Source organism: Passer domesticus, chromosome 2 (genome assembly GCF_036417665.1).
Source record: "Passer domesticus isolate bPasDom1 chromosome 2, bPasDom1.hap1, whole genome shotgun sequence".
NCBI lineage: Eukaryota > Metazoa > Chordata > Aves > Passeriformes > Passeridae > Passer > Passer domesticus.
Genome location: NC_087475.1, coordinates 27,164,524 through 27,452,881, shown reverse-complemented (window position 1 = coordinate 27,452,881; position 288,358 = coordinate 27,164,524). Strand labels below are relative to the sequence as shown.

General features: G+C 41.6%; 4 protein-coding genes and 1 long non-coding RNA gene across 11 annotated transcripts in view; 3 read left to right on the top strand and 2 right to left on the bottom strand.

Annotated features, from left to right (window-relative positions):
* RASA3 (RAS p21 protein activator 3) overlaps positions 1-103,336 on the top strand; it is a 133,731-nt gene extending 30,395 nt beyond the window's left edge. For all 3 annotated transcript variants that reach the window (XM_064407899.1, XM_064407898.1, XM_064407900.1), the window contains 23 exons: positions 11,657-11,774; positions 22,902-23,005; positions 34,713-34,807; positions 46,908-46,984; positions 69,808-69,888; positions 72,582-72,654; positions 76,886-76,965; positions 80,814-80,918; positions 81,419-81,575; positions 82,350-82,498; positions 84,107-84,221; positions 85,097-85,171; positions 86,017-86,140; positions 87,300-87,406; positions 88,101-88,178; positions 89,099-89,176; positions 89,720-89,793; positions 93,417-93,523; positions 94,464-94,546; positions 97,960-98,171; positions 98,906-99,009; positions 100,766-100,949; positions 101,492-103,336. In XM_064407899.1, coding sequence (XP_064263969.1) covers positions 11,698-11,774; positions 22,902-23,005; positions 34,713-34,807; positions 46,908-46,984; positions 69,808-69,888; positions 72,582-72,654; positions 76,886-76,965; positions 80,814-80,918; positions 81,419-81,575; positions 82,350-82,498; positions 84,107-84,221; positions 85,097-85,171; positions 86,017-86,140; positions 87,300-87,406; positions 88,101-88,178; positions 89,099-89,176; positions 89,720-89,793; positions 93,417-93,523; positions 94,464-94,546; positions 97,960-98,171; positions 98,906-99,009; positions 100,766-100,949; positions 101,492-101,567 — 2,415 coding nt within the window. In that variant the 5' untranslated portion in view covers positions 11,657-11,697 and the 3' untranslated portion in view covers positions 101,568-103,336. The remainder of the gene's footprint in view (positions 1-11,656; positions 11,775-22,901; positions 23,006-34,712; positions 34,808-46,907; positions 46,985-69,807; positions 69,889-72,581; positions 72,655-76,885; positions 76,966-80,813; positions 80,919-81,418; positions 81,576-82,349; positions 82,499-84,106; positions 84,222-85,096; positions 85,172-86,016; positions 86,141-87,299; positions 87,407-88,100; positions 88,179-89,098; positions 89,177-89,719; positions 89,794-93,416; positions 93,524-94,463; positions 94,547-97,959; positions 98,172-98,905; positions 99,010-100,765; positions 100,950-101,491) is intronic.
* Positions 103,337-141,089: 37,753 nt separating this feature from the next.
* LOC135293573 (uncharacterized) lies at positions 141,090-149,175 on the bottom strand. Of its 2 annotated transcripts, none has more exons than XR_010355661.1 (3): positions 147,296-149,175; positions 144,630-144,787; positions 141,090-143,716 (listed from the first exon to the last, which is right to left on the bottom strand). It is a non-coding gene; the product is annotated as an uncharacterized LOC135293573 (long non-coding RNA). The 2 variants fall into 2 exon arrangements; XR_010355660.1 differs by having other exon boundaries at positions 141,100-144,787; positions 147,296-147,376; positions 147,538-149,175.
* Positions 149,176-149,376: 201 nt separating this feature from the next.
* Positions 149,377-189,210, top strand: GAS6 (growth arrest specific 6). The gene is made up of 15 exons (XM_064407902.1): positions 149,377-149,584; positions 149,983-150,149; positions 163,868-163,892; positions 164,670-164,732; positions 169,203-169,325; positions 170,888-171,007; positions 173,015-173,140; positions 174,365-174,486; positions 174,601-174,719; positions 175,105-175,294; positions 180,677-180,841; positions 182,408-182,576; positions 184,152-184,324; positions 185,044-185,269; positions 188,631-189,210. Exons 1-15 carry the CDS (start codon positions 149,515-149,517, stop codon positions 188,780-188,782), a joined length of 2,010 nt encoding a protein of 669 aa, XP_064263972.1. The 5' UTR covers positions 149,377-149,514; the 3' UTR covers positions 188,783-189,210.
* Positions 189,211-193,218: 4,008 nt separating this feature from the next.
* On the bottom strand, positions 193,219-260,709 carry TMEM255B (transmembrane protein 255B). 3 transcript variants are annotated; one of them, XM_064407884.1, is made up of 10 exons: positions 260,600-260,709; positions 253,226-253,368; positions 248,671-248,733; positions 243,268-243,321; positions 231,759-231,848; positions 209,585-209,665; positions 205,615-205,700; positions 202,755-202,914; positions 196,680-196,823; positions 193,219-193,870 (listed from the first exon to the last, which is right to left on the bottom strand). In XM_064407884.1, exons 1-10 carry the CDS (start codon positions 260,655-260,657, stop codon positions 193,703-193,705), a joined length of 1,047 nt encoding a protein of 348 aa, XP_064263954.1. In that variant the 5' UTR covers positions 260,658-260,709; the 3' UTR covers positions 193,219-193,702. The 3 variants fall into 3 exon arrangements, with proteins under 3 accessions (XP_064263954.1, XP_064263956.1, XP_064263955.1); XM_064407886.1 differs by having other exon boundaries at positions 248,671-248,711; XM_064407885.1 differs by lacking the exon at positions 243,268-243,321.
* Positions 260,710-287,159: 26,450 nt separating this feature from the next.
* ATP4B (ATPase H+/K+ transporting subunit beta) overlaps positions 287,160-288,358 on the top strand; it is a 6,253-nt gene continuing 5,054 nt past the window's right edge. For both annotated transcript variants that reach the window (XM_064411282.1, XM_064411281.1), the window contains exon 1: positions 287,160-287,319. In XM_064411282.1, the coding sequence (XP_064267352.1) occupies positions 287,208-287,319 (112 nt within the window). In that variant the 5' untranslated portion in view covers positions 287,160-287,207. The remainder of the gene's footprint in view (positions 287,320-288,358) is intronic.

Here is a 288,358-nt window from a genome sequence, read left to right as displayed (position 1 = left end):
AATTTTGGCTCAGACGTTTCTACAGAATCTCAGCTGCTTATATCAAATTATGTTTTTTTGGAGCACACAGCTACTCAAACTTCTGAAGTAGTTTTGATCATTTCTTGTAAATAAATGACTATATTCAGATTCTTGCTTGTTTTTCTGCAGTGTTGTGCCTGTGTTATCTATACGCAGTGCTGGGGAGCGAAGAAGTAAATGTGTTTTCTCTTCCCATAGTTACTGAAGTTGGAAGATCAAGCATTTGGTTCTCATCACATTGCCTGCACTATGAGTCATGCTTTCTTCGTTAGGTTTGTTCCTCAGGCCAGGATTCATGTGATGTTCTCCTTCTCTGGGCAATCAGATTAGTCACTGCTTGAAATCCTGTTTAAAAAATAAATCGCACCACAGGTTGTTGCCTGCTCACCCATTGCATGCTCCCCCACTGCTTGCAGTTTGGGTTCAGCAGCATCATTATATTGAAAAATATATTATAGTCATGGTAACTGGCATATTATTGGAGTCCCACTGAAATTAGTCTATTAAATTGGGGACTCACAGTAACTAGCAAAGAATTGTCTATAAGGCAGGTGAATTTTAAGTAATTCAATGTGCTAAAATACATCTTGCTTGAATTTGGCTTCTTTCATTATACTGTGTAGAACAAAAACTACATTGCAAATGTAGTAGTAGCTTGAACTTTTTGAAACCTATAGATTTATAAAAGCAGTGGTTATAACAAATTGTTAACATAGATGGCATACTCTCATGATACCTGAATCAGATTTTAGTATTTGGGGCAGAAACTGGAAGTATCTGGTGGAGGTGAGATTTAATGGAGGTTTCAAACAACTTTAGGACAGTAGCAGTTTCTAGTCACTACTATATAATATACTGTTATGAAGGGTCTTGAAGTTCTTTATCTTGGTACTAGAAGATTTTAGGGGTGATGGTTCATTGTGGGAAGTAGCAGTTTGAAAGACAAACTAATGCAGAAAATGGCTGGTGGCCAGATCAGAAGTAGAAAGAGAGAGGGGAAAATATATACAGTGTAGTTGTAAACACATTACCTAGATGTTGCTGTTAGCTGGCTAAACTCTGTATCTAGTCAGTGAACAACAAATTATGATTTGGAAAACGTGTTATGTTCATGGCCCAAATCCTTTTACACAGGAGTCTGTCAATAGAAGATGTTAATGCAGGCACCTAAATTGTGCAAAGTATTGCATCTTATGAATGTGCCCAGGAGTGATATTTGGTTTGTGCCTTGAGAGGAATTAGGGTTATGACACTGTAACGGACTGGGAGTTGCTGAAATAAATGGTTATAAACTCTCTCATAGTTTATAGATGAAAGCCTGAATGGAAGGAAAGATGAATTAATGTTCCACATTAGACTTTGATTCTGGTTCTTATGAACAGCTTAATTTTTCATGTTGTAAGTTGTTAACGTGGTTTTTTTGACAGGAAAATGCTCATGAAGTAGGAGGAGGTGCAGACCAGGGTGGGAGAAAATGAGATTATCTATAGAAATCCAAATAGTGGTGTTTTGGGGTTTTTTTTGCTGAAGGTTTTTGTGGTGGTCTTGTTTTGTCTCCAATTTTCAGCTTAGTCTCATAGTTATCAGACACTAACATTTGTTACAAATACTAGTTCACATTGTTAGTTTTCCTTTCACTCTGTGTGAGACAGATTTGTGTGGTGACTAAAGAGATATGCTAGAATTCAGCTTTGGGTGAATTTTGTGGGTGTGGATGAACAGCTCATAGGGAATACCCAGCTTAAAAAAACATTGTCAGATTTGGAAGATACTCAGCCTCTAGGTGATTAACTACAGCCAAAATTTAATTTTGAGTATTGCTCTTATTTCTATGAGAATATCCATTGTAGTAGAACAGCCCTGTGTTGCTGTGAAGTTTGTTTAATCCTGCTGCATTGGCTTCCCCTGGAAGACAACATACCTGTGTATTTTGGCAATTACTTTGTACAGAGATGAGTGTGTTGGGTCTTATGTACTGTGAGATGAGGACCTGATCCTCTGTGTGCAGATGAAGCAAGAACAAGTAAATGCTTAGGTATTTGGGCATGTGATCTTCATTTCCTTGGAAGGTTCTTCCCCCAGCCACCAGCTGGGACACTGGGAAATTGGATGGGCGAATTCTTGTTTGTTTTTTTACAGTTCATTTTGCTTAGTGCTGGTCAAGCAAGCCCGTTATACTGCTCTAGATTTGTGGGTAGATCTTTACAGCTTGTTTTTAAAATAATCTCATACACTCTTAGCTTCCAATTTGAAAACTTTCCAAGGCTTAAGGCAGTGGTGGCTACAATTGTAATTTCCTCCCTATACTTAGGTCAGTTTGTCTTCATCTGTATTTTTGAAATGAAAGTTTATTTCAACAAGGAGCCAGGAATCCTGTGCTGATGAGACTTCTGAAAAACCAGATACTTGTTTAGTAAGCCAGCTGACATGGTAAATGGAATGTTTAGGATTTTGGATGATGATGATGGTCCAGTTCTGTTAGTGTATGGATATTCTGGAAGTAGCCACTTCTAAAAATTCTTGAGCCAAACTGTGTGGTGGCTGTAGTTAAGGCAGTGTGGCTTCAGAGCAGAGGCATGGTGTCCTCTTGCTTTCCATGAAGAAATCAGTGGGTTTGTAGATCAGTGGCAGTGTATCCTTGCATCTGCAGACTCAGGAGTTCAGCTGCACAGCACTGCAAGCTGGCAAGTGGTTGCTTTGATAGTCAAGCTCAAATGCTTTTTGGCACATTAGGATGTTGGAAGGGGAGATGCCATTAATGGAACTCTCAAGCTAGCAACAGGAAATTAGCATAATTTATGTAAATTCTTGTGTATTGTTATCATGCATCTGTATAATACAGGTTATTAAACAATGAAACATTTTTAAAGGCACCTATAATCATATCAGGCACCAACCTTAGTAATGTTCAAGTGAAATTTATTTTTGTTTTACTCTACTGGAAAAAGTGTTATGTAAATAAAGGCGCAGTAACTAAAACAAATACTGTGGATGGGCTTGATGATGTCCTAATCTGAGAGCTGAGTTTGTAACATAGTGTTTGTCAGCCACCTAAGACTATGGCTAGAAACGTATGATTTCCATTTTTCATTCAAAACCCATTGATAAGCATGTAGACTGAGAACTTGTTAGGATCACTCTTCTCTTAAAAGGTTTTCTTTTGTCTTGTTCCTTAGTGTAGAGGATGTTTGTCATGTGTGAAGAAACACATGAGGAATACTTAAATAGGAAAAAAGAATTTGATCTCGTTGTAGGAAAGTACCTATTTTCACTGTTCTTGAAGAAAGACTCAAGTAAAGCAACTTGAGGAGACACCAATACCTTGTTCTCTTCTTTATGATGATGAATTTTGTAATAGGATGAATGTGTTTTGAATGTGGAAGAAGACACTCTTTTCTTAATTAATTCCTAAGTCTTAGATGGTTTTCAAGATTGGCTTGAACTTCTGTGCCCAAAATCCCCCAGGATTTCAATAGCCAGGTTTTATTTTGGTTTGAACACTCTGGAGCCTGAGGACCAAACTGAACCTGATCTAAACTTGATCCTGTGAGTCTCTGCCTGGTGAAGATGTTTCTAAATATGTAATTCTAAAGCAAGAGCCCTTGTGGACAGTGGAATCATTGGAGGAAACAGTTACAGTTTCTTAACAGGACCACTAAAGTTTTGGCTGTTTAGCAATTATTCCTTTGTGTTAGTAGTTTTTAATCTAAGCAAAACACAGCCTTTGGCAGATTTGTACTTTCCGTGTTACTTTACTCTAAAAATTTTTGGTGTCACTTGTGATAGAAGTGATTAGTGTCCTGGAAGAGGGAGGGCATGACTCCTTTCTCATTGCTTGTGTTTTGTTGTTTTTTTCCACACAGCTGTTGCTTTTTGATTTAAAATTTAAAAAATGGGATGTACATAGATAAAAATAGTCCTTTTAAAAAATTTTTTTTGTGATGTGACTTTAGGTTTTGTCTGTGAATAATATAAATGAAAGCAAAAATACTTATTTCCACAGACACTTCTTTTTGCTTATGCTGATGTTTTTGAGAACAGTACTTTCGTTCCTTAGCAATGATTAGGTTCCTTACTACAGAGCAACAACCTTCAAGCATGCTAAAGTACTGAGGCTCTCAGAAGGGAACTCTTGTTGGATTTCATTGTGAGATATTGTACATCACTTGCTTGTATTTCCTGTGTCATACTGTTTTTCTAAAAATAGCAAAAATTGCTCGCTGTTTGCCCAGTGCAGCTCCATGATGGAATAGTCTGTTTAAAGTTACTTCCTCTCAGCTTCTCTGCCCCTCCTGCAGCCTGAATCTCTCCCTCATGGCCTCCCACAACAGATGTTCAGTGACTTCAACTTTGCTGAGAGAATGTCTTTCATAACTTTAGGAAGCTGATTTTCGTTTTTTAAAAAATAACTACCACCAAACCAAGCAACTCCCCCTCACAAATGCCCCATCTCAGAACAAAACCAGAAAACCTACCGAGAACTGCACAAGCCACAATCTAAACCAAGGTCACAATTCCGAGGCCACAGAACTGCCTGTAGCCAGTCCCTGCAGTTCTGAAATTGTAGGAAAAACCTCACAAGTCTCTATCAAATGCAGCTGGGAGTTGCATGAGGTGTCTTGATATAAAGTACCATCTTCAAAACATAAGCTGGATTGAAAAATAACATATGTGGAACTTTGTGTCAACACAGATAAAGACAGTCTAGCTAATTAATCCGTTTTTCTGCAGAAATATGAAAAAAATCACATCAAAGCAACTAATGCTTCCCCCAGAATGCCAAAGGAAAACTGAATTTAAATGTGAACTCCTTGAGAACACCTTTTTCCTGGCAGTATTCTACTTTAAAATAGTAGGATACCTTCAAAGTATCCTTTTACACAGAATAGCTTCAGTCTTGTTAAAAAGCAGCTGGACTGTGTATTTTTTATTTTGTGGGATTAAGTTACTGTTCTAAGGGGATCTTTAGAGAAACCTGATGCCTGCTGTTGACCACAATATTGGCAAGTAGCATGCAACCAGTTATTAAAGCGTTGAGGAGAATTGTGCTTCTCTTGTACAAACTAAAATCTTAATTTTGCAAGCAGCTCTCATGAAACTTGCTTCATAGGCATCTTTCCTCCCAGCCCTGGGATTTGATTAACAGCCCTGGTGCTGTAAGCACTTAAGTACTTAAGATCATGACAAGATCTTTTGAGCCTTCTCTCTGTTCATTCTTCTTACAAGAAAAGTAAGACTGTCAGCCTGCAGCTTCTCATTGCTCTCCAGTGAAAATATCCTCAGCTGCTTCTGTTACACCCAGCAAAATCAAGCAAGATATGTGGACAGTTTTTTGGACTTTCAGGGCTGTAAAAGGAGAACTGGAATGTCTGATCACATATGTATAGGAAAAGGGGAATTTGGCTACTTGCCATTCTGAGTGATAGGTCTGAGTCTGTCCACCATGCAGGCTGTGGCTGGTTAGCTTAGCCATTGTTGCAGTGGACAGAAAGGCTGTTTGCTGTGCCAGAACAGACTCTAGATCAGACAAGGATCTGTGGGAAGGTTCCTGACTGGTATAGGATAAGTTTAATCATGTGAGGCGGAAAGGAGGTAGTGTGGTACTATGGTGCTGGGTGTACTGGTGGAGTGGATTGTGCTGGTGGGATTTTAACAGATGCCAAATGCTCCTGTCTCTAGTCTGTGAACAGAGCTATCAGCTGGTGCTGGTCTTCAGTTTCATGCCAGAAGATTTGGGGTTGATGCTCTTCCCCGAAGCCAAGAGGGTTTCCACGTGATACTCTTGTCTAAAAAGTAGTAATTGATGTAGTGTGCTTTCTGTGATGGCTGCTTGCTGAAGCAAGGCTGTGGTATTGGGGCCATGGTATGGAGCTGCTCAGGGGTGTTTCTAATGCCTGGTTTTCAGTGGTGTTTGGTTGGGGTAATGCCTTCCCTGATAACGTGATGACTATTTCACGTGGAAAGAGGCTGGCAGGCAAGGGCTTTTAGATTAAGAACAGGTCATCTAAAAATCTCATTTTCCAGATCATCAAAATCTCTTCACAGATGGCTATTTTTGACCTGGTTTAGAAATCTAATGCAATGTGTCCCTCTGTGAGAGGAAAGTGGTGTGTATGTGTGTGTGCATAAATGCCAGCCGTCAAGGCAAAGAGAATTGTTGGACAAGTAGCATTACTAGCCACCTCTGTTTTAAAAGAAATAATTCTTTTTAATATATCAATTTCCTTTTTAGATGTATGATTTTTGTGTTTTTCTTATTTTTGGGCTTTGAGAATTATACACAGGTGTGGAGAGAAAAGAACATTTTTGACACTTGGCATGTATTGCTTAGCAAGTGTTGATTGTTTTGATTTTACTACAGAAGTACAAAGGAGCACTAAGCTACTTACATAGCTCCATAGTTGCATGCTGGGTACATTGGGTTTTGTAACTTTACTTTTAAAATTTATTTTATTTTATTGCTATTTTCTATTTGTATTGGTAAAAATTAATTCAAACTCTCTTTTCTGAGAGATATACACATTATATATACATACAGGAATTATATACAAATGTAACCATCTATTCTGCTTTCAAACATTACATTAATGTCATATAATTATCACATTAGCTGTTCCGTAACAAAATTGGTTTCTAATGTGGATGGAAGTTTTTTGACTGTGACCATTTCAATACTAAAAGGGATTATTTTCTCAATATATTCTTCCTGAGGTATTGCAGTCATGTCCCTAGTCCCCATCCCATCTGCAAAAAAGATGATCTTTTATGTGCAAGAAAATGAACTGCTTTCTCAGCATTCAACATAAATGCAACTGTTTCTGTTCAGTTAAATTTTAATGCATAGGCATGAAATTCTAGGTATTCCTGTGTATGTTAATCAACATTGAATGGTATTATATTTATGTTTCAAGTAAAATTATTAATTAGAAACTTGCTGTCATCTCGATATTTTACATATATGCAGAATTTTATGCATGAATAGCTTTTTAAGCCTAAATTGTGATAATCAGAGGTCTGGGTGTACATACATTTTCTGTTTTTGCTTGATCTGTGGAGGTTCAAGCAATAATGATTTTTCAGAAGAAAGAAAACTTGAAAGGAATGCTTGAGATAATTTTTCAAGATTTCCAGCATCTCTATTGAGATAGAGAGCTTAAATGAGAGCAGGAGAAGCTTTTCATTCTTGACATACATTGCTGCTGTGCTTTTGTTCTTGAAATGCTTCCCTGCAAGCTTCTTTGGAGAGTGTTTTTCTGAATATAGCAGAAACAAAGTGGATTGTTGTGGGTTTGGATACGATGCCCTTTTCAGATTTTAGGTATTTTGTTTCTGTACTTAAGTCTTTCAGCATTCTCCCTGAAGTCAAATGCTCTGGCACTGAAAGCTCAGCTGTTTTTATTGGATTTATTTTTGGGAAGTAGGTTTCTGTTTGCTCGTTTGTTTTCTGAAACAGTTTGAGAAATGGCTCTCTCGTGCCATCCTGGTCAAATATGTTGTTGGTAGAAAATAGCAAGCTAAATTTTTAATGCATTACAAAATCTTCCTTAATGCATTCAGATTGGCAGATGTTTGCTGGTGACCCAACATTTGGCAACACAAGAGCAGGAAATTTGTTGCGAAAGGTAGATATAATATGTGCCTGTCGTGTAGTCTTTGCTTTTCAGAAAGTTGTGTCTGGGGAAATAGATCAGAAACAAACATGACACAATAGCAAGTATCCAAATTCAATTTAAAATACCAGATGCTTAAAAAAAAATTCAGGTGGGGAAACCTTAAGGAAATGTATGTATATATTTATTCCTAGAAGCATTTTCAAAGTTTTTTTAGTTCTTACCAGTTATGCTCCCCATGCCCTTCCTTGCCATATGTAGGAGAGCCCTTTTAACTTGCTTTCCTTTGGTTGCTGGTGTTTTAGCAGGACAGGAATATGCAACACTGGAAAGAAGAAGGAACACAAATACAGTTTTTCCTTCATCTTCTTCCAGCTTGTTGCATTCCCTGTGCCTGGCTCAAGCTAAGCTATCTGTGCTGCCGTGGTAGTCTATTTTTGAACTGTAGCAACCTTGTAGTAATTCTATGAGGAGAATGGGGAGAAGATAGCAAGCCAGTGACATATTCAGAATTGTACAGTCTTTTTTAAGACTTGTCCAAAATACCTAATGTTAACTTTTCTGCAGCTGAAATCAGCTTTGTTAGGTTTAAGTGCTTAGTGCTAAATTGAGTTTGGCACACAGTTAAATTCGGACCCCTGTACATTGGAAGTGCAGGGATGGGGGGAAAAGCTATTGCAAACTTGAACAGATTATTCTGCTTCTGTGGCTCCAAATGGAAGCCTTATGCTCCAAAACCAAGTGCTTGTGTAGTCTAAATTGTCAAGGTCTTAGACATCTTAAGAAACATTCCATTTCTTCTTAGTGGAAGTGGAAAACTGAAGACTTTAAAGGTGAGTGTATTGACTTTTCATGTGCAAGCCCTCTCCATGTTCTCCAGTGTGCAGGTACTTCACACTTATGAAGAAGGGAGGAAAAAAATGGGAGTTGGCTTTTGAAAATGCAATTGATGAAGATGTCTCTTCTGCACAGATAGGTTAAGTGATTGAATTCTTGCCCAGAATAAATGATCTCTTCAGCTCTGTTTTTTGAGAAAATGGAAATGGTGCATGACTGTATCATGTATTAAGGGCTTTCTTTTTTTTTTTCATTTTGCTGGTAGCAAATCCAAAAAAATACTGGTCAGATTGTTCAGCTTCATTGTAGATGGCAAAACAGTGCAACAGAGGGAACTTTTTTGTCTTAGAGGAATCTAAAGAGCAACCGAAGCTCTAACAGAACACATTTGTTGACCTAAAATGTCTGGCTAGAGAGCTGAGTTTTTAGCTGTGCTTGAAAGCTTGATAAATTTTTCTTTCTCGACTGCTCAGTGCTGGAGGAATCTAAACAGCCATTGGGTGCTGCTGGTGTTGGGAAGAAACAGTATTTTTTTTTTTGTACATTACTCAAGTCAGTAACATGATTAATATATTGGGTTGGTCAATTAATCCGTTGTTCTAGTCTCAGTGGTTTTTCAGGGTCTTTTTTCATTTTGAAGAAAGAAATTACTGTAAAATGTCTTCTCTCTCTATCTTCCCTCTGTGCACTTTCTACCACTGTGATGCTGGTGACCTTTAATTTGCTGTACAGACTATGCAGGCAGCCATTTTCCAGTGATGTTAAATGGTGTCTTCTTTTACACTGTATTTAGGTTTCAATATTGTGGCCTTTCCTATTTTAAGTCTTTTAAGAAAGAAGAGAACTGAGTTTTCAAAATGTGGCTCTTAGAGTATTTGACATAACTATTACCTTTAAGTGCTCAAGTGAATATTGTGCACATCAAAAAAATGGAAATTAAGATGAAAAATAGAAATTTGGTTTCATGTGATGCATTAATCTTGAAGTAGGAAGTGGAAGAGTGAAGAAAAAGGGAAGCTGTGTTACTGTTTTGGTTTAATTTTGAGCTTGAAAATTTAGTGTCTTTCTCTTGGAAGAACCGTGGGAACAGTGTGCCAGCTCTGGAGGAAGACTTCCTTATCAGTGTGCTATTGAAACGCTTCCTGTTGACACTGTCTCTTTGGGGAACTGTACCCAGTTATCCAGGAAAAAGGCTGGTCTCATGTGACTTTATTGAAGAAAAATTAACAGGAATTTGCTTGCCTGGGGAGAGAAGACAGACTTGGAGGCCTCAGTTTGTGTGTGTTTGATATGTAACTTGCTTGAACTCAGACTAACAAGAATAAAACTTGGAGGTTTAGTGTGGCAGGATAGACTTCAGTGCAGACTGAGCAAGCCATCAATAATCCTCAGTGTATTTTTGTCTAGGGCTGCTGCAGTTGAACTATTGCTAACACTTCAGCTTAGTTTAACACCACATTGAGCATGCCAGCAGATGTTCCAGTCACACCTCCAAATTACAGTGGAGACAGCTTTTTTTAATCCAATGTCTCACAACTCTGAAGGAAGTGGGAAGAATGCTATCAAGTTGTATCAGCTGAGCTGAGAGAACAAACTTATTTAGAAGAACTCTGAAGTGAGGCATTACTGTCTGAAGCAACAGTTTCAAGTCCCTTTTTAGTGCCTCTATATATGCTCCATAGTTAGCTTTAGAAAACATATGCCCATGCAGTCACCCATGTACAAGCCATTTTTGAGAAATGTGGGTGTGGGATGGTTCCAAGGGCATGCCGTGGGTCATTTAGCAAAAGTGTGTGAACGGTGTGCCAGAAAGTGATCATAGGCAGGAAGACATGGAGTCCTGTGTCATTTTATGCCTTTCCTTACTTTCCTTAATAGCGGAGGGTGCAGGTTGGCTCAGCATTTCCTTGCTATGCATCTTCAGTATTTACAGGCACATGCATCAGATTGCTGTGGAACAAATCTGCCAAAAGGAGCAAGTATGTCTTTACTGAAAATAGGGTTGAAAAAAACAAGTTGATTCTGTTATTAGCGTGTAGCTATTTGGGAGCCAGAGACTGGGAAACAATGTGTCTAGGAAAGTGCACTTAAGCTGAGCTGCAGAGGTTGGATAAAAAGTTATATTTGTTACCATCATTTAGAGTTTCCTTCTGTACTGGCAAACACGCCTGTGTTCCCTTGGTCTGTGCAATTTTAGTCTTACTCCTTATATTTTTACCAGGACAGAATGACCTAGTACCCATGCTATGTGCTAATAATCTCCAGCTACTGGAAGAGTGACAGTAAATAAGACCATGAGCAGACTTACATTTAGGTCTGAGTTTTGTCTTTAAATTAAATCACTCATCCACATAGTGATACACACTTTAGGAAAATGATGAGGGGCATTGTGCAGTTTCCTTTTGGAGAGTTTTGGTTTTTATCAGTCAGTTAAGGAAGTTTAGTGCTTGGCTTTGGTTGTTAATGAATATGTAGAGGGGAAAACTGTTTTGTTCTTGTTTCATACACTTGGGTTTGCTAGTCTCTTGGTTAGCCTGAGTTCCTCAGTCCTCTCCTTTTTGTTGTTGTTAATTTATAGTACTTCTTGCTGTAGTTTTGAAACAAATGTTTATTGTGAAGAATATTCATGACTTGCATGGTACCTTTGTGCAAGGGCCTTAGGCAGCTTCACAAGTGCTAATTATCCCGTCAGAGTGCTTTGAAGTCCAGCTTGTGATCGAAGGCTGTTGGCTGTAACTGGAGTGACTGTTCTCCATCTTCACATCCGCGGTGAGTGGTGAAGCTGTGATCTGCACAGCTCAATTGCTGTGTTCTGGTAATGACTTCAGGATAAAATCAGTGGGCTGTATTGAAAAGCTTGATCGCTATGTTGTGTGGTGTTCTTGGTATCTTAAGGGAACATTGATCAAAACCTAAACATTGTATGGAAGGACATAGTCTGCATCCAAATATGTGTGAATAAATTGGGTGCAGCAGACAGTTGAGTTCTTAGCTGAGCAGCAAACCCGATCAGGACCTGCTGCATTGAAAACAGGAAACTGCTGCAAAGTTTGATGGAGACTTCACATTTGAGAAGGAGAATATAATACTTTAGCCATGTTGCTGACACTGCAGTAGTTGACAGATGACTAATTTATGGATAACATTTTAATATGTAATCTTTCTGGTGTTTTTCTTTTTGTCTGTAGGTGAAGCCAAAAATCTTCCTACATATCCGGGGCCAAACAAGATGAGGGATTGCTACTGTACTGTAAACCTGGACCAGGAGGAGGTTTTCAGGACCAAAATAGTGGAGAAGTCATTATGGTAACACATACATATATAAATGTTGTGTTAACTCTTCTCATTATCTGCTAACTAGGTTTGTTTAATATTCCAAAGACACTTTGAGGGAAGAAGAGAGGATGAATAGAGTTCTTCCTCCAGTTTTAAAAACACTAGTGGTAAAAACAGTAATGTCATGATATCTACCTGTATTTAAGGGAAAATGCCTTCACCAAGGCAATCCATATTAATTTTTTTCCCTAACAATGTACCACCAGTGCTCGTTTCTTTCAGCAATATTTGTTTTGTACTTCCCTAAGCTTTTAAAATCTCAAAATGGAGTTTAGTGAACCTTTTCTAAATTGCATCTTTCTAGGCTTAGAATTTTGCATTGGTCTGGCTGCCCTAGGGAGTTGGGTTAAGAATTTTATTTTTTTTCCTGTCACGAGGCTGTAACTGAAAGGAGAGGTTTGAACATAAGATGCCTGTCTGATTATCTTGGACACTTCCTATGAGATTTCAGAGGTCAAATGTAGAATGAAACAGAATGAGAAGCATGTAGCAAAAGTTAAAATGCTTTCTTCTGGAAATCCTTAGACTTAAAAAAATAAGGGGAACTAGGCTGGGTATACATGTATATTCTGGTAAGCAAGGCTTTTTTTTTTTGAGTGGAGAGAAAAGAAGCAGCAAAAAACAATCAAGTTCTTAACTCCTATCTTAAGAGATAACTCTCACCCTTTTCCCAATTTGAGTAATATGTTAGGAATTTGCTATTTGTCTTGTTATTGCAAATAATGTACTTCAGGAAGTATCTCTAGACCTCACTCCCAACTACTCAGTACCTGACACATTCAGGAATGTGAATGGGATTTATTCCTGTAAATCTCTTTAATTGTTTTTTCACACAAATTTTTATTATCTTTAAGCCTTGGTGTTTTTGAGTGATGGTGCTAATGCTCTTTTATTTATAGTATACAAACAAAAAGCAAAAATTGCTCTGTATGCCTTCTTCCTCACCCCTATAGCTGACATGTAATGTCCCTAAATCAAATATCCCTGAACCAGTGGTTTTTTTAAAACTGATTTTGTTGTTGTTGTTTTTGAGATTTAAAAAAAAAATTCTGGATGATCATTAGTGCTTCACAGGGAAATGGAAGATAGGAAGTGAGGTTGTGTGAGAATAGTTGGTGTCATTTCCTTGAATTAATCTAGGCATTTTTCTATTGAAAAAATAAACTCTTGGTAATAAAAATAAGCAACAAGTATAATGCCTTCAGTGGGAAAAGTTCCATCTCTCTTTAGATTGTCTTATAAAGATGGAGAGGTACATGAGGCTATGCAAAATTGGAAGGTTTCTAGGTTCCTGACATGACTAAGTTAATTTTGTTAATTGAGGCAAATTCAGGGGAGAACTGAGCAATGATCAGAGGTCTGGAAAACATAGCCAGTGAGGAAAGATTGAAATATTGGAATTGTTTAGCCTAGAGAAGAAGGATGAGAGTAGACATAAATATGTAGATAAGAAACAAAAAAACTCCAAACAACCCCCCCACCAGAACAAAAACTTGAAGTGGGGGGAACTAGTCTGTCTGTCCTGTATGGATATTGCAAGTAATAATGAACTCAAATTGCAGTGGGGAAGGAAGTTGAGGTTAAGATTAACTGTGAAGAAAAATCTCTGCTAAAGGTTCTGAATCACTGGAGTAGATTTTGTTGGTTTTTGTGTTTATTGCTGATGACTTTTAATAGGTTCTATATGGTCAGTTTCAACTAAATAATAGGGATCTTCCAGCTTTGAGACAGTGGTGGGACCAGATGACCTCTCAAAATCCCAGTATGGACCTATTTTCTTTTATCTAAGGCTTGACTAAAGATGGTCTCCTGCATCATTCTTTCTTCTCCTAGTGAATTCCGATCATCAGTGGGAGCCTGCCTTCTCCCTGTGTGAGCTTCTGTTCTAAAATACTATTTCTGAAAAACTTGCTGCTTTAGAGTCTCTGAATATCCACTTACAGACATTGATATCAACTCAGTTTTGCATTTAGCCCTATAGGTGTTTCCCTGGTTTTGCCTTTCTGGGCCATAAAAGACGAACAGATAAAAATCCCAAATACATGAGTGGTAATCCTGGGATGTCTTCCCAGTCTGTGGGTAGGAATTGCTCTTACTTCATGAAGCGCATTCAAACAGCTGCTTCATCTTTCGTGACTGTGTTTACATCTTTTAAAACAAATGTATACGTAGCCTTCCAGAAGATGTTTTTCAAATGATACCAGACCCTACTGCAGTTGCCCATTGTTTTTTGTAGGATTCTGGGACGAGAAGCCAGTCATGCTGTGCCATTCTTTAATGCTTGTTTGCAGATGGATTTAACCCATTGAGGGAGTTATTGGGCAGGTGAGGCTTGCCCTATGGAATTTCTGTGCAGCTGAGAAATCCCTGCTCTCATGTACAGTGCCCCTTTGGCCAGCACTTGCCAACTTAATAATGAATTGCGTTGGTCGTTTTTCTGAGGTGTTGCTGCAGTGATACACAATGTTTGGGAACAGGGATGTGAAGCTGGGCCAATGCTTGACTAAATTAATTGAGTCCTCCCTGGAAAGCTGCGTGGCTGTGTGACACAGCTTGACACAGTTCTCCTCTGCAGTTTGAAGGGGAGATCACTGGCTCTGGTCTGTTGTTCATACCGGGTTTCTACTTCCTGTCCCTTCATGTCTGGCACAGGACTGGCTTGCCCTAAAGTTTTAAGTATTTATTGTATTTTTACTAAAGCTGATAATTCCCTCATCTTCCAATAAGCTTGAAAATAATTTTCATGTAGTCTATAGAAAACAAGATACTTTGTGTGAAAATCTGAATTAGGAGGTCATTCATATGCAGCCCTGATTCTGGAATGATGTCTTCTTGTTCAGATTTATCCTGGAGAAGTCCATCTTTAAGGCTTGTAATTGATACAAGGTCTTGTGTAGTTGGGAATTACTATTCCCCCCCACCCTTTTTTTTCCTCAGTTGAGTTTCTTTAGGCTTCTGCTAGGCGTTGCATAAATGTATATTTTTCCGTGCAGGCCTGCTCCTGGTGTAAAGCTTAAATAGAACTGGCAGATGGAAAAAAGGAAGCAGTTATCTCTCCTTCCCAGAGGGACTTGGATGAATGTCCATTTCTGGCTTGTTTGGAATATCTGTTATAGAACCTTCAGACTCTGACTCATCCTCTCCTGTTTTATGCTGGGACAGTGTAAGAAGTTGCCTCCCTGAGCTTTGTCCTGATCTTCTGCAACATATTTTCTTTTTTTATTAGTCTGTGGCAGAGGCATGAGAAGACAGCTGAGAGCAGTAACCTTTTAAATCAACAACGTGTGAATCATTCAGAACTCAAAAGAATTGAACCAGCACATCCTGTTGTCCAGTCAAGTGCCCTTACCAGTGCTCTGAAGAGAATATCTATGAGCTTAATGCCCTTTATCTAAATGTGTGTCTCAAAAACTGAGAGGAGCCAGTGTGGTGAATCTTACCTCCTCTGTTCAGCTTACCTCCTCTGTTCAGCAGTCAGGTGGGGCTCATAAATTACAGCATAGAATTTCAATCATTCCTGCCATCCAGCCTCTTGGCTGCTGTTAAACTGGATGGTGGGCACTGTTGCCTCGTGCTGGAAGATTTTGAGGGCAGCTGCAATAAACTTAGTAGTGTTTGACTGAAACAAGTCAAGGGCTGGTTACCACTGGGGCAGGCCTTCCTATAAAACGACAGAGCAACGTGAAAGTGCTGTTTATATGGGTAGTTCAGAATCATCTCACTTCTCTGGGGATCTTTGGGCAAGAATACTGAATATGTGAATTGGTCAGACCAAGAAATCCAGGTTCTCAGGGAGAGAATCTTGAACTCTTCAAGCAGCACTGTTTTTGTAAACTTGGCACCAGCTTTTACAAAATTCTAAGAAGGTCACATGCAAGTCATAAGATATGAGGGAGAGGTCAGTTAGAGCCAGGATTTAATATGCTTCTCTGTTTTGTATTTGTCATTCAATATTTATATTGCCGTCATCTACAAAGACACTGAATAGATTTGGATCCATTCCATATAACCTAGCAAAGATGTACGTGAAGGGACTCGTGTATTTTATGGCCTAAGGAACATGTTAGAATGACTGTTTTTTAAAATGCAGAGCTCTACAAATTTTCTTTAGTTCTGAGCTGCAAGTAAACAGCCTGACAGGAATTTTGCCTGTTAATACCCTTTGCTCAATAAACCACTTATCTTCCCCCATTAGTAGCTTTCCCTACTTCAGGCTCCACCATCCAGGAGTGTTTCCTAGCTACAGATATTTCCTGAGGATGAACTTTCTTGGATTGTTGGTGTTAAGACTGACTTTGCCTTTGCAGTTTGCATCACGTGTGCCCATTCACTTAAAGGGCAGTGTCAGCTGCAACAGGAAATCAAGGCAGCTTCTCAAATCATAGGTGAAGAATGGAAGGAATGTGACATCTCTAAATTTGTTTCAAGGATATGAATAAAGGCAAAATCTGTCGTACGCTAAGAATCAAATGTCTGACTGTGTGTGCTTTAGAGAGGTGAGCCAAGCATCTTGAGTCTGTGATTATTTAGTTCACCACTATTTCGCTGAGGAATTTTTCACATGCTAAACATAGTGATCAAAGCCTGAATGAAACAGCAAATGAAGCCATAGGCACTTTCCCCACTTTCCCTGGTCTTTTTTTTTTTTTTGCTAGTCTCTGGTGAACATAACAATGAGAACTGCAAGTCTGCAGTGTGCTCGTTTGTTTCAGAATTAGATCAGGTAACAAATTCAGCCAGTAGTTGTCAGAACTTTCATTAAGTTATTCTACTGCCACATTTAATTCTAATTTCTAATTCTAGGTCTGCTTAAATCCTTTTTCCCAGTGTGTTTGGAGTTCATGGCTGTGTAGCTAAACTTCTCGTGTTCTGATTACATCTTGGATGCAGGCCACTTCTCAAATTTTAAGCACAAAGTTGTTTCCCTTAGTTGGAATGTTGCCAAAATTAGCTGTTGTATCTGAGTTAGCTCCATTAGCTGTTTCTACATTCTTACACTGCCAGCTCACCTCCTTGAAATAACAGCTTTCCCCAGCCCAGATTCCTTAAGCAGAGAGGCCTTGAGGTGGATGTTGTAGGGTGTTCTGCACTTCACTCCTGCAGGTTCCCAGGGTCTGCTGTCTTCTGCATGTAACAGCACCTTACTGTGGCTTGAATTCCTAATGACAATAAACTTCAGTTCTGGAACACCCCGGGCTCTGAGGGAAGGGCTTAGGATTGGTAGGGGTACAGCTTCAGCCTGGTCAGGGATATGATTGAAGCCAGGGACTGCATGGCTGTGCAGGGAAGTAATATAGCTGGGAAGGGTGCCAGTAAGGGAAGCAAGAGTTAATGGAAGAAGGAGAATGAAGTGAACCTTGAGACCCAAGAAAGGGTTTATGAATGAGGGTGTTTATCGATATGAAAAGCCACCCATGTGAGTAACAATTGTTGGTGTTGTAGGCTGCTTTGAGTGATTTAAAAAAAAAAAAAGTAAATGCAGCTGTAATGTGACTTCTGCTGTTTGTGTGTGTCATCTTACAGAATATTTTGGGAGGTGACCAGGGGCCAAATGGCTGCTGCTTCAGTTTATCATAATCCTTGTAAGCCCCATTGAGCCAAACCAGCAACTGTCAAGTGAGGTTGATAACTATAGCTCATGTGTCTGTCTGTCTCTTCCGAGCACAGGATTGAGAAAATGCACACTGCTTTATTTTCTTCTCTGTGTAGTAGGGCTGGTTATGGGTGTAACAAAGCCCTGTTCATCTGACTGTCTCTGCACAGTGACATGAGAAAAAATTCATTTAGGTGCAGTTGGTGTCTGGTAGACTGCAGCCAGCACACTCAACAGTGGGCATAAGCGATATGTTTGGATTTAGATGTTGCCTCCTGTCCCATATACTTTCTGCTGCATGTCCTCTGCCAAATCTGTGCTTCCAATATAATATTAGTAGTTTTTAATAAATTGTGTCAGACAGTTATTGTGATGTTTACCAACTCTGGCTTCTACAGAGCCTGTCTTACTTGCCTGTTGTCTCCTAGTTTTGTGTCTAGTAGGAGACTGAAGTGCATTCAGATTTTATTTGGCTTGCTGTATCTGCTTTGAATAAACCTTCTCTCTTCTACCCCACTCCCTTACATATGCTGCAAAGCATAGCATAAAAAGTATTAGCCAAGTAGTAGAAAATGCTTAGTAGTAGAAACAAACAAGTGTGCTCCTTTGTACAGGCTGATTTTGCTTCCTGCTCACATGGTGATGTGAACTCTGGTGTTCAGTTCATGCAGCAGGATGAATTCAGTATTTCTAAACCTTTTAAAATAGTCAGAGGATGTGGAGTTGTCTGTGGCATGTTAATAGTCCTTACTTTTAATCACAAAAGCAGTTAAAAAAATCCATACACAAAGAATTCTGGTTTGAGAGGTTTCATTATTATTCATCATGCGACTCTTTCACTTCATCCACTGAAGTACTGGTGCCAACACAAAAACAAAACTGCTTTAGCGAATCCTAAGTACTGAAAAAGAAGCATGAGGTTTTGTAACACAGCCTGAAACTAAAGAAATGTTTTTACATTAACATTTGTTTTATGAAATCTCTTCCTCTCTGTTAATATTGTGACGGTATCAGTAGATACATGAAGCTATGAAATAAAGTTGCAAGTATGCTTTTGGAATTTAGTAAAATATGCAAATGTGAACAATTTTTGAACCCTTTTTAGAGGGTTTATTGTGTTTGAAGTCAGGATTCTCTTAATTATTTGCTTTCATTCCACTTGATCTGCGCAGTAATTTTTGTTTCTCTTCTCCTTCCCTGTCTCCTGAAAATACCCACTGCCAAAACATTACATGTGTTAGAAGACATTCAAAAATAGATACCTTGAAATGGGGAGGGCTGGAAAGCTGTGAGTGAGTGAAACAATACCTAGAGGGATCTTTTTTACTTTTGTTTCCTTGGTATTCCAAGAAAACATACTTTGTTCCCATGCCATGAGCATTCATAACAAGCAAGTTTTTTGGTGAGGGGAGAGTGAGTATGCTTTGAAGGTTCAAATAGGTTGCACTGTTTATGCATCTGTCTGACTTCGTTTTTTGTGTGTGTCTCTTCTGTGGTGAGAGTTGTGGAAGCATACTAGGGAAAGTGTCCTGAGGAGAGATTATTCAGTGTATGTGTTGGTGATAGAGGCTGTACAAAAGCTCTGTAGTAAAAGAGCCCTGTGCTCTCTAAGGAAAAAGGACTGCTGAGCTCGGGCTTCCCTCTTTCAGGACATATTAAGGTATGTGCATGTACTGAAAAAGAAACGAGAAAGGGGTGTGAAGTGAGAGTATGTGGAATAGAAGGTTAATCAGGCCCTTGTGTGCCTAAAAGCTTGGAGCAAGGATTTAAAAATTGGTACAAATCTTTCTCCATTTCTAACCCCATCAGGAAAACAAGAGACAGTGACTTGAGAACAAGCCCTGTTTCATAACTAAAGCCTAGCTGATACCTGCACTAATACTCTTCTTGTTGCTGTGATGGCAAAACTAAAACAAAATTAGCAGAGCTGTTCTCAACTTAGTAGTCCTTACTGAAGAAGCTGGGTTTGAAAATGCAGTTATGTTCTGCTTGGAAGGAGCTGAATTCTATTTTCAGAGGAGATCCACTGTTTCTGGCCTTGCAAGTTCCTGTTCTCAGCAGTTACATCCCATTACTTGTTTGAAGTCCAGAAGAGACTGAAATAATGACAGCACTGGTCTTGGCCATGCCCTTCCCTTGTGATGACATTCATGTGCAGTCTGTGCTGCCAGGGCTGGGGAGGAGGCCCTCATTGTCACTCCTCCACTTTGAATGATTAAAATATCTCTTGACAGTAGGCTGATTCATCTACAAGGAAAGTTCATCTCAAAACCTGTAAGCTGAATCTGAACTCACTTGGTTCTTGAAAGATTTCTGAGTTTTTGGCCAGGCTGGTTCCAGTATTTGTTTTGGAGGATGTTGTCAGACTCCTGAGGGCTGGGCGGGCAGATGTTGCTGCTTTTTATTAATTGCTCTGTCAAAGTAAAAGTACTCACTGAATCCCCATCCGACAAATTCTGGCTTTTCAGAGAGAGGAGATGCTGGGGGAGGGATTTAGCTGTTCTTTTGGAAAAACCATTCTGGAGCCCTGGGGTTCTTGCTCAAGATAAGTTAGCTTGGGAAATAAATCATGGGATTTGACTGCTGTGACCTCTTGCTCTTCAGGTCTTGGTGGGAGACAAAGCAAGTACTGTTCTGAAGAGATACATGGAGAAAAAGCACATATTTAAGTGGAAGCTGGAAGTATTTGTGTGGTTGTGTTTGATTTCTTCAGAAAGAAGTTACTGTTTCTGCAGAGCTACACAAGATTGGGTTGGGAACATACCAGATTTATCTTGATGTGTATTCTTACAGTTAAAACTTTGCTGGCTAATTATCCAGTGCAGAGTGAGTGTGCTTGTGTTGGAAATCTGCTTGCTTAAATTAATTAAGAAGCAGTGCACCTCAGGGGTGTTACTTGAGTGATGAGAGGTTGTGAAGCTACAAGGGGTTCAAGATCTCCGAGGGGAGAAGCCAAGAGCAGAACAAAGCTTCTCTTCTGATGATGGTGGCTCAGACTAATAAACCTTGTGCCAGTAGTAGTGACCTGATATTGTCCATGCATGGCTAAGTCAGCCTTCACAGCATTTCTTCTGTTAATTAGTCTTTCTGATTCTGTGCACTGGGCTAGGTACCTCCTGTTGTCCACACTGCTTTTCTGACTCTTGTTTGTTTTGCTGTGGTGTGATGCTAGTTAACTTCTGCCTTTGTTCAACACCCCTGGCAAACAATAAGGGGGATTTGCCAAAGGTTCCAGTTGATGTCTCTTCCCTGCTCTTCCCCCCAGAATAATGAAATTATGCTCAGCATAAGTCACTTGTATTTATATTGCATTTAGACTTGCAGTACACTGGAGCTTTCCTCATATTGTTGATAGAGGATTGGATATATATTCCACAGTTCATTAAGTATTGTTTCATTTGAAGGTCATGAGTGAATAAATTCATCTGTCGTGTTCTTCCAGCAGAAAGGACAATTTTATGGCTGAACAGAGTATTAAAGCTCAGAATGATGAAAGTGTTTTGCATGTATAATGCACTAGGTATTTGGGCAACATTAATGCATTTATTTGGCCTCCTAGGGTTAATCCTGCACGTGAAAATGTGCAACAGGTGATGTGCAGAATGAAGCCCTTGGGGCTGCCAGCAGAGGCATGGCTGCTGGGACAGTTCTGTAGTTCCCAGTTTGGTAGGAGCTGCTTTTGTCAAAGAATTAAGGTATTTTGGGCCTGAAGTGGTGGCTGTGAAATTCTTGCTTCCAAATGAAACTTCTCAGAGCAGAATGGGTGGCGAGGATGTGAGGAGGAGTGCTGAATGGGATGGGGCAGTTGGGACAAAGAGCCAAACCAGCTGCCATTTCCAGCTGTCAGGTTTTCCCCCCCTGCCTTCACAGTAGGCATGACTGAGTGGGCCTCACATTGGTTCTCATAACTTGGGTGCATTTTTTTCAAGGAATGGGAAACCGTTTCACTGGTGGAAGTTTAACCTGTGGATATGCCTTGGGCTTTGTTGTTCACCCAACATGTGTTGTTACGTGTGGCTAGTGGAGTAGTGACTTAAATAATGTTCTTGGTGAATACTGAGTGATGTCTCTGGATTTCATGAAATTGTGTCATTTTCCCTTCAAACACAAACTGATGAGCTAATTTGCAGTGTCTTTGTGTTGTAAGGGAGACTTGTCAGCTAGCTTTTATGGGAACGTGGTGATTCTGAGGGAGCGTATTTTTCCCATAGGCAGAAATATAAGCAAAAACATATGGTGGTGTTAAACATCCCTGAAAGAAGCCAGGGAAATGACCTTTCCTGACGAAATTCTGAAAAATTTAAAAGTTTATTCAAGGAACTGTTAATAACTTTTGCATATGTAATTTTCTAATATAAAAAAATTTAATAGTGATTTAAGCTATAGCACAATTGTGTCTCATTTTTGAGCTCAACCAAGGCAATAAGGAGATCTGTGTTTAAGGGGAGAAGAAAAAGCTTGCTGGCTTTTAGCCTGTTGGAATTAGATATATTTTTAAATCTACATCTGCTGTGCTTGCTGTATTTGTCCATGTGAGTTGAATTGCATCCACTCATTTAGATCTACTGAAGCATGAATGACTTGGAATGAAAGGTCTGTAAAATGGTAGACCTGTCAATGAATAAATAATGTTTATATATGCTTATAGTTCCTAGGAGTAAATCCTTAACCATGTAATTTGATAGAAAGAAACTGAAAGCATTGCTGTCAGGTGTCTTGAGAATTTTTTTTCCATTTAAATTGGTAGGATCCAAAGAAAGCCCCATAGGTCCCTAAAGAGGTTTTCATGCTGAGATAGTACTTTATTTTTAAAAAAATATCTTTTAAAAAAAAGTTCTTACTGTAAAAAAAAAAACCAAACAAACCAAAACCTGAAAAACTGTACAATTCCACTATGCAAAAATAGATATTCAGTGCTCGGAGGTGACAAGCATGGTGCCAGCTCCAAGGCTTAGTTACTGCCAGTTGACTAAATCTGACTTTAAATAAGAAACTTTGCAGGGGTTGAGAAAAGAAGTAATGGCTGTCGGCATTTTATCTTAAGTATACTAAATGCTTAAAAAAAAAAAGTCATGAACCATACTGTGTTTTTTCTCATCCTGTTCAGTGTGCTTTTGTAATCTCTATCCTAATGGTGTATTATAAGCATTCTTTGGCAGCAGGGGCCTCTCTCTACCCTTCAAGGCACTGTATGTTAACAAATAATGTGGTCTCTGCCCCCTTTGTAAAGGAATACTTGTTTTCCAGATAGAAAGTATCTGTTCTTTTTTCCTCATTAAAAAACCTTGTTCTGTGAGCATTTAAAAAATTTAGGAAGAGTCAAATTGGAACAGTGCTTAAAAGTGAACATTCATTGGTGGGAAAGACCATCACCGTCCAGAGCTGATGTTCTGGGTGTGAAATATAAACACGCCAGCTTGTCCAGGATACCAACACTAATCTATTTTCCTTTTTTTGTGTGTGTGTATGTGTTCGTGTATGTTGGTTGTTTTTTGTTCACTCAGCCCCTTCTATGGAGAAGACTTTTACTGTGAAATTCCTCGGACCTTTCGCCATCTGTCATTTTATATTTTTGACAGAGATGTTTTTCGAAGGGATTCCATCATAGGTATGTGTTCATAAATTACTATTTTCCTTACAGCTTATTTCTCTTGGATTTTAACTTTTACATCATTTGCAGTCTTAGGAGTTGGGGGTCTTGATAGGACTGATAGTGGTACGTGCTGCTCAGTATTGTCTCCTTTTGTCAGTTGTCAAAAATGCTTTCAGTATTGCATATTATGTATTAAAAACCTGGGGAGAGAAGCACTGTCTGTTGGGATAGTGAATGCAGATTGCAGTCAAACTAAAACAGTCTACAAAACCTTGTTTAAATGTTGACAACCTCATTTGTTACTGCAAATGCTACTTTTTATTTTTTTCTAAGTGCAGGGCCATTAGTCTTGCAGTTTTCCAGGGCCCCCACACTTGCACGTGTACAACATTGTTAAACTGTGGCCACTCAAACAGCAAGCAGAGGAACAGCTACTGGCTGTGGGTACCCCAAGTACAATGATGACAGAATTTTGTGGAGTGTATCAGAGCAAGCTGTCACCTACAGAATGGCTCTAAAAGATTTCCAGTGCCTGTTTGAGATGGACAAGATTCCTGCTTTTCCAGATATTATTTGCTGTGCATTTCATCTGCAGCAAATTGCGTAACACTCCGTTTATCTCTCTGGGGATAAAAACTTGGTAAAAGCTTAGTTGTTGTTGAGGGGAACAGTTTCTATTTTAAGTCACTTGAATGCTTTGGGCTTTTTTTTTTTTTTCAGTTATTCATCTCTTTTGAAATAGATGGCTATGGCTATCTTGACAAAGGTTGTAGAGAGGAAGTTGTCAGATGTTGAGCAACAGTTTGTATAATGGCATAAAATTTATTATCTTAAACCATGGAGTGGTAGTGCAGATATTTTACATGTATCTTTACATTACAGTAATTTGTCATGCAATCACAAGCTTTTTCTTTAATTACTGTTTTACATATGAGCTGGGAAAGTAGGTCATCATTCTCTTTGTCCGTAAGTGAGCTCATGTGTGTGTAGAATCCTGGGGAGGAGTCAATTTCTGATTGCTGTGTGAGCTTTTGGAAATCTTTTTGTTCTCTCTAATGTCTAGTTTCCCTTGTGCTTTGAAAGTAACAGCTCCCTTCTTTCAACTGATGAGGTTTCTGTTGTTGAAATTCTGATCTCTTGTGTGTCACCAGTTTTCAGCAGCTGCAGTGACCCATCAATAGGCCAGGGACTTTTCTTGCTCAGGGCTTTACTCCTTTTCTTGGAGAAAGAGTCTCTTGAACTACTTAATACATGTCAGGTTAAATTGCAGATAGAGAAGTGAAAACATTTTTGTTTTCTCCATGTTTCCTAAATTCATGTTTTAATAATTGAGCTCTGATGTTGGAGGAGAATTATTCAGGAGATGATAGAGTAATCTTAAAGGTACTGGGAGCAGTTTGTGAAGAGGACATGCAGAAAATAGAAAGACTTTTGTTTGCATGTTTGAATGATTGATCAAATTTTCATTTTTCACTCTCTTCAGGAAATGGCAGTGTTAACTTTTGCATGTATTGCAGAATCCACAGGTAGGCAAACTGATGTGTTACTACACTGGTCTCAGGATCACAGAAAGGCCTGGGCTGGAAGGGATCTCTAAGGCCATTTAGTTTCAACACTTTGGTTGAAGCATGGTGAAGTGGACACCTTCCACTAGGCCAGGTTGCTCGTAGCTTCATCCAGCTTGGCACTGAACAGTTCCAGGGATGGAGCATCCACAGCTTCTCTGGGCAACCTATTCCAGTGCCTCACCACCCTCACAGAAAATAATTCATTCCTAATGTCTACTTTAAAGCTACTCTTCATTTATGGCCATTCCCCCTTGTCCTGTCACTACGTGCCCTACAGAAAGTCCCTCTCCAGCCTTCTTGTTGGCCCACTTCAGGCACTGAGAGGCAGATGGAAAATCTCCTTGGATCCATGTCTTCTCCAGGCTGAACAGCCTGTCTTCATAGGAGAGGTGCTCCAGCCCTCTGATCAACTTAGTGCCCCTCCTCTGGACTCATTCCAGCAGGTTCACATCCTTCTTGTGTTGAGGGCCCCCAGAAGTGCACCAGCTGGGGTCTCACAAGAGCAGAGTTAGAGGGTCCGAATCACCTCCCGAGACCTGCTGGTCACACTGCTTTTGTTGCAGCCCTGGGATACACTTGCCTTAGAAGTTTGAGGTGTGCATTGCTGGATCATGTTGAACTTCTTGTCCACGAGCACTGCCAAGTCCTCCTCTTCAGGGCTGCTCTGAATCCATTCTCTACCCAGCCTGTGTTTGAACTTCTGATTGCCCTGACCCATATGCAGGACCTTGTACCTGGCCTCGTTAAACTTAATGAAGCTCTCATTGTCCCAGATCTTCAGCTTGTCCAAGTCCCCCTGGATGCCATTCCTTCTCTCCAGTGTGTCAGCCAAACCACATAGCTTGATGACAGTGTTGAGGTAGCACTAGAAGTCAAAACTGGTGTTTCCTGCCTACATTGAGATTTTACAATGCATATTATGTATTGTAGTATTTTTTCCTCTCCTTCTCCTTCTGTTCCCCTTCCTCCTTATTGAGACATGTTTGGAAAAGCATTTCAAAGATAGTGAACTTTGATAAATAGCAATGGAGAGAAGGAAAAAAGAAATCCAGAATTACTGTCAGTTTGATACTACTCTTGAAATTCTGCTTGTAGTAGGAAATTTTTCTGGAAAGAGAACAGTGCACTGGAGTAACTGCTTGTGGCTGTTTTCAGTATGGCAGTCAGCAGCTGCAAAGCTCAACAATGGAGGATTTTTTTGAGCAAGGGAATGCTTCAATTTGTAAAAGTCTAACATTTAAAAGCAATAGTTGTTCTATGCTTATCTTCAGCTCAGTTTTAAGACTTAAACCTTTTCTTGAAGAGGCTTGAGCAAGGAAGATTTGGAAGATGTCCCTACTGAAAAGGGTGATCAGAGTAGAGCTAAAATGAGCTCTTTTCCACTAAACCACCAAATTCTGGAGTCAGGGGCCCTTTGTTTGCATTCCAAAGATCACTTGTAATATTCTGTTATCTTGAGAGATTTCTATTGAAGACAATGTAGTTACTCATGCTCATCCAGCAATGAACTTTTTCAGAGGAGGGAGTTGGGGGGTTGTCTTCCATCCAGGAGAGACTAATTTATAGTCCATATGTAACTGAGCTTGTGTGTAAATTGTTTGACATCTCTTGCATTGGTTTTTTGGCTGGTTTTGAGAGAAAGAATGGAGTCGTATGGGTCAAAATGGTGAGAATTCAGCAAGCAGCTACTTTTTGTAGATGGTTGGTTAGCAGAATTCAGTCTGCTTCACTGTTAAATGTTTCCAGGAGTTTCTGTTGCTGTTACAATACTGAATTCCAGGGTTACTGGAGCTCAGGCATGCTTTTATTTATTCAAATACGAAGTATAGGTTTGTGATGGTAAATTCTTTAACTTCAGAAATGCAACTCAGCGTGTGACAGAGGAGAATGGTTAAGCTACCAAAAGCGGAAGAAAACAAGAAAAACAAGAACCCCCTGAAACCTCTTGACACAAACTTCTGAGAAGAGCTAAACAAACTCATACTGGAACTTGTGTAGCAGATATGTTTTGGAACATGCTGTAGTATTTTGGCATACAGGATGGGAGGATTGTGCAGATAAAGATATCTTTTGAGTCTGCATGTTTGCTTATTACATTTGCATTTTCTTAATCAAAATTACTAAGTCATCTGGGATTTTGTTAGCATAACAGACACAGCTTTTGAACCATTATGTCTTGGAAGAATATTGGATACTGGTTGAAATGCAAATATAATGAAAATGCAGAGTTCAGTGGATCTGAAAGATTATTTTTCTCTTTTTTTTAAGATAAAATATAGCAAATAGTTACTGTGAAAGTAAACTAGTTTTAAGTTGACGTTTAAGTGATATTGACTGTTACTGAATAGAGTTTAAGTACTTGATATAGTATGTTGAGATGCTTTGAGTAGGAAATATACTACTGAAAGCAATGGTAAATGCATTTTAAAATCCCATTTGTTTGTTTCTGAATGATCACATAGCAGTAGTAGGCCAGCTTGCTGGAATATGTGTCTGTTATGTGTAGAATTGCTATTTCCTTCTAGTTGTTAGAATGAGAAGAACACGGATGAGATGGGGCTAACTTGAAAAACTCAATTGGTGCCCTCCAGTAGTAAATGGGGAAAAAAGATGTCTCTGGCTAGATGCAGCAGAAGGAATTTTAGCATAGTAGTGCTATCAGGCAAATGTTCTTTAATGAATGTTTTGAGATGTTGAAGGACACATGCTGTGTCTGTAATAACAATAAACTGTGTTTCTCACACCTCAGTAACTGAGCTAGATTTACTGAGGAAAACCATATTTGTGATATGCCATGAGCTAGTATTCTTCTAGGTGTGTAATGAATAGCTCAGGCTTGCCAGGCTGTGACCTTAAACATACAGATAATATAAAAAACAGGAAATATGCCACACCAAATCGCTTAACACTTGGGTGAGAGATTGGTTGATATCATCTGTCCTTCAGGTGACAAGTACACAATCATTTATCCTCTGCTTAAGTCAGTTTGGTTTTTCTCACCTCAGCACTTCATTTGTTTTGGTGAGAGATACATGAAACTGACTTGCCAACATCTGTGCTAAGCAGGAACTGAATAGAACAAAATGCTGCTGTGCTGATGGGGATGGACTAGTGCTGAATAAAGCACAGATGTGAAATGTTAAAGCTTTTCAGTGAAGGAGCAGAAAGCCAGTGGGAGGAGACTAGTGCGTGGTTCTGTTAATTACATTTACAATAACTTTGCTGCTCTGTCACCTTCATACAGGTTGTTAGGTGTGTTGTATGACAAATTGAGACTCTTGTGGCCATTGTATCCTGGCAGGTTTTAACTCTTTTCCTGCTTAATGCTGGATGAGGTGAAGCAAAGTAATGCACTAAAACAAATTTGCCTTCAGAAGTAGTTCAACTTAGCTGATCTGGGCTAAAGTAGATGAAACCAACTCATAGCTCTTGGAGAGATTCACAAAATGAAAACATCTTGGAATTGAAAATTGTTTGAGGTTTGCATGTTTGAATTAGCTGTGCCTTTGTTAATGGTTACTTCCAAAGCTGAGGAGGTATGTTTGTAGGGTTGCCATAATTTATTACCAAACATCCAAGCAAACCATCTACTGTTATTAGGTAACTGTTACCAAATGTAGCTGAAGCATCACCTTTTTTATTTCAGTATTTCACTGGTTTAAAAGAAAAAAATTTGAAAAAATCATCCCTGATGAACTGTGCTTCTTGCTAGCTAAGTGCAGGAAAGATCCTCCAATAGTGCATGAAGGAGAGATGAAAATTTCCATAGAAGATAGAGTTCCTTGGTTTCTTCTAGCCTGACCATGGCTTGGGCTTGCTGTTGGTTGCTGTTTCCGTAATGTACTGGTGGATGATGTGGGAGTAACATATCTTCTCAGTATGATATAAATATAACTACTAATGAAATAAAGGAAATAGATGACTCTTCCACAATGGCAAGTCTCAAAAAGATATAAGCTAGAATTATCCTTGAAAGGTTCTCTGCAGCTACACAGAAAGGCTAAAATAAATACTCTCTGCATAGAATAAGTTGTTAGGATGCACTCAGAATGGTCTTTTAACCTGATGTGTGGTCCCAAGAGCAGGAGAAAAAAAAAAAGTTGAGCTTTCAAAAGCTGGTATTTTTTTCTTCTTGATCCTAGAAATACAGATATAAACAAAACTACTGAGCATAATGTGCTAGAACCTCGACTGTCTTTTCATGCAGCCCTCCTCCTGACATGAGGACAAGTTTTAATGTTGTTTGTATGTAAAATGAGGGAATGAATGAGGGGGTTGTTCAGTGCAGGCAGCATACTCAGGGTTTTGGTGCCTCCTGGAAGGCAGACAGCAGTGACTGCAGGTCTGGAGTTCAGGACTGCTCTCCCTCTGCAACCAGCCACAGGCTGTAGCCACTGTCTCAAATTTAGAGCCTTTTAAGGGCCCAGAGAGCAGCTGGCAGAGAGTTGATACCAGAGGTGTGTTAGATGAGGGTTCTTTTTGTTTGTTTGGGGGTTTTGCTGTTTTTAGCAGGGAGGGAGAACAGAAATTCAGATGGAAGCCAGGTGAGATTTCTTGGATTGTGACCAGCAAAAGAACCCAGATAGAAGATAGTTCATGCAACACCGCAGCTTCCCACTTTAAAGGATAGAAGCTGTGTTTTGTTCACAGCCCACTTTTCTCTGCCTTATTATACAAGATAAATCCCACAAAGGGGAAAAATAGATTTAATAAGTTATATTCTTAGTATATTTGGATTAGTTTAAAAAACCCAAACAAATGAAATACCTCAGTACTCTCTGTGGATGCACTAATGCTATGCTGGAAGTGTTCTGCTATTATTGCCACTACATTCTTACCCATTGTAGCAGATGGTCTAATAGTGCTTGTGCTTCATGGTGCACTGCACAGGAGCCAGGAGGGAACAATTCTGCTGCTTCTAAGGCTCTGAAGCCTTATGTTGTCCCTAATTCTCATCTTTGTAATTTTGAAATAGGGAGTTTGCTTGTTTCGATCTTTTTCTGTGTTATGGGAGAGGTGAGTGAATTTGTGCTGTTCTTGAAAAAGGCAGGAAAGGTTTCTGTACTTTAATTTAAAGACAAATAACCTTTCATACAGATAATTACAAACATCTAGGTAGGTTGGAATAGCAGTAATGCTTTTTGTTTCAAGATAATTAGTCTCTCACAGGCTGAAGTGTTGATTAAAATTGGTTCTGATTTGTCCCTAGTCTTTCCAGATATTGAAAGCCGCTTTCTTTGTGCACCTTCATATCAGTTATGTTAAATCAATACAGTGATACAGTGTGTCTGTGTATTAAACATACTAATATGAAGCAACTTCTGAAGTAGCTTTGAGGCTCGCTTGTTGCCTAATACTGCGTTATATAGGAAGGAGACAAAGTCTCTGTTCAGAGCTGAGAGAAGACTCAGTTAATTAGGCTTTTGGGGCCTTTTAATGTGTGACTCAGACCTAACCCTTTGCTGTAAATTAACTGTACTGCAGTCATTGTTAATGAAGGATATTATATCATATCAGCTCACCTGGCAGCAGTGTGTAAAATTCTGTTGCTTTCACTGTGTAGGTGTTCCAGGATAAAGATAACCTAAAGAGAAGGTGCAAGAGCTCTTGAAATGCTCTGATTTTAGGCTTCTGTTAAATAACTGTTGGATCCAGATGTGTTGGATAATGCTTCAGGAAGGGCCTTGTGCCCTTTTAAAATTACAAGCTCCTTTCCTATTGCTGCTGTGCTACTTTTTCAGTAAATAAATCTACTAGTCTAGCATCTATCATAAATATTCATATATCTCCTCTGCAAACTAGAAAATTATTCTTAAAAGGTGGGATGCAATCCTTTAACCAATGCCTAATGCTTTGTCACCAACAGGTAATGCAGACAGAAGATGGTTGTGTACAGATGGAGAATGCTTGAGCCAAATTCTGTCAGTCTTTATATGGAGATGCTGACCCTGACTTAACAAGCCTAGGCATGTTCAGGGTCAGGTTAATGGGCTGCATTGACTTGTTTTGGAAAAATGTTTGTAGCCAGTGAGGGATGGGCACTGAGGGTGTGGTGCTTCCACAAGCACCTTCCCAGGCGGTATAGCCAGAAATTCCTACCCTTCTCTGTTCAAAATCTCTGCCTCTGTGCCCAAATTACAGATTTCCTGCTATCTTCTGTCTTCTAGCTGTGTTGATGTGACTCTTGGGCGAGGAAGCTCTAAAACAGGTCAGTTGAAATGACCTTTGTGTTAAAAATGCCAACACCACTCACATGTGACCCATGAAACTTATTTCTTATTCTCTTCTCCTTGCACAGAATATTTATTTTCATTGTTTGGGTTTTTTTTAGATTAGCTTGATTTCTTCAACAGTTTCAGGATGCCCTGCTTGAGAGGGCAGGGGTGCATGGGTGGAGAATGTAGGAGGCTCTTAAATCAGTTTGTACCAGGGATTATAAAGTGGAATTTGCAACTTTAAAACCATCCAGGGCCTAGGTGGTAACTTCATTAATCTGTAAGCTGTCTCCTCAATAATAGGTACATTGTTTTTTCCCTAAAGAGAGGTTCACAGAAGGAGGAGCTCAGTTGTGGCATGTTGCACCTTTGTTTTGAACACAGAGTTTAGGATTTAAATGTTGCAGTGAAGATCTGTTCATTCTGAAGTGGGGAGGGGGATGGTCATAGGGAAAACGTTGCCATATGAATGGAAAACACACAGGAGTGTGTGAGGTTTTCCTACCCTCCCCCAGGCTGGGGTCCTGTGATCATCAGGCTTCAGAAAGAAATTACTCAGATGAGAAGAATGTTTTTACTTCATCTTTGCTGGTTATTGCTGAAAATCTAACTTCTAAAAATGTAACTTATACTAAGTTTTGAAATTACACCTTACATTGTTCAACAAGCTTGGCTATTTCCTGCCTCTTCCCATGTAGTGTCTAAAAGCTTAATCAGATGCAGACTCTGCAGCCTGGGGCCACTCTGAGGAAACCAGCAGGAGTGGCTGGGTGCCTCAGGTGCAGGATTTAGAGTTTCTTGATGCTGTCTGGAAGCCACCCAAGTCTTGAGAAAGAGTACAAGACAATGGGCTCAGCTTTGAGAGCGTGCTGAAGATCCACAAAGAGGAAAACATCGTTTAAATGAGTGGTGGTAAATCTTTGTGACCTCTTGTGTCGGGTTTATCTTCAGGGAGAATTACAGCTTCTTATCGTGTAGTGTCAGGTCAAATGACAGGTGCCAACAGCTTGTGATTATTGGCCTAGATTTAGCCTAGTTCTGGTGCTGTGGAAGTTGTTTGAGCCAGGTCAGATGTAGGTCAGCCAGTGGAAGAGCAGTGACTGTGTAGACCAGGGCAGAAGCACGACCATGCTCAGCACCTGCACTGTCTTTTATGTAGGTCTGGTGATGAGGAGGAGGAATGTGAGCTGGATGAGCACATGGACATGGCTGCTGCAGGTGAAGAGTTTTTAACAAACTGAGAGGGAAGCTCCTCTGTGTGTATACAGAGAACTATTTATCAGGGCAGATCAAACATTCTGCCTTATCAATAATATATCTTTGTATATGTTTAGACTGGCTGAACCGTAGGCGCTGTTTTTACTGCCACCCTCTTCTTTTTCCCTAGTAGATTTTTCTTCTTTGTGGATCATTTGGCATGCAATGAAATCCCTGGATAATAGCCAGCCCAGTCAATAAGTTTCAGTCATTAATAAAACTTGCTTGTGTGCAGAGCAAACATGCTGTTCAAACAGTTTCCTAACCAAAACAGTTGTATCACCACGTTAACTCCCTCAGAGCCGGAGGCACGTGCCATTGCCTTCGAACACTTTGTGCTGCAGTCATGTACTGACTCTGTGGCCAGACCCACCTGGGTTACCCTGCCATCCTTGATGCAGAGAGTGTCCCCTGCTGAAAGAAGGGACAGTGATCACACCGTTTATGGCATGTGCAGATATTGGGAAAGCATCCTTGGGTTTCCTGCAGGGCACTCCTTACATGGAGGTGACTGTGAATGAGATGATGGCGGCTGATGGTGTTTGCAAAGTGTGTGCAACGAGTGGAGGATTTCTGCAAGAGATTTAAGGGTAGAGTGAGGATAGCAAGCAGTGAAAGTAAACAATTTCAAGTGAGGTCCAAAGCAATTAGTGGAAGGTCATGCATTTCAATGTATTCCTCTCAAAGTGTTTTAGAGAAACTAGGTTCCCCACAAACCACTGTGGTTGGAGAATAAAAGTAGAAGCTTTGAAAAAAAACACATCATCCCATGGATTCTCAGCAGAATAACTTGGTGTCTTCTGTTCAGCACAGTTCAGATGTCTTATTTGCCCTTCCTGCCATAGTATTTCATAGGTTTGTGTAATTTAATTATTGCTTTTCTAAGAAGTTTCAAGTGGCTTGCTCTGCATATCCAATAAAGAGTCTCCCTTGTTAATCTCCAGTTAAATATTTGACAGGAGATGGATCTGATAATATCTACAGGCCAAGCAGTGAGAGGATGGTGCTGAGGACAGAATGAACAAGACTTAGAAATAATGGGTCAGAAGTTCTGAAAGGGAAGTAGAGCAGAAACCCTGCCAGATACTATGGAGGGCAGTTGTGGAAGAATGGCAGGGTAGTTTAGGAACTGGGACTGGAAATCTGGGAGCTGTCATCAGAAATAGCCTGAGGTGACAGAAAAATGCAGCTGCAACATGGTATGAGGTATAGCCCAGCAAACAGGAGGGCTGGGTGAAGCTGTCCAGCTAAAGGAAAAGGTCGTAAATTGAGGGAATGCTGGTGTGTAATAACTTGCTGCTATGGTTTCTGTGAGCTTTTAGATTTCAGAAGGGGGAAGTGCTTTGTCTTTGCCATTTTTGTAGTCTTTGATCATATGTTCTTGCTGCTTTTTTTTTTTGCTTTGTAAATGTGTTCTGTTAACATTTGCTGGGGTAATGTATTACTGACATCTGGCCAAACTGCACAAATTTAGGTTGCCTTGGTACTCTTTTCCCAGAAAAATATATTCATTGGTGAATTTTATCTAATAACATTTGGTTAAAGAAAGTCTGTGCTTTTATGACAAAGCAGTGGTTGCAAAATGTATGTGAGCAACTCACTTTAGCAGCAGAAGTCTACCCAACCACATTGCCAAACCCCAGCTTCCTCGAGCCTTGTCAATGTCTCTGACTGCCCTGGGTTCTTTCACTTCAAACATGCTGCTTTGCTCAGTGCCTGGGGAGCCACCCAACCCAGAGCAGCTTTCTGAGGATCACATGCTCCTCAGGCATGCCACACTCAGCTTTGTGTATACAAAGAAAGAAGCTTGGAAAAACTTTCACTGCTCCTCAGAGAGTGCTTTAGTACTGCCTGAGAGAGGTTGGGCAGGACAGAAACTGCTGCATTGACCCTTTGCATTCATGCAGGCTCTTAGTTCACAGCGTGGAGCTGGGTGCTGTTACTGTGCCTACCAAAACAGACCCTTTGGTAGTGGCAACAGTGGTATAAAAACCTGAGAGTTAAAACTCCTCAGTGTTTTGGTGTGGGTTTTCCCCCTGGCTTTCCTCTACAGTCAGGGATAGCCCTTGAGTGGCTCTGGCTAATGTAATGCTAAGTCTGAAAGGTCTGAGTGAGAGAGAGAGAGGTTGACAGGGCCCCAAAACACAGATGTGGGAATCTGCTGTGACTTGACATCTTTAGTTGTTTCCCTTCTCCTACAAAACCATACAGTGAAATGCCTCATCCTGAAATATTGTTGGCAATAACGTATGCATGGCACAGTTAATTTGGGATTGTTACAGACATCAGCCACAAAAAAATCTCTGCAATACTTTCCAAGCTTTTCTTTCCTCAAGTTTAATTGCATGTCAGAGAAGTAATAATGACAATTGTTGTTGCAAGCTTGTCCATAGTGTCCAGTGCTTCACTCTGCTAGGTGAGTAGGACTTTAGGAATTTTCAAGTCATGCACAGAATGCAGTGGAAAAGATGCTCATGAGAATTGTATGATCTATCAGTATTGTGCTCATCATTATGTTTTGTGTAAAGAAGTATTCCCCAAAAAAAGCTTTTCCTTGCTCTAAAGCCTTTCTTGAATAGTACAAGCCCTAAATAACTGTTTTGCAATTTGGTTTTGATGGAAATGTAACTTGATAGAGCTACAGCATGTCTTAAACTCTGCTTCTGGTTTCTTTTATTTCAGGAAAGGTAGCTATACAGAAAGAAGATCTGCAGAAATATCATAACAGAGACACCTGGTTTCAACTCCAACATGTTGATGCCGATTCAGAAGTTCAGGTGAGATGGTTAAAAAAATATCTTGGCAAAGAGTATTTGTAACAAGGCCATGGCAGTTTCATGGGTTTCATAGCTCTGGGACAGATGATATGTTGCTTCCCTACAAAAAGGAAGCATTGCCCATTGGTATGGTTTGGGTTTTGGTGATTTTAAAAAGTATACAGGGGTGGGTTACAAGCGTGCATAAATCACTGGGGGTCAGGATTCTGCCTACAGAAATAATTAAAGCAATGTGAACTATCAGGTCACTGATAGAAAGAGGGTGTGTTTATCTCAAGTATCGAATAACTTCAGGCCCCATAAATAGCAGTTGATTCCTCAGGGAGTGGAGCCATCTTGAAAATAGTATCTGCAGGTACTGCTTAAAATAATTATGTTGGCAGGTTGCCACAGGAATGGCAACAAGTACATCTTAAATGTGAAAAACATTCCTTGCCAGATCTCTAGGCCCTCTTCCATACAATGGGAATGCTGATAATTGTATTACTTCAGCCCTAAATTACATTTAGTGTTTGGTACTTTGCAAATTTTTGTACACAATGTGACTCCCCTTTCTGTACTTTTCTTCTTTTGAAGCAGATTCTGTTTTCTGTTATGACATTAGGTCTTGTGAAAACAGCCATTATAACAAATCAAGAAATCAAAATTATATAGCAGGATACTGTGCCAGTTACTTTTTTTTTCCTGCTGTAAGTATATATTACACATCAATTTTGAACCACAATGTTTGTTTAGGAGGAGACATGAATATGTGGCCTGTGCAAAAGTCTCAGATAAATGCAAGGGCAAATGCCTCTTAGATACTTCTGTATGGTAGGGTTGGGCACAGTGTCTTGGCTTTTCAGTCTGTGTGCAAGTCTGCACATACCAGGTTGGAAAATGACAGTTAAAATGCACACACATTCCAACATAAAGTGTGGTCGTGTATGGTGAAGCATATTTGGAAAAACATGGAAGATTAGGTATTCTTTTTGTTTGGAGAGACAAATAATACACTGTTGTGTATATGATACAAATAAAGCTTTAGAACAGCCTCTTCAGCCTGTGACATTCTCTTGTAAAATATTGATTCTCTAATGCCACATTTCAGTGTCACTGGTGATGGAAAGGCTTTTAACAGGCTTTTAACTATGAGATCTATTCTGTTTACCCTGGTGTGTCCCTGTCTTTGTACCCCAAAGCCTCTTATGACAGTGCCTTTAGAAAAATAGATTAAGTGTTTATTTCCTGTAGGATATGAAAACTTTCCCTTTGTAATTTATCAGTTGAAGAAAGCCAATATTTAGATAAGCTTCTGCATTGTTTGTTTTGTTAGGATATTTATACAGAGTGAATTTGTGGAAGCTTTTTAGACCAGGGTGGTTTCTAGGGCAGAAGTGGTAATGTAAGGTGCAGACAGCTCTAGCTTTGAGTGATGAGGAGCACAGGATTTGCTGAAAGCATGTTCTCTGTTCATAATTGTGCAGTTTATCACTTCTGCTGTTTTCATCCTTACTAGAGCCGAAGTTCTAAAAGCTGTTTCTGGGCTCCATGATAAGCAAGTAGTGTAAATATGATTTACATGATACTCTAATTTTATAAATTTATATAAAGACCAAGTTCCTTGGTCTTTATGTTGAGGCTGCAAGAGGGCTTGGTTTTCCATAATAGTTGGAGCAGATTTGTAAATATTTTTTATGAATTCTTATGCAAGTGTAGATAGCCAAATGATTTTTTTTTATCTTTTACACTTGTAGTATCTTAGTTGTCCTAAGCACTTAATGATTTGTAAAGGAAAATAGAATACTTGTGTTAATGATGAGTATTTACACAATGTTACTCAATTTTCAAGAAAATAGTTGAAGAATTTTTAATAGTTAACATTTGCAGTCAATCATGCAACTACTAGTACAAAGGCAGTTTTAATGTAGCCACTATCAGTTTTATCATTCTAGCAGTTTTTTCAATGCAATCTAATGGATTAAGCATTGAGCTGTAGGCCAGGAAACTCTTGCATCTTCTGCTTTTGTCAGCCAGTGGCTGTTGTACTATTTTCCATGTAGTAGATAATTTCATGGCTATTTAGTTATGCATCACAGCACTTTATTGAGGTAAGGTATTGTCACTCCCACACTTTGAATACAGTGAGAGTAAATGTCAGAAAGAATGTGATTTGCTTGGGGTTGTGCAGTCAGACTGAGAAATTTTAAAAAAGAAAAAAGAGACCAGCTTTCTAATTATTTCTAATACATTAGGCCGTGATATGAAAGAAATTGGGGAAGAATAATAAATCTATGAGGGACTTACTTCACAGTGTGAAGTCTGAAAATACCCAGTTTTAAGCAGAGCAGCCAGCACAGTCAGAATCTGAAAACCACCTTAAAAACAATGGATTGTTCAAATATCAATAATATTGGATGCTGTTTTTCTTGTGGCCCACTTTTGGGACATGGTACCTCATTTTTGAGAACAGAAAGACTGATTTGAAATTATAGATAATAACATTTACGATGCAAAAACTGTTATTTTGAACTATCTGAAGTTTAATGAGAGGCATTTAAAATTTTGTTCATCATGGTTTGTACCTCATTTGTACGAGTTCTGTATACTTTTTAAAATCAGTATGTAAGTGTTAATATTGTATAACTTCATCACAGACTGTTTCTAAGGTGTTTAGCTTGACACTTTGAATCTAGTTTTATGGTTTTACAATATTGCCAATTCTTACTGTCTTATAAAGGTGCTTTGTATGTTCAGGAGTGAGATTATGGCTTGATAAATTTTATTGCAGATAAGGATGTTACTGACAGCAGGACTACATTAATTGTCAGACTACAGGAATATGAGTATTACTGTCAGATGCTTTAATGCCACCTCCATTTATTGCTTGACAGCAGGTAAAGGAGTCTGGCATGATTGCTCATGTTGAAGAAAAAATGAGGGCATTGTGTGTCTGGGCTGCGTGCTGCTGAGAGGGCTGTGATCTCAGCACCTTGTGTTCAGCCTCACACGGGGCAGCAGAGGTGGGACTGTGCAGCTGCTCAGCCTGCAGATGCAGAGCAGGCATTGCAACCCACCCAATGCCTTTTGTGGGTTTGGTTCACCATTTGGTCTAGCAACCTACCTAGTGAGATAATCAGCATTACCAGATGCCCCTGAATTTCCCCTTGCCTGAGTCAGTGGAAAACAGTAGCTACCAGAGCACAGTGCTGTGTCAGTCAGCAGTGGGCTGTAGCTGCCCCTTGAAGTTGACAGGCTTGTACTCTGTTGGTACATCAGTGCCCCCACATTTCACTGGCTGGTTTTGCTCTCACTAGTTTGAGAATAACACATTGCTGTGTTATTTTGTGTTATAACACACTAGTCTGCTCTAGTCCTGTCAGTGGATACCCTGGGTGCTGTTGAGATATAGCTGGGTGATGAAACAGCAGTTGTACTCTAGGTGATTAAATTTGAGCTGCTCTGTGAAGAACAAACAATGAAACTTCAGCTTGTATTTGTGTTTGGCATACAAATATGAAATGACATGATGTCTGAATATTTCCTTTTTAAATATAGAATAAAATGTTAAATGCGATTGGGAAGGTTTTTTTTTTTATGTAGAGTACAGAATGGAAGTTGACAGCACCATTAATGTTTAATTTATGGCTTAACTTTCCAGACTGAGAAACTTGTTCTGGAGGTAGAAAGCTATAACCAGGTGGGCTTGTGTGCATTTAGCTGGAGGAATTTTAAGTTCCCATCTTCTGATGGAGCCTGCTTCCTCCTCAGTACTGTGCCCAGAGTTAAATGCCCAGTCTATGACAGTACATGAGCCCAAGTACTTTAGTGAGAAGTAGAACAGGAATTGAGCCATTACTGAAAATAGTTTAACTTTTGCATTGAAATAGATTATGAATGATCAGGCAGCTTCAGCTGGAGGGGAGGGCCTAGCAGCAGCAGAGACAACATTGTAAGCTGCTTGAGGCCAGTTAGGAGCATGATGTTGCACACCTTACATGGGACGTGTTTCTTTTCTACTAGTCATTTGTATTTCAGGACCTGCTGTATTCTCCTTGTCATACTTTTTGAGGTGTGGAAGCAAAAATAGCCATGCTATTGTGTGTACCTCTTTTTTGATCCATGAATGTTTTCCTTTTGTTCACAGAAGGAAGTTTACCCAAGAGTAATTGATTGAGATATTTGCCTAGGGCTGTAGATGACAGATGCTCTCAGTGGTCCATGTGTTCTCAGTGGAATTTAAGCCCAAGTGCACATGCAGTCTTTAAAAGGCCTTTCTGAGTTTTGAGTAGTTTTCCCCTTAATATTTTTTCACATTAAGTTCATACTTCAAGTCTGTTTTGTGAAGTTTGGGCTTTGCCACCTAAACATTGTTTGTGTATGTGTAATCAGTGAAGTGGTTAGAGATCCAGAGATATCCTGATTAATATCTATATACACCAGCATACTCCAACCCATGTTGTCAGTATATGCCAAAGTGGGGGGACTCACAAAGGGACTTAGATTATTCTGACATGTTTTCCTGTGCAGGCTCTTGTTTTAAAAGTTCCCCTTTTCAAGTGTGCTTTGAGTTACTTCCTCCGTCTCATTGACAAATGTGAAATAGTCATGTCCGCTTACAGCTGAGTTCTCAGTTCTAAATGATAGAATGCTTTTCCAAAGCCATTTATGATCAAGGTCTTATGTAAAGTCATTGTTGGGGCAAAAAAAGTCTGACAAAAACTTGATAATTGCTCATTTCCCCTTCCTTCTCATAAGGACTTTGATGTGTCTGAGATATCTATTTGGCTATCAACTTAATAAAAATAAAAGGCATGTAAAGGGCAGATAACCAACACTGAGGAAGCAAATTGTCTCACATTTTAACCTTCTGTACTCAAGCTTTGTGCCAAAGATTAACTGCTGTTAAGTACTTTCTTCAGACAGCAAAAGCTTTTCCTCTTCCTTTCACCACATTAACATTTTGTCTATGCAGGCCTTTGACTATTGTTGATGAAATAGGCCTGTTCTTGGGTATGGACTGTGTCATGTGGTGTGCTATATTTCATTAGAGGAAAACATTATTTATGGGTATGTTTAGAAAGTACACCTAAAATCCAGTAGTCTTGCTTGACTACTGGCTCTGAAATGCTGCTTGTATATTAGCTAGAAGAGTCTAGCTAAGGCATGGCGTGGTCCTCAAAAAAAAGTTTCCTCTTTGTCAGCACCTTCCTGTTGAATACAGAATCTGTATCCCAAGTGTCAGGCTTCATGAGTTAAATCTTGGCCTTCCTGGGGTGAAAGTTTTGCCATGAGTTCATCAGAGCCAGGGTTTTGCCACAATTTTTAAAATTAGCTCATCTTCTTAATCACACAAGACTGAATAAAGTTTATTCCAGATCTGTGGAGGAAGCTGGAGGTGTTACTTAGTTACTTTTATTCACCTTATTGAAATTTCCAATGTCTGCTTGCTTTCCAGTGTCCCATGTCTGCTTGCTTCCTGTTCTATATAAATCAATGCTCTTTGTATATGTGGAGCAAGGTGTGTTGAACTGTGATGGCTCTGATGCTAATTGGTAATTAAGACTATACAAGTTATAATTGCCTTTAGGAGCAACTGTACAGGGCAGTTTCACTCCAGTAATTGATAGAATTACATTATCTGATGAACAGTTAAGAGCATTGCATGCCCACTGTCCAACACTGATGTTTTCTATCTTTGTGTAGGTATTTAAACACTTCTACCATAAAAAAGAGTCACTGATGCATTTTGTACAACCTTCTGTAAGCATGGGTAAACGCAAATTGTAAAAAGAAGCAGCTGCTTCCAGGTTTGGTATCAGCTTTCAACCACAAACGGAAATAAATGGGTGCTACCCTCTATGTTTTCAACAGTGGCACTTAAGCTTCTATCTTCTAGTTGTTTTGAAGAGAGATGACATGTCTGTTTTGATAGGGTGGGGAGAATCTCAAGGCTAAATGCCTACTGACAAAATTATTTGAGACAACTGAACCATACATCAGCAATGGTAAATAATGTTTGTGGTAAAGGAAAAGAGCAGCTATTGACCAGATCCTGCTTTGTGGCAAGACTTCCTCCCTGAGTGAATGTAAGAGCACAGTATTCAGACTTAACAGCACAAAGGACTAGGACAGCTACTCAAGTTTTGGTCTATTGCTTTTCAGTAGCTCATCTACTGTGGTGAGGAGCACCTACTGCTGAACAATGAGTGTGCATGGTGTTGAAGTAACATACGTGGGGCTGCATCTGCAGAACATAATTTGTCTGGGGGAATAAAACCCTTTCATTTCCAACATCTACGTATTATGTCCCATCAAACTATTTGAGAAGAAAATATGATTAATTTTAAGGATTTTGACCATATGGCAGTATTCTTCCTTTAGAGAAACAGGAAGGTTAACATTATGCCATGTGAAGTTGTTTGCCAGTTCCTGAGCAATTCTGACATGCTCGCACATATGGAGAGCAAGCAGATATCAGTTCCGCTTTGCTTAGCATTTATGAATCCATGCAGTGCTGAATAGAGCTGCTGCACTTTCCTCAGCAATCATTTGGGTTTTGTTCCAGTTTCTTGTGAGCTGCTCTGTGGTCCAGCAGGCAGGCTGTGATCTCTAGCATGATCCTTAGACCTTTCCCAGCCGCCCGCTGCCCTCTTCTAAAGCAAGGAGCAGCTGTTACAAGCAGCAAATATAGACAGCAAACAAACTCCCTCTTCCTCCTGCTCTCAAACCTGCTGTTAGGTCTGACCTTATGGGAGGCTGCTGATAATACTGCAGGGCTGGATTTACCTAAAGCAGTAGCTGTACCCTTGATCTTTCCTCTCCCATTCCCTTAAGGACAGCATTTAGTGAGCCCTTAAGGTTTGGCTCAGTTTTCTTGTTTGCTTTTAAGTTTTACTGATGGCAGAAAGTGTCTTCTCAGGAAGTTGGCTAAAAGGGTTTCAAAGACAGAATCTACCCAATAATATTTGCTATATTCTGAAATAAAATTTGGAAAGACTGAAAAAGCAGTGACACAGGTTATTCCCTAGTTTGGAATGGTCTTTGTGCAGTGTTGAATTCTTCCAATGCTCATTTCTCCAGACAATTTGGAGCAAGGGAAAATAAACCAACACTGTTATCACAGTCCTGAACTGAGATTCCAAAAAAAAATGCAGTGCTGGCATGACAGTCTTGAGCTGTGGTTTATGTCACCTGCTTTGCCTAGTCCTCTCCTACAGCTCATGTCTGTTACATCTCATCCCTCCTCTAACTCCAAGAGCAGGGATGGGACTGCTTGCAGTCACACTCTACCAGCAGGATGAAGAGTAAGGAGCCAAAAGTGGGTCCTGGTCCCTCTTTCCACACTACTGAGCAATGAGCAGAGTTGAGTTGTGTTGGGAAAAGTGTCCCCATATGCAATAAATGTTTGGAAAAACTTTCATCCAGGTGCACCTCCCACCTTGGGGGGAAAGTTCCCAGCAAAATTGGGTAGGCTAGTGAGAAGTAGAAAGGTGGGTTACCACAAACCTCTTGTCCAGCAGGTTTAATAGTAAACAAATACCTATTTAGGAGTTTTTCTGATAGCAACTGTTGTTCTTTTGTAGAAGCAAATTATCATGCTGTGTGAGCCATGGGTATTAAGACTATTAACCTGATACTTAATATTCAAGCAAACTGTATATTTTCTGGTTCTGTTTAAAATCAGCAGAGAAGACTTGTTCTTTTCCTTTGTTTTTAAAAGGTGAAAGATTTCTAAAAATTTGATACTAGCAAAAAGGATGGAGTCCGACTGATACTTGCTTTAAAATGATTTAGGAAATTTGGGTGGATTTGGCTGCTATCTTGAACTTAGGCAGACTGACAGTCTTCTGTGCATCTTCTAGAGCCTCAGATAGGCACGGAAGTTCCTGGTATTTGTCAGTGTTTTTTCATAAATATTTCTCTGAAAAACCAGATTGCATCTGTTTTGAGCTGGGTTGGATGTTGCATCTGAATCTGCAGTCACTGCTTCATGTGGGGTGTGTCCGATTCCAGGGCAAAATGTTGTGCATTTAACTGCACTCTGACACTGCTCCCAGTGGTGTCCTGGTGCTGACCTTGCAAACACTGCCTGGGAGGCCTTGTTCAGGATGCTAAAACTGCTTTATGCCTGGATGGCAGAACTTTGTCATAAGAGTAACTTCAGGATAATCTGTGGTCATGCATTTTCTTTTCCTTCAAAGTACTGTGGTTAAATTAAACCACAAATTTGCAACTGCTGGAAACATGATGCAGTTAGGTAGGATCTGTGTACTTTTATTTGCTTTGTAACTGTTTTCTGGTGTTTCAATCCACATTGGCTCACAGCTTCATTCCAGGCAGAAAGGAGGTAGCTGGAGTCAGGCTTTCCCTGTATCTAGAAAACCAGGACTTTGAGTCTGCTTTTAATTGAAAATGAAACTTGCAGTCAGTTTCATTTTCAGATAACAGAGTGTGTAGTAAAGGTTATATTTAACAAGCATCGTATAATTTGTGTTTTCCTCAGTAAGGCCTTTCAAAAGTTTTTTTTGTTACTGATTTCCTTTTGAGTACTGTCTGCTTCCCTACAAGAAATTCAGTCATCCAATGGCTTCTCTAATCAATAGCTGGAAGCTGGCTGGCCCCATTATCTGGTGTTAGATGTGGTTAGGAAGGAGGTGTGACCTGTGAACCCACCCTCCATATGAGCAGGAGCTGATGGAAAAGGAAGTGTTCAGTAGCTGAACTGGCACTCCTTCAGCTTGTTCCTTGAAAAGGAGAAGGTTGTGCTAATAAACATAGCTACTTCTATGAACACCCTGAAATATATATGTTAATGGAAATGTTTTGAGTAATCAATACATGCTGCTTCAGAATTGCCAAACCTCCAGATTTTTTCTCAGCAAAAAGAAAGCATTAAGCCTCATAATGCAGGCCTGAGCCTAGACTCAATCCCTGGCTCCAAAGGAGGGATTCTCTCTGAGCAGGATGAGGCCACTGTTTCAGCTTTCGGTAAAGTGGACTTTCTTTTGTTCTGTTGCATTGTCTAATCTTTCCTGCTTTTAATCTCTGCAGACCTACTACAATAAAATACTCTTGTTATTACAGTAGTTGTTTTAATACTAAAAGTATAAATTTCTTTCTTACAAAGTGTCAATCAAAGATCATGGCAGTTCTCTGTTTCTGTGGTACAGTTAATCCATTATAGGTTGACCTTCTTGTTGATTAGATTAACTTTTGATCTTATGATACTGATTTATTGCAATTTTCTGTCTTCCCTTTGCAAAATCAATTATCTGGTGTTTTGTAAACCCAGCTAATGCCATTTCTCAGGAGTGAGTTTATTCAGATGAATCCTTATGTTTTGCATAATGGTATAATTGATTTGGGGAAAAGCATTCTGTTTATCTAAGAGTAACCTTTTCTGTAAATTAAGCCTGAAAGCACATTACTGTAGCCTTAATTCAAGGTATTTGAGTTTTTAACTGGAATAAAACACTGGAAGGTATTATGGGAATAGTTGTAGGCTGCTGGTCCCAGTGATCCCATGACCTCTGTTTTGCTGTAGGAAGCTTGGAGTCACTCTTGGAGCAGCTGACCATTTTCAAAGAGAAAGATGAAAGCTGCAAGAAAATATGGCTTTTTAGCCCATAAAAGGCATCAGTATAATTTTATGCTTAATGTAGCCAGGAAAATGTGTGAAATACTGCTGATTTTTCATTTTTTTCAAGCTAATTTCAGAAATGAGGAGTTCACATTTTAGGGCTAGGGTGCTCTAACTAATCTAAGTGCATTGAAGCATTCTTTCCTGAGAAAGGTTGGTCTCACGTTTAAGACCAGCAGAAATATTTCTATAAAAACATGTGTATACCTTGATATTTTTCTACAAAGGGATATTTTCTGTTTCCAAATCTCTGTTCTTGTCTCTTAATTTCTTCAAAACTTACATTAATGTTGATTTCTCTGGTAGTTAGCAGGATATCAACAAAGATAGCAGTAGTGGGTTTTACAGGTTTATAATATAAATTTATTCTCCTGAGACCAATGGTTTAGATACTGTAACAGAATATGCAGCCAGTGGGAGAGAGAACACTGAAGAGTAAGGAAAATATAGTAAAACAAAAGCAAGAAAGCTGTTCTGCTTAAGCAGGGTTCTTAGCTGATTATGTGCCTAGCCCCTGTCATGTACAGCTACAATGCAATGTGGCCATGGCAGTGGTACCAAGTCTTTAAGAGAGCTGAGTCTAGAAGTGGCTTTATGCATTTGTCCAGAGAAGTCCTGCTCTTATGCATGAGGACAGGCTTCAGTTTGGAAGCCAGTGACAGATGCTGACTTTGGCACACACTGACAGGGTGAAGGAGGATCCCTGTGTCACTGGAACACAAATCAGCAGTGACAGCTGAATGCAGTGTTTGGGGTTTTTTTTGCATTGGGGGTAGTGGCGGTTTAATTATTTTTTTTAAATGATGCAAAAGACACGTGGCAGAAGCCTTGTTTGAAACTCACACACTCATCTGGGCTCTTCCCTGTTCAAAATGCCAGTGAGCTACTGTGGTGCCTCTGCAACTTTATACAGATTGAAGAGGTTGTCTTCAATGGGAGAGGTTGTCTTCCTTGTTTTCTGGATGAAGACCAGTACTGTCTGCCACGTGGGCTTGAAGGGTCTGTGTTCCAGCTGTCAGACAGGAAAAATGTTACTGAGTCAGAATACTGAAGGTATAAGTAGATAATAAATGTTTGGGGAGTGAAAGCATGAGGTGTGCATTCAAGGTAGTGCAGAAAGAATAGTCCTGAATAAGGGATATAAACTGGGAAGGGGAGGGAATGACTGTAGCAGTAAGAAACAGAATGCCTCATAGGTGCCTTCAGGACAAGTATTCCGGCACTGAGTCCAGTGTTTGTGCTTCTTAACATGAGAGGACCAGGGAACGACCTTGGACTGTACTTCTGTGTGTCCATGCTCCTTAATTATTGCTGCACTCCTTGCTTTGCTTTGGACTACCTTCACCAGCTTTTGTCCAGACAAATCTGCTGTGGGGGAAGGGAATCTTAGCAGCAACTTGAGGCTGGGGTTTCATCTTCACTCTCCTCTGTTGCCCAGGACAGACATGCCCATAGAGCAGGAGGTTGTAGTAACTAGTCACAAAAGGTAGGGAAGTTGCTTGCAAGAGTTTTGGTCCTGTGCAGAAAGAGCAAAGGTTGAATCTGGAACATCCCATAAAAGGGGTGGTGCAAGAGTTTTTTGTGATTTAAGGTAAAGATGATACCCACATTAGAGCTGTGACTAATTAGCAAGGTGGATTTTAGCATCCTTTAGTACAAAAGGTGGAGGGGAGAGTAATGAAAATTAAAGGCTCAATTTTGGCTATGATAATTTGGAGAGGATGACTGGGCACTGCTGGCATGTCAGATTTGGTCAATAACAAAATGTGTTTTGCATTTACTGTGTACACACTGTAAAAGTGAAGCTGAGTTTTTGTCAGTGGGAGTGGCTAGTCACATTTTGAGATATAATGGAATTAGTAAGAGGAATGCAGTTGGTATTCATGTTTGCCTTTATTTGCTTAGTGTATTGAAGGATAATATTTTGGCCCAAGTCATAATAAATGATATGATGGTAAGGAGTTGAAGACTGTGTAACAGTAGATACTGTGAATGCTAGCAACGTGATTGAACATTTTTTATGTGTTTTTTAATAGTTGTTTGATACGCTTTTATTGATATTTGTCTTACAATTTATATTGTTTAATAGATTTTATTTTTATAACGTTTAAAACAGATAGGTGTTAATTTATAACACTTTTGCGATGTCATTTTTAACAATAGTGTTGCAGATACTTGCTTAATATTTAAAATGCTAATTACAACTTCAAGACAACATTTCTGTGTCAGACCGTGGACACTCCATATCCTTCAGTCAGCTCAACTTAGAGATAATGTAATGGTGGGAATTATGCACCCAAATTTACTTGAATGAATACAGAGTCGGATTCTCTGGTAGTAGAAAGACCTCAGCTATCTCTTATTTAATCTTTAGACTTCTGGAATTATTTGCACAAACTGGCTTGCTTTGGTTGAAGTTTGGTGTGACTGCCTATGCATAAAACTAACTTTTCCTGTGGTGTTTTTGGTGTGTTTCAGGGGAAGGTCCACCTGGAGCTGAGACTGAGTGAAGTCATAACAGACACTGGTGTTGTCTGCCACAAGCTCGCAACACGGTAGGACTTGAAATGTAGCTGTGAAGTTATGAGAAACAGACTGATTGCAAACAGTGTGCAGTGTTTCATTTAAAAATAGGTGGAGAAATCAACACATTTAGTTGAACATTAAATGTTCTTAATCAGAAATGTCCTTATGAATTTATAGCATGTGAGTTTTTTCATTTTCCCTTTTCCTTCTCTCTACATAATCTATGTAATTTTCTTCCTAATAGCCTTAAATGTTAATCAGTCCCTTATCCAATTTAGTCATGGCATAAATACTAAAAAGACATCAAAGGGTAATGATAATGTCCTTCTAATTTGCATTAAGGACCTTACCAGCTAAGTAAATTTGTAGCACAACTTGTGTGGTGAGTGTGTTACAGAGCTGACTTAAAGCAAAAGTTTGCTATCACTTACTAAGGCTGCCTCAGAATCAGCCATCCAGTCTCATTCAAGTTGGAACAGAGATGTCACAGGACTCAAACAGCAATAAAGATTTCTCTGTCCTCGGAGGAGGAGTCTGGAAGACCACTACTCTCTGGCCACACCAAAGCCTTTCATGTTACCTCAGAAGCAGTGGCAGAGCTGGTTGGCTTCTGTGAGGAATACTTTGTGTTCTCTGGCAGAAGAGCTATCAAAATCATACTGCTGGCATCGTACACTCAGTCATGCTCTGCTAGGAAAGTTCTGACCAGCCCAATTTTCAGACCAGCATTTAATATCATTTTGTTTCTGCCTTTCCTAAGGCTCTGTCCTGGTTGTCTTTATATCAAGGACCTGTTAACAAATGCAGGTGACCCATATGGTGACCTCCATCACTGTAGGCTCACTCTTGATATGAGGATGTGCTGGGGTAAGTGGTCCTGCCTGCCTGTGCATGTTCCCTCTGGCCATGCAGGTCCTACCAGAGCTCTGCAGCAGGTACATTTGACCTCTTCCTCTCTGCAGTCTGCTCTCATGAGGCAGGGGATGTACCAGGGGATAGTCTGCTGTGAGTGGCTGTGGAGGCTCTGAGCTCCAATGAACTTGTTAACCAGGGCACAATGCTGCTGGAACACAGCTGAACCTCTTTGAGAACAAAAATTGCCATGTCAGTATAGCTGTGCACCACCTGGAGGGCACAGCCTTTCTCTGGCTGCTCCCTGAGGACTCTCATCCTGTCGTTTTCCATTGCCCAATTTGAATATGACCAAGTGATGATGGTCACACACATTCTGAGAAACCAGAGCCCAAACCTGTATCTACCAAGTCCTAGGCTGGCATCTTTTAAGTGTTGCTTGTGTTGCTATTCGTCCTAAGGCTTTGTGGGATGAGGAAATAGAAGGTGGGAAAAGGCAATTTCTTTCTCAGAGAGGATGAATGTGTGTGGGACATACAGGACAGTGGGTTTATTATTTGGAATTTCCTTGAAGCAAGCCTGGAGGATAGTGTGTTTAGACAGGAAAAAGGAGCACAGTTGTCCTGGTTACCACATTGAGGGTTTTTTTGCTTTGGCCTTTCTGAAAGTGTGTACTGCACTCCTTAGATGTGGCACAGCCACAGAGCCTTCTGTCCTTATCCTTTGAACCCTAATTGTGGGTTGAAATCCTGTGATGTCCGTGACTCTGCAAACATAGATTAACTGCAATGCCCTTCTGCTCCCATCTGTTTTGAATAGTTAGGATGTGTACTGAGGGACCTTCAGAAGTGTTTGCCTCTGTTTGTTTTATTCTGAGGGAGTATGCCATACCACAGCCAGCTGTCTTTTAAAGGTTTTGTCTTCAGTTAAGTGGGACCCTGTAAAATTATAGTACCAATGGATTTTTCAGTGAACTTCCTGAAATGCTAGAAATAGGTGTCTGAAAAGGTCCTTCTTGATATGTAATACATGCAGCCTCTTGCTTCATGAATAGCAGTAAGACAATGCCTACTTTAACAGTGTGATTTCCTAGCTTTCTATTCATTTGGCCTGACAGTTTTTAAATACTTATTCAAGTTTTTCCTTATATATTCTTGATTTGAAGACTATTTTCATTAATGTTCTACAATGCAGGTAAAAAAAGCTTAGATTGGTTTGTGAAGCATTCTGTAACCATGATTTACTAGGTATTGTTCAGTGTATTAGCTGCAATGTGTAGAAAAATCATGAGGTTTTAGCCACTGAATCATAATGAGCCCAGGTGTCTTAGAAACAAAATTTGAGAATCAGAGTTCAAGCAGGCTTTTGTCTGCTGAAACTGTCTTCTCCCATTGCCACCTTCTCTTTGGTACCTGACCTGGACACTCTGGTTTTGTCTAGTTTCCACATTTATTTGTTATCTGAGTGGTAAGTGACAGTAGAGCTTAGCAGTTCAAATAAGAAAACTGGGAAAGAAGAATGTTTCTAGAGTATGTAGATCCATTGATGCAGGATTTCATGGCAATCTGTCTTAGCCGTGAGAATAAAGAAGGGAATGATGAAGGGGAGTGTTCACATCATGGGGGAAAAAAGCACTTCAGAATGTAGTCCAGCATTTTCTTCATGCCACACTGCTTTCTTCAGCAAGGTCTACAGCAAACTGCAGCTCTTAAGACATTTTTCCACATGGTCTGAAATTTCTTGCAGGTTTGTTCATAGACAATCTTGGTTCTAGTGCTTCAGCCTAGAAAATAATGTGGTAATTAAGCAATGCTCAGCTAAATGTTTCTGTTGCTGGAATTTGCCAGTGAGGAGAGGCAGAACCTTTGTTAGAGGTAGGTCACGAGTGTAAAGCAGAGACTAGGTGTTCTAGAGAAGTGCACGTTCCAAATGAGTGTTGTGAAAATAACTGCTTTTCTTGTGAATGTCTCATGGATGTTACAGTGAACAAATAAGACAAGACTGTAAAAAATATGAGCAAGAATCTAGAATCACTTCATCTTAACTGAATTGTTCTGGTGAATCTAATGCTTGTCTTGACTTTGTTTTAAAAAAAATATAGGTTGTTTTAAACGAAGCATTTAGCTGCAGAGATGAACACTATCCTGCAAATTCCCTCATACATATAACTGGTTGAAAACAGTTCAGGTTTTCAGGGAGAACAAAAGCTGCATCCAGTGGCTAGCTGTTCAAAAATACCTTAGAGACACTCGCTTTTTTAAGCCCCAGAGTAGTGCTTGTTTTTAAAGACCACGTATGTAGGCTAAATGGAGACTTGGCCCAATTAGGAAACTTTTTTACCTCTCCAAAAGATATGAGCTTACCCATAGGTCTTTATCAGTGTGCCCTCTGAGCCTGTTCAAATTGCTGCCACTTCTGCATTCCAGAAAGCCTGGAAAGCAGCTGGGGCTGAGCCAGCCTGCAGTCCTGTGGAGCATGCTGTGAACAGTCAGCTGGATGAATGGATGGAAAAATTCATCTGAATGGAAGGACAAATTAAAATATTTAAGTGCTGAGCTCTTGAACATTAAGTAGTAGATTATTAAAAAATGAAAAAGGCAAGTGTGCTTCCTTACCCCTGCCGAGGAAGCAAAAAATTCAGTTCAAAAACTGTTATCTAATAGCTTCTCCTTAGGAAGCATGCAGTACTTTCATTTAGTCTTAAACCACTAAGCTGTTGTGCTTCATCAGAGGCCATAGTCTCAGCCAGCTGCTACAGCAAAATCTCCTGGACTGAATCCCTGCAAAAGATTAAAAGGAGAAGCATTAGTGGATTTAAAAGTTACATTTACAGTACAGATGTAGGCACCACACTCACACTGCTTGTGTCCCCCAGCAACTTCTTCTGTCATACTCTGTAAGAACCACAGCTCTCACCTGGGATGCTCCTTCTGGGAAAGGTTTGCTACTTGTGGACACCCCCTGTGGGAACTGGTGCAAAACCTGGTGATCCTTGTTGCTGGCCCCCATAAGTCTCCTCTATCCCAGTTACAGGACTTGGGATGCAGGCTCTTGATGTGTATGTTCACACCATACAGGCAGAGCAGATGTGCATTCTGCTGATCACAGACCCTTGCCCAAGTGTGTCAGATAAAAAACAACATGCATGGACTTTGTAGTTTGGTACCTTCCTGTAGCTGCATTTGTACTAAATACTGTTGTGCTGTGTGGTGGTCACCTTGAGTGCTGGGAAAAGGAAAGTCTTACTCGGGAGGTCTGGCTTCTCTCCTTTTTGTCTTTCACTCACAAAAGATCTTGCACCGTGTTCCTCCACACTTTTTACAGCCACAGCCTTCCTGGCCCTCTGCACAGTCAACCACTAATTGTTGTGAATATCAACATCTGGCCTCATCTTCCTCTGGCTGTGAGGTGAAGGCTGTCTCCTGCTTGTCACCTGTCAGAAATCTATCTGTAATTTTATGAACATTTTTAACATAGGCCATGGAAAGAAGTGATCAAGACTTTCCCATGCTTCCGGCTGCTTGTGTCCGTACGCACCCCTTTGTGCTGACATACAGCTTCTGGCAGTTGCTTGAGCAATGTTGTATTTGATTTTTTTTTTTCCCCTCGTGCTTTTAAGATGAAACAGGCCTTAATCCTGGGTATCGTAGAAACTGCACTTTACTTTTGCTGTAATGCAGAAGAAGGAAAATGACCAGGGAAAGATTCTCTTTCTGCAGCCGAGCTGGGTGGAAGTGTTTGAACTAAGTCATGAACAGTGTGTGTCTAGCCATATTACATGAACACATCTGGAAATCAATGGTATGTACTTCTCCTAAATTTTTTTATGAGCCACCACTTTCCATATACAGAAACTTTTCCTGCTTTACAACCAAAATACTTGGAAAGGATCCCTAGACTTTTTGTAAACCTTTCCCCACCATTGTTAGAGCAGGTTTTGGGCAACATTTTTGTGTTTAGCACAGAAAGGTGGTTCCCCAAAGGCTTTAAGGGCCTCTGTACTGTCCAGACAATTTTGTCTCATCTGTCAGAGCCACACAGGCAAGGAACAGCAGATACATGCATTTGTATTTATTTAATGAAGAGGAGGGCTCCTGTAGATAGCTTTGTAGCAATCTGTAGGCTTTGCTGTGGTTAAGCTACTAGAGGCAACATTTAGAGGCAGTGTTCTGTATTTAGCAAGATGACATCTTGCAGCATGCCTGAAGGAACAGGCCACTGAACTCCTGTTGAAAGTCAGAGTGAGCTGGGAGCCTGGCTCCCTGATCATCCTTTGAGAATTCCAGCATGTGTATGTAATTAGTCACATTTAAATGTCTGTATTTATTCGGTGTCCCCGGCTGCTCCTTCCAAGTGTTGTCTTATGTCTTGTCTCTTAGTTTTAAAAAAGCTTGGAAACATCTGCTTTGGAGAGCTCACCCCTCCTCTCCTCCCCTGCTTCTTTTATTTTCCCACCCAGTAAATCTATATAGCTAAATAACAACATATGTGCTTCAGAGACTACTGCTTTCACATGTAGTAACACAGTTTTCCAGTAAACAATTAATAAGTCTACAAATACATTATCAATGCTGAAATTTTATTTGGAAAGTGAGGCTTTTGTAGCTCTGGTATGGAAGATGTGGCTGCTCTGCATTAATGTATTAATTAAATGCTGTGCAACTGTCTTGAGGCTTTACAAGATGTGTTCCGACCATGTGGAACAAAGTTGAATGGGCAGTTTACAAGAGCAAGCAGGAGAGGAGACAATAAGTAGGTATGACATCCCCAAGATAAATGCTTCAGGGATTGTTAACAGAACAGTGACTGATCTGTGGGCTCTAAAAGCCTTCTGAAGAGGAAGAGGGAGGTAAGGAAGAAGGTTTCATTTGTCAGGTGTGGTTAAGGTCTCTGCCTAGGCGTGGGTGTCCTGGGACTTGGTGGTGGTTCCCTTGCCTTCCCTGCCATGGAAATAGAGCACAGAGCATGCAGTGAGCAGCATCTGACCTTCCTCTCTCATGGCTCACATTATAGATGTGAACTTCTTTGTCCATGAGCATTGCTGCTCGCTGGTTGACAATCACTGCCCTAAAGCAGATTGACTTTATGTAACTGTTTAAAAATCTCTTATGCAATATGATGCTTCTAAGGTTAAGGTAAATGAAAATTTTGAAAATTTTGAAAATTTCACAGGCTCAGCCTTTTTGTTTTGTTGGTCACAGCTCATGAAGGGCAAAGTCACGTATATAAAGTCTGGTTGGAAGGGCTGGGATAATGGCCATTCCTGCTTTTGGATCAGCAGTCTGAATCCTAATCTAAAGTATAAGAGGAAAACATGATCTTGTCTGGTGCAGGTCTGCTGTTTCCTTCTGTGATTGCAAAAAGTATTTTCTTTTTCCTGATTGGAGCTGGTTTTCCACCACTGTGTCAGCAGGAACCTGGGGCTGTTTCTTCATGGAGGCAATGTTTTGTTGCTTTGTGAGGCAGTAGTGCTCAGTCTCGGGCTCTTGATGGTTATGTTGATGTGGTGCAGGGCTGCAGCTCCTGTTGGAGGTAGCCTGAGGCCAGAGCTGGCAGTGGCTGCTTTTCCTGTTACAGATCTTGGTGCTGTGCCTACATCCAGAATGGGTCCATGAGCCCCCCAGCCCTCTTGGGTTTGCTGCTTCCAGTTTAGAGACCATATATTTGTGTTGCTTTAGAGAAGTTTCCATTCCACGTAGAGACATACAGCCAGCTTTGAACTCAGTTCAGGGTCAAATGAAGCTTATTTTCCTGCCTAAAATATGACCTGCATCAATTAGGGGTAAAAAGGTACTGCTAACTACAAGAAGGCCAGTTTAATGTATGCATCAATCAGGTGAACTCACAGTATTTTGAAACATTTCAAGTTCTGTTTGCTCCTGGGAAGAAATGCTAATGAAGGCATGAAGTAGTTTCACAGCTTCATTTTGAATCAATTCATGCATCCATTAAAATGTGTTAAAATCTCCTTTCTCTGGAGAGCAAGCCCTGCATCAAGCTACACCTTTTCCTGCAGGATTACATCTTGATCATGCTTTTAATCTTGTGTGGGTTTCATAACAAATTGATGGGGGGAAAATGCTCAGAAGTTAAATCACATAGTATCTGGTACTTTTATAATGAGGTGTCAGTTTTGGGAGTACAGAGGGGAAGAAAGAAGAGAGTATCTTTATAAGGCTTTAACATAGTGCATAATTTTTTTCTTTTTTCCTTCCAGCTGTTATAACACTGTTTACACTGTCTCTGCTGAGCTTCTCCATCCCTTCCATAGCCTCTGTCAACTATTTTGTAGCCTAAATCAAGTTTCAATTGTTCTGCATTAAACCTCTGATATATAGAAATATGGTTTGCTGCTGCTGCTGTGTTTCCCACTAAATGAAGTTGGTTTCACACTTCTTTGTTTTTCTATTCAGTGTTTCTCTATTAATGAAATTCTTTATGCAAATCACATATAAGTGTCATTTTATCTGTAATCCCAATCAACAGCAACTTCAGTTAGACTCTTCTCCAGCAGAACATGTTTTAAAGTGCTCACCATTTTGAGATTGGATAGTCATCACATGACTCTCTGGAATAGGTATAAAACTCAGTTTATAATTAAAGACTCAAATGTAAGTCTTAAGCTGTTCTGTTTTAGCAGTAAATGGTGCTGTGTAAATAACGTGACAGTACTTCCTGTTTTACACAGAGTAGGCACAGACTGGGGTTATAAATGGAGGCAGATTATTCAAGCATAAATCCTTATGGTGATTTAATTTCTAAATGTGCTTGAGGTCACAGTGTTAGGGTGCTTCAGGGGCATAGAGAGTATTCCTGTAGTGCCCATGTTTGTAAAAGGTGCATGGATTTTGAGAGCTGTGAATTGTTAGCACCTTCAGTAGGCTGTCAGTGCCCCAAATGGCTGCAGTTTCTACTTCACTGATGTCCTTTACTGATGATCAGCTGGAAGAGTTCAATTACATTTGAGTTAGAGCCCTAGGAAAAAACCAGGTAGCTGTCTTGCAACACAACCTATATCAAAAGGTTCATCCCTTTGGAGTACAAGGTATTTTGCATAATACAGGGCTGAGCTTGCACCCTGTTTCATTCTGAATGACTCTTGGGATTTCTACAGCTTCTGTGGTAAGCACCATCCAAAACCAGTTTAGAAGTTTCTAAAGGAGCAATGTGATGAGGCACAAATTACAGTTATCTCTGTTTTTTATCTATTGCTCCAAGAGCAACACTTGCCAACATGATATTTAGCAGAATGGAGCTAGGGACAGACATCAAGGTAGGATATAAATAGGGAAAGCTGGGGGGTAAAGAGGAAGTTGCAGGGCCCCAAGTGTTGAGGTTGAACAATTTCGTTTTTTGTTGGGCTTCTTGTTTATTTTTTTCAGATATAAGGAAAGTAGAGACATGGTACACAATACCTAGGAAACACTTGTCATTAACTTCATTGTTCACAGAAGGACTTGTTGAGAGGAAGTTATTGCAAAAAGTCATGCAGTGGATGTGGCAATAATGAGAAAGTATCTCTTGCCCTACTCCATCTGGAATCATGTTTGTGCTTCTGAGGATTATTATTGTACTGCATATTTGTGCATTATTGTACTGAGAATGCAACTAGTTATGTGCTATGACTGAGTACTTTCCAGAATCCACAGTGCTAAAATCACCTGTATCAGTTGCATGTCCCCCTGTTTGTCTGTCTTGGTGTAAACCTTTGACTTGGATGCCATTGTTTGAAAATTTCAGTAAGAGTTGATTGTGGAAAAAATCATCTATTCTGCAAATTATATATTTGTAACATAAAAAGCTTTTGAGAGTCAGATTAAAAATCTTTCAATACACATTGTTAATTTAATAGCATTTTGAGACCTGTCATTTTCACTGTCCTATTCCTTTCTGCCCTACAAGGTAGGTTGCTAGTTTATCTAATAGATTTGTTCTCATAAATACTAAGAGAAAAGAGAAATACTCTGACAGAAATTGCAGCAAGCACAGAAATTGTCAAGGAGGCTGTGCTTTTGGAGGCAGTAATGTCTGCAATTAATTTTAACTTATTTTACTGTTGACTTGCTTCCAAGCTGGTGGTTTTTGTAATAATTTCATACAAGCCTCAAACAGAGGCAACAATTCAGCTAGACTGTATAGAGCTGCAGATGTACTTGCTGTGTATGGTTTTATCCTTTTAGTTGTTTGACAGTCTCTGCTGAATTGTCCAGTTTTATGCCCCACCAGCCCAAATTTCATGTTTGTAAAAGGTGGCACAGTGTGACAGCAGACTCCCTCTATGTGCTTTTCAGTCAGGAGCTGCTGAGAGCTGCTGTGTGCAGCCCTTTCCTCCCTAGGGACATCCAGGGGTGCTTTCTTCTCTGCATATCCATTGAGTTTAACAAAATTAGTAGAACTGGAGTATCTGTTGAAATCTCTACCACTTATTCAAATTCTGTGGAAAACGACAACTGATTAAAAAAATCATCAGCAGGAGATTGATTGACAAATATAGAGAGAAAGCATTTTCTCTTAAGCTTCTCTCTTTAGGAGACTGGGCTAAAAAGCATGCTGTTAAACTCAGAAGTGTTCATGGAAGCGCTACAGGAAAGAGCTGGTAAATATGTCTTAGAGTGAGTGGCTGTTGGATTTATGCAAGGAGAACTTTGATGACACCAAGCTGAGGAGGAGTGTTGATCTGCTGGAGGATAATAGGGCTCTGCAGAGGGACCTGGACAGGCTGGATCCATGGGCTGAATCCAGCTATAAAGGACACACCTTTGAGTGCTGCATCCAGTTCTGGGCTCCTCAGCATAGGAAAGACCTTGAGGTACTGGAGTATGTCCAGAGCATGGGTTGTTCAGCCTGGAGAGCAGGAGGCTCAGGGGGAACCTTCTCACTCTCTACAACCACCTGAAAGGGGCTGTAGTCAGGTGGGGGTTGGCTTTTCCTCCCAGGCAACAAGTGATAGGACAAGAGGACGTAGGCTTGAGCTGTGCCGGGGAGGATTAAGCTGGACATTAGGAAGAAATCCTTCACATAAAGAATGATTGGGCATTGGAAGAGGTTTCCCAGGGAGGTGGTGGAGTCACCATCCCTGGAGGTGTTAAGAAAAGACTGGATGTGGCAGTGAGTGCCATGGTCTAATTGATAAGGTGGTGTTAGGTGATAAGTTGGACTTGATGATCTCAGAGGTCTTTTTCAACCTAGCTGATTCTGTGAAATCTCAGTGTGCACATTATTTAGAAGAGAGTCCTTCTGAATGTATGGTTACTTGTTCCTACTGTAAATAATAACCAATGTTTGGAATCTCAAGACTAGTGGGAAACAAGTAGTAAAACCATTGGGGGTGGGGAGCTTGTTTGTTTGTTTTTTTGTCATGATCGTTAATCAGCAAACAATTTCATGTGGAACGTTTTGAGGATATTTTAATAGTTGTGATTCCTTTGAGTTAAGCCTCAGTTGCTCTTCAGAAATGTGCTCTCAATATGAAATAAACATCATGAACTTGTTGCACAAATTTAGTAGGTGTGAGCTTTCATCACTGTCTCAAAAGAGGCCAGAATGTGATCCCAAACTATGAGGATAAATGTAACACCAGTATAAACTCTTTCTGCAATAACTGGAATTAAAAAGCTGATGTGGGCTACTAATTACAGCTGGTTATACCAACATGCCTATCTGGCTTTGCCCTAATTTGCATCTTGTTTTTCCATAAGATGAAGTGACAAGCCACTAAAATTTTTAATAAGGAGCACTTTTCACTGCTTTTCATCTTGAGAGGCTTTGTGCTGTACAAGCAATGGTATAACCACCACTTGGTGAAGCACATTCTTCTTTGGATGGGATATCATAGGTTTTAGCTAAACCTATGACATGACTGACCTTTGAGAAGGTGGTCAAATGGGATAGTATGCCAAATTGTTTACAATTTTTGTAATGTTTTGTTCCTGGTAGGGCTACCAGGTTTGCCATTCGTATGTGCTTTTGTTGTGCAGGTAATCCCAACTGGTGCTTTTTCCTGTCAAACAGGTCAAGGGATTTTGTCTTCCATTAGAAGTCTGTGGCTTCCTCTCCAGGCACCTTCTGGGTTTTGCTCCATAGCTGTTTTCCTAATGTGTGGAGAATCTTAAGAGCTTGGTGCTTTAAGTTGTAGCATTGCAGAGGATGATGCTTTATTAAGGAGGCTTCACTGCTAATGGAAGATTTTGTCTGCAGGACCTACTTGCTTTGGTGTTGCTACAGAATGGCCACAAAACGTCCTTCATGGAATTTCTGTATTACATTCAGTTTGATCCTTCAGGCACAAAACACTATTGCACATCTCCTTGTAGGACCAGAGGAATTATTCAAATTAGGCAAGTCACCATCCTGTGACAGCTGTTTTTTAAATAAATGGTTTATGAATCCTGTTTGATCTTTTTTTTCCAAGTCAGGGACATTGGTAAGGGTTTTCCGGTTAACTTCTTAGGAAAGTGTATTACAAAAAGTACATTTTGATGCTTATGATGATTGTGCTTCTTTGATGGGGCTTTGAGCAGCTTGCTTTAGTGAAGGGGAGTTGGAACTTCATGATCTTTTAGGACTCCCCATCCCAAACTATTCTATGAATAGCTCTATCTGTATCAGTGTAAAAAAATTAAGTAAATGAAAGTTAACAAGCCTGATCTGTATGTTGCAATTTGATTTACTAAAGAAGACTCTCCACAGACTTGGTGTATCTGGTTTAAATGGAATGTTTCTTGTTTGAGTTGGGTTTCTTTTTTTAAAATAAAGGGCAGTTTTTGAGGATATAATGCCTTGATTTCCATGTTAAATACTGGGTGCTTTTTTATTTTTTGCCTCCTGTGTTTGATTACTGCATTCTCCATAATTGCAATGAGATACATTGACAACTTTTTAGATATGTAAATCCTGACAGAATCAAGTACTTGATATTATTTTGTGAATTCTAGTTGGAGAGCATTTTTATGTTCACTGTGACACAATTTGTATAACTTTAGCCCAGTTATCTTATCAAAACAAATCCAGTGTATCAGCATTACTTTGGAACTTAGTTGGCAAGATGGTTAACTGCCCTCAGGTCTCAGCAGGGCTAATGAATCAACCTAATTTGAATTCCATAATGAAAGTGTTGCAAAGTGTAGCAAAGATCACTGCCCTTTAATAATAACTGTTGTTAATCAAGATCCCAGATTGTCTGACGGTTCACATAAATGTTATCAAGAGTTTTTCTGAGTTCTTTCAAGATGAGTTTTTTTAAGCATTAAAGGTTCTACTACCTCAGGTGTGCCAAGGCATTCTCATTACAGAAGACTGTAGCCTCTGTGAAGTGTTTGGAGGCACCTTTGATTGCTTTCTAGTTCCACAGGTAATTACTTCTTTTCTTTATAAATTAAAACCTATTTTTGTATTGTTTACATTTAGAAAGGTCACCTAATTAAACTTTGTTACTACATCTGATTAAGTATATGATGTGAAAATCTATGTGGAAGAGTATTCAAGAATTTATTTAGTAGAGAAATCATTATACTTGGATTGGGTAGGGATGAGAAGAAGCTGGCTGGGCTTACATTCTGGGTTTACATTTACATACAGTTGGGGCTACAGCTCTCGTTAAACCATCTCCATTCCCTTGTGTTCCCTTCCTGTGCATCCCCCATCACCCAAAAGATGCTTCTCAGCTGATGTATTCTCTTGGCCCAAGAGTTCTGGGTTGTTGGGCTCTGTGGTTCAGATGTGTCATGGCATGTGATTTAGATGCTCTTTTCCAATCTGCTGTGCTTCATGTTCTCCCAGTTGCTCCAGGTATTTGTCAGTTCAGGTCACTCACCACCATGTGTAAATTTTTAATTAAAATACTACTGTCTATGGCCAGCCTGGGATATCTGTTTGACATGACCATACTCAGCACTTGGGAGGCAACTCTTGCTCACAAACTAGGTAGGAAAACCCTAGGATGAGCTGCTTCTGTTTCTCTCTTTTGTTTCTAAGAGTTGAATACCCCTACTCTCACACACCCACACCTACCCACTCCCCACCAGGGTGCCTTATTTCCTTCTCTCTATCATAAATTCTTTTAAATTCTTTAAAAGCTTCTGCATTTAGCCTTCTCCCTTATCTTTTACTTCATAATTGGATTCCTGCCAATAGGCTCACAAGCTTTTGGGTGATTTCTCGGGAACTTTGCCTCTGCCATGTATCACACTGTCTTAGGGCTAAGGGTCGGTTATTCCAATAGCTTCTTCATTTGGTCTTCCTTCTTGTCATATGGGTATCAGATATCTAATAGTTGTGGATGCTTCTGGCCTCTGCTGGCTGGTGGAGGGGAGAAGTCAGGACATGTTCCTGCAGCTTGTTTTGTTTCCTTGTGTGCTCATGTATGTAAACAGTGACATGCAAGTGCTGCGTGCCTGCAGCTCCTTCCTGGGAGCAGGTTAAGCTTGGACAGATCTCAAGTCAGAAATCACTACAGTTTTCTTTCCATAAAACCTGTATTTCCCATGCAGAACACTGAGATGAATATACCTTTCCAAGCTAATAAAATTGACATGGGAGACTTTTGTGTCATGGTCTGGCTTCATTATTTAGCCATAACAGCCTTTCTGCCTCTCACTCCCATGGTGCCTTTTGGTCTTCTTTCTTTTCTTATCAGCCTGTACAGACAGGATCTCATTGCTTCCATTTGGGATTGCCATAGGCCACAGTCAGCTCAGCTAAAGCTGCTGGCTGGGCTCTGCTCATTTGCTGTGTATTGTAATTGTTGCTGTTTTGTGCTTCACTCCTTTTGCATTTCTCACTATGCTGCATTAACATGAGTGCTTCTGCAACTGCCTTGGTATGTTGACCCATTCCTTGGCTTCCTGCCATACTAACATGAAATTCAAATTCTTCACTTGCCTATGCAAGAATCAATATAGCATCATTAAGCACATTTACCCTTTCCTGATTGTACCTCCTTTTTTTGCTTTGCTATTCCATTACAATTTGTATATACTACTTGCTTTGCTTTAACTTGTATTTGCATCTTTTGTCTTCTCTGAATATCAGAGAAGACAAAAGATGTCAAGATGCATGTACTAGAAATAACTTCTGCTTGCTTAGCCTTTCTCTTTTCTCTCCTGTTGTTAAGTTCTTGTTCCCTGTTAATAGCTGGGGTTGCCAGGCTGAGACCAAGGCAGAAGGAAATGATGATGTCAGTGCAAGGAATAGTCACTAAATCAGTGTAGAGCAAAATTTCAATGAGCTTCTGTCTCTGCTTAAAGCCTCAGGGCACTGTCGTAGAGATAATTTAACCATTTTTTAATACTGACATAACTGAAGAGTTTTCTGAAGAGGCTTTTAGGAAGCTTGCAACTCTCCTGTAATTGGCTCATAAACTGGCTTAACTACTAATGGATTAATTCCTTGTCCTGTGAGAACAGGATGGCTGACACCCACTCTTTAGTCTGCTCTCTTTAGTACAGAGTACAGATGGTACTCTGTAAATGTGTGCTTTTAAAAGTCTTTTTTGGAGTGGGTATTAGAAAGCAAATGGGATGGTTTGAGCTGTAGTATGGAGGACACTTCCTATATTAATAGCAGAAAAAAAGATTGTTTTTAAACTTCTAAGAAATGTAGCTGTTTAGTGACATGAGAAATTTGCAGTTTATTTGAGTAATACTGGTTTTAGGGATGCATGTGTGTTGATGGTATTTCTTCCTTCTATTTATTGAAGTAGGGTTTTTTGCATTAGATGTAGTTTTATTGTAATATCTGTAATAGGATTTGGTAAAATGGGGAAGTAGGGGCTGTGCTTATTAGCTTTCATTTGCTTTCTATATGTTATTTGTTGGCTTTGTATGAATATTTGTCCCTGTTTTGCTGTAAAATATCTTCAGTAAAATACCTGAGAAATAAATTTTTGCTTGAACTAAGACACTAGGAGTTAATTCCTTTTCCTTTGCTCTCTCAGAAGGAACCACCATTGCCAGTTTTGTGTTAACAAGAGTTGTGTGTGTGTTTGACAGAAATTTTGTGCATACAGAGCTTTCCAGTTAAGACCAACAGTTGATCTGCATGCTGTATGAAGCTGCAAAAATTGTTGTAGGTCAGCTTGGGAAGGAATCTGTTCAGGGTAACACAGGTTTAAGAAAATGTTTAAATTTGTTGGACTATGACGATTATCAACTGAACTGGAAATGGGGAAGAAAAAGTAGTGCTTACATGGGGTTGCAGCTGTAATCTCAGTTTCAAGGTTTCTATTGTGCTTTTGTCATTGAGGCTTTGGGGAGTATTCTGAAGAGGGAAAAAAACCAAAATAGTTGCCTGCACAGCCTAATCCTCTGATATCCTTAAGGTTGATCAAAATGGGAGTGGTTTTGAGTGTATAAATATATTTTGTATATAAATCTTTCAGAGTCAATGCCTCAAATGCTGTAAAAGTCTTTATTCTAAGGGAATACACATTGAGTAAATAGCTGGTCCAGGTGAAGTGCCATTTGTTTGAATGGGGCAGGATTTTATTTAGTGCTACAGACCTTTGTGGCAGAATGAGTTGCCATATGAAGGCAAAAGTAGCTCCAGTTAACTGTTAATCCTCTCACATGTTAAGGAGATGGTAAGTGTTTATTTTTGTTTTATAAGACAGAACTTGTTTGTTCACCAAAATAAACTCAAAAGGAAGGAGGGTATTATCTAGATAAGATAGGGTACTGCTGGAGTTCCTCAAGGAGAGTGGCTTTCCTGGAGGGGCAGTGAGAGTGATGGGAGGCTACACTGGAGAGCAGCAGCGTGGATGAGGACTGGATAAAGACTCTGGTTTCAAGTTTGCTGGAGAGATGAAATAATGTTATGGGAAAATGTCTTGAAAAATCATGGTGATCAAGCAAGTACTGATGTATTTTGTTCAGTATGGCTTTATCTACTTGGACATTGTTCCATCCTTTCTTTTCCCTGGTTCATTCTGCCATGGTGGCATGGTCAGTGGTCACCAGACACTACACAGTGCTGTAACATTTTGTGTCTGTGCGGGACATAACTTGAAGGTGAACCAGGGCACATCATTGCAGGCAGTTCCCAGGATGTGAGAACTGCTGTCAGAGGAAACTGGTCTTTTCCCAGTAAAAAACAACATTCAGGTGAGAAGAATACTAGGAAATCTTGTTTTGGTACAAATAGATCACTTCCAAAAGTCAAGGAATAGGGACTTTTGAAAAAATCTTTTATTGGAGCTCACTTACTGGGAGTGGGCATGATTCTTTGGCTTCAGATGATCATCTAGAGGACAAGGACTTGATTCAAAATGTATATTCCATATTCTTTGCCTCCTTATTCTCTGGAGACAGGGGCAAGTTAAAGTCAGAGTATGGATTGGTAAAGAAATTAAAGAAATTTTGAGAGGGTTGGGACATAATAATTGTAGTATTTTTGATGATGAAGGCAGAGTGGAATTAAAAACCAGGATTGAGTAAACTGCAAAAATTTTTGTCTTACTCCAGAAGAAACTGGCCACTTCATCAGCCTCTTGACAAAAAAGGGTTGTGTGTGTATGTTCAATCCTCAGTGGACATTGAGTAGATTACTTTGTGGAAGTGCAGGGGAGGTACAAGGCTTGTCTGAAGGTGCACAAACAGATGTAGCATTTGGTCAGACTCAGCCCAGGATGCTGACTCTGAGTCTGTCTAGGACATGAAGAATGATGAGAGCAGTCATATAGTGACACACTCTCCTGGCCTCTGAAAATGTATGATTCAGGGAATTTCTGAGCTAGATGTGGCACCTTTCTGCTTTTTAGTGGTGAATGTACTTTGTCTGAATTACATTCACACAAAGCCCCTCTAAAATGTGATATATTACTGGTTTATTAAGGCTGTAATAAACAGCCTTAATAAAGGAGGCCTGGTTGCAGTGGAAGGTGTAAGTCAGTTCACTGGTCTGAGAGCAGCTGCCATGTGCCCACCCAGGTGTGAGGTTGGCCAAGGTGCATGTGAAAGTCCATCATGCAGCATTACAACAAAGTTCCTCCTAAACCACTGAGAAAGCTCAGCTTGTGGCTCACCAAAAGAAAAGAGCATTCAGGAATGAACTGAACATTGCAAAGGATACCACCTCTTTGCTGTTAGACTAGGCAAAAAGACTGCACTGCTTTATTATGAAGTTAGAGTAATAGCCTTATTTAATGCTCCATGAGAAGCCCAGTCACAAGGAGAGACTATTTAGAGGCGTTCTGTTGCCCCTGCAAGACAAAGTACTCAGGATAGCACATATGTTACAAGATGACCCTAGTGAGTAGAAAAGAAAAATTGGGAAGGGGAAAAAAAGAGAGTGAGAGATCTAGAGAGACTTACTAAGCTAAGTCATATACCCAGCTCTGGGAAATGTACTTTACTAAACAAGTACTTACCATAAGCCAAAGATGCATTGTTTTGATGATAGTTCTGACAAATCTACCACAAGTTTACTTTTAAGTTGGTACTTGCCTGGTCAGGCTTACCTCACAAAGTACTGAGTGTCCAAGTAATCATTAGATCACTAGAACAAGCAAGGAGGAAGTTTCTTGTCTTTAAAATGATGCAGAGCCTGAGTATGGCCAAAAAAATGTGCATATGAGATGGAATGAAGTCTCGAGATAAAGAAATGAAAGAGAGGTAGAGAAAGTGAAGGCTGGAAATGAAGGAATGGCAAGATAGATGAGCAAACTTGCTAAGTATCTATATTGATCTCAGAAACCAAGCAATTAAAATATATGGTACAGTGATAGAAAACAATTGTACTGAAAAAATGATGTATTTATTTTCTCATGAGGAATCACAGTGAGAAAACAGTATATTTTGAGAAGGAGAATGGGAATGGTGTGCTGGTCCCTATCCTAAGCTGAAAGTGGGCAAACAACTGTGCCTGACTCGGTAGACTGGAGGTGATTTATTCTGGAAAAGCAGTAAATGCCCATATGGTTTTAAGAGCAGCTATGTCCCTTCTGGTTTCTTTTTTTCTTCTGTTTTTGCTTGGTTGTCCATTCTGACACACAAGGAGGCTGATGACACATGTGCATCTTGAACTAATCACAAAGCCTGTAATTTCTAAACCATTTTTGGAGTTCCAGGGCAGGAGCACGGAATGCCTGTGGGCTTGGATCATTCTGATGTTGCTCACCTGTGTTGAGGCTGATTTTGAGTATGTTTGTGTAGGGGCTGTGTCAGAGATTACAGCCTACAGTGCTGAGTTGGCAACCCAGAGGCAGAGGAAATGCCTGTACTGTCAGATATGAGCTACTTAGTCTTTGTTGAAAAATCTCTTTATTTTTTTCAAGACCTTCTGCTGCTGCCACCCTCATAGCTTCTGTAGACACAAGGGCATGCTTATGATATGTTTAGGGTTTTGAGGTTTTCTCTTACCCACTGGGAATTTTCCATAGCTTATTTACTCTTCTGAAGGTTTGGTCATGAACCACACTGAAAACTGAACTGCCTTGTTTCTTGAAACCTATTCATTTTATAAACCACAAGGAAAATACAGTGAGGCAGCTGCATTGAGAGTTTTCTCATATGACCCAGCACTAACCTGAGCTCTGCCCAGCCAGTCAAGCTGTGAGGGATGGCTCACTGCCCCAGCTGGGCTCCAGACAGCTAATGGTGAGAAATTACCAGTTGGGTAGACAAGATTCTGGCAGCCACCAGACTTCTTTTTCTCTGGGGTCTGATGAGTTGACTTGTAATTCTTGAATAAGCTTGATTGACAGGGCTTTTTTTTCCCCATTATTCTAGTACGTGTAAGTTAAGATAATTCTGCAGATGACCAGAGCAAGGGCATTTTATTTTTACTGGCTTTGTTCACTGCTTCCCCCTGTGCCCCTCTTTCCCAAGATCATACCTTTGTTACACGTTTTTTTTTCTTTTTCATTTAATCCAGATATGAACTGTCAGTCTAAATAACATGATGGCCTTGTGGCATAATTAAGATTCCATTTTATTGTCTCTGAGAAGCTGACATTTTGTTCTAGCTCTTTCCTTGCTTGCCAGGTAAAGCCAGTGTTTTGGTACCAGGCTGGGAGAGAGGAGCATTAATTGACTTAGCAACTTTCCCATGACTTGAAGAAAATGACTGTAACAAAAACAGCCCTAACATTACAATATCCTGTAGCTAAGGAGAGTGTTCTAACATGACTGAAACAGACCTGTGCGTTGTTGAATTTTATTGTTTCTCCTCATAATGCTTGATAAGAAACAAGAACCAGAATGAATGTCTCTCCAAACACAGCCTTCCTTCCTCAGAATCTTACGTCTTCAGTCTTTTGCCTGACTTCTTCAACATTCTTAAACAATAACTGCTTTTAAATTACCTGAAAGGCTTGTGATGCAGTCTGTTGGTGTCTGTTTCCTGTTTTCCCACATTTTGTTTCTTTCAAGGTTGTTTTTGCTTTTTTTATTCCAGAAGCACACAAAGAAGCATCTTACTCTTAAATCATCATGACTGCACAAGAACATCTGTGTATTTTGTTTTATTCTTTTTTTCCTTTTGTCTTTGCTTTTCCCCCAGAGAACAGAACTACCCTACTGTGTCAAGTGCCCCTCTAGTCTAGCCTAGTACTGATGCTCTCTGGTGAGTGATACTTCAAGTGGTGTGATTGCTCCAGTGTTGCACCCTTCCTGATCACCAAATTGGGATTTCCTGAGCTGAAGGAGGCTTCTGGACCATTAAGCTTTAATAGCTGCCTAGAAACCTATACTCCAGGAGTTTCTGTAGTGCTGATTTTAATCCACGTATTCTTTCAGCCTCCACAACTCCATGTGGAAGTTTTGCAGTTTCATTCTGTAGAAAAAGTCCTTCCTTCTGTTTATTTTTAAGCCTTGTGTCTGGTAATTTTATTATGTGCCCCATAATTCTTATTTTGTGAGGAAATGTTCTTCACACCATTCATGATTTTGTAAGCTGTTTGTGGATGGATAACTTCTGTTTTCTGAGCTAGAGAGTACAGCCCTCTGAGAGCTATAAGTGGTTAGAAGCCATCTGTTGTTCTTCTCCATGTGTTCTGGAGAGCACACACAATTCAAATTATAGGTGCCCAGTGGTGTACACTGCTGTGTCCTGTCCATCCAGCTGATGATACTGCTTGCCTTTTTAACCATTGCTGATGATGGCTGTGATAGCACAGGGCTACCCACAAGAACAACCTTCAATTCTTCTGTGTGGCTATATTAGAATAGATCCTGTCATTGTCATGTGTATAGTTAGGATACACATATTTTTTGTTTGGATGAGTTCACACTTTTCATCATTCAAATTAATCTGTGATTTTTTTTTTTGTTTTGTTTGTGTAGTGATTTGCAAACTGTATGTCCTCAAGTGTAGATTATGCTCTCTCTAGGATCACTTTGTATTTTCTGCAAACTCTGGAAAGAACTGCTTTTACTAAAACAGGAGTCATAGTCTCTCTGGCCACATGCTCTGGCTGTTTAAACTGCACATAGTTCTTCTCTTATGGATGGGAGCTCGCTTGGAATCCATTCATCAGCAGCAGAAAATTGGCTGATGGCTATGAAGCCTTTGAGTTACTGTTTCATTTTAAGGAACTTCCAGACTACTTTAAGCAAGCACTGGAGCCCAGGAGTTTGGTTTGACACTGACACTTGGTGTACAATTGTTCTGTTAGATAGGAATGTGTTCAAGCCATATCTGCCATCCTAAAATAATTACCAGTAGTCCTGCTGTAGCTCATTGGCCAAGTGTTTCTGCTGTGAATGTCTTCACACACTTTACTAGTGTAAAGACCACTGTAAAGAAAGTGGTCTGTCCTTAACTTGTAAGAAAATCAAGCTGCACCTGCCTTTCCAGAAGAACTTTCTGCTGGTACTTACTGGTTTTCTCCTGCACTGACAGATACTCTGTCAGAAGGCTACAGTGTAAAATTCCCCATAATGTTCTTTCTGTTCACATCTGCCCCTTTTAAATGTAAAAAGTGACATCTCCCTTACAATTTTGAGTATTTGTATTATTATATGTGCAAAGAAAGCTTATTCTACACTTTCTCTGTAAGGTAAGCTAGGTGAATTTGGAGTAGGATTTGATTGCTTGAAAACAAGTATCTGGTCTATTTATGAGGCCTCTGAGAGATGTGGAGCTGTCAAATTTAAGTGTTTCATGGGTACCTCCTGCCTCTGAGAAGCAGCATCAAGGGATAGTGGAAGAAACTAAGTAATCTCAAATGGCACTGTATGCATTGTATTGAGACAGCCATATCATGTGTTTTGTGTGTTGCTTGATGCTGAGGGTTCCTGAAGCTTACACCATGGATTTCCAGCTGGTGCTGGGATAGAATTTGTGGCTTGAATTTCACTGTTTGTGTTGTAGCATTCTGTAATATCAGATTTGTGCTTAAACTAGGTGGCTTCAGTGCTTCTAGATTCTGTCTCTGTGGATGGTAAACTTGTAGTGAAATAATGAAAGTCCAGAAATAAAAGTCCAGCACATGGCCTGTGCAATCCAGGCTTTTCCTAGCTCTCTCTGTTGTTTTGATCTATGATTCCACTTGCATATCCAGAACACAGAACATGCTTTTGTACAAGTGTGAGTGAATTAGCAATGAGGAGTCGACCAGGTTAGGGCTGTGCAACTGAGAAGCTTGTGAGTGGTGCATTACTGGGGGCTGTCTGTACTGAAAGACAGCTACCCAGCCTTCATTCTGGGGGGCCATGGGTAGGACACTTCAGCTATTAATGTATTGTATCATTTCAGCTGCCAGTGTGTGCCCCTTAGTGTGGTGCTCAGTCTTCTTCTACTTGTAGAGCTGTGTGAACCTATCTAGATTGTACCTTCTCTGGTACAAAAATTATTCCTGTACTGATGCAGAATATTACTTCTTTTCTTCCTTTAAGGAGAATAAGTAATAATAGGCCTGTAGTTAAACTGTATTTAAAGTCTACACTATATGTAACCAAATAACGTGCCTTGTGGATGAAATTGTGGAGCACTGTTTTTCTCTGTTGCTCATCCTTATATTCTTTTGCATTGAAATTCCCATCACTGAAAACAGTACAATGGCTATTACTTTGCATCTGATGTTACAGCATCCAGAATTTTGCATGACACTTCACATTGCAGTGATAGTACTGCTCACTTGCCCAGAGAGCTTCGTGGTTTGTCTTTGCTGGAACTTTCAAGATAAAGTTGTGCAAATACATCAGCCTGGGAGGTTACCTGTTGGAAGCAAAACTTGTTGCTGGAGGGAGAGTTCTGGAAACTGGCCTTGTCTGTCTCTGTTTCCAGCTGCTGCTGCATTCCTCAGTAGGTTTTAACTTCTGAAACATGCAGCATTTTTTTCAGTTTTTGGGGGTAGTTGTATTGGGTGTTTTCTTCTTCTTTTTTTCTTCCCCGAAAAGATGTTGAAATGAGAGTGCAAAAGTGCAGCTTTCCCACCAATGTGTGCAGCAAACCCCAATTTGTTCCATTTTTTCCCTCCAATATCTGGTACTACTTGACCGCAGAGCTGCTGAACATGGAGAAGGATGGCTGTATCATATGTCCTGGTCTGTAATTAACACAACTTTATAAATAAGATAAATAAGCCTATGCCAATTTTTGCAAAAGCACCGAGGTCTTCATGAACGTTATTCTGAGAAATTATTTAACTGCTTCTGGGATCTGTCTGTGTGGGGTTTTTCTTACATTTCTGTTAGAGAATAAATTCTGGTTATGTGTTTTGGTGAATAAGTTGTCACAGAATTTTAAAGTGCTGACAGCTCCCATCTTGACAGCAGACTCCTACTTCATGAACCTTAAATTGCTGTGCTTGCATAATAAGAATCCTTTGAGTTAAGGTTTCTCAGTAATTTAACAGTATTTTTGACCCTTATTAAAGTTAGTATTTAAGAACAAAATGTGTTGTCAAGTTCAAGTATAAATTAAATGTTTCTGCTTAGTGACATTTCAATTCCCTAGTGTAAAGTATTGTGAAAAAAACCCTTTAAAAATGCTTCACTTTTATTTTCACTCCAACCTCTTTCCATTTAATTAAAATATTTGTCTTAATTTTCTTCTTCTCTAGAGTTTTGGAGTGCCAAGGGCTGCCCATTGTGAACGGGCAATGTGATCCCTATGCCACCGTTACCTTAGCAGGACCCTCCAGGCAAGTATTGCATGTTCAAGGGCTTCCATTTTATAAGGATGGTTTCTGTTTCCTTTGTCTATTAGAAATTCACTTTCTCCTGTGGACAGCTGGGAGTATTTAGACACTGCTAAAATGTGTTAAATGTTGGGGTGGGTGTGTGTATGAGCTACTGAATTATGCTAGAGTAAGTAATTTGAGACTTGTTTCAGTTTTGATTTATGTAAAGATCTGAATAATTTGAATATCTCAGAGTATATAATTTGTGGTTAGTCTTAATTTATGCGTCTTCTCACCTCACAGTTGGAGGCCAGTTTTTGAGCAAATTCATTGCCTGATTTTGGGCAGGGTGGAAGAGAAATGTGAATATATCAACATCTTGCCGAGTATGCATGTTTGCTTGTGAATATTTAGAGTGTCTTCACTTTCAAGGTGTGACAAATTAATATGTATGTCAAAAACCCTCAATGGCTCAGTCCTGTAATTTGATATATCATGAATAAAATTTGGAATGAGGTTTTAGTGATGAGATTCTGCATTGATACTCTTCAGTTTAAATTTGCGATTCAATTTCCCCATCTGTTATAAAAATTTCCTGTGCTGTTGGATGTCACTGTTTTTTTTTTTTTTCTGCTTATCTAGTAATCTTTTATGTCTGTGTCATTTTGGAAACAAAATTGCTCTGCTGTAACCTCAAAGAATTAGATTTGGTAGCATGGGTTATTAATGATGTTTTACAACAATTTATTGAAATTACTATAAATAAGAAGCATTCTTGACAAATATTTACCTTGCATGCAGAGGACTCTTTGAGCCTGTCTGTATTCTGCATCTTTGTCTAGGTGTGTTGTGCCTTATCTCAATTAATGGACTTGTATATATGACTTGTACGCTTCATTTTAAGCCTGTGGCTTGTTTCAAATGACTGGCTGGTGACTGTTATTGAAACTGTAAGGAGACTGATTGACTAACTCTTTAATGTCTGAATTTACCTTTGTCTGCTTCCCCCAGTCTGAATAATGTATGACTTTTGATAATGTACTTCCTTCAGAATAAGGAGCATAGCCTTATCCTATTGCTATCTGGGTTTTGGTAGGGGGAGAAGGCTTGCTTCCTATCTCCAGCAAGCAGCATGCAGCTTATTCCCATTCACTGCTTTGTAATTGCTCAGTAATTGTGCTGCCTTAATCGCCTCCCGTTCTACATCCTGCTTCCCAGTCCCCTCCCAGCTGGGTTTATCAGTAAAGAGGCTGATTGGCAAGTGTGACTGATGAGATGGGGTTGGCAATCTGTCCTGGGTCCTGGAGGAGATTAGTGTCTCTTATCTCTCAGCTTCTCCTAGGAATAGTGGGATATTCTTAATCTGTACATCATTCTCCTCTCTGGATTTTCCAGTGCCTCTCATTTTAGAGTAGGAAAGCTGCTTTATTCAGCCACAATTATGCAACGACAAGCATGAAAATTTCAACAAACATGCTGCTGTTTATTATGTGATTTGTACTTAGAGTCATCAGACTTCCTGACAGAAACTCTTTTTGTGCCTCTATTATAGATGGAAAAATATTGTATGCTGGTGGACAGGCCCATTCAACTCACATGGGAAGTCTGGAGCAGCACTGGGAATTAGATTCAGCTTCCCTTGACCTCTGTGAAATACACAGGGTCCAGTGAATATAAGCAGTTACAAGCTGTCTAAGCAGCTTTAGTGCATGAGAAATGAACGATAGATTCTGGGATGAAATGATTAGTAGGTCAGTTTTCCACATGGCTGATGTGCCTCTCCATCTGCATCTGTTTTATCTATGCCTGCAGAGCTGTAGGGTGAGATTGGTGACACAGGACAGCACACAGCTTTTCTCTTGTAGGTAGTGAGAACAAATCAGGCATAGGTTCATAGCGTTTGGAAGCCATCACACAGCTGTTGGCTGGCCTGTGAGAAATGCATTGGCTGGCTTGAGCCCAGCAGTCAATGTCTGTTTTCTCCAAGGCAGGCACAGGCGGATGGCACGGCCCGTAGGGGATGAATGGGCCATGCAGAGCTTGGTCAGGCCTGCTCAGTGGTTGGGAGGAGGTCTGCCACGTCTTACACCTACAGGACAATAAAATAGAGACTTCTGCTCAGCCCTGGTCATAATCATTCACCACTGTATTAACTAAGTGCTGCTGGTGCTGCAGGGAAAGGGATGCTCATACAGCAATAAAAATATTCTTACTGAAGAAACCATTCTGAGTTTTTTGATTGTCACTGAAAAGCAGTGATTGATTTTTTAGACCAGAATTATAAAATATCACTCACAGAAATAGCTGTGCTAGTCTTTGTCTCCTGTGTTTTTAGAGTATAAGGAATTTTTGAGTCACATCAAGACTGAGACATCCTCCAAACGTTGCTGCTCAGACCCCCATTCTTGCCCATTTGTACAGATAAAAGATTCTATGTCAAGCAAGTGATAGAGTAAGGGTTCAAGGAGTAGTGTTTAAAATAGGATAACAAAATGTAATTACCACCACTTTAGAGAAATAGGAATGCATTGAATCTCTCTCTTCAGTGTGTGCAAGTGTCTGTGCCTTGCTGTGCTGGAGCCACATGGCATTCCAGTTTTATGAGATAAATCAAGTGGCTGGCTATTTCCTCTTCAGTGGCTCTGTTCTAGGATCACACTTCTACTAATGTTGTTTCTTACCCTTTTTTTTCTGTTTTTGTTTCCTTAATTCAGATCAGAAGCCAAAAAGACTAAAGTTAAAAAGAAGACCAACAATCCACATTTTGATGAAGTGTTTTATTTTGAGGTTGGTATTTCAAAGGAGCGGGTGATAAGCTGAAATACTATACTGTGGATAGTTGGCACGGCATCCTGCTGCATGTTGTGCCAGCTGTCATCTTTGAAGACTGTTTCAAAGCATGGTGTGGGGGAAAGAAGTACCCGGGCTCAGACTGGCTGTCTGCTGAAGGAGCAGTATCCTGCTTTCACCTCTGCTGCTCTGTAGGAAAAGCTTCAAGTTGGGCACTTCTGAGCAACAGGCTTTACATTTAATCACAACTCACCCCACGAGAGTTTTGAAAAAAAGCACATTTAAAAATTAGCTCAAAAAACCTGAACAAACCACACACTCAAAGAAATGACATTTTTTTCTTAGTCCGTGTTTTTATAGCTGCTCCACCCTGTCTTTCCCTGTCACTGGGAGGAAGGTTATCTACTTAGGAATACTGAAAACTGTAGAGGAAAAATACACTTAAACTGGTTGTTCTGGCTGTCTACCAGTCTGCTGCAATACTAGTGCCTTTTCTCCAAGTGGGTAAAACCTCTATAGCTTTATTTAATACAGAGCATTTTCAACAAGTCCAGTTAAGATAAAGTATAACTTCTATGAAAGTCCTCATTTTGGTTCTTTCTGGCAAGAGTAACTCTAATTGTGGTGTGTCCATACCTATATGTGCATGTGTTTATAATTTAGATTTCTCTTGAAACTTTTCATTTTGTCTTCTAAAGTATGTGTATCATTCTCTTTTTCTCTTGGCTATCATAGTCCTGGTCTATGCTTGACTGTTCTATTTCAGTAGACACCTCAAGAAAGTATCTGTAATTATGAAGTTGATGGAAAAAAAAGCTAGAGTAGCACAGTGCAGCTGGCGTGGATTGAAAAGCCCTTTCTGCTCATATGGCTTGCATCTTTCAGGTCACATTTGCATTAGAAATTGTTGCTGGCATAGGGATGGCACCTAGGGATGGGGTTTCTCATATCAGTTCTGGGCCACAGCCACATCAGGAAGGGAAGCTGGGGAGAGAGGAGCCAGACAAGTGCTGTTTCACTGTGCAGATCTGAAGTGTACATGTCATTGTTGGCATTGCTGTCTTCCCTCTCCTGCAAACCACCATCTTTGCCTAGAAGCCAGTAGTTGTACTGACCAATCTAAAGTCTGTCATACCAGCAGAAATGTGCTCTTGTTGATGTAATGTGTAAAGGAACAGATTTAGCAAGTTCCTGATTGGTAGGAGGACTTTCTGTAGTGTCTGAGGGGCTGGAAGCCATGAGGGTAGGCCAGGACAGCTCTCTAAGGTGGCCTTTGCTAACCCAGCACATCTCGTCCTAGGATACAGCTGCCCTGCTCGCAGCGAGCTTGTGTGCCTGGTTCCTGGCTCCATGAGGCTCTGTGGAGTTGCTGCCTTGGCACAGTTAGAGGGGCAGAGGTTCTGTGAGACAAGTGTTGAAACTGCACTGAGGTGTCTGTGTGTTTACCCAGGATTTCAGTCCCTCACCTGGCCCAAAACTGTGGTCTTTGGCAGTGATATGAGAGTGATGCTATATGTAAGTAAACTAAGATGGGCTTCCTTATTTTAACATAGGCAGTTCTGGAGGAGCCTGTCAGTGAGAACTTTTGAATGAGAATGTAGTCCAGGAATTCACACTGTAAGCCACAAAAACTTTACCTGATTCCTCATCCTTCTGTGTGCTGCAGAAACAGTGAATGTTTGGTATTTAAACACTGAACTTGGCAGGTGGTGCCATGCTGGGAGAGGAAGGAGAGAAACAAAGCATATTCCAGCTGGAGTTGAGAGAGAGGGGGCTGGGGGCTTGCTCAGCTTGCCTTTGTGTGAGAGCTGTGTTGTGTGCAAGTACCAGCAAAAGTAAAACCTGAACTCAAGCCCATGCCCCAGTTGTTCTGCTAACTCAGAGCAAAATGAATTCTGTGCTGGTAAGAGCAGAGCTTGGGAAATGACTGAATCAGCCGGAGTTCTGAAATATAAACATCCCTCTGCAGACAGAGCCATCATGGATTTATGTCATTTTGAGAGTGGTTAGTACAAATCAGGCTAAACGTCTTCAAGGAACAAGGTTCAGTAGAACTGCTTTGACTGGGAAATACATTCACTAATGAGACATGGGCAGACCTGTGGCTGGTGCATGCAAAGGAAGTGCTCCAATTCCTGTGGAGCTGAGAGATTCATGCTGTTGACAGCGGTGTCACTTTCTGCTTCTGAACAGCTTCATCAGCTTTTCTGCAGCCTGCTAGCACAGTGGTTGTCCAAGCCTCCAAGGAAGAAGCTGATCTGTAAAAGACAGTGAATGGGTGCTTTCCTCTCTACAACCAAAAAGTTACACAGATTTAATTTTCTAAATGAAAGATAGCTTATTGTTGGTTTGGGAAATAGAAAGGCTTATTTGAGGGGTGTGGTGAGTGAAACTTGCACCTGATAGTTAGGAGCCCTTTTCACCACTGCTTCAGCTGCAGCATGGTGTGGAGCTGAGTGCAGCTACAGGAAGATGGTCCTCTTACAGGAATTCAAGAAGGAAGTGCTGGGGACCTGTTTGTAAACTTGCATGTGCTGAAAAAAACCTGAGCAGCTGATAAATGGCCTTTTCCCAGATGAAAAGATCAGCACAGCAGAGTTATGCCCCCTTCATTGTGCAGTGTTAGGGGTCAGCTACTTTAGCACTGTGGACTGGGAGGTTCCTCATCTCCAGTTCCATACAGCTATAGCTTTTGGAATACCACTCTTGAGCAGTATTGATGTGCACACTAAGTAGTCATGTGGGTGAACAGAGAGATGTCAAACATGCAGATTCCAGCAGAACTTCTGAGAAAGTGTTTACTTAGAAGGGACATGCCATAAGTTACACCTGTGCTACAGCTTTTTGTGACAACTCCTGTGTTACAGACAGAAGGAGACTTAAAAGTTTGTTCCATTATTAAAAATTGCACTGTAGTAGAAACTGCCATTTGCAGGCCTGTAGGATGCTGTGCAGAAACAGTGGAGTGTTTGCAAGGCTGGGGTGAGGAAACTTCTGTTTAACTGCTGAAGTTGTAGACTGTATTTAAATCCACTGTGCTTTTGGGCTTACCAGGTACATTTGATTCCCTTAGTCTGGGGCATTTGGTCTCCGGTGCTGCTGGTAGTATCTTCTAGTTCTTGTGCATCACTTTGAAAATGTTGCCTGCCTCACACATACACATATAAAAAGGCTCTGAGTGTCCTCTGCCAAAGATTGTTTTCCGGTTCCTCTCCACTTGGGCAGCTGTATCATTGCCTCCCTCAGTTGCCATTTGAGTCTCATGTACAGTAAAACACCAAATAGTCAAGTTTACAATAAAAGCCAGTTTTGTGGGTGGGGAGTATTAAGCCACAAGCATGTTCAAACATACAATAAAGTTCAGCTTCTGTGTGCAACCAAGAGCTGAACCCACACATCATCATACACCCTTGCATTTGATCAGTTCCTGCTGTGGTTTCAGCTGGGTGGGGTAGCCTTTTTCTTAAGTTTCTGACGCACTATGCAAAAATACAACCACCAAAGTGTTCTTACAGTCATGGTAGAAAATAAATTTTAAGACATGTTTGTACAAAAACGTTCTATGCTAACGCTCTATAGTTTTTTCCTTTTTTCTTTGCCTGTGCTTTCCAGTTAATCAGTCTTGCAAGGATGGTTGGTGAACTGTGCAGCTGCTTCTATATTCTGATATGCATAGCACAGGCTAGGGTCTCTTGGTCTGCTTGGTATTTGTTGTATGGGCAAGTTAAATTCACTTCCAGGATATCAAGACAGGAAGAACTTCCTAATTTTAATTGGATACACTGCAAAATGTTTTTAAGGGTGGTTGTGGTTCCTCCCCCGTGCTCTGCAAAGTGCCTCAGGGCATCTGTTGTACAGCTGTATTTAAAACAAATATTAATTGCCTTTTTCTTTCCCTGAATGGATTATGAAAGTGGTACTCCTTTCAGTGGTATCTTTCTGTTGTCAATGTAAACTTAAAAGTGCTGTAGTAATGTTAAAGATGGTCTTTCTCTGTAAAAAAAAGTATGGACTATCTGCTTACTTTGGAAATGATTGTGTAACCACCACTTTATAGTCAGTAATCTGTTTAGTCAACATGTTTATTTACTTGCATTAATGTTGTCCGTATCAGGACTGAAGTCACTGCTGGTAGCAAAATACTGTGCTTTTCCAAAGCTTTGTGAAAGTTGCATCAGAATGTGTTTGTATCAGATCAAGCTGCTAAAAGTTTCCTCCTTTTTATTAGGTTACAAGACCCAGTAGCTACAACAAGAAATCCCATTTTGACATTGAAGATGTAGATGAAGTGGACAAAATGGAGATTAGGTAATAAAAAATACATAATTAGCACAATATTGTGTCTTCCAGAGTTGTGTAACTTTGTTGTAGACTGTTTACAAAGTGGCAAGCATGGTTTTTCTGTTGATATATCAAGATGAGTTTTTGTCAGTGTATCTGTATGTTTATTTACCTCTACTGTCCTGTAGATTCTATCTTGAATATGTGTGCAGGAACTGATATGCAGTTGTCATTAAGCACAGCCTGTTGTGTCTGGGCTCTCCTTTCCTCCTGCCCTCAGTTTCCCAGGACAGCCCAGAGGCTCTGTGATACTCTAAGTTACAGAGTATATTTTCTTTTGTCAATCAATTTTAGCAACCTCTTCCCTGAAGGGACACTCTTGAACTCAAAAGAGTTTTTCTTGGCCAGAGACAGTTTCTCATCTCTTTTGCCTTCCAACTTTAACCCTTTATTGCAATATTTGATGTGATAAAAGTGAAATCGGTTGCACAGGAAAAAAGCAGTTCTGATTTCAAAGCCAAACAATCCCACCCTGTGCCACCCTCTCAGTACTATTCTAAAACCTGCTGAGGCCAGTCAACACTGTCTGTGGGGACAGCTGAGTATAAAGAGGGGTGAGAAAACAATAGAAGGGGCAAAACTTGAAAGTGTCACATGCATCTTACCATCAGATACTATTGGAACGTGGAGGCTTGTGCCATCTGGTGATCTGTATGCACAGTAAATGAATACTGCTATTTCTGCATCAGGTGGTGAGAAATTCCCTCTCCTTTATGTTAGTATTTGCAGAAAGAATAGTAACACTGCCTCCCTCCCTATATATTCTCACTAGAGAGGCAGTGAGGTGTCTCCCAGAAAGGTCCATAGTTCCTTCAGAATCACAGCTGGCTATAAGGAAGGGAGGGGAGACCAGGAAAGGGGAACAATACTTGCTCCCAGCAAGCAAAACACATCTGTGTTCATGAATGGATGGAGGGCTGTTCTGATGTGACAGCTGCTGGTTCATGTAGCCTGTCAATGCAGTGTCACAGCACTAGAGGAGCATTAATAGATTTGTGTTTGCCATGGCTCTGAGGCAGGAAAGGGAAGCTATTCATATGTGAGAGAACATTTGCGTCAGGCAGTGCAAGGGTAGCTGGTTTAGGGGCAACCCACAGCTGGCTCATGGGAGCAAAAGCAAAGGCCCAGGTGCAGAGCTGAGCTGCTTTGGTGGTGTTAGTGTTGCAGCACAGCAGGTGACCTAGCATAGACTGTATTTCTGCAAAGCTTTGCACTGTGTAGGCTGATATGAAGTAACATGCCCCATATTCCGTGGGATGTGTGTGATGAGCTGGGCAACTACACCATGTCTCAGAAAGTCCAGTCTAGTCTTTATAACCATGATGCCCAGCCATGCACTGATTTTAAATCAAAGCTAGGATTCTCTGACAGATTTTTTGATAGTTTTGAAGGAGATGCTAGACATTGGTGTACAGCGGTTGCATATTGCTTAATTGCTTATTTCAATTATTCTTATTTTATACTGCTGGTACAGTTGTTTTCTTGCTAAGTATATTTTCTGGACAAATGACTCGTCTGCAACAATAAAGTATATGGAACTGAGCTTCAGAAAAGTCTGTCGTTCCTGAAAACCGATGTAGCACAGTGTGGTACAGATGAGTAATTTAAGAGGAAGCTTGCAAAATAGTTGGGAAAAGATTAAGCACTTAAATAACAGGCAAAAGCAGATAAAGTGTCAGTCTTGGTTGGGCAAATTTTCCTTAGAGCTTTTGTCCCCTGTGGGACAGTGTCTTTTTGTTTTCATCTTGGGTTCCCCTTCCACCCCCACTTACTTCCTCCACTCTGTTTAATGAGAGTTAGATTGCCCCTGGGCCCTCTGGACAGATCATACAATTTATGGGTTTGGGGATTTGTTTTCTTTTTCTCTCCTGAGAAAGATACAATTCCACAGGGTAAAGAGGAAACTTAGTCTCTCATGGTTTCTCTCTAAAGCTATGAAAAGTTTTCTCTTTTTGAGTGGGTGTAGGAAGTTGTAGGCAGGGCATATCAACACTTGGGGACCAGATGTTCTGGTGAATTCATTGTTTCTCCTCCCCCTCTCTCCTGTTTGTTTCTTTCTGTGACTACAATCTGACCAGTTTCAGAATAACACTTGTCATAATTTTGCCTTCTAAAAATCTTGGGAAAGAGTGATCTTTTAGACTCTGAGATCTGTGTATTAACATTTTTAATAAGTTCTGTTTATTCTTTGTACTCCAAGAGCTCAAGCCAATAACTTCAGAATTTGCATGCCTGCTTTGCTTACCGTGTAGTGTGAGATCTACTTTGAATCTTTAGTTCCTCTTGTACAGATCCTTTGCACTGTTTTTTTTTTTCTGTAACTTTGGGAAAATCCTTTAGCTGTCTCTGTTTGAAAGTGATATTGCTAGTTGGCATCTTAAATGAGTTTGGATAGACTAGAAACCAGTAGCCTGTAAATACTTGGTAAATTGTATGTTTGACTGTGTAAATAGGCTTAAAGATTCCTCTCCTCCTGAAGCTGCTTTTTAGCTGTCTGAACTGGTTTGCAAGATAGTAACCCATCAAATATGGAGAAAGGAGAGAGAAGGTCGAATTTTCAAAGAAGTTTTTTTCCTTTTGGAGAGTTCTTGCCCAGCAGAAATACTGTCCAAATTATCAGAATCTAAAGAACTTTACTTAGCAGGTGTGCAGTGTGAGCTGATGGTGTGTCTAGTGTATGACAGCTGATGCAGGAAACACTGTTGAGAGATACAAGGCTCAGAGGATTTAAAAGTAACACATTCTGTGCTTGCATAAGATAGGATAAACCTTTAACAGAACTGTCAACATCTGTTCCTTGGCCAGTCTGCTGTGACTTGCTTGGCACCAGGAGGGTTGTGTATATACGTCCACAACTGGATGACTTTGCACCTTATCCAAGTTGCTCTTCTAAAAATTGTCATTAGTTGAAAATCTGAATTTCTCCATGTACTGTCTTTCCACCCAAAAGTTTAAGGCACATTCAAGCTGTCACTTAGCTGCAAAATAGTCAGCTGATCTTGTTTCTAAATAAAAATAGCTGTTAGAGAAAACATTGGAATGCATACAGAAACAAATGCCCTGGAGTTTGAAACCCTTGCCTCAAGGTGCGTATGGTAGAGTTTACCTACGTGCTGGGTTGGACACCAGTACTTCTGCTTTGAATCTCAGGGCAGTTGTTTTCCATCCAGATGTTGAAAAACATATGAAAGGCATGAAAGGATCATCTACAGATAGATACCAGAACTTCCCAAATGTGAGGGACTGAGTGCCAAAATTTGTGTAAGCTTCAGCCAGTACACAGATTCTACCAAATGGTAGAACTATCCTTCAGCTTTGAATAACTCTACAGGACTAGTTTAGCTGCCATAAGTATGTATGCTTAACACAGGAGTCTTCCTGAGAGCTAGAAACTGGGAAAAATTGTGTAGAACTAATTCTGTAAAGCTGCCATTTAGCTGTTAGTAATCCCTAATTAGACAGGGACTGACAATATGTAGTTCTTAAATAACTTTGTGCATTTTCCCCTGGTGTCCATTTTACCTGTATTTTTCCATTATCTGGGATAGCCAGACAGCCAACTGAATCTTTATCAATATGGACAGTGGAAACAGTACAGATGAGAAAAGTTAATCTGAGTGATATTTTTCACTGATGTTTTATAGAGATGAATTATAAGGCTTCAGAAGTCTAAGGTTATCTCTTTACTATTTGGAAATTATTGCTGTACAGTTTCAAGTCTTTCTAACTCATAGACTTCAGGGGAAAAATGTTGGGTTTTTTATTATTATTATTAATTTCTTAATAGTATTTTAAATTATTTGTTTTTATTACAGGGTTGATCTTTGGAATGCCAGTAACTTGAAGTTTGGTGATGAGTTTCTGGGAGAATTGAGACTCCCTTTGAAATTTCTCCGACAGTCCAGCTCTTACGAAGCATGGTATTTGACATTTTTCTTTTGGAGAATAAGTAGAAACATATGTCTACTCTGAAGACTTCAGAGTAATTATTTCTGTGTGATAAAGTTTAAATGGAGTTAATTTGTATCTTTTTTGTAAGCAAGCCAAAGTAATCTTAGCAAGTGTAAGAACAAGAAGTTTTGATAATGTGATTAGAGGTTTCAGTCTGCCTCTCTGTAGCATGTGGGAGTTCTAGTATGTTGTTTTTATATTATTTACTGCAGTTCATCAGCAATGCTATGGTTTTAGTGTGTGGGTTTTTAATCATATCTACATAAATCTTTATGTTCAGAACTTCCCATGTTGCAGTTGGTGCAAAACAGACTGGCAAACTTAATTAAGTCATCTGATTAAGAACTCTCAAAAGTTTGATACATATATAAATACTCTGTGTAACTGTAGAGTTTCTCTATGCTCCTATATAGCCTGAGAAAATCTGGTGGTTCAGCACTAAGTTTCTGTCCTATTTTTTGCATATCAGGTATTTTCTGCAGCCCAGAGATAATGGTAACAAGTCATTGAAACCAGATGACCTTGGTTCCTTAAGGTTAAATGTAGTTTACACTGAGGACCATGTTTTCTCCTCAGACTATTACAGTCCGCTGCGAGATGTCCTGCTGAAATCTGCAGATGTTGAGGTAATTTGTTTGTGGTGTTTGTTGTTTACTTGCAGATCATCTTCACAGGGGTCTCTGAAGATTTGTCACTATCTTGCTGGCACCGTTGTTGTTTAATTACCAGAGAGGTCAACTCTTCCTTTTCAAACCTCAGAGCCTTGTTAAGCTCTGCATATCCCTTGTGCTTGTTTTCAGTCCTTGCAGAGATCTTTATCTGCATTTTGTGGGTGAAAGCAGACCCAGGAGCACAGTGGTTCTAGCAGCAGCACATTCTCTGTGATTTTTTTAATTTCAATTGTTTACCTTTGCTGGACAGGAGCAGGTTTGTTTGCATAATAGAGAAAAACCCAAACCAAGAACTCATCCTGAAACATCAGAGATTTGGACCATGTGTGTCCTTATGTAGACTTTTTACAGTTGTAATGGTGCTTTTGTTTTTTCAGTAAAAGAACTGGGTTCTGTACTCACTGGGACTTGAAATTGCAAAGGGTTAGATAGAGTTCTTTCTCTTCACTTGCTTCCCAGGCAAGTGACATTTACTGAAAAGACATTAAAAATATGGGAGGTAAGAAGAGACTGTACTGTAGTAGTTTTTAAATTGCTGCCCTCTTGTGACCAGAACTTACAGCCCACAAAAACTGGGATGTGACATCCACTCACGTTATATTCAGACGTTTGGGTAACTGGCCATTGCAACTGTTGTGGGGGGTTCTGCATTAAGAAGCTAATGGGAATAGAAAGAAAAAATGATTGTTCTGGAAGGATTTATCAAAATTTTTATCTTCCACTGTTCAGCCTGTTTCAGCATCAGCTGCACATATTTTGGGTGAAGTTTGCAGAGAAAAACAGGAAGCGGCCATACCTCTTGTCAGGCTTTTCTTACACTATGGCAGAATTGTGCCTTTCATAAGTGCCATTGCGAATGCTGAAGTGAAGAGAACTCAGTAAGTACCAAAACCAAACTGCTATCAAAAATACCTCAACTGCATTGGCTACTGCTAGAATCCTCCACTCAGTTTCTAGAAATATGCAATTTCAGAAGGAAATGCTGGGGTCATTCCTGTTCTTCCTAGCTGTGTGGCAGAGTTCTTTCTAAATTCTTTCACTGCCCTCAAGATCTGCTTAATTTGACCTTTAGGAGGAGTTCCCATCATTTTTTGTGAAAATTATTTGCACAACTATTCTAATGTGTGAGAGCAGGGATTTTTACTCAGTATTAAGTATATATGATAACTGAAATGCAACATTACCTTCAGCTGTTCATATGAAATAATTTCAACTTTATTGTGTGCTAATAAATCATTTAGTGCTGAGTGTTTGTTGAATTTGTTCAAAACAACAAGCAAGATTCTTCCTAATCATAAATATTTAAGGCAAGCTGTGTGTCTGGTTGTCCCAGTTAGAGTTTGAAGGATTAAGGATGGGATTGAATTTGGCATGGGAGGGCAGAAAATGAAGTTGGTTTTTTTTGGCTGCTTCTTTTGAATTCCTTGTTTGACTTACTGGTGGGCTGATAGCTCAATAGTGTAGTGTTCATACCAAGCAGATCCTAAAGAATATTTGCTACCACAATCCTTGCGCCTGTGTAGTCATGCTCTTGACTAACAGTAGAAAAGACAATTGGGAGTCCAGGGGAATGACAGATACTGACTGTAAACTTCCTTAGTACAAAATAGTTTTTGTGTGGGTTGGCTCTTTTCAGAGTGTCTGAGGGATCCGGTGTTTTCTTTCCTGTTGGTAGGTGCATTTTTTCTGAACTGTAGGTTGGTTGAAACAGCGTGGTTGCTTTAGCATGAGGAAACTTGCTGATCCTTAGCCAGTTATGTTCCTTTGGTAAAAAAACCAGCAAAGGTACATATTGTAGATGAGATCATTGGTTATGTACCTTTTTCATAAAGTAAATTGCTGAGCAGGGAGGTACAGGTATGTGATAGAGCAGCTGGCTGAAGCTTTATCAGTCACAGAGGCTGTATGTCTAATACAAAGGTAAGCTCTGTGTGAGAGATTTTTAAGAAGACCAGAGAGTCTGCAAGATGCCACCTTGCCACACAGTTGTCAGGGCTGAGCTGGGGTTTGCACCATGTTGCCACACAACAGTGCCCTGAGTCCCTTAGAAAATGCAGCTGTGCCATTGGAGCCTGTGTTTTCTTCTTCCTCCCAGCTCACAAGTACTTATTTTGTAGGTGCAAGTAGTAGATCGTGTGCAATGTTCAGTAGCTTGTGAAAACAGATGTTTCCCACATTTGTGCTGTAGACCTCTTGGATTTGAGCCTGTGTATCACTGTGTTATTTGGACAGTGCACTGAGCACACGGTGCTAATGCAATGAAGATCTGTAGTCCCTCTGGATTTTCCAAGGCTGCTGCTTTTCTGTTAGTCCCTGGAAGTGCACTAAATGCTGCATGACTACATTTAATGGCAGGCTGGTGTCAAAGGAAGGTTTTGCTTGTGTATTCAAACCTAGGATTCTGTCAGCTTTCGCTGCTGCTTTTATTCCATGTATTAACAGTTCATTACAAAGAAACTAAATTACAGAAAACTCTTCACTTCCAGAGATCCAAACACCATTTTCAGAGGAAACTCATTAACTTCCAAGTGCATTGATGAGACAATGAAACTGGCAGGGATGCATTATCTGCAAGTTACACTAAAGCCAATTATAGATGAGGTAAGAACAGTTCAGACTGCTTATTTGGTAAAATGTCATTGTAAAGGCCTTCAGGGAACAAATACTGTTTATTACTTCTCATTTTAACAACACTTTGTAAGAATAATGCATAATGGCTATTAATAGCTTGTTTCTGCATTAAAATCCTGTGTTAGGTTAGCCACAGCTGAGTTGCCCAATTCAGAAACAGTTGAATTGCATTAAAGGAAAAGTAAAATTTCTATTTATTAAACCATGCTACCCTCTTTTATAAAAACTAGCATATATTGTTTCTGAGAAATTAATAAATAGTATACACAACAGAAAGCTGTTGTGCATCTATAAGTAATGTGTTTCATCCAGTGGATATAAAGGGATGCAGTTATTATTAGATAACTGTGCATGTGAGGCACATGTTGGAACAATGGTTTATTATCTGTCCAGTCCAGAATGGTGGGTGTGGGTATTTTAGTGCTGCAATTGGGCAATACTTTCAGACCACAGACTTCCTTTAAATGATTTGACAATTTCTTCAGCTGTTCTTGTCTTAATGTTTCATCAGAAAATGTCAAGTTTTAAAGAATATGGATATATGTTTAAAGTTGATGGTTTTGGAAAAATAGGACTTTTCTTGAACAGCCTTGCTTGAGAGAGTCTAAAGAGCAGTTCTGCATTTCAGTTGAAGGAAAGGGTAGAATGAATTAATGCTGATTTTGGAAAAAATAAAGATCACATATAATTTACCTTTGCTGTTAAAAGAAAAAAATACTGTTTATAAATTTGGCTTTTGTCTTTTACCTCTCGTCTCAAAAGCTAACAGATTATGCTTTTTACAAAAGTTTTTGTACTTGTAGATAAATTTATTTATCAGTTGTTAACTATATATTTTTTTCTAGATCTGCCAGGTCCATAAACCTTGTGAAATTGATCCTGTGAAATTAAAAGATGGTGAAAACCTGGAAAATAACAGGGTATGCATTAGATGTTGAAGACAGTCTCTGTTTATCCCATCAAGTTTAACTGAGGTCCTCAGAAGTTTGATCTTGCAAATAATTTTGTCATTCATTAGAATACACTGTAAGCTTTCTTGACACCACCCTCATAATTATTTCACAACAGCTTTTCATTATGCTATAAATGCAATACCTGTAGAAAGTTAATGACTTCTCCTGCTGTCCTGAGGACAAGGATAACTTAGCCTTTGGCTAACCTGGAGAACTCTCTCTTTAACTGTAAGGAGGTTGTAGCAAGGTGGGGGTTGGCCTCTTCTCCCAAGTAAAAAGTGACAAGGTGAGAGGAAAGGACCTCGGATTGCATCAGGGGAGACTTAAACTGCATATTGAGGAAAAGTTTGTAAGGGTGTCAGGCACTGGAATAGGCTGCTGAAGTAAGTGGTGGAATCAGCCTCCCTAGAAATGTACAAGGGGCATGTGGATGTGGCACGTGGGGACATGGTTTAGTGGTGGACTTGGCAGGGCTGGGTTAACCGTAGGACTCAATGGTCTGAGAGATCTTTCCCAGCTTTAATGATTCTATGATTTTGCTGATGAGATAGTAAACAGTGCTAGAAGAAGGAATGATTTGCCATACGGCTGTATCATTTAATGTTTGATTTAATAGGAATGATATTTTTACTCTTCTTCTTGAATATGTGCATTTCCCAAACAGTATAATTGAGTGAGAGTTTGTTTTTCAAGTGTATAATGTTGAAAGTGGGAATCTTTTAATGATGCCACTCTGAATAAAACCAGGAATAGTGCCACTTTCCACAGCAGAAAATTATACTAATTTTGTCATAATCTTTGCATTTTTTCAGGAAAATCTGAGGCAATATGTTGATCGCATTTTTACTGTAATTACAAAATCTGGTGTAAGCTGTCCTACAGTGATGTGCGATATTTTCTTTTCACTGAGAGAATCAGCTGCCAAACGTTTTCAAGGTGGGTTTTTACATATAATTTTATTTTACATAACTGATAGCTTTTAAATACAGGTGTAGTCTAGCAGTCTGCATGATCTCTGTTGAATTTAGTATGCGAACAGCAGCTTATCCAAAATAATATTTGCAGTATATTAATGCTGTTTTCTCATAGTTTATTCATTCCAAAAAGGAATATGATTTTTGATGATGATTGGAATTTTTTCTTAAACATCTTTCTAAGGAAAGCAACATTTAAAAAGATAATTTTGATGATCTTTTACAGGTTCAGTATTTGCAAAGCATACTCAATTTTCAAATGTACATGATTTTGTAATGGCATATTCTGCAGATTCCATACAGTGGAATTATTTTCTGCGTATATGTCAATCTGTAACAAAAGCCAGTCTATAAATTGGAGTTGCTGCAAGCTCACTGCTCTAGGAGCCCATGAGCTGCAATGGTTTTCTGGCTCTCAAAAGGCAGCTCTTTCCAGTCCTTCTTAGTTATTTTGACTCTGTGAGAGTAAGTGGGCAATGTAAAACCAGAATTAAGCAAAACAACCAAGCTATGTATTTTCATGAAGGGAAGCAGATTACTTTAGGGAAGTTTTGGAGAGAGTGATACAAGTTCAGTTTTTAAACAGTCACTTTGGAGTTGGCAAGCTCAAGCGGAAAACCATTGACTGTGCTGTTGTACTCTTTATTTTATGTTTAAATAAATTAGTGAAATGTATTTTCTGTGGCTACCAACTGGAATAGATACATTAGGAGTCTGTACAACACTTGTGCTTAGGGCTATATGTAGGTAACTGAGACTTGGCCTCTGTGCTGAACGTTTCATAAACTGTGTAAATTATTCATCATACTTCAGTGCATATGTGAAACAGCAGATGCCTATGAAATTCCCTGTGTGGTGGAAAAGTGAGTGGTGTTCTTGCAGCTTATGTTATGAACCTGGTTATTTTTTTAAAGAGACTCTCATTGACATTTCCTTGGGTTAGGCTAGCTGATCTCTGGCTCCAAATCCTCTGTCATGGGTTAATCCTGTAACTCACAAATACATACATTTTCCAGCACATGCTTGAGTTAGCTCTCTCAAGGCTCTGATAGTTTCATGAGGCTTTTCAGGAAGGATTATTGAAATGCTTAGTAGGAGTATTTTTTTTTTTTTTTAAATAGGTGACCTAGATGTAAGGTACACAGCTGTCAGCAGCTTTATTTTCCTGAGGTTCTTTGCTCCTGCCATTCTTTCTCCAAACCTCTTTCAGCTTACACCACACCATCCAGTAAGTATTGTATCAATTTTTTTCTAACTGTGTGTATGGTTCTGTCACCAGAGTCTGTCTATCAAGATTCTTTCTTCAGTTCTTTTAATAGCCTTTAGGAAAAGTACCTTTGTTAGTCCAAAGATCTGTTATATCTGTCTTGGATATGAAGCATATATTGAATCACTTTGTATGTGAAGAACTTGGGAGATGTTGGAAGAAGAGTGAAATTTGAGGTCGATGGTCTAAGCTACTGTTGAAAAAAGGGTCATTGCTTCATTGTTGTTGCATTGCATGAATGCTGGCTTGATTGGCAGCAGTGTTGGAAATATTTTGGATGTTAAACAACATAAGGCAGGCTTCTAGTAGTTGTTCTTATTGGGAGTGGGGAGGATATGGACAGCCTGTTTTTGTTTTGTAAGGGATTGCCTTTGGGTCTCTGAAGGTCAGTATGGTAGCTATGGAGCATGATGGCTTACGAGCCAAAACCTTTTAATATAAAAACAACTTTTTTTATATTTAACTTTAATATTAGTTGTTAACTTTTTAACAACTTTAATATAAAAACACTTTTTTCTTGCAGTGTTTTATTAGCGCTCTCTTCTAATTTTTTGTTACTCTTCTGCAAGTGGAATAAGAAAGAAGAAATATAGTTTACCTTCCTCTATTCATAATTTTAAATAGCTAGTCCATATAATATTGTTCTCCTTCCTAGGATCCTCAGACTTCTCGAACTTTGACACTTATTTCTAAAACCATTCAAACACTAGGCAGCTTATCAAAATCTAAATCTGTAAGTATGCTATTTTCATTTAATTACTTAATTTAGGAAAGTGATTTTTTAAATCTTTTATCACTAATTGTAATTACACCTTTTAAATGCTTGAGTTGCACTAGGCTCATGCAAAACTGGTCATGTTTGCTTTGATTATAAGCCTCTCATGTTTAGAGGAAAACTAAATCTGTCTTAATCTGAACTAGATTTCAGTAAAGCAGAATTGTGTGACCAATCTAGAAGTCTGTTTCAGAACTCTTCATTTCTTCCTTTGGAAGAGAGACTGATCAGGAGAACTTGTGAAGTTCTCTACTTATCTGTCATACATGGTCAGCACCTCTACAAGGCTTAATAGATTGTTTCAGCATTTTAAAACTCAACTGAGAAAAGTCACCCAGTCATGGAAAGGGCTATATTTTCTTTTTCATACCAGTTCAGTTTTCTCTCAGTGATGAGATTAGAGCTAGATGCCCATACTCTGGATGTTTGATTGAAAAAAATGTACCTAAGGCACCACACTGCTACAGCTGGTGGTACTTTGGGGTGGTTGGGGTCTTGTTAGGATTCACACAGGCAACTGTGGGTGACTGTGTACCTCAGTTACAAGTCCTTCAAGACAGCAGAATTATTTTTCTTACACTTATTGTCAGGAGGAAAAATTAAAGCCAAATCAGAATTGTGAAGCATTTGAAGAATGCATTATTAACTGTAGTAACTGAACATATGAAATGCATTCTGCTGCCTCTCTGAAATAGAAGTTTGGTACTATTGAATGTGTGCTGTATAACATGAAAGTAGTACTTTGCTTATTTTATTTCTGGCCAGAAAAAAAAACCTGTCTGTCTGCAGTGGTTTTCCTTCTGACCTGCTGCTATTAACAATAATATTTTCTGTATAACCTGTATGATGATATGCATGGTTTTGGCTTTGTATTTCAGGCCAATTTCAAGGAATCTTACATGGCTACATTTTATGACTATTTCAATGAACAGAAATATGCAGATGCAGTAAAAAATGTAAGTAATATGTGAAGGTTCTAAAAATCCTGCTGTGCTGTTGAAGTTGAATCCTGGAAAGCTATACATGCTGTTGGTAACCCAGGAAGTGTGTTGAGAAAAGCAGACTCCTGATAACTAATATTCAAGAAACTTATCAAGTTATACACACGTCAGTAGTAAAATTTTTGCATCTATTTCTAGTTAATAAAAAGGTTAGATTAACAAGCTGCTGCTTAGAGCTTTTGACATGTGTGTACTTTGTAGAATGCTGCAGATCTGTGATGAAAATTGCTTAGTCCAAAAGGAAGTGAAAGATCCATATAACAAAGGAGAAGCACAAGAAGTATTGGGCATCTGCAGTTCTACTGCTTAAGAGCATTTGGGCTATTTTTAGGTTACAACCAAGGAAACCTCCCAAATTCCTCAAGCTTCTGCCATTACATTCTGTTTAACTTCTTTTACAAATACTCTCATAGTTCTGTGCTATGCAAATGCTGAAAGATTTTAATTTGGATAGTGTGGTCCTGCCATTTTTACATCTGCTTTTTGTTAATCTTTTAGTTTCTAGATCTAATTTCATCTTCAGGAAGAAGAGATCACAAGAGCATAGAGCAACCTATATTGCTTAAAGAAGGGTAAGTATCCAACAAAACCATCTACTCATGTGCTTTCTACCATTCTAAGGCAGCCATCTCTTTTTCTGCCACCCTATTCCATTCATGCAATCAGAGAAGAATGTAGGAGAATTCTTGTGTTGCAATTTCTGCTCCCTGTGGTTGCTATAGCTGATTTTAACATATTTTCATTTGATTGAAACATCTTAATATAAATGTGTTTTGAAATAAGTGGAGGAAAGAGAAGCCTGTAGAACTTAATTAGCTTAGCTGAGGCAAAATAAACTCAGCATTATAATAAAATCAAGCAGGGATCTTCCTCCTGAACTTTAGTGAATAAAAGCTGTAAAATTTCACAGTGAAGACAGTGGAAGACTGTGAAGACAGATACTGAATAACTTAATAAGAGCAAAGCCTGCAAATGGAATTTGCTTTTGCTGCCCTGTGAGATACATATGCTAACTATTATCATGGGCATTTCAAGGAAAATTTGACATGCACTTGGAACAGTTTATAGTTTTAGTACCTTTCCTTTTTTGGGAAGTATGTTCCATATGCTGTGTTAGTTTCAGATACCAATTGTTGACATTTTTTGTTACAAAACTGGGTTGTTAAGATCATCTAAATGCACTGTAGAAACAGCTTCTTTGAGCTGGGAGGAAGAATGTAAAAAAATCCAAATTTGTCAGAGCTCAGTAAGCTCAAATACTGTTTGAAAGTAAGCCTTCATGGTAATTTTAAGTAAAGCAAAAAGTACATTTTCAGTGAAAACATGACTGCCTCTTCTATTTAACTTGGACAGGTCACTTCTCTGATAAACCCCTGTCCTTAGAAGCACTTTTGTCTAATTTAATTCTGTACATTTATCATATTTTTGGTTTTCAAAATGAGTTTATAGTTTATAACATTTACCCTCTAACTGTAAAACATTTTTTTCTGCCTCTGTCTTTCTTTTGCTCCTGTCTGATTTTTTTCTGTCTTTTCTTGCTCGGCCTGTGGCTGCTGTTGTAAGGACTCTTAAACTAACAGTAAAGAAAGTTGATGGTAATAGTTCATGCAGGTAAGATGGTAGAGGCAGTTGCTGCTTTGCTGTAGCTACTGGCTGACAGCATGTCCTTTGCAGCAGTAGACTTGTCTGACTTAACTTTGGGGAGGAAGTACTCTGTTTAACCATCCCGAAATGCCTGTGTAAACCCAGCAGAGAACATTTTAGTTACCCATTTCTTGATGCTGACCTTTTATTTTATTTTCCTTAAAACAAAAGCCTGCTGTAGAGAATAAAGGATTTCTATCTGTAGGCAGGGCACCAAGAAGCACTGTATGGATCCTGAAGAACTTACTGAAAGTGATGAAGAAACCATGCATTTTCTAGGCACTTCTTAATTAGTATTCATGTAAATTATTCTCAAGCTTAAGAAGTGGCCTTCAGCAGTTTATATTTTTTTTTTTACATTTTGCATTTTTGCCATATCTTTTTGTGGGACTTCTCACAGCCTTTGATTTGATTCTTCTCCAGACTGAATGGCTGTTTAGTGGGGTTTCTATTTGCCTTTGCAATATATTTGCTTGCTTTTGTGTTTTTAATCTATCTTTGCCTCTATTAAGAGTATCAAATGGAAAGCTCTAGCATAAGTACTTTTGGATGAAAAGATTAGTCATTGGCACTTGGGTTTGCTGACATCAATCATGCCATCACTGCTTAACATCTGCTGCCTGGTTCTTTCCAAAAGGAAGAGAATGAAAAGGAGAACTAATTTTTTTTGTTGGTGGTGAAAAGGGCATGTCAATACTTCCAAGCAAAGCTAAGGCGGATCCAGATTCAGGTCTACCATAAACATGAGAAGAAACAGTATCTCCAGCCACCTAGTACTAAAATAGATTTGATCTTGGACTTCTTCTCCCTTTGATCTTCTGTTTGCTCTGACTTCTTATACATTCTTCAATTGCTAGAGACAAAGAAGTTGACCTTATGACTTGTGTGACTTTGACTGCTAGTCACCTGTCTCTGGAAAATAAAAGCACGTTTTTCTCTTAGCTATGTCACCTATGAAGAATTTAATTAGAAATGTGCTCTTAGCTCTGCCATATGGAGTTTGCCCTTTTCAGAGAAGGGAGGCTCTGTAGGAGTTTGCAATTTTAAGTCACCTTTAAGTGTTGGCATGAGAAGGATTAGAAACTAACTTGAAGAGCATGTTGTCCTGCCCAAGGGTATCAGTTCTTCCTTTGAAATTTGCCTTAACCTGGAATTATGAGGGCTACTGACAGTGGGCCTGGTGATGACCTGAATCACATGGTGTTATTAAATATTTCTCAAGTATTCCAAGAATAAGAACCAAGACAGAACTGTCTGACCATTTTAAGAATGAGAGATGTGTATCTATAACCAGCTTAAAAAAAAATCTGCTGCTGTAGACAGTCTTTGTCAGCTTTTGCCCACACAGCTTGGAATGAGCAGCAGGCACCAGCCCAGCTGGTTACAAAATAGTTAAAGTCTGAAGGAACTTGGGTTTCTGTTTGAGCTTTAAACAGACCTGTGGTTTGGTCAGATGTATTGTAGTTATTTGTGACTGAAGGTGCCAGAAGCAAGAAACAGTATTAGCTGTTCTAAGCATTTTAGCTCTGCTATTGAAAAATCTTAAACCGGGTCATTCGCTGTTCTCTCTGTGTGTTCTTTGTGCTGTATAGTGCCTTCCTACTTGATAAAAACTGCTCTGTAGTAAGTAGTTTTTACCCACTCCATTATGCAGTTCTGTATTTGGCACAATAGTTAATGTAATGTGTAGAGTAGCTGTTATCAACTCTCTACTGCATACGGACACACATTTTTTATCTAACAAAAGTGATGCTGAGCAGGATGAAGTCACCAAAGTCACATTGAAGCTTTTGGATTGATTTAGAGGTTAGGAAAGTGGTGTATGCATCACAGTTTCCCAGTAAACTAATTTCACTATAAACTCATTCAAGTTTAAAATTAATTGAAACTGACAAATCACTAAATTAACACCCCTGCTGAAAAAGGGTGGGGGTACTCTACCTTCCAGCCATGGGATCATTTTGTGTGTTACTGAAATTGCATTTCAACTGAAGTATCTATGTGCAATTGCAAATGAGGCTGTGGAACATCCTGATTTTGTTTCTAGAGCTTGAGAGTGATTAAAGCATGTAAGGGTACAGTCCCTGTGCTTTAGAGACTTTACACTGCCTTTTAATTATTAAACATGGTCTAAACTTTTTGAGCTTTCTCACAGCTTAAAAGAAAAAAAAGCTTGTAGAGTCAACAGGTTGAGCTTAGCAGAGCAGTACTAACCATGTTCTGCCTTTTTTTCTGCTGTACTAGGAAACCATTTAGCTGGATTTGTAATGCAGAAAGGGCACAAACTACCCTCAGTTAACTAACTACAAGTCAAGTTACATGTCTTGCCCCTCATCTAGATCTGGAAAAAGGACAGACCTAACTAATAGATGCACTAAACCTGTCCAAATGTGGCACTTTTCCTGGCCAAGAAAAGACCTCAATAATTAGAAAACACTGTGTCCCCTCCTGAAGCTTTGCAAGTGCTATGACACATCCATATGTATACACATTTATGTGTAAATGTACATACTTAAGCATGTATTGTAACAATTGGTGCCCTGTTCACTAGGTTCATGATCAAGAGAGCCCAAGGAAGAAAACGGTTTGGTATGAAAAACTTCAAGAAGAGATGGTTTCGCCTGACAAACCATGAGTTTACCTATCAGAAAAGCAAAGGTAACAAAGGTTTGCCAGTCTTGTTTTGATACGTTGAAACAAAAATTAAACATAAGGATTCTGTAGGAGTAGAAGAGTCAGATCTAGATCTCTAACTGTAGAAGACAGTGCAGGCATGTCTGTCAGCCTGTATGTTCTTGCTCTTCTTTTAGTGTCTGTATTGACAGTTAGAAAAGCTTCTTGGGTAGCACAATACCCTGTGAGTTAGCAAAGTAGTTGATAATGTTTGTCTAATGTCAGTTATTAACATCATCTGTAGGTTTCACAGTTACCTAGATTGTCCTACGAAACAAAAGATAGAACCTCAAGGTGGAATTTGGGTTTGTATTGAACATTCTCAGATGCATCTCAACATGTGCTCATAAATTCTGTAGTGTTGGCACAACTGGATACAGTAGGCAGGAATTCACCTGCAATCTTTGAACTTTAAAAATGTGTCATTCACTTAATGTTGCCTAATAGCAAGGATTTTGCTTTTTGCAAATTGTTCCTGTCTGTTCAGTAGTACACAACAAACACCACTTCCTTTCATCATCTAAGTACATAGGGAGGAAGAAAGATAAGGAAGTATATTCAGATCATGCCAGTCGTTATTTCACACTCAGCTTTGAGATCTTGCATCACCACTAGTTCAGTTCAGCTGACAGGAATGATTTATTTCATTGTCACCTTTGTAGTAAATATACCGTGTCCTGCTGCAGTAATCAGTTTCTAAGAGGTTTGCTAGCATAAGGTAGTGCAGCTGAAAAACAGAAATGTACTTAAGATAATACTTAAGGACCATGCTAGCAAATCCCTGCTGAGTGAAAGATTTTCCCTCTTTTTTTATGCAGTCAAAATGATGTTCAAAGAAACTGAATTAGCTCTTATAAAAAGGGGAAAAGGTGAAGAGGAGTTGTGAGTAAGTGGCTCATTATCTGTGTATCTGTGTGTTCTGCAGGTGATCACCCTCTGTGCAGCATTCCAATTGAAAACATTCTGGCAGTGGAAAGACTAGAGGAGGAATCCTTTAAAATGAAAAATGTAAGTAGGTCATCTTCATTAATGCATTTGTTAGGCTGCTCCAGATCCACCAGCCTAATCGCCTTTTTCCCTTCTGTAACCTGGATTGGATTTCTGTTGAAAGATGTACAACCACAGCTGCTTGTTCTGTATATAGTAGCAGGAGTTTCCAAAAGTACAGCCCATTCAGATTCTTAACAGCCCAGTCAGCAGTCTCTGGGTTTCGTGATCTGCAGCACACTCAGTCCTGAGCGCTGCTGATCAGCTGTCAGCTCTGTAAGGTCACACACAGGTAAGATGATCGAGTCCCTGCCCTTTCTGCCAGGCCTCTCTGGTGAGAAGGAGCTTGCTGCTTATAATTGTGAAGGATCACAACTGCTTTATTAGCTATTAGGTTTCTTTATTGGATCATGAAAGTATATATGTATATGGATTTGTATATTTATATTTTATTTGGGTTAGGTTAAGTACAAAAGCAACATCTGTGCTGTGCTAGTATAGTTTACCATTTTGGTCACATTAGGGAATAAAATACAGCTGTATTTCTCATGCATGGAACACTACTGCCAACTTCTGTATTATGTAAGAACAGACTTGATCAGTTTGGGTGCTGTTGGAAGCCTTTTTCATACACCTCTGCCTGTAAAGATGAGTCCAGTGCTTTAAAAATTGTATTTAAAATTAAACAAAAAAGAGCTCAGGCTTTTTTTCCAGTTCCAAACATGCATCTACCACAGACTTACTGACACATATAAATGGTGTGACTTTTATCTTCTTCTGCCTTTAAGTCCTTCCTGCCATCTACACTGCTTGTGAGCACCATGCGCAGCAGTGCTCAATCCTGCCCTAGATATTGGATTCATCAAACAGCTCTTTGTTAAAAGTGAAATACAATTCTAGGCTCTTCAGTATTTCCCAGTTTTAGGTATTATTTTGGTAACATCTCTCTCTCTGCTAAAACATGGAGTAAGTTTCAGTTCCACCTGCTTCTAGAACACGTCTCAATTGTGCTGTAGTTTGCTCTGGTGTTTGTAACTCTACTACACAGGCAAAAACCAACCAAGCTGCAAAATAATTTAGGCTATCAGAAAGCAGCTGTAACATGTCATGAACTGTTGCCAACTGCACTCTGCAAACTAACTTGAACTGAAAGCAGCCACACGTTTGAGATAAAACTCAGTCTGTTGAGAGGAGTGAGCTATAATTCTATAACTTATGGTGAGTGTGCTGAGCTAGACTGAGCGTCCAAAATATGTCTGCATTGTGAAGATTCATTATCTGAAAAATATACCTTTATTGTTAACATCAAAAACCCTGTGCGATTTTGATTGCTTGAATTCAGTGTTACCTGGGAAATCAAGGTGACTGCATCCCTTCCAGAAAGTAAGATTCAGCCTTTCCATTAACAGTAGAAAATAATGTTACCACCTTCTTGTGCTAATATATTCCTATTTTTCTTGCCATATATAAATAGATTACTGCAGCAAGATCAGAATTCTCAGAACACCACAGCCGATGTATTTGCAATGGATATTCCCTTGTGGGTGCTTGTGTGATAAAAAATCACATTTTGTGTAAATACTCTGTGTGTCTGTGCTCTGAATTGCACCAAGCGTGTCTTGCTCACTCATGTTAAAACCTGCCTGTCTGGCAGTAAGGCCAGTAGCCTTCGTTGTTCTTAAGCACAGTTTGAGGAATGTGAGGGTGGCTTTAAGTACTTTTTGGGTCTTCTGTGTTGTTTGAGAGGAAACTGATGGTTTTGGTAGTGTAAAGGTCTTGCAGCCACTTGAAATTCTTGGCTTAGTTGTGGGCTCCTCAGTAACTGTTGCCATATGTTGGATCACTTTGGTTGGTATCCCCTTACACAAAGCCATACTCCTTAAATCTGTTCCTTGTTGCGATGCAGGAGGCTCCATTTAGCTCAGCAGGACATTAAAATTCTTTTCCTTGTAGCTCTGTGTTAATAGAGAGTTGAACTGCATGCTCCTGTCTTCCTTTTTTTCCTTCCATCCCAAGGTCAAATTGCCAGTTATGCCCTGAAGAGTTTTATTGAAAGGACTCTTTGGGGTGTAGTTGGCACTGTTGGACTGATCACACCCAGCAGCTCCTACACTGCCATGGTGTATTGTGCCTTTCTAATCATTGTCTGATACCATTAGGGACCAATATCAGACCAATTGTCTGATAGCAACAGTGCTTCCCTGCTAAATCCAGGGAAATGGTTGTGCTTGAGTTTTCTCTTTGCTATTTGGCATGGTGCGCATTTAAAAGTGTCACAAAGGAAGAAAGGACTGTGCTTGGTACCAGTCTGCAAGATTCTCCCAACCAGCTAGGTGCAGAATTCAAACCAATATTTCAGTTCTATGTAACAAACAAAGGCAAATTTCAATTTTGTTGAGTCTGGTTTGTTCTTATTGTTTGGTTTTTTTGTATGGTTTTTGTTGGGCGTGTGTGTGTGTACACCTCTCTGGTTTTCTTTTTAAAGCAGCACAATGAAACCAGCTGTCTATAAAATTGTATTCCATATGGCAATGTAATGTCTAATAATTTGAATAATCAAGTGAAGAAGTAGAGGGGAGAAAGATAATTTAGGCATACCTGAAAGAGAGAAGAAAATGCATTAAGTATTTGCAGAAGCTAGAGTAAATGAAGGAAATTTACGTTTCCAAAATTTGCAGCTAGGATCACTAACTTGAGCTTAGTAATCTTCAGTGTGTGATCAGTGTAATCAATCAATAAGGCTGTGCATCAAAATTTTCCTTCTTCAGGAAGAGGAAAATAAATACCCTTCCAGGTTGCAAGCTGTTTTGAACAGCTTTAGTTAAGATTTTCAGTGGTTGAGGTGTAACACAAAATAATGTGTAATTATTTAAACCACCTGATGTCAGTCAAAGAGAAACAGTATTTTTGTGATCTTCTAATAGCAGCTATAGTTGGGTGCAGAAGCATGGAAGTTACTAAAAGGCAATGGTCATGCTGAAGCAGTTACTAAAAGGACTAGAGAAATGGCAGTACCAAGGCAAAGCTGTCACTAAAGCTGGATCCAAATTCTCATTTTTCTCTTTTCTGCCTCCTGTTGAGTGTTTCCTTTCAGGCCAGCAATGGGTTCCTCTGTCAGCCTTCCAAAACTTGGAGCTGCAGCATTACTAAAATTGCTTCCCTGAGGCTGACAACAAATCTTGTTGAGACCCAAGCAGCAAGTTGATATTAGATATTTGTAAATCATCTCCTACAGGAATGGTATCTTAGTCCTTGTACCAGGTGAAAGGTCTTGTTCTTTTAAGGGCACATTTGCTGCTTGGTTTTGTGATTAAATGTATTTATTGGTCCATTCTTTTAGTATGCTGTGTTTTTCCTGCAATAAATCTTCACTCTGATTCTAGTCCTAGGTTCACTGACTCATTCTGGTGCTGTATTCTGTGGTTTATTTGCAGATGTTCCAGGTGATCCAGCCTGAAAGGAGAGTCCTGTATATCCAAGCAAATAATTGTGTGGAGGCCAAGGACTGGATTGATATCCTCACCAAAGTTAGCCAGTGCAACAAGAAGCGCCTCACAGTCTACCATCCCTCAGCCTATCTCAATGGCCACTGGCTTTGCTGTAAAGCTACTGCAGACAACACCCCTGGCTGCACGCCCTGCACAGGGTAAGGGTTTTCATGTGCCGTGGCTACTGCCATGGGTACATGTGTCTGCAGGGTGACTTGCAGGGGCACAGTTAACCAGGATACAGGTGTTCAAAGGCCATCTATTGGGTATTCCTGATTCTGCATGGAATCACGATGGAAATGTTGACTTTTTAGAGTTAGAGATGGTGATAGGAGATGAATGTGGGATTAAAAATACTTTGGTTTTGATAGTGTGTCATTGATAACAATGCCCAAAATCTCTTCAATATCCTGTTTATAAATTCCTGAAGCACTCATCTGCTGATAGATTTAGTTCTACACTGATCTTTTCAGGGGGCTGCTCGTGCTTTCTCTTAAACAAAGATGTACTGTCTGGTTTGTAGGAAGCAATTTTCATCTAAACTGAGAGAAGTCACAAGACTGTAGTGGTAGTTAGGCTAAGATATAAGACCTGGGTATCTGCAAGTTCAGTGCTTTGGCTCCTCCATCTGGTTGTAGCTGTCTAATTCACCATAATGTCTGGATACTGATCAGTCTTCTCTTTCAAGTCAGTGAAAGGGTGCTGGATAAATAGAGGCATAAATAAATTTTAACTTCTCTTCTTTTGGGAAAAAATAGAAGGCTTTGAGCTCTGTTACACACAATCTGTTTGCTTTCATGAGAACTCACTTTGTTTTCCTTGCTAAGTGCTTTATGTGTCATAATACACTGTTTAGCATATAACTTTTACCTCTCTTTCTGATGCCTTACAGAGGCCTGCCAGCAAATATACAACTGGATATAGATGGAGATCGAGAAACTGAGCGCATCTACTCCCTTTTCAACCTGTATATGCCAAAATTGGAAAAAATGCAAGGTGAGGATTAAAGATCATTACATCTTCAATTCACTTAACAAGGCAGAAATGCCTGTGAAAAGCTGAATGTCCTGGCTTAATCAGCCTTGCAAATGACATCCTAGAACATAGTGGCCTTTATTCCACTTGTTTCCCCTTTTGCTGTCTTGAGGCAGTTGTGTGTATTATTTTTGGTGCAGTCTCATGGTCTGTAAAAAGTTCTTTGCGTACTAACAGTTGTTTGAAATACGGTCTTAACCACATCATCCTAAAATAGCATAGGCACAGAGTGTTGCTTGGAGGCTCTGAATTGACAAATCAGAGCCAGCACTGAACCAGAGGTTTACTGATCCTGACAAGAACTTGCACCAGCAAAGCTGAGGTTTCAGTGGAATATGGTTTTGTGTTACCAGAAGTCATGTGCACGCACATTCCCTGATTCAGATCCTAAGAACAAGCTGGATACAAATGGTTTCAGAAAGGCTCTTTCAGAATTACCCGTGGATGATGACCTGTGGATGCCTGTGAAATGCTGAAAAGTAGAGTTTTGACTGGGAAACTTTCAGGAGCTTGAGGGAAGCAGAGATGTGATGGGAAGGATAAAAGAAAGAAGACAGCAGAGGAAGTTGGTACTAGTAGGCATGCCAAGAGAAGTATCCGGTGTACACAGTGCCAGACTTGAAATCTCAGTTTAGTACAGGGAGTGGCGGGGAAGCCTTCACTGTGGCACTGATCTTTAAATAGGACTTTATTTTATAATACGAGATAAGCCAGTGGTGTCAAACACACAGCCTGGAAAGCACTTTAATCTGTTCCTGGCTGCTGTGCAATTGCAAACTCAAGATCCTCGCCACTTCCGAGCTGTCTGAACTGGTGCCCAGCTTTCCCCTGTTCCGAATCCTCACTGCCAGAGCCAGCATCGAGTGTCAGTGCTGGGGAAAAGGACGCAGGTCTGGCACAGACAGTGCAGCAAGGGGAAGGGAATTTGAAAGCTGAGACTGGCACAGCAGTAAAGCTAGAAGGAGAGGCAAAGTAAAATACTCTTTCCCCTTCTTTCCCCTTCTGATACGCTCCACTACAGTGCAGGAGTAGATCTCATGGGCAATATGTTGTAGATGGTGATGTGTGGTCAGTGTCCAGGTCTCTCAGTCAGGAGGGCTCCCTGGTAAGATCAGAAGGTATAGGAGGATAATTTGCCCCTTGGGATGGATATGTCGTAAAGCAGGCAGACAGGCAGTAGTTATGGCATATTCTGCCTATGCTTATTGTATGAATCTTTTAGGGATAATGTGGTAAAACATGACTACTTCAGCCTGTAATGTTTTCAAATTCAGCCTGTACTTGGTGCCTGGGGGTGGAACTTGTCCCAACAAGTGAATATTTGACTTTGTGCAGGCCAACCAGGCAGCGCAGTGGCAGAGGCAGGCCTGTCTAAGAGTTTCCAAAATGTGTGCAAGGGGTGCAGATAGTGACAATTGAGATTAAAGCATTGCCTGTGCAGCAAAGGACAGCTTCCCACCAAGCCAGGACAGCTGCTAGGTTTGCTGCCCTTTCCATACAAGATGAGGAGGATGGAATGGGCATGGGACACCCTCTGTTCCTCCCAACAGCCCAGCAAAGCTTCTGCTGCTGATGTCAGCCACAGTTCTGTGGTGGTTATGCAGAAGCAAACCAAGAAACTGTATGAACCCCAGACTGAATATTTTTAGTCTGCTTGTCTTACTTTTTTTCTCCCCTGCCTCATATCTATTCCTGTACTTTAATTTTTTTTCTCCAGAGGCCTGTGGAAGCAAATCTGTATATGATGGACCTGAAGAGGAAGAGTATTCTACATTCGTCATTGATGACCCTAAGGAGACATATAAAACACTAAAGCTGATTATTGAAGGTGTTGGCAATTTAGAGCAGGAGCACGCTCAATATAAGAGGGATAAATTTAAGAAGACAAAGTATGGAAGCCAGTAAGTACAGTGGGTTGGACAAACAGGGGAACAGCCTGGAAGATGGTATTTCCCTTGCTTATACTCTGGGTTTCACTGTATTTTGTCAAAAAATACTCAGCAAATACATAGTAGCACTGTGACTTAGGATTTATATCACAATATTTTAAAGCACTGAAGTGAATTTTTTAATGCTTTTTTAAATGCAGTTTCATTCATAAAATTTAAATGTGGGTTTGTTATACTGTTGGTTTTAAGTTTTGAACCCATACTGGTGAGCTGAGCAGTAGTTAATAAAAGAAGATAGATATGTTTACCAGCTTATCTTGGAGTGTTGGTTTAAAAATGGAAAGAGTGGCTGGCACAGCCACATGACTGTAGTTTGTGTACACATAAAGCATTCTGCATGTGGCTGACAAAAAAGAGGATCAATTCAGTCCTAGCTCAAGTGAAGTGCAGTATATTTAAGGAAAAAATTCTTGTGTGTTCCAGTTTCTGTTCTGACATTTTCATGTCCTGACAGATGGCTCTATGTGTAATACTGGTTTTTTCTTTTCTTTTAGAGAACATCCCATTGGTGACAAGAGCTTCCAGACATACATCAGGCAACAGTCAGAGATCTCAGCACATTCCATATGAAGTGCAAAGGAAATCACAGGACAGTGCTGAAGGGTTGATTAGTGATGCTAAATAGCAAAACAAAAGGGAAGCCACACATGTAGCAAAATGTACGGATAAGTGTCAAGCTTACAAACTTTGAGACTTGGTAAACGTATTCTCTTTTCAAGAAACTGTTATAATAGTTGCTATGCACTTTATTCATCTGGTTATTGACAGATGATAAAAACCTGCCTTCTAGGCAGTTGCCATGTGTATTTTTAAATTTGCTTTGGTTTCTTGGAATCTAGTGATCAGTTCAATGATCAGGGTGTGTGGACTTCATCTTGACAACTCCCATGCAATTCCTTGTGTTTTGGAAACCAAGCATGCTGTTAATATGCAGCATTTTCTAGAAATGTTATTTGTTACTGTTTTTTGTTCCTGGTTAATGTATATTGTGCTACATCCCCTGCCTGCTCTCTTAGGTAAAGCTTAGTAACACTTTGCTTTTAATGCCTGTATTTAGAAAAGAAGCAGAGAAAAATCCCTCTGGCGTAGTCATCTACATTGTAGTGTATATTTCTGAACAGGCCAAGGAACAGGCCTTTTGTTTTTACAGCAGTGTAATTTTTGCTAACTGTGCACAGTTTTTAATAGAAATTCAAATCTGAATGGTACTCTTGATATTTTTGAGATACGAAGTCATTTCTCCAGGCACATTCAGCAGACTTTGGATTTGAAGATGCAATCTCAGCAGTATAATAAAACTGACTCTCATAAATATGAGTAAGAAAGAAATGAACTTATGTCAAAGCTACGTGTCTCTTACACAGTCTGGTGAATGGTAATCTTTGAAAGTCTGCCAACTGAAAGACAAGGTAAGCTGATTTTGATGACCTTTTATCACCACAGTGAGAAGGACAAATAGAATATGAATCTGGCAGCTGAGACGTGCTGATTCCCAGGCACGAAAGCCATCAAGATGGGTTTTCTCCGAAAGGATGTTTATGCACTGGAGTCCATGCTATCCTAGTACCACTTGCTTTTCTGGAAAATAGATTTCTACTTTTCCAAAAATGTTTTTAAATACTTTTTAAAAGAGACTTGTTAAATGATATTTAGTATATTAACATGCATAATGATAACTTGGTAATGCTATGAGTATAGTAAAAATGGAATGAGCTGTGTATCTCACTAATACCAACAAAAGGAGAGGAATAAAGCTCTTCTGAATATCCAATGCATATTTATGTATGCTGTTTAGCTGTACACCATAATTTTTTTCTCTGTGTAAGGGTCTGATATAGAAACATCTAGCTTTGATGGCTTGGAAGCCTGCATGATGGACTTTAGGTCTCTGTGGGCTAGAAGCTAGTACAGGTTTTAAGCTGAGTTGGATCAGAAAGCATTGATCAGTTTAATGTGAAGATGTCTGTCTTTGCTTCAAGTGTTAAAGAATAATTCTTAACTGTGTCCTCACTGCATCTGACATGATTGAGGATGGCTAAAGTACTTTGAATGCCTCTGTTTTTAGTGATGTTCTTAGGAATTAAGTTTTGGTTTTGTTCGAATATATAGTAGACCACCTTCTAGTAGATGATAAATGATCTTTTATTCATCTTCACCCAGCAGACTGGGGAAAGGGAAGTAATGAAGCATTGCAAAGATGCATTTAGGACTCCAAGCTTTTAGCTGCCATGAACTGCAATTTTTAACATGCATTTGTAACTTAATATTGTTTATAAAATACTAATGATCTGTATGTGTGTTCTACTTGCCAATTAAAAGAAATGGTTTATTTCTGAGAACTGTGTCCATGTTTGGAGTCTTTTTAAATTCACATGGCCACCAGCATGCTTCTTGGCACAGCATCTGCTGAGAGTGGGGGCCATGTATGGAGATCCTTGTGAGTGAAACCTGCCAAGTCCCATCCTTGCTCCTGATCCCATCCCCACCCACCCACCCACCCCTTTTCTTGTCAGCATTCCACCCATGGCACTCTGCAGTGAGCCAGACTGGGCATCTGAGCCAGCCATGGACTATCTTAGCAAAGAAAGATCAGCATCCTGAACTGGTTCCTTGTGTTACTGCACAGTAACTGAGCTGAGACCATGCTGAAAGGACAGGAGGAACGAGCTGAGCCCACAGCACCCTGCATGCCTGTGGATTGGCTCACAGGCCTATGGAGCCACCACCCTTGTCCTGTGACAAAGCCTTGGACTTGCTGAGGTCTCTGCTAGTCATACTCCTGGAGCTTACCAGTCCTCTCAGGACAATCGTGTGCACGGAACTCTGGCCCTGAGGTGGGTGACAAGCTGCACACACTGGTTCTCTTGGGGGGTGTTCCAGGGAGGCTGGGCGGTGGCCCCCCAGGATGGAAAGCTGCTGGCTGGCATTCAGGGTGTGTTCACTCAGCTCATGCTGAAGGTGACTCCCCCTGCTGTGGTGGGTGTCTCAGCAGAGCCCAGGCGTGTGCTTCCGAGAAGCTGCGGGGGCAGAGCTGCTGCAGGCACGCTGGGGCTGAGTGACAGTGGTGGCTTAACAGACAAACCACATCCAGGAACAAAAACCAAACTGCTGGTAGAGGACACATCACCAGTGTCCTGGTGAAGGTGAACTTAACTACAATTGTGTAAATGTGGGGTTTTCCTGAGGAACTGTAAACCTTGTTTTGAAAACAAAGTTTTACATAAAATGAGGTAGGAAACGGACACAAAATTTGTAAGAAATTAGAAGAGTTAAATGCAAAATTACTGTAAAATTACTATTTCCAGCTCTGTCTCTTTTTCACTCAGTCTCATCTGGTGTATACAATAATTTTGTTCTCCTGCTAATATATCCTAGCTTTAGTCAATAGGTAATCTTTGAAATCTGCTTTTCTTACAGCATAACATTGTGTGTTTGGTGAGGGGGTTGTGTTAAAACTGGGCTTCCAGCACTTGCTTAGCCTCAATCTCCTGTCTGTCTGCAGCATATGTTCCTGATGCTATCTTCAGAAATACTCAGAAATCCTACCCACAACAGAAGTAGCTTGATTGGGAAACTTGGGACAGCATCCCTTGTGTGTGGAAAATAGGAGGGAAAAAAAACCAAAAAAGCATAGACATAAGTAAGCATATCAGGTCAGTTTTCTTCTCTGCTCTGTCCAAGGCTGAAAGACAACAAAATTATTTTTGATAGAAAAAATAGTTAGAAGCTGGGCTGTTCTCTCCTGAACTCCTACTGCCAGAGAAGTTTCTGTGCCTGTTTTGTCCCTTGCTGAAGCAATGTGCTGGGGCAGGACTGATGTGGTGACAGGACCCAGATGTGTAATGCAGCTAGCTGTGTGACACAGCTGTCTGAGGCACCTGAACTTCAGTGTGATTCCCATCCTCTTTCTGCAATACTCTATTTCACCTTCTTAAATGTTTGTGTGAGAAGCTTACTTGGACAGCAGGAGAATGTGTGAACTCTGCCTGTCCCCACTATTAGGTGCAGGAAATGGGTGCTGCAGGAGGAATATGGTGTAAAGGTGGTGATAAAGAACAGCATCTTCCCACGAGCCACCTTCTGTGGGTGCCTTGCAGCTGAGCTAGCAGGGCTGGCTGAAGACAGCGTTTCCTTCTGGCTCCTGGGCTACTGTCATTAAATGGTAAATAAATTATTCCAAAACTCAAGTGGGTACTGAGGAATGGAGGAAGTTTTAAGACAGAAGCACTGTATTCCTATATGGATGGCATTCTTGATATGATCTGTGAAAGAAAAGATTGCAAAGATTCATCATGAATCAATTATTTTGGATTCCTAAAATAAAACAGGATCTAAGATTAATCTTGAGGATAGAAACCAGCCCTCCTAACCTGTGAACAAATTACACATGCCTTTAATTTCAATCCTTATTTTTCTTCTGCTACTCCATTTGAGCCACTCTGATTTACCTGAAAATTTAACATTACTGGATTTACTGGTTTTGTACAAAGCTGTTACTTTGAACCACAAAGTTGCCTGGTGTTAGTAGGTTTGCCTGAAAAAATAATGTGAAAGGCTTGATTAAACAAAAGGCTCACCAGCAGCCAGGGCTAGATGTAAGGAAGGTTGAAATGGTGAAAACAGAAATTGGCTTTTACTAGTTTGAAAGTGTTGCTATGCTGAATCTTAACCAAAAGCATGCCCTTGATGACATCAGTCTGGTTAGTGTTCAGAGCAAATTCTCTCTACAAGTGTGGGGTCTGTGTGGTATCTGACTTCCTTTACTAAATCCATTCATCATCTTTTAACCTCTGTCACAGTTGCACTGTTGTGTCCTATAGCTGTCAAAAGGAAGTACTTTTTATTGTTTGCTTGAAGCCATAACAAAAGTACTACCTAGATATGGACTCTTACAGGCAAATGAGTAAGTTTTGGTAGAGATGACAGCAGTGCACAGGATTGCCATCATGTATCAAAGGTAAGAATTTGTAAATTTAGTTGACTAAGAAAGATAAATGTAGTCATTTATTTCTCTGGGGGTGGAAACTAAAACTGTACTCATCATGTTTGTGTAGAGAAATCTCTTGATGGGAATGCAAGAAGTGAATTTTATGAATTAAAGCTGATGAAAGACATACTTGATAAAAATACAAATGGTACACAAAAAAAGGGGAGGGCTACCCTGAAATGCCTTGTGTTTTGCTTCCTTTGGCAAGTTTTTCTGCATTTCAGCTCAGCTAGAATGCCTACTCCTCATTCTCTGTAGGAGCTATCTTTTTGGCAGCCATGAGAGCCTGTGACTGGAGAGGATCATAGCTGAGAAAAGCAACTTCAAAAATAGACAGACTCATCTGTGGTGTCTGGAGATGCAAATGCTTTGCCTCCCACTGTGCCACAGTGTTGTGAGAACAGCTCTGTGGTATGTCTCCTCTTGTGGTAAGGCCCCCTTCAAGAGATTCTGCTGCCTGCCCTGGCTGTGGTCCTGCACCCCATTAATGGCACTGATGAATCAGTAAAATAATTGGGAGTTGTTAGGAGGAGATTTTGGAAAAACCTGGACTGTCTAGCTAACCAGGTTTAGAGCAGTGTCATAAACACCTGCATCAGCACAGCTGACGAGATGGGGACCAGCCACCCCGAGAGCTTCCCCAGCAGAGGATGTGTGATGGCTGCTCTGGCACCCTCCCCAGCAGCCCTGTGCTGCCTGCAGTTGGCGTGGTGAAGGCTGTGAGAGGCTCAAAGGCAGGCTAGTTTTCCCACTAGAGACCTGGGCCTCAACCTCCTTTGAATATTGGTTCCTTGGTATCATTTCTGTCAAAGATGCAGGAAGAGGGAACACTAGGCAAAAAGCCCTCACAGGGAGGAGTTTGTCAAGCCCTCTGAGAGGACTTAGCATTGAGTCTCACTAAAGAGTAGCTGGTGCCCAAGCTATTTTGGTGTCCGAGATGGCTGATGCTTTTGCTTTATTTAGAAGCTGTGACTGCAGGAGAGGGGATGAAGATACTGGCAGGCCTGGGCAGATAGTATCAGTCTCACTAAGAAGAGAAAAATAGGAAAATCCTCATGGAGAGGCAGGACCCATCTTCCTGGGCTGGAAAAGGCCAAGTGCTCTGGTGTTTAAGGGCTTGCTCAGCTCATGTGATGGGACCTGACACAGTCAATGTAAAGCAAGAGCCAGGAAGCCATGAGAAGCCTAAAGTAGAAAAATCAGAACTGGTTTTGTCCACTGGGCTCCCAAAGCTGAATGATGCTCTCTTAATTGAGCTGTCCAGTAATTCATTTTCTCTGCATGTTTCTCCTGCCTAAACAATTCCTGCTGTGAAGGAGAGCTGTTGTTTTCTGTTGTGCTCCTTCAGAGCTGAAAACCCTGTGAGCCACCATGCCCCACATGTGCATGGACCACCTGCAGCTGCCTGGAGCCAGCAAGGAGGAGAGTGGGGCACTTCCCTGGCTCCCTGCATATGGGTGCTGCAGGACAGGACTGCTGGGAGTCTCCCAGACTCTGCAGGCAAGGTTGCCACAACTTCTTTTGCCTTCCTTCCTTCCTTCCTTCCTTGGCCCTGCCTTTCCAAAACTATTGCAATTTCTTCTCCCCACCTGGTGCCTGGGCAGAATAGATGGAGACAGACCCTGCTTACTGGCACCTTCCTCTTGTCCCAGTGGCAGGCCCAGCCTGCTGCCCCTTCTGGTGTCTCAGACCTTGTGTTCACCATTGCCTTAGTTCTGATTGTCACCACTAACCACCAGAAGACTCAGTGTGGAAGGGACCTCTAGGGGACCCCTCATCCCCCCTGCCCCTCAGATCAGGTCTTGTGACTGCTCCTGATAGTCCCTTTGTCTTTGAGACAGCACTTCTGTCTTCACTCAGTCAAGGAGGTCACTTGGGCAGTGGTACAGTGCTGCAGTGGAGGAAGAACAAAGCTGCTGAGCTCTCTGGGAAGTTTTATTCTTCCCTTACAAGAATCGCAGTGCTGCTTGGAGGTAATGGGATGCAAAGAGAAGTATTTCCATGCCACAGGCAGCTATGCCAGCATCCTAGCCTGTAAAATTTCATTCATCTGAGTATTTGTGTGTTGCAGGGGCTGAGTGTTCAAAACCAGACATTAAGGGCTTTGAAATGGCATAAACCAGAAGTGAGTTCTCTTTTGCAGGGGATGAGGAATGATGTTCTGCTGAATATGTTCATACACAACTCTGACAGCACTGTTAGAGTGTTACTTAAACAGGCAATCTCAAATCTCTTGTGATATCCGTGAGAAGCAAGATTTGTATTTAAATTGATTCAATAAGATCATAAGATAAATAGGATCTGCCTCTCCGTTACAGATGCCCACCATGTAGATGCTGACACTTCAATTAGTTACTCATCCTCCAATTGTCAGGGGAAAGAGAGAGGCCTCTTTAAACTCTGATTCACAACACTTCTTAGTATCTACTTTAGGATTAAATTAATCAAACCTGAAAAAATTTCAGTTCCATTCTGTAGACTGCAGAGAACCTGGCAGGATCTTTTACAGCACAGCCCTCTGCAGCTGGTGAGATGAAGCACAGCCAGGGTGTCAGGAGGGAATCCCGGCTGCTGTGCTGTACCTTGTCACTCTTTACTCACCCCCACTGTGCAGCCAGTGATTTCTTGCAAGCCCTGGATGTCCTCACAGGATTTTCCCTCCTGCCTCTGGTGCCACAGGGAGCGCTGAGGCCACTAGATGGGGGTGCAGGATCTGCTGCAGGATGCATCCACAGCCCCAGGGTCCTGCTCAGGGTGTGCTGCTCAGCCGTGATCCCGGGCAGGAGAAGCTCGGGAGTGCTTTCCTGGACACCAGCACTGGCTCTGGGCATGGCTGACTCAGCTGGTGCCACACACGGGCCCAGGTGGGATGTGAGCCCATCATGGGTTCCTGCTGAACATGCTCTGAGGGCTCAAACTGAGTTGTTTTTCCTTTGCCTCCTGTGGTGGGACAGGACCACACCCGGTCAGGTACAAAGCTGGGGCTGCTCCAACAGCCCTGGATGTCCCAGGAAGCTGCCAGGACCCAGTGCGGCCTCCCAAAAAAACCTGGACTGGCAGAATCTGAGCAGGTTAGTTCAAGCCTTGTGTGGTGAGTCCACAGTGCTTTCAGTTCTGCACTGGATGCCAGATAAAACAACATTCCTGCTTGACAGAGGGCAGCCAGATGAGAAAGGTAAACCCCTCCTGCTTCAGTGCAAGGAGAGTGGCAATTCTCATGTGGTACCACTCAGTTCTAGAGCACCAAAGCAGCAATGAATTTCCTGGTCATTGCTTTTGGTTTGATTTGTACTTCTTGTATTGCATGTATATTGCATGTGTGAGATATTGTTCTAATTTTTAACACTCTCTGGTCCCCTGATATGCTGTTCTGTCCTCTTTTCCAAAGTGCAAAGGGAAACACACTTGTCTGGGTGAGCTGCTCATCCTTATTGTTAAACTCACACTGGAAAATGACTGTGCATTTAAGTCTCCAATCCACAAGTGATTCCTGTGGTGTGGATCAGAGAGCTACAGGTGGCCCTATGTCATTTCTGATGTGGCTGGAAAGAAAACCTAAGGCCAGAGAGGGCGTTACTGCATTAATACAGTGCATCCCATCCACATTGCCATCACATCCACATTAGAGCTGGCCCAAAGGATTTATGTTCTGGAAAAAAAAAATTATAAACAACGTGAAGGATGCTGGCATTCCTAAATTTGGAAGTGGATATATCATCCTATTGTTTTTGCAAGCACTAACAGGACAATAATACTACTATATTTGATCAATCTTGTGAGTCCTGAATCTTGTGAGATTCCTTTAGAGCTCCTCAGCTATCTGACCAAGAACAACTCTCAAGTGCATCCTTAAGAGACAGAAAGCATCCTTTGTGCCTTACTCTTTTGTTTGCAGGTGGGATTATCAGCAGAGTGGAATCCTTAGTAGAGAGCTGCTGGCAAACCCCCTCTGCCTCTGTCCTGGTGTCCAGCACCAGAGAGGCTGGGCTGCCTCCCAGGCTGGACAAGGCAGGAGAGAGAAGGAGCACTGCTAAACAGGCACCCATGTCTTGGGAGCTGCTCACACCTGCTCTGGGGAGGGATCTGGAACTCGGCTGGACGGGGGAGAAATTTTCTCCACAGCTTTCTTCAATGGCCCCTCCTGAGCATCACACATTCAGACCTCTTCCCTGGCACGCCTTAATCAAACCCTGACCTCCACAGCCCCTCCTGCTGTCACTGAGCTCCCATGGCATGGGGCATGGCTGCTGGCAGCTCTCCTGGAAGGAGCAGATCCTGCTCCCCAGGGGCTACAGCCATCCCTGGCAGGACTGTGTGAGCCCAGGGAGTTTGCCAGAGACATGCCCAGCTGGCACTGGGGAGGCTCTGACATGTGGCCATGGAGCACTCCCAGGACACATCCTGGAAGAGGAAGCATAAATCACGCTGGCTGTGTGGCTTTCTCCCAGCGCTCTGCACAGATCAGCTGATCTCTTTTTGTTTGCTCTGTGGTTTTTCCCTGGCAGGCACGAGACTCGTGACCTGCAGATATCCCTTCCTAAGAAATGTTTGCCTGAGATTTGAGCCAATGCTGGGAGGTGGGAGTAGAGCAGTTCTCAGCCAGCTCCTCCTGTGCAACACCCCTGAATGTCAGCGTTCTGTGCCTTTGCCCTGGGCAGACACAGGGGCAGGGATGGCAGGACCTGCATGCTGGGGGCACAGGCTGCTTCCAGCTACGTTTGCCAGAGACTGGATGTTTTGTGCCCTGGTTAGCTGAGATGTCTGCCTCCAGATGCTGGAGTATCTCATTCTTGGCTGTGAGGGTTGACATGGACCAGCTGAGAAGCAGATGCTAATTTAAACAGGAAAACAGAGCTTCAGTCTGGTTTTCCACATGTCCAAGTCACCTTATAGAAAGGAATTACACCCATTATGTGGTGCTGTGGTTGGTGCAGGGTGAAGCTGTGATCTCTAATGCTTATTTCTAAAGGGCTGTGCTGAAGCCATGCTTCTTTTCCCTCAGTGTGTGGCTTTGTTTAGGTGAGTATCTGCTCTCATCCCATTTGCTACTTAAATTCCTGCTGCTGGTCTGTCTCAGACCCATTTTCTGTCACCTAAATTTTACCGTCTTCTTTCACCATGGTCATTGCTTTTGTAGTGCAAAGTACAGTTTGGTGGGAAGGGCTATGGGCAAAGCACAAAATTAGGTTCATCCTGCACCAGTGAGGTGGGTTTGGTTCAGGCTGCTCTTCTCAAAGTGTCACTGGGGCAAATACAAAAGACTATGAGAGAAGAAACCAGTGTTAGATACATTTCCCCTGCTATTTGTTTTGTTTCTCTTATAATAGACACAGATGAGATGATGCTGGAAGATTTACACTCAGCAAAAGCTGAAGAGGCCACTTCCCACTGATAAGGGCTCTGTGTTCCATGTGTTTGGTCAGAGGCTAGGGAGGGCACTACTGGGCTAAAACCTAGCAGAAACATTTTCCAGCACGGAGAAGCTCTCTATGATTTGCAATGGAAAATAAAGAAAAGGATGAATGAAGAGCAAATTCTGCTATGAGAAACCTGCTGGAGGTTAAATCTCTGCTTTTACTGCCCCCTCAGGGCATGTTGACTTCGAGGGTGAGAGAGGTGCTGCATGCTCTAGGTAAACTTCTGCTTTAAGCATTCAGCATAATGGTCTAGGTAAACCATCTCTTCCTGGTGTGGTGAGAGCCACACAGCCAAAAACTCATTATGCAGATGTACTTTAGTCTGCTCTATCATAGCTGGGCTGTCTGGCAGCCTAGCACTCACTAACAGAGGAATTCCCTTGTTTCACTCAGTAGAGATCTGAAAATTGCTCTGGGAGATGTTTTTGGTACAGTGAATGTATGAAACACTTGTATCAGCCCAAGTCACAAACACTGCCTCTTGTTAAATGGGTTTTAAAAGCTCAGGGGTTTGAATTATCAGCAAACAAAACAAGATTTGGATTCAGTTGTGAGGCCTTGGTGGATTATGCTTCACCCGGAGTAATACCTCCAGCATCCCACTGTGTGCTCTCCCCTAAGCCATTCTCTGGACCGAAGGCTCTTGGAGGCACAAAGGGATTGTGGTGCATCCTCTTCACTGCATACAACAGACTCCACATCACAGAATCCCCGGGGGCTCCTGGTGGTGTTTTCCTGGTTGTGCCCTGAGCAGATGCCAAGCACTCACTCCTGAGCATGATGTGTTTCTGCTGTGATACAGGAGAAGCAGAAATGGTCTGTCACTGCCTGTACAGCTCCTGACCCCAAGAAACAGTCTCTGAAGCAAGTCCAGGGGACATGACTTCAAGGGCCCCTGATAAACTCTGGAGTCTGGTGAGGTAAGTCACAGGAGCTGCTCATTGTTCAGTTCCCTTGAAACAGAGGAGCTGAGCATCCTGCTCAGATTTCCATGATGAGTGGAAGGCCTGTGCAGTCTTAGATCCTTTCAAATCCTACCAAAACTATGAGCTGGCCTCCTAATCTAAAAAAAAAAAACAAAAAAAAACCACAAAAAACAGAACCAAAAATTAAAAAAACAACCAAACAAAAAAACCCCCTCAAACAAACCAGAAAGCACCTCAAAGCCCTGCTAACCACAGAACAGCAGTTCCCAAACTTCTGTGTTGCCTACTCCACCTTTTGCTGGAGCCCCTGGCCCTACAAACCCTCTGGACAATGTGAGCTTGCATCTGTACATCTCTGAGGTAGAAGGTGCAGAAATAGTCATACTCCATTGCCACCCCTGTTAACCCAAATTCAGTAGGTTCAGATGCAGGAGAAGTGCATGCCTGGGGTGTTGAGGAGCCCCTGTCACCCAGTAATCCTCACTTGCTGTCACCACTGTCTGTGTTTGGGACCAAGAAGCAGCACCACTGGAGCTGTGGCAGTATCTCACCCAGAGAAATGCTTCTCTCCAAGATATTCAGAGGATTTGCAGAAACTAAAGTGGGAGCTGTCTGTCAGCTGGCCCTCCAGTGAGGGGGGTCAGAAGACACTGTGTCTGTTGACTATTAGAGTTATGAAAGAAATGAGAAATCTGCCTTCCTCCAAAACCTCCCAGCAAACCTGCATGCAGCCAGGCTGCCAGAGGGCTGAAGAGGCTGAGCAGTGCTGATCCCTGAGGGAGGCCACTTCGTCCTCCGTGGTGCTGGGCTGTCTGCAGCACAGCTGCTCCAGCTCAGACTGAGGCATCCAGAATTTATTCCAAGGTCACTATCGTTTTCCTTCCTGTCAGATTTGCCTCCACGTCAGCAGCCCTGTGGTGTTTGTTGGAACTACAGATCATTTTCCATCTCACAAAGCACAAGGTTTGCTGCAGCATAGTGGGTAGGCTGGGTAAAATCTCCCACTTGCTCCATGTTTCTCTTGTAATGTTTTCCCATCTGGGCCCTGCCTCCATCAATGGGGCTGACATGTTTTCTCCCACATTACCAGCGTACATCCACCAGCAACTTTCCATTGTCATGGAAAGTCCTGATGTGTTCCTCAAAAGCACAATACTTTCTCTTGCTGCAACCAAATCAATCACTGAAAAAAAAAAAGGTTTGTAAATATTGGGCAATTCTTGTATTTGCCCCTGGCAATGTTGCACAGGGAAATAAGTGTCATTGGATGTCAGCACAATCTGTGTCCCTAGAAGCTCTGGAAAGCATAATTCCCTTTTTCTGACGTAAATGCCATTTGGAGCTGAAGAATTTAATCTGATGTTCATGCAGCCTCCTTGAAAAGCTAAGGTTAGTGTTTCCTTGATTGCCATTGGGTGGATCCCATCAACCGTGAAGCTGCAGATGGAAATAGCTTTTCATAAGATAATCTTTCTTTTTCTATTCTTTTCCCTGAGATAATTTTTGATGTAGGAAGTATGTTGTCCAGAGCAATGGGCTTGCAGGGGGCCAGCAAAGCATTCCTGCAAATTGGATTTTTTCACTTTGTTCTGAATTTTCTTGGCAAAGGTACACAAAAACAATGCAGAGAGCTGCCTGGGAGGAAAGTGGGTGTCCTGTAGGCCATGATCTGATGTTTTGCAGACAATGTCTGGCAGCAAAATGCACTCTTCTCCAATTCTTCAATGTCTTCAAGAGGTGGGTAATAGAATCAAATATAGGTGTCCAAGAATAGATTTGACTTGTCTGTTTCTATCTATCTTTTAATATACTTACAAAAAACACCATTAGGAGCTCAAATTGAGTTCCCCATTCAAACCTGTAAATATTTTTTGGATCTCCTACTTTGCAGTTTGCAGTGTGAGCCTGTCCTGCCCTCTCTGCTCATCCCTGGGGAGCTGTGTGGTGGGGCTGGCTGAGGACAGCCCTGGTCAGCAGAGAGCCTGGCAGAGTCTGCATTCACCAGCACTCACCAGGGACATCTTGGTAAAGGATGTGATATGAGCATGGTCAATAAAATGCTGATTTTCATGCAAGGAGTTAGAAAGGTCACATAGGGGGGAAATGGCCAGGAGAGGTTGGCATGGCCTGACTCCTCACTAAATTAGCACAGTGGTAAACCTAATCTCTTGAGATGGTCAATGTAAAATGACAGGCAACTTGTGTCTGCAGAAACACTGCCTGTAAAATTGAGGCAGGTTAGCTGTGAATAGCTCAATGGTGCTACCTCATGGCCAGAGAGAAAACTACTTCAGCCCTGTATTTATTTTTAAATTTTTGATTTATTCTGTAAGTGACAAACTTGCCACTGGAGTCTCTTACTGCTGGACAAATGTTCCAAGTATATCCAAATCTCCAGCTGCATACATGGGGATTTTTTTTTTGGTGGAGACAGAGTGCAGACTTAAAAGTTGCAAGGTTCACAGAGTACTTCTGTTGAATACATATGATCTGTCCTTCTCCTGTTACCTAGCAGTGTTGTACCCATGTCAGACAGGGAGCTCTTTGGCACAGAGGCACCTTCTGGGCTCTGTTGCCCAGCTCCCTGCAGAGGAGGCCACAGTGGTGCAGCCACCACAGCTGGCTGACCTTGCAGCTGGCCCTTACAGACACCATACCCTACCTTGGGAAAGACAAAGTTAGGAACAAGCCAAAAAGAAACTGCTCAAGGCCTCTAAAAAGGTTGCCAATGGAAGCCTGATTCTTTTGGGTTTTTGTTCTTTCCCCCTTTGGTTGCCAACTGTCTTCTTTTCAATACTAGCTGGAAAAAGATCAAGCACCAAAGCATACTAGAAGTGACTCATGATTTGGAAAATTGGTCTGGCATGGGAACCCCTCATTCCCTTTCACCCCTTGTTTCCAGCCCTGACACAGAGTATTTCTATGCTGCTAAATAAAAGAGAACTGGGGACCCATCATGAGGCCCCTGGCTGTTACCTGGCCATGCTAGGCAGATTTAAGCCACACTGATTCCTTTCATGCTATATCACTCCCACCCTGGGTCTCCTCTGAACCACAGGTGGCACCTCTTGGACCCAAAGACATGTTTGTGTTTTGCTGTCTCCTTTTGGTGCACAGGGTCAGAAGCACCCTGAGGCCTCAGAGTGCAGCCCCAGCAGCTGCTCCACAGCCAAACACCAAAGGTGGGAGGCAGTGAGTCCCCACAGGCAGAGCTCTTATGAGCTTAATCCAGTTCCTGCAGGAAGATTCAAAGCCTCCATCAGATGGAGAGCAAGGCCTGCAGAGCTCAGCTTGATGTGGTTCTGCATCGACTGAGGCCAGGCCCACAGCTCCTCTGGGAGCAGCAGCACCACTCTCCTTCATCAAATCAGCCACTGGGCCAAGAAAGCTTCTCTGTGGGGTACCACACAGAGTAATAGTTGTCCAGTTTGTGCACCAGAAATTAGCTCTGCCAAAAGCTCCTTCAGTGGTTCTGAAAAAAGTTAGAGGTATATTGCAAAATGATCCTCATGAACACCATATTGGACTTGATAAGATGCAAGATTTTAGGGCCCCAGTGACAAAGACACATCTGGTGTTTGCAAGAGAAAAACAGTCACCCTTTGGGGAAATTTGTGTTGGGACCACTGTAAGTGGTGTCTTCCTGCTGCTTTCCTGTGGAAATGTGGTACACACACCTTGTTAGCTGAACTGACCTGGGGTGCAATCCTACCCAGGGGCAGAGCCAAGCTTCCATAACAAAGTGTTTGCAGCTCTTTATTTTGCATGAGGTTTTGTTTACCAGCATACAGGAGCTGCATGAGGGAGCCACAACTTTGTGTCGGCAGTGCCACCATCCTTGGAGCTGAGCTGGAGATCTGTCCTCAGATGGACTCTGATTTTAATATTGGTCAGTGTTCAGACTTATGTGAAAAACACACAATACTTCCCACCTTTCACTGGCACTATCTTCCTGAGCTTCCCTCCCAGCAGAGACTCAGGGCAGGAGATTGTATGGATGGGAATCGGTCTGCAGACAAGGCTCCAACCTGGCTGAATTTCATTGCTTTTGGTAATTGGTAACTGAATATTTTTGTTTGACCAGAGTTTCATGGTGCATCCTGAAAGCAGCACTCAGCCCTGGAGATGTTTTCCCCAAGCTGGCGTCTGCTGGAGGAGTATCACTGCAAGGGAGGATGTGTGAGGGCTAAGGAAGGATACCTACCCCTCAGCTGAACATGAATGAATGCTTACACAGCTGAGGAAGGCTCCTCCCCTCTGCTTTAGGACCTTGAAGAAGCATTCAGTGAGTTACAGGAAGATTTACACAATGTCCCAGCAAGGTCTGCTTCCTGGCTGTGGGGACACAGAGTTTCCAAGAATCCCCTGAGCTCATGTGAGAGGCACCAAGCTGCTGCCTGGCAGGAGAGGTGCTGGCTCTGCACATTCACTCAGCCACTGGGATGGAGGAGCTCAGCCAAAGTACTTTTTTGGCACATTTTTCATTCAGAAAACATTGAGAAATATAAATTTAAACTAGCAAGCTTGTCACTAGAAAACCCCGTGGAAGAGGCTTGGTATTGCTCCTGTGGGAGCTCTTGACTGACGTGTGGTGTAGAAAGTTTCAGTCTTTGGATGGGTTTAATGTTAGCTTGACTTCTTTTCTGTGGTGCTGATGCAGAGAGACACAGTAATTGTACTGCTTTTGCATAAGTGCAAAATTCTGGCAGCCTCAGCTTAAGAAAATAAAATATTAAAGTTCAGATTGCAAAATATGATCCAGTTGTTCTTGGTATTAGAAAATACTCAAAATATTACAGTTGAGAGCAGGCCTTTCTCATTTTCTCCAATTTATCTGCTCTTATGTGCTTATAGCTGATGAAACAATAGGGACAACAAGGAATACTAAAGCTGATTAATCACAGAAGTGAGTATAGGGCTGCCAGACTGTTTCTCCAGTATCACTGCACTTTGTCATAAATCTGGGTCTCGAGGGACCTCTGATTTGGAGAAGATTTGAAGAATGCACACAGAGAGCATTTATCATGTCTCTGTGTGAAAGCCAGTTGTTTGGATTTGCAAATAGCACTCTCTATCCCACTGTTTGCCAGTGGCTACCTATTCCAGCTGACAGTCAAAACAAGCAAGATGTAGTAATCCATGCAAAAAAAAAAAAAAAAAAAATTGAAGCCCACAGGACAAACCACACAGGATAAGCAGCCAGAAATACAAACAGACAAACAAATGCATATGGTTTTGTGTTGTCTGACTTCTAAACAATTGTCTTGTCAGAGTAGATTCCCTGCATTTATTTACTTCCATGAACAATAGCCTGTCTTTTCTTAGTGTCTTTCAGGAACCCTTTTTAAGCACTCATCCTCTGAGGACCATCACCCTCCAGAAAGAACCTACAGCACAGTGTGACCTAGGCTGCAGTGCTGCAGAGTCAGGGCTTTTCACCAGTGTGAGCTAGAAATCCCATTTTTCAAGAATGTTCCAGTTTCAATATGCACCAACAACCTCAAAAAAAAAAAAGTTTAAAATATTTCTCCTGACTTCCTTTGGAAATCAGAAAAGGCTGGAGTCCTAGGTTAGGGGCTGCATGATTCAGCCCCCAGAGATTATAGATTGCTCACATTATATTCCCTTCTCTCTGCTGTGATGTGTTTGTGTCTGATGCTGCCCTGGGACAGCCCTCAAGGGATCCCACTTGCTCAGCCCATGATGCTGTGGGCATGTTTTCCCACAGTCACAAGATGTGATGCTATATTGTGCTAGACCAGCAGGATTTTGCTGTTTTGGATAAGAATCAGTAGGTGACAGTCCTACATTTCTTCTTAGAGCTTTTATATCAGTAAAACTTCCTTTCTAAGCAGCTGACAGTAGGACAACTGTCTAGGGAGCTGCCCCCTGCAATCTTGCATGAGGAAAACCCCTCTGAGGACCTCCAGCTTGCTCTGCAAGAGCAGCACAAGAGCTGTGGTCAAGGCTTGCTCCTGCCAGCATCAGATGTGACATGCTGCAGTGAGACTTTCTTACCCTGGCCACTGCACTTCACATGTCTGACAGTGTTGGAGATGTTTCCCCAGCTCACAGCTCATGTCTCCTGTTCATTGCAGATATTAAAAAACAGAGCCTAAAATTTCACAGCCTAACTCTCTGAAACGCTGCTCTCCCATCACCAAACTGTGACATTAATTCCAAGCAGGGATAATATCTCCATGGAAAATGCAGGTTCAGACCAGTTCCAAGAGCCTAATCCATTCCACACAGAAGAGCTCCCCTCTGGATGGAAAGTTCGTGGTGACAGGAGCAAAGACTCCACATTACCCACATGCCATTGACTCTCTGAGCTGGTTTCCTTCAGGGTCACTGCAGGAAGCTGCAGCCCTGCCAGAGGGTCAGTGCTGAGCTTTTGTCTGTGCAAGGTCATCAGGGATGGTCAGGTGGGAGCCCTCAGCATACCTGCATGTTCTCATATGCACAACAACTATGAAAGGAACAACTGTGAAAATGAGAAGGTCATGTTTGACTGCAGTGTGTAAATGCATTTGTATCTTCAGCAGTTGCCTTGAAGGAAGCCATTAATCCTCAGCAGATTTTACCAGGAGGAATTTCTCTCCTGAGAAAAATTTTGGTCATCAGGTCTTTTTACCAGATGCAACACTGAGCCAAATTCCTTCCATACCTGTGGGTTGGCAGCTGCTATGGACTGTGTTCCCCTACGTTCTCGCGGGTTTTGGGTCATTTGGCAGACTTTGAACCCATTTGTCAGTATGAACTCTTTCTAAAAAAATATGCGACATAGGTAATTTCCTCTGTGCTACAATAAAAAAGTGTCTCTTAGGAAGTGTCCTTTCAAATCCATATTTTTGATGTTATCATCAGTTTTGTTTCCCTTTTTGGTTTCATTTATACTTGCTACAGCATCTTTTTTTTTTTATCATGTCCAACAGAAGCAGGCAGCACTCCAGGTTAGAATGAGATGCTATTAGAAAGCAGCCATGTTAAGTGAGCAGCTTAGTGCCAAACAGTCATAACCATCCTGCCTTAAAACACTTAGTTAATTATCAGATAAAACTCAAGGGATCAGCCTGAGAGAGTCACCTGTAGAAAGTGCTTTGTGACCATGTGTGTCATGTATGTAACACCATCACTTAATCCCCTTCAATGACCAGGTGAATTGGTGCCACATGGATATAAAAACCAGAAGTTTTAGTCAATATAAGTGTTCTCCTGACATGAAAGCTGGACCTGATGCATGTTCTGATCTAAGCTGGAGAAAGCCCAAAGGTAAGAGAAGCATCTCTATCCCACTGGTCCCGTTCCTCAAACCACCATTTCACTCCTTTCTTCACCTCAGGCTTGGTTTGTGTTTAGACTTAGTTCAGCAAAATAATGCTCTTTTGTCAGGAAAGGCTTTTCTCTCTGTCATGCTGGTCATGAACCATCTCATCTGCTTTGCCTGCTTCTTGAGCAGAGAGCAAAGGCAGTGTGCAGGGTACCGCAGGAAGACACTGCTTATAACTGTAGGAAAACAAAGTTCATAGAGTGCTTTATGCTGCATGTGTCAGCTGATTATTTTTGCAGAACACAATGTTATTTCCTCCTAAGGACTGAATCTGCTTTTTTTAGTCTTTTCTTGTGTTATTTGTGCTTGGTTGCATTGTATCCTTGCTGTTCTTCAGCCTGTTCTCTTAGGCTCATTGGGCCCCTCTTGACAAAGAAAGCAGGTTTGTGACAACAAGTATTTATTTGTAACACCTTGATAAATGTGGTTTCCTAATATTTGCACTGGTCTTGGGAGGAGAGGAAAAACTAATACCTATGGGGTGAAATCATGGTTTGGTGGAAGGCAGTGGTGGCATTCCCACCGGCTTCGCTATGGCCAGAATTTCACCCCAAAAGGGCTTGGGAATCCAAATACTTTCACTGCCTCCTCTAACTGCCTGCCTCGATGCTGAAACAGGAACCCACCAGGAGAAACACCTCTCAGCTGCTGCCTCCCTACTGTTTCATCCCAAAGGAGATTATTTAGGAGCAGGGGAAGGCCCAGGCCCAGATGCTGCTCAGCCATCACGACAGCTGCAGGGTAGGGCTGACACCCATGGCCTCACTTCACACACTCATGCTCCTTGTCTGGCAGGTGCTCTGTGTGGACCCACCTGCAAAATCACCTTCAGCTGTGTGGGACACTTTGGCACTTACTGCTAGACAGTGGCTTTAGTGGGCACCTGAAACTCATGAGTGGCCTCAGTACGTAAATCAGGCCCACTTTGTCCCATGCTTTCTTCAGCAGATGTTTTCTTGAAGCAGCCTCAGAGCACTAAGACCTGGTGATGTAAGTGAGGGCTTATGTGGCTTTTCCTCTGGAAAGCGTGGGATTAAATACCGTAAGCCTTTGGCCGAAGCAAGCTGTGCTGTCCTCTGAGACTGATCCTGCCCTTGTTGAAGTCTAAGGCAACTCTGTCTGATTTTGAAGACTGTTGTGAATTATTGTCTAAAGTCAGGATTTCAGCTTTCATCTTCATGCTGTGAGCGTGGCAAGATGGATCACAAACCACCATTCAACTCTCACTGTTAAGGACTCCACCAGCCTGGACCTTGTCTACTCAATGAACATGGAAAGCAGAGATTTGTGTATAACCATCCCACCCCAATAGCTGATATCAAAGTGGGACTAACATGGGAAAGAAGCTGCTCATAGGGAAGGTACCCAGCTGGCTATTTGTGAATAGTTTGGTGTTTTTCTCATCTTTGCTGTTTTCCAGAAAAAAACATAATGGCTTGGGTGTGCTCGTGCCTAGGACTTCCAACTTCTATACAGAAAATTGTCATAGAAAATGCAATGCAGACATTTACTCCTCTCCTATGCTCTTGCTAAAAATTATCTCATCTACGCTCCTTCAGCCTCGGATGTTGATGGGCATGATCCAAAAACCTCAGTGGGATGATTCAGTAGGATTCCACTTTCACAAAGGCTCCTAGCAAGCATGTAGCTTCCTTGGAATGGCCCTGTCGCAATTCATCATTTTATGTGAGTGAGGTTATCCCATAGGGCAGCCTGGGCCGGTGGCCCACACTGGGCAGAACCCAAAAGTAGAGCTGTTCCTGAGACTGAACCTCCCTATAGTACTTCTGCTTGTGGATATTTAATTTATTTGCTCATGTTTTGGCATTGCTGCAAAAAATGTCCTGGCCTTTGAAATGTCAAGGTGTGTAGTGCACAAATGATAAATCAATAATCGCAGTTGAGACTTGTCATGAGAGAGGCTTGTTTTGCCTCCTGGCGATCTTTTAAATTAATTTCTTTTAACATCTCTGTCATTGTTCCCTACAGAGTCCAGAAAAATGCATGTGAACAGAGGAAGGTCCCGCCTTCAGCAGCTTCACAATTCATGTTACCTCTGTGTGCTGAGAAAGCTTGTCAAGAAAAGGCAAGTGCTAGCAGCAGATACCTGCTTTCCTTGCATTTCAAATTGCTTGGAAGCATTTTGTGGCTTCAAAACAAAGGCCTAGGAGGCTGTCAAGAGCACGATAACCCTCTGAGTGGGTTATTTATGAGACTCACACTCTGGGGGAAGGGCACAGAGGAACATGGGTTGAAATGACAAAGGTATCAGGCTGTGTTTTCCTCAACTGTCCCCCAGCTCTTCTGTCTCTGGTCCACAAAGTCTCATGGAGACCCTACACCCTGAAAGGTCCAGTGGTCATCCTCTTCTTGTGGCATGGGCAGCAGGAGAGACACGTGTGTGTTGTGTGCACGTGTCCAGCAGGACCTTCAGTTAGCCCTGGTTTTGTCTCTGTGTGGCCAGCCCTGCCTCCCGTGCTGCTGTGGCACCAGCCTCACCCTCCACACGGCTTCTGGGCTCCTGGCAGCTGCTTCCAGTATCCATCCCAGCAGCAGGCACACCACCAGCCCCACACCTTCTGCCCGTTTCCAGCCGGCAGCAGTGGCAGCACCCACAGAAAACATTGCTGCTCACCCACATAGCCACGTGCACTTCAGGGATGTCAGAAATTTGACTTTGTCATTTGTAAGTACAGCTGCTCACTGCTCGGGACCTCAGAGGCTGCTGCCCCAAATCTCAAGAAGAACAAGACATCAGGGGGGCTGGGTAACATGCCAGTGAGGTGGGTTCCAGCCCTGAATTGACATGAAAAAACCAGGCAGCTGCTGGATACCTCTTTCCTCGTGGATCACTGCTCATGGCAATTTAGCATGGCACAGGTGAAGAAGGAGCAGGCATCCAGACCTAACAAAAGAGGGTGTTTCCTGACAGAAACAGAGCTCAGGCTCAGCAGATACATTCTGATTTTCAGTTTCTGTGGTTACTGACAAAGTTTCTTTGCATGATCACATCAGGGCAAGCATGCAAATCTTTCCAGGAAGGGTTTCATGCAAAAAGTTTTTGGCTCCTGAAAATGAGAAAGCTGCTTGGGTTCAAGATCCCCTGGGATAGAAAGGTTTTTATATATGGGACTTCAAATCAAAATTGCTGTTTTCCACTCCACTTTGCAGTTCAGTCTGGCAGGGATCTATCAGATCTTGGGCTTTTCTAGCTGTGAAAGGAAAACCTAGAGCACAAAGAGCATTTGAGTACAAGATAGTTTCCAAAAGTCTCCTACAGGAGGATGAGCCAAACTGGAAAACTGCAATGTAGTCTTCTGTTGACCCTCACATAAGGCCCTCAGCACTGCTTGGGCCACAGCTTTTAATTTGTCCTGTCTTGCTTATTATTCCTGAAAAATAAAACTAAGCATTCTAAGAGAGTTTTAAAATAGCTCAAGTGTGACTCAAGTCCTGCAAAAGTATGTAATTTTAAGCTTAGAGAAAGTGTTTTATCCTTAATTTGCCCTGCAATGTTCAAATCCACAAAATGAGGTGCTATTCACACCACTCTTGATGGTGACTCACCATCCTTTAACCTCCCTGAGCTGGGCCCAGAAGCAGATCCAGGTTTCCATGGGTGGAGGCAGGGACCAGCACTTGGTGTCTTCATTGTCTGTGTGGCGGCCAAGGAGAAGCATGAAGGGAGCTATTTGCACTTGCATCTGCATTGGAGGGATGCTGAGGGCAGTGAGGAGCAGGCAGCTTACTCAGAGGGGCAGGAGTAGCAGCGGGGCATGGATGAGGCATATTCCCCAGCCTCGTGCTGCCCACTGACATTTTTCAGCAATGCTGGGCAGCCCTGCCCTGGTAATGCTCTCCATGGATATGCATGGCTGTTGAGATGTGATTTTGTCTCAGTAGCTTCACTTTCCATCTCTCCTTTTCTCAATCCCCTAGAAGGAATTGTGCTAATGTCTTTATTCACTTCTCTTTCCTTTTTTTGGGGTGTAATTCTTTCTTTTCTCTTGCTCCTGAACAGAAATAAACCCTCTCTTTGCTGCAGTAGTGTTCAGTGCTGGCTTTTTGCTGCAGTTTATCACAGTGTCACACAGACCCTGAGAACCAGGTGCCACCACCTATTGTACAGATGTGGGACCAGGTGTGTGGCTTGAGCACACCATGGTGAGACTTCATGATGCACTTCTGCTATAACCTCTCTCTCTCTGTATAGAATCTATATGGTGACAAAAGGGGGCATCTTAATGCCTCTCCTAGTCCCCAGCCATGTGAACACTCTCCTTTCACACATCTCCTACCACATGCCAGCTGTGGAATTACAAGCATTGATGCTGGCACTAAAGAAAGGGGGGCATCCCATATGGTCAGAGGTAAAGGAGCAAAGGGACAGCTGCTTTTTGGTTCCATGTGGACCTGGCAGGGCAGCCCAGGTCAGGACAGAGCTACAGCTCTAGAAGTGTCCCAGACAGCCAGAGGAGCTCCTTGCCTGCATTCACATGGGTATCATGTGGACACAGACATCAGGAGTAAACCTGGATGGACTCAGGACTGCATGGACAGCCTCTCTCCACAGCACCCCCCCAAATCCCTCAGCTGCCTTAGACCAAGCCATTGCAGTTAGGGTGTAGTTATTTTAAACTGGACATCTGCAAGTTGAAAGTTGGATGAAGTGTTTATTTCAGAAACAGAAACACATTTAATGAACTATGGCTCTTTCCCCTCCCAAGTGAGTATCACTGTTCAGAATAGCTGTAAGAAGGGGAGCTGTAAACATCTCCCAAGCAGCCTGGCACAAGTCAGGCACAGGAACATAGAGACAATCTCTGTGATGCTCTGGTTAGCAAACGTGGCTAATCATTCTCAGATTTTTCCTCCAGGCATGAACAGCTCAGAGATTGCCGTAAAAACTCTGTTTTACAGTCTCCCTGAAGGGTAATTAGCAGCAATAAAAATATTTTCAAAATTGCTGGCTGGTTAATAGTGTGCACAACACAGGAGAGCTCTGAGTCCCAGCATCAGCTAATGGTGAGGCATGAAATGCCTCCAAACCAGTAAGCAGGCCAAAACAAAATCCTGCATTTTGCTTCTCCGTTGTACAGCAGCAGCAGTCTGGGACATGCAGGGGAGGTGTTGTTTCCAGCAGGAAGCAACATAAAACTCAAATATAATTTTTAACCACTATCCAAGTAAAAGAAAACTAAATCTCTCTTATGGAAACTGAACTCAGAACTGTTCTCCTATGCAGGGGTGGCAGGAGCCATCAGGAGGTACCATTTTGCATCTTCACTGGCTTCAGGAGATTTGCACTGGGAAGAAGTTCAGTATGATGGTGTTTTACTGATCAAGCTCGTGTCCTCTCCTGAGTCCCTTAACTGCCTCTTTGTGCTCAAATTTCAACGAGTTCCTGCTCACCTTACAGGTTCCTTCAATGAGTCAGGAGGGAAAGGATTGAAAGGGGTAAGGTGGAGGATATGCCATGGGTTTACAGCTTGCAAAGCTCCCAGACAACTTGCAGCTCCACAGCTGTACTGCTCAGGGCTCACTTCCTTCAGGCCTTGGGGACAGCAAGTCCTTCACATCTGTTAATATCGTACATAAATGAGAAAAAAAATTTCAGGAGTAAGTTGCAAATTTTCTGAGATTAGAAAAATACTTGTCCATAAAATCATCATCAAAATTATCCTCCTTTCACTAACAGGTATCTAATTGTAAAACTGACTTCTGGAATGTCTGAGAAGGGTATTTTAAACCTTTCAATAATATAATATGTATAAAAACCACAGTATTGAGACCGTCCATTTATTCCGTATGAATAAAATCTTCATTAAATTCCTGACATTGCTTTTTAAAAGGGCACTTATTTTTAACCTAATCTATCAATAGTATTCAATATTAAATTAGCCCCAAAGACTGCAAAATTATAGAGGACATTTTTTTCAGTACAAAATCAATGCCTAAATAATTTTCACAAGAGTGTACTGGATGAAAATGAATTTCTGCAAAGAAATTCTTTAGAAAAATGGTCTAAGTTATTTGGCCTAAATTTCAAGATAGTATTCCTGGTCAAGTACTTTGAGAACTTCAATGGGTTTCTGGTTGGCATTAAATGCAAAACATGACACTTGTCACAAATCTACACAAATCCATTCACATAGGGTGTGAATGGAAGTGGGTGGGAGCAGTTTTGATCACTGATATCACTGATTGCAAGGCTGTCACCTTTCTTTGGCTCATTATTGCCAATATTTACTTCTACAGAGACACTTATGGCAGCGGAGCAAACATTGCTTTACTGAGGTGACACCATGCTCTCTGGCTGTAACAAACATATCCCACACGTTTGGGGGTTGAAATGTTTCCAGCTGTACCCTTTCCTGGCCCTGGAGGGTGCTGGCTATGACATTGGAGAGGAACAGCTTTTCTTTGGGCCACCAAGAATGTGTCTACTCCTCTCTTGCACAGTGCACAGCCACAGAAGATGCAAGGTTACGAGGTTGTGCGACAAGGAGATTTGGAATTTAAGGACTCTGTGGAGCCCTAAGCCACCAGGCAGCTTTGGACACTCAAAGAGGAGCATGGTCAGAGCTCTCCCTCCCTCCTCTCCATTGCTCTCCAGCCAACCATGCACATACAGGGCTAATGTGGTGTGCAAGAGCACTTGGAAAATCAAACAGCTGTTTGATGAGGGATCAAAATGTAATAAATAGAGCAGGGTCAAGAAGTGTTGCCAGAAAGATCCGAGAACACCCTGCTATCAACTACAAATCACTCCCAGCGCTCTGCAATGGCTGGTATGCTCATATAGCGAGAAAGTTTGTACTTGGCACTGTCAGAGCTTGGAAGCTAGCAGATGGCAGCCTGTTTTTCCAAAGGCTTTTCTCATTGAGGAATGCAAGCCACTCTCATAAAGCTGCAGGCCAGCTCAAAGTCCTGGGAGCCAGATCCCATTCTAATTCCTTGTGATTGTAGCATGAAAGAACAAAAGGCCATATCCTGCCATTCATACATTTTCAGGCCTTTTAATGGACGCAGCTTAGAGATCCAGGTATAGATCACTGGCAGGATATAGTTATAATGACCAAAACTGGGCTAAAAGAAGGGTGTCTTCCTATTTCAACTTTATATGACATAGCACTTGCACATAATGGAGACCAGATTTTTCTGTTAAACAAGTTGTCAAAGTATCTGTTGCGTTCCATTGAAGGAATGCTTGAATAGCAAATTCCAAACCTAACACTTCAGTAAATCTAGCAAATTTGTTATACTATGCCACACAGAGAACTCTCTGCAGATCTTTTCAGTTCAACTTTTGCAGATAGAATATCTTGGCTGAGACCACAGCTGGAGTTGTTACCAATAAAATGAGCCACCATAAAGATGACGGCTGATGATGCTTCTCCACAGCACTCGGTACCAACCATGCCATGACTCCCAGTTTATGCAGGACAGAATTTGTGTGATAACTTTGTCTTAGAGCTAAACCTGCCTATCAAGTTGCTGAATGCTTAATCTTTACAGTGTGTGCATTACTACACAGATCAGTAAGAATTCCCCCAAAACCAGACACAGAAGTTTCGGCCAAACAATATTTTTAGAAGTTAACTTATTCTGCTGGTGGTTATTAGTCCAAATAACTCATGACAGCCTAATTTCTCTTTAAACTTTTTCTTCCTCAGAGCCAGAGGTAGCATTTCAAAATATTTGGAAGGGTGCTATTTGTTTTTCTTCCCAAAGTCTCCACAAAGATGTTGTGGATAACCGCAAGAGTATCATCCACATTCCTTTATGGTAGTACACAGGGATATGATTTATCCAAACCCAGAGCACTTTAAACACACGCCAAGTCTCAGAATGGAGCCCTGGAGCATCCATCTAGACTGTTCACAAACCTGGCTTGAGAAAGCCATCTCTGCACTATCCAAGAGTAACAGGGTATATGACAGTGCTGCTAAAAACCTGGGAGGCTAATGTGAACCAACCAGGCCATCTGGGGCTATTTAGCTGTTCTTGCTGTGTGATAACATAACTTGGCGTGAAGGGCTGGAGCCTCCAGCAAAATCAGACATGACAAAATACTCTGAGCTGAGTCAGAAACAATAATGATTCTTTTTGCTGTATATAAGCAGAAATCACTGACTTTTGTATGGCAGAGAGCAGGCTGACAGATAGGAGTGGCTGCTCAGTGGTGCCTTTTGACTACTGATCACTTTGAAAATGCTGAGAAATGGAGGGCTCCTTAGGCTTTATTGCAGTGTAAACATTTACGGTGTGGATTCTTGTTCCAGAAAATGAGGCCACATCTACAGTCTGCATCTAGAATGAGAGGGAGCTACTGAAGCAGCTGTAGGTCAGGATGGATTCCCAGGAGAAGGTGGCAACCATGAAGTTGTCCTGAGATTAAACACATAACATTGTAATTTTTCAGTCTTTTCCCTTTAGTGAGGCTAAATGTGAATTGAGAGTCTTTCAGTATTTGTCTTGGAGAGAAATAACTATTCCTCCTGCATGCTGGGATGAGACAAACTTGATCCTGATGTGACACAGAGGAATGGGGAGTAGGAGCCCAGCTTCCACAGCTACAGATCAAGGGATGCACATCTGGGGTGGGCTTTCCCCCAGCATGGACTAACAGAAATGTCAGCAGAGTTAGCAGGGATGGAACCGTGCTGACCAGATGCACGACATGGTGTAGTCTCTGATGTCTGAGGTGACAGTTCCTCTAAACTGGGTCTGCTGCTATGGGCTGTGCCTGAGGGAATAAAGATGTCTGACATTGTACTGAGGTAGCCTGAGGTAAAGTTGAGCATGCTTTGCTGGGTGGCAAAAAGATAAATGTTGGGAACCTCAGAGGAACACAGACTGGAGCTGGACCACTGCACATTTGTCTGTGCATAGCTGGCAGCTGCCACCTGGGAGGAAAAGCAAACCTAAATTTCCCTTCAGGTGCTGCTGCTCTAACACTTTGTGAATGCTCCCTGTAAACACTGCACCAAAACTGCTGTTTAAGGATATTTTTTGCAGTGGGTTGAAAAGTAAGTGAATTCAGGACAGCTTGTGACTACAGTGGAGAACTGCTACTCAGAAGAGGTATAGATCCTGCCCCAGGTTCTCTGCAACTTGTTTTTCACAACTTGTGAGGCTTCCAACCTCCCCTTCACCTGGGGCTAGGGGCAATGTTCTGGTTTGGTAACATTTCTACCCTTGATCTGTGGGACACAGATGACCCACAGTGCACGACAATGATGCCTCAAGCCACTCTGGTTTTGGTGGGTTTTTTGCAGCTGACATCCTCATGTTGCAAAGTCCCAGGCATGCACAGGCAGAACTGTGCAAAACTTCAAGGAATGACCTCAGCTTTGTGACTTAGGAGTGCTTGGTGGTGCTGGAAGGGAAAACAACAGTGTGTGATTCTGTGACTGCTGAGACAGATGTGCTCCTGTAGGCACAGCTTGATTTTGAATTTGAAGAGTTACTGGGAAATTTAGCGAGCCTGGAAAGTTATAAAAAGAGGGAAAGAAGTCCCAGAAAATAAAAAAGGTGGTTCTGGGAGCAGAAGAGTCAACACAATCTGTTTTCACAGGGTTTTTTTTCTTTTGTGACCTTTGGCATCCTCCTGCTATAATTCCAGGTACTGTTCCAGCCTCTGCACTTGTTTTTCTTTCACTTTGTTTTATTTTTATGGCTATGCTTATTGCCTATTCAATATACAGATGAATTAATAAGTAATTATTTTAAAAAAACCAGAACACCAAAAAGCCTGAGATGAGGGAAAGCAACTAGAACTCTAAACCAAAGGAATATCACTGTGTCTTTCCCAAGACTCCCAGCCTCTTCCCAATTCCTTCCATGTCACTGTAGCTGCTTGTGCAGCCCTGCCAGCTGTGCTGCCTGACACCTTGCACATGGGGCTGCAGCAGCAGGGGCTGGTAAGGGTGGAGCTCTGATTCTCCTTTCACAAAGGCAGGATTTAGAGAATGGTTCTTCTCAGCTAAACTGACAAGGGCCACGGATCAGAGCCAAGGATCACTGAGGAACTCAGGTCACATTTGTACTGCTTAAGGCTCTCTCGGTCAGGCTCACACCACAGAGAGCTGTGCAGAGCAGTCCAGAACACAGCTAAGCATGAAGCATGCAGGCAGTACAGGGCTCTAGCTGATATCCCTCCCCCTTTTTCTTGAGTAGAATAGCTTTGAAGATCCCAAAGTGAGAAGCTAAAACCAGAAGATCCTGGGGGAGGGCAAAGGGAGGAGGAGGAGGTATTGGTGCTCATAGAGTTTTTAAGAGCACAGGCGTCTTCCTATCTGAGAGCAGAGGTACAAGCAAAATGAGATTTGCAACTGAAGTTTGAAAGTTTCTGCATGTGTTTTATTTGTGTACATGTCTTTTTCTTCAAATGGAATTTGGACAGTGTTTTGCACTGAGTGATTTCCAGAAAGTCTTGTTCTTCATCCTCATGGAATTTTTAAGGAGATATTTGCCCAGGCTGTCCACATGAGTGTGTCTTGTAATGTTGATCCCTCAGAGAACAATCATGGATGAAATAGCAAAAAATGTTGTGCAACACTGTTTTTCTGAATTAGGAGCTTGGAAATAACAAATACACTGGAATTTGGTATCAGTCCATTCCCTTCTTTATTTGACCTCCTATCAAAAAGAAGTAATATATTCTTCTGGAATAGGAGCTGTGTCAGCCAGTATATTGGCACATCTGTGAAATGCACAGGCTTACTTCAAAACAACATTTTCTTTTGGAAAGGAAATTGCACTGAATTTTTGTAAAGTCATTGGCCAACCATGCAATGACAGGATGGGAATTGTCCTTCTTTTTGACAGATCACTGTAGTCCTTGATTGACTGAAGCCCTTTCAGCATGCTCCCCTTAGATAGCTCTGTGGGTTACAGCAGCCCTGGCCTTCTGCTCCAGCAAAGCCAGCCCTCTATCCCAGCTCCCAGAGAACTTCTTTTCACAGCCTCTTAACCACTGAGGGCCCTGTATCTCCACCAGCCCCCTGCTCTCACAGTGCTCACACTGGTGACTGTGCTGTCCACCAGTCCTGGGACCCTTTGGGGAACCAATCTTCATCCCACCCGATTTTCCCACATTTGGAAGCAGATCTGCTGCTGCTGTGAACTCCAGAGCCTGAGTGGCCCATGGTGAAGTCAACAACAATTCCCTACTTGGACAGCTTGACAACCTCACCATCACAGGGGGATCCCTTGCTTGTCTACAGGGATGTGCAGGCAGTCACTGCCAAGGTTTCTCAGGAATAGCTATTGAGACAGAGAAGACCTGGAAAGGAGGTGGGAAGATTATGCCTACATGAGCAATTGATCATGTTATTTGGCTTGCTGATTTTATAATTGTAGTCCTAAAGGCCAGCAGGACTGGGACTTTTAAAAACCCCTACTGGGGTTTTTAAAAGCTTATAGACGCCATCTATTTGTCCTATAGATTTTTTTTCCAATTCTGTTTGCCTTTAAAGTATCATCAAATAACATATAATCTTTTGTGAAGCCTCCCCGTCCTCCCATTTAAAACATACCTTCCAAACAGCACAGTCTGCCTCTTGGTGATTGAACTGGGAAAATATTTGTGTTGCTAATATTACTTTTTTCTGCTGAATAGTTCAATAGAATTGTATCTGCATAAGGCAAGAATTTAGCATAATTCTGAACAGACAACCTAAATAAACAGCCAACATGATCACAGACTCCTGGGTTTTCATTGAAGGTAATTTCATCAGCAGCCTGATCACTGAACAGGCAAAACCTGCCTACAGTTCATTACAGGCCTATTTTGAAAACATGGACTGCTTCTTGAGAAATCTGTGTGTTCACAGGAGAAAATGGAGATGAAATAACTGAGAGAAGAAACACAAGCTTCTATTTGCACAATTCATCCATGCTAATCAGCTTCTTGATTTACCCAGAATATAGGAGCTGATGTAACTGCCCTGAAATCCACTATGGATGTAATTGAAACCTGCTGCAAAACTATGCTTTTCTTACTGAGTGCTTACTCACTGTAACTGTGAAGTTTCAAAATTTACCAGTGTATTCTATTGCTTGTCCTGTACAGTAAATAGAATGTCAAAAAACTGGCTTTCTCCTCAGGTTTGTTGGTTTTGTAATGATTCCAATAACTACCACATCACTCAATATCTCTTAATATGCTTGCACAGGCATGAAAATCTATGATAAATGGATTTTGAGAAAAAGTACAGCAGCAGTTACTCACAGATGTGTCTTTCCATTTCAGAGGCATTTTTTTTTATTATTATCATCTATATTTTTTCCAAGCTATACGTTCCCAGAGAAACACGCTTTCCTTTCAGCTTGGAACCATGCAAATGTAGCAAGTCACCTAATAGGAATATATGGGTCATGGTACTACATGACTCAACTCTGATTCAAGGACTCTTGCTCTTTTTCAACTACTTCATCACCAATAGCTGCTGTTGAAGGAGCCAAAATGAATACAAATTGGAAGAACATAAGGAATAGTCTTTTTCATTATGTAAATGTCTATTTTAGGCTCATTTTTAAAGATATTTCCATTTATTTTCAGAAGGAAAATGTTACATTTACTTTTGTCAACTGAAATGAATGGGCTGTATTCATTTGCTCCCAAAGGGTGTATTAAGAATTGCCATTAGTGCCATTAAAACCAGAACTAGGCTGGAAGTGATCTGCAGAATGGAGCACTGGGCACTGTGGTGTACAATAAAACTACGGATGAGACTTCAGGAGATGCTTAAGGCACAAACATTTCTTAGCAATTTCTTATCAAACTTTGCTGTTTCCCCCAATGACAATGAAAATTTTCTGAACAGTACAGAATTCCTGAAAGACTTCATAAATTATCCTCTGTAGAAAAGTAGATATGAACTTTCTGTTCTTCCTTTGTAGGAAAGACAGTGCTTAGAGTAATCTCAGACAGTCACCGTTGTCTCCTCTTGATATCATTGACATTTCAGGTTTTTTTTTTAAATATGCCACAGTCACTGAGACAAAACACAAATGACCCACAAAACTTCCAAATTTTAATCAGATAAGAATGTGTAAATATAAACAGGGCTGATGAAAAATTCAATCATTTCTATTTTTAATTGCAGAGAGCCAAAAATTCCTTTGACTCAAAATAAGCTACGTGAGTTTGAATCCCACACATGACATTAACCCTGACCATGCTAGTATTGATTGTAGTAGGAAGACCTTTATTTGATGCCAGAACTCTGTCCAGTGTATATCTTCCCATGCTGGCCTAGCCTTTCCACTGTAAGATGTTTCCATGTTACAGCACTCTTGAAGTACCAGAGAATAAGGAAAAAGGAAAAATGAGTGTATGTAAACAAACTTGAAGTGTTTCAAACCACTCTGCATCCCTTAGGCTTTCTTTATTTTCCCCATTGCAGACCTTTTGATTCCAATCTCAGCTCTCTGTACACTTCCCACAGATGAAGAAACAAGAGAAAGACTGATCCGATTTGGACTTTCTGCTGCCACTGTTAGGGCCATGGGTGAAAGCAGCCAAGGTGCTGGGCATGGCAGAGCTGCCTGAGCAGGCTCTTGAGAATTCCTGCAGATATTATAGCTGGATGCATAAATATCTTGTTGAAGTTGACTGTGCATTGTCCAAGGACATTTAAAGCAGAGGGCAGCCCATGCCCCTCTGCTAGCTTCACATGAGCTCTGATGTTATGAGCTGAAGTGACACTGCACCTGGCAGGTGGAGCACGGTGTGTAGGGATGAGCTGTTTCCATGTGGAACCAGCTGCTCTATCTCCACAGAAATGGTGAATAGCTTCTCTGTTGGCCTGCTTGGCTTAGTTCTGTCTCTTCTGCTCACACCCACGGAACTGCTGGTGTCCACAAGACTCAGTTTTAGATGGTACATGGACATGCCTACAAGCACACTAGGAAAAATGTCCATCTGCTGTTTATCCTATCCTTTTGTCCTATTCAGATGAGTCCCACCACATCCTTCTGAAAACCTCTAATAACTCCTGTGAGGTTTGGAGCCTTTTATACTGCAGGGGCTTATTCCAGCTTAATTTCTAGAAATTAGTTAAAGAGAGAGAGCAAGAGACTGCTTAGACTAGGCTTTTATGTCACTGAATCATTATTTTTTTAAAAAGTTTTAAGCAATATAGGATTAGAGGTACTTTCTGCTGATTTCACCATACTTTCCCGATCTTATTTCATTCTTATGAAATAGGAATATTTGTTGCCGATTCAAATTTCATTAGACTGAATCTACATTCAAGATTTGCCTTATTTCTTACTTTTTAGTTTAGAGGATTATCGGGAGGAAGATATCCAGGACTTGACTGAGAGGTTTAATTTTGCAAAGGCATTGATGTTCTCGACCCTTGTTTAGCATCTGGATCCCACTCATGAATCTAGATGTACAACTGCACACCACAAAAGAACATTCATAGTCTGCCTCAAATCAAGATGGACAAATGACTTTCTACATGCCTGAAGTAACATACATGTGATAGCTTATCTGGACTGGATCTAGTACAGAAAGCCCCATAAGATTGCTCCACACCACTGTGAGACAACCTAATGAAATCCAAAGCACCAGCTTCTGACAGACACTCGGTGTTGGTTGATGTCATTCTGAATCAAGATTTTCAGCATCATGAATTAAAACTGTGGCTCTCAAGTGGCTACTGGAAAATGTATACATGTTTAAATATGTGTATTGTTTATGGTATTCACCTGGACTTACATGCAGGCTACCAAGATACAGTCTTCAATATGTCACTTTTTTTGCTTCTGCATATGTAGATGCTCACACACATTTCTCTTGCTGATTTCCAGCTCCAACTGAGCTAAACTTAAGAAGCCACAGGTAATTTTGGATGATATCCCAAGATCACTGGCAGGGAATGAGACAACTCTACAGCTCTCTGTTCAGCCTTGAGATTACTTGGTACCTTCTGCAAAACATGTTTTTGCCATCAACACATGTTTGTTGTACGTAAGGGTTAGCAAACACATGTTTTTTTGCTGCTGTGCCAGTAAATGTCCTAGTTTATGAACCAAAATAAGCTGTTGGAAGAGGCTGTGTCTCACCCTGCACAATTTAACTGACAAAGGTATAGGCAGGAGCTGTATTTTAGCAGAAGAAGTACATTTTTATGTGCAAAAAGGATCCAGTGGCCTGCAGATTATCAGTGAGGAAACGACATCCCCGTTCACGGTTTACCCTCCAAGCAATGGGAGGGGAGGCAGGGTGCTGACACAGCCTTACCTGAGCCAGACCTGAAGGTCAGCTGAGCTTCACAGCTCCCTCACACAGAGATTTCACAACCCAGACCTTGTTCTGAACATTCAGCCAAAGCTCTGCTCCTCATCTCTCAGGTGTGGAGATAATGGGGTGCTACCACACAAAATCCCTGTCTCAGCCACACAAACATATTCTAGCCCTTCATCATGGAATATCTCTTTGGTCCTTTGTATGTTATCTTGACAGTATAAAAATTTATCCTAACAAACAGTTCTGCAGCAAAACTGCTGTACTAAAGACTGGTTTATAGTGTAATTAGCAACATTTACTATACCAAATACTTTCTCTCCAAAATTTTTCTGTAAGTTCTGATTTACTCAGAGACTTCAGGTCTGGGATGCACTGGAATTATCTAAATTCTTTAACTATGGGATTCAATGTTAAAGTAATAACTACCTGTGAAAATGCATTATCTGCGTAGACAATCCTTGTCACTCCTTGTGGTAGTGCAACTTCACTCATCTGCTTTGAAGGGTTAGGGTCTTACTCAAAGAAAGGAAGATTTCTGGTTTCCTGTCCCTCCCTTTGCCCGTTGGCCATACAGATCCCAGTGGCCAACAATGATGGCTGATGGCAGCCACCAAAGGAAACCTTGTGGTGACCTATGGGCTCTTTTGATGAAGTATTGATATTTATAACACAGGCATCTACTATGAAATAGTCTCTTTTTAACCAGTGTATAATGTATTCAGAGTGTGAGTCATTTAATCCCAAACCAGACACCTGAAATAAGTGTCTGATGAACCATGCCCTTATCTGCAATCCTCTGCTTGTCAGGAGGAAAGCCTGGAGTGAGTGGATCAGACACAAACATCTGCTCCAGACACATCCAAAAGCAGGCAAGATGTTTGATTCCTGCTGTGCATTTCCCAGGCCATGAGATCTGGGTCACCCTGAGTCACGCCCCACAGCCTTGCTCAGAGGGCTCCTCTTTTGCAACAGACTGAGGCTCTGAGAGAGCTTTTGGCTGCTGGACAGCCACTTGCTCTGTGCTTCAGGCTTCCTTCTCTGATGGAGACAATTCCAACATAGAAAGCAGTAGCTGGGCTCTTTGAGGAATGCTTAATTTTATCTCCTTCCCCCTCCACCCCTGCTTCCCGCCATGGTAAGCTAAAATAATTAAACACTTGGGGGTTGTTTGCCTACATTGTTTATCCATCCTTGCTCTTGCTTCTATGTTTAACAGAGGAAATAACTCTCTATGATAATGTATCACTACATGCTGGTAACATCAGATAAGCTAAACTGGACAAAAATGTTTTCCTTGGCAATTCTCCGCTTTCTTTAATTTGGCCAGAGAACCCACTTTATTTCTGGAATTGTGGGGACCCCAGTTACACTTGATTGTGACACAAAGAGTTTCACGGTTTTTCTTGTTAAACTCCATGTAAGACTAGGAGAACAATCCTACCATTCATTTTCCTGCAGTATAATTGAGCTGATAAGCATCAAGCCACACACATCAAAACCCACTGTGAATGTAATTTGCATTAGTTTTCTGCCTTTACAGAAAAAAAAAAAAGGCAATCTGCTTATCAGCCCCCATCGGAAGCTGCACAATGCTGCAGGGATGCATATTAAAAGCTGAACACAGGGCAGGAAGAAGGCAGTGCACTTGTGCACTTGGAGGGGTGGAGACAGCATTCCCAGGCACAGCAGGAGGAGCTGGGTGAGCATCAGAGGAGCTCCTCCATTTATCCACAGGGACTGGTATGGGGACACTGCAGCAAGAGAGAGGGAGACAGGATTGGGGTTCAGGGATCATCACATGGGAACAGTTCATGCTGCAGCTCCTCTGTGGCTCCCATTAATGGGTTTCAAGCAACGGGGTCAATCTGGAGATATCTGGGCACAGAGAGAGAGAAAGACAGAGAAGGCTGCTGGAGGTTCCACGCCTCTGCCCCCCAGGTAAGTGTGTGCTGTGCCTGGGGAGGATCTGGGCTCAGATTTAATTGCTCCTTGCATGGCACCCAGGAAGCAGCTACAGCTTTGAGCTGAGACACCTGAAACACTGCAGAGGGCAATCTCCACCATGTGCAGAGTCTGTATAGGTATGTGGGATGTATGCACATGGGGCCACACTTGAGCTCCTGTGTTATGGGTTAACGCATGTACAGGACTCACACCAGTGCATTGCCAAAGGATTTTACCTTTTTGTTTGGCACCCAGCACAAAGTTTTGGCCTCGTGCCCTTTTCTACCTGAAGGTTAGTGTGGCCCTGCCCATGGGAGACACAGGACAGCAGCAGTGCAGCAGGTATAACATCTTTCCCCTTCATGTCCCACCAAGTGCCTTGAAAAGCACTGGCTGGCCTTGCTGCAGACCCCAGCACTGCTCAGCAAGGGCAGCTCCTCTGCTCATGGTCCGTAACTCATTCAGCCCACACACCATGAGTCTACTGCTTCAGGACACTGCATGTGAGATTTAGGGGCCTTCATCCCAAAATGTGCATTCCTGTGCATTTACTACACTTGCCCTAGGAGCTGGTGTCTGCTCAAGTGATGGGCACATTGGAGATTTCTAGTTTCAACAGAGGGCCAAGTGCTGTGGAAAGTTGAGCTTTGTTTCCAGGCAGCAAATGCACCTGGCATACAGTAAACCACACTGCTGGAATCTTCCTTGCAGCATATGTACAGACTGAAAGCCTTGAATACACTGCATTATTTGTTGGGGATTTTTCCCACGCTTTCATCCCTCCTTTAAACCAAACATTTATGCAATAAAATATTTCTAGAGCACAATATATAAACAATGCACACAATAAAAATAAGAACTGATAAGCTCAAGTAAGAAAATAGCTGAACTTAATTTTATAGCCAGATAACAACTTCAGTTTCTGTCCATTTCATTTTGGGTTTTTTTCAGATATTAAGGCGTTTTTCTTGCAATAGGTTTGACTTATGAGTATTTTGCTTAACACCATTTTCCTAACAGAATACTTAAATTTTTTTTCTTAGTTATAACCAATGTGTAATTTCTGGGACTTAGAATTTGAACTTCTGATCAAATAACAGAAGCAAACTGTAATTATGTGCCTTTTCCAGGTGCAGCTGGTGCCAAACCATAGATGAAGACAAAGTGATTATAGACAAAAAGCAACAACTTGGTGACTGGGTATCCTTTGGAGAGAGTCAATACATGTAATTTCTAAGTCTAGAGAAGAATAAGGGCAGAGGCCAGTATCCAGTGTTAAGATGGGTCTTGTATAAAATATACAGTCACTCTGTATTTATATATGTATAAAATATCATTAAAATTCTGAAGGAGGCTAATGTAGGAGACACCATATTCCCTCCTGAGGGTGCTCTCTCTGCACCACAGTATCACAGGTCCTTCCATCATCCCCTTTTCATCACAGCATTGTCCATAAGAAGTGAGGGTGCACTCCTCAGGGACGAGGGGTTGGGACCACAGGCTGAAGAAAGCCCCAGCCTGTGTCCTGAGGTGGGAGTGGATTTATTTGCCCCTTATACCAGTCTGTAAAAGGGGTTGCTGCCCTTCCAGACCTGCTTTGCCCCATTTATTCCATTAAAAGCCAGGTGCTGCTGAGAGGCAGCATTTATTATGCACTTTTATTATGCAGGGCATAATATTATGCAGGGCGTTTTTATTATACACTGGACTACTCACACCAAAATGCAGTGGTGCTGGACTGGGTCTTTTGGACCATTTTTTTTCTGGTTCCAGCCCTTAAGATCCAAAGAGGGCTTTAATTATTGTGGTCTGAGTGTAATTCATTCAGGTTTTCTCAACCACTTATTCATCTCTTCCTGTGGTAGAGCTTGCAGACCCAGCTGGCATCAATGACAGCGAAACTAAATTTCTTTTTAAAGAACCAGCATTTCATTTTTAAATTACTGCTCTGATACAAGCTAAGATGAAGGAAAGATTTTCCCTCTCTCAACTTAAAGGGAGACAGCAATTTTCTCCTTTTATTTGAATACTATTCTATTCCATTATTTTTCTCTCTTTGCCATAGAAATTTTGAAATCAAGTCAAAAACAAAAAGAAAAGATGGTATCATAAATCTTGGACATAACAAACTCCTACCTTGGACTTGAAAAAATTAAAGTCAATTCCAGCTCTTCCTGGGTTTTACCTTTGAACTTCCCTGAGACTTCTGCTTTCTAATCTGTAAACAGGAATAATACCTTCCTGTCCCAGAGGACTGTTGTAAGAAGCTTAACTGATTTGTGTTTGTAGGATGCTGGGACATGGCAACACATGCATGGATATGGAGATACATATATGTGCAGATTTATATGCATCTATGGATGGGGGTACAGACTGGTTGGATTTTTGTGTGCTTCCTGTTTTTTGTTTGCACTATATCACTATCTCCCTAAAGCACAGAAGGTTTGTGACATTCACATTCTCTGAACAGAGAGAGACATAATTCTCTCTCCCCCAGGATTTTTCCTGGAGAAGCACAGAGGGAAGAAGAGAAAACAATTCTTATCTCTACTTGCTGCTCCTGTTGTTTGCACACGTGGAATGTGTTAGGAAGATTGTTTACCTGAAGTGATTTGTCAATTGGATTCTGCTGAGGATTGTTTTGTTTCCTTGTCCAGTGGGGTCAAAGCTGTGACTGTCTCAGATGGTCATGGATTTTTCTTTGGTATTCTTCAGTATTCTCTAATATAATGTAGTATTAATGTAATATCGTATAGTTTTAATAAAGCAATTGTTCAGCATTCTGGATCAATGGAGTCAGATGCCAATCATTCCCAGACGCTGGGGTCGCCCTGATTCTATAAAGATTTCTCGTAGAGAAGAGAACATTGGTACAGTTACCTGAAGATCAGATTGCACATGAGTAAAACATATTTTCTTGACATATTTATTGCCCATTTTAAGTACCAATGTTTGAAGGTTTTAGTTTTTGATAAAATTAGCACAACACAGGCTCAAAACCAGCTCTCACTACCAATGTATTGTGACATTACCATATCTTTCAAAGCAATGTGTAATGGAAAAGGGAAGTCATACTTCACCTAGATATCCCTCTCCCTTCCTAATTTTCCTGGTTAAAATAACACACTTCTGAGTGTCATGGTTGAACTCCAGCACCATGCAGCTTCTCACTCACTCTTCCCCAGTGGGACAGGGGAGAGAACCAGAAGGGTGAAAGTGAGAAACTCATGGCTTGAGACAAAGACAGTTCAACAGGGAAAACAAAAGCCACACAGGCCAGCAAAGCAGAACAAGGAAATCATCCACCATTTCCCATGGGCAGGCAGGTGTCCAGTCAACCCAGGAAAGCTGAGCAACATCACATGTAATGGTGACTTGAGAAGGTAAACACCATTAGTCCAAACATACCCCCCTTCCTTTTTCTTCCACCAGCTTCACACAGTGGTCATGACACCCTGTAGTGTGGGATATTCCCTCTGCTCCCTTGGGGTGAGCTGTCCCAGCTGTGTCCCCTCCCAGCTCCTGGTGCCCCCCCAAGCTCTCACTGGTGGGTGAGGTGAGAGGCACAAAAGGCCCTGGTGCTCTGCAAGCCCTGCTCAGCCATGGCTGAAACATCCTAAGTTATCAACACTGCTTTAGCCATAGCCCCATACTGGCAACTATAGAGAAAATTAACTCTACCCCAGCCAAAGCAGCACGCTGAACTATGAGTTTTTTGAATTTAAACCAAAGCTGATATTTTCTTTCTGTTGCTTACAACCCTTCCAAAGAACGTAAGCAGGCCCCATGACTGCCTTCCCTGCCAAAGCCCACATCAATGTCACCTTTTGTTCCCAGGACTTCAGAGGATGGTTCACTCCACCTTTTTGTATGCTGGTTTGGGCTTTTGCAGGCATTCTCCTTTCCTCCAGCTTTTGAAGATAGAAACTTCATGGCAGTCAGTACAGGTTGCCCAACAACATATGTTGAAACTCCTTCCCTCAATGATGGCAGTCTTACAGTCTAACCCTCTGCTCTGGCCTGATCCACACTTCCATTTTAATTTGTCTCCCACAGAGATGTCAACAGGCCTCATTCAAGTCTCAGTCCCTCTCAAACTGCACAACTAGAATTTCCCTTCTAGAAAAGAAAGCAGAATGCCTGTTTTATAATTAAACTCAGACTTTTGCTATTATTATTATTATTATTATTATCATTGTTGTTGTCAATTGGTAAATATACACATTTCCTTTTGGATGGAGAAATCAGCACATCAGATATTGTATTTTCTATTCAAGTATGAAATATGAATGCTGATGTTTTAATACATATATTTTCATAGACTTTCCATAAAATGAATTTTTGCTTTCTTGGAGATGTCTCTTTCTTGTGCTGCTCTGTTAAAATTCCCTCTGCTATTACCTTTCCCCCATCCTTTATACATGCCAGAGGTTACACCACCAGCACTCCACTGACAAATCTTGTTGGAACAAGAAGCTGATCAATAAAAGATTACAGAAAGCTCTGTTTCCATTTTGCAACATAGACCTGCTGGAACGCTACTGCAAAGACTCGTGTCCTAAACAATTTAGAGATGCCATAACATTACTCCTATTTCATTGCATTAAACCACAAATTATAAGCTAGGTTTCTATTCTGGTATTATTCAGCTCCTTCCAGTGCAGTTTAACAGCTGGAAATGAGAAGGAGGCAGCTCCTTGTTACCAGGCAACTCCTCCCAACCACCAGCAGCTTGCCCCAGGGATCAGGGTTTGAGAGCTCTTTGCAGTGACATCCTCTCCCTTCCTCCAAGCCCAGACTGATGCAGGGAGGCTGCTTCAGGGCAGAGTTCCCTCCAAGAGCTCGGAGCATTGGCAAGAGCTGCATCTTGTTAGAGCTCTGTTTTGTCTCTCACTGTCCCATTATATTGTGTTATACAGCTGGGAGTTTTTTATTGCTTTGAGTTAATGAGAACAATAAAGAAACATCATGATCTTCTGCTAAGAAGCCCTTTTCACAGGCAGCAATGAATATCAGTACTCTCCCTCCAGCCTTGGAGAGACAGCTCCAACTCAAGTAATGTCTCAGCAACTCCACTTATCATCTTGGTGTTTATATTATTCCTTTGAGGTTTTGTAGAACGCATTGTATGGACTTATATTAGTTCTTATTGTTTTGCTGCAATATTCTCCTCCTCATATCATCCTGGAATTTATTTATATTTATTTTAGGCTTTATTCAAGCAACTAAAAATCCCCTAGGACTCAAGGTCATGTGGAAATGGAAGCCATGATGACCTCATGGTATATTCATATACCAATGGCCTAATAAAGCAAATCCTGTCCACCAGCAATGTTTATGAAATCCCTTACATCACTCAAAATTTGAGTCTTACTCAGAATCTGGTTTGGGATTCAGGCTTGTTGAACTCTTGTCCTCAGTATGAGTCAGAACTGGGCTCTATCTGCTGACACTGCGTTTTCTCTCAATTTTTTTCCTGACAATTGCGCAGGTCACGATAATTTCTTCATCATCAGGGTGCCCCTTGTTTTAGCTCAGCACACTTCCACAGGGCCGAGGACATCAGAGAAAAGAGAAGAAGAAAAATAAGTGTCCATGTTGGTGCAATGCTTCAAAGCAAGATTCAGTTGTCTCAGCTGTGGGGCATCCAGCAGGAAAGCTGATGGCCCTGAAGAGAAACTGGTCCCTTCCAAAAGCTATTCCTCTGGTCATTCAGTTCAGCATATGGACATGGGCATGACAAGCACCGGAAGAAAAGAAGCTTTTCTCCCTCCAGCATATTGTATCACTGTCATAAAATAGGGTTTGGAGCCCTTATTGAAGAGAGACATTAATTGGAGTGTCTTTTATGAAATATCTTTTAAAATAAATTTCACGTGTGAAAGATAAACCACCTTTCTTCTACATTTCTCTCCATGCATTCAGTTCCCCTTTTTACCCAAGTCTTTGATTCTCTCTCTAATCTACATTTACTTATTCTCTCTCTAATCTACATTTATTTATTCTTTTCATCCATTTCATCATCACTAGAATTCACTAAGCATATTTTGAAAGTTAACCATTTTCTTCTTGATTTAATATATGCCAATCACTCAAAAGAGTGTTCATTATAAGGCCACCTTTTCTGTGATTGTTTTTATTAGAAAATATTACATTTGAACACACCAAAGAAGAGGAATTTTATGCCATTTATGTTATTAAGGACCTCTTGATGAAATTTCACATCCTCACACAAAAATATTGGTCTGATCTAAACAAAGGCACATGTTTGTGTGGCTCCGTGAAGGACTTACATTTGGAAGAGGAGAAAGTAGTTTTTCATATTTATCTGTGAGTCTGAAAATAGTCTGAATCCAAGCTTGGCTTCTAATTGCTTTCAGTTGCAGTTTCTCATGCTTCTGACATTCTTTTTCATCACCACTTTCATTCTACATCAGTGTGTGTCTTGGAATAAGGTTTCACATACATCAGTATGTGTATATGCATCAGTAATGTCTTTCAGTGGAGCTGCATGACTATCCAGCATTACACTGAGTGCCTGGAAATGTTCTTTAGAAGGCTCGCATCCTATTTTTGTTACCTTCCCACTTTCACTTCTCATCATCACAAATACTTCAAAATTTAAATTTATTTTGACTCACTTAACAGCCAGGCATTAAATGAAGCTGACATGTTCAAAACTGTGTTTTTAAAAAGGAAAGTGCAGGCTGTGCAAAAAGCCCCAGGTCATCTGTGACAGTGTCACATTAGGAGAAGGTCCAGATGGATCTATCAAATGGGTTTCCCAAGCAGCAGGGATTGCATTGGTACCATAAAAGTTTCCTGTCTTGAAGTCTGGGTTCAATTCCTGCTGATGACAAAAAGAAATCTTAAATGTTTAGTGTGGAAACCCATACTTTGTCTAATTAACTGAGGTCCACCTGGGCAAGCTGCACACACTGCTACAGGAGCTTTTTCCATCTTTGGGTAAAACAAAATTACAAATCCTGAGGTCCTCAAAATGACACTGTTTCAGTAAGGAATTTTTGTGTGATTTTTCCATACAAACAAGATTCATGTGTGTGCGTGAAGACAGTAGGATATTTGGGATTCTACTTTTTTGATATAAATTACCTGTCAGGGGCATTCTAGAGTTACTTATGGTCTGTCTGCCCACAGTAGTTCCAGTTTGTGAGCTCCCTTCTTTGTCTTGTCTCATGTGGTGAAAATCAAGGTATGTTTCAACCTCTACAAAATTCTTTTGCCAAATGGCAACATAAGAAGACACTAGAAAGACATTTAGTGATGGCACAAGAGGTGCTTAATCATCAAGCAAGAAATTATTAGAATTGAATTTAATATTCTCAACTGGATAACAGATATGTGAAGGCAGGAGTAAGATGAAAGGAACTGGTCTTCCTCCACAATACAGTTATGTCTGCATTCTAATGCTTGTATCCCAGAGGTACAAAGGTTGTTTCAAAAATGGAGAAAAGCAAAGCTATTTTTTAAAAAAGAGACTAAGAAGTAAAAAGCAGAGTTAGTTATGGAAGACCTTCACATTTTGTCATGATAAATACAGCAGCCCTATTGGGCTCCCTGCCTCCAGGTGCTTAGTGGTGACTCAGACTGCACAGAAAACAGACTCTCTGGTCCTGCACCCCCACCTCAACCCTTCGATGTCCTGCAGAGGTATATAATAAACCAGGAGCCATGATGTCCTGCAGGCTCTGGCAGGAGGTCTGTGCTGTTGGTCAGTGCCATTTAGTCCGAGAGCTCACCCGTGGATGCCAGTGGCCCGTTCTGCCCAGGAGTTTGCTCGTTGTCTTGCTTGCTGCAGAGGGAGTGCCACTGTCCAGATAAGCAATTTGTATTTGCTGGTGCCTAAAGACATTTTCAGCCACCATTTTAACCTCTAATGAAAGGAAGTCTCATTCACCTGAAACCAAGACATGCAACACAGAAAACAAAATGACAGTTCAGAACTTCCTTGCCCTTGAAACTTCCAGTTTTTTTCCTGGCATCAGTCTGTGAATTATAGTTGACAACTAAGCAGCAAGTTCCAGATCTTAATGTACTGAGTATATTTGGCATATGGCCAGCCTGTACTGCACTTCGGTCAAGGATCATCGAATCAGCTCTCTTACTCTCAGAGGGGTTTTCTGATTAAGTATGCTGCCTTCCACAATCATTTAATTTCTTAAATATTCTGATGTAATCTCATATCCTTCTACTCATAAAATACAAGCAAAAATAGGAATGACACCTTAGGAACACTTTGAAAGGAAAAGAAACAAGAAGTGAATGTGGAATGAGCATGTGAAACAGTCACTTGCTCCAAAACCTGAGATACTTTGGCAGTGTGGAACAACTCATAGGACATGTCTAACCTTTACACAGAAAGTAAAGTAACCTTTACTTTACACAGAAGAGAGGGTCCTTCAGAAGTCAAGAACTATGCACCTCACAGTGTCCCTGGCTAGAAGACTGATAGAAGGAAGGAAGGAAGGGCAGGCTTGGGAATCCCTTCTTCTTGTCCATAATGAATCTATAGAATCATAGAATTGTTTTAAGTAAGAGAAAACTCTAAGATCATCAAATCCAACTGGTATCCCAGCACTTCCAGGTCCACCACTGAATCATATCCCCAAGTGCCACAATCACATATTTTTGTAACACTTCCAGGGGTGATGATTCTGCTATTTCCCTGGGCAGCCTGTGCCAATGCTCGGCTGCTCTTACTGTGAATAAATTTTTCCCAATATTCAATCTAAATTTCCCCTGGCATAACTTGAGACCATTTCTTCTTGTCCCGTGTTTTGTTAACTGGGAGAAGAGGCTGACCTCCACCTCACTACGACCTTCTTCCAGGTCATTGTGGTTGTAGGTGCCCCCTGAGCCTCCTTTACTCCAGGTTAAACAACCCCAGCCCCCTCAGCTGCCCCTCATGAGACCTGTGCTCCAGAGCCTTCACCTGCTCCATTGTCCTGCTTCTTCAGCTCTAAAGCTGTGGGGCCTATATGCTCTTCTCAGGACATTCTAGTTTCATTCTGCAGTCTGGTGATTACAAATGTAATTAGTGGCAGGAACCTAACTGAACTTTGCTCAGTTAAACCTTCTGCTACACCTCTGCAGCTTGTCTACACACTATGCACTGGTTTCTTTTGGGATTAAAAGGAAGAGAAACCAAAGGACATCAGTTGAAATTTGGTGCAAGTGTCTCAAGGTCTGTGAACCGATGAACCACTTTTAGATTTTTGATCCTTAACAAATATCTTCTAGTTGTATTTTTAGTCACTCCCTCAAAACTTGTTACATTTGGTGCATATTTCTGGTTAGTGTCTAAAAACCAATGGAAATGAATCCTGCAGGTTCAGATTTAGATTTGGAAACATCTGTGTCTAGATTACTCTAAAATCAAAAGAGAGTCTAAAATGGGACATGCTGAGAGTACAAGCAGTTCATGTAACATTGTTTTAATATTTTCAGCATTATTTTTCTGTTTTTCATGTTCCTTTAGACATTACTGGGACAGCTGAGACCAGATAACAAAAAAAAAAAAAAATCCATGAATTCTGAAGAAAATTAAACTGTTACTTTATTCAGCTCATTGCTTAAATCTGCCTAAAATGCTACCATGCCAGAAGAATGGAAGGTGGAAAATGCAACTATTGAAGAGACTTCTGAGCTCACCAAAATCAGTGTTTGATGTCTGTGCCAAGTAACTGACTGGAAAACATAAGAAAGAATAGAACTGGTAAACTGAATGATACGTTGGAGAAGAATCAGCATTGCATACCAAGAAGGATGTCTTGTTTTGCAAATCTGTTTGAGATTCAAGGAATAATATTTATTTAGATAAAGATGGTTCTGATAATATTAGATACTTGGATTTTAAAAAATTTTTGAACTGGTCTTTTACCATATGCTCTCAAAGTGTGATCATATGGGATAAACAGAAAAGGATAAAAAAATCAGGAAGAAAGAAAACTCACCATTAGATTACACAATATAATGCAGTTTCCAGAACCCACAAAAATTTCTGCTGTTCAACATCTTCAGAAATTTTATGGAGAAGCTTAATGCCATGAGGTCAGTTGGCAGATAATACAAAATTCATCTGAACAGACAAATCTTAAACTGGTAATCAAGAATATCAGAAGACTTTTAGCAAAAAACCCCAACTTTTATCTTGGCTCAGTGAGCTGAATTTATTTGCTGAGAGGTCACATCAGTGACAGAAGTGTACAAATATTGTACATCTGGGGATAAGGTGGAAGCATCGAGGGAAGGCAGAGTGGGACAACCTGTTTTGGCAGCAAGAAGCTGTTCAGTTGGCTTGGCTGTATCACTTGATAACACTCTTCATGTGACAGGGTAATAAATGACAAGTGAAATTTAATATACAGACACACAAAGCAACACACCTGTGAAAGAATGCCCTCACCTTCTGTATTCACTGGTAAATCTGCACTCAGGAAAGGGTTTTCCACTCAGGAAAGAGATCTCAGGCCTCTTGTTCATGGCTCTGTGGAGAGAACAGGTCAAGAATTGACCCATTCAATGTTTGAAAATAGTAAGAAAAAAACAGAAGTAAGAAAGAAGCAGGATTGCTATAATATCATATCTTGAATATTGCATGTAGTTTTGTCCACATTGTCTGAAAAGAAGTATAAATAGAAAACATACAGGGCAGGATGAAAAGTTGGGGAACGTTTGAGGGGCTCAGGCTGCAATCCCAGAGCAGACTATGGATTTAGTGCTGTAATCCCACTCCACACTTCTTCATGCTGTCACTGAGCAGGTTCAGCACAGTAACCTGGTAAAACACACACACACACACACACAAAAAAAAAAAAAAAAAAAAAAAAAAAAAAAAAAGGAAGGGTTTCCTGCCAGGTGACTGAGCTGAAATGGCACAGCCACATCTGTGGACGTGGGCAGGGGGATACATGACAGAGGGAGGAAAGTGGCAGCCAGTCCTAGGAAACTCTGCCTTCAGCTATAGCTTCATAAACCATTTTGGCCAGCTTTGCTGTTGCAATTAGGCCCAAGCTCTTTTGCCTGCAGCTACTCACTGTCACCCCTGAAAGCCTCTCCGTTTTGGTGTTTGTGCAGCTGTTCAGAACTCAGTGGGGGAAATGATCTGAAACAAAATTAATAATTTTTGTTGGATTATTCTGATGGAGTTTGCAGCATGCTAGCACAAGAAAGGGATGTGGCCAAAGGACAGGGAAAAGCAACAGGGAGTGGAAGGACTGCACCTTTGAGCAATGCTAGCTCAAAGAGGTTTGGAAACAAGTAAAAGACCAAAGCTCCACAGTTCAGGAAAAAGGATGGTTCTGAAATCATATGAGAGAGGTCTATAAACTGATATGCTGGAAACAAATAGGGCATGATCATTCACTATTTCTTAGATGACAAAAATTCAAGTACCCTGTAAAATTATTAAGCACTGGATTTAAAACCACTGAGAAAAAGTTCCTGTCTAGCTTTTGTGCAAATCTGAGACCTCCCCACCACTCCTGAAGGCAGGTGTACCAACAGCTCAAAAAGCTATTTGACAAATACAAAGAGAAATGGTACATCTGTGGCTATTAGAGTTGCAGTGGATACAGTTTTCACCTGAGAGCTTTTCCCCTGCACTTCAGGAGCTGAAAACAGAAAGAAAGGCCACTTAATGGTGGTTTACATGTTTTTATACCTCTTACCTGTATCTCTACTATTGGCCACTGTCAGATAGAAGATACCAGCCTAGGGACAGTTGCTTTGAATGAGGCTGGCTTTTCTGTTTTCATCTACTTTACTTCAACTATATGAGATATGAATACATTGTTTACATTTGTTATGTTATATTTGCAGTAATTATTGTGGAGACAGGAAGTCTGTATTAGATATAGCTAAATGACAAAATAAAACTAGACAAGCTCTTTTTCTGAAACAAATTATGCCACTGAAGTTTCTTGAAGAATGCATAGACATGGTGTTACTGGAGCTATCTGTCACACTTACCCTTTGACAGAGTAGTACAGATTAAAAGGGTGGTTTTAAAGCGGTGGCAGTAGATAGCCTAAGAGCACCTCTGAGCTCTGACCCCACAGCTCTAGGTTACAGCTTCCCGCGGTGGAAGTGTTCTGTGGAACTTTGGATGGACAAAGGACAGTAAAGCATGGCTTGCAACATATTGGTAACAAAAGGCATTCATCTCTTTCCTGGGGAGTTCATCCTAAAATACTGGAACAAACTGAAATAGCATTTCTGACAAAAACCTGTGTTGGTGCGTGGGGAGAGCCCAAGTTTCTAATTTACGGCAGGACTGGGTTGGTGCCAGCTTCTTCCTTCCCAGTGATGAGCCCGGAGCTATTAAAGGGATGCGCCTGGGGGTGAGGGCGCAGTCTCCCTCCCCGCGTCCTGCCCCTCGGCCCGACCCGCCGTGACCGCCCCCGCCGCTCCCGGGCAGGTACGCGGGGCCGGGCCGGCGGCCGCTCCGCCGCGAGGTGTGTCCGTGAGCAGCGGCTCGGCGGTGCCTTCTGAGGATTGGGCAGGGCGGGCGAGCGGCTCCGCGGCTCCGCCGCCGCGCTCCCGCAGTAGCAGCGCGCTCGCCGCCCGCGCCGCTCCCGCTCCCGCCGCTCCCGCCGCCCCGGCCCCGGCCGCCGCCGCACCGTGATGCCGCATCCCGCGGCGCCCCTCGGGGCCGCCCTGCTGCTCGTCCTGCTGGCGGCGGACTCCTCGCAGAGTGAGTACCGCGGGGGGTTCGTCCCTCCCGCACTCGCCGCCGAGCATCCCCCGCCGCCCTGCGTGTGTGCGAGCGCGGGCCGTGCCGCGGGGCCGGCGGGGTGCGGGGGGATGCGGGGGGATGCGCGGCTTCGCGGCTGCCGTGAGGGCGGCGGCGGGGCCAGGGGATGCGGGCGAGGGGCCGCGCTGAGGCCGCGGAGACCCGCGGGCGGCGGCCCGGGCAGGGAGAGCGCTCGGTGCCCCCGGAGGGGCGGTCTGGTGCGCGGGGCGGGGGTCGGGGGATCCGGGGCGATCGGGCGGGCCCGGCTGTTCACCGCTGCCTGTCCTTGCTCCTGCTCCTCTCCTCCTCCTCCTCGTCCTGCCCGGCCTCCCCGCGCCGTCGCGGCGCTCGCCGCCCAGCCGTGCTGCTGCGCGCCCCGGAGGCTGCCCAGTTCCTGCGGCAGCGGCAGCGGCGAGCCTACCAGATCTTCGAGGAGACCAAGCAAGGGCACCTGGAGAGGGAGTGCGTGGAGGAGCACTGCAGCAAGGAGGAGGCCCGGGAGGTGTTTGAGAATGACCCCGAGACGGTAAGGACACGGAGCTGCCGCGGAGATTTGGGGATTTGGGGGGTTGTCCGGCTCTGCGCTCCCGCCCACCCTCTGTCCGCGGCTGGATGCCAGCTACCGGCACAGCTGGGAAAGGCATCTGGAGGAGGAGACCCAGGGCCATTAGGTGGATGACTGGGAGGCACACTGGTGCTCATTCTGCACAAGGGCAGTGCCGGGCTGTCCGGTCAGCAGCGTCCCTGTGAGCGTGGTCTGAGTGAGCACCCAGCCTGGCACTGGCTGGCAGGGCTGCCACTGGAGGGGAGAAGGGTCCTGTTCACCCATGGTCCAAATCCATGAAGCAAGACCATAATGATGCAGACAGCTTCTCTGTCTGGATACCCTGCTCTTCCCTCCAGCTTCCTATCCCAGCTGCATTTAAAATTCCCTTAGTGTTGCAGTGCATGTCATAACTGAGGCTTCTCAGATGAAGGTCTTAACCACTCTTAAATCTGTGGGGATCAATTCAGCTTGGTTAGCATCTTAGAATCAGTGGGTTCAGGACCTGCCACTACAACAGCAGAAGGGCACATATATGGGAACGTGGTGCTGCTGCATTTCTAACAGTGTGGATTCACACAGCTACAGACTGCACACCATACGTTGAGCTGTCTTTTCCAGTCTAATCAAGGTTGGCTTTCACTTCAGTCTTCTCACTTTGAGCAGCAAGAGGATGCTTTACTAAGCTTGGCTTACTCCTCCAGCCACATTACACTTCCTCTCAACACTGTTTTGGATAGGCTGTTCTCATTGCAAGGACTATCTGGCATTGATTTAGCAGTGGGAAGTGGATTTTCTTGGTGTTCAAACTGAAGCTCAGTTCTGCACAGCATGTTCCTGTTAATGGTATGATGCTCTAGGGAGAAGATAGGACAGAGAGGGAGAGAGAGAGAGTGAGCACGTGTGTATGTACACAGAGGCACAAACCACAGGCAAGGGAGGGATTTAGCAGAGGAGATGTTTTATGCTTCAGTAAGGCAAGTTGTGACACGTGTGCATCATTAGCAGCCTCAGCACTGGATAGACAGTGCAGTAGCTTGCTGTCACAAGACAGTAGTAAGTACAGCAAAAGCAAAGTGATGTGGTTTTGACTGTCTTTATTTTCGAGATTAATATGGAACCCTTGCCCAATGTTACACCTTTTATGTGTGTGTGTAGTCACATCTGCATGTAGCAGTGTTTGCTTCTGTTCTGCAGAAACTGGGCTACTTCAGAATGGGGTGAGAGTGGCTGGCACAACTACTGTATTTAAAATATAAATATTCTTCACATAGCAGTGAGTACTGGGAAAACTATGATGAGTGTGATTTTGTAGCTTTCTGGAACAAGGGTGATCTAAGGTCACTGCTTTTACTAACTGGCTGCTGGCCAAGAAGGTAGCCAAAGGCGATGCACTGATAGATCAGTTTAAGGGTAGGATAGTGCACAAATATGTCAGGACTTTTTAACAGCATTTGGTACTGATTTTGTAAATTGTAAAGAATACAAAGTACTCCTACTGAAATGACAATAGTAAAATCATTTTTGTTTAAAATTTTTTCACATATAATATAAATTCTTTAAGATACCGTCATATTTTCAGTGTGTTTTGTAGGACAATGCTGGTTTTCTGTTATTGCAAGTGATTTTGGTTTTTTGGTGCATTTCCTTTGCTATTGCTGCTAGGTTTCACTCTGTTCTGAAAACCTAAAGAAAGGCTAGATGGGCTTCTTGTGTCTGTGCCCCCTAGCATGTTCTTCCACACAAGGACACTTAGATCTGCAGTGACATAAGATCTACCTTTTCTGAGACACAAACCTCCCAAGAGCTGTGGAGCTGCTTGTTAAGTGCAGTATGTTCTACTCCTTGCATTACTTTGCTTCATGATTGAGAAGCAAGTGTGCCATAATATATCAGGGGGATTTGTGGCCCTTCCTGTCCCTTTTGCAATCACTATGTGATGTGGAAGCAGCAACTGCTGTTCAGTAGCAGCTTTCTAATGCATGGTGGAAGAGTAATGTATGTGGGCTGTTGCTGCTCTGCACTGGAAGACTTCACTGTTTTGTAGTGCATAGGTGACTGCTCTTTCAGCAGAAACTGTGGATTTCATGGACAGAGTACTAATTCACAATGGAAGTGTATTTTGAACAGCAGGGAGTTGTTGTGCTGTCATTTCACTGATGCTATGTTGTATCCAGTCCTAGTGACTGACAGAAAAAGGAAGACCTCATTTAGGAAAGCCAAAAACTGTTGTAAACAACACCCAGCTTTTTGAAGAATTACAGTAACTGCAATCCTGCTTCAGCGTATTGCCAGGCTGCAGCTGATCCGTGCTGGTAAAGTGAGCTTCTATTGACCAGGGAAATGAACAGATTGCTGTTGACAGAAGAAGATTCCTTGTAGTTTAGGAAGGGTGAAATTTCTGCATGTGCCTGCTGAACCTGGTCACATGGATTAACTATTTAGGTTGTAGCAGAAAGAAGCAGCTACAGTACTTTTTGCCCTGTGCTGAGCTCTGTGAGGCTATGCAGGCAAGCCATGACAAACACAGCAGTGCAATCTGTCCTGTTGCATCTCCCAGGTTTTATCCTTTAAAGCACCAGATGAGCATCTGTGTAGGCATTTGGCTGTTTGCTGTCCCACATAGTTTTGCAGCCTTGACAACTGAGTTTCAGATTAGTTAATCGGTCTTGATGCTTCTCAGTTCATCCTCAAGAAGGGCTTGTGATGTCAGACCAAAAGTGTGGTCCCTCCATTAGATGCTAATGAAATGTATGAGTCTTCCTTACCAACCTTGCCATTCTTGACTATCCTGTGGTTGTGTGAGGAGAATTTCGAGGACTAAGCTTAAGACCTCTGACCTAAAGATGTGATAGGAAATTTCATTAACTGATTCAATAAAACAGTTCCAGAAGCTAAGATGAAGTAAGGCTGTAACACAGCTCACGTGGTGCTTCCTGGGTGAAACCATATCTTTATGCAGCCAGCTGTAACATCTAGACAAGAATTTTACAGAAAGATACCTATTTCCTGGACACACCAGTAAATGAAAGGACATGTCACACACCTATACCCTTTTTCTGGGCCTTCCATTGTTTCAGTGATCAGCTTTCCATAACAACATCTGCAGGCAGCCAGCAGAAGATGCACATTCTCTGAAACCTGAGTGTGGATTTTGCCACATGTGTGATTACTTACATCAGCTGCTAAGAATAGTGTGTCAGGCGGGGCCCAAGAGCCATTCATGTGCAGGGCAATGCAGCTTTTGTCTTCTATGTTACGGAAAATATAAATATCAGCTCACTCAGACTAGAGGAAGGAAGATCAATTGAAGCATTTTTAGATTGTTTTGTTTGGTTTTTTTTTTAAGAGGCAGAACAAAACTCAGTCTGTGCCACTTGTATGACTATACATGGTAAAAGCAAGTAGCCTGGATTAATGAGTCTTGCAGCCTACCTTTTCATGAAGCTGATTATAGTATCCTTAAGCAGTACTGGGATGGTTCCTGTTTTGTAATTTCATTTATGCTAGAGGTGCCAAAGAGAAAAATTAAAACATAATATAGTGGTAAAAAAAAAGAAGGATGAAAAACATCTTGATGGGAGGTATGCAGACATTTTCTAAATGTGATCTATTCAAAATACATGCTAGGTGTGATAGATGGGATGAAGTTGCAAAATATTTTGGATACAGAGATAAGAATGTTATCTTATTTAAGATGTTGACAAGGCCTTATAAAAGCAGCGCTGCAGAAATATTTGACCTTGGTATGCAGTCAAGGTATTACAGCTTGTTAAGTGACTGATAAACTGCTCTGGAATTTGGTTGACCCATTCTAAAAATTTGGTCATCCAAGCATGTAAAACAAAGGGCAGGAGGGAGTGTAGATCCTGATCTTCTTAGAAACACTGTATTTCACTGAGGAAAAAAGTGTCCTTGTGAGAGGAGTTTCTCTGTTTTGAGCAGCTCAGCATAGGGAAGATGTTTGAATGCAGCCTCTAATCCTTTGGTACCACAGTACAGCATCTGTCCCTGCTCATCTTGCTTGCTGTTGTTACTGCTGAAGAATTACTGCTCTTCCTGCAGCTCACCACAGAAATTACTATGCTGAATGCACTGAAAAATGTTAGGCACACCAGAAGCACTGATGTAGGTCAGCCTGGCCACCTGTGTTTACTCTTTATGGATTTGGCCCTCGGTGGAGCACTGTGGAAAGCCAGCTGCTTTCCCTGTGCGTGCAGAATGGACATCTGATTCATAGGCAGACACGTGGATTTTGAGGGACTTGCATCCAAACTGTTTTTAAATCTACAGCTTGTCAGATACACAAAACACTGGCAGAGAATCACAGCATAACTTGGAACTGAACAGGAATCTACTCCACTGTCCCACTCATGGCAAGGGCAGCAGTGGCACCAGACCATGTTTTTGGGGCCTTTTAGCAATCTTATCTTGAAAATTACTGATCCTAACAAAACATCCAGCAATGTCAGCACTATTTCTGCTAGGCTGGATTTATTGAGAAGTTGAGAAGCAGATGAAGCAATGTATAGGGTGTGGTAAGGGTCAGTTTGGTTGGTTTTCAGCATGTTGATTGCTCACTGGTTTTATTTTTTTTGTGCTCCATAACATGACATGGTCTTGATAACACAGATGAGCTGCATCCATGGACTTGGGTCATCCAAACTTCATTCTGATCTTTTAGGAGGCATGCTTGTCAGGCAATGTTTAGATGTTATTTCTAAGAATAACAAGGTAGACACGCACTTGTAAATATTAATCAGTAAAGTATGAAGGCATGTAGAGGGAGGAGAGGAGTTACTGGGAGAGTAAAGCAGTGTAAAATTTCTTTAAGTAATTTAGTGAATGTTGTGCAGTCTAGACATGGAAAATATTGATATCATCTTTAGATATCAATGTCATCATCCCTGTATAGAATATTCCTTTAATAACCAGGCAAAAATCTGGTTTTATTTGCTGTGACAGTTCTTTTTGATATACTGATTTGTTTTGACATTTTGGCAGAGCATGGAGAAAGGGCTAGATTTATAGCTGTATAAATTTCTTTATCTCTTCTTGCTGGTGCAGAGAGAGAGTTATTGGAAAACTCTGTGCTGATGTTTTAACCTGCTTGGACTCAGTACATGTAAGAATGGATTCCCAGGCACAGTGATACCTGCTAAATAGCTTTTGAGAAAGAAAATACAGGCATATGTAGACTTCTGTCCAGGAATGGGTAGAAGGAGAGAAAAAGGTAGTAAAAATCTGAGTGCCCAGGTATATGCCACAGTGGCATCCCAGCCTGCTGGGATGAGGTCTGTGTGTCCACCAGGTGCACTGCCTTCCCTTTCTTTCCTTCTCCCTGTAGTTTGGTGTAAAAGACAAGGGAGCTTTGTACCAAAATCCAGTGGGTCTAACTGATCTGCAAGGCAAAAGGATTGGGACTCTGGACCAAGATGCACCCATCTACTTTGCAGTACAGATGCAGTATTTGTGGGCAGTGGTGGTGTTCGGTAGCAGGAGGGTGACAAAAATAGTCCTGCCTGCCTTAGGAGGCAGGTTATGCATTTATTTGCTAAATGCTGCTTTATCAAAAGTTTTTGAGAAGGGTGAGTGAAGTTTGCCCTTGGTGGAAGCAGACGCAGCTCCATCAACTCTACTGGACTCATACCTACCTGATCTGTATCAGTTTCCACTCATGGGAGAGCAGCCCAAAAATTCAGAATAGATCTGGAAATACTGACTCACCACATCACAGACACAGTGCATGCTAAATGTCCTGTGCAGCAGGAGGGAAGGAGCAAGAGAAGACAGAAGAGACTGATATTATGCTGAGGGGCTGTTTGAAGATAGGGTGGAAAAAGGTGTTAAGAATGACAAATTGAAGGGTGGGTAGGGGGGTTATACTGGTTTCAAGATGGATGATAATGGAAAAAGTAGATGAAGTTAGGGTAAGTCAGTTTTCTAGTGCAGTACAATAAGTTTTAATAAGTACATGAAAGGGGAAAAAAGACAACTAAAAATTAAGAAAACAGTTTTGTGGCCATGAACACATTTCATTTTGTTTTTTAACTTAAAAAGAAAAGGATCAGCCTACTGGGAATTAATATAATTTTTTACTGCAGCTGCATAAGAATCAGGTAAGAGAAACACTGAATGTGTATAAATTGGCAGCTGTGATTCCTGTGTGTTCCATACTCTGAGTGAGCTTAATGGATTACAAGCAGTCATTTTCCACTAAGTATGAAGAACAAGGATGGAAGCATGACCGCAGATGTAGAAGAAACTGAGAAGGAGGAGAGCAAGAAGGTTTAATTCTCCCATCACACTGCTTTTCAAGCTTGGTTTCACCCTGGGGATTCAGCTGCTCTAGTAGATATAAGCAACTCCTTTGCCTGTTCTTTACACCCTTCTTGCACAGCAATTTGGGTGATTGCATGGACCAATTAAAGAAACTTAACCTAAAGAAGAGTAGTCTGCAGAGAAAAAATGGTAATTTTGCAGCTGGATTGGTTCCCCAGTCCAGTGGGGACTGACACAGTGGGAAGGACAGCCTGAGGTTAGGATGGGAAGGCCAGGAAGAGAAACAGAAATGGCTGTCACAGCTCAGCCTGTCAAAGCAATGAATGAACAACCAAGCCTTGGAGAATCTGGTTGAAGTTTTTCAGCAGGCCTCCTTTCTGTATCTTTGCTTTAATGACAGTTTTGTTATGATTGCTGTTCTAGAGGCTCCCCATGTATGGATATCTGTGGGGAAATTTGCTTATTGATGGGTTTGTGTTTTCTCCCTGTTCCTTTGAGCATCAGCAGTGGGAGCTAGAAGAAGAGCAGAGTTGGGAAGTAAGGAGGATACCCAGAGAGGGGAACAAGTGTTGGTGTTGTCTTCACTCTACACACCTGCCAGGACAGAAGGGTACATAAATGAAGAGATAAAAGGAGAATGGGTCATGCTTGCACTGCACAGAATCACATGTTCCTGGAAAGCAACCATATTTGGCTGATTCCTGGAACAGGGAGTTCTAGTTCCATTCCAGAAAATATTTAGGACATGAACAGAAAAGCAAAAGTTACTTAATTATGAAAATAATGAACAGGGAAGTATGAGATCAGATTCTTTCACAAGGGCCTGGTATCATCTAAGATGTCACTTCCCTATTCCTTGCTTGCCTGTGCCCTCTGAGTCCGAATCCTTAAATGCCTTGAGTGCTGTTAGTGTGAGTTGCAACCTCTGCAGATTAAGCAAAATCCAAAGAAATGGTGTGATTACATTATAAGGAGGGGAAAACTAAAGTGGATAAAATGTCACAGAGCCTATGAGAGATCATGGATATTTAAATCATGTTTGATGCAATATATGACATGTTCTGTTTTAAATATGGCTAAAATAAATACAGAGTAAATATAGATAGTGTTGGAGAGACAGCTTTTTACTCATGTTACATGTTTTGTCAGATACTGTTTTCCTTAATTTGACTAAACTGTCTGAGCAAGTGTTAGTTTAGCACATACAAATACTGTAACTAGCAAAAGTAAAGATTCAAACATGCGACATTGAGTGAGATTACATTTGTCATCAAATTGAGATCTTGCACATTATTGCAGCTGGAGGGAAAGTAGCCTTTCAGTTCTGAAGCAGTGGAGGAAACCTCAAGGCATTTGTGATCAGATTTCTGTCAGAATAACTTAAAAGCACATGCAACGAATTGGAATCACACTACAAACTATTTTTGTTGAAGTATTTGGCACCAGTTATAGCCATTTCACACTGTTTGCTGTCTAGTCAAACCCTGCCTCAGGCCACCTATAGAAATCATGTCTCTGTGCCCCCTGCATCTTCAAGTGTCTGTGACATACATGAGCCTTATTTTGTCTTTTCTTTCCTTTCAGTAATTTTTTTCCTCCCCTTTAATTATGCATTCCAGTCATTGGTGGGTTTTTCCTCATTGCAGAGAAACAGTTTTTGCTGAAGTGGCACCTCAGTAAATTGTTGGGAAACAGTCTTGCTGTCCAGAACAGAGCAAGGGAAGTTATGACAATAGATGGGTTTTGTTTCAGACTCGAGGATTCTGCAGAGGTACCTTGTCTCCATGGAAGATGTCATGCTGGAGAGTATAGTCTTGAATGCTTCTATTCTGGCAAGTTCAACCACTTGATAGAAAGGGCAGTCCCAGTCTTTGTGCACCTGAATAGCTGGACAGTGTGAAGTGGATACTTGACAAATGGACAAAAAAAATCTAAAAGCTACCCTAAGCAGCTGTAACTTGGGTGGTAGGAGATGAGATTTGGAGGCAGCTTTTGGATTGTAATGTGAACTACTTGCTTCTCTAACTCCTGGCTTGCCAAATTGTGGAGAGAAATTCTTTTTGCTCTTCATATGGAGAACACAGACTGCCACAAAGCACAATAAGAAGCATATTACCCTGGCTGAGTGGTGGGTCCCTCATGATGAGAAGGAAAGCTTGTGCAGGCAGTATGGCATTCATTTGAGCATCAATTCTGAAACTACTGATTCTACGTGTTTAAAATTCTGAATTGCAGAACTCTTTAATGCCCTGATACAGGAGGAAGGCCCACATCAGTGTGAGATTTGCTATGCACCTGAAGTCTAGGGCTGAGTTTTAAAAAAAGGAGGAGGGTTCTTGAGCATTACTGAGATTTGCATTCTTAGGCTGTAGCAGTTGAAAACTAGCAAACACTGAGTTATAGCCAGTTATGGTTGGTAGCAGTGATTTCTTCAAGGATAACACAAGCCCAAAGTGTGGGAACATGAACAGCATTTATAAATGAGGTCTGGCCATGCCCAAGACAAACATTCAGTCCTGAAGGAGAGAGGAAAAGGGAGAGTCATTATATGGAAATGAGGAAAGGGCATAACGTGGGAGTTGTTGCTATCTCTTAGATGTAACTAGGTAACTAGAAAGTGCTTTTTAGAAATCACCGTTGCTAACACAAGTTGGTGAAATGCTCCAGTGCTAGTGGCACTGCAGTCACAGAATCACAGACTGGTGGATGTTGGCAGGCACCTCTGGAGGCCTTTTTGTCCTTCCTGCTGGTCCAAGCAGGGTGACCAAGAGCCATATGTCCAGAAACATGAGCAGCCTTCCTATAAACTACATCTTTTATTTGTGGCCTCCAGAGCTCAAACATGATTTTTGTAAGATTCTGTGCCTCACAGTCTTACCTGACCTGGTGCTCAAGCAAAATAAACAGAAGCAGTAAGCAGGCCCTTTTTTCTGAGGTCTCCAGTGTTACCAATTAGTTTAAAGTAAAGCAGCAGTGAGAACATTTTCCTGGTGTTGACAGGGTCATTGTTATGTTTTCAGAAGGGCTATTTTTACACAGTGACTCATGTTGACGCCTGTTCTGATTTGGTGTTTTTCCATCTTCTCTAAAAATGCAGCAGGGCGAATGTATAATTACAATAACTTCTGGATTTTACTACTGTAGACTTTGGCCATAGAGGTGAAAACTGGTGGTGACCCCAGTCCCAAAACAGGTTTCCTTTGGCAGGGAGGCTGACATAGGTGTTTCTGGCCCTTCTACTCCACAGCTGTGAATTCTTACCTTCATGTTGTGTTCTCCTCAGTTGTTCCAATGAGAGGCGTAGTGGGGGTGGCCCCAGTGCAACTGTTCTTGTCATTTGGAAGGAAAAAAGCCAAATATAAAAATTAGCAGCCTGGAGTTTTGGGGGGTCATTTGCTTGGGTTAGTTTTTTTGAGGACACTTTTAAAATTATGCTCTCTTAGGTATCCAGACTAAGTGTTGTAGTAGCTGTTTTATCAGGGTAATAGTAAGCTCCAGCTGCAGGTGGGAGAAGAACTCCTTAGCCCCATGAACAGAATTCTTATTCTCATGCTTGGTATCACTCTACCTTGAAATAAAAGCATGCACTCTCAGATCTCACAACACTGTTGTGGAAGAAAATAATTGCATTTAATACATCAAAAGACTTGCTTCTAGCATGTACATATATTTATGTGAGACGGGTGGAGGCTGCAGAACTTAAATCTTTTCTGTTAAAGCACAGCTCTGTCTCCTGGGCAGCAAGAGAAGGCTCTCTGGAACTGAGCTGAAATAAGCAAGCCAGGACCTGCCTGGAGAGACTGGCCTGATGCCCTGCTCTCCACCTCACTGAAAGGGTGGAGATGGGTAGATCTTAGGCACTTCCCAGTGTCTCCTCTTTCTTCCTCTTCACCTGAGAGAGAGATCTCTGCTGAGCTGTGCTTTGTGTGGCACATGATGTGTAACTCGTGGGTGAGTTACAGCTCATACTACAAGTTTGACCTGTAGTGGCAGCAGACAAAAGATGTAATTTACAAAAGGACCATTCGTGTTACTGGGACATCAGTGTCCTGCTGCCAGGCCCTTGACTATTGTAGCTTCTGCCATCCCAGCCATACTGGCTGATAGGTAGAAACCAGACAGACAGACAGTTTGGTGGGTCACAGAGAAGAGAGGTGGAAGTACATTTAAGTTTCCTTGGGAACACAGAGGTTGGAATTTTGAGGCTACATTCGTGATGTTTGGTCTGTTGTGGAGGTCACAGCTTCTGCAGCCTTTGTCTTCCTTTTGCCTGGGACATTACTACTGGATTAGCGAGCTTGGTGAGGTCAGTGTCTGTGCAGCAGCCTGTCCAGAGGATGTTTATATCCAACATGTATGTGTTTATAGCTTTTTATTTAAAAAGCCAATTGCTCCTCCTTTTATTTACAGCAGTAATTAGGAAGCAGATCTAAAGGGGAAGGGCTGACCACACTTAAATGTTGACCTTTTTTGTCAGAATCCAAGCTGCAAATTTAACACTTACATAATTCTGTGGTGATTTTTTGCCACCCTAGTGGTAACAGTTAAACATCTTCCTGTGTTTTGATCCTGTGAACAGTGTGTGACTTTCTGGATGGTGAGAAGTTTATTGAGCCTGAAATTGAAAGTGGCTTGTTGAGAAATCAGCAAAATAGTAACAGAGAATCTTTGCCAACTCCTTCTTAGCAAGCCTCAAAGCTTTTCTCTTGGCATTTTTTAGAATCCTGACAATACAATTGAACACTTCTAGTAGAAAGAAGATGAGTTGCACACTTTTAACAAGGACCTAACCCTGTGTAGGATTTTTTTTTCTCTGACATCTGGGGGTCATTAAGCCTTGGTACATCACAGAAGACTGAAAAGACATTGAAGAGTTGAATGCTCACATGAGAAATGATGTGTATCTGTATCAGGTTAGGCGCTGCTTGAATTTTTAACCAAGAAAACTTCTCATCAGTGTTTTTTGAAAAGGGACTGCAGTTTAAGCAGGTTCTTTTTCTCAAGGTGTGAGATCATTCATTCTTGGTTAATCTTTTCTCTGAATGTAAATACATTGTATTTACAGAAGGCAGCTGTAAGAAAAATTGAGTATGGAAAAAAATTAAAAGCTAATCACACAAAAATGAGTAATGTTAGAACCTGTGAGCACGTGCCTTTATTTTAGAATGGTAGTATCAGCAGGTTCTGTAAACCTGGAGTTTTACTGATCAGCAAGTGCCTTTGTATAACATTAGCAAATGAGAAAGACAGGAACAGAAAAGCTATATTTCTAGTCATAGCCTCCTGTTTAAATCACTTGGCTACATACTTTGTGGAATGAAGTGTGTGGGGGTACAGTGCCTTGGAGTTTCACTTATCTGCTGTTCAAGTGGCATTGAATCAATACACAGTCAGTTTGAGTTTGGAAGTTATATTTACAAAAGTAAATTCTGTACCACTTTTCTAGCACTCAACTCATTCATCAGAGGTCAAGGAGAAAATGTCTTTGCCACCACTGACATGGAGCAATTAGGCTGATAGCCATGAATATGAAAGCTCCTATTTATTGTCCTGTGAGTGCCAAAATAGTTGTTGTTGGAGTCTGGATTATCCTGTTGGTGGTTAAATACATCTGCACATTCTCATGAAGTGCATGGAACAATGGGGAAATAATTAAAGAAATGTTTGAAATATTTTATTACATGCCCCTATCTTTTTCTCTTCAAGTGCTAGCTGAAGTTCAGATTGTGGTTATAGCACATATAGCACATATGGGCACCCATCTGAATACTTAGACTGCTTAGATTTACTTTTATTTTGACTGCATTTTTTGACTTGTCTTTTCCAAACGAAACCTTTAAAAAAAAAGAGTGAACAGGGACTGTAGTGGGCTCTGAGCTCATCACTCTGATGACACATTTCAAGCTGAAGAAGCATTTCAAAGTTCAGCCCCAAAACATGCCAAGCATATCACTCTCATATCAGAATTGAAAATTAACATTAGTGTAAGCTGCTGCTTCTACTTCTTTGCTGATGCTCACATAATTTAGGCTGAATATTTACATGGTGCATTTCAGTAAGTGGAGCATAGTTGCCAGAAGCAATTGATTCTTCTGGTAAATGACAGCAGTGCAATTGATTGCACTGGACAGTCCAGATCAAACTGAATCCTGGTGTGTGCCTGTCTCTGTTATTCATACATGCCTGTGTGCATCCAATCCAAACATCTGTAGTAATAAGAGGAAAAGATAAAATAGTTTCTTCTCTTGCACATTGTATAGACCAATTGAATTTTGTAGAATGCAGGGTATTTACTGTCCCAATCTCACTGAAGATAATGTTATATGGAAATTGTTCCTTTGGATAAAAGAGAATTATACTGTGCATATGCTTTCATAATTAGCTGAGAAGTAGTTTATTTAAACAAAAGAAATTAAGCACTGATATAATGCATAAGTTTTTCCTCATTCAATGTCCCAATTACCATTTTAACAGCATTTGAAATAGTGAAATATTGACTTATATATTATGAAAGCCAGCATGAAGATGGAAAAAATTGCTTTTTTTCCTGGCCATGAAGTTTTGTATTTTTTAAAGAATGTGGTACAATTGTCAGCTTCAGCCAATCTCCCATTCTTCCATGCAGCACAACTGCATTTTAGTGGTGTTTCCCTGTGTTGGTGCAAGCACTCATGTGATTTGTGAGGCCTCACCAGGCTGACTATTGTAACATGCAAGGTTAGAGTCACATCACATCAGCACAGTGATGCTGCTCTCCCTGTATGGCTGCACTTGGTTGATGCAAAGGGGGAACAGTAATGCATGACCACATAGCATGAGAGGAATGGCAATGCCCTTTGCAGTCTGGTTTTAGAGAAATGGATGTCAATGTTCCCCCCTCTTGCAAAGTGTCATTTCTCCCTTCTTCGAGCATCCAGGATGTGATGTGTGGAACAGCAGTGGGTGCTGTTTGAGCTGCAGGGTGCTCCTTGAAAGAACAAAAAGTAATTTTTCTAGTGCCTGTGGTGTTCATGTCATGTATCAGCAGAAAGCCTTCAAGGAGGCACAGAGTGACTGAAGGATCCTGTACTCTTCCCTCTAAGGTTTTTACCCCACATTCCACTTCCTTCCCCTACCTCACACCATCAGCAGCAGCTTTATCTCTTGGAGGGTGTCTTCATGCTCAGTCACTGACCAGATCAGCTGACATCAAAAAACACCTGGAGACAAACTAATGTTTGTTTGCTTTTCAAATGACAAAATGCATATTTAATACTGTGCTGCTTCTAGTTCTGAATAAAAGGAAATTTAAGTGTTTGGAATTGTTAAACAACTGCCATACAAGACCACTAAAGTAATAGCAGCTTTTAAATAGCATGAAAATAGAAGCAAATACGAGAAAATAAATCTTTGCTTTTTTTTTTTTTTCCCTTCTACAGGAATATTTTTACCCGAAATATTTGGGTGAGTTGCAGCTTTTATTTCCACTTTGTGGGAGTCTGGTATGTGCCTAACACTGGAGCTTGTCACAGTTGAAGTCTCTGCTAAGGAAAGGGATGGAAACCTGATTGCAATAAACATGCATTGCTAACTTTTAAGATAGACCTTATGTTCCTTATTGTACTTTGAGGTTTGTGTTTTTTACTTATGTGTACATTTGCAGACAGAGATGCTTTATGTGTTTTCTTCATGTTGAAATCTTGATGTTGCATATATATCTGTGGCTTGCAGTGTTATGAAATTATTTGTAGTTTTCTACCTTTTTCCCTTTTTAATGAAGTTAGTTATTAACTAAACTCCTTTTAAAAAGAAACAGGTGCCTGATTGAACTACTGGCTTATTCTATTGACTGTACCATAGTCATGGCATCATACTGTTTTCTATTCATGTTAAATATGATGTATTTAAGATCACAAAAGCCACAGTGGGAGAAAAAACCATGTGCTTTTTAGATATTTTAAGATGTTTAGATGGTCAAATTGGAGTAGCTACCACCATAGTTTTATAATCATAGTGGCATCTGGTTAAGTGATCATCGTCTTCAAATAGCTTTTAACTGTTGTACATCAAAGCTAAAAGATTTTAATGAACTTTAGAATTTCAAGGCATCTGGGAGATGATAATATTGCATAGATTTTACATACACCTTCCAAATCCTTGCAGGCCAGGTATCATTTTACATGCTTTGAACAGCTGTCCTTCACCACTGTAACAATAACAATTTCATTTTCTGTTTTTCAGCTTGCATTCAGAAATATGGGTCACCGTATACGAGAAATCCAGATTTCCTTACATGTGTTCATAGTAAGCATTTTTGGTTTTTATATTGTAGTTAAATGTTCTCTCATTCTACCTGATGGTGTGGGACTAGCTCAGCCATCTCTGTTTTTGGTAGTATTTCAATATTGGTCTTCCTATTCTCACTTAAGACTCCATACCACTAAACAAAATCTTTCCCGTTTTCTAACCTAATGTCATGTTTTAGTGCTTTGATATTTTATGATGCAAATTTCTTTCCCACCAGTTTCCCAAAATTTGAGTAATATGAGAAGCAAGAGAGACAAGAACTAGGAGGTACCATAAGGTTGTACACAATGTTTGGCCCCTTGTTTTCTATTCCTTGAGTGCTAGCTTTGGCTCACCCCGTTAAGGAACCTCAAGAGAAGTTTAAAGTCAAACTAGGCTTGTGCCAGCCTTCTTTACATTAAGAGATCAGTTTCACATATCATGTGACTATGCTTTGAATATTGCTACCTTTAAAACCTCAAAGCAGTTTGGAAGCCAAACTGATTACTTTGTAGAGGGTGAAGGGTTTTTTTGTCCTTCACTAACACTAGAGACGAAAATTTAATGAGTTCTTCTAATAACTTTCTAGTTGCCTTTAGTCAAATTTTTACATTTACAAACTGCATTGAAACAACCTTTTTAAAGACTGAATTCCAAGGTTAATAAGGGGTATGTGAAGAATTTCCCTCACGTATTGCAGTAGTGTCACTCATGGATGTTGAGTCCTTTGAACAGGGGATTCTCCGACCTGTGGTACCTGTGTTGGCTGCAGTATGCCAGCTAGTCCAAAGTGGGATGTGAGGCTGAATGCTTACATTTACTGTGCATGTGGCACAGCAAAGAGGCAGGAGTTTCTGCTGGAAGTGGTGATATTGACTGGGAACCCTTGTTCCAAAGAACTAATCAGGGTCTCAGAAATGAGAGTCCAAAGGGTAGTGATGAAAAAGTCTGAATAAATAAAAGCGGAATAATTGTTTTTAGGGATTTCTGCCCATTGCAGATGCAGTGGTTTGGAAAGAAAATGATAATATTTTCCCCCGTTAAAATATTATCAGGTTTTTAAATGGCTGAGTTTTGGCTAGCCATCATAAATTCACAGGAGAAGTAACAGAGAAGGAGCCTGAAACACGCTTGGAAGAATGACAGGCTTCGTGCTTGGCCAGTTCTAGTGTGTCTCTTAATTTTTCACAGATGCTGCCAAAAGACTATGTAGCTCTATGGGTTTGTGCCTGGAAGACACTTCTAAACTTTGTTTCTTAACAGCCTTTCTCCTCTCAATACAAGGTAGTGGAATGTTCTTTTAACCCAGTGTACAAAGATACTGAACAATCTAAGGGCTGGAGGGTGATTGACTGCACAAGTTTATACTGGAAATAAAGTAGAAATTTAAAGTATGACAGTGATTAGACAGGTTAGACAGAATATATGAGGATTCCTAATTTCATAAACTCTTGAGATCAGATTACAACTAGGATTCTGTTCCAGATTCAGAGGATTCCATACAGTGTGTAAATAGGAATTTCCAGCATGGGTGCTTACATGAGCAGTATTCCCATCAGAGTTAGCAGAGAGTTAATCTCCTCTGGTTCTAGAGGGATTCCCCCAACCAAACTGTGTCTGCTCTGAGGAGACCTGAGTCCCTCCACAGACTCTGTTTATTGTACTATCTCCAATGACTGCAATGAATATTTATGATTGCTTTGCTTTACACATGGATACCTACACTTTCTCTGCATATCTGGATCTTTTTCTAAAAGATCCTGCAGGTCATCTAGGAATTAAGGATTTGGGTCTGCAAGGCTTTGGAAAGTTCTATAGGATTTTTGGGAGATGAAGCTACATATGGCCTTAAAAAAGTCAATGATATTTTTGTTAGGTCACATGTGCTTGCTTTTTACTATTAAATTACTGAGTGTAATATTATTTTCAGCCTAGCATTTTATGAAGTTTCAATATGAACCATTTTGTCGGTATCAAAAAATAAATTCACAGAACAACGTGATGAACTGAAAGTGACAGTCAGTGGGCATAAGGAAAGTGTTGTTTCCGTACAGATTTCAAAGACTGAATTGGTAGTTCTACTCTCTGTCTGCACTTTTGAGCTTCATAGGTGCTATCAGACACAGCTCAAAGCACATGAAAAGGTCATGCTCAACACTATTGACAGCTTTACTAAAATCTGTCATGTAAATGAATGGAAACAAAAGCTCAGGTTTTTTTCTTTTGCAATGGTTTCAATCAGGAGTGCCTTCTATGAAGCCAGCAGAATTACACAACTATGAAGCCACCAGAAGAGTATAAGAGTGTGTCTTATGTTCTCAAACTCTCATGATGAGAGGGAGCGAACAATCAGCACAGTGCTGATGTGATAGCAATCTCTGTGGTGGATATCCATGGATTATACCAGGGGTTGTTACCCTGCTGGGCATTGTTACTACCATGTGGCTCTGCAAGGTATGTCAGAATCCAGTTTGAGGGCAAGAATCAGAAACTTGTGGATACACTAGATAAGTTGTGCATAACCCCATTGACTTGATTTGCTTATCAAATGACTGAAAACACTGACATATTTAGGAGGTTTGGTGTGATCTGCTAAAAAAAAAAAAATACTTGGCTTACTATACCATTCTGTTTAATGTAAACATTCTGATCTGCCTAGAAAAAGAAACACCCTGGACAGATTTGCTGTATTGTGGCTCATTGCCACCTTAACCTGGCCTCTCCTTGCCCAGCTCCTCCCCCTCCAGCAGTGTGTCAGCTGGGCAGTGATTTGCCCACTGGAGGTGGAGGTTAAGGCAGACATGTGGCTGTGTTTTGTTTTGTGTGGCCTGGCCTCTTTGGCTGTGCCTTTGCCCCAGCTCTGCACATCTGGAAGGTTTTGTCTGAACATCAGGAAATGCTTTCACATTGTGAGAGTGAACCAGAACCGGCACAGGTTGCCCAGGGAGCTTGTGGAGTCACCATTTCTGGGATAATCAAAAACCTCCTGGCCATGGTCCTGAGCTGTAGGTGGCCCTGCCTGAGCAGGGAGGTCGCACAAGTGACCTCAGAGATGCCTGCCAACCTCAGCCACCTGAGATTTAGATCCAAGACAGTCAGTGCAAACAAAAGTGCTGCTCAGTGCTTTTTGAGACATCAAATGGAGCTGCTGCTGCCTGCACTCGCAGAAGTGTTAAAGTTCTTCCAAAGCAGCTCATCATGACAGCAACTTTCAGGATCACACAGAGGAAGCTGAGAAGAGACCTATAGCAGTACAGTAATCCTGGCAAAAGTAGGAGTCTTAACTTTTCTCAGTTCTCAGGGGCTGCTAATCTACAAACAGTTCCTCTCCTAAAAACCTCCTTGTCATGCTACAAAGTCATGTTCAGAATATCAAGAGTCCATACTGGACTCAACAGAACCAGTGCATAAGGAAAGTGGGCATAAGGAAACCAGTGCAGGTCTTTTTTGCTGCTGCTCACTTAGTGTGTACACACTGGGCACTTTCAAATGCTGGGAGGAGACATATGAAAAGAAAGGCTCTTGAGCTGGTGAGTTTTGCAATCTGCAGAATGAGCTCCTGCATTGATCTTCTGGTTAAAATGGTGGAAACAGTTAACACATTCATGTTTTTGAAGACCACTGATCTAGAACACTGGTTTTAACGGGTTACTACTACATGATAGCTACCAACTCATTTTTTGTGGAAACAAGGGTGTTCTCTCATCCTTCCTTTAGCTACCTCTGTGAAGCACTGTCCCTGGGTGTTGTGCAGGTAAGTGGGTAGGTGAATTTGGACAGGTGACTACAGTTGGTGAGTGGCTACATGATACTTTGAGATTTATTCCTTCAATCATTCCTAAAGTGTGGTGACTACTCCCCTGCTTCTTTCCAATGGGGAAACTCATTGCCAAATCCTGGAACTTGGCTTAAAAGTCCCCATATGAACATTGTGCTCTTTGTAAACTGGATTAATGGTTTGCTATTCCTTGACTGTTGATATATGAGTATTCCCTTTTTTATTTTCATTCTATGTAATAGAAAAGATCTATCAAAAATTTAATTTAAAAACTTTTGCTAGCTAGAAACCTATCAGCTCTGGTAAGATCCTCAATTTAACTACCAAAGGTGATTGAAAAGAATACCCATCCTTTCTTGAGTACTTTAGTTGATACTGCTTTTTTTATTTTTCTCAAAAATTAGTGAGAGTAGAAAAATAAGCTACTTTGAGTTGTTTCTTTCAGGATGTGTCCTTCAGATATGGGGGTGGTAGCTCACTCCTTTTTGCAATTAAGTGAATTCCACTGCAGTGCTCTGTAAATTCCTGGCACAGCTTGTTTGGCATGTGAGCACTAAGAATCAGCTTATAGTTTTGCCAGGTGCAAATATTTTTGAGTGATTCCCCAATACTGCTTAAGCTTCCCATCTTCTATTGAGAGTGAAACACTTGGTTGTCAGTGATTTCAATGTATTGTTCTGTTTGGTTTTTCTATTTCTTGTGTAAATCAGATTTGCCAAACCAGTGTTCTCCCAATCCTTGTCACAAAGAAGGGACCGTCAAATGTGAGGATCTCAAGGGAGACTTCTATTGTGAATGCAAGCGTGGCTGGCAGGGGAAAAAATGTGAAAAAGGTAATTTGGTTTCATTATCTTTTGTTCTTATAACAAAGATATTTTGGGTTTTCCGGTATTCTCAAATGGTCACTGATACTGTGCTACACAATTCAAAAGTCACAGAACTGAACCTAGGTTACACAGTGTTCATGTTTTTACCCTTTGGGAAACAGGTAGTTTTTCACATCAACTTTTTTATATGACTCTAGTGGAACTTATCTTGGTCTTGGTAAGGTAATCCAAGGAGTTATGCTCCAATGTTCTGCTCCACCCCTCTGAAAGCAGCAGCAGAAATAGAGTAGTAGTGGCTTTTCAAGCAGAGCTGCATCAGCTGCTGCTGTGAACTCTGGTGTAACAGATCACAGATCACAGAGCCAGAGAGGCTGGCCCATCTTCCCATCTAGCATTCCTGCAGTGGGAACAATGACTTCCAGATGGCAAGTTGAGGTTTGAGTCTGATGACACACAAATTGATAAAATTAGTCTATTGAAGCCTCCTTGCTAGTCTGACCTTATTCCATGTCCACTTAATTCCACATATTCCATTGGTATATTTCCATCACGTCAAAAGAGAATTTCAGACAGAAACCATTGGTGCAAGAAGCTCCAGCCGTCCACAGAGTTTTCTCTACAAGTTATCTTCCCTCCTCTTGTTTTCTATTTTCTTTAGTTCTTTTTCTTCTGCCTACAAGGCTTCCTGTCAGGGCCACTGCTTTTTTGTTTGGCAGTAGTAAGTAATGACTAGAAATGGTATTCAGCCAGTCCAGAATAGTGGCAACCAAGACAGCAGGAGATCCAATCCTTTCCTTCTCATGTAAAAATTGTGAAGAGTTTATGGGATCACTCAAGCATCTTATTTAATCAATTCAGAAAGCAGACCAGTCAGTATCCAGTTGGCTTTGAGAGCTCAGGCGCTGATCAGTCAGAAGCATATTTCCTTATTTTCTTATAAAATGCCATGACATGCTGTTGTACCCATCAGCTAACTCTGGAGTCCCATAGACAAGGAGGACATAATGAGCAGGTAGGGTAGACTGAGGGTGAAACTCAGGCTCTGCTGGACTTTACAGGCTTTTGCTGCCAATTTCAGTGGGGCACAGTTAAGCTCATAAATGTTCGGCAGGTGTGAACTTGGAACTTCCTCTGTTCTCATGAGCTCTGTGATAGTAACAATATTATGTTCCTGTTTTACTTAAAGCCTTTGTCCTGAACTTATGGCCATAGCATAATTTTAGTACCTAGTTATGATAAAAAATACAAAACTAGTTTGCTTCTGCAGACAAGCTTCTTTGCCTCCACAGTGTCTAAAGATAAATTTGTGTATTCTGAGAGCTGTGAAGGAGATACTATTCAGTTACAGATCCTTGTTTCTCCCTTTTTTTTTTTTTGTAAGGTAAACAAACTTGAGCTTATATGATTAAGTGTTTGAACAAAACCATTGTGCTTTTTGTTATCACTGTGTTACATCTGTAATACTGTTTCTTGTTTGATCTTTCTCGTTCCCAACATCTATTGCACTGTGACCCTGTAGATTATTTACAGATGTGAAAAGCTGACTGTGACACTTTCTTTTGATGTAGATATTGATGAATGCAGAACGCAGAACGGCGGCTGTAACCAGCTCTGCCTCAACAAGCTAGGCAGCTACCGGTGCTCATGCTACAGTGGTTATGCTCTTAAAGACAGCAAAATATGTGAAGGTAAGCTTTGCTGGGACTCAGTTTGCTTCAGGGAAGATGCTTTGTGACTCGTGTCTGTGTTTTGGAGAGCTGGGTTGCCCTGAGCAGTCCTGGTCTGCTCCCTAGCCCAGCAGAAACTTGCAGGTAGCTCCTCTTAGCTTTACTGCACTGGGGTTGTGCTGGGTGCTCCAGCCAGCCTACATGCCTGGGCTTGTCAGCAGTTGGACCATGGTGCTCTCAAGAGCATAACACAGGCGTGATTCATGGAGGATTTGTGGCTTGGATTGTGCTAAATTGGTTTAGTTGATCAGTCCTCGTATCCTGACATTGAGGGGAGGAAGCGCTGGCCAGATGTGTTGTTATGATTCTTTCCAGTCCCACAGTGTTGTAGTATGTGAGCCATTCGTTTTTCTTTTGTGTGTTTCTTATTTTTTTATATTTGGATGTGTGCAGCAGCTAATGAATTCAGATAGATACAGATGGCTAAATTCACTGCAAGTCAATATTAATAGGTGTAGAAAGGCCCTAGCGAAGTTTGGCAGCTATTTTACATACCAGCTGAGAACACAAAATGAGGACCTGAAGTTTCTGATTGAAACTGCTGAATGAATTTACATAACCAAAACTTAAGCAACTGAGATTTTAAAAGTGTTAAGAGACTGCATGCTGAGACAAACTCAGTAACACAACAGCAGGTGACTGTTAAAGTTACGTTCATCTTACGAAAAAACAGGTATATATCTCTTAGAGATGGATGTGATGACATATTTCTAAACAATTTGCATACATGATCTGAACAACTTATTAATGCTACCAGCAAAAAGAAAAAGAGCAAGATTTTGTTTCTAAGTAATTTCTTCTCTAAAAAGTGATGACTGTATAAATTACATGGTATCCATTCCTAATGGGAGCAGCAACTTAGAAGAGCCAGCTTCACTTTTGAATTGTCCTCTGGTGCCAGTCAGCATGGACAGGTGGCTGGCGAGGGGCTCACATCTGTGTTTGTTTTCCTGTGTGTGTACATTTGTCCATACCCTAGTACTGTCTCCTAGAGCACTCTGAGCACTACTGTATAAACATTCTGTGGCTTCAACATGTGACCTTCCAGCTGCTGAGATTACTGTCAGGTGTGGTTATTGATAGCTCAGATTTATCACTGCATTTTGACTTTTTCAGTGTTTGTTCCTGTCAATGTGGGCATACACACAAAAGTTCCCTCTTGTCTTGATTTGTAGGCTAAGCTACACGGGGTACTCGGCCAGTTCATTCATACGTGGGAAAATCAACAAGAGGAATGAGTAACTGTAGTTTTAACACATACTAGAAAGCAAAAGTAAATATTAAACTCTCAGTATACTGCAAATGTTTTGTCAACACATGGATTCTGCAGGGTATTAGTTAACATGTGAGGAAAATAATCAGGTTTTTCTATGGACTTCCAGTTCCAGTTCATTGCCTGCCCTTATGGTGAAACCCCACGTCTCTGGCCTGGCTTGTTCTCTCTGAGGAATTGGGCTGCTTCAATTCTCCCTTGCCACTACACACCAGCAGATTTAGATGTTAGCTTTGTAAATATATGAAAATGTATTGTTTGCCTGGCTGAGGACACAGAGCAGAAATCTCTGAAGTGCCACAGGCTGAATGTTCCTCCAGTGTTTTGGTAAAATTCATGCTGCCACTCCTAAATTTCTGCCTATTGCTTGTTTTAACCTGCAGTTTCAGTCCCCCAGTTGGAGAGAGTGGGGCTTTTTGATTTTGTGCTAGTTATTATGTTTTACAGTTTTTCTCCTGGTTCACTTTGCATTGCTTTTTCCAGCAGTGGTTAATGGCTTAAGGTAAAAAAGATAAACTGATTTTTGAAGCCTGAAGTCACTTCTTATAGCTAGCTAACCCTAAAAGTAGGTTCTTAAAGATACTGTTTTTTTCAGTTTCCAAAATTACACAGGGATTTCCTTGCCCTAAGATCACTCTATGTGAACGGTGATTATACTCCTCTGAAGTTGTGCTGTTTAATTGCTTGTTTTGCAGACATAGATGAATGCACAGCATCAGCAGACATCTGTGGAGAAGCTCACTGTAAAAATTTAATAAGCTCATATGAATGTCTTTGCGATGCAGGCTACAAGTACGATGACGTGAGGAAAACCTGTCAGGGTAAGCTCAAGAAATGTGCTAGCATTTCTTATATAATTTAAATCTGTAGAACCCCAGAAATTTCATTTCAGGCTTCAGTAAAATATTTTTTTATTTATTTTTTAATTGTGCTTACATACTGGAGTTCTGTTCTCTTTCCCTAGTTAGGAGTGAGTTTGCAGTTTGCGGTCACCTTTGAGTTCATCAAGCTTACTGTTGTCTTTGAGTTCAGTGAGTTTGCAGTCACCTTTGATGACTTGAATCAAGCTGTACGAGCCAAAGTACTGAGATTTCTTAGCATTTCAACAAGTGCAAGAGCTGGTGAAAGCTCAGAAACATCTGTGCATGTTGCTGCCTCTCTTCATAGGAGAAGAAAAGTTACAAAGCAGTAGCTCTTTTTCCAAAACCTGTCTTGTGGTATTACTCTGAACTAGGAACTTAATGTGTACTGGAACCATGCACAGTTCTGCTGGCTACACTGCCGCAAGCTTTCTCAACAGAGTAGGTTTTGGAAGTATTCCAAAAGCAGCTTTGTTCCCTGCCTTTTGTCTAAGTTAACGTAATGACTCAAATCACACTCCTGGTGCGCGTTAAGGGTTAAACTCTGCCTGAAGAGATCCCTGTGGGCTGTCACAGTTTGCTTTCTGGCATTTGTTTGTGAAGAAGATAAAAAATAGCTGAAGAAAAAAAAGAAAATAAAACAGTGAATGAGAAACTCAGGTTTTATATGCAGTCCCTGACTGCAAGGAGCAGAAGCCAGTCACTACAGGCATAGCAGAAGGGGCCTGAAGGGAGGAAGTCTTGTCTAGAAGTTAAAGCCCAGGGCTCTGCTCCAGCAGACAAGTAGTTGTGTTCTGCTTCCAGCCTTCCCACTGACTTGCTATGTATCTTTGGGCAGCTGGAATCTGTCTGTGAAAATAGATTTCACAGAATAAGCTGAGTTGGAAGGAGTCCACAAGGATCCAAGGATAAAGTCTAACTCCCGACCCTGCACAGCACTCTCACCAGCAGTCACACCATGTGCCCAAGACCATTGTCCAAATGCTTCTTGAGTTCTGTCAGGCTGGGTATTTTGACCACTTCTCTGGGGAGCCTGTTCTCCTGTCCAACCCCCCTCTGGGAGAAAAAGCTTTTTCCAATATCCAACTTAAACGACCCCGACACAACTTCAGGTAATTCTCTCAGTTCTGTCATGTTTAAACAAACTCAGTGTTTTTATCTCTCTTCTTCACTGGTCTTGTGTAGATATAGATGAATGCAAAGAAAAGCTCTGTGAACAGACCTGTGTCAACTCACCAGGGAGTTACACTTGTCATTGTGATGGCAGAGGGGGAGTTAAACTTTCCCAGGACATGAACACATGTGAGGTATGTCAGTGTTCATTGCTGTAACTGCAAACAGATCTTTACTTTACAGCACTGTCTGATTCTCTTTCTGCTGTGTGAGGAGAATAAGCACTCAGAAATGTGTTTTGATTATAGAACATCATACCATGTGTGCCTTTTGCTGTTGGGAGGAGTGTTAAATCCTTGCACCTGGGGAGGATGTTCAGCGGCACTCCTGTTATCAGGCTGCGCTTCAAAAGGAAACAACTGACGAGGTGAGGACAATTTAGAATGACAGTGAAATGCTCTAACTGGCTTTGATGCATGCAAGGGAGTTGTTACAATAATAATTGACCCTACATTCTTCGTTATTTGCTTGGATTATGAAGTCCTCTTAGGCTAAACATTACCTAAACTAGCAATTGAGAAAGGCAGCCTTGACCACAGAGCTGTTAGGATAATTACTGAAATATAGCATTATATTCTTTATGATATTTTAAAAGCAGTACTCACATCTTTAGGCTTTCAGGAGTGCATTAAAAGCTAGTATATTTTAACAGAGTTTTAGAGCTGCTAGAATCTATGCTATCTGTATGGAAAGTACTCTGTGGTTTTTGAACTCTGCATAACTAATTTATTTCTTGGCACCTGTGCGGTCAGACTTGTGGCTGAGTTCGACTTTAGAACCTTTGATCCTGAAGGTATCCTTTTCTTTGCTGGAGGCCATCAAGACAGCACATGGATAGTGTTGGCTTTGCGCAAAGGACGGCTGGAGCTGCAGCTGAAATACAACGGGATCGGCCGCGTCACCAGCACCGGGCCGCTCATCAACCATGGCATGTGGCAAACGGTGAGTCCAGACCTGCTGAGCCCTGCTCCTTCTTGGCCTGCTTGGGATGTACTCATCAAGTGCAGACAGACTTTGTGTATTCGTGGGAAAATGCTTTTCCATCCTATCTATCCATTAAATGCATGCCAGTATGTTATACATTCCAAGGTGAAAATATTTTTCCTAAGAAATTGAATTATACTTTATATCCATTGCAATATACACTGCATCTCTAATTTGCACAACCAGAGCAACAACTTGCACAAACAGTGCCTTTGAGATGCAGTAGGGCTAAGATGACTTCACATCAGTTCAAGAAGGTGCCCTCTGGCTGAGGGCTGGAAGTGAGTAAGAGGGAAGGAACTCTATCTGTTCTTTTAAGAAACTTTCCAAATGTGTTTGGTGTGTGTGGGGGTGTGCTTGCTTTTGTTTATTAGTTCATTTGTTTAGTCACAGGCCTCAGATTTTCTTATGCTCTTATGCTACATTATACTTTTTATAAAGTCTTCAGGCCTGTTTATATACAAAATAGACTGTTTCCCTTGTAAAGATATTGGGGTCTACTATAACATCAGAGAATTCCAAAAAACGTTGGAAGAGACCTCTAAAACCATGAAGTCCCACTGTCAACCCAGCACTACTGGTGTAAAGCACCTTTTTATTGATACCATAATCCCACCATCTCATGAGATTGTGAGGATTGTAAGGGTTCATGTTCCTCTTGGCACTCTCACAGAACATCAGCTGGTGATTGTGGGAGTGTTACGGTTGTTGCCATTCGTGCCAGGATCATGAAAGACATCCTGCAGTATGATCTACACTAGATGAGCAGTTTATACATGCTTTCTCACTTCTGCCTTTTCCTCTCCTTTAATTTTTTCTTACTTAATTAGTTCTTTTAACTTTTAAATTGATGTGCCCCTTGGGGAGTGAGTGGGAAGTTCTCAGCTAACTCATATATGAGACAAATGGAGATACTGGTAGCTGTGAATAATTTTCTGGTTTACATTTTTTAGTATATAAAAGCTCGAAATTATACATTAAAGAAATAAGCAAAGTGGGAAAAATTGTTTCTATTTAATAAATGGAGAAGTCCTTGAATACATTAATTGTCAACCACTGACATTTGGCAATGTTTTCAGCAGATGTTGAGGCAATGTTGGTTCAGTTCTTTTAATGACAGTGAAACAATTTTAGATTCCAAATTGAGAACTGTAGAGGTTCAGTGAAGCTGTAGATAAAATGTGTGACATGCTGTATCTTTACATATAGGAATAGCTTCAAGTTGGTTCTTACTGAATTTTATAGTAAGAGTTGTTCTGCTAATTTGAAATAGGACAATTGTAATTGTCTGCAAAGAGAGGATGATGACAGATGATGCAAAAAGCAGAGTGGATGCCACTGGGGTGACTTGGGAATCACAAAAATCAGCAGTTGTCAAACTAATTTGTTTAATAGAGGAGCTAACATACTTGCTAAGTGCCTGACCTCATTATGAAATAATTACAAACTACCCCCATATTAGTTTGAGGAGGACACAGCTGAAATGTGTTTTCTTTATTTAGGGAGAGAAGGCAGTGTGATGAAAGTGTCATGTTTAGGCAAGAATTAAATGTCTCCTGCCAGCTATCAGTGTCAGGGCTCTTATTCCCAGGTACCATCCTAACCAAGAAATTGCCTGGCTGAGTGACTGCAGCCACACATCCTATGCATTTTCTGAGGGATTGTGTAAATCCCCCAGAAGTCCTTCCCCAAGGCTTTTTGGGACAGTAAAGACCAAGCTGTGGATGCTGTGTGGGGCAGGTGGGCAGGACCCACACTGATGGGGTGGAGGCAGAGGTGTCCCTGCAGCCAGAACATCACCCTGTGTGTGTGCTGAGCAGGGCTGGGCAGCTGCCAGAGGCATAAATAATATGGCACGAGTGGAGGAGAGAGCATCATGCAGTGCTGCCACAGGAAAGGACCTGGAGCAGGTCAATGGCCAGAATTCTGGTGGCTGTCTCCCAAAGTGAAACAGTGCAGTGCTGATATTGCCCCAAAGCAGGATTTACCCACGGATAAACAGCAGCAGGAGGAAGGAGCCTTTAGTCTCTTGACTTCTTATTTTACACTTTTGAGACCTGGGACCTTCCCTGGTTTGCTGGGGGACTGTTGATTTCTCCTTTCTCTGCTGTATTTTCTTACCTCGTGCTTTCACCCTAGAGATGGTTGGCTCTCTTCTGCTTGACATCTAGTGTCACACACCTCTAAATGCCATTTAATCTATATGGCTGAGTGATACAACTGTAAATATGTTCCTGCATTTTATCATCTCCCACATTTCTCCAATTTTCTCTCTCTGGCATGCTTTTTGATGTAGGAAATCGTGTTTAAGGACTTCTTTTTACTGTCTCCTATTATAAAACATACAGCCACATATTTCATTTTGAGCATGGACTTGTGTGTACTTTGCAGCCTCACTTTATATGAAATACACCCCCTACAATCTTCAGACTTCACAGTCCAGGCTTAAATGCAGTTGTGAGCTTTAGTCTGCACTTCAGTATGCACAGAATCAAGCCCTTAGTTTTGGCTAGATCTTAACCAGAGGACTTTGGATACTGAAGAGAACTTCATATGGGTTGTGAGAAAATAGCAATTTTACTATTTAACTTTCAGCAGATGGAAAAACAATGAGTATTTAAAAGAAAAAGATATGAAAAAGCACCAGCAGTGTTCTCATCTCTTGAGCAAAAGTTGCATACTTTCTGAAATACAATGGCATTTTCAAAACTTCAGGCCAATATTTCTACCTAGGTATTTTCTCTGGTGTTAATCCTTCCTAAAATATTTTGAAATGAGCATTGAAACTTCAATTCTGAGCCAGCATTGAAAACACAAACAAGCAAACCTCAGGAAACACTTTTAATGTGGTTATTTGTGTGTAATCCAGCTGGATGAAGTGGCACGTATGAAATTATGATAGTAGAGAATGCACTTGCCTTCTGTTTGTTTTGCATTTCCAAAAACAGTCATCATTTTGTCTTGTTTTCAGTGTTCAGTTTAGTCCTGCTCTGAGGACACAGTCTGGTTAACAAAAATAATAACTTACCTGCACTTTTAAATGTCAGGGCTGAAAGTTAAGCAATCACAGGACTGGTATTTGGTTTTAACCCTGCAGCTGATTGCAGGTCTGTCCCTTTTCAGCAAACAGTGGACAGGCTGGCTATGTGCTATGAGCTATCCAGGGCATGAATCCAAAACACAAAGCTGACTGCCCTTGCTATGTTTAATCATATGGGAACCCTTAGCTATGAGAACTGTCCTCCTGGATGTCCCTAAGCCATGGTGGCAGGCAGCAAGTAGCTTCTCCTTGCCACAAGAGTAGGGAATTGGAGCAGGGAATTGCTAACTACTGAAATTATTCCTCTTTTGGTTTATATGAGATGGTGGCGCACCAGCAATTAAGCTTTGACTATAAGAAACAGGAGCTTAAACAGCCAGAGGGCATTGTAAAGTAGGCAGAATGCAATTTCCTCAACTGGAATCTGTTGAGTATTCCCACAGGGATTAACCCCTTCTCTTATGGAAGTTTGCACTGATTTTGGTTTGCTTGTATTAAAGATGCAGCTATGAACTGTGATTTTTTTTTTTTTTATTTATATGTTATTACTTGCTATGCAATCTAATAAAATTTTAGAAGGCCCTGAATTCTGGTGGCCCTGTAAGAAGCAGTGTTTCTTCACAGTATGGGCACTAATGCAGCCAGCTTTCCCCAATTCCCATTTGCTCTGTGTCTGCTCAGTGTCTGTGCCAGGAGCAGGGAGATGATGCTCTGTGCCAGCTCCTTGTGGCACTCCACAGCCCAGAGCATTAGGGCAGTGGTGACCATGACACTGGATAGAAGTGTCTGTGTGAGTTTTTGGCTACACAGCCTGTGTGTAGCTCAGCCAGCTGGGCTCAGGCTGCCACAACCTGTGGGCTTATGTTCCCACACACTGAATGGGCTTCACAGCCATCCAATACTCAGAAAAAGCCTGTTTGAGACTGGCTTGTGTGTCTCCATGAAATGCAGTCTGGAGATGTAGGTGCTACTTTAAACAAGCCAGCTGCAGACAAGTAAATTCATGTCCTGTAGGATGTGGCACAGAGCAACACACCAGGTGGAAACAGTGTTGTAGCAATATAAACCAGATTGTACTGGAATTCACAAGAGAAGAAAATAGGTTCATGAGAGGAAGAAAGTCTGTGAATAATCTTTTCTACTATCAAATTCACTTAATCTTCATTACTGAAGACTGCAATCCAAAGGGAGTGCCCAGGTACAAACCTGCTCAACCCTGTCCTCCTTTATGTTACAGCCACAGAGCAAGACCTCAGAATGGCTGATAAGAGCAATTTTGGGACTGCTAGTCAAAAAACAGAGAGAAAGATGCTCAGGACCTGACCTGCTAGCAGGGAGAGGGAAGGACATGTCTAAACATCCTCTGAAATAGATAATTGGTTTGTACAGCAGCTCACTGATGGAAGCAGCTTCTGGGTGTCCCAGGGAACAGAGCTGTACAGGTGAAGAGTGAGTAGGTGGAGTATCTGTCACAGAGTGGGAAGAAGATTATGAAATAGTGAGGTGTGTTTCTTTCTTCTTTACAGAAGGATTGGGATTGTCTTCTGCTACAGCCAGAGAACACCCCACTGGTAGCAGGACCCATGTCCCAAGGCAGCAGACTCTTGGCTGCTGGTCAGTCTGGTGTATCAGCCTTGGGCTTCACCTTCTCTCCCTCCACAGAAGCTTTATAATGCTTCTCTGTGCAGCCTGGTCATAATCAAAATGATGAAATTTTTTTGAAATTTCAGTGGTAATAGAATCTTCCTAGAAGTAGCTTTTCAGAGACATGGAAGGGAAACTTTCAGATGCTTTTTTGAGAGAAAAGTTATTGCCTATTACACATTTTTATTACCCTCTCAAAAATTCCATTCTGTGTTGTGCTTTTGGAAGAGGTTGGTATTAAAAGACTGGGTCTGGGAGGCTTCTGGATTATTTTACACTGATCCAACAAAAGACATCTTGTTTGTCCTTCCAGCTTTTCCTTTCACATGCAGTTGCAACAGGAAGTTACTCATTATTGCATTTACATTTTGCATAAAGCAACATACAAAAGTCATGCATTTAATCCACTCACATTTTTCTGTAGCTGTTTTGAAGTAGGTGGACTGTCTTCACCATTAAGGTTAATCACAGATTGCTTTCTAGAGTAGATTTACATATCAAGGTGGAGTGTCACTCAGAAGGTGAACAAAGAGGATTGGGGACTGAAAATATTTCTTTATCTTGGGGATTTCACTGGGGTCTGTCCTGTAGCTGAGACTGCAGATACTAAGTTCTATTCATACTTAATAACTCAATTTGGAATTTTACTTTTTCAGATCTCTGTTGAGGAACTTGAAAGAAATTTGATTATAAAGGTCAACAGGGATGCAGTTATGAAAATAGCTGTCTCAGGAAACCTGTTTACACTAGAAAAGGGAGTGTATCAGCTGAATTTGACAGTAGGAGGCATTCCTTTCAAAACAAAGGACCTTATTCTACCAGTAAGTATAGCATGATAACTTGTGTTCCTTTGCATGCCTGAAGGGCTTGATTTCATCTTCTCTTGGGGTAATGTAGGTCCTTCCTGAGAGCTGTTCAACCTGCCCTGAAACAGGTGGAATGATCACCTTCTGGATACAGCTTTCTGTCCATTGACTACAGCAGGAGCCTAAGCCAGTAGCAAAGTAGAGTCTCCATATTTTTTGATTGGTAAGTTTGGGTGAGATGTATCCCACCTGCAGAGTTAGGGCACAGCAAAACTGGAGCACATGACAAAATTCACAGTGGTCATGCTGGCTTGGAGAGCAGCAGTGGCCTGGGGAGGGGTCAGTGGGCATGCTGCTGTGAGAGGGTGCCACTGTGCCTGCTAAGTCTGGAACCGACGTTGGGGCACTCTGTGTTGTGACCAAAGTTTGTTCTTCACGTGTAACAAATCACAATTTGCTGCATGTGTTTGCTGTATCAGTATAGTGAGACCCAAGGAAAAACAGAAGCTAATTTTTTCTTTATTTCATTCTAATTGAAGTAGATACAACATATGAATAAAAGTTCTTATTCATACAACATATGAATAAAATCTTACCCAAGGACCAAGGCAGTCCTTGGGTGAGATTGGATGATTGCTGTGTTTCTGGAATAGCTGCTGCTCAGGTTGGTTTAAATGCCCACCACAAGCAGAGTTGGCACCTTGAAATCCACGTTTGCATCTCTAGTCCTAAACAAGGACAAGCTTGTGTCTCTGTGACTGGGAGTGCAGCAGCTGAGCCTCACAGCTCCTGTGCCTCACAAGAAGTCATTCAGGGCCACTGCTTGTCAGAAACAGTAAGCCCAGGGTGTAGTCAGAATCTAGGACCGAGAGCCAGAAACTCCTCAGGTTTTTATCCTGGCTCAGACACTTAATTCTCTCTCTCCTTCACTTAATTGGGGATATCAGTGCTGATTTAAAGACTTTGCAAGGAGCCTTCTCTTTACACATTGACTCACATTTTAATGCTGACATTAGGACAGGATAGGCTAACTAGAAGCTGGAAGGAATAAGGTGTGTACAGAGCAGTGTGCTGGTCTTGTGGTGCCAGCACCCCTCCTTGAACCAGAGCCCAAAAACTTAAACTGTGATCAGCACCAAGGTCTGTCTTGTGTGTCATACAGGCTGTTTGCAATGACAAAAAGGATTGGGATTTTCAGCCTTAACTTAGCCTCCAGCATTTGCGATGCTGAATTATGGAGCTTTGGCTGCAGAGCTTTAGAAATAACTTGTATTAATGATGGGCAACACCTACAGGAACTTACAACCAAATCAGCACCTGCACTAGCTAGTGCCCTTGGGGCCCATGGAGACAAGCTGAGCTCAGGGCAGTTTCCTGGGGAAATACTGACCACTCACCTGCTTGGGGCTGCAGCACTGGGTTTGCTGCCTCTTGGTTTGCATGTGCATAACATGTCAAAATTATTTCTACTGTTTAGTATGATAATATAAGTATTCCTTTGCACACTCAGTATTCCTTTGCACACAATTCCTCTTCATTGAATAGTCACTTGAGGCATAAGATACTGCTTTATCTTCCCAGATAAACCCACGGCTGGATGGTTGCATGCGGGCGTGGAACTGGCTGAATGGGGAGGACACCTCTATCCAAGAGACCATAAAGATGAATGAAAAGATGCAGTGCTTTGCTGTAGCAGGACGAGGCTCTTTCTATCCTGGACGAGGTTTTGCTGTGTTTAATCTTACTTACAGTAAGTAGGCTGGGGTTTTTTTTGTTTCTGACCTGTTGTCCTGCCATTAACCATACCTGGTTAATAAACAGTGTTAAGACTTAGGTGTGTGCCAGACTCACTGTTGATTGATGCAGAAAAGATTAAACTTATGGTTCTTAGTAAAGGAAGGCTGTAAATGATAGTTCAAGCCAATATGCCCAGCAGGGATTAGGTTCTTTCTGTGTAGCTCCAGTAATACATTTCACTGGCTCCAGCTCATCCTCAGCCTTAGAGGCTTTACATCTCTCTGTCAGCAGCTTAGGTGCTTCCAGCCCCTACCATTGTTTTCTGCTCAACAGGGAGACCTGCAGCCATACTGCTGTATCTTGAGGTTATGACAGACAGAAAAATTAATATTGTCCATTGTCTTGGATTCACTTTTAATTATGGGGTGTCATTACTTACACCTGGGACAAATGCTCTAAGCATATCTCTGATAGGAGCCAATGAAATTACAACACAGTAATAACAGGTTTCAAATCAAACTTGTCCATACTAATGTAGCACTCAGAAAGGCACCTTTTGTTGTTCTAGATTATTGTGTTTGCTGATCTGTGCAATCACCAATCAGTATTCCTGAACCCACAGAAATGCTGACCATCAATTTCAGAGTGGTGTGTAAGTCCTGCTCTGCAGGAGCCATCTGTTCTGTGTTATGTGGATTTTTCTGCTGTGCCGTGGTAAATTAGGGAGTACCAGGTGTCTGTCATATTACTTAGCACATGGATTCCAAAGTTGCAAAATAAAGACAAGGCATCACCTAAAATGCAGGTGATGTGCAGATGACAGCCAAGATAAGGCCTCATCACCTGCTTCTTTTTTTCCAAAACTACTATTATCTTTTTTTTCTTCTTTTTTATTTGCAGTGGAAAGCTTTATATGAATTATTGTATTTCAAGATGTGATGAACCTGCAAAGCTAATAGTCCTGTGAAGGGAGGTTGCAGGAGCAGGTTGAGATTTTTCTTTGCAGCCTGCATTACCTTTTAAATTTTTAGGGCACTGAGGCAGTAGGAAGATACCAGAAAGTTTAATTCAGGGTTCAACTGGTGAAATAAAACATGCCACACTTCTCAGAGATTGGTGATCAGGGAGAGTTTGAGTAGGTGATGAGTGTAGCATGCTTATACAATTTTTGAGTTTAATACAGGCTTTCATAGAAATGTTTCCTGTGTGTCAAATTTCAACTCAGATTTCTCAATGATCTTTAGGCAGACTGGTTCAAAAACTGGTTTTTGATTGACCTCTCTTGCAGCAGTTCTTTGAATGTGTCAGATTGGCAGCCATGGGAATTTGTGATAAAAAGCTTTATGTTATTCTTTGACGTTCTGAAAAGCAAAAGAATGCTTCTGAAAAGCAAAAGAAGGTAACAAGAGGAAACTGATGCCATTTTCTTGTCCAATTTTATGTTCAGGTGCTTTGGAATTATTATTTTTTTAATTTTAAAAAAATGTGGCAGTCTCTCCAGATGCTCATCTGCCTATGCCCTTCTCCAGGGAGAAATTGAACAGCTTACCTATTTGACACATTGTCCAATGAATTTCTTTTTCTGCAGTGCAACCTTCTTCTGGAAATGAAACCATGACAAATTGGGAAATCGAAGTAAATGCTGTAATTCAACCAGCAACAGACACTGGTGTGCTGTTTGCCCTAGTTACAGAAGAAGCATCTGTCCCTTTATCACTATCTCTGATTGACTATCACTCCACAAAGAAACTGAAGCAACAGGTACAAACAAGTATTTCTGTAGAGAAGTTTCCTTGCTGTTCCTTGCTTTGCTGCCTGTCTCATTATTTGTCCCACCTGTTTATAGCATGTTCTGAAGCAACAGTGCTTGCCTGAAGTTCTGCCTCTTACAGGTGTGTGTCAGATGCTAATAGGGAGCTCTTTGCAAATGTGACTTAGGTAAAAGATAGTGCTCCCTTGAATGCAGGCTTTTTTTCTTTTTTTTTCTGGCACAGAAACTGTTTAGTGCCATAAACCAGGGATTTCCATTCTTGCTTATCAGTAACTGTCCCAAAGTAGCCAAGAGGCAGGCTTTAGGTGTGGGAAAGGTGCTGGGAAAAGCCAGTCATGGTGGAGTGTTGAAGCTACTATTTAATGGCATTCCACAAGGGTAAACCAGGAAGGATTTCACTAAATCCCATGAGCCAATTTTCATCAGCTCCAGTAGGCTTGTCCCCAGTGCAATATGACTTCTGCAAGACCCACTAAGAACTCTCTCTGAGAAAACACAGTTTCAAGAATTAATCCCACTGGTTTGCTGGTTTTTCATCTGTGAAAATGAGCTCAGAACACAATCAGCAATACCAATAAGCCTAATTCTCTGCAGGCTCTGCAAAATATTTGTAATAAAGGGCACATTGGGCTCATCCTGGTACTGGGTAAGCATAGCCAGGTATTTTTCTGCTCATTGCCTGTTTTTCTTTCTTTCTCCTGCTGCTCAGTTTATCATTGTGGCCCTGGAGAACACAGTTGTGTCCAGACTGGCAATAAATCTCTGTGATAAAAAGGAACACTCCGTAGATGTCCTCCTCAAGAAAGATCACTTATCCCTGAGGGTAGATGGGGTAGCAGGAGAGAGTGAACTCAGCATCTCTGAGTTGGAAGACAGTCTGTCCACCTTGGAGAGCTCTTTGCAGTCAACGAAGACGTACGTGGGAGGATTGCCAGGTGAGCCTCCAGTTTTTTACCAAGGACCACAGACTTCCAACTTGCTTTGCTGAGCTGGGAGTCAGAAAAACTGTTTCTATTCAAGCTGTGAGAGTCCTTCTCTGTTTCTGCTTGAGCAGGCTTTGTCTGCGATGCAGGAACATAATGGATCTGGGGTTGCACTTGCCATGAATGATTGTGTCCTTCTGAGGGCAGCTGAAGGCAAAAATAGAAGGAGGAGGTTTTGCTTGTTCAACAATAGGAATGATTTAATTGGAAGGATTGCTGTAAGCTGGGTTACTGTCTTAAACCTGGTGAAATCCATAGGAGCTAGGCTGCAGGTTCCTGCAGTGCTTCATTAATGTAATGAATCCATGGGAGCACTCTTTGAGGGGAGCACTAGAGCCTCAAGGTGTTTTGCCTGAAACTTGGGAAGCCCAGTGTGATGATTGTCCCTGGCTGATGCACTTTGTGATCACAGCACGACACAGTTAACTGATTGCCTCTCAGCAAGGGCCGTGTAGGGCACAACCAAGGGGTTAAACCATTTATAGTGTCTCTGGCTTTTCAGCAACAACAGGGTTTCTTCTGGGAGGTCAGTTTACTCCTCTCTTCTGAACCTGTAAGATCAAACTTTCATCTGAATCATGAATTGTGGCCAAGTTTGGGAGTTTGTTTCTTGTTCTGCCTGAACAGGTTTATCAGTCCCTTCTGCTGAGGAATGCTATTAAAGGAGCACTTATGTCTCTGATGCACATGATGCCAGCAGCTAAGCAAAATCTTGCCCTTACTTGCCCAAGCAAGGGAGAGTACAAATGTTGGCCTCTTGTGAGGTGCTGAAGCAGTCAGGCAGGAACAGGGTGGCTGAGGTGCCACACAGTACACATGGTGTGGCTGTCCCCACCATGAGCAAGAGTTTACAGAGGATTTATCTGATGATGCAAATGGCTCCCAGTCACTCCTGGAAGGGGAGGCCACCTACTCTGGGACATTCACACAGTGGCAGGAGCGAGGCTGAAATCCCAAACGTGGCATTTTCTACTCTCAGATTGAATTATCTAAGCTGGCCATTGCACAGGCAAGAGAGGTTGTCTGCTTTTTTTTAAGCTGCTCTCAGATGCACAGTGGAGACTTCCACAACTCAGAAAATCACCCTATTCTGTCACTGTCCCAGGTTCTCTGTGGTTTGCTCAGACTACCTGTGCCCTGCTTTTCAGATGACAGAGCTGAGAGTGAGATGCCATGGCTGTGGCAGCTCAGGCTCAGCTGGCTGCTGTAGGTTTAGCTACTATCCCCCCTTTGATCTGTTGTGCTTAGCAACAGGAATTTCTGCCAGCACTCTGCTTTTGCCATTGAGAGGAACCCAATGCTTGCATGAGAAACCTTGTCGTTTGCCAAATAAATAAACATTTCAGCACTTCCAGTTGGATTAATCACTCTGGGCTAAGTAACAATACCGAATGGTCAGATTTAAGTGAGTTTGGCTCATTCAGATTTTGAAAACATTACGTAGTTTTTAGTTTTTCCATGCTTCCATACCCTGTGGAAAAAACAGTATAGTGGTCAAACTTCACGTCTTTATTCCATTTGCCACAAATAAAGAAAGAATTCTGGATCCAAATATGTATTAAGTCTGATCCTAAGCACAGTTAATGTTGCAGATGTGGAAGAAATACTACTTAGAGTTTCAATAGATAAGAGGGAACATGTAGACATTAATTACATTTTGCATAGGCTTTTCAGTTCTGGTAAATCCTAAATTATGTAATTTATGTGACGCATAGGTGATTTTTCAGAAAATATGCATTCCATCAGGTGAAAGAACCATTAAACTAGGCTTCCAAATCTTTACATGACCATATTTTGGACAAATCAATTTCTAGTCATAACAGAAAATGAAATATTTACAACATAATTTACAACACAATGAAAAAAAAAAATTCTTTTTAATTCTCTTGTAAATCCATCTGAAAGCCCACATTGTCATTCAGTCAGCCCTGTGGCACATGTAACAGCAATCTACTTGACTCCTTAGACAAGTCTTCAAGTTGTTAAGTCACAACTTCAACTCCTTCTGACTCAAAATTCAGTTTACATTCATGTGAGGTATTACAACAGAGATGCTGCATTCCTTCAGCAGACTTTGCAGATAAACCTTGGTAAATGGGGAGGAATGGGAAATAGATAACATCACTAAATAACGAAACTACTGAGCAATGGTAGCTCTCCCCCAGGAAGCTGAAGAGATTTATAGTATTTCTTTGCTGCTTACAGATCTCCCACAAATGTTCTTTCTCCCACTCAGTCCTAGATTCTCTCTGATCACATCAGCCCTGCATATCTCCAGGCAGAACACTTTAAATTTCATATAATCTTGGGTCAACAGGACAATCTATTGTTCAAGTTGTCCTTGCTTCTATGTAAAGATAAGTGATTTATTTAGCTACCTGAATCACTGTGAAGTTAAATATTTTTTGAGGCATTCATTATTTTCCATTGCACAACCAGTTTGATTGGGTCAGCTTTAGGCTGTAAATAAACTAAAGACCTTTGGGGAAAGGTAGAGGACAGAGCTCGTGTGTATTTTCTTGTCATTATGTTACTGTGTTGGGTTTTTGTTTGTTTACAGTCAGTGTGCATATGATATTACTGAAGTTAGTAGTAAGATTGACTAATTTCCTCTAGTCTATTGGATTGTACTTAGCATCTTCTTCCTTGCCATCTGTTTTCTGTCTCTGGTAAACTGATTAAAAGAACAGTGGATCTCCACAGTAAAAATTAGTCTCATTAGTCTGACCAATTCAACTGATGCATTCCAGCACCTTGCTGATGAAGGCCATCAACCTTCCTGTGCTCATACACAGCAAAATCATGTAAAGATGAGTCCAGCAAGTGGTAGAGGCAGCATATGGGAAGTGCTTTCTTGTCATAAAGTTCCTCCTATAATCTTTTGGAGCTAATTTGAAGAGAAAGACCTTCCTCTAATGCTCTAACATCTCCACCAATAACAAAGCAGAGGGTTTGGAGATGGAGGGGGGAAAACACGGGGCTGTGTGAACACATTGTGCCACTGCAGTGAAGCCTTGCTGCTGTGCAGCACAAGGTTCCATGGTTTCATCTGGTCTGGAGGCCTTGCAGAGACACAGAGCAGCTGAGGAAGGGTTCAGCCTGGGAGAAGGGCTTTTGTGCACCAGAACAGATGGTGTTTTCCTCACGTCTGGGATTGTGCTCTTGCCTTCTGGCAAGGGGGCAGGGGAGGTAGAAACACCAGCATGGAAAGAGGTGAGCTTGAATGAATGAAGCGATAGCCATCTGAGCCTAGGCAGGGCAGGTGTTTATTTAAAGGCAGCTCTCAGAGATATTTATCTGCCCTTCCCGACAGACGTTCCTGTCACCTCCACTCCGGTCACCGCGTCCTACCACGGCTGCATGACCCTCAAGCTGAGCAACACGGCACTGGACTTAGATGAGGCTCTCTACAAGCACAGTGACATCACCTCACATTCCTGTCCTCCAGTCCAGGAGGGTCAGTAGGTACCACTGCAATGCGAAAGTTTTATACTCAGAAACTTTCAGTGCTTTTCTTTTTTTAAAAGATATAAATTATTCAGATCTACCGCACTGCGTGTATAGTTTCTCTTAAACACTGAAGTTACGTAGAAGCTACTGATCCTTATGTCAAATTGATTATTGAAATACTCTTTGCTTTGAGGTTTAAAGGTTGTAATATATTTGTAAATAGTTCAGAAGACTAATATTAAATAAGTCAAAACAGAATGTACTGAAAGTGAATACTATCTTTAGACTGTAAGAGACAGTTTCATCTGTAATGTGGGAAACCTGGTAATATATGAGTGTGGACTGGAAGAAAAATAAAAATTCTGTATTATTTTTTATTACCAAACATTGCTTTCTGATTTGCAAAATATGAGAGAATAAAATATTTACATACAAGTTTTTAATTTACCTGTACTGAGATTATTCTGTATTCTGGTATTTGGAGACAGTGACTCAGACTGTGCCTGATCTGGAGGTTACACTGGGGGAGGGTGGGGGAGAGGGGAAGGGCTCGTTTTGGTTTTTTGGTTTTTTTTGTTGTTTGGTTTGGTTTGGTTTGGTTTTGTGGGTTTTTTTTTGTTTGTTTTTTTGTTTTTTTTTTTGGTTGTTGTTTGCTTTCATCAGTATTTCATATCTTCTCAGCTGCAGAGCAAATGGTGGCTGCTGTTCTTATTTCTGGAGCTTCTCTTTCTGGTACCACAAAAAAAAACTCAGTTGTGACCTTTAGAAAAACTCTTGGTCAACAGAAAATGGAAAATTAAGTTGGGTCAGCAGGAAACATTTAGAAGAAAAGACTCAAGAAGTTGAAAGCCATACAGCTTTTGTGTCAATAGCTGTTAGAGTAAATGATGAGGTGTTGAGAGTTGGGGAATATTATCTGGTGATGACATATTTTTGCTGCTGCATTTTTAGGTTGGCTCATTCACTGTAAGCAGTGGGAGCAGAGAGGCTTGAGCTGTGAGAGTTAGCCAGGCTGAACTGCATGAGGTGAGAATATCTGTGGGGGTTTATGCAGGAAAGGTTTTAGAGCCATAAAGTGTGTTCAGCTTTTCAGCTATCCTTCTGAACTTGGGATGGGCTTTGCCTAGCCTTTCATGAGTCGCTTAAGTCTTGTTTTATTTGGTCCTCTCTTGCATCAAAATAATAAACTGAGTAATCTTGGTATATGCTGCGGCGCAAAATCCAAGTATTGGGTGGCTAAGGCTACACCATCCTTCAGAGGATTAGCATGAAAAAGGCTACACCATCCTTCAGAGGATTAGCAAATACAAGGTCTTTTATAAATTATTCTTGGTCAGTCATGTTATGTTTTTCCTAAGCAGATAAGGAGATAACACATTAGTCTAATAATCTTCATGTGTGGCAACATCTGCGACCAAACTGTGAAGATACAGCTGTCCCAGTGGAAAAGAGGCAAGAAGGGGAAGACTATTCCAAGCGCATTTTCTAGCAAGGATCCCTGCTTTATTTAGCAGAGAAGAGGAAGGTACTCTTTTAGCCATTAGACATGACATCATAGCTTCTTATCATAAGTAAAACAATCAGCAGTAATGCAGCAGGGCAGAAAAGAACAGAACTTTATCACTTTGAACCAACCTACTCATTTATACTTGGAGAAGGACCTACTGTCAGCTCTGACCAGACACAAAATTTGAAAGGAAATTTCCCGCTAGACAGTAATAACTTACTGACAGACTGTCATACCTAGGAGTTGTTTATGGTTTTGGTTTTTTTTAGTTAAGCAAGGGAAACCACCTTGTTCCTGAAAGTGCTTTATGTTATTGCTGATGACTCTGGATCAATTTGTGATCCATTCTGAGGCTGTAGTTTGGGTTTTTGCTGGAAACAATGTTGATAACTCTGGGATGTTTTAGCTGTTGCTCAGCTGGGCTTGCAAAGTGTAAAGAGCTTCTCTGTTTCACACCCACCAGTGAGGGGGCTGGGGGTGCACGAGGAGTTGGGAGGGGGCACAGCTGGGACAGCTGATCCCAAGTGACCAGAGGCATGTCCCACACCATATGGCCTCATAATCAGCACATAAAGCTGGGGGACAAAAGGGGGAGGGGAGGGACACTTAGAGTGATGGTCTGTCTTCCCAGGTCACTGTTTTCCATGTGACGTTGCCCAGCTTTCCTGGAGATGTCTGAATACCTGCCTGCTCACGGGAAGTGGTGGGTGAATTCCTTGTTCTGCTTTGCTGGTGTGTGCGGCTCTTGCTTTACCTATGAAACTCTATCTCAGCCCATGAGTTTTCTAATTTTTAGCCCTCTGATTCTCTCCCCAGTCCCAGCAAGGGAGAATGAGTGAGTGGCTGGCTGGGGCTGGGCTGGTGGCTGGGGTTCCACCACAAAAATCTCCCATTTTTGAGACTTGGAATAACTCCACTGAAAAAAATTACAGATTTGGAAGACACCTATTTTTATACCAAAAAGATGAAACAAACCCTGCTTTACTTTGGTGTTTTGTTTTGGTTTTTTTTCAAATGAAACAATCTAGCAAAATAGTTTCATGTCTGGTATTTTGGTAAAATCCCTGTGGTAGTTCCGAAAAAACTACCATGTGGCATAAATGAATCAGAAACATGTCTGACTTTTGTGTTAATGTAAGTGCCACTATTTATGTGGCCAGAATTATTCTGGGTCCTGGAAATGTGAATCCTGTGGTATGTTATGGTACTCTGCACTTCCATACTAAATGTCACGTGTACAAGAGCATTTTATTCTCTAATTCAGAGCAGAAATTGCTCCTGAACTTTGCATATGTGTGCATGTATGTGTAGATATTTTGTATAGACCAAAATGCACCCTGACTCAAAATGTGGTTTAGAAGAGAAACTTTGAATTTCTCAGTCTGGAGAATGACAGAAGAGGTGAGGGGCAAGGCGGGGGTGGAGTGTAAAGATGATTTTTTTTAATACCCTACCGCTGTACCACACTGGAGAAAGGTTTGGAAGAAGAGGTAGCTGCAATAAGCATTCCTTCATTCCTTCTCAGTCATTGCTTCAACCCAAGAGAAACATTGATTTCATCCTTGTTCAGTTAGTCTAGGTGTTCAGCCCAAAGGGATCAAGTCTTTTCTGGACTTTGAGTCCTCAAAATGAACCTGGGTGGTTCCCCTGGTGGTATTCATAGCAGGTAAAAAGAAGTAAATGTGTAGCTTCACTTATTTCATAGTCAGAATGACTGTGCTTTTCACAGCCTGTATTTGCACAAGAACTAAGCATTTGGGATGCATTAAATTAACGTTTAAAACAAAACAAATGGTCTCTTTTCTGACTTCTGTTTTTGTCAGCCATATTCGTATAACTCACCTTGTCAACAATACACATAAGGCACCTCATCACTGGCCTAAAACTTTGCATCTCAGAAAAACCTTAATTGAACAAAAGGTGGCTTTCATGGTCTATGTAAATTAATCTCTTCTTATGTGTATCAGTACTGGATCAGCTTTTAATACATAGAGGTAAAACACACGAATTAACTGATATTTTTTGCAAGTTGCAAAGTATTATGCAAAAGGATGATCCCTCTTTTTTCCATTTTAAGCAGGTCTGATGGTGTCTCTTCCTTTCAAAGGAAACTGTCAAGTAAACTGGTTTTGTTTATTTAGGGTTTTTTTTAATATCTTCATAATACAGAGCAGCTGCTTAAAATGTTAATGAGAAATACCTTCCATTTCCTGTTTTACTCTTTGGCATTTCAGGAAATTTCTAGAGCTTCACTGCTGTCTAGACTGTAAGATCTATGGAGCAAGCAGCACCAACACCCTTCCTGCAGGAGGAAAATGCAGAGAAGGGATGCAGTATTTAGATGAGTTTTCATGCTGTTTGTAAGTACCCCGTCCCAAAATCCAGCAGGTGTATGCCAAAGGAAACCCAGATAATGTGGTGCATGGTGAGGAGGCAGGGTGCAGACAACAGGGACATGGATTTTTTCCTGTCAGTGGCACTGCCAAAGGTATTGTTGCTTAGCCTTTGGGGAAAATAAATACATTAAAAAAGGAATTGGGCCCCTTCATTCCTTTCATCCTTTCATTCACTCTGTTTCAGTAATTGTGAAATACCTGCATTAGGTCTTGGATTAACTTAAAAACAAATAAGAGGCATTTAACCTAAAATGGTTTGGCTTGTGGTGTTCTTTTGACTAGAAAGGAATTAATTTGAACATTAAAGTGTAACCTAAAATACACGTCTGGAAATGGTATTTTTAGTGCATTAACATGACATTTTATTATGAAGACTAGACTGGCACAAAGTTCAGCTAAAACAGTCCAAATAGAATTAGCCTTTCTATCTGAAACTTGAAAAGGGAACTGATTTGGTAGTGTACGTCTTCCTCTGTTCTTTTGTTTTCCTTTCCTTCCAAATATACACAGCCTTAGGATAGTATAAATATACACAGTGAACTTTATTGTAAAATAATTGCCACACTTTATTGGTACAACACGTTCACCAGAAGAGTTATTAAACTACAAGCAAACAAACTCTTGCTACTCAAAATTATTGACTCTGGGAGCTCCCAGCTACCCACTCAGACAACACAGGCTAAAACCCCTCAATACTGGTTCATGAGAGCAGAACACATATCTGGAGTGGTTTCTTAATTTTTCCTCTTGAAGAAAATCTATTCTGCAGTGGACTGGGTGGGAAACATCTCATGCTTACAGTAGCCAGGAATTTCTGCTACATCTGCCTGCAGGCACACTGAGCGGTGGCGTGCCTGCCCTCACAGCTCCAGGGCTCTGCCCTGCTCACAGGGAGATGTGGGTAAGAGCAGAGTGGCAGTAACACTCTGTGCTGGGCTCCTTTGGGAAGTCTAGTGCCTGCACTGCACAGTTTCCAGAGGTTTCTTTAAAACAAAATAAAAGCCTACCAGCTACTAAAATAATTTCTTTGTTCTATGGTGCATATGGTGGAGGCTTCTCTCCAGGTAAGCAGTAAGTTGGTGTGTAGAGGGCTGGAGCATTTGGGGGAAGACCATAGCTGGAGCTGGACTGGGATGGAGGCTGAGTTTCTTCTGATAAAGAAATGTCAGTAGATGATGTTCCTGGAAAATTGCTGGCAGGCTGTATCAGACAAGGAAAAATAACTTCTTCAGTAAAGGATTACAACCCCATTGCAGCTTTGTGTTGTTTGCCATGTGTTACATAATAAGCCCCACAATTAAATTTCTCATGCATTGCAGCACAACATTAACTTCAGTTCTAAAGCACCTGCTTAAGTGTAGCAATGATGGTGTCTAGTGAAACAAGAGATTCCATCTGTAACCCAAGTCATTTTTGATAGACATTGTGCAGACAGCTAGGCAATACAGCAGAACAGGAATTTCTGCAGGAAAAGCTGCTTGGCTTCCTGGGTGAGGCACAGCACCTGACTGACTGATTAGGTTACGTGTAGCTGCTCCTTTCCAGGCCTCACTGTGAAATTTAAATTACCTCAGATGTAATTAATCTCAATTATAATACTTGCATAATTATTTGCCAAATGCAGATCCTCGTAAGAGAAAATTTTACAGGTGTCTCCCTCTTTGGCAGTCAGCTATGATGGGGATTTGCCTGAAAAAGGCACCATAAATAAAATGAGCTTGGGAAGTAGCCCATTTTCAGGAACAAGCAGGGCTGGTTAAAACAAGAATGCATGCATGGAATAATATTCTGGATAAAATCCTACTACTGCTTTAAATCAAGTTTTGTCACGGATTTCAAGAGGGTGAGGATTTTATTCCTTCTCTCATATGCCAGCATGTGCCAGTCTATAGCCTTCAGCTGAAGACTTGGGCTCAGCTCCCCTCAGGTTCAGACTTTCAAGTGAACTTAAAAGTGCCTGAAATTTAAAAACAAGATAAAGTAATCATGGATCTTTTTTCAAGGAAAATGAAAAATCTGGGCAAGTGATATTCCCTGCTGCTAAAAAAAAAATTACTAGCCACAATCTAGAAGGCCAGGGCAGGCCCTTAGACAACGGCATCTCAGGGCTGTCCAGGGCTGGCAGACCCCAATGCCAAGGTGTTTGCTTCCTCCATGGGGCTCCGTGTGAGCAAGGGCTGCTGCCCTGGGTCAGACCCTCCTGGCAAGGAGAACGTTGTGCTGCATTTGTACCACATGGTGACTTGGCGAGTGAGAATGGGGACATCCCAACAGGAAGGCTCATTTATGCCCTTTAACTCTCTGAGGCAGTGCAGGTACACTGACAGACCTGCTAGATACATCACCTCCAAACTTAGATGCTGTGGTTTTGGGTTGGCTTGGGGTTTTGTTTATTTCGGAGTTGTTGCTTCCCTCCCCTCTCAATCTGCAGCCACTGCTTCCATCTGTTTGCCTGGAATTGTTTCTGCAGTGAGTTATTCTCTAGCAGGAATAACTGGCAAAACCCATAACTGCTGTCATCACCACCAGTCCCTGCCCAGCTAATCAGGACCATTACCTGCCCAGCTGGCTGGCCTGGTACCAAGACTAGTTGTGGCTGAACTGTACCAGTAAGGGATGTATTATTTTGTTGGCACATGTCACAGTAAACAGAAGAAATGCTGGTTGCATCCTTTCAAAATGCACTCCTGCTATCACCATTTCTTTTTGCTATTTTATTTTATAGATTATTTTATATTTCTATTTATAGATTTATTTTATAGACTTTGCCTCTCTGGCAAGCATTTATTCAGTGAGATACTGGATTCAGGACCAGGAATGAATGTCATATATCTTTAACCTGAGATAATTCACAGGTGACTCTAAAGGGTAGATGAGCTCAGTCAAGGTCTTCTGCTCTGTGGACAGCTAAAACTTAAATTCAGTTTCCCACATCTAAGTGTGCAGCCCGTTTGGGATGCCATGGGCTATCCCAAATGTCTCTCCGTGTGACCCGGGGACAATGGGACCTGAACCCTCTCAGAGTAGCAGCAGGGGACATGTGGGTACTTAATCTCATTATCAGGCAGTACTAGATCCCTACATGCCAACAGCCCCTGTGTTCAGCCAGATGAGTCCCAGACCCAGACTGGGATTAAGGACTACAACCATCTGAGCAGGGCTTGTGAGGGTCTGAATCCAGCAGCTTGAAGCACTTAGATGGAACATGAAGACCTTGGACCTCCAGCCCCATGGATTCAGCCCACAGTTCTCAAGCAATGGAAGCAGATGACAGTTAAGGTTCTGGCTGTTCCTAATAATTCCTGCTTCCATCATTCACAAATTGTACCTTTGAATAAGTTTATTATTATTTTTTAAAATTCCTCTACTGATGAAGAAATTACTTCTCTCCAAACTGCAACATAATGAGTTCATGCATACAGGGAGGTGGCTTTCTTTGACTTTTTCCTTCAGGAATAGAGTTAAGTTTTCCCATAGTTTCTTAGTAACCATCCCAGTGGATTCCACTGTTTCTTACTAACCTCTCCTGACTTGGGGACAGCTGGTGGTGTCTGCCTCTGAATGTTGTGAAAGTGAAGGAAGATAAATGAACACACTTATTTGAAAAAGTAGAAATCTAAGAAAGTAACGGTGTTTATTTTGGAGTGAAGATAAGAATTTGAGGTAAATGCAATGTACTTCTGTTTCTCAGTGGACACAGGACTGAACAGTCACTATGGATCCTCATGACTACTGACATGAAACTTTTCAGCTTAATTTCATGTGTTTTTATGCCTTTCTCTCTCTACTCTTGGATACGCTTGCCTCATGAGCAGGTGAGAGTCCAAAGGACAACCAGAGAAATCCTGGGGTCTGAGAACAGACCTGAAAACTAGGCACAGACTAAGTCATCCCACAGGCAAACCTGGGAGCTGGGATCCTCTGCAGAGAACCTGCCTCTGCAGAGTTTGTGCTGAGTAGCAGCCAATGCCTTTCTGCTGGTGTGAGAAGGTGTGTGCCTGTACTGTACCTGAAGAGGCAGCGGGTAGGACGGATAGGTAGAAATTGTTGCTGCAGAAGGACAGAACCCAGCATAGGTCAGGATCTGCTGGGCAGGATTGTACAGGATCTGAGGAGGAGGTGCAGCACTGAAGGCAATTTGGGACAGAGGAACCTGTTGAGCACACAAGACAACAATTTATCAGTCCAGTGTAGAGGGGGCTGGAGCAGGAGCTGCTCCTAACCAAGCAACAAGACAATTTAACAACTTTCTATTTTCCAACACAATACCAGTAGTACCAAAAACCAGCAGACAGAATGAGAGGAGGGTGTATCCGGAATGAATTTTCTGAGTAAAAATACACAGCTATTTTAATCTTCTTCCCTTGGAAAAAGGCTGCTGGTGCTTCCCTAGCAACAGCTACAGAAGCGCTGGCAGGACTCCAGATCCGAGACACCCTGAAGTGCACAGCCTACAGCTTTGGCTGCCTCTTCTTATTCATCCAGCACCAAACACCAAGTCCTTCACCATGTGCTGCAGACTCCTTCCAATGGCAACAATCTGATGCACTCAAGTCTTTTTTCTCTGCTTTCCTACACAGATTTACCTAGGTCTCCCTTTCCAGACCGGTTGCTCCTCTTTCACAGCTCACTCTCCCTGGGGAAATGGAGTTCACTGCTGGCTCTCCAGCATCACTCACAATGTGCTTACCTCATTCCTACTGCAGAAAATCCTTCTCTCATGGCTTTATTGGCATGTCTTTTAATTACAAGTTAAAATGAAGTTTGAATGAAGAAGACCCAGCTCACATTAAACCAGCTAAAAAATCTTGGTCGGGAAGAAAGATCAAAAGCTGAATGTGAAAGAGGGTTTGTGTTAAACCCTAAAACCCTGTGCCCTGTGCTATATAACAATTTGTGAAGGACAGCAGAGCAACAGAGCTCTGTGAAATATTTCCATGAGATAAATCCAGTGGTTTCTTTTATTTCCTTTGTTTTTGTTAGCATATTCCTCCACATGAGAGCATGGAATTTTCACTGAAATAATAAAATATGGTAGTTGCCAGACAAATGCTGAAAGCAGCAGCCAGGATTTTTATTTTTTTTTCACTTCCTTTCAAATTTATCAGTGGGAGATATAAACTACTGCACCCTCTGGAGACACTGTGAGATCTCTCTGTGATTGAGAAAGAAGTATATTAATTGTGTTTGTACATGGAAAACATCACCTAGGTCACTCATGTACCACATTAGGTTACTGAAAAATCTAGGCTTTAGTTTCCTGGGGAAATCTGGCATTTCAGGAGCTGGTATGGAAAAGGCTGGGATCAAAACAGAGAGCTTATTTCATGGGAGAAGGCAAGTCTCTTATCTTCAAGGCACCCTCCTCAAAACTCTCTCATCTGCAAGGTACTCACCTTTCTACCTGCCCTGCTGGGTGGATACAGTGGGGAGAGATGAAAAGACACTGCCTCAGGAGCAGGGAGGAGCAGGTAACCTGCTGGCTTCAGACCCAAAGGTTTGGGGCCAGTGCACAGTGACCTTCCTCCCTCAGAGGAGGGACAAAATCAGATCCCTCTGACATCAATGAGTCAAGAAACTTTAGCCACAGATATGAAATATAGATGTCTACTCTGCATCTGTCACCAAATTTCTGCTGTGGGTCTCTTTGGGTGCTGCTGTGTGACCTCCTTTGGCTTCTTCTCTTAAGAATCTCTCTCAGTCCTCTCACATTCCATCCACTCACAGAGCAATGCTCTCTAATTGCTAAGGATGAACATCTCAACAGTCCTAGAAGGCAAATTTGGGGAATCATCCATGCCACACCCACTAATTCAAAGCACTTTATTATCATGCTATCTGGTCTCAGCCCAGGGCCAGCAACAATTTGTGGTTCCTGAAGCTGGTTGGATTCTTTTATCAAGTATTCCAGTAATCATTCTGTGTTAAATTACTCACCTAAAATACACGGGTGGGTTGAGACATTCTACAGTGCACCAACACCCAAGTCAAAGAGATAAGGAGCTATGAACTAGCCAGGGAGTGCTAACAGTGCCAGCTCACTGGCCTCACACAGACCTGCCAGAGCATTTATGTCTGAGCTCCAGCTTCTTTTCACATCACCTGTAGTTGCATGAGTGCTAAGACATAAACCCATGGCAAGTAGCTCAGTAATTAGGGGCTCATTTTGCCTTCCTTTTTAGAGCAGGGTGAAGGAAGAGGAGAGGGGATAAAGCAATGCTATTTAATCTGTTCAGGTTCCTTTAAGGACTGCAAGAAGAAGACTAATTAAAACAAATTTTAAAATGCATCCCCTTCCCACCCCCCTATTCTCCCCTCAGGACTATCAGTAGTTCAGATTAATGCAGCCCTAAACTTAGGGCAGGCAGATTCCTTGGCAAGGTGTGTCAGAAAAACATCCAGAAGTCATCAAATGAACACCAGGGAAGAGAGTTTCTAGATTAACTCCTCATCAGCAAGTGAAATTTTCCATGTAATTCTTTACCTGCAACTTTTGTAAGAAATAATCACAGTATGTTATCATTTTGGGTACCTCAACTACATCTCGTGATGTAATATCTTGATCTGTTTTTTTGTTAGAGGTGCCTTTAATGTAACTGCCTCCATGTCCTACATACAAGCATGATGTAGATCTTAAAAGGAGATCAGGGGAGCGTGCCAGGATCTGCAGGGAATTTGTCACAAGAAAGAAAAGCTGAAAAAACTAAAACAACACTTTTTTCTCTGTCCAGGAAATATGATGGGTTTAAAGGAAAGGGCACTGTTTTGCAAACTCTCCCCTTTGTAACATGGTTTGGCTGCCAGCATTCCCCAGAGATAAACATGATGTTTTTTGTTTGACTAGTCAGCCTGGCCTTGTGTTTTCTGGAAGTCAATCCCAAAGCAATGCTGTGAGGCATTTCAGGGGGCTTTGCAGTTCTCCCTGCAAAATGGCAGTGAGCATTTATGTGAGAAGTTGACATCTTAAAGCAATGTAAATGGTTCTCTGACATAGTTTAAAGGGTGGGGTTTTGTTTCTCTTTTTCTTTCTGTCCCATGCCCCTTTCTTTTCCTCTTCTACTTGACGTTTTCTTGGCCCCTGTCTTCCCCCAAGACTTACTCCTTTTGTAAGGAAAGGGAGCAGCAGATTAGCAAATTATTTCTGGTACTAACTCAAAAGAACCCTGAAAAAGCACAGGCAGGAGCAAGGAGCAGCCATTGCATTTTGGATTGCTGCTTTAGTAAGACTTTCACAAACACAGCCGAGGTGACTGACACAAACTCATCTTTCCCTGAACTATGACATTCTTTTCCTGCTCACACTCAGTGAGACATTGAACAGCTTATTCAAATGAGGCTTTTAGCTGGAGCCCTGACAGACTCACTCCAGCTAAGCCTGGGGTCAAGCTGCACATCCCCTGCTGCTGTGATTTCCCTCCATGGCTTGATGCCACCCAGTCAGAGGACCCAGATCACGACCCACACTCTGCCTCCCAGCAAGGGAATGTGCCAGATCACGGAGACTGCAGTTCTCCCAGGAACATCTCCTTGGCTTGATGCTCCTCACGAGCAGTGCAGTGATGGCCCTGCAAAGCACAGAGCTGTACCAAAGCATCAGCCCAAATCTCATGTAAGCTCAGGTTTGAGCAAGACAGGTTAGGTGCACTCAGGCTGGCTCTCTGCATGCTTCCCACAGCTGCACTCACACCCATCTGCACTCCATCTCTCAGACAGGAGAAAACACATAGGGGTACTAAGCTGCAGTGCTCTCCCAAAAACTTGCTGTAGATGAGAGCTGCCTTCACTCCACATGCAAGCTGCTCTTCCCCTCATTTCATGGTTGTTTCTGTTTCCCTTCTGCCCCTCTCACAGGGAGGGGATGAATTAAGATGGGAAAACCGCTTCTACTCCCTTTGGGCAGCTGCAACCCTTCAGTGGCTGGCTGCAATCTGTTACCAATTCCTTGCAGGAGTCCCCTGCATAAAGGAGAGCTCAGCTGCACATTTCTTACATGCTGGGCAGAGGAATATTTCCAGGAAACATTGCAACTCTTAACAAAGGTGAATTTCAAACAATTCATATGGTCCTGGTCTACTTTAAACATGGTTTTAAGCACCCAACACATCGTAGATAGCCTGGGCATGCTTCTTAAGGAACACTGGGGGGTCAGAGCTGTCAGACCTGATGGCCTCGAGTCTGAATGGGTCTTTTGCTCTGACTGGTGCCAGTTCTGAGCAGCCCTTTCCTGCCAGTCTGCTCCCCCTCCTGTCCTGATGTACATCTCAGCTATCTCTCTCGCCTTCTCTTTCCTGCTCCCTTTCTCTTTTTTTTTTTTTCATTTTACCCATCTTTCTATTCAGTTTTCTTCTTTGCAACAGTGACCAGACACATCATGGATCTAAGATGACCCATGCTGCTATCACACCTCCCTTTGGTTGCTGCATTTCACCTCCATCTCCATGCCTCTGCCCATTGAGTTCTGCTGCTCTCCTGAGAGCCTAGTAAATCATGAGCCCCTGGCCTGCTCTTTGGGCACTGCTTTAGCAAACAGGGCCACTGACAGTGATGATCCCAGGAACAGCAACTTCACCCTTTAACGTGTCCATAAGTCCAGTCAAATGAGGGACTTTACTGGAGAATCCCTCTCACAGCACAGTCTCTTCTGAATGCTGTGGTGCACATCAACACAACACGGTGGTGTGGCACAGGGAGTAGTTAGCAGGTGGCATTCCTTACTGAAACAAAAGAGGATGTTGAAGTGTCCCAAGCTCACAACTGTTTAAATAAAAATTTAACCAGTATTCCAGAATTCATCCCCATTCTTAGGAAAAAGAACTACACAAGGCTGAGCAGTCACACGTAGGACTTGACATTTACATGTTAGCTACAAACTAGCATCATCAGACTGCGTGCAGACCCACATTAGTGGCCACTCATATCAGTGATGAATTAGAAGGGAAAAAAATATGCCACTAAGTGAATTGCCAGCATTTGTTGTGGTATTTTTCTTCCATTCATGTATTTGACCAGGCTTGACCCACTTAGCTGTGAACAGCTGGCAACAGCTTTGCCTAAAGATATAAATCCACGAGAGAGTGAATCGATGACTCAAAACATTCCCCCACTGGCTGAGACCCCAAGGGGCTCAGCTGAGCTGGAGGAGGTGAACTTTTGGGTGTGTAATGGCTAAACCTCTGATCTGACAAGGCACAGGGTGAATGATGGGCAGTGAGATAGGAGCTAGATCCTGTGGAGATTGATTGTTCCCATTGTCATGATAATTTGTGCTCTCTAGCACAAACCACTGGGCTGTGGGGGGTTCCCCTCCTCCTCCCCAGGGAATTCAGGACATTTACCTGTGGCCTCAGCGTCTTTATCTCTACTGATGGGACATAACTGAGTCAACTGCTGTTAGGATGGGCAGCTATGCTGTTTTAGAAAGTGCCAAGGATTCCCAAAGCATCCCATAATTCACATTATTATGTTAAGCTCCCCACCTAGTGGGAGGTACCTGAGCATTCCCACCTGAACCAGAGTGAATATAGACCCACTAGATGCTGTGTTCTGGGGATTTCTCTCCACCACCAGACAGATGTGGTCAGTGACCACCACTATGACCAAGACTGAGCAGCAACCAAGTCTTTTCTTTCGTGGGTGGTGAGATCCTCCCACTCCTGTCCTCTCTCTCTCTCTCTCTCTCTCTCTTCCTTCCTCCTTGTGTTTGTCCTTGGGTGGTATGGTTGCACTTTCATATTGCAATGTGTTAATCTTATATTACTGTAGATAATAACCACCAAAATGGCTCCATAGCTGTTTTCCTATTTGCTACCAAATTGGTGTGTAATAAACCTTACATTGTTTATTTAAAAGCAGTGACATTTAGTGTTGTTTCATTCTAATCTTCTCCAAGGGAGCTATTAACAAGAAGCTGGGTTACACTCTTGGCACCTTCTGTGGTGGCTCATAACATCCCAGACTCCCACAACACCCAGGAAACACATTTAAAGCATCTCCTTTGTACATTTATACTTCCTTGGTCTTAACTAATTTGATAATGGCAACAAGCAGAAAGCCCTCACATAAGGCAAAAGACTGTGAGCCTTACCATGTCTTTAAATGCCCCGAGAATGGCTGCTGTGATAATCCCCAGGAACAAACCAATGATGTTGAGGACTGTGGAGGACCACAACAGTCTGTACAGGTGGAGCACATCCTGACAGCTGCTCACACCAAGAAATTCATAGTAGCTGGAGGACTGGTCTGAACTGAAAGAGAATGCAGACAATGTCACTGCCGTGGGAATGGTTTCACACACAATAAGAGCACTACAGCATCTGACTCCTTCCTGCTGGCTTTCCTCTTTGGCAAAGTAGTACACCCATGCTCCCACCAAAAACTGCTCAGAAGAACTGGAGAAAGCCCTGCTGAAAAACTGGCTCTGCTAAGGCCAGCATCAAATGTAATCCAACTAATACCAACCCTAGTTTGGTTAGTGGTGATGGTTCCCAGCACGGACCCCTCTTTATTTTTTGTTCAGAGTCTTTAAACAGAGGCATAATCTTGGTATATGGAGGCTGCCCTTTCCATTTAGCTACCAGATAAAGCTTGCTTAGCTTTGCTTTTTTTCCCAGCTCACCTAGAAATCTGCTGGCATCTCAAAAATTGGGGAAGACAAGCTGCTTAAGCATCAATTCAGCTACAGGAAGGGAGATATGCCAGCTAGCTACATTTGTTTATGGTGTCTGTGGTTCCAAATTAATGCAGCACAGTACAGTATAAAGATGTCTTTACACTCAGGTTTGTACTATCCAGAAATCTTTGTTCATATTTCTACACCACATTGGTTATTGTAAATCAGGCATGTGGTGAAGTTACACCTCACTGTCTTGCCAAAAGCCAGAAATATCCTACTGCAAAACTTGAAACCACAGGTTCCTACAGTTCTTTCCAGTACCTGCCCTAATTTCAGCCCACTAATGAGCTCCTAGGGCAGCTATTTGAATTGGAAAGATTTTTTAAATGCCAAGCCTGTTTTTCCACTGTTAGGAAATTGCCAAATTGCCATCAGATTATGGTGGAAACCAGAAGTGGGTAGTTTGTGTTCACTCTTCTGTTTCCCCATCCCAAGTGCATGGGCCAGCATGTGCATGTGTGGTTAGGGAAAGCTCTGCAGAGCAGTCCAGAACATTTCTGGGAAGAACCAAGCCAGGCACAGTAACTTCTGGAAACATCCAATCAGGTCATGGTTCTGGCACTGAAGAACCACTACCGTTGAGATCACCTGGGCCCTGCCATGAGCCCATCTTAACTAAATGAACCTACAGCTTCAGCTGCCATGAGGATGAGGAAATTGGACTTACAATCCTGCCTTCATATCAGTCCATTCTAGGCTGACAACAAATCACTTTGTGGGCCTGTGCCTCCTCCTACTTCTCTCTAGCCATCCTGTGAACTGGAATTGCCAAGTCTCCAGAGCAGCATGACTGCTTATTTACCCTGGATTTGTCCATGCCAGTGCCATAAGATCTTGCTGTCCACTGTAGAATGTTGACAATAGCAGAAATCACACATTTAATATATCATTGGATAACATCACAGCAGTCCCAAGTGTTTCAAACAAACTCAGTGTCTTAGAAAAATAGCACTGAGGATCTCCATCTGAAAGGGAAATAGGCCTGATCTCTCCTTGTAGTTACTTCATACTTTAAGCAACAGTTTCAGTCACTTTTTTTGACAACTCCAGATACTTTCACCCCTTTAACAGCCCTGTTCTTTTCTGTGTTCAGTCGAGCTGTTTGGTTCAGTGTTAAACATGCAGGCATTAGCTGTGTACCACAGAAGGAAGCATTCTCACATACTGCATTGCAAATATGATGTTCCATCACCTGGCTGTCATAAAAAAGGTACCAAAGTTCAGCAGTGTCTACCTTTCCCAAGACTCTACATAGGATTGTAATCCATTTCACAGACCTTCATTCACTTTGTGTCTCCCATCTGTATAAATCACTTCCCTCTAGTCCCAAATGTTCTTTTACTTCTCTAGTTGAGATCTCACCTGGCTAAAAGCTACTTTTTCATGCAGAAGCCTTGTGTAGAAGCTTGATTGTTCCCACCTTGTTTCCTTATGCCTAAAATGTTTATGTCTGGCATCATACAAGCCAAGTCCTACAGAGGACTGGGGTTATTCAGGGCTGCTAGCGTGTGAAGAGGAGGCAAAACCAAAATAAAATAGGTGTAGGAAGAAAGAAAGATGAGAAATACAGAGGAGGAAAGAAGGAAAAGTGACTGTGGCTGAACTGTAGAGGGTTGCAGAGGTTGCTTGAGAGTGCATGGCAAAATGGGCAGGTAGAGATAAGACAAGGGAGAATGGTTTTAAACAAAACCAGGGAAGATTTAGATATTAGGAAGAAATTTCTCAGTGTGAGGGTGGTGAGACAGTGGAACAGATTGCCCAGAGAAGTTGTGGATGCCCCATTAGTGGAAGTGTTCAAGGCCAGATGGGATGAGGCTCTGAGCAGCCTGGACCAGTGGAAGGTGTCCCAGCCCATGGCAGGGGAGTTGGAACCAGATGGTCTTGAAAGTCCCTTCCAACCCAAACCATTCTGTTATTTAATGGCAGTGACATGTGCAAAGGGTGAGCCAAGCAGAAGATTCAGTAAATCTAACGGGAAAAATGCATTGCCAGACCAACAGTATATCTGAACAGGGATGTAACTGAGTGATCAGTTTTGATCACACAGCAAAAAACTTATGGACATATTCAAAGAAAAAGAAACTGAAATCATACCAACACTAATGAACAACTCCTGACATACTTTGTGCTGGCATCAGGACTTCAGTTGCAGAGGAACTGGATTTCTCAGCACACAAGCTCCCTGTGTTACTTCTTCAGGCCCTACCAGTTACAAGTAAGGACAACCAACCAAGAATTTTTCAGAGGCCACAGAATGCACACAGGTACTTACTTCTCACAGTTGTAGAGATCACAGCAATAGCACGTGTTACTCTTCACTTTCAGCTGGCACTTGCTGTTTAAGGTATGACATGTAACCTGCCAAAAAACCAGAAACTTACTTTTATGCTCAATGTTTCAGGGTTGTGTGAATCATCCTACTGTACTGACCACAAAAAAAAAAAAAAACAACCAACCAAAAAAAAAAAAAAAAAAAAAAAACAAAACACACCAAAAACATAAAAAATCCAAAACAACAACAACCAGCTACTACAGCTGTCAAGTTGTATTACTTGTTGTGCAGAAAGATCCTGAGATTCCAAAATTCATTACTGGAAGCCAGAAGGTCATCCCTGAGCTCACCGGAGCCTGAGACTGAGAGAATTTTCACTATGGAGCTCAGAGCTCCTAGGACCAGCCTGCAGCCAGGGCTGCCAGAGTTTTCAAGCACTTTGCTGCTGCATGGCCTGGTGCTATTCTGCTGAGACTCAGAGTGTGCAGGGGACTCAGATCTTTACAGCTGTGACAAGCTGACTGTGGGTCTGGAGAGATACACTACAGCAAACACTGGAGTGGATAAGAGAACCAGTGGGGAAATGGCAAGGGAGCCAATTTATATGAACAGCTTCCAATAAATGGGAGCTCTGCCCTTTCAGTGAAACCTTCCTGAAGAAGGAAGTAATTATGAACAACAGCAAGAATAATCTTCAAACCCACAAACAGAATAATTCAGAAAAGATCCAAGCACTCCAGCAAATAAGTCCTATTTATTGCAAGCTCTCGAATTCAAAACTGAAAAGGTTTATTTATGTGAGGAGGAATTGCAGGGATGGACAGATGTTAGAACAATAAAGGCAGGCACACGTAAGCCACTCTCCATCCAGACACAAAATCATTTTAATGACTCCTTAAGTATGGTAAGCATTAATCACTTCTATTTGGCACTACAGATCAATTTAAATACTTTATATATAAGGTTTTGGTTTTTTTTTTTCCCTGAGAGTTTTAGCTTATTGACTTTGAAATCCAGGAGAGCTGTCAGGTTTTAAAAGCTACCAGTCAGAAAATACATTCTTTCTACAGCTTTTATTTGATAGAAAAAAATCTCTGTAACCACTGAGAACTATTTTGTTCACAAAATGCAATTAAAATATATTACTGAATGGAAAACTCTTCATAATGAAAAAGTAGAAGGAGCACGTTTAGGAATATATTCCTGCTTTTGACAAGTTTATCAAACAGCTCTGGCTTAGCCACGAATGTGTTACTCTATGGAATAGTGTCCACAAGAGATGTTAAACTAGATGTTTCTAAGTTCCTGAGTTCTGGATCTGTGTATCCTTTTAGTGTGAAAACTGTCACTGTTGATAAGCCTATACTCCTCACATGCTTATTCCCAGAAAAAAGGGAAAGGCTTAAGCACACACATTCAGCAACAGAGCAAGTTCATCTCACAACTGGTCTCCAACTTGCCACACTTGTCCTTAGCAGGATTTGATCAAGCAGTGGAAGATGGGTGACAAAACTAATGTTAGAAGAAGATTTAAATGATTCCTTGGGATTGCTTTGCTGTTCAGGACAAGGCTGTACCTGTGGTTAGTGTCTCATACAAACCAGCTCTTCTATCCCAAAATGGTAGGTTATAAAAGGACAGTCTCAGTATATGTTGCAATCTGGAAATGGAGCTCACAGTTTGATACAGACACATCCCACTTGTCACAAGGACATCTCACCCTGAGACAGGACCTTGTTTCACCACCATTGCTCTGCAGAAGAGGAGCACTTACGGACACTGACAGCGTAATCAAGGCAGTGACTGAACTATCCCACATGGCTACTTCTCAAAGGAGGTTGAAAACCAATCTGGAGCACAGCCTGGAGCAAATCCCTCAGCCATTTTGTGGGATACCCTATACTCTTGCATTCAGTGGATCTTCAGACTTTGGTTTTGACCTCCTGTATGCAGTGAAAATGGCCCAGGACCCACAGAGTTAAAACACCCTTTTCCCATTACACATGCAAGATTGGGATAGAAGGGCTTTATAAGATGGAATGGGCTGCAAAGAAGTGGTTTGTTCTGATGCATGGTTTATTCTGATGCATGGTTTGTTCTGATGCATGGTTTGTTCTGATACATGGTTTGGGGACCACTTCTGATAGGAAATAAAAGTCGTTTTCCCTCTCCAAGCAATAAAAAAGTCAGCATGCCTATTTTAATGGAGAAGACTAGAAGTACAAAACAGGGAGATCAGCATGACCTTAAACATGTTTTTGGCTGCTTCTACACTACCAGACACATACTATTGGCCAAGGAAGTTACTGTAGTTATCTATTTTTATCACTGCATTTTTAAAACATGCATAGCACAAGACACTCCTTTTTAGGAGAACAGTGAATAAACCAAAATAAACAAATTAGTGTGTGGTGTGAGCAAGGGTGGTGGAAACAGGCCGTTTGTGGGTGTTCTGCATGTCAAGACCTATTATTTCATTTCAGTGACCAGACACACAGCTTTTTCATGTCCTGGACATTTGTTTGTGATTTATTCTCTCCTCAACACCAATTGAAGATATGTTCTTCTGTAATGGTAATTGCCAGTAAATCAAATTCTTTCTGCTTTGAGCAAAGAGAACTGAAACAGGCAGACCAAATGAGCTAGAGATGATTTACAGGTGAGAGATGTCAATCAAAAGGAAACTTGCAGTCAGTAAACAATCTGCTTTCCTAGTTAAGTGTTTGCCTGGCATGCAGAGCATGCCCCCTGCTCACTACCCAGCAACCTTTGGAAAAGCAAAAGCTAAGTATAAATGCTATGAATTCTTAACTCTGAGTTAGTATACACTGACTCTAAATCAGTGAACAACCAGACAAGAATGTTATTAGAAACTACCTACGCTTCTAAAAGATATGGGGTTTGGTTTTTTTCCAGAATAGAGGAAAGAGCTCTGGGTGGCCCAAGTTTAGACATTCCCAGAACCAGCAGAGCTGTGGAAAACCATCTGGCCAGAAGCCTGAAGCTGGGGTCACCTGCAAGGAATTGTGGTCAGTGGGACGCCAACCACATTCTCATTACAGGAATCAGAAGCATTTCTCAGGCCGTGTCTGAGTCTGAGTGTGCATGCACACTTTGAAGAGGAAGGAGTAAATCTTACAGGAAAGGGTGTTGTCACACTTAAGAAGTTTGTCTGGGTCAGTCTTTTACATGAGATCAGTGAAATATTTTTGCCGTACATTTTCTGGAATCAGCAGCAGAATGCCCTAGCAGCAAGACTTAAGGAGCTGCTTAACCTGGTAGTATACTTTGCTAAGCTTTCTAGAAATATTAGTGGTACCATTCCCCATACACCTTTTGCTAGTCATGGCAGGAATGGGGATTAAAAAACTAAAAGTTATACCACTGTCTAGCTGTTCTCCATTTTGCTTTTATATTCACTCCCACCAATTTACCTCAATAATAAAATAGGAAAAGAAACTAAATCTGGACTTCTCAGGAAGCTGGCCATTTGGATATGGGCACTTTCTTGACCATGTTAATATCATTGAGATAATAAAAATGCTGCGTTCAAATACTAATGTTTTTGACCTGTGCTGGATAAATCCAGAGATCTGAAGTCTTCTGGATGATACAAATGGATTAATTTAGACATTTCCTATTCCATTTGGAGTCTACAAAAGCCTTCTTAGAGGAAGATGCCAATGTGACAAACACATTCCAGACAGTTATTCTATAGCATGGATGGACTAGGACTCATTCCAACCCCAGAGTAAAGTACTGGATACAAACACTGATGATGACCTAAAACTGCACTGACTGGTGATTTTAAATTATCAGAAGCTTGGACAAGCAGGCAGTCACTTGAGGGAGAAAAACAATGGCATTTCTATCTACCCATGATCTACATGCATGAACATGCTCTCAAGCATCTCCCTTGCTCCTCCCCAGCACAGCAGAAATGAACACATGATGAGGTGAGTTTGTTTACCTCAGTCTGGTAGGCATCATACAGGAATCCTATTCCACTTGAATAAAACTGGCATCTTTTGTTATACAGAGGTCTGGGTTCCTGTAAAGAGAAAAACAGCCCAAAAAGTGATTGGTTTGGAGGAAGTGGAAGGCACTATGTCCCATGTCCCCGTGCAGATGCTTACAGCTCTGTGGAGCTGAAGCAATTGCACCACTTGGGTAAAAGGCCCACACCCCCTGTGTTGACTATCCTTTTGGAATGGCTCTCCTCAGGGTTACATTTTCCATCCTCACTCCACCACTAAGCTATGAGAGTATCATCTATTTTTCTCTAAAAGACATCACCTCTGGCATTTAACCACTTGACGTCATCTAACCACGCTCAACGTCAAATAGTACTGCTCTGACAATGGTCCAGTCATTCTTTTTTTCTGGTACAGTTTCTTACCTAAGAACCAAGATTAATTCTGCTGGTTGTTTTCAAGATATGGGACTTTCTTTTTAAAGAATTTCAACAATGTCCATGAAAACAAAGTAAAATAGATAATAGTTTGAGTAATCCACTTATAACACACACCTCAAACCCCAGAAGTAAAAAAAAGAATAATGAAGAAATTAAGGCATAAAGAGAAAGCAATTTACATTGTTTGGTTTTGCCTTATTTTCCATTTATGCTATTGCAAAAGATGCATTCACTGCTCATATTTCATATTTTGCTTGTAACTGTTCCCACAAACTGATATAAAGGAAGAACAAAATGAAATATCCTTGGCCAGATGGAAAATGTGTTCTTCTGGCCTTGGCAAACAGCCACTTTGCAGCCTGGAGGGTGCATACCTCAGTCAGTTTCAGGACTAGACCATATTTATTTTGGGAGGATTTGACAACTTGAGTCCTCTGTGATCCAATATCTATCCCAAAGCAGTGTCGGAATTCCTTATGTTTGAAAAAAACCACCTTTTTCAACTTTCCTTCACTTATCTAGTCCTGGTCTGTGCCTTCAAAGGTGTGAAGAGCTGGGAGTGTGTGTCAGTCTGTTGGAAGGTAGGAGGGCTCTGCAGAGAGACCAGGAATGTTTGGATGGATGGGCAGAGTCCAATAGGATGAAGTTTAATAAGTCCCAGTGCTGAGTCCTGCATTTTGGCCACAATAACCCCCTGTAGCTTTGTAGGCTGGGGATGCTGTGGCTGGGCAGTGCCCAGGCAGAAAGGGACCTGGAGGTGCTGGTGACAGCAGCTGAACATGAGCCAGCAGTGTGCCCTGGTGGCCAAGAAGGCCAAGGGCATCCTGGCCTGGATCAGGAACAGTGTGGCCAGCAGGAGCAGGGAGGTCACCCTCCTTCCCCTGTACTGGGCACTGGTGAGGCCACACCTTGAGTGCTGTGTCCAGTTCTGGCCCCTCAGTTTGGGAAGGACCTTGAGATGCTGGAGCACGTCTAGAGGAGGCAACGAGGCTGGAGAGGGGCTGGGAACACAAACCCTGTGAGGAACGGCTGAGGGAGCTGGGGGTGTTTAGCCTGGAGAAAAGGAGACTCATAGGTGACCTTATCACTCCCTGCAACTCCCTGAAAGGTGGCTGTGCTCAGGTGGGGGTTGGTCTCTTTCACCAGGCAGCAGCTGACAGAACAAGATGACACAACCTTAAGCTGCACCAAGGGAAATATAGGTTAGATATTAGGAAAAAGTATTTTATGGAAAAAGTGATAAAGTTCTGGAATGGTCTGCCCAAGAAGGTGGTGGAGTCACCATCCCTGGATGTGTTTAAAAAAAGACTGGATGTGGCACTCAGTGCCATGATTTAATTGAGGTGTTGGGGCATGGGTTGGACTGATGATCTTGAAGGTCTCTTCCAACCTCATGATTCTGTGATTCTGTGGAAGCACTCAAGTGCTCATTGATCCTCGGTAAGTCAGTCAGACCAGATCCAAGACAGAAGATGCAAATCCACTATGTGCCATCCCCTCTTTCCATGCCAACTTACAAGCAAAGGACTATTTAAGTTTTAGCAGAAATCTTCACTGATTAACTTACGCTGCATTTTAAAGCTTTAAAATCCATCTAGGAATAACCCAGATTTTGCATAAAGATCTGCACTACTTCAGCTCGCAAGCAGAGTATTCTTTGCTTGTTGGATAATGAAGTGTGAACTGTATAAATCTGCTGATCCAAAATATATAACTAGTTAAAATGCAGAGCTAGGCAGGAATGCAGAGAGATCAATGAATACAGCTCCTCCATCAGCTTGTTTGCCTTTCTGACTACTCCAGCAAACTTAAGCAAGTTTGGACACCAGCTCTCCAGGGTTAGAGAAAGGTTAGCTTCCTGCATCCAAAAATATTTATTTATACTACACAAGTGTAAGGAAAAAAAAGCTTTAGTAACTCTTCTTCTCTAGAGGAAAAGCAAATACCACACGAACAGCATGCCATGTCTTGAACTAGGTCAACATTCTTCCACAGTCCTGGGAAAGCATTAGCCTTTAGCCATGACTTTCAGGGACAGATCTGGTTGGGAGGTCTAAGAGGATTGCAGTTCCACTGCCAGAACAAGGAGGTGACAAGGAGAGGAGCGCTGCTGGACTTCATAGTTACAAACAAGGAAGGATTGCTCAGGGATGTGAAGGTCAAGGGCAGCCTTTTCCCTAATGTTATGAAATCTGGAGAGGATGAAGCACGATTCCCACTCTGGACTTGAAGAAAGGAGACTTTGGCTTATTCAGTGATATGTTTGGAAGAATCCTATGGGATACCATCCTGGAAAGCAATGAAGCCCAGGAAAGTGAGTTGATATTCAAGGTTCATCTCCTCCAAAATGAGAAACAGTTCATCCTCTCTAACAGGAAATCAAGCAAAGGCAGCATGAGGCCTGTGTGGATAAACAAGGAGTTCCAGATGTATCTTGGGCATGAAAAGGAAGTCTACAAGAAGTGCAATAAAGGACAAATCACCAGGAAGGAAAATAGAAAAATTATATGAGAATGCATGGATGGGGTATAGGAAAGCCAAAGCTCTCTTGGAATTCAGTCCAGCAAGGGTTGCAAAGGGCAGGAAGAAGAGCTTCTATTGGGTGTATTAGCAGCAAAAGGGAAATCAGGAAAATATGTGCACATTACTGAATAAGGCAAACAACATTGTACAAAGACATGGTAAAGATCAAAGTATTCAGTGCCTTCTTTGCCTTGGTCCACAGTGGAGACCAATGGAAAAAATTGGCATAAGAAAGAATTACCCTTGCTAAAGGGGGATCAGTTTAGAGAACCTTTAAGCAGACTGGAGATACATCTTGTCTTCAAGGATGACAAGAAAGACATACACCCTGATGGGAAGGGATGGAGCAAATAATCTTGGAAACTATTTCCAAACATCTCAAGGACATGAAGGCAATTTGGAGTAGTCAGCACGGATTTACAAAGGGAGAGTCATGTCTGACCCACCTGTTGACCTTCTACAATAATGTGACTAGCTTGGTGGATGAGTGGAGCTTCTTGCTCACTTGCTTCTGGATCTTTATCTTCGCTAATTCCTCTGGCAGTCTCTCATTCTCACAGAAAAGGTGATGAAATAAGGGCTAATTAACTGGAGAGTGAGGTGGACTGAAAGCTGGCAGAACTGCTGAGGTCATAGTGCTGGGAGCACTGACATGAAGTCCAGCTGGAGGTGATTTGATAGTTGTCTACCCCAGGGGTCAATGCTAGGACAATATTGTGTAGCACCTCAATTACTGAACTGGGTAATGGGTAGAGTGCTAGCTAGCAGAGGATACAAAACTGGGATGAGTGGCTGAAACACCACAGGACAGTGTCATATTCAGAGAGACCTGGGCTGGAGAAATGGCCCACAGGAACCTCAACAAGTACAGTACAGGAAAATGTCAAATCCTACACCTGGAGAGGAATAATCCCATGCACCAGAAAAGAGTGGGGCCTGACTGTCTGGAGAGCAGCTTTACAGAGGGTCCTGGTGGGTAGCAAGTTAAACATGAGGCAGCAATGTATCCTTGTGGCAAGAAAAGCCAGCAGTATTCATGACTGCATTACAAAGAGCACCACCAGCAGGCCCAGGAAGGTGATCCTTCCTCTTAACACTGGTGAGACACATCTGGAATAGTGGGTAAAGTGCTGGGCGCCCCAGTATGATAGAGACCACAGACATGGTCTGGGAGTTAACAGACTGGAGTATCTGTCACAAGAGAAGCAGAGTTGGGACTGCTCAGCCCAGACAAGAGAAAGTTCCCATGTACCCTATCAATATGGATCAATACTTGATGGGAAGTCAAGAAGATGGAGCCACATTTCTCTCAGTAATGTCCCGAAAAATGACAAGATGCAGTGGGCACAAACTGAAATATGGGAAATTCCATTTAAACATAGGAAGAAACCTTTTTTATTCTGTGGGTGATTAAACACCAGAACGAGTTTCCCAGAGTGGTTGTGGAGTCTCCATCCTTGGAGATACTCAAACTGGACACAGTTCTGAGCCACCTGTGCTAGCTGACACTGCTCTAAGCACAGGTGGTTGGATTAGAAATCTCCAGAGGTTCTGCCCAGTCTCAGCAACTCTGATTCTGTTAAGAAGGTCAGAGTCTATGTCAGGCTATGAGCAGACTAACAAGTTTTCTTGAAGTATCATAGGTTATGAGTTTAGGACCTGGAGACAGATGCTCCCTGGCCTTACCTTTGGGTCATTCACATCTTTCTGCAGGTTGCTGATGAGTGACAGCACCACATCACACTGTGAGGCTGAGTGTGACCCTGAATGCTAAGATACTCCCCTCAGACACCTCTATATATTCTTAAAGGCAGTGAGAGAGCTGTCTAATCTCCCACCATCAAGTACAGGAAGATCCTCACTTTTGACCCTGATCTCTTGGCTTACACAGCTTTTCTACCTCTTACACTTTCTTCCTCTTAAAAAAGAAATTGGTCCTTTTGTTGGTTTGGTCTTCAATGGAGAAGACAAGCACACTTTTCATCCAAGTGTGCTTGTGACTGGAGGCAGCACTGTTCTCTGGGGAAGAGGTGATTGATTAATCCATACCAGCTATTATGGCTTGATATTGCTGTGCAGCTAAAGGTCAGAGCTGTGACTTGGAAGTGACCACAGTGAATACAGTTACTACATGTGATTGCACAATCATGGCAAACAAATACTTTCCTTCATGCACCTAATTTTGAACAGCAAACCTGCTGCACTAGTACAGCCAGTCTTCTGCATTCGGTCCATTCTCTAAATGCATCCCCATGTGAAATGAAATAAATTAGTGATGATCAAGTGTGCAAAAATAACAAAAATTTGCCTTGTCCAGACACCTAAAGAATTTAACACCTAAAGCACACAGCTTTTAAGTAAAGGTACCCTGGGGATGCCAAAATGTTGCATTGGTAAAAGCTTCCATTTTCGTGCTACAGAGGTGCTGTGGTCTGTCTGTCTGTCTGCTAAGGTGTTTATATGAATAAGGCACCACATAGACATTAAAAAGTGCTTAAAAGTTATCCAACAGTATGTAACACCACATAAGCACCCACTGGACTTTATAGCAGTGTCTCTTACTAAAGGCAATTGAGACATACTTTAAAGCTATAAAAGTTTTCCTGACAGACTGGTCTTAAAATACTTCACATTGCTCACAACAGATTGTGTATGAATATAGTATATACCTACAGTCCTTGATTCTTCTTGATTCTACTGCTCATAGCAATAGTGGTTGAGACAGAGCTACTTTAAATACTATAAATGTGTGTGTATGTATACATATACATTTCTATTAAGAGTAACTCTAAAGTATATAGCAACAATATTCTTTTAACTAATTTAGTATCACTTGATACCAAGAACTTCCTCAACCACTATTACTGAGACAGAGCTGTGCAATATCTCCCACTAATGTGTAATATTAATATATAATAAATAATGCATTCCCTTTCTCTGTCTCTTTGAGTAAGTCCCTTTAAGTGGAAATGGGCAGATGGGAAAGTTCTGCTGGTTAAAGCTCTGCTGATATACACAGAGAACAAAATATGTAAAAAGAGGAGGAATTCTCTATTAAAAAATAGTTGTATTCTTGGGTTTGTTTATTTATTGATACAAATGAAAAACCGACAGGTTTTATTCAATCCTTCTGAGCACTGGAAAAAATAATTCTTAGCTAACTACATTTGAGTGTGTTTGAGTATGCTGAGTGGGTACAGTCAGAATGCCATCAAGCTAAGTTTAAAAATTTTCAGATGTGTCAAAAAACCCTCAAAACCCAGGATACCCAATACTTCCCTTTAATTTCAGACAAATCAGAACTGCTCAGCCTTGAACCCTACAAGGCAAACTGTAGCTTTCCCTCTTCTTGAATTTTTTACTTCAGTAGTTTTCTAATATGTGTATTAAAACCTGAGAGTGACAGGTGGACAAGAAGGAAAGCTTTATGCCAAGGAAGAGAAGATTTGGTCCAAATATAGAGGGTTTTGGTTTGGCTGAATTCTTTATTTCAAGATCATCCAATAGAAACCCTACATTCTCTTTGATGGTGGGAGCATTGCAGTACATTTTTTGTATAAGAAAAGTATTCTTTTAACAGTATCTTTGGTGGATTTGATAAAATGACTGTGGGGAGGTTGAAGGGCTCTAGGCTGAGGTATGGAAAGAAGCTTTTTCTATGCCAGTTTTTGTTTCCTTGGAGAACAGATATATTTTGGATAACATAGGGAAAATTCCATCTCCCTCATGTGTAAATTCATTTTCAGAAAAAGGAGATATAACTTAAACTGTATTGAGTGAAATGTATGCCATACTGTACAAAACATGGCTAATAATTTATTGAAATAATTATACAGTGAGGTCTATTTTTTTCCAATTACAGTGTTTATTTATTCTTAGCTGCCATAGCTGCATCAAGAGAGGTGTAGATTGATCAGTGCCAGGGAATGTTCCCAAGACTGAAACTCGAGCATCAAGCCCATTAAATTATTAGAACTGTGCTTGCTGGTGATGGCTTTGGCCTGGGCAAACTATCACTCTTCCAAAATATTTTCTGGGCATGGTTTGTAAATTAGTATGGGCCAAGAACCATTCCCAGTCAGTAATTTGGACATTGCCATTTACATTCCAAGAGACTCTGAGAGTGAGGACGTGGGCTTCACCATGCCAGTTGGCCTGGGGAGCAAGGAACCATCCATGTCACATGAAAGAGATGAATACAGATAAAATTGAGGGGTCCAAAACCAGAATAATGTTTTCAGTGTCTCACTAGCATCAAGTTTTAATTCTCTGTTTTTGGTTGTTTTCATCTACAGCAAAGTTAGCAATGAATAGGAGGGGGATAACTGCCAAGATTTTTCAAGTTTAATCCTAAAAACAAACTGAAACATCACCCTTCAGTGCCAGCTCAGCCTTGTGCCAGCAGCTGGGTGTTCTGGAGATTATCATTCCCTTCAAGATTACACTCTCTGCTAACTTTCTCAAAACAGGCATGCAAATATGAACAAATAGAAGTTATTGGTAATTAGCTTTGATGCTTCTCTGGAGGGCTAGATGGAGCACAGGTATCTGTGTCTGCCCCACACTGGCTGACAGCACATGGCACATGGGAGCATACAAACCAGAGAGCTTTCAGACCAAAGAAAAAGAAGCTCCTAAAAGTAGGGGCCAGCATATTAGGAGCCTGGGAAAGCAGACAGACTGGATCACTGTCTGGGGGCCCAAGCTAAAGTTGGTTGGATCCTACCCTGTACAAACAATGAGAGGAAATGCTACAGGTCTTTTGTAATTCCTGTCTCTCTCTGACCAAGGGCTATTTCTCCATCTTTTTCAACAGCATTCCCAATGAGAAGGGTTTCTCCTGAGGAAGACTGCTAGAAAATCCTAGGGATTCACAGGAGTGATTAATACAAAAATTGCTTTCAATCACAAACAAATGAAATATGTCAATTTAAAAAAAAAATAATTATGAACGGTTTCCATATTGGCTCTGGTGAGTTTGATATTAGGAACTTCAGAGTCCAAGGCCAGTATCATCAACACTGCAGTGAGTGGGCATCAGCTTTGAAGAACAAAACATTTCATAGCTTAGTTTGCTCCCCAGCCTTGTGACTCCCACATAGAGCACATGACCATACCCATCCAGAATCAGAAACAAGGGTGAGTTTTTCTCAAAAGTGTTTTGGGCTTTTATTCACTGGCAGATAAACCTACAATTCAGCTTTCAGTTTGCAATTTCTGAAGAAGAAATGGCTTTCAGAGAACAATTTATCTTGCATAATTTCTCTGCTACATGGAAAAAGAAGAAACAATACCCCCTGCAGTCTCCAATCCATATTTCCAATTACTGAACCCCCATCAACTGCTAGAAAACTAATTAAAATAACAATTTAAAAATTGCTAGTTTCCTAAAGGCCGGTGTCTTCTCCTGTGTTGTTAAGGAATCTTTAACTACCTGGTAGTCCAACAGAATGCCTTACTCAAAATTCATGAGATATGAAATTTTTGTATACATATAGTTACATACAGTTTGTTTTGTAAACTATTTATTTACATATAGTTATTAACATAGTATTCCTCACATGCCTCATTAAAACTTATTTCTGTAACTAATACTATTATTTTCAAACCTCTCTATTTCAGACAGCAGCTGGACAGAGGAAGAGACGGGTCACTGCTCACTGTGTGCCAGGAGCCTCTGGGCAGGACAGATCATGAGCTCCCACAGGAAATGTTGCCTCCTTGAACAGGCCAGTGGCTGCCCCCCACCACCATGGGGCTCAGTGGGCTTCTCTTCCCTCCCTTCAATATCTGGGACAGCTCTTATGGAAGTGCCAGGCATCAGCTCCTGCCCTCTGCCAGGATGTGCTCTTTTAGTCAGTGCCAGGGATTCTGAAGAGGCTGCCATTGCATATCCACCTCTCTTATTCACAAAGAAATTCAACCCACAAAATAAATTGGCTGTAAGCATTTGGCTGGCAGATATCTGGAATCCTGTGGTTGCTATAAAACCTCAGGTTTAAAAACCACTGTGACCTTGGAAGGAAGTCCAGGTGCTAGAAAATAAAGTTATGGACATCATGGAGAGATGATTGAAAGACAGAAATTGTAAAACAAAAACAAACAAACAATTATTTTTTTTTAAATTAAGGAAGTTGGGAAAGTACAGTACTGTCAGAAAATTAACTCTACTACTGGATTTGGCAGTATTAAGTTTACATTGAACTTGATCATCTTAAAGGTCTTTTCCAACGTAAATAATTCTACCATTCTATGATAATCCCTTCCTATTTCACCTTTTGACCATGCAATAAGACAGTTTTCTGGAATTATTAACATAGCCACCAAGGTCATAATCAGCTTTTGAATCCATATGTGTCAGTTCAGTTTCACTTCATCAAGTGGGCCACCAGGCCTTTGCATTTCTTCATTTCAGCTGTTTTCCTCCTCTGTGATACCAGTGATTGTTCCCTACTTTTTCTGATGTTTTGCACTCTTGATACCATCACGTTGACCATTGACATGGGAAGTCCCAGGCTGTCAGGGTGTGCACAGGGCATGCTGGGTGGGATTTGGAAGGGATAGTGCTAAAAAAAAAAAAAAAAAAGTGAGCCATTTCTGGACTGCCACAGTCCTGTTTGAGTGCAGCAGCCCAGCCCCAAGGCCATGCTACTGCCAAGGGCTGCAATGGGCCATCAGGAATAGAATGTTTTCAAATGTATTTTTTTCAAAATTTATCCAAAAATTAGGAAAGTATATTAATAAACTTTAAGGCCTAGAATTAGGTTTCCAAGCGCTCTTTTTGCCTAAGGTGCAGACATAGCTAGTGTATGTTAATTCAGTTTCTACACATATTGCCCATGCCTTAGGAGTCAAGGGCTCCCAAATGTACAGTTGATCAAATGCTTCAGAGCAAAGCAGAGTGAGACAGAGACATGCCTCTGTCCATGCCATACAGCTACTGTAACTACTGCACTTTAGTGATCCCCTGGTGCAAATATACATCCCAGCGCTGTTTAAGCACTTCAGAGGCAGCCGCCAGGCTATCTGGTTACATACATTCTTTGGGTGAGGTCATGCCATGAGAGCAATGCCACTGCAGACTGCAGACAGCACTTACCCTTCTTGCGCTTCTACATCTGCCTTGCATGAATTTAAGAGCTAATCTTCTTCCAGAAATGCTGCACTCCAGCCTAGAGACCCTGCCTATTTTGTCTGCTATGCTGAAACAACCCAACTGAAAATAGGAAAAGCAGCTGGTGGGGCTTAAACTTTACTCTCACAAACCAGATTTACTTCACATTTCCAGGGGTTCTTTTTAGAATTTCTATTTAATCTGAAAGACTAGATCATACTGAATCCTCTTCTCTTAATATTTGATTGCAGCACATACTCATTTCAGGTCTTTCAAATCAGTAAATATTCAGAACACTTGTAAACTGTCATGGCTGAAAAACACACATATATGCTTGTGCCTCACTTTATATTTCCTCACTGATTTTTATTAATTTATACTTTGTAGTGGTAGCCTTAGTCTTACTCTTCTTTATTTTGGTGAGGTTTGTGCTCTTGTAGTACTGCTACAGTCAAATGAAAAGAACAATGGGCACAGAGAGAACACTTCCTGATGTGGACTGACGGGTATGTTCTCAGATGGATACAGACCTATTAGGAGAAGTTAGGACCTCTTCAAACAGGTGATTTTCTCTCACTGGCTTTTGGCCACACTCTCCTTGGCACGCAGGTGGGAGGAAAGGCCAGTCAGCCCTGACAAGTGGCTGGAGTGCAATGGAACAGGAAAAAGAAATGGGAGCTGAGTCCCCTGCACATTCCCAAGGAGGTTCAGTGGCTGCAGTGCCTTTAGCTGAGCAGGCTTAAGTGGTGGCAGGAAGGAAAGACGTGTGTGCAGAGCTGCTGTCACTATGAGTGACACGGTGTGTGTCTGCTTGGGGGCTGCTGCTCTGGGGATAAAGCTGCCCAAGGCTCCAGTGAGGCAGCCTACTCCTGCCTTAACACAGCAAATCCAAGCCTGGCTCAGGAATGGATCTGCTTTTCTTCAGTCAAGTCTGGCTAGCCAGTGTCTCAGGATGAGGCCATAGACCTTCCCATATCACCTGCTATAGCTGTGTTGTGTAGTTAAAAACTTAGACTTACCACTGGCTTTTACACAAGTTTCTAATGATGCAATTAGCTGATGCTATTCAAGGCTGTAATTTTAGTTATTGCTTGATGCAGTTAGGTATTTAATTGCTTATTATAGTTGATTACTTACATTGATTACATTACTTTGATTATAGGGTTTGTTATATGAACTGATTGCTCTGTCTTGATTGTAATGATGTTGTGCCGTGTGAGTAATTAACGTTTCCACAAGAATGCAGGAACTGTTGATTCTCTTTCTGGTAATGTGACTCAAATACATGAAAAACTGCTCCATCTCCTTCCTATTGCCTTAATGCTATCAGAATATGTAAGAAATCACTGAACCACAGAGTACTCTGAGTTGGAAGGTACCCACAAGGATCACCAAGCCCAACACTTAAGTGAATGGAATGATCCCACACAGGGATCAAACCTGCAACCTTGGCATTATGAGCACCATGCTTTAACCAACTGCTCTAATCTCATATAAATCTCTAAGTGTACTACTGCAAGATGTAGTAGTCATTTTGGAACACATTAGCCTTTAGATATCTGAAATACTGAATATCCTGCTGACTGAAATGTACAGGGGTTTAATTTATAATGCTCTTTGGATTTATTTTATAGCAAAGGGAAGGAAGAGAGGCTGCACTAAATACACCTAATTGAGCAATATATAAATACATTGAATATCTACATCTACAAATAAAATGCTGGAGGCTTAATAAACATTGCAGTGTTGGTTTTAATTTTCAGGACATGGCACAACATATCCCTATTATAATTTAATTAATGTAATACCAACATTATGCATGACATTTTTATGTTAGGTATTGAGCAGAAAACAGCCAGAAAGCAGGTGTTTATGCCCAGCAATTTGCCATGAAAGCTCCCTATCATTCCTGTAACAGGGAGACCCCCCTGACATGTCAGCCAGGTTGACAGACCTCATCCAAATGGGAGGAACTGCAGGACTGGGACCCAAAATGTAAGAGAGGAAAAAGCCCATGAGAGAAACCTCAAAAGAAATGAAAGTACAGGAGTTTTAAAAGTAAAATAGTCTAAACAATCAGTGAAATGGTTCATGAATGCCTGGACTGCTCAGGCACAATTAGCTTTTCTCCACCCCCACTGGCTTGCAATTTTGAAGCTCACATGCACCTCAGAAGATCTTAGAAATATTGAAATACATGGTGCTCAGTGCTCCAGGGGCAAAGAAGTCACTGGAAATACTGATGGCTGGGAATGTGGAGAGAACTGCACTGAGCCATACAAGAAAACTCTAGGCAGATTAGGTAAAAAAAAAATTTCTTAAGTATGTTACCTTCTTTGAATTCATCATAAAAGACTAAATAAATATATTACAAGTGTGAAGTTCCATAATCTAGCAGCAGTGATGCAACATATTTTAATAAGCTCTTAACAGAGTCATAAATAATCATAAATCAAAACTTTGTTGAATACCTGGGAACATACTTTCCATGGACATTACATGCAATTGAATAATCATCCACCCACAGAGAGAAATTCCTGCTCTATGATATGATTATTCATGCTAATCTTGGTTTCTTCTTAAAGGTGAAGCAAATAAAACCTTTTTCTAGGGCAAACTGCAGCATATGGCAACACCCTTAATTACACCCTTAATTTTTACTCTATTAGAATTTAAGGACTTCAGATCCATGTGAATAAACTGTGTCTTTACTTTTTTTTCATTTTTTTAACTCCACTAGTTCTGCACTGGGCAACTGAAAACAATGTTTTTCCTTTGAGAAATGATGAAAAATCTATGAAGTATTTTTGCTGCAATCTGAAGTCTGCAGGTGGTTTACTTTCTCTCCCTCTATATATCTGTGTAGAAGCTTTGAATTTTTTTCATAGAAAAGAAGCATCTGTTGTTAGTCTAGAAACATTTCTGAGAATAGGAAACAATAAAGGAAATTATCTTCTGCTGGCAGCCCATCAGAGTGAGGCAGATTATGCTTTTCAGAACAGACTGCAAGCCCTTTGCCCCAGTCACCCACCTTTCTGAGGATTAAAGTGTAATTAACTTGATTTGTACGCTTTGCATAAATTCCATCATGGCCCGTGCTTTGCAAAGTAACAAAGTAAAGATGGAAGTAGACAATAAATCTCCCCTGACCCAAGCTGCTGTTCTGCATTGCTGAACAAGTTACACTGTGTCTGCTGCTCACCTGATTTTTGGATATATAGAAGCCACACAGATGCAGAAGCCAGTATCTATGTACAAATGCAGAAGACTATAATCCGTGAGAACTAAAATACCAGTGTAATTTTAAATTTTGATAAAATCCTTCTCACTTTCTCATATTATTTCTTGCATTAATAATATTATTATTAATATCAGTAAAATGTGTAGAATTTCCCTATCCTATTTCCTTATTTCTGGAGCTGATTTACAATATACTTAATGGAATTCGTGACTATCTAAGTACACTAGAAGCAAAGGTAAAAGAAAATAATTGAATTTTCAGAGCCAAAGAAATTGGAAATACCAGATTTGCTACAACCCCAATGCACTGAGAATTCTGCTCAGTTGTACACTGACATTGTGGTCTCTGTGCAACAGGATCATGCAATTAAATGGCAGTGGCACTTAACCATTAGCTTTCAAATACTCAAATGTGCGGGTCATTCCCTTAACATTTTCCCACAGTACAAGCTCCCAATTTAAAATAAAAGAGTAGTCTTCCTCCCTTGTGGTCAGATGGTCTCCCCTCCTTGTAGTAAGATGGTGTTACAGCATCTTCAAACTCTTCCCCCAAAGCTGCCTTGCTGCAGCTTGAATGACCAAAGCAATGACATTAATGAGAGATCTCAGTCTGGGCTCTTACATCTCGAAGAGGGAAACGAATGGACCAGTATTTATGTCAGGGGGCCAGGGAATCCTTGACCAATCCTTGGTTTTGTCAGCAGTGAAGGCATTTGTTCTACAGTGGGGCAGATGGGAAAGGAGCTCGAACCCCTCTTTTCCCTTCTCATCAACAAGTGAATTCCTCTTTGGTATCCAAACATTGTATTTGTGCTGCCTAATGGTTTAGACATTTCTGTTTGGTTGGCACAATACCAGTCCTTTTCCCTCAGGAGAACAAGTCACAGCAGGAAAGGGGGGGAAAAAAAGGATTTTAAAGAATTTGCAATTTGGCTAAACCTGAAAGGAATTTCAGGGATTAAAAAAAACCAAAAAAAACGCCAAAACACTGTATAAACTGGGAGCTTTGTCTCTGCCAGAATAAAAGGCTCTGAAAACTCAAGGAGGAATCATAAGAGGTTCTCCAAAAAAATGGTTGCTATTATTTTTCTTACTGCAAAATAACTGGCAAACAACCAGCTCTTCTGTATATTCAGGCTGTATGAATAATACTTACCTGTCTGGAAACAGAGGAATATCAGATTGCAGATTTGTGGGTACAAAAACCCTGCATCTGTGCCCTAGACCAGAAAACATTAGCAAGATGGCAGTTTTGCTGACAAGTTCCTGGATACTTCCAATATATTCAATATACATGTACTCATATATATATATATTAATATATTGAATGTGTTCATCATTGGGTTGTCTTGTATGTTATCCAGCACATGAGGAAGAGTGGTTTTAGTAGAGATAATTTTTAAGTTATGTTCATGTAAAAGACTGCATTTCCTCTGTTGATTTGAAGACCAGCAAACCTAAAAGACCAGAAATCTTGAAAAATGGTTTTCAAGTGTTTTTGATCTATCAAATCCTAAACATTTTCCAGCTGAGAACAGGTCCTGGCACCACACAGACAGGTTTTACAAGAGGTAGTAGAGTTTCTACCTGACTGTAAAAATAGTTCACAGGAGCCTTCCTTGAAGACCCTTCTCTAGAATGACCTCCTGAATTAAAAAGCCTAAATAATTTCATCCCAAGACACATGCTTCAAGTTCATAACCTCTGGATATGCTTCATAAGATTACACAAAAATAAGCTTAGGATTTAGATATTTCAGTGATGGAGAATTATCCATAACCTTGACAAAGCCGCTTCCATAATTCATTATTGTCAAAACCGTGTCTGCTCCATGAGTTGAATCTCTTTAGCATTGACTTCAATTCACTGCATTTCTTTTGGGTTTTTTTATGTGAGAGACTAAAAGCCCTCTGCTATCAGATAACCTTTGACTACACAGATACCTTAGAAAGGCCACGATCAATTTACCTGTCAACCTTTTCTATGTTAAATGAAATGAATCAAACTTCTGAGTACTTTTTCTAAAAGCTACCACTTCAGATTTCAGATTTTTCTTCTCCAAACTCTTTCTAAGTCAATCAGGTCTTTGGCAAAGCACCAAGAAATACTAGAGCTGGAATCAATAATCTAGCAGTGGTCCCACAGGCTATTCCTATATTGCCAAACAAAAAACAGAGACCAAACTCCACACAGTCCCACAACTTTGCTCACACCAACACAGCTTGGCATTATATGTCTAATTCAGATCTGGTTTCAAAATAGCTTGTGAGGGTGGTCTGAAACTCTTCTGTGATGTCAGTACCTTCTCTTCTATTAGATGTCCTTCTGACTTCTGTTGTGAGGCTTTTGCTTATGTACCTCTGACTAATTCACCTTTCACATGACTGGGCACTCCCGAGATATAATGTGCTTTACAGGGAAAATATATCTGAATAATAGGAACAAAAATGATAGTACAACAAGTTCCAAGCTCTTCAGGCCCTCCAGGAAAATTCTTTTTCAAAGTATTTGCCCTTTGATTTAAAGTATAGTCATCTGCATTTGGATGTGCGAATGGGATTGTCTTGCAGCACAAAAGAGAACTCTTGGCAGAGGGGCTTAAGCTGGTTGCAAGAATCCTCCTTTGTTCCAACCCTTGAACTATGTTTATAAAAAAGAATTAATCTCACCCTGTAAATGGCTGGTGCTCTAAGAATGCAATCTGTGCTTCAGTGTCAGATGCAAGGTCTAATACTAGAATTAATACTGTGGATAGTTGACCATTGGCATCAAAATGTACTGGTTGCAAACTTAAACACTCTGTATTTAGGAAGTTCACCAATGAAACAATTTTACCTAGGTGAACCATCAACATAAAAATCACTACTGAACTAGTGCTAGTTTTCAGTTAAAAATCTCTAGTACTCATTCTGCTAAAAAAAGAAAAATACAATTGCAAAGCCTTTCAGAGAATCACAGAATAGTTTTGGTAGGAAGAGATCTTTAAAGCCCATCAAATAGCAATGAACATCTTCAGCCAGACCAGGCTGCTCAGACTCCAACCTGACCTTGAATGTTTCCAGGGATGGGGCACCTACCACCTCTCTGTGCAATCTGTTTCAGTCTTTTACCACCCTTGTTGTAAAAAACTTGTTCCTTATATCTAACCTAAATCAGCCCTCTTTTAGTTTACCTAAATCAGCCCTCTTTTAGTTTACCTAAATCAGCCCTCTTTTAGTTTAAAACCTTGTCCTGTCACAACAGGTCCTGCTAAAAATTTTGTCCCTATCTTTCTTACAGGCCCCTTTAGGTACTGGATGGCCCCAGTCTGGTTTCCATGGAGCCTTCTCCCCTCCAGGCTAAACAACCCCAGCTATCTCAGCCTGTCTTCATAGGAATGGTGCTCCATCTCTCTGATCATCTTTGTGGCCCTTCTCTGGACTTGCTCCAAGGGCTCCATGTCCTTTCTCTGCTGATGACGACTCCACAGCTGGATGCAGCACTCCAGGTGGGGTCTCACCCAAGCAGAGCAGAGGGGCAGATCACCTCCCCTGACCTGCTGGACGTGCTGCTTTTGATGCTTTTTATGGTCTATGCTATGCCATGCTATTACATTAATGAGTCATACAGGATGGAAATGGAATTAGAAGTAATTAGGTGTAATTTTGTCTCATGTGGCAACATGGAGAACACAAAACGCATTTAGTGTTGTTCTCCAGAGAATCGACCTAATTTAATTCCAGTGAGAAATTATTCTTTGAGTTGTGTTAGACATGGAATACAACTATTTGCTTTTTTCTTCAACAGGAAAGCCAACAGATAATGCTCAGAACATTTTCAAATGGCGTTTTAGAGGATCTGGCCTGCAGTGTGCAAGACTGTGACCTGTGTGACATGCCATGGGCATATGGAGCCACCCTGCAGTAAAATGCAGCAGTGGCCAGCCAAGCTGCCAGTCACCCCTGCTGCTGTCCTTGCCCGAGTGCCTGTAACCTCCATGAGAAGCTCCAGAGATGGGAAGGGGACTGACATCTCTGTCACTGCACGTGCAACACTGCATGGGGCTGCCAGCTCCTGAGAGCACGCAGGCAACAGCACCGGCACCTCTGTCCCTTGGGGAGCAGCTGGAGAACACAGGACACTGCTGGGAGCACACAGGACACTGCTGGGAGCACACAGGACACTCCTGGGAGCACACAGGCACTGCTGGGAGCACACAGGACACTCCTGGGAGCACACAGGCACTGCTGGGAGCACACAGGACACTCCTCGGAGCACACAGGACACTGCTGGGGGCACACAGTCACTGCTGGGAGCACACAGGACACTGCTGGGAGCACACAGGTCACTGCTGGGAGCACACAGGCACTGCTGGGAGCACACAGTCACTGCTGGGAGCACACAGGACACTCCTGGGAGCACACAGTCACTGCTGGAAGCACACAGGACACTGCTGGGAGCACACAGGACACTGCTGGGAGCACACAGACACTGCTGGGAGCACACAGGCACTGCTGGGAGCACACAGGACACTCCTGGGAGCACACAGGCACTGCTGGGAGCACACAGGACACTGCTGGGAGCACACAGGACACTCCTGGGAGCACACAGGCACTGCTGGGAGCACACAGGCACTGCTGGGAGCACACATGTCACTGCTGGGAGCACACAGGCACTGCTGGGAGCACACAGGACACTGCTGGGAGCACACAGGCACTGCTGGGAGCACACAGGACACTGCTGGGAGCACACAGGACACTGCTGGGAGCACACAGGCACTGCTGGGAGCACACAGGACACTGCTGGAAGCCCATAGGACACTGCTGGGCAGGGGTCTCTGCATCTCTGCTAGGGAACTGCTCTTAACACAGAAATCAGCAGATCTTCATCACACAGAACGTGTTTATAATGTAGCTATTTGTTTGCTAGGTCAGGGCTCCCAACTTTACATTGCTTAGTACAGCAGCTTGGGAGTTCCACCAACCAGAGCTCAATCTGCATGAGCATCCCCCAGATCAAAGACTCCATTTTCCCATTGCCTTGTCTGTGTGCCTCACAGAAAGCGAGTTTACATAATGCCCATCTCAGCAAACAGTATTTTGAGTTACTATATATAAACAGAAAGCAAATATTTCAAGTTTAATTTCTAAACTCCCAAATCACTAGGTGATTACCCAGCTGATATACTTCAGCAGTTCACAAGCTGCACTTAAACCATAAGGGTGAAGATCCAAATCTAGGAGTCTAGGAGTGTTTCAGTATCCTCTAGTTCAGCTAAGTTCATTCTCAGGTTCATTTTAGGGCTTAGCACCTGACGACATATTCTATTTCAATTAATTCCTTAAGCCATCACTATCAAGAGGAAGAAACTAGGTCAGCTGAAAATTAAATTAAATCACTGTTACACAGAAGTGGCTTTGCAGAAGAGGAGAGGAATAACTTAACACTGCTTGGTTTAGTGTGCATTTTAGATGTCACAATGGACTAGCAACTCTGCCTTCCACAGCACCCAGCTTTTCCTTCACAGAATCACAGAATAAACTCAGCTGGAAAAGGCAATTTCTTCATACCCAGATTTCTTGCTGTTGGCTATTTTAGGATTCATCTGGAGTACAACTGCAAAGCTAAAGATCAGGTGGCAATGGTCAAGGCTTGCAGTCATGAGTAGGAGGTCATAGCTACTGCAGAGAATGTGTACCTGTGGTGGGACAGGGCATCTCCCTGTGTGGTGGGAGAATGTTGTTGAATGACCTCCAACAGAAAAACTGGACTATTCTCATCTGCTAAATAACAAAATGTCTCAAGCAAGCACAAATGCACATAAATTCCTTTAATTACCATATTTTTCTAAAGAACATCACTGCACTTTAATTTCAACTTTGATTTATTTCACTTGATTCTGGTTTGGTTGGGTTTTTGGTTTTTTGGGCTTTTTTTGTCTTTTTAAGGTGAATTATATCTGCATTATTTCTTAAATAAGCTACTGCTATTTTAAATCAAGCTACATTTCCTTCAGTGTTTTTAATTTTATAAATGGTGTGATCCAGAGCTTTCTATAAAGCAAAGTAAGTCTTAAATAATTTAAGCATCTCTTTTCTGAAATGCATCCATTTCCAGGAAGAATTTTTGTCAACTTCATGCCTTATTGGGAAGGAAATAAAACAGAGAAAACTATTTAATTATTCTATTCACAGTTTTATAAAAGCAGGAGAAAATGTACAACAATAATTGTCTCCATGCCACTGCAGGCACACACCAAGAAAAAATCTGCAATTATGTGATTTGACCTCTTCACATCCTTTCCAGCTCAAATGAAGCTAAAAATAAAACAAAAAGGGGGACACATTTCTTATTCCAAATTAATGTGAAAGATGTATTTGCAGTCAGTCTGAAGACTGCTTGGCTTCAGCTACCATTTCTCACACAAAGTTGATGGCTTTAGTATAGGCACCTGCTCTGACATTGAATTTGTCCTTTCCTTGACTGGAGGACAGTTTACTCCAAGTCTTCAGCAGTTATGCCCCAAAGGCTGTGGACAAAATGGGAACAGCATAACTCAGGTCTGAAAAAGGCTGGTTTTGCCTGTAGGGAGTGGACTGAACGTGATGTTGCTGCTCTCCCTGAAGGAAATGGGCTGTGATGCAAAGAGGATGTAACTCCATGGCAGTGACACGGTAGTCTGTATGGCACATGTTCTTCTGATAAGGCCCGCCATTATTGCAAATTAAATTGGGAGCACACTTACACTATCATCCCTTTCCCAGGTGTATTAGTCAGAGAAACTGGTGATGTGACCTTTACTTCACCTGATCCTATCAGGGTCCCTATTAGACAGAGGAGAATGGGTTGAAGTGAGCGTGATCATGCTGAGATACAAAATAGTTTTCAAAAAAATGGTGCTACTTAATATTTCTTTGCTCTGTCACAGGTGAAGGAGACAGCAAGATACAGATGTGACAAACAGAAGTGAGCCCAAATGTAAACAACTGGTCATGGATTTCCATGAAGCCTGTCATGATGTGACTGAAGCAGGATCATGTTACTGGGTTGTACATCTCCAGCACTCCTGGGAATGGATGGGTGGTGACCAGCCCCTTCCAGCCTCCAGACATGCACAGGGGATGCAGTCATACCCAACCACTCACTTAACCAGATACAGAACTGCACCCCCCATTGTAAGATGCTTATGTCTTGGGTGTGTGCAATGACTTTGTGCCTTGGTGTTCTCCTACTGAAAACACCTAGAAAGGTGTGAGGAGCAACGCCTGTGTCCGTGCTTGAGACTGAGCACTCGCTGTCCCTGACACAGGACTTCACCTCAGAGAAGCTGTGTCTGCCCTCAGCAGTGGGGCTGTGGTTGCACAGCTGCACTGCAGTTACAACGTGTAAGACTACAAGTGTCATCTGAACACTTCCTAATGATCACATTAAAGCAGGACAGAAATAAGTCAGGTTCCTGGGAAACTACAATATCACAGAATCGTGAAGGTTGGAAGAGACTCTCAGGATCATACTATCAGCCCAAAATCACCTTTACACCATATCCCTAAGTGACACATCCAGATGCCTCTTGAAGACTTCCAGAAATGGCGACTCTACCATCTTCCTGGGTAACTTTCTCCAGTGCTTAACTACTCTCTCAGTATCCAATCTGAACCTCTCCTAGTTCAACTTAAGGCCATTTCTTCTCAAGTCTTCAAGGGGGACATGGTAGAAGAGTCTGACCTTCACCTCACTATAACCTCCTTTCCTATAAATAACCTCTGCTTCTCCAGAATAAACAACACCAGTTGCCTCAGCCTCTCCAGGACAGGTCCAAAATTTTAATAAGTGTCAGTAGTTTTCCAGGGCACTACCACTGAATGTTCTAGAGCAGGGAATCTAAATAGGAATTTGGCCCTCCCACCCCTCTTTTTTTAAGCAGCTCCCATGGAAATGCTCCCTGGGCCTTTGCTAATCAGAAACAGTTAAACCAGGTGTCATCCAGACCCACTACAGGGTAAATCCAAAAAAAAGCAGACCACTGTGGCACCATGCAGGGTCTGTACACCACAAAACAGGACTACAATCCAGAGCATTTATCCATGCTCACATTGCACACCTCAGCTCTTTACACCAATAGATGTCTTTTGTCTTGTGCAATGAATATGAAGCTCTGAAACCCACATTTGGTTTAAAGCCCTCTTCAGTAGCAGTAAAATATAAATCAGTTTATAACTTTATGTTCCAGGTGATCTAAAGCCTAATTATTCAGATGTATTTGGTAACAGAAATTCAATAGGGCCTTACTGATGCCAGTGGAGTTATGCTGCCCCTCAATGAACACAAGCAGAAAGATGGTAAAGCAGGCTCATGGTATTTCATAGCAGAGAGAGGCTCGTATACCATCATGCTGTATTATTTAGCATACTACATCTGACCTCTAATGTCTGTTAACACATATGACTACTTATTTCCTGATGATTTTGGAAATCAAAGCTCAATTAAAAGCTAGGGTTTAGACTGATTTTTTAGGTATTCTATCACAAAAGACAGAACAGCAAACAACATGTTTCTCATATATAAACTAGCATATTCAAATCCCATCAGGTGATAGTGCTCATCATTAGGTGCATTCCAAATCCTTACTGTGCCCACAAAGCCTTTGTACAATAGGAAACCAATGCAGGTAGTGGTTGAAATGTCTTCCTTTTCTAAGTAAATACACCTTTTAGCATGCCTTTCATGACATCATTTTATAATCACCTTTCTATCTCCACCAAGAACTATCAAAAACCCTAATATACTGCTAAACATAAACCAAAAGAAAATAATTTCCCGCTAGAAATGACATAAATAATAAAAATTGAAAGATGACAACATCACTGCACTTACTATGTGCCGTGCTGCGAACACTCCGTCAACTATTGCACAACAGAAGGCTGCCACAACACCAAAGCTGATAAACACGATGGAGGCCACCAGCTGGGAAGAGAAAAACAGATTGAGCAATCTTTTCAGTATAATTCTTTAAGTAAAACAATTACACTAGTTTTTCTAGTATTCTGAAACGATGGTTCCCGCTGCTGTAATTCACTTTAGATCAGTGTGTCGGGATGACAGTCACACACTAGTAAAAAGGCAGAAATTCTTGATGCTGAGTAGACAGACCATCAAGCCTACTAGAAAAGTTTAAATCTTTCAAGAGAAAATTAGGTCAGCTGCAAGAGTTAAATTCAATGGTGATTTCTTCCAAATCTACTTACTTAATAAAACAGCAGTGCTTCCATAGGGACATGGTAAAAAGTCATCTTCCTGTTGGCTTACATAAATCTTTGGAGCTTTACTACATGGTAATACTTCACATCAATAGATAAAGGCATCTACAGTAAGTTAATAACTAGCCTGTGAATGATCAAAAATCTTTTATCATCCCAAATAGCTTATGCTACAACAAGATCAGAGATTCAGAGGACTGGTACCTGTGGAAGGGCTGGGGTGTGCTGCCTTGGCCCCCATCCTTGCTGGGGTTTCCAGCCTGGCCCTCAGTCTCAGAGCAGACAGAGCAGAGCACAGCAGAGCTCAGTGAGGGTACCAGCTGCAGCACAGACAGCACAATGTCTTCATCAAGCCATATCTTCAGACCTCATTCTACCTCCCAAACTGCTTTATTCATCATTAATTCTCTCTCAACAGGACTGCACATGGTGCACTGCTGGAGCACAGCTCTGGCACAAGCAGTGGTGGTATGGAGGGCTTGGGGGGAAGGCTGTGCAGGCTGGGCATGCTGAGCCCCCTGCTCTCTGTGCTGCAGCTCTGACAGCAACTGCAGGGCCAGAACAACCCCAGACACCGTGAGCTTCCTGCCCAATTCACTCTGGAGAGAGCAACAGGACTTGGAAAGAATGTGGGATGCATCTCCACCAGGGACCAGCCACTGTGCTGCTGGCACACACTTCTGAGATGACACTGGCTTCTTCTGAGGTGACATCTGAAGGGTGCAGCACTGTGAGCCAGGTGAGATGAAGCCCTGAAAGACAAACTGTACACTTGGCAAGGCACTCCCCTGGGCTTGCTAGCCCCAATGCCATCGGATGAGGGAGAGGTGCTGACAGTTCTTCCTCCCCCAGATTAGAGGATTTTGTGATGTTGAGGACTCTGCACCCTGAGACTGAAGGAGTGGATTCCTGCAGGGTACAAGGTGAACCTAATGTGCACCATCTGGCTATGCTTTTTAATGTAATATAATGCATACTTCTCATGTCTCTGGCATTTCTCAGGCAGTCACAAGAGAAACCCTTTGAAACATCCTATATGTAGATTTTAATTTACAACAGTATTGCTATAGTTAACAACAACAACAGATTAAAAAATTCTAGAAAGCTGACAGAACAGCATTCTTTTATTGGTAGAGCACATGGAAAAGGGATTCAGTTAAGAATGTGGAACCTTTTTGTTATTTACTAGTCATTAAATGCTCCTTCATAACATGTATTCCTGAAATGCCCAGGTACAGATGACCATTATATCCATACAGTTCATATATCCTTTTGCCTATATAAAATCTGCATTACCTAGATGCCATTTTCATAAATTTCTAAGGCATCACTAACTCACTTGAAAAATGGACTCTTTAGTTTGTGTTAAGAACAGTGCAGTGTGAATAGTGCTTCCAGGGGATGCAGCATTGGTGATTTTCTCAAAAATATTTACATTGGGCAAGTAAGAAACTACAGCCATATAAGCCCACAGCTTGGATGCAGAGGTCAAAGCAGTATCACCCACTTGGAGGTAAGAGCTCTTGGAGAATTGGCAAAAAAGTCCAACTTAAAAGCAGAAGAATCACAATGCTTTCTAACACACTCCTTTAATCTCACCTTAGCTCATGTCTCGTGCAATCAGAGATGAGCCAGCACTGCCACAGGGATTGCTGTGGAACTGAAATCCTCAGCACGGGGAGAAAAGGGGCACACAGATGTGGCTGAGGTTGGTGGTACTGCCTGATCTTGGGAACCTGCTGCATTCCCCCTGCAGCCAGCTCCCTCTTGCTGAAACCCTAGGAAAAACACTGTTGGCTGCATCACTCTTCAACCTGTTATCCCGTGGCGCTCCAGGGTGGAAGGTCATGTCTCATGAATCTTGTTGTCTAAAGATCTCGGCATGCAATTCATCAGACTGAGAAGGCTGTGGACTCCTATCCCTGCAGAATAGTGGGCTGTGCTGCCCTGTGGCAGCTGCATTTGCTGTAGATCCTGATCTCTTTATTTGAAAAAGCAGCAGTGTTTAAAAGTTCTGATTAAGCCGTTATTGCCTGATACCTCTATCTTGTTTTTCAAGTCATAGTGGTCAATCAAATAATTAGTGGGCTAAGCCAGGTGTTTCCAAATTGCCTGAGCTCAAGATTAATTTACTGGAAGCTGACCTCAAGGTGGCTTTTCATTTCACACACGAACAATTTATTGATAATCTACAATCCCCAAAGCAACATTTTCCACTCACTGAGATAGCTTAAATCACCTAATGAGTGCTGCCTTTCAGTTTCACCATATAGCCTTAGGAGACCACATATAAAGGTGCAGTAAATCACAGTATAGAAAAGAGTTACAGAGCTGGCTTTGCACTCCTCAGTCATGCTGGAGATCATCTACACTTCCAAGGAATTGTGTGCAAGTCAAAGGTTTACAGCCAGAGCCTGCTGTACTTATCTATAACTACTAGCAACTATTTCAATGAGCAGTCCCTTTTGAATCAATTTATTTCTTGACTGAAGTAATATTTATCATGATGCCAAAGTGGCAGAACATGACACTGAGAGCTTTTTATGACTGAAATTGCCTTATATACGTTTGAATGACAAAAGAAGTGATAGTACAAGAGCACCACAAAAAAAATCCTTAAAATAAAATTACATATTTATAGTCTCTCTCAAATCTTTCATTGTTTATTAAGGATGTGAGAAAGATAAAAATACAAGTACAAAATTAATTACTTCTGAAAATTGCCAGGACAACCAAATGAACAGCTGTTGTAAATTCAAAAGCTAATTTTCCTGAGTAGTAGGTGATTGGTGGAGCAGTGAGTTCACAAACCTAGGACTGTCTACAAAGAGAAGAAATGCAGTTCATTTAAAGATAGAGAATGTTTGCTGACAGGTAAAAGAAATAACAATTTAAAGAAAATAAATACTGATCCATCACATCATCTTATCTCCATTTTCAACAGCATTATGTTTTGTCAGGACAGCTATTCATTATTTATAGCAATATATTTGAACAGTTATTCAAGAAACAGTTTTGCTCTTGCTGTTCCATTGGTATGCAGCAATGATTCTCTACAGCTGTTGCCATCAGAACATGTTTACTCCTGGTTCTTGTATAGAATACAATAATTTAATTATTTACAAGGGAGCCATAAAAGCAGTTATTAAACACTGAAAACTGTAGTGGGTTGGGCTAACAATCAAACTCAAAAGGTAGTTGTTTAACAGAGGGGTCTTAGCAAAAGGGAGAACAAAACAGCACATGGAATGAGGGACTTTTGGACACAGTATTAACTGAAGAACTGTAATCTATCTTCAGCTGTGTCACAGAACTATGAAAACGCTCTATAAAGTAAAACTAGTGAAAGGCTGAACTGTTAAATTCTTGTATACTGCCTTCTTTCAGAAAAGACTTGCATTTTTTCTCAGAATTCACCTGTCTTGGTGAGGACAACCTCCTGTCCTCCAGCAGGCATACAACACCACTGCCTGCACTGCCACCCTCCTGCACAAGTGAGACTAGTGAAGGCAAGGGGACACAGGGACACACAGTGGCCAGAGATGCTGGTCACAGACCCTTGTTCAGCTGAAATCCAGAAGTGCACCTGGCACAGGGAGTTGGCAGCTAAGTCTCCCACAAGGATTCCCACTTTTGGAGTTAAGAGCTGGCCAGAGACCAGACCCAAGAGGCAGTTTGATGAGCCAGCCCAGCTGCAGCCACACTCATGCACACACTGCACACAAACTGCACCTCAGGTCCCCAGGCACGCTCTGTGCTGAGTCACACACTGATGGACTGATGGTGCCACATCCCTGCTGTGACACACAGAGACCGGCAGCCAACGTTTGCCAGCAGACCCACAGAGAACCACACTGCTCCTCAGCATAAGCACCTGCTGGCTGCAGGCTGGCACCTCTCTGGCTGTTTCCAACATCCCTGTGGAATACTTCTGGGAGCTAGCTGGGCTCTCAATTCTGGCACATCCTTGGTCTCATCATGATTCTAATTTAGCTTCTCCCTATCCTCAACCAAAGAGCACAGCTTCTCAGATAATGACAGTCATTTCTACATCAGATGCTGTGTGAGATGCTTCATTCTCTTGATCTAGACCAAGTAGATCTGCGACTGAAAAATGCATGGATTTTTGTTTTCAACACCACCTCATTACTTGTTTCAACACCACCTCATAACAAGTTGCATTACAGCTAACAGACTCACTTTGCTCATGCTAAATGGCTGCTTCTGCATTGCACAGCCTCCAATGTTTCCAAGCATTGTGCGGTCCATCAAGCTTCCCTGGGATTCTTCTCCAGGAAGAGCAGGAGTCAGAATTACTCTGATTGATGTAAATTGAGAACCACTGTCATTCAATATTTTTTGCTCTAGAAAGTTAAGTCTTTGCAAAAGGGTGTTTAAAAGTTATGCCACAGGTTTGTGAAGTCCTATTTTATTCCCACACAGGTTCATGTATTTGGAAAAGTAATGCATGGGGCAGTTTGTTGTAGGCTGCCCCTAACATTACATTCCCCAAATTACAGTTTAATTCCGTGGGCCTTTTTACTGGTTTGATTTCCCCATGTCCCCAAGATCAGAATTGTAGTGTTAAATAAATATGCTGCACTTTCTCAGTGGGGATGATGATGTAAGAGTAGAAGTTTACAAAAACTCATATCATAAATCCAAAACAGAGAATGATTTATCACCTTGGTGCTCCCAGGGAGCTGGAGCAACCAATCTCAGCCAGGAGCTGCATCTCTTACCATGGTACCTCAGTGGGTCTATAGATGAATAGCCCACAAAATTAAGATAATTAAACTCATTGCATTGCATTGTATTTCAGATGCTGCCATCAAGTAAGCACTGCCTGTCTTGTGAAATGGGCCTGTATATAAGTACTTTAATTGTGAATTAATTTTCTCTAATTTGGAATGCCCTCTCCTGTGTGGCTGCTTCTCACACAACAGCCAATTCTTTTCCCTGCCCTTAGGACAAATATTTTGCTGCTGTGATGAAAATGAAGCACAGGCAAGACTCCTACAGTTTTCACAACTGAGCTAATTAGGAGGTTTCTCATTACACCAGGTAATATGCTCCACAGTTTATGGCCTGACAACATATTCTTTCCATAAGCTGGTTCTTAAATAATGGCATGGCTGTAATTGAGGCTCTGCTGGAGTGTTGTCACACCACAGGAGATGGGATTACATCATGTTCGTTATTCATTAATGCCAGCTCCAGTCATAGCTGTGCACTGGTTACAATGACAAGAATTCATAATGGTGAAAGACTTACATGACTGCCCAAACTATGTGTTCTAGTTCCTAAAGGAACCCCACAAAAAAACCTGGAGAGGGACTTTTTATAAGGGGCATGTAGTGAGAGGACAAGGGGGGATGGCTTCAAACTAAAAAAGGAAAAATTCAGATTAGGTATTGGGAAGAAATTCCTTACAATGCAGGTGGTAAGGCACTGGAATAGGTTGCCCAGAAAATCTGTGGATGTCACAGGATCCTTGGAACTGCCCAAGGCCAGGCTGGATGGGGTTTGAGCAACCTGGCCTAGCAGAAGGTATGTCTGTCCATGGCAGGGGTGTTGGAACTAGGTGATCTTCTTTTTAAGATCCTTCCCAACCTAACCCATCCTGTGATTCTATGATTGTGTTGTCTTATGCTTAGATTAAGTCTCATCCTTAGATCAAGTGACCAAGTTGGAAAAATATGGCCTTTTCACAGTATAATCACTGTTGAATTCAGCAAGTCCAGTCACATGTTGTTCAATATTATCAGCAAATCCAAAGATCTTCGATTCAGATTTCCTTCCCTCTCTCTGTTGTTAATAGCACCTCAGGGCATAGACTTGAGCCTGTGTGATTGTTTGCTCACTGCCAACTCCAAGGGCATCTTCTCCAATCCTTAGTTTGGATCCCTGCTGTCCAGCCCTTTCTCCTGCTCTCTGTCCCAACTGCATCCCTCCATCCCAGCTCCTGTGCCCACCCAAACACACAGGAAACCAGTGAAATTCACTCCACAGGCAGAAACTACTTATTCCCTCAAATGAGTTAAGTCAGTAGACTGCAGAGAGAGATGAGCACTAGATTCAGTGCAAATGAGAAGGTGACACCATGCAGCCATGGCAGAAGGGAAGGAGGCAGAAGTGCTGACAGCAACTAACAGATTGTTTCACCTGTTCTGTGTAATTTACAGTCCTAGGGATTATCAAAGTAAAAGTTGGTTTTAGCTGTAATGAATAAATCATAAGGACTGGGGTTATTTTGTTGTTTGTGGTCAAGGAGACTTTTGTTTTACTGCCTGTGAAGAAATCTGTTGTTTCCCAGTATCGTGTCAGGTATAATTAGGAAAAATGGCAACATGAAAAGGCCAGTTGGTGTAACACAGGCAGCAGAAAGGTCCCATGAGAAATTTAAGCAACCTCACATGCATAAAAAGGTCAAATTAATTAGAAAAAAAAAGGGGAAAGAATACAGAAACCACATGAGAGGGATAAATTACTATGCCAAAGAGAAAAAACAAGATCAAAATCCACTTTCAAAATCAAAGTAGCATTTGCATTTGGAAAATTTATCTTTTTTTTTCCTTGCCCCTCATCCTGAAGGGCAAAATCGTGAAGGCCGGATTTGCAACATCTTTTGCTACACCTTAGGTACTCACAGTTAATTTTTATCATATCAGTAGGCATCAGTAAAAAGGCAGGCACATTGCTTTCTCTTTTTCTCTTCCAGTGATACTGCTGCTCAGCTTTTGTAGATAATTCATCATTTTGGCCACACACAATGGCAAAGGACTTGGGACTGCAGAAGTATCCAAGGATGGGAAATGTGCAACAGGGTGACTGAGCAATCCTGGCTCTCCCCCAGCCCCAGAAGATTCATGCAGCACAGTTGAGTAAGAAAAGAAAGGGAGCAGAGGTCCTGAGCCTGCTTATTCCAGCTCCTAAAGGCACACACAGCCATCTTTAGGACAGGAACTTCTTTACTGATCAGATGAACAGGCTGCTCAAGTTGCTGGGAACTTTCCTTGTGCCATTTGCTGTGGCAGCTTGTCATGGAGATGGGGGAATTCAGCATCTGAGCACACTGACACAGGCCCGGGGCTGTGAGATGGCTGTGCTGGGTGCCAGGGCAGGAGGGCTCACTCATAACAGGAGAGCTCACTCAGCCAGCTTCGCTTGCTATCTCCTTTTAGGGCACAAAAGCCCATAGTTCAAAACTGTCTCTAGAAAAGTAGCATGGAAATATTTTGCCTTAACACTGTACAAATAAAATCTTGTACGCTAGCTCTAATAGTTCCCTGATCTAGGTCTCTCTGTTGTTTCCACCCTCTAGAAATGTCGTCTTGAGCATTAAACCTTAACTTATGCCAATTGCTTTACGCTTTCTGTAATTCATCTTTTTTCCTAACTAGAACACATGAAGATAGAGTTTCTGTGAAAAACATTATACGAAATAAAGACAAATTTTCCTATATTTTTATCTTCAAGCAATGAACAATTGGTAGGAATTAAATCAATAGCCATTACAAAATATGAAACAAAATTACAGAGAAAGGTTACCTGATTAATACTTTCTTTCTTCTCTCATAATCTAATATCACCTATAAAACCAGACTTAAAATAGCTAGGAAATTATTTCAAATTGTTTTAGCAAAGCAAATCTTTACTAGAATGACCAATCTACAGAATAGAAACCTGTATCAAGCAGTTTCTGTGCACTTAAGAATTTGAAACTGGAGTCACCATTACATTGCAATCAGAGAATGAATATGATTTATGTGTAAATGAACACATATTAAATTCAAGATAATTCATTCACTGATGAGTAAAATGCTTGTCTTGATTCAGTTAAAAATGCCACCACTGATGATGCACTATCAAGTCTCTTGGGATTTTGGTAGAATCTGAGACTTCACTGGAGTCCAACAAGTATTACTAAAACAATTCAAAAAATAAAAAAAAAGAGACAGAACTGTACTTGCTTTACATTTTCTAAGACACGAAACAGAAGGAAACTAAAAAAGGATTTTTTTTTCCTGGCGCAGGGTTAGCTTTACTATCAGTTCTCTTTTAAGCCTCCACAACAGCTAAGAACCCCAGATCATCCTGGTAACCATTACTGCAGTTCCTGATTTCCTTCTAGCAGCAGCACATCTCAGCTTTACTCAGCTCATTCAGACAGCACTGCTGTATTTTGTCCCAAGTCTAAATTGATCCAACCCCCCTACTGGCTGACCTTCTCTACTTCAAGGATGCTCAGCTCCACCTGTGTTTTCACTCCTTTTAGAGAGATTTTTTTAAAATAGCTGCTCTAGTTTTCTTCCATCCCATTAAATTAGGTGCAGAGTGTGTGATCAGCCCCCTTTCCTCTGTTTCAGACTCCTGTTGTTATGTAGGGCAGCACTGGGGCTTCTCAGGGCAGTTCAGTCAAGTGTGCTTTTCCAGATAGTACCACTCTCTGGCCACCCTTACACAGAAAAGAGAAAAAAATTCATCTGGATTCACAGGTGGAGAAATGCTAATGGCTTTGGAACCAGCTTAATCAAGTTTTAGTCCAGTAGGCATTTCAAACTGGTAAGAATTCCCTTTTGCAAACATCAATAAAAGCACTTAGATAAGAACAGTTAAAAATTATTATACTTTTAAGGACATCAAATTCACTTTAAAAGAAAAAGCTAAACACAGCATTAAAGGAAAGGGAACAAAAGTGAGACAAATGTAGGTTCACTGTTCAACAGTGCTGACGTTATAGGAATTCATCACATATTTCTTTTTATGAACGCTATTTTATTGCTTAAGCTGGAACAAGGTCATTTCATCACTTAAACAGCTGTTCTGAGTGGTATGAGAACGATAAACCTAAAATACATAGCACACCATGTGTCATAAAAGGTTATACTTCCTGGTAAAAAATGGTGGAATTTACATAGATTGAGACTGTCAGAGCTGTTTGAGCAACAAGAACTGTTTTTACATCAAAGTCTCTGTTTTCACAAATTCTCTTTCCCTATATAGTGACTGCATTAGCTTCTCAAGCCACAGACACACTCTCTCCATAGAAATGCATAAATTACAAGGTTTTTTGTAGTGAAATTCTACCTGCAGGGTCTGGAACATTGTATCTATCCATCAGGGATGTTCAGCTATTTAATTTGAGCTAATTCTTCAACAAGAGGTTCAGAAATTGCCTGTTCTTTTCACAGGACACATCCCACCTTACCCTCTTCACCACGCACACACTGAAAATTAGATTCCTTACTGAGACTTTCTATCCTGTGGTCCTGCTTGCTAGGAAGAGTAATTGAAATCTTTATTGTTCCACAGACAGATTTCATGGGTCATAAGGTTTACTTTTGTCTTCAACTGTGTGACAGAAACACTTTCATTACATAAACAGCACAAGAAAACAAACTGGCAGTTAAAAAGTGCCCTATTATGCACTTAATCCCATATGCTGTTCCCAAGCAAGATCTGAAAGGAGCCACATCCCAAAAGACTGCCATTTAATAAGGTAGAGAACTTAAACTGACTTTGTGGCTTCAGTCTCTGACTCAAAAGCATGGTGACAGCCTTTAAAGACTTCAGTATTGGAAATAAGGTCTGGTGGTGGAAAGACTTATTTTCATTCATATAGGTATGCATCTTCTTTCTGTTTCTATTGAGTTTAAGCTTCCAAAAGCAAACCAAAGTAATTCTGGTTGCCAAGGAAGCTCTTCAAATAGAAACCAAAGAAACTCTTTCAAAATTTCTCCCCTTTGTAACCAACATTCAATTTCTTTCTTCCAATGAGGTAAGAAACCTGAGGTGGGTAAGACCTGAGCCTGGTACAACCAGTGGACCAGCAGAGGGCTGTGTGGGAGGGAAGAACTACAGTGCTGGGCTGCAGGTGGAGGTACTTGGTGGCATCTCTGCAGCTGTGTCAGACACAGCCCTGATGATGGAGCACAAATATTGGTACAGACCCGACTGTGCTACCCATTACAGCTTTGCCAGCTGAAACAACTTGGCAAACACATCCATGAAGAGTGTAAAAAGCATTTTGCACAATAAAGACATTATGTCAGTGGCACAGTGGCATAGACTTCTTTGTCATTATTACAGGTATTTGCCAGGACATGTCAGCTGTAAATACATACATGTACTTGTGTGAGCATATATTACAGGTTATGTATGACATGGTTATAATTTCATAGTAGATTTCTATATTAAAATATGTACATATAAATAAATATTTGCATGTGTAGCTGATGAATCTGTGCTGGTAAAATCTGAAAGCATAACACCTATAGGCATGTAATATGAAATGCCAGTCCATGAGGAACTAGATCAGGGAAGAGCTGAAACACCTCCCACACTTCCTTTGGTAATTCGCACAGTGAAAACATCTATTTTTGAGTCCTTGAACTTCAAAATTCTCCAACACTGTTGGGAAATTTATGCTATCTTCAGGCATTTAACTCGCTGACAACGCTTGGATGACGGTTTCACGCCACAGTGAGCTGATATAACAGATTATTCCTGGCAAAAGGGACAAGCCTTGTTCCCTCCTTCCACAGATTCCCCTCTGCCCTTACCCACGCAGCCCCACCAGTTAACTTGTGCTGTGTCTGATGCTCACTTGGCTGTGAACCTTCTTACTCACTTAGCCAGTGGAGAGCATTTTTATCCAGGGCAGGGAAGAGGAGCAGAAGGAGTCAGCAAGACAGAGGAAGGAGCAAAGGAGGGAAGAGAAAAGAGCTCTTTATGTCAGTGGGTATTTACAATTATTATAAATTGGAAATCCTCACAATAAATGCACAAGGTCAAAGAACTGCATAAAGAAATCCAAAGTATTTTACTTACTCTTTATTAATGGACTATATAACACTAATAATAGAAAAATGTCACTCGTAATATTATATTAGAAACAACGTTTCCACTTCTTTGCATTTTACTTGCCCACAGAACTTTATTCTTTTAATTTACTTGTCTTCATTTTGGAAGATGCTTTCATACCCACTGATATATCACCTATCCTCCTCCTCTGCAGCCAAAATAACTTAGCCTTCAAAACATTTCCAGTTATTCATCTCACTTCTGTTTTTGTGGAATATTTTCCTGCATTACAGGGAATAACACAGATTTCTCAGACCTACCATGGATAGATCACATTCCAAATCTCTTCCAAAAAGGGGTCTCAAAGCTGATTCCTGCAAAATAAGGCAGCTATTACCCAAGACTACACCAGGCTTATGGGCCATCTATACATAGACTGCTCTGCTCTCAACTTGAAATTAGACAGAATTATAGTATGATATCTTCTGTAATATGCTCAATGTTATAGAAGAGAAATATAATTGTCACTTAACACAGGATTTTTCTTACCACACTTTAGCTAACTACAACTCCAGAATCTAGTGTAAAACACCCTTCAAGGCCTCTTCCAGAACCTAAGGAGAGAGCGAGATGCCTCTGAAGAGCACCTCATTACAGTCTTGAAGAGCTAGTTATGAGAGCAGGAAGACATTCTCAAAGAATAAGCTGCTTGAACTTAACAGCTAATAAGATGCTGTTATATTTTGAAAAAATGCAGATTCATAAAGAGTAGCTACTTGAGTTCATTCAAGTGTCAATGTAAAGCTATTCTGATTATCTTTATATAAATCTTGTCTGTTTCTGAAATGTGCAGTTAGATCACACCACAAAACCTAGCACACATTTATGTCTGAAAAGGTATAAGTAGGCCTTTTCCATTTCAACCATTTTAAAGGTGCTAAACAAGAGAAGGATGATTACTAATTTCTTCCATTCTTAATGTTTTTACCTCAGCATAAATTGGTTTTCTCTGAACTGTGTGAAATGTGAGCATACAGAAAATCAACACTGAAAGAAAGAAGTGCTGTTAACTTTGTCAGAAACTTGAGTTTAGGAGAGGAATAATACCTTGGTAATTACAAAGATTACTTTTACATTTTCTGCATTTCCCCTGCAACAGTAAAGGCTCCTTCCATTTATTTGCACAGAAACATCAAAGATAGTCTCAGGGGATCTGCAGAATTTCAGTGGTCTGTCTTTATTAAAACAAGCTGCTTTAATTAGCCTAATATGTGAAATGAAATCAATCAGTAGTTAGTATCTTTGATCAAAATCTGTACTAAAGCTAATTTCTTCAGAATGTTTGATTTGCAAACAGCAAATGAAACAGAACATGTTTGAACAAAGCTAATTAGGTGTATATCTAGCAGTAGTTTTGGTGGGGTGTATATATTAATAGCCATCACCTTTACATAAAATCCCAGTGAGCATTTTCTGGTGGACATAATTTACAAGATATTGGTTTTGAAAAAAGTGAAAGAGGTTTGCCCCTTCTGAAAGCTGGCTCACATGTGTACCTGTTCAAAAACTCCTCTATTCTGAAACAGATGTAAAGTCCAACGTTAAGAAAATAATCAGAGATGATATTAAAATCCTACGCCACACAATGTCAATGCAGGACAGGGGTGCTTGCACTGTAAGGGAAGTCTATCAACTGAAAACAAAGAGAAAATTATTGCTTTGTTTCTCCAACTTCAGCTATATTGTCTTTTCAACACTTCATTTGAAATCTAACTCTTGTTGACAGAGGTTGGGAAGTAAGCATATTAAGGGATGCTAAACTTAGCATCCCTTGAGAAGCCTGAATAAATAGCTTTGCCTTTTCTGTCTATGTGCATGTTTGTACCTTCCTCATGTTTTCAAATTCAGCTCTGTTGGAAGCTTTGCCTCCACCTCTCTGAATAAGTCATGGACCAGGCTAAGCACTAAGTTTATATGTGAGTATATCCGGAACATGTCAGTGAGAAAATGAAATGAAGAATACATGAGGAAGACTCAGCTGTGGATGACTTCAGGTGTCAGACCTGCTGCACACAGCTGCTTCCATCCTAATTACCAAGGTTTGTGCTTACTCACTATCCCATGAGGGGTCACTCCTGCTCCAATGACCCCTCCCCATCCTCCCTGTGTCCTTTTTTTCTCCTGTACCTCCTCCCATGCCCCTCCTGCCTCTCTGTACTACAGCTGTGCTGCTGTTGTAGCCCCCCAGCCCCAGTGAGGGCTCTTGCACTGTGATACTGCAAACATTCAAACCCAGGCAGCTGTGATGCCACCCTTGAACCTCCCCATGGCTCTTGTAGGCACCACAGCTTCAGTTTGCTCATTTTCAGCCTTGCAAACAGCACGGCTGGGTGAGGCTGGCACTGGAGGGATGTGAGAGTGGAAGCTGTGAGCCATTGCTCGGTTTATGCATTGGCTTAGCTAACACTGCATGCATGGTGTCACATCGACATTGCACATTTAGGGAGTGATTCATTTCTGGCTGCAAGCTCATGCCACCTCCACATATTTTCTGAGAGAAACCTCTTACAGCACTTCCTCAGCACTACTCACTGCTCTCAGCTCAACTCTGCTGCCAGGAGCCCCCTGCACACCCAGACTTCCCTACATGTAATTTCAGCATCTCACTTCCTAACTGGAAATAGTTTGTACTGTAATGTAAGGAGATGACAAGCAAGAAAACAAGGAAGAACACTTCATGTCTTACAATCAAATTATTTTGATTTGAACAGTATCATGTTTTTCACCCATCCAGCTGGACTCAGTGTGCCTTTGGAATGAAACAGCATCCAACTATACACTGCCCTTCAATCCATAACCTGCCTTGCAGAGTGCAAGAGAGGCAAAAAGGGACACCGACACATCATGCTTGAAATGCCTTCTGTTTCCCAGTTAGAAACATCCCAAATCAGTGCAAATCTTTAGTCAAAGGGAAATTTTGTTCTGCTGGTGCCAAGCTTTGCATAACAGAGCCAAGCACAAATGCTAAGAGCTGAAGTGAAATCATGCTAGTCAATGAGGCAGAGCCTGCTTCTTCAAGCAGCAGTTCCTTTGAATTAAGGGTTATACCTTGGTCAGCACATTGAACTCCCACTGTGGGCTTGGGGATGCCAAGAAGGAGGTCAAAGAAGTGCAACATTAATAATGTCATGTTTTAAGAACAAACCATTGTCTGCTCTGCCTAACTGTGCTTTTGTTCTTTCTCAAACTCCATGCTCATCAGTTACTGAGTGCTGGGGTTTTGCTGCACTGGTTCTGCTAATCATTGTATATTTTATGTTGCATTTAGCATTTCGTCAACCATGAAAGAATCTGGACTTAAAATGGACGGGTCACAGTGAAATAGAACTTCAAGACAAAAAGAGAAATAGATTTAAGTGGAATGGTCAATTTGAAATAGACTTTTTTCCCTAGTGCAATTGAATTTGCGTTCATTTTCAATTTAAATAACAAATAAAAAATGAAGTATTGAGTCATCACAGCTGCCAGATAACTGTCAGAGCTACACTGGGTTAAATTAAAATTATACTGCAGTAACTGCTCAAAGGTAGTTAAAATAGAATTAACTGAGTAAGCAATTTCTTTTCCTTTCTACTCTGTTTTTTCCTGCTGCAATGCATGTCGTTTTTAGGTACAGGAATATAACATTTATTCTACATTTCTGTGCTTACTTCCAATCTTTACAATCTTACTGATAGTTGTAAATTTGTTAAAGCTGGCCTAAACCCTTCCAATCAAATGCACTCAGTTATGTCCCAGGGAATAACTACTGCCTTCCATTGTAAACCCTTTCAATCTCATTTCCACAACTTTTAAAAGCCTCAGCTCAGCCCCAGCAAAGACAGTGTTAAAAGACCCACTGTGGATGGTTCTCAAGGCAAGATGCATAATTAAACTTTCTAGTTATTCTCTTAGTCTGTTCTCCAGAAACCCAATCTTCCAACAGCCAAATCATCTGCAAATGCTACAAGCAGAACACAGTTATCCTTGTTCCATTCTGGGGAATGCAAGCAGGCACTAATCCCAAGCACACTGGACACTTATGTCTTCACAGTCCTTGTGTAAATGACACAGCATGTCAAGGAATACTTACTTTAACTGCTGCTTACCCACCTTATGGCTTTTCAGACATTTTACTTTTGCTAAGGACAGAGGCATAGAAAACCACGAGGCAGATTAGAAGTAAAAAATCAAACAACCCTAAAATGTTATGCCTGCTAGTAAGGCAGTATGAATGCTATGGAAGATAAAGCTATTTTCATTCACCCAGCACTGAGCCTGCAACTTGGAACCTGCTGTTCATCCTGATCTCTGATGTAGAAACCAGGAGCAATAGCTCTTAATTAACCTGTTTTGTTAGTAGCAAAATCAGTGACACCTGACCTACTGCAGATTTCTGTGTCACAGGTCATGTCCCAGTTGGATTCTCCACTTTTAAATAGTGGTGAGCTGACATTGCAGCCTTTACCACTGTGGGGGAACTAAGTCGTAATTCTCTCCTCTACCCACCTGTGAATTTTCATGAAACTTGATGGAATTTCACACCTTTGAAGTCTCTACCTCACTCCTGAATTTGCCTGAAATTGGTCAACATATTCAAAAAAGGGAATAGGGAACAGAAAAAGAAAAAAACAAATATCACAGCTTTATAAATCTTATTTCTTTGTGAAACCCAGCTAGAAACAGAAGTTAAAAGCAAGGGAATTCTTGCAAATACACTACTGACACTTACAGGCAATGCAAAAAAAGAGTGATACTATGAAGGAATGATACTGTACTATTTGTAAGTAACGTAGTTACTTATTAGTAAACTGCAAGTTACTAATCAGTAAACTTATTAGTAAAATGCAAGCTAAATCCATCAGTTCCTCCTCTGAGCTTAACACCACTCTCAATTTATACCAGAGAAAGCTCTGCATTATGAAATTAATCATATTTCATGATGCTTGGCTATGATCAGTCTACTGTGAGGTGCCCATTGGACATGCTGTTATTTAACCAAGATTGTTACTTTTTCCAAAGAGAGAAAGGAAATTGTTAAGAATTTCTACAAATTCCTTCCTCCTTCTTACACCTTCCTTTACCCAGATGCCCCAAAGACTTTCTATGATTTCCTCACATAAATAAAAGTATTTAGGAAGCCAAGCTAAATCTACAAACAAATCACATAGTATCTCAGATCCTGTCTGACATAGCCAGGCAATCTTAGCAGCAAGAGCTCTGGGTTTTTTTCTTCTATTTAAGAAATATAGTTTCAGGAAAGTGTTCCTGATAAACTTCTTGCACAGGATGAGATCATCTGCTAGGGTGGAGCTGATCATGTAGCTTGTTGCTGCTCAAACTGCTATTTTGCTCTCTTCCCATCCTTTTCCCAGTTACATGGTCCTGGCCAAGCTCTGGCACTTAAGTGATTCTGCCCTCAGTCAATTCAACTCTCTAAACCAGCAGGAAAGAAAATTCAGTAAAACAAAGTAAGCTGCTTTTTGTTTTGCCTTGTAGAAAGGAACTTACTGGTCCATTCATGCTTCTCTAAAGCTTCTCAGAAGTGGTGAAACGAATAACATTTTGAGGCAGATGAAGTAGTTTTAAGTCAACTGGAAATCTCTGCTTTTCATATTTAATACAGTCTGATACGAAAAAAATAAATTAGAATGTAATTAAACATTAAAATTAATGTTACTTACTATTTGTCTTCTGTTTTCTACCAGGTAGATGCCAACAATCCCTAGGAAAGATCCAAAGCCAAGCTAAGGCAAAGAACAAAACCAACAGAAATGCATGAGGTCAGCTTATCTGGGTAACATACCAACACACACAGCAATATCTGAGCTAATGCACTACACAGGTGGGCTAAATGGGGTGGGTCAAGGAAAAGGTGGAAGTTACTGTTGGACATAAGTCATATAATGTAATGGGAAATGGACAGGACTGCAGGTCTTTCGTAGTTCAGTGAAAAATTTGTCACGCAGTAAACCGAAGTCCGTAAAGACACACGTCTATAACCTGACTACTGTTACCATTGTCATGTACAGTTTACACATTGTAAAGCAAAAATCTAAGTAGGAGATACAAACACTTACATTTAGTTCACACATAATAATTTTTGAAAATTGCAAAGCTGTAGGCAATTGCAGACAGTTTTTTCTCAAAAAATTGCTGTGTTCCCCAAAGTTCAAACCCTTAGTTACACCTGTTTGATTTTAATGATTAGACACTATCACACAACCCAGAAAAAATCCTTGTTAAAATGCTAAAAGGACCAGTACAGTCAGCTGCACCACCAACAGCCACAGGAGGCAGAGGGGAGGGAGGGACACTGAAGTAAGCTGGCCTTAATGTTCCAGTGTTGCTTCAACATGGGCATGGTAGGGAAAGCCTCCTCCTTATGATGGGCCATGAAGGTTTGGAGCAGTAGAAACTCCTTGGATTCCCAGTTCAAGCCCCTCTCTGTAATGAGGCCTCTGAACTGAGCTCAGAGCCTCTCCTCCAAGCACAAATTAAGTTTTTAAGGACTACATGTCCCAGCCAAGGGCTTAAGCAATGCCCGTAAATTCCTTGCTGTTACGCACAGCTGCTCAGCGCAGGAAGCAAATCCCCTGCAAGCACTTCAGCCACTCAGTATCACAAGAGGAATCCGTCACTTGCTTTCAAGAAAGCAACTGCAGGGAAAGGAGATTTGCTCTTGAGTGCTTTGGGAAATTTATGTGAAAGGGAGACGCAAGGACTAAAAGCAGAGACTTTGAAAGAGTGGGCAAGTACACCCATGCTGACAGCTAAATAGCAGAGATACTTGGAACGGTGAGCAAGGACACTCTGTTCAGGGGACGGCAACTTTGCAAATGAAGATAACTACATCAAAATGACAGCTGGTTCCAAGCCCCATTTTTCATTCCAACAGGAACAATCCATAAAGCCTCATTTATGGCTGATGCAGGGAACACAAAATGAGTAATATCCATCCAAACAAAAAGAATGACCACAGAACAATAACAATTAAATCAGAAGAAGCAGAATCATAGAGATCATGATGAAAGCCTCAGCATTACTGAGATTGTTTTGAGTCATATGAGCTAGTTTTTTGTCTTTTTAGACAACAGGTTATTTGGGAGCTCTGGGAGTCCAGTTCAGTATGGTGCTGGGGACCCTGTTGAAAGAGTACAGAAATGGCAAACAAAGATAATACAGTAAGTAGTCACAGAGAAGTGACATTAAATATTTAAATATAAACAATATTTATAAAGAAATGAGGCTGAAGCAGTTCCGACTCTGTCTTTGCAGACCATTCCAGAAATGCAAATTCCAAACACATGCTCAAGCAGTAATCTATTAAATGCAGACACCTTCCAAAGAGTAACTGTATTAACTCATCTACACACAGAAATATTTTATGTTCAATTACTTTGGATGCATAAGTTCAGGTAATACCTGACACTATAAAGATGTATTTAGAAAAAAGATTTTTTTCAAAATATATTACAAGTGATTACATATGCAGGGAAATTAAGGCACTTAACTCTTCTTGAAGCCAGTGGGAACTTGGCAGAAGCCAAAGCATATTATGGCTCTAACCCTAAAGACCTGTTCTGTAAGTACTTCTAGAAACAAGTAAATCTCTGCCAATGGATAGTGTTACTCATCTCCATAGGTGTCTTCAAGGCAGGGTTAATTCTGCATGGCTTTTAAGACCAAAATTGCTTACCTTAGGTCAGTGGAGCTTTTATCTCATCTACCAGCTGTAAAATTAATATTTTACTACTGAATTCTATGAGAACTAGACCTTATTTTAAATTTAAATTAACACTGTCTGTCCTCATATTCTTGCTTTTCTCTGAGCCCAGCAGTTAAATATGTAGTGACAAATTCACTCCTCCGATTTAGGTATGTGAGTCTGGGATCAGAGCTGTGCTGGTTTTCTAAGCTCCCTCTACTGTCAGCAGAGAAGAGAGGCACCTTTTGAGGGCTATTCAGGTCATTCTGAAGGAGGTGATGGTGAGAGGGGATTCTGCCCCTCTGCTCTGCTGGGATCCCACCGGAGTGCTGCCTTCAGTGGGGCTCCAGCATAGCAAGGACATGGACATGCAGGAGTGAGGATAGAGCAGGGCCACAAAGACAGTCAGAGGCTGGGGCACCTCTCCTGTGAGGGCAGGATGAGAGAGTTTGGGTTGTTCAGCCTGGAGAAGAGAAGGCTCCGAGGAGACCCAATTACTGCCTTCCAGTTCCTAGAGATGTCTTACAAGAAAACATGAAGACATAAGACAAGAGGTAATCTAATCTAATCTTCAAACTGAAAGAAGGTGGGTTTCGATTAAATAGTAGGAAGAAATTCCTTACTGTGAAGGTGGTGGGACTGGAATAGGTTGCCCACAGAAGTTGTGAGTGCCCCAGCCCTGGGAGTGTACAAGGCCAGGTTGGATGGGACTTTGAGAACCTGGTCTAGTGGAAGATGTCCCTGTCCATGGCAGAGGAGTTGAGACAACCTTTAAAGTCCCTGCCATCCCAAACCATTCTATGATTCTGCGACAGTCAGTGTGCCAATGCTGCACTGGAGTCAGTCACTTCTGGCAGTGAGGCAGACACATAACAGTGCTGTCACACACCTCTGACCAGGCTTTTGGCAAGACACCATGTAAGATTTGCATAGCACTTTTAATTCTTCCTAAATGTTTGTGATATTTAGTATCTTGATGACATTTAGATTGGCAATTACGATGTATAATTATTAATAAAATATTTCATTTTCAAAGTATTCTAATAAATTCTTGCTTTTTCTATCTGTTTATTAATGAAAAAAAATTTTTAAAAACTATTTTAGCAGGTGATGTTTTTCAGATGAATGAGTAGACATTCCATTATTCCTACAAGAAACAAAATGCTGAAATGACCTGTTTTGTACCCATGGTTTATTACTTATTATACTTATTAAGAACAGCAGTTTAAAAATGAAACTTTTATTTAGGGATGAATGCAGATAATGTGGTCTTAGAAAAGATTTTATGTCAAATTTTGGAAGAAGAGATCTTTATCAGTATTAATCTATCTGTTTGAGGTTAATGAACGAGAAAATCACTCTGTTAAAGTCTTATTCCTGGAACTGCTTTTTGCTCTATTTTTAAAACACCACTCCTTATAGATCATAATCCTAAAATTATCTTTCTGAAAGTCCTGCTCTCAACATAACACTAAGATGTAAGAGGAATTGTTTAGGAGGAATAGTTCTAACTCACAAATTATTAATGGTGTATGCACAGTATTAGAAGATCCATATCCCTCTTCCCTGGGCATTTCATTCCATAGAGAGCAAGAAATTACAGTACCTTACTTTGGCAGTAGTGGAGCCACACATCTAAGTAGTGTCTAACTCTAAAGATGTTAGAAAGAATTTCTTTCTTCACCTTGCAGCCTCTACCTCCCATTGGTTGACTCAGCCTTTCTCTATTTGCTACCCATATTCCTTGTATTTAAAACTCAAGTATTTAATTTATTTTTTTTTTTTTTTTTTTTTACTCCAGGTGTTTACACACTTTGGGATATAACTGATCCCTTCTCCTGGGAGTTGAACCAGCAAGGGGCTGGCAGGCAGGGTTACTCCTCCCCAGAAGCCACGGAGGCACCACAGGGCAAAGCAGGCAGAACTTGAACCTTGTGCCATTGCAGGAAGGCTTTTAAGCAGTCTGTTCCCAAGGCAAAATCAAGACTAAGGATTTTGTAAACAGGATCTTTTATGAGAGAACTGGCAGCAAGCCTGCAAGAAAGGATGCTAGGGAGAAGTCTCCACATGTCCTTTTGCAGGGCTTTCCCTGCCATGGACACAGCAGAATTCCTGGCACACAGACACAAGAGTGGAGCGGCTCTTCCTCCCATCAAAGCAGCAAACTTCTAAAAGGTTGTTCAAATCTATCCCATGCTACTGTCCAGTCATACAGACACCCACCTCTAATGGAGACCTGTGGGGGTCTAGCACAGGTTTTCACACAGTGCCCTGAGCCCAGCACAGTGCAGTGCAGCCTTGAACTCCTTCCATTCCCTAACAGCCTCCCCTTCTGGGCACTTCAGAAAAATAATTTACCCCCATGCCTTACAGCACACGGGAACTAGATCAAAACAAAGCAGCATCTCTCTCCCGTGAAATGACATGGTACTAATGGGTTGTTTTTTTAAATCTATCAGAGCTTCCCATTTACAGCTCATAACAATTTATTTGGATATACCTAATATTCTAAAATGGGGTTTTTTACTTACAACAATGCCTGGGTAGTAGCCTCCCACAGTAACATTTTCTGTTCGTGTGGTAGCTGCCAGACCTATGGTGAGTATGAAAACAGACACCACCAGCAGTGCAACTGTGAACCAAAGGGAAGTCTTCTTCCTTTTTGCAAACTGTCCTGTAGGGAGTGAGGGGGGGAGAGGGGAAAAAGAAAAACAGCTTTTCATTGCAATCATGGCAGAACAAATACAAAATGATGAAAGATTTTCTTTTGTTAATCTTTTCTGTAGATAACCCTCTGTTGTTCTCTGTTGTTATCCTATTGCAAAGGTTCCACACCTTCTTGGTTATTTTCAGGGGCAGCTCCTCACAGCACTGACTCCTTCTCAGCACAGCCAACAAACTCCATCTCCAACCTCAACCAGCCAACCTGCTCTTTTATAGTACCCCTCTTAATTGGATCCAGCTGTGGCCTATTAAGGGCAGGCTTGTTCTTCATTCTTGATAATTAGCACAGCTGTAACTCTTTAGGGGTGAGATTACTTTCACCACTATCTCTATTCTCCTACCTTTTATCTAACCACAGTTCTCCCACTTAGGAAAATTGCTGCCAGACAACAGAAGGAATTTTTAAACCCGCAGAGGTAGCTGGAGTGTTGCTTAATGCACACACATTGGGAACAGGCATGAGATGAGTTTTATTAAACTGAACTCTAAGTCAGTGACAATAATAATTATGCCTTGTCTTCAGTAACATTTTTAATTGTTGTTCACATTGGTGAGATCCTGCAGGCTTTAAATTCTTACCTGTGTGAAGTGCCAATTTGACTTATCTGGCCTGAACATAATAATGAATATTTTAAACAAGATTAGCAGGCGGTCTGCATGCTATCATGAAAATGAATGTGCTCTTCATATTTACTGGGGTAAGAAATCTGCATCCTTGAAGCAAAGCTGTAATAGAGTTTATCAGGTAATGATACATGAGACTTTTCCAACAATGGCTGCTCAGTGGAAACCTTTCAGTCTCACCAGGATTTGGGTCCAGATACCCCAAAGTGAAAACCAGCACACCCATCTCCAGCTTGCAACCTGCTCCAAGGCACTTAACCATGTTACCCAGTGGCAGATCTGAGCTGTAGCCAGAGGTTTCTCAAACCAGGGCCCCAGCCCATAGCACAGACTTATGTAAGACTAAAAAAGCCATTATACGTGACTCTAACTAACAAAAGACACCCAAGTGAATCAAACTGTGGTCCCCATTTTTGGTGTTCTCACTTTGGAGTGTACAGGATCACCCTGCAGCACTGGGCCATGCGATGCCATGGTACCATACACTGCACCTGGGCAGGATGGAGCTCCTGAGAAAGCACAGCCTGGCCACAGCAGGGCCACTCTCTCTCCCTCTGTGGCCTCAGGAAGCTGCCTGACTGCCCAGCCTTGGGACAAGGCAGAGTCTGTGATGTGGCACTGAAGCCTGGAGGCAGCAGCTCTCAGCAGCAAGGAGGAGGTGAGAGGGGAAGGCAGGCTTGTGTGGGTCAGGCTCTGGGGGCACTGCTGGAACCAAAAGCAGGGGAAATGCAGGAAAGACAAAAAGAAAGCAGAAGCCATTTGCAATGAGTCACTTGAGTTTTGTGGCCATTTTAAAGCCACGTAACTCACGTAAATGTTTATAGTTCAAAATCCAGACTAGATTAGTGATGTTTGCAAGCCAAGTCAAATAATTTCAATCACTAAAAAAATTAATTTATAATAACAATCTGTGTTTGCAGACATTTCTCCAGTAGAACAACTAGTCAAAATGATTCCAGTCTTTTAGTATGAAATACAAGCAACTTTCCTAAAGACAAATACCATATATTGAGCTTACAAAAGTCTCTTTCACCTGCATATACAAAGTCTTCCTGCTAAAGATAAAGAAATAACTCCTAAGGCTCGCCAAACACCTCTCCTCCAGCCTGTGTCTCTGCTATCTTCCTCTGGCAATTCCCTGTTAATCCATGGACGGTCACTGGGCACATGGAAGCAGAGAGGTTCTTTGTTAGCAAGCAGTTTTTCACCAAGTGTGTGGAGTGAAGATGGTTCTTTCAGAGAAGCCAGTTCATAGGGCCAAGAGGGAAAACTAGATTTTAGATGTACAGCTCCCCAAATCAGCTGTCATCCCTACAAATTAAAACTATTCATTCAATATATCTTCCAGATTGTAAATAATATCTGATGCCCTTGCCATACCTTATCATCTTTGAAAAGTCATGGAGATAAAAGAATCCCCAAAACTAAAGAAAGGCAAATGCTGCACCTGTTTTTAAAAAGGCTAAAATGAAGATTCAGGGGATTATAAACCAACCAACCTCACCTTGGCTCCTGGGATGCTGGGGCCAAAAAGGTGGAGTAAGTCTTCTTGTAAGACATTTCTGGGCACAGAAGGAAAAGGTGACTGGCAACAGTCAGGATGGATTTACCAGAGCCAAATCATGTCTGACCAGCCCAGGTGCTGGCTATGGCAGAAACACTGGACTTGGGGAACACTGGATGTCTTTTGCCTTAATTCTAGCAAGGTTTTTAACATGATGCCAAGTTCTGAGCAAAGAAAGGAACAACACACTGCAATGATGCAGGTAAGGGACTGCCAGGCTGCAAAGCAGCTCTGCTGGAAAGGACCTGGGGGTATTGGTAGATGATGAGCTGATCATGAACCAGCAGCGTGCCCTAACAGCAGAATCCTGGGCTGTACTAACAGGAGCATCATTAATAGATCAGAGGAGTAACTACACCCATCTATTCAGCACTTTTTAGATGACACAATATTGCACCCAGTTTTGGACCCTCAGCATAGGGAAATACATAAATTAACTGCAATGAATTCAAGAGAGGACTGCAAAGAAGGTCAGGGGCTGGCTCTCTCTGTGTGAGACAGGCTAAGGGAACGGGGCTTGCTCAGCCTGGAGATGAGATGACTTTTGGCAGGGCTAGTTGCAGTCTTCCAATTCCTTTGAGTTGTTGTCAAGAGAACAGACTCTGGCTTTTCATAATGGTGCACAGCAGGAGGCAAAAAGACAGCAGACAAACTGAAATACAAAAGTGTTTCAGACTGGGTATAAGGAGGAAAAAAAATCAACCTTAGGACAGTCAGACATTGGAACAGGTTGCCCAAATAACTTGTGCCCTCTCCAACTTTGGAGGTTTTCAAGATTCAAGCAGAAAAAGCACTAAGCAGCCTAGCCTGATGTCATAGTTAATCCAGCTTTGAGCAGCAGGTTGGAATTGCAACTGAGGTACCTACCTGAATTCTTCTATGGTTTAATGATAGTCAAGACAGCTAGAGTAAGAGTGGGTTGGGTATGTGTGCTCATATCTGCTGATATGAAGCTGCAGCTACAATGCAGACATACTCTAAAGGGACACAGGAACACAAACCTTCCCAAAGCCAGTGGGGCACATGCTCCCCAGCCAAGACTTCTTGAAACCACTGAAAAGTGCCTGAGGAGCCAAGCCTCCTCAGAGCAGCACCTGTACTGGCAAAGGTTGATAAGACTGGATGGAGATAAACTATGGCTCCAACTCTCCCTCCTGAGTTCTGATTATAAATAATGAAAGGCATGAATATGATTGCCCTGAGTTGCTGGAAAATGTCTTAGGAAAAGCATGCTCTTATTTGTAATTGGAATAGATCTGATGTGGATTTAGTAAGACAGAATAGAAAAAGATGTCATTATTTGTAGGGACATTTTTTGTTATGAACTACATTTTTACATTGAAATTTACACATGCTAGAATAAATTTATGAATGCAATACTCTTCATCCTTATTGATATTTTATCACCTGTAGCTCAAAATAGAGGGAAATATCCAATTCCACCCCCCCTTTTTCGTAGTCTAGGAAACTCTGATAAATAACCACGTTGTTAACTATGAACTCCACCCTTAGGAGAGATGACTTATGTGCAGGAGCACATAAAGGCCCTTTCTGGAGAAGAGGCTGGCACATGCAAGGACTTATTCTCAATGACTTCCACATGCTCAGAAAAGATGGATAGAAATCAGCCTAAATTGGTTTTTATCATGGCTATTTGGTTTTCCTTAGTCACAACAATAAAAATCTTTGCTCTATCAAAGTATGTACAATTATATGCATATAAGCCACCAGCATACTGGGAGGCCTATAGCAAAGCAGCTTAATATTTTCAGAAGTTACTGCTGCAAAGGGTTCCCACAATTAAAAGGCTTCCTTTTGCAATTTCAGTCATGTTGGGTCCCACCATTTTTCAAGCCTTTGTTTAGTGCTGTTTGTGGCAGTTGCCATGCAGTTTATTTGGGTCTGTTTTCCATGTACCTGCCAGCCAAAACCCCATGCCAGACCCAGAAGCCCTGTCTCCAGCTCAGCCTGTGTGCCCGGCTCAGCCTTCTTCCCTGACACTCTGTGGCAAGGCTTGGACTGAAGGCTGGCCTTGCACAAGAATAGCAGTTAAATTAAGAGCAGAGGAAACACTGCAGTCAATTATTTGTAGCCTGAATTTTCTTCCAATACCAATGTTCCTGGAGTGCAGGAAACACTTAATGGAGGCTATTCGCTTTCCAATTTTTTTAGTACTGAAGTAACTCTCAGAATAATTTTGACATTTATTACCTTCAACTTCTTCAGCAATGATTGGTATGAATATTATTAAGCTCCTAGTCTGGACCTTAATGCAATTTAATTATAATTTTAAATTCTTTAGCATACCAAAACCGAGTTTGTAGGGAGAAACTTTCTCCTATCCTTATTAGCATTAGCATGGGGTCAGTAGAGGGTGTGAATATGTTATTAACCCCTTCTGGCAATATACTTCAGCAGTTTTGGCCAGTGAAGTATTGACTGAGCCTTGGGCACTGATTTTTTTGCAGTATTAACTGCAGCAATAGGCACTACAGATAAATTAGAGAGGTAACAGAACTTCCACATGACAGGCTTGTGCTTTGCCTGGCACGGACCTAAACTGTGAACAAAAAGGAACAGCCACAGAAACACTCTCTGCTTTGCTCACTAAACATCTGTCAGGAAAAGTATCTGCTTGATACTTTTGAGAAAATGCCACCAGGACAAAGAAGAGAGACACCAGACTGCTGCCTCCTTGGGACTGAGAAAGGCCTGTGAGGAGGGAAATTGAGATTACACTCCAGAGAGCAAAAAGAAAAAGTGCCTGCTGAAGACCACACTCTGCTGCACTCAGAAAAAAAAACTTCTGTCTGTTCATCAGCTGAGAAAACAAAATTGTATTACAATGCTCTGTTTGCAATGGGTGGGGATTAAATTAAATTTATAGGAAGACTATGGAAAAATAAATGGTTTTGTGGGGAGGGTATGCATGAGATCGCAAAGTGGTGAGTCTAATCATGAATAGTAAGGTCTGGATTTGAACAAAGCAAAGACTGCATTTAGAAGGGGAATAAATTAATTAATGATGAAACATGTCTGTGGCACAAAATGTGTCCAGGGCCCACGGGAAGGAAAGAATAGAATGAAACAGCATCTCTCCACCTTGGAATACCTCCATAAAATCTGCAACTGAACTAAAAAAGTCTACATTTAGACCAAAGAAACGATACTTGGCTAACTTCACTACTTCTTTTAAAATTTATCTTCAGGCATCATAAAGTTAAAAAGTGTGGCATAATTTTGGGGGAGAAAAAAAGTCACTGTAGGATGTAGCAGTTAGCTGGGCTTATAATCACATTTGGTGAATACTAGCATACATAATTTCATACCTTCTTCTTTGGTCTAGTTATGGTAATCAAAATGGAAACACTTCTTTCAAGTAATGCCCCAGCCCGATGTTTATTTGCATCTTACTATGAGAAAAAGAAGGAAACTTTTGTAACAGGAAAAAAACAGTGCATTTTTATTATGTAATGGATACTACTAAAAATTGTGACATGTTTCAGAGAGTGGCACTAAGAGCACAGAAAAAGATAATTTAAGTGGAAATTCACCACAGACAAACCTTTGTACCAAATGTATCTGCTGTTTTGCTGCTATTGAGAAAATTTTTAGGAGACTTTTGGAGCTAGATTATAAATTTTCAATTGCTGCATCACTCACTTCAGTGACATATCTCTCTCAACTACAGTTTTGTGTATTTTAAAAACTGTTTCATGCCAGTGAAATTAAATTAATCCTATATGGCCCCCGAAAATTAAATGTGACGGATTGAGATGCTTAAAAGAGATGCTCACACCTGCTGTTGGTGATTACTTTCCCTTTTCTGATTAAATGCTTGACTTGTCCAGAGTGCTGAACTAATTAAACCAGATGCAACAGTATTCATTTCAAGCCACAAGACAGCAGCTTTTATCAGGCCCATCTCTTACCTTTTTTATTAATTTGTTGAGTCAACTTCTACAAGTGCATTATACATTCAAGACCATGGGAAACAGTTTACGATTCTACTACAAAATATCCATACTGAGCAAAATGAAAAAGCAACCCACAAGCCCTGCTACACTATGTCGTAGGGCTATAGTAAGTGATACCATGCAGTATCACTATGACCTCATGGTTTTGGCAGCAATTGTTTCACCAATAAATAATTTAACAAGCAGCTAATCGCTAGTTTATACCTGGCATACAGATTCTTCTTTTTCCATGACTACCTGAAAATGTTTTTAAGTTACAGCACATTTTCAACACCAACATAATTTTTCTTTCAAGTTTAAGACAAAAATTAAGATCTGGTACATTTTTCATTCAGCTGTTAAGATCCTGGAGTGCATATCAAAGTCTCTGCTTATCCTTCCAAACGTTACACAGAGTAATTGCCAACAGTAAGTTCCATATTTTCTAAACTTCAACAAATTCCTCTGGAGTAAGGAAATACTTGACCTTTCTTTTGCCTAGGTGTTTGTGTTTCAGGACGCACGCTGCAAACACAAGCCACACAATCAGGAGAACCATGAGGACGAGAGCGAACCCAGCCCTGTCCCCAGCACGCCCCGCAGCACGGCGGCTCCCACAATCATTCCCTGTCCGCGTCCCGTACCGAGCCCTTCCTCGGAATGCCAAACCTCCAGCTGGGGTTCGCCCGGCGCAGCTGAAAGCTCCGAGGAAGAGCCGGTGGTTTTAAACAGCTGGGCGAGCGAGCGGATGAGCGGCGGCGATCCCGGGCTGAGCCCCCGCTGCACTGCCGCTCTGCGGGGCACAGCCGGGCACAGTCCCAGCCATGCCATGCCATGCCATGCCATGCCATGCCATGCCATGCCATGCCATGCCATGCCATGCCATGCCATGCCATGCCATGCCATCCCATCCCATCCCATGCCATCCCGTCCCGTGCCGTCCCACGCCCCGAAGCCCCGGGGCAGCCCGGCGGCCCAGCCCCGCGGCCGGGGCGGCTCTGTCCCGCACCACCACGGCGGGGCAGGGCCGGGCTCACCTGCGGGGTCCAGCACGGCCAGCGGGCCCGGCACGCCGGCGGCGGGCGGCGGGGCCATGCTCTGCCGGGGCTCGCCGGCCGGCCCCGCTCCGCTCGGCGCTGCCCGGGGCGCGGCGGGGCCGGGGCGGGGCGAGGGCGCTGCCGCCGCCGCCGCCGGGGAGCCCCCGCCCAGCCCGGCCGGCCCCGCTGGCCGCAGCCCCCGGGAGATGCACCCACCGGCCGTCTGCTGCTTCGTTCATTGCGTGTCCTGCCCGTGCCTCAGCCCTGGCGTCGCTCCTGGATTTCCTCTTGGCCAGTTTGACACCTGGTGGAGATCAGAATTGTCCCAAACTTTCCTTTCAGGTTTCTTCTTCACTTAAAAATATATATTTATATATAAAAATCAGAAATAAAACGAAACAGCAATGAGAAATATGAAGTAAATTACTAAAGCTGGCATCTCAGAGACATAGGTTAAAGAAGGTGTAGGCTAAGACAGGAAATGTCAATAGCCAAGAGATGTCAATAGTCAAGAGAACAGGGCTGTTCTTTTTCTCACATGATGTCTATCAATTTCTCATCCTCACTGTCTCAGTTTTTTTTTCTGACTCTTGTCCTGCTGCTTCCCAGGAGCTGCCAGCTGTTGCTTCTAGTGCTACTTATTGCAGGGTTGTGTGACATCTGCCTGCAACAGAGTCTAGCAACAACTGAGAAGAAATAGCCAAAGGCACTGTGCTGTTTTGATGTCCACTGTTCCTTTTGTCTGATTTCCCTATAGCACAGAACATAATAATTTTATTTTGTGGAAAATGTTTTTGATAGGCTGCCAGGTGTTTTGCTTATGTTGTGTTCTCCCACTTGCAAAAAGCACAACTCTACTTAACATTCTTGTTTTTCTTCTGTTCCAACCTCTGAGTGTATATGTATATACACTCTTCAGTTTTTGGCAGATTTCCCCAGGAAATGGTTAGATGAAAAGAGACAGCTTTCTCAGGTACTGCCCCTGTAGTGTATAAAGATAAGTAAACTAGGAGCCAAACACAAGTCCACTTTTTTCTCTTTGCATCCTCTAACCTGAAGAGGTAGAAGAAAGGAGAAAAAATAGGGTGAAGGTAGTATTTGTACTATTAATTACTAGTTTTTAATAGAAATTAATTAAGTAATAGATTGAGAAAACAGAGATGGTGATGGTACAAATAACAAATTTGTTTGAAAATGGTAGTGGATAAGAGTGATACAAATGCCCCAAAATCTGGTAAAGACTCTCGGGTTTGGGGATGACTATGAATAGAACTTTTCATCAACAGTAAATAACAGCAAAGTTGGGGAAGACTGCAATTCCCTAGACAGATGCAAAATAAAGACCATACACAGCATTTATTATCAGGTCCAACCTGCAATAAACCTTTTATTTACCAGCAGTCACGGTTCAGACTCAACAGCCTAAAGGGAAGCTGTTCTATAATTCTTTTCAGTAAAATATAAGGATATTATAAATCCTTTAAAGATAATTTTATCATAAAAAATAATCTTTGATGAATGGTTAACATTATTTACTGCAAATTTATTGAGAACCAAGAACAAATCTACAAGAATATGCTACAGTCCTGGATACCAGAGGGAAAACATTAAGAAACTATGAAAAATGATTGATAAGGCTGCATGGACCTAACATTTGAGCATGGAAGAATCATGGACTTACTTTAAATCCAAAATGTAAAATCATGTATAGCACTTACATCCCATAAAAGAAGTTGAAATAGATCAAGAATAATTGTGGAGCTAGTGAATAAGTAACTACCTGAAAGTGAATGGACCTACAGAAAATAGGAGAAGTACAGTTTGCAGGATCAGAGGGAAAAAAATCGATAAATATCTATCTGAACCAGATGTTGCAAAGAAAAAGATAACAGATAGCAAAGAATTCTTCATCGACATAAACAGAAATTATTCAAAGAAGCAAGATATGTGGTGGCTAAATGCCAGGGATGAGATGAAGGCTGTTCCAAATATTGCCTCAGTTTTCAATGAAAAGAAAAATTAAGGTGAGAAAGTATTTACAGAGAGCATAAAGTAAGCAAGATAATGTAAAAGATTATATTAGCATAAGTTAGGCTGTTTCTTGTGACAGGTCATGTTTTCTTGGCTAACAGACATTCTCCTTGCCCAGTCACACAGGGTCAGCAAGCCAAGTAAATTTCCTTGGTTCATATAAATAGTATTTATTGGCGCAGTCTAAATATAAATATACATATTATATACATATAAATATACATATACATAAATATAGAAATATACATATATATATACACATACAAATAGTATTTACTGGTACAGTCCCTTGAGAAGTACTTTGCATTAGTTCAGCTGAGCAGTATAAGGGAATCATGCAGGAAGTGAAAGGAACAACAGAAGTAGCCCTCAAGCTGAGATAAATGGCCACTGAATATTTTACTAAAATATGGCTATTAAAAAACAATTTCTGGGCAATTTTCTTCAAAAAATCTGCTTCCTGGTGCCAGTCAGAATCCAGGGTGTGTTTTATTAGCACAAGATTTAAAAGACTGCCTGACTTCTTTAAAAGGGACTTGAAAAGGTAAAGCTATTTACAGCATTGTTCAGAGGCATCAGAAATAAGTGAATGACACACTCATTCATGATATATGTTTGTCAAAAGCAGGTTTAAATTCTTTAATTGCTTTCAGTACACTTTTCACCTACTAATTTCTGCAGTCAGTTTTTGAATTCTATAAACTTTTAGCATTCACAACATGTGACAAGGAGCTCCATGTGTGCTGTGTGAAGGAAGACATGGGATATCCCAATGGGAACAAGAGGCAAACTGAAAAGAGCAAGGTAAAAGTCAAGTTAAATGTCAGGTATATTTGAAGTCACAGGAGAATATACCTGAGGACAGGTACATGGCCCTTACAAAAACACCCCAACAAAACAACAAGCAAACAATTGCCACATGATACCAAAAGACATTGTGTTATTTATATGTTAATAAAGCTAGATAATGAAATGTGTGGATAATGTACTGGAGACCATTCTTGTGCTGTAGCTCATAACGATATCAAGACAACAAATCTCTGAAAACTGAAGAAAAAGTTTTCAGAGAAGTACCTGTTTTTGAAATATTGTCATACTGATAGAGCCTAAGTTTATATAAGGTGCATATGTACCCCTCAAATATGGTTAATAAATGTGTGTTTGAAAGGTACCAACAATAGCCCATCAGAAGCATGACTGAAGAAAAAAACAATGTAGAAATGTCTACACAGTCCAACCAGTCCAAACAGGAATAGATCATCAATTTTTGGAATGCATCAGGAAACTTCTCTGGAAAATGCCTCTTAAATTTCAAAACTATGCCATCACCAAGAGAATAAATCAATCTGGAATGCAGATGTAGTAATGAAATTTTTGTAACAGGCATCATTTCAATTACACTTCTAGATAATTAACATAAAGTTTGATTAATTATTTTTCCTAGCTCAAAGCATCTTAAAAAAATTCCTTTGATAGCATAGTGAATTATACTATCCCTTCAAATTAAGTTTTTTGAAGCCCAGAAGTAAGTGAGACACCCTGTACATTTTTTCATGTCTCTTGGTGCCTTATTTAGTCAGGTGCTCCCATCCATGTCTGCTGTAGTGACACCAAGTCAAGGACAATGTGTAGTACAGTCTCAGTGAGGGAAAAGAGCTCCTCACGCCTCACTTCTCCCACCCAGGCAGGGTTGTTTCCACCATATATTCTGAGCAGCTTTGCTTGGTTGAGTTTTAAGTCTCGCTTACGAAGTTCTCCTTTCCCTTGACAGGCAGTTTTGCAAGTTTAATGGAAAATGAGGAGACTCAAGAGCCAAGTTCCACACTGACAACCCCTCAAGAGCTGTAATGTACCACAACATTTGTCAAAGTGATCTCCTAATTGTTTTACTGATGTACTCCTTTAACTTAAGAACTCACCGTACTCTTCATAAACTCTGGACAATGAATTATGGAATTAGAGCCATATTCTGACATGCACTGCAGTTTCCTCTGAATCAGAAATGTCTTGTAAAGTCTGTAGAATGTGGTAGAGTGGCTCAGCTGGGAAGAAGAGAGAAGAGGCAGAGGGTGAGCAGAGACATGTGGGTCAGCCTTGGAAGCTTGTTCTAGGAGAAAATCTACCAGCCATGGAGAGGTATCCATGTAAAGAGGTATCCAGTAATGATGAGTGAGACTCTTTCTCCCTCTCAGAGGGTCCTTAGGAGCCACCTACCTATTCAGAGGGGAATAAGATGGAAGGCTCTTACTGCAGTCCAGTGTTTCAGCATTTTCACAGCACTCACATCCATTGAAAATATCACAACTGCAGCATTTCTTTCATGTATGAGAGAAGCAGCTTGGCAATTCTTAAAATTGTGCTTGTGTTTAGGAATTAATAAAAATGTGAAGGTATAACAGAGGACCATAAAACCTGACAGGAGGGTCCTCCTGAAGGACATTGTGTGACGGTGGGGGGATGAGGTTTCCTGAGAATCCAGAAAAAGGCAGTGAATGAGATGAATCACTGGAATTTAGCTGGAGACAGTACAGGACATGCAAACAGCAGGTGGGTTCTGAGTGTCAGACCCAAGGTTGTTCAGCTAGAACAGTGATTTACAGTGGCCACTGCTTTAGATCAGCTGCCTTCAGCCCTTAAGAGTCACCTCTACACCATCCCACTTGTGACTGTTCCCATGCTGGCTCAAAACCACCTGAGGAACTCTGCCTTTGCATTTAAAAGGGAGGATGATCCTCTGTTCCCTGTTGATACTTCCATGGGAAAGAAATTCTTCCATTAAAAGTTAAAATGTCAGCATTCTGTCTTTTCCATGCCTAGCCTGGTTCATTATGGCAGCACAAAGGAAGGGCTACAGCCTAGTTTATTTCTTCTGCTTGATTTGAAATTACCAGAATTAATGGTTCATATGGTGACATGGGCTGCTTGTGGAGATAAAGAGGAGATGTAGGGTTGAAATTAAAAAAGGTGACAGGTTTTAAAATGCGTTCTCTACCGTCAGGGTTAAGACACTTTCAGCAGCAGTTCAGAGTCTTACATGTACTTTGTTTTGTAAAATGCTATGCTGCCAATAAAGGAAAAAATAGTTAAAAGTAGCTGGTGGAAAATGACTTACTGCCAAGGAGATTTAACTGGCCAGGAGATGGACTGTGGCTTGCTGCCGTGGATGTTTAGACATACAAGAAGATGACAAAAGATGTAGAGCCATTGCAGCCCAAAGTGTTTCACAAAGGAGAAAAGCACAGCAGAAAATTTTATTAGGAGATTTTTAATAGTGTTCTCCTTCCCTGGCCCTTCCTCATAATTTATTTTACATCTCTGTGGCCCTCATATTTAGAGTGGTTAGGTGGAACATGTTACATATCTTCCTCTGTTTTCTTTTGATTTCATTGTCCAAAGTGTTCTGTGAAATTATCACATTTTGATGCTGCTAATAGAAATAAACTAATTCTAGGAAGCACTTATCACTTCTATGTTTCTTCTGCCCCTAATTTTTTATTTCCTTTGGGTGTCAGTCATAGACAGTTCCCTTGACAACAGGCCTGTCACTTAAGCAGCAGAGTCTCTGTGTCTTGTGTGGTTAGACCACAAAAACAGTATTTTCAACTGGACAGGACACCACACACAAGAAACCAAGAGAAACCTCTCTAAGCTGAGAAGATCTAAGCCATCAATAGATGTTGAGACTGGATTAAAATTACCAAGAGTTAGACTGGTGTTTGCAAGGCTTGCATCCTCAGTAATATACCCCTTTCCTGGCTGTGCACCCCCACTGTCTGTGCCCTCAAGTCACCAGATGTATTTTGTGCAGAGGTGAAGAGGGTGTTCCTGAAGGAGCAGGACAAAATCAAAGCTCTTCAGTCTTGTTTGGCCTCCGTGGAGAATTTTCTGCTGCCCTGGAATAAAGCTCTGCACAGGGAAGTGGGAGGGTCAGCTCAAAATGTGACAAAATGCCGTGGCATAGGAAGAGTTGTGGACTCTCCACGTGCAGCCACTGAAGAGAGCCCCATGTTAGTGAGCTGTTCTGTTCCTCCTCAGCACACCAACTGCAGCACTGGGCAGCAAAACGAGATATTCTTTGTCTCTGGATGTATGAAAGCAGATACATAAGAGGAATGAATGAGAGCAGGAAATCCATCTCCCTAACATGTTTTTTCGGTGTCAATGAAAAATGTCACTGAAATATGGGTGGGGAAAAAGTAGAGTGAGAGGTGAAATTGTGTGGGCTGGATACAGTGAAGTACCTGTGAACATAAACGTGGAAATGGAGCCCAGATTCCTGCTTGAATTCATAGACTTCTAAAGGAAAAAAATAGATTGCATTTGGAGATGAGGTGACTGTTTGTAGCAAACAGACTCCATGATAAATGGGACATTCCTTTTGCCTCACAGATCATGTATTGCAGCACCCCTACAATGTATGGTGGTTTACATCTGATATCCCATTAACTTTGTCCACTCACGTGACAGTTCCTTCAAACAAGTGGGGACTTTAGGCAGTAAGTAGCCAATATAGGTTTGCCTCCAGGGTCCCTTACAGGTCCTTCCCAGACTTTGATCAAGGCATCATTCCCGGGCTGATTCCCTTAGACACTGCATCAGCTTGATTCCAGAATAAATGCAACAGCAGCAGATGATCCACAGATTTCTGGCCCTTTTTCCTGAGGGTCTACAAGACCATGATTGTTTATCTGTGAATTGAGATTTTGTGTATGTTGATAAGGAAAATAAAGCTACAATGAACCTATTTTTTTTAATAAGTCATCTTCAAACATATTTTCTTTTTTTCCTAGTGGATTTGTTGTGCAAATAATGGAAGGAACTTTTAGAAAAATATGCTGGCTACTTTTAGAAGAATACAACACTGTATATTTATTTATGCTAACATTCATATATCTTTCCAAGACCAACATAGATATTATCCAGTTTTCATAAATAACTGTTATACCATGACAGCAGCATGTGTTTATTATTATGTATTGCTGTATCTTTCCAGCTTCTTTGAAACTCTGAATTGATAAAACAGAGAATATCTCTTATCGCACAGTTCTGTAACATCTTGATTTCCTATATATATTTTTCAGGTCACATTTGAAAGTGTTATTTTAAAATTATTTTTGTTATCAATGAAGCAATTTAAATAGATACTGAAAACTCTTGATACAGCAACCTAGTAGACATCTGCTTGATGTCCTGCCCTACAATTCATCCCTTTGACTTCCATGAACACGCCCTTCACCAACTCTACTGTACTGTGAGGAAAGCAGATCCCTCAAACTAAGTGGCAAATTCTTCTGACTTCAAGTGGCCAGTGGGCTTCAGAGGGTGTGTAAAGTGTATAAATTCCCCTTGAACACAGCTCAGTGCAGAACTGGGTCCTCTAATCTTATAAGCTTTTTATTTTCACTATCTGAACAGAAAGGACTGTCTAAAGTGAAATAATAAAGTTTTATTAGCGTGACTGGGCAAAAGCCTGAGCTACTGGTCTGTAGCAAAGGCCTGGAGGCATCCAGGCAGGTCATCCAGAACATGAACCATCTCCCAGCAGTACCTGAAGGGTATGGTATATATAGCAGATGGTGGCAGGAAAAGGCACTTCTTTGCAAAGATACTTAGACTATGCTAAAGACAGTTTTCTCTGCCTTACTACAGAGGTACCAGAACACAAAAGAGTCTGGAAGCTAACCAGTAAGTTTTTTACTTCCCTGACAATTATTTATAGCTGCTGTTCCATGAGCAGTAGTACCTTGGTGTTAGGGGCTGTGCCATCTGTCAGAAGATCAGCTATTAATTTATTACCATAATTAATACTAAGGATACAATTTAATATGAAAAAATAACCTGATGGCTCCCAAACCCAAGGTTTCAGTCCTGGCTTTGTAGCATGCTGTGATTCCAAGGCAAGGACATTGGATTGCCTTGCTGCCTGAGTCACTGGCAGGGATGGGGAAGGCTGTGAGGACAGGCAGAAAAGCATTGTGGAGACGGAGTCAGTGAAAAATCTGTCCTTGGAAAAGGAGCATTTGCTGAGAGCTCATGATAATAGGAGGCCTTTGCTTGTTCAGCCTCTATGGCAGCAGCAGTTTGGAAGTGTCAGGAGTTTACAGTGTCCACACTAGACCATGAGGATACTGATAAGTGGGACAGGCTGCAGATGAGGCTTCAAAAATGAAATGTAATTTTACACAGCTAAAACTGTCACACTGCCATAAATCCCTTATATAGGCATATCTGTTTCTATTTAAATATATGTATAGGCATGTTCACATGTCCCATTAAAATGTGCTGTTGGATTCATAAAAACATGAGCCATAAGTCCTTAGCTGGCCTCACAGCAAATAGAACTTCTTTTAACTGTAAAACCTTGAATTTACTTTGACTTTTTCTTCATTATTGATCCTAAGTTCTACACATATTTGTTACCATAATTAATACTAAGGATACAATTTAATGTGAAAAAATAACCTGATGGCTCCCAAACCCAAGGTTTCAGCCTGCATTGTACAAACATACCTGCTCCTGCCCCTGTGCCTCTGCACCTTGCCCAGGAAAATAAAAATTTGAAGACTAACTCAAATAACAATTGGACATACCCCATATGCTATTCTTTGCCTATCAATCTACATGTCTATTGAGAAAGTAGGTATTTCTTGAGCACCTGTGCAAACCAAAACCTCATCCACAAAAAAGTTACAAACATGTAACAACAAACCAGCCAATCTTGAAAATGGAACCTTGAATTAGAATCAGAGAATCATTTAGGATGGAAAAGACCACTAAGATTATAAAGTTCAACTGAATTGCCTCAATCTTTACAAAAATGAGCTCTGATTTTGGGTAAGGATGCAGTTTTGTGGTTCTCTGCATCTGTTGGGCTACAGCAGATAGAAAGGGGACTGAAACTAGTTTAAAATAACTGCTTTCTGCATTAGAATAGTCAGATCTCAAACATGCCTTCATTTTAAATACTTACACAAAGTCCAAATTAGTCAGTAGATGTGACCACAACTGTCTATATATACCAGATTATTTCAAGTGCAACAGGTTCTTAGTGCTTTGTCCTTTCATAAAATTTTCAAAAGAGCCTTCATTTCACCATTAAATTTAGATTTATGTTCTCTTAACTTAAAGGCATTCTTCTCTCCGCACAACTCCTTTAGTAATAACCAAGTTTACTGATTCCCTTGGTTCTTGTCCCTGGAGGGCTTCCTGATCCTAGGCTGAAGATGCACATTTCCAATGTCACTTTTTAGTGACTCAAGAGCCTTTATGTCCTAAACAAGTCTGTTTTTATTTTTAATTTCCTTTACATTCAAATTCCTGCTAAGTGTGATGGCATGCAGCAGGGGAGTGGCATAAGTTCCAAAGGTTCTCTATTCTGACAGTACACTTAGGATAATTCAATATTTTGATTCTGGCCCTCTCTCTGTACTAGAGCTTTTATACATGATGTCAGAATTTGGCACACTTCAGATTAGCAGAATGAAATGAGGTAAGCCTAAAGCTTTGGAACCAGAACTTCACACAGGTCAGAACAAAAGGAGGGAGGTATTGATGGTGTTCGGGGTTCAGACTGAGCGCAGGTTTCCTGAATGCACTCAGAGACATCTAAACTGGAACACCAACAAAAGTCACTCATAAACTGTGGTATTAATGTGAAAATTATTTAATCTCAGCACGTGGGAAAACCTCTCTGCAAGCTGCAGGCAATTATTTCCTCAAATCTTATACTTATCTTCTTATGAGCAGATATCTGAGAGCAACAGGACAATGGTTTGTCCATTAACAGCAGGCACACATTGGTTCAGGTCCTCAGTAACCCTTGGCTGGTGGTGAGATACAGAAATACAGGAGCTTCTCTCTCCTCGATGCCTTTGGAACATGTCTCTGGCACAAGCATCTCGGAGAAATTCAGTCCCATTTTCATTCATTTGTAGTACAAGAGAGGAGAAATATTAGGGTATGTCCAGAGGAGAGTGACCAAGAGTGGTGAAAGGCCTTGAGTGCCAGACTCAGGAGGAGTGGCTGAGGTCACTTGGTGTGTTCAGCTGGGAGAAGACAAGGCTGAGGGGTGACCTCGTCACAGCCCAAAACTTCCTCAAGGGATCAGCAGAGGGGGAGGTGCTGATCTCCTCTTACTGCTGCTCAACTACAGGGCACAAGGAAATGGAGTGAAGCTGTCAGGGAAGCTCAGATTAGGAAAAGTTTCTTCATTGAGAGGGTGGTCAGGCCCTGGAACAGACTCCCCAGTAGTTTGAGCAGCAAGCCTGCCAAAGGTCAAGCAACATCTGTTCTTGGTCATATGCCTTGGTTTTAGGGAGTCCTGCAAGGAGCAGAGAGCTTCAGCTGGGGATCCTTGTGGGTCCCTTCCAGTTTGAGATTTCTCTATGTTACATCTGAAATGGTGACTGCAAAATCCAACCTGCAAAGCCAAATTCCTTCTGTTCCTTTGGCTATTTTAAGTTGGTCTTGAGTGCTCAGTATCAAATGTCATGGTCTTTTAGGGTGAGGAGAATCAGCTTAAGGACTGGAACTGAAACTGCATTGGGGGGTATAAACCACTCTACCTGGTCCCTCCTCAGTGTGCTCAACATTTGAAATGCCATGGGGGAAGGTCTAGCTCCATATACTCTGTACAAAAGGCCCTGGACTGCCTCTCTTTCAGATGTCTGAATTAAATTTGGGCAGAATTTGAAGGATCTTCAGCTCATGGGGAAACATCCCATTTACTATGGTTTGAGATAGAGTTTAAATTTTATGTGTGTATCAGATTCCTGACTTGTTAATGTATGTATTTGTTATCTAAGATAAACACAAGGCCTTTCCAGCTCACTGGGAAAAAAAACCATTTAATTTGAAAAATTACATTAGAGAAATATGAACTATAGGAATAAAACAAGAGATGAGACCAAGGTTCCAACCATAATGCAAACAGCTTTTGGAAGAAGTCAAATAAAAATATGAAATGTTCAGATTTCTTTATGTAGCTCTTTCTGAACATAAACATTCAATACCTTTAATTACTACAGAATCCTTATAAATCTAGAGGACTTCCATACATTTTAACAAAACTGTCTTCATCAGTCTGGAAGATTATGACTACCTGTTGGCAGCAAAGCTTATTCTAACCCAGCCTTCAGAGATTTTAATTATGAGCAAATTCTTCATGTGCTGCATTTGTGTGTTCAGCTCTGCTTTGGACATCCGTGTCTTCCTTTTTATTGCCTTTACAACTATAGTGGACATAAATAAAAACACAAAGCATTTAGCATGAAAAATTTCCTTCCTAGAATATTTTGTTACATTTTTTACTTCTTACTTAGACTTTAAGTTTTTAACTAGAAGCTTTCAGTTTTTAACTAGAAGCTGCCTGTTGATTTATAAGACACAATTTTCTTATTCTATAAAAAATGTTCTACTACACAGCATCCTGCATTTCCCCTACCAAGCAAGGATGTCAGGTTTTTAGTCTAAATATTACGCTTTCATCTATTTATATATGACAGCTGTTTCTGGAAACTTCTTTTCACATAGAATTAGTCTGCTGCTTATTTGCTGCACATGCAGCACCCAACATGTACTGATTTCTTGTGTGAGGATAAAAGGATTAGAGTCTGCTTCAGAAAGCCTAAACCCAAGGAGAAACACAGATGGAAAGAAAGGAAATGGGACATGAAAATCTTAACTTGCTGCTGCTTACTCAAGAGGTTTCAATTTTGATTTTTTCATGTGGAAATGTGGCTGAAGCAGTCATGCTGCCTGTGAGTGCTTTCTGGAAGATGTTTCACTAAAAATTTTTGAACCCTGGCCAAAGAGGGATGCCCAGACTTTATCTCAGAGCACATAACACAAGTGGCTGAACACACCTCTGAGATGTTTAGGGTGCACACATGCGGGGGCAGGCACAGACAATGTGTCAGGGCAGGCACAGACATGAGGGACCAAGTGTCATATAGGACAAGAGGCCAGGACAAGACTTTGGCAGGGAAGGAGAATGCTAGAGGAATGATGAAGGAAGAGGCAGGTGGGAGACAGGTAACAAATGCTCTGCAGTTTTAACTCCTCAAATAGCATCTGTGCTTTCAGCAAGACATAAATTGACCCCAACATCACAGTGACTTTGCAAGTAAAAGATAACTTTTTAATTATTGCACAGTGAATGAAAGAGAAATAAGTGCTTCTTTCTATAATGATGATGTGTCTTTGGTAGTGCTGTCCTGCTGTCTAAATAAAGAGAAGGCAGAGTCTTGTGGTGCTCTGGCAGTACTGGAATTGGATTATCTCCCTTCCTCCACTTGGCATCACAGAACAGTCACTCTTAATTGTACCTTCTATCTGATTATTAACTGATTCTGATCGTGCTCCATCTCTTCCCTTATCTGCTTTTCATCTTCTGCATTGCTTCTCTGTAGTTGTAACTGACCTGCCTCAAGGCCCCAAATTATTTCCTATTGTCTTTGAGTGCAACAGATTGTTTGGGGGACTTTGGTGGCTCCACCCATCACAGTGCTGCTCACCTCTTGCCTGAAACGGACTTTGTTGCAATCCAGCACTGGCCAAGAGCAGAAGCAGTTCCTGCAGGCACTGGTGATAGTGGATGAGGTTTCTGAGCCAGCACGACCTTCATGTGGTGGCAGTCTTCAAACAGCTGGGCAGGCCCAACAGCAAAGTTTCTGTGAGCTACAGGATGGGAGTCATTGCCCTGCCTGTCCTCAACAGGGCAAATACAAAAATGTAGTGGTGGCTGCCAGCCCACAGATGTTACTTGAAACAATGATTTTGAATCGTGGTCCAGAGGTTCTGGCATAGTGTAAGCAGTGCATGCCACAGCTTATGAAATCTACTCTTAAGAAATGCTTCATAGATGCAGTTATTGTCTTCTGAAAACCCTCACATCAACTCTCTCCACACAGGAATCACCTTAACGTCATTGAAGTAAATACATTTCTCTTTTAAAACCCTAGGAGACAGACAGCTCTTCTTGCCAGGAGAATCATTAGAACATCACTTGGAGTCTGGAGCAGAGTAAAGGAATAAATGAAAGAGATAATAAATCCCTCTATTCATATTACAGATCATGAAAGGGAAAAACTGGCAAGCATCTGCCACGTAAGAAACTGGCCTGGAAGTTGGGAAACAAGCAAGAAAGACTGGAGCAAGACTTCTCCAGAAGAGCAAAAATACCTCAAATCCCTAAGTACTGCCAGTATGCTGCACAAATAGATAGCAAATACTCAGTAGAAATAAAATTAATATTTCTTATTAGATCACTAAATACCCTGTGGCAGCCAGCTTTGAGTTGCAGTGCTGAGTACAGCAACGCCAGAAATTTCAGACAGAGAAACTGAATACCACGTCTGTATTGCTGCTATCAATTACTTTGCTTTCATTTATAAATAATGCTGGCTTGCTTAGGTTGCCAGTTAGGAGCTCTAGGACTATCTGGGGCGATATCTCATTCCCTTAGAAAACCTTAGTTTAATACATTATATGCTCTAAAGGGCATCACTGAAGAAAGAGGCTCTAAGGCCTCAAAGCAAGAATCAGCTGCATGGAAAAATTAGTCTTCATCCTGTATCAGAAGAAACCTGAGATCTTCTGCCCTTTTCCCTGGGTGAAAACAGACACCTGCCTCCCAGAATGCCAGCCACTGAGAAGCTGAGCTCACCTGTGGAAATGCTCTGGTCTCTTGGACCCTGGTTGCAGACTCACATTGACTGAGCAGAGAAACAAAGCCATGCCTGACATCCCCCTGGGAGGAGCCTCAGGGGAAGGACTACATGGTACATCAGCCTCTACAGGCACACCCACACTGTGCAGGGGTTGAGGGCTGGTGGGCTTGGGTTGGGTGAGGTAAATAAAATACAGGGATTTGTATATGCAACTACAAATGAAACTCCTCCGTGCAGCTGATTTGTCTGTGGAAACCTGGGAGAGATTTGGCTCCTTTGAAACTGAGGTCCCACTAAGTGATATGCCTACCATTCTTTTGCACTCCAAAACTGACATCAGAGGCACCAAACACGTTTTTTTTAAGTCTCTATGTAATGAATAATTGTTAGGACCTTTTCTTTTGCAGGTTATTAGCTGGTATTTGGATAACACATCTGTTAATACAACAGCTAAAGGTCTAGCCTAGTGTCTTAACTCTGTCTTCAATGCAGGGATGCTCTTTCACTCCTTTAAGTGGAATTTGCCTGGGAAGGCTCTGATTTTAACCAATGAATGCATGGAGGTTTCTTAAATTAGGTTATTTTTCTCCTTTTTTTTCTCTCCAGGGGATTTTTATGCTTGATTCTCCTGAAGCTGGAACTTATGCAGTTGTTCTGCCTAACAATCCTCTGTAAGAACACTTGAACCCAGTGGCCAAATGTAATCAGACTTTGCAGAGGGCTGGCAGTCTCAAGGATAACATATCTGGGGGGAAAAGCAACCGGACAATAAAGGGAGAGGGAGTAAATGCATTCCCTGCAGAAGGGTTTCAAGGAGAGGTCAATCACACTGGGAAGCACCAGAGATGTTTTACAGGGAGAGAAACATGGGAAACAGCCACTGCTGACTCGGCTCATCATGGAGCAGCTTGTCCAAGCAGTGTTAGCTTCAAAAACCCAGAGGCACCATTCACACAGACACATGAATTCTGCATGTAGATGAACTTTCTGGCCAGCTTTCCAACCAGCTCACAAACAGATGGGTGTCCTGGAGTAGTTCAGTCCTGCTCAGTTTTCTTTTATCTACAAAATCAGTTTTGATCTTCTGTGAAAAACATAAATAGACAGTGCTCAGAAGGCAACCCTGGCACTGAACCCTACAAGAATCAGTTGCTGACAGCCAAGCACTTCCAGAAAAGAGATATATAGTAAAAAGTAAGTCAGTTTCCTTCCTCCTTTTTCATGGATTGTGTTTCTCAGTTTATCCCACTATAAAGAAGAGAATGGCTTTTCTTCTGTACACAGTCCATAGAATATGTTGAGGAAAAGTGGTGGCATAATGGGTGGTTTCCTGAATAGAAAGCAAATATGCTGATTTGTGTCAAAATATTTCATCAATGTCCTGAAAAAATTGTAACTCATCTAGAGAAATTATGAAGGTGTAGGAAGGGAGAGGTGAATTTTCCCATCAGAACCCAGTAAAGTGACACACAGCAGCTGGTGATACATCCCAGGCATGTTAGTGCTGCTTGCAGGGGGCCCTCCTCCCAGCAGAGAGAAGGCTTTACACTCCCTTGTAATGAAAGGACATCTGATAGCCCAGATTGCTCTGCTAGGCAATGTATCATTTATTTATTGGGATTTAATGGGATTGAATAGCTGTCTGCCCCTCCTGGATGCATCCTGCTTTCTGCTCTGGACATGACCAATAGGCACCAGTAATAATGCAGTGAGCAGACACATTGATTTTAGGGGCAGACGTTTCTAAAGCTGGACACTCTGTGCTTCTCCTCACATCCAGAAAGCTACAGCAGAACTGGAAAAGATGCTGTGAAGATGCTTCTGATGCATCAGTGCATCATCAGTAAGGATAATCAAAGGTACTGAAAGGCCTCTAACCCAGAAACCAATAAATCCAGGAGGGCTCTTCTGTTTAAAGAGAAGATGAGAGGGGGTGGCTTGAGGGAGATCAATAAGAGCATGAATGGCAGAAAGAAAGCCAGGGAACAGTTGCCAGCTGTCTCTTCTAATCCAAGCAGCACAGGGCAGCAAGTAATCCTGTCAGGCAGAAGCTTCAAAGGATAGAAAAATACCTATACACACAATATGCAGATGATTTGTGGGCTGCCTTGGCAGAGACCTTTTGTTTGTAGGCTCCAAGGTCACCTGGGCTCAGAAAGACACAGACCAGGTGAAAAGAGGGTCATCACCACTGGTTCAGATGATAGAAGTGTCCGTCTGGCTGCTTATCCCTTGGAGTGATTTGGGTCCACATCTTATGCCCAGACATGCTGCCTCTCACGCCCAGCCCAGCCTGCAGAGGCTGCTTGAGCTTAGGGATTGAGCAACCAGCTCCAGGGCTTCCCACCCTATGGAACATAGTGGGGCTTGATGAGGCCAGAGGAGTCCCACTTGTTTCTTACTGGAAGAGTGGTCTCAGGATGCAGAGCAGTTCCCTGTCTTGGGGGTGTTAGACCAAGAATCCCCACAAGGCTCAGCTGCTTGAGCTGGGGAAAAATCCACAGTGCTGTTATGAGATTTCCTTCAAACCATTGGTACAAAAAAACCCTAAAGGTAATTTGTATGCAAAGTATATGTGCTGGGGAGACTGTTCCTTCATCCCAGCCTCCAAGCCCTCCTCCTGGCACCAAAAAGACATATGATCATGCTCAGCTCATTTGGCACCCCATAGGGGCTCTGGTGACACCTTATATGTCCTGCTCAGGTTGCTCCTCAAATAGTCAGATTGCCATTATTTACTGATTGTATTGGCTTGGTCTGGCAACAGGAAAGTCTGCTCAGGATCAGCCCTGAGAGCCAAAAGGGTGGGATGCTGAGAGGCTATGCTTTCAGTACTGTCCCTGAAAAGCTCTTCCTTCCCCTTTCCATATGGCTTCACACTGCTGCTGGAGGCTGGAGAAAGCCACCCGGTTCCCCCTATCCTTGCTGTACAAAACACTCCAAGAAACTCTACCCAGTCTTTGACAGCGAGCTCATAGCTTACAGTTTCAGAAGCTATCTGTAACTGAATGGAAAACATGTGGATAAAGTTCCCAAAGAGGGTGTAAGCACATAATGTTATACTCAGTACTTCTCACCTAGCTCCAGAGAAATTCAACTTCCCTAGCTTTAAGACAGTAAACTCCCTTATGTAGCAGTAAAAGCAGCTTCACTGTAAAAAAAGGACTGTAAAATTTTTAGTAAGTATACAGATTTTTTTTTCTATTAATCATGTGCTTTTTATGAGATGACCAATAATTAAGGGTCAAAAACAGCAGTACCAAAAAGCTGGTTTTCTTCTCCCTGCTCTGTGCTGAGGTCACCTGTACAGGCAGGCCCTCATGTCCAGAAGCAGGTCTGATTTTGCTGGTTGCTTCTCCCACAGCATCTATGATTCTCATGTTGAAAAAAATTACCTGACCAGTTTCTCCATCTGCTGTTCTTCACCCTGAACCTTCTCACTAATGCTGTTGGTCTGGAAGTACAATACCAGGTAACAGATGTGACAGTAGGTTACAACCTGCTATCTCATCCACTCTCACTGTCTAGGAGAAAGGTATATTTTACACACACAATCATATATATATATATGTATATATGTATATATGTGTGTATATATATACTTTATACATATATATGTATATATGTATATATATACTTTATACAGTTATATTCACCAAGTTACCCCTTAATTCTTCAGATCAGTGCAATTTCACATGTGCATCCTTAAAGCACACAGCTTGAAAGACAGCTTCTAGCAGCTGCCACACATGCTCTGCTTTTAGTGTCTATTGTGCAGGTATGAGGGGATCAATGCTGTTCAGGATACTGAGGGAGAGTGAGTATTGATTGTCCTGTCTGTCTGGCTGAAATGACATTGATTTATAAATGTATTTGCAGAAATGTTTAGGAAGGTCCAGACACATGTGCATGCATTCCTTGTGGACATAAATAGAGAAGTGATGTCAGCCTAAATCCATAATCCCCTCCCATACCTCCAGCAATATACAATCCAAACAGCTAGACTTTTGGCATTTCAATGGAATGGCACCACACAGGAATCAGCAATGGGTGTGTATGTATACACAGAGTTACCTGCTTCTGTCCAGTATAACCAGGGGCTGCAGCAGCTCTGGATGAGTGTTGGTATCTGTAAGTGACTCCTGCAGTGCACTCTTGGGGATATAAATAGATATTCAACTAGAAACATTCTGGATACTTCCAAAAATTATTTCAGATTACTTTCTAAATAAGACAAAGTTTCAGTGAGCCCACATTTTTCAGGCACTTACACAAGAAACACTTTCCATCATAAGCATAGCAAGCATTTTCATTCAAACTTGCTGAACACAGGCACATCCTCTGTGCAGGGCTTTTGGGTGGCAGCTTATGGGGAACACTGGCCACTGAACAACAAGTGATGTGAAGATGGTTGCTGTGTCCAGGAACAAGGCCAGTTGCCCCTGTCAGAAGCACCCTACTGGCAGCAGCACAAGGCACAGCTGGAGGCAGGCAAAGACCAGTGGGATATGTGGTGGGAGAGAACACTGGGTGAGCAGCAGGATCTCTGAGCAGCTGTAAAAGCAGCACAGAGAGGCAAGGAAGCAGAAGATGAAATGCAGGAGAGAAACAGAGCAACAGAAAGAGAAGTGAAGAGAAAGAATGAGCAACTTCATCAGGCAGCAAAACTGCATTCTTTGGTATCCTCAAGATCCATTGAAAGAGCATCAGCTTCATCCACGTTGCTCAGTGCCAGAGCTCAGGGTCCCTGAGGATATGTGTGAAATCAGAAATAACCCACATTTCCCCAATTTTTTGCCACATAGGTGTAACATGATCATTGTAATCAGGGTGCCTCTTGCTGCAAGGGGGCCCTGGGAAGTGTCCCTGTGGCTCTGCACTGCCTGAAGAACAGGCATGTGAGGAAATGCTGCAGCCCCAGCACTGCCCCTAAGCTCCAGTCAGGGCTGCAGGCCAGGCTGCTGCCCCAAAGGTCAGGGGAACCTTCTCTCCATCTACTCAGCAATGGCCAGATACTGCCTCCCCCAGTCCAGCAGCAGAAACACCTCTGTGGAAATAATCCAAAGTCAGGAAAAAGTGCTAATTATGTGCATTGAGGCAAATGGGTCACTGGGACATAAGAGGGCTTGGAAGCAGTCTCAGGTGCAGTGGTTCTGGGAGACTGGAGGGGAGGAGCAAAATACTGTGGAGCTTCAGACCCCAGCCGTCCTTTGCAGGAGTAGCTGACAGCCTTTGCACCCACCCAGCTGCATCCCACACACAGCCTTGGAGCCCAGCAGGCAGCCACAGTGCTGTGTGTCCCCAAGAGCACCACGGCCTCAGGTCAGGTCCTGTGACCTCTTCCTGAAAGTCTCCGTGTCATGTTACCCATCCTCAGAGCCACCTGCTAATGATTCATATATTGATAACTGCGCTTTGCAATATTGGCATTTACTATGGCTTTGTTGAGTCAAGAAAAAGCAGCTGTTTGCAGGGGCACAGAAATCAAAGATCATCAGTGAGCCTTTCTGCCCTGTCCCCTCCAGTTAAGAGGGTGCTGCTGTCCTGGGGCTGTGGGAAGGAATAGCCTGCTCAGCTCTGTTGGCCTGGTGCACTGGATGATGCTATTGTTGCCACAGCTGAAGAAGAGAGATTGGATTTGAACTTTAGAACATTATGAAAATCTGGCCAGGGAAGAAAGTAAAAATAGTATATAAAATCTGTTTCTGGAATGTCTGTTTTAGGGCTGGAAAAAGCACTTCTAGAATTATCAAACACAGCCCTGTCTGAAATAAGTTTTTGATGAGTCTCATGAATGCTCACTGTGTCTGTGTCATCCTTCCCATCCCACGTAAACCTGCCACATCTCTGTGTGCCTCTGGTTGATTGCAGATTGCATAAACTACTTAAAAAGATAAATTAGGCTCCTTTGTTTAAAAGACACCAATAAACAATTCTGTGTTCTCTCTTTCTGAGAGCTGTCATTATGCAGATGTCTCTCACTTCACTGAACACCTTCAGCAAGAAGAGTCCTTCCCAGCAGGAGTGGAGGATGAGTGCTGGAGAGTGGGATTTTTACTGAACTCGGTGGCATGAGTCTCAAACAGGGGCTTTGAAGCCATTGGGGTGATTGAAGGCTGAATCAGTTGTTTTCTCTCTTCAGCTGAGGGTTTCAGGTTCAAGTTTGGCTTTCTGGCAATGCTGTACGTGTCAGATCAGATGCAGGTTCAATGGTTTTGGATGTGGTTGGTGATCTTTGCCATGCACCCTGTCAAATCCACCAATCTTAATACTTATTTCTAGGAAGGAATAAATCTAGCTACACATTCACAGCAACTTATAAATGTAATGAATACATCTTTGAGCCAGTATTAGAGCTTAGGAACAGAAAAAGTTCTTTATAACAACTGAATTTGAGACCCAGACCTGGCATTCAGAAGTATCTCCACAATTTCTGCTTATAGCAGTAGTAAATGCTAAAGAGTGGTGTTTCATAAGGGTGCCTTGGGTTCATAAGCCTCATCATCCTTTATGGATGCTGGTCCCAGGCATTCAGATCAATATAAAGATGCACTGATACTGAAATTCTAATGCATAGCCATATCCTGAAATGTTCCAATCCCAGCAGGATGACAGCTAAACAAACATAAAAGTGCTGTAAATGCTCCTAACCTGTTTTAGTGAAACAATCAGTTTTATAGTCATTTTTCTATAATTTCTATAATTTCTATACAATTTTTCCAATTTCTGGCCTTCCTTTGAAATGTTAATTCAGACAACATTTGAATTAATAGAATCTCCATTAAAACTGTACACCTTGTCTCTCTGAAGACCCCTTTTTTAAAGTCCTGTAGCTAAGTAGCCAAAAGTAGAACTATTTCATCTTTAAACATGTACCTTTTTAAAGCCAGGTTGCTATAGATAAGATTTTCTCAGAAGATAGGGTAGCTTAGGCTGGTGGTTTAATGGCTGCACAAGCAGGGACAACACAGAGATAAACTGATACCAAAATCTGCTTGTTCTCAGCCCTTGTCCTCAAATTTCTCTCACTTCCTTTTCTCTTGGGGATCCTAGCACTTACAGTCACTCTATCAGGAAAAGTCTCCATCATCTTTTCCCACTTACCAACATTTACTGAAACCAGAGAAATATTTCTGTGCCTGGATGAAGACTGAATGCATTATTTTTGCTGTTTCCTGAATAATTTAGACACCATTTAAAAACAACCCTTAGCATTAAAAATGCCCCTGTTCTGGAGAAGTGCAAAGTGAGGCTGGCCATGGTTTCCAGAGCTGTGCAGTGACATGCAGGTCACCACAGACGACCCTGGGGGCTGATCCCCCTGCTCTCCATCCTCTGGGCAGCCCCCAGGGATGCTGTGGTGGCTGCCCATGCCAGCACCCCACTGCTGCTGCTTGTAGGGGTGCAGGACAGCACCACACAGCCCCACTGTCACCCCTGCTGTAGTGAGAGGCAGTGAGAGTTGAGTTTCTGGGGAAAAAAAAAGGTTTGGGGTCCTTTATGGCATAGCACCATTCCATATGCTTTTTGATAGCTTTATTCAACCAAGTATCTTTTTATGCAGCGACAGGAGCCACATCAATATAAAGAGCATTGGTTTGTTGTAACAAAGCCAGGAGGACAACTGAGCAGCTCCAGAGGGACAAGGACTGTAAAAGGATGTGTGCATGCTAAAGTGAGCTCATTAACAGCTTAGCAGCCACTGTGATTGTACTGGAAGACAATCTACACTTTCTAGCCCTTGCTTCCTGATATCAGCCTGGAAAAAACCAAAATAATATATATGTGTATTTAAAAAAATCTGTTAAATATTTATATACTTGATAACTTGATTGTTATCTGTAGTGGAAATAAGGCCTACGGGGATTTATCTCTTAACAAATATGGTATTAATCAGACTGACATCAATGGAGGAATCAGCCATGCATATTTGAGGGATATTTTCATTGAAGAGGGGCATCTGTAAAAGCAGATTTTCCCAGTGGCATTTTAACACCCACGGCTTGAGACAATGCTTTCCACTGGTATTGATTTCTCACCTGCTTGGAGCTGACCTTTCCCTGCACAGTCTGATGCAGAGTGAAGATGCAAACCAACACAGCCAAAGGCTTTGCAAGCCTGCTGTGTGCAGGGAAACCCTGCTCCAGGCTTCCTTACCTTGGTTGGGTTCCCTGTGGTGTTGGGCGGGGCAGGAGCTTTTCATGCCTGCTGGGGACCAGGTTCTGAATATGTGACCAAAAAAACAGTTCTCTTCTCACCAGGTTCTGGCAAGGCTCCACTAGGAAGTGTCCACTTTGGCTGACACTAGGTTACATCCTCTAAATACAACTTAATAGGGCTGTGTCAAAAAAAAAAAAAAATCCATATGTGATTTTGAGTGGCTCATGCTGAGACATGATGCTACGCAGCTGACAAAGCACTATTCTTCTCTTTAGGCCAGATCCCAAAGTAAACTTAGGCCAGCAGGCACATTGCCATGGATTTTAGAGGATTTGAGGTTGGTGAGGCCACCTCTTGAGCACCATTCAATTTTGGACAACTTTTTACCCTCAAGCCACAAACAAGCTGGGAGGAGTTCAAAAGAAAATGTCAGTAACAGAGTTTAAGGCAACTTGCTTAGGGAGTAAGACTGAAGAGTTATTAAGTTATTAATAGCTTGGCTAAGCAGTATCTCAACAGTCTTTGAAGCAGGGAGGCATATAGGAAGGAGCAAAAGAGGGGAGGGGAGCCATGTCTCACAAGGTGACAGTGCCACAGCAGCCATGGTGAGGGCAGGCTGGGAGAAGTCCAGGTTTGAAGGCTGAGCCACTTGAGGGATGTCTCTGGATGTCCCTGCCTCGGCTGTCCCTGCCACCCACAATGCCCCACCACCTTAGCACCCCAAGAAGCAGTGGACAGAGGAAGAAAAATCAAGAAAAAAGTGCAGAGGCTGAAAATGTGTGTGTGGTTTTTATGCGTTATTCTTTCCTGTAGCAGCTAGATTTTGAGTAATAATGATTATATCTTAAAATTTCATTTATGTTGTCAATAAATTCTTGGCTTTACTTGATGAGCATCCCTTTTGTCCACAAACAAATTTTTGAGTGTAATAAGAGCTAGGATGCAGCTTTGCAGGTGGGCGTGTGTCTTATTTTCTTGCAACACCACCTGAAACTCTATGGCCTGTGATAGCCTGTGCAGACAGAGATACCCCTTCAGTGGAAGGTGATGAGGTCAAACTGCTGGAGATGTTTCATGGGATGTTTAATTCCCAAGGACCCTGTTATTTGCCATCATCTGAAATACACCACAAGCAGTAGTAAGTTGCCCCAAAACAGCAGGCTTTGGCACTGAACCATGACTGAAAGAAACACCACTGGGCTTTGCTAGGTTTATTTTTGCAGTCAGTTTAGCAGTTTTTCACAGCAGTAATTTCCTTTGGATTCCCAGGAGGCAGAGGGTGAGCAGAGGGATATGGCTAGGCTCATGGTGGGGTCTGCAGCCCTTGGCAAACAAGACCAGGACAGAAAAGCAGAGACCAGCCAAGCCCTGAAGAGAGGCTGCTTTGCCTTTTCCACTGCCTGACCATGCTGTGCTATCATAAACCCAGCACAGCACTATTGCCAATACCCCTCCTTGCTATTATTGCTTTCTCAGAGGCTGAAAACAGTGGGAGCATCAGTTCAGTTCAACTCCAAGACATTTTCCCTGTTTTGCTTCCCTGAATTGCTCAGGCTGCAGATCAGATGTTTTTATTTCAAACACAGAAAAACTGTGCTCTCTAGCTTGAAAAAAAATGCCAGTGTTTTCTTCTGTCAAACTGCAAAATACAGGAGAGAGGCAAATGAGAAGGATTATTAGTGAAACACAATGCAGCAAAAGGAAGAAACATAACACACACACAAAAAAATCACACCTCAAACTCTGAAACCAGATAGAAAGCTGGATGCAAAGAATGGTCCTTCACTGTGCCACGCTGTCTGAGGGACTGGGATTCTCTTGCATACTAATTTTTTTTTTTTTTTTTATTTCAGAAATCTTTCAGGAGAATTTCTGCCCTCTCCAAGAGAAAGGCAGAGAAAGCCTGACATGTCCAGTCACCTTCTGACTTTTTAATACGGAAGACAGACCTGGGACAAAGTCAAAGGCATAAACCTCATTTCTACCATGGAAGGAAGAAGAACTTCCAATGCCAGCCTGGTGTTCAACCTCCAGGTACATGAGGGAGGCAGCCCATGGATCCTCCCCCACATCTTGCTGTACCAGGATGGATTCTGCTCCCAGCTGATGCACTCCGTGCTGCACACTGGGGAGTGACCCAGGCATCAGGGGATGCACACCTCCTTCAGGAGACAGGCTGAAATCATGGTGCTTGGAGAGGCAGGGCCATGGATCCCCCCTGCAGGCTGACCCCACCACAGTGCTGGGAGCCTGCAGGCAGTGACCTGTCCCTTCTGGTATTCCCCACCACCAGCACCTCCTGCACAGCCTCCGCAGGAGGGAGGAATCTGTAAGTGCTTTATCATGAGTAAACAAAGTTAATGTTTTATTAACATTGACACCGAGTTCCCAATCAGCACTGGGTGAACTTAGAGCAGTTCAAGCTGGTGTGGCATTTAAGGAGCCTGGGATAAAGCCAGGCCTGGAGTGCCAAGGAGTGCTAGCACACAGGTCTGCTCAGGACAACATCTCCAAGGGATAACATCTCAGCCTGCATCTAACCTTTTAGGCACAGTGATGCAAAAGTGGCCTTCAAGCTTATTACTGACGTTGCTAATTGTGTAAACCACAGAAAGAGGAAGGGGCTTCACTGCCTTGTTTGTACATATCATTCAGCTACCTCTGGTCACAGCAGTGTGACCCTTGCAAACACAGCCTCCATGGTTTCTTTGGGAGCCTCTTGGTCTCCCTGAGCCCAGGCTTTTTCTTGCTGGTGCCTTGGTCAGCAAGAGAGAAAAAGTGCAATGGATCCTGCCTAGCCCTGCCCAGCACCATGCCTGGGCTGTGCCTGGCCAAGTCTCACCTCCAGCCTTGTGCCACTCCAGGCTCCTGAGCAACCTTCCCTCTCTCCTGTGTGACCTTCCCTCTCTGCTGTCCTTCCCTTTGGTGGCCAGCCCAAGGTCAGTGGTGCAGGCATTAAAAACAGCCAAGGAAAGCAAACATTAGTCCTTCTCCGAGCAGTTTGGGGTACATTAAACACAACAAAAGGCTCTGGGTCAAGGGGTTGGCACTGCAATGGAACCAGGACTGGCTGCCATGGCCACAAGGCCAGGGCATTGTGGCAGGGATGGACACTGATGGACAGCCCTGCAGGGGCAGGTGAGGAAGGGGGCACTGGATGAATCCTAATGGATTATAAAGCAAGAATGAGCTTAGGCCAGCCCTCCTGTGGGGCCATGAAGAGTTGCCCACTGGTTAGTAAAAAGTGTCCTGACAAATTACTGCAGCATGCAGGAGCCCTTCAACAGAGCCCATGGAATAGCAATTGCTCCATCCTACCTTGATAGAACCCTTCAGGCAGGCAGCATTCATTTTCACTCATGCACAAACTTTCCAGGAGAATCCCAGTTTTGTCACAGCTGCACATGGCTCAGCCATGCCAAGCATCTGGCAATTCACCAAGTTCCAAGTCAGCTTGTTTGTAAGGTGGTGGAAAATCCACAGGTTCCTAATGGGAAACTTCTACACTCAGAACTCCTGTACTTACGAAGATTCTGCTCTTGATGGCCCTTTTCTCTCCATGGTCTTTGTTGCTGCAAAACAGAGGAGGGACAGGGGACCAGTCCATGAAGGAGACATGGCTTGGGAGCAGGCTGGCCACATACACAGCATGCAGCACACAGCCCAGGGTCCCCTCTGAGCCCCTCATGCTGCCACTTGGATCTCACTGAAGACATAATTAATATTTTTGCATGCATTCCCAGGTCTGTGCCTTGGAAGAGGGGAGGACAGCCCACCAGGGATTTTTGTGATATGAAACAGGGGAGATCTATTGCATGCTCAGGGACAAGGGGTAATGGCCTTAAGCTGAAGGAGAGCAGGTGCAGATCAGATGCTAGGAAGAAATTATTTGCTGTGAAGGTGGTGAGACAATGAAAGTGATTGCCCAGAGAGGCTGTGGGAGTGTTTGAGGCCAGGTCAGATGGATCTCTGAGCAAGGTGGTCTAGTGGAAAGCGTCCCTGTCCATGGCAAGGTGGGTGGAACTAGGTAATCTTTATGGTCTCTTCCCAAGCCAAAGCACAGCTTCCCTCCTGGCTGCTGTCACCAGCTCTGCTGAGGTCAAACTGGGTGATGTGGAATTGGAAAGCCTCCATGTTTGCTGACCAGTCCACTTCTCTCACAGACTGGTGGACGTGGTGCACCCTTAGTAAATCTCAAGCACCTTCTTGTCTTCCATCTGCTTGTAAAGAGCTCCCAAAAAGAGTTGCACATTTAACAAATAATGACTTATTTTCTAACCATCCACCCTGCAATACCCTATGTCCCAACAAATGGCTAAACATTGTAGTAAGAGAACTGTATCTACTACTTGCAGGTTTCTCAGAAAAAAAGGAAAAAAAGAAAACCCAGAGAGAAACAAGTTCTCCATTGCTTTATCTGCCCTGATAACAGCTATCACACAGAGCATATCACAAACCCTACGGGCACCTGGCAAAATGCGTAACTCTGCTGACCTGCTAAGGCAGTCAAGAGAAAGGAGAAGGGCATTTGATAGGAACAAACTTTCCCTTGCCAGCACTATCAACACCCTTTATAAAGGTTGATAGTGGTGAGCAGGGGCTTTCATTGGCACAGGAAGCAATCTCGGTGACCTTCAGTGGAAAAGAAGGTATAAAACCCAAAGCTTTTTTCTTGGTCGGCTGTCTGGGCACTGGTTGAATTTCTTAGTTTCCAAGAAGGACATATTTTCGGGAACTTTTCTGAGAAAATGGCAACTTTAAATGAGAAGAAGACCTGCAGCGAACGTATGGCAGATTTCCGTCGTTTTGTCTGGAATCCAGAAACAAAGCTCTTCATGGGAAGGTCCTTAATTAACTGGGGTAGGTTTTCACGTGCAAGATTCTTCTCCTCCTTGTGGTATGCTTAAAAACTGTGGTGGGGGGACACAGTGTAGATGTGTTGAAGCCAGCAGTTCTCATACGTGCTTCTAAGCCACTTTTTGGGCAGCTCTACGAGCTGGATCAAGTAGACCAAAACATTGATCCTGCATTAGAACATGTAGTTCCTGCAAAAGTATGACTTCAAAGTGGCTTTGAACCAAATATTTCAAAAGGAGAAAAATTAACAGCAAACTTATTAGTAGCTAGGGGTGATGATTACAGGGTGTTTTTGACACTATTAATGAAAAGGGGGTTCAGATACATGGAGAAAGTTGCTTAATCTGTGAGTTTGTCCAGTTCTTTGGAAACAAGTTTTGTTTTTCTGAAATTCATTTCTGAATTAATGTCTGCTCAGATCTTGTTTCTTAACACTGCATGCTAGCACATATTTCATAGCAGCATGTATTTCATGCCAACATGTATTTCATGCTAGCAGGTATTTCATACCAGCATGTATTTTATACTAGTAAGTGTTTCAGCTGAGCCTCCCTTCCCACAGCCAAACTTTTGTCTACAATGATGATCTGTATTATGATCTAAATGCTGAGAAGGGAAGCCAGGACCACTGTAAGGAAGATCCACACTCTTCCAACAGAGTGTAGGAGTAGCTGCAAGATTCAAGTGATTTTTTCCTGCCTGTGCATGTAGTCTATTGGCTACTCCTAAAACCAGAATTTTACAGATGGTGCAACTGGAATGTGAGCCTTTCCAGTGGGTAGAGAAGAAGGTGCTACAAGGCACCTATGATTACAAGCAGAGGTTTCTAATAGCACCCCTCTGAAACAAACACCGGTACAGCCACGTGTAAGACACTTTATGCACATACAGCCAGAAACACAACATTAATCTTATACTATCTCACAGCAGAATAAAGTAGCAAGATGTCAAATTTTGCTGTTGGTGATTTCAGCTGTATAAGGCAGTGAAATTACACAGGTCTAAAACTGAAGTATTGTCATCTGTCATCCAAATAACACAG

Coding starts and splice junctions, on each gene's coding strand:
- GAS6 (XM_064407902.1), top strand. CDS start 149,515: ATGCCGCATCCCGCGGCGCCCCTCGGGGCCGCCCTGCTGCTCGTCCTG. Junction 164,733..169,202: donor TTTCCTTACATGTGTTCATA/GTAAGCATTTTT, acceptor TGTGTAAATCAG/ATTTGCCAAACCAGTGTTCT. Junction 171,008..173,014: donor AGACAGCAAAATATGTGAAG/GTAAGCTTTGCT, acceptor CTTGTTTTGCAG/ACATAGATGAATGCACAGCA.
- TMEM255B (XM_064407884.1), bottom strand. CDS start 260,657: ATGGCCCCGCCGCCCGCCGCCGGCGTGCCGGGCCCGCTGGCCGTGCTG. Junction 248,734..253,225: donor GCTACTACCCAGGCATTGTT/GTAAGTAAAAAA, acceptor TCTTTGCCTTAG/CTTGGCTTTGGATCTTTCCT. Junction 231,849..243,267: donor TGGAATGTGATCTATCCATG/GTAGGTCTGAGA, acceptor TTCTCTTCCCAG/CTGGTGGCCTCCATCGTGTT.